The sequence below is a fragment of the Corvus cornix genome, chromosome 20 (genome assembly GCF_000738735.6).
Source record: "Corvus cornix cornix isolate S_Up_H32 chromosome 20, ASM73873v5, whole genome shotgun sequence".
Taxonomy (NCBI): Eukaryota; Metazoa; Chordata; class Aves; order Passeriformes; family Corvidae; genus Corvus; species Corvus cornix.
This window is the reverse complement of record NC_046349.1, coordinates 5773729-6054597: the sequence shown is the minus strand read 5'-3', so window position 1 is coordinate 6054597 and position 280869 is coordinate 5773729. Positions and strand designations below refer to the sequence as shown.

Below are 280869 nucleotides of genomic sequence, written 5' to 3'. Positions count from 1 at the left end.
CTGATTCATCCACAGGGATCCTCAAGGATCCATCATCCACATGGATACACATGGATCTGTCCCATGGAGCCATCCCCACGGACCCATCCCCACAGATCCATCCACGCAGTTCTATCCACACAGATCCACACAGATCCATCCACACAGACCCACACTGATCTATCCATGCAGATCCATCCACATGAATCCATCCACACAGACCCACACCGATCCATCCACACAAATCCATCCACGTGGATCCATCTATGGCACCTGGCAGTATGTCCATGTCAGAGGAAGAAAGCTGTGCTCAGAAACATCCCTTTCCCACCCTTGCCTGTTGAAATGAGAACACAGACAGGCTTTTGTATCTCTGCCCTGAGGTGCATGATGCTCCCAGAGCAGAGCATCAGAAGAGATGCTCCAAGGGTTTGTGTGCTGCAGCATCGGTGCCATGGAATCATGGAATCTCAGAAACACAGAATATTGAGTTGGAAAGGATCCACAAGGATCACTGAGTTCAACTCTAAGCCCCGCACAGGACAGCCCCAAGAGTCACACCACGCGCCTGAGAGCATTGGGCCTTTACAAAGCCATGTCCCCAAGTGCCACATCTGCACATCTTTTAAATGCCTACAGAGATTGTGACCCCTCCACTTTCTTGGGCACCCTCTGCCAATGCTTGTAACACTGTTGGTGAAGAAATTTTCCCTAATCTCCAATCTAAACCTCCCCTGGAGCAACCTGAGGCTGTTTTCTCTTGCCCTATAAAAGAGCAAGCACTACTTTTAAGTAGGGTACCAGTACCTCTGAAAAGAGCGTCTCACCGTGATATTAATGAGAAAATCTGAGCTTTTTCTTAATTAGTAGAATTATTTTAATTTTTCCTAGGGCTTAAGAGGGAGGGAGAAAGTATTTCTGGAGCTGTTAAGGCTCCCATGCCTTTTCACTATCCATGTTTATGGCTGAAAGTGGTGTCCAAACACTGGCCGTTGCTGTGGTATTTGAGACCTATTTCATCTATTGACCAGCTGCCACTGTCATTTCAGCTTAGTTTTTAAAATTTAAAAAAAGCATCAGCAAGAAGAGAAATGGCTCAATGAACAAAGAGCCTTTATTCATCCCAATGGCCTCAGTAAAAAAATGTGAGGGGAGGGGGGGAAGCAGACCCTATTGGAGACAGGATGGGAAAGTATTTCTTGCCAGAGCACATTTCAAAGCTGTTTCGCCGTCATCATCGTCAGCAAATCTGTGACAACATCTGGGCTGAGAGAGCAGAACAACACATCAAAGCAGCCCCAGCAGATATGGAGGGTTTTGGCTAAGGAGGTTATCCAGGGTAAATGGCATTTGGCAATTTATTAGCTGTTGTTTTTAATGAGACTGCCACGGCCATGTCTAGCGCTCCCAGCCCCAGCACTGCACCCTGAATTAGAAACGACAGGCAGCTGCGCTCACTCAAACGAGTGAGGATGAGAGGGGCTGGGAGCAGGTTTCACAGAGTCCGTCATTGTCTGCCTAAATCCCCTCTGCCTTTGAAACCTTGCCTCCTCTGCTTCCCAGGTTTGGGCCTGTGATCTCCAGACTGTTTGCAGTGCCGGCGCTGGAGGTGGGAGCTGCTTGGCTGGCTGCTAATGAAGCGTGCTGTGGTGTCTGCCACACGCAGGGGGATTTCGTAAGCTTGGCACCTGTTCCAGATGAATGCAGTTGATGGCACGGGCTGGAAATGTGTCTATCCTCAGCCCAGCTTGAAATGTCTGAGGATTATCTCTGTAAATCATGGATTCTCGCAAGTGCACTGAGCAAAGCTCAACTGGGTGCAGGTGTTCTGCAGATTTAGAGAAAATCTCAACTTTCAGGCCGTGTATTTGCTCCTATGAGCACCAAGCCAAGGCCAGGAGACCTTCTGAGGAGCTGACTGCCATACCTCTGTAAAGAATCAGAGAAACAGAATTTAGGTCTTTTAAAACAGCAGAAAAAGCTTTTATTCATAAACAAGGACTAAGGTTTGTTCTAAGGGAATTGCAGAAGGTTCCTAAAAAGCTCTCATGGATACCTGGTCAAGCTGTGCCAGGTATAAACCATACTAAACTGAATTAATTTGTCAGGTACAGCGGATGTGGCTTTTGCCTTAACTTTTTCCTCAACCTCACCAAATCCCTGCCTCATTCAAGCTGAAATCTTTCAGACTATTTGATTTCAAAAAACTGATTTGGGGGGTCAGTTTTTTTCTGGTTTAATTTGAACCAAGGCCTCCAACAAATTGCTTCTCTTTGAGAAATTGCATTTTGCCTCTAAAATCCAGAGGGACACATTCATCAGGGGCTGTAGAACAACTTTCAGAGCTGAAGAGTGGTTGGTAAGCATTGTCCCTGCATGCCCAGTCACCCAGAGCTTAGGACACTTATTTGGACAGGCAATAGGGAGATCCCAGCTGCCTGAGCAGAGATTTGAAATAGGATCCAACAGAGTTGAAAAAAGCATCCTCACTCATGGGCTGTGGTAGGTTTGGGGGAAATCTTTCCTGTTTGTAGAGTTCATGAGGTATCAAGCATTTCACTATTAATTAGAGCGAGAAAAATAACACTCAGAGTTGTTAATTATTTTAAATAATTAAGTTGCATAGAAATTTTGTCTTGTTTTGGTGATTCTGTCAATTATCTGCTAATCATTTTGAGTGCAAAGAAGTCTGTCTTGTTGATGTGAGACTACCGTATGGATACCTTCTGCAGAACTGAGGCTCCTCATCTGGAAGCAGACACTCCTGTTTCAACATATGGTCAGTGGAAAGACAGCCTTAGCAGCCCTTTCCAGGAGCCCAGGGCAACTGTTCACCTAATTTGCATGCTTGAAATTAGCTGTGGAGAAATTCAGACCTTCTTGGAAGACAGTGGCATTCTGCTCAAGTGCTGCACTGTGATCTGCTGTCGCCTCGATGCTGAGAAAATGATGCTGCAGGGGGGTCACAGCCTCACTCCTCAGTGTCATGAGACCCCCGCTCACAAGTTCATCCTGCTGATCACTTAAAAATATTACAGGCTAGAAAGTGGCAAGATTGTTACTGAAAAGCTGATTATGCCTTAAAGCCATCACAGGATGAGTTACTGGAGTTTGATTCTTCAGCCCTTTGACAAAGCTCTGCAGGATGTTCACCCGTTGTGAGTGCCCCAGCCAGGGAGTGTCCCGACACTTAAAAATAAATTGGCAAAGGTTGGGAGGTTTGCTGTGGAACAGGACCAAGACGTTTGAACTGAAATCTCAGCCCAAACAGTCAGACTAAGCCTCTTGACTGTGGTAAATAGGAATCACTTTATTTTATGAGATTTCTGGGTTCACTGCTCTGTGTTGTGGCCAAGGAAGGATGCTGTGAGGACAAGGAGAGAAAATTACAATTTTTTTTTTTAAACCAAACTCAAGCAATGGTTCTTCTCTGACCCAGGTTTGGGGTAAGGTGGGTTCTCACAGCCCAGTCAACCCCAGAGGGAAAGTGTGCTCAAGGGGCACCAGGAGCAGATGGTGGGTGCCCATCCAAGTACCCAGCCTGTCAGGACTGGCAGAGCCACCAGCCTGTGTCCACACACTCGGTGGGGATGAGTTACCCCAGTGGTAACAACCCATTTGGATCTGGAAGACCTCCTGTCTTCCCAGCTCATCCTCCTGCCTCACAGCAATTCCCACAGCCTGCCAGCACCTGCTTACCCAGCCCTGCCTGCCCAGGGGCCCTTGCAGCCCCCAGCCCTTCCCTGGGGGAGCCAGGTGCTCATGGCACCTGTGCCACTCATTCCTGCCGAGCCTCCCCTGCTCTCTGTTTTCCTTGGTGAGCACTGCTCACATCTCCATGATTGATTGTGTTTGAGTTTGATCCTGGAGTGTCTTGGGATGTTTGCATGAGAGGTGCTACATAAGCATAATTTGGGCTGTATTTTCTTTGCCTAATGGGAGCTTAAGATTGAAGTTAAGATAGTTTTGGCCCTTTGCTGAGACACTGTCCATCAACCTCAGTGCTTTGAGCTCCGCAGCCTTCTCTATTCACTGCTGGCTTAGGAAAAAAGATTAAAAAAAATAATATTGTGCTTTGTTCCTTTGTGTCAGTGATGCCTTTGAAATGCAGCCCAGGGTGGAGGTGTAGCAGCCTTTCTCTCACACTGGCCTGGATCTCTGCTGCCCATCTCTGATGGGAAGGGATGCTCTGCCTGCAAGCCCCAGACTTGCCATCGGTCCAGGCAGAACCAAGGCTGACCTGTGAGGGGATGATGTGTTGTTTACAGTGGAGACACTGAGCTGGGAAACAGAAGGGAGACACTGGTAACTCATCACCTGTGTGGCTGCCCAAGTAAATGGGAAACGGCTTTCCCTGTGCTGAAACCCCAAGAATTTTAGAAAAAGGTGTGGAAGTGAACCCCAGGGAGTTTAGACAGACTGAACCCGGCTGGACCCAGCCTGAAAACCTCTGCAGGTCACGTATTTTTCCCCCAACTCTTCTCAAGTGAATAGGAAGGGTATGATCTGAGCTGTAGGGAATTTGCAGCATGTTTGGTGGTTACATTCAAAGATCAAAATATTTTGGTATATGGGGCAAAGCATAAGAAAGAACCAATTCATTTTTCAGTGGTGCAAACTTTATTAATGCTAAAAATTAATACATCTTGCTACAAAATATTTACATTTCTTGTTTGGCACAGCCAGATCACAGCAGAGCAGACTAATGACAGGGTTTGATTTACAGGAGAGAATGGTCTTGTGACAAGCATGAGGAGCTGAGTTTAATTTGTGGCTCTGACAAACTCCCTCCCCAGCCACAGGCCCTCAGACTCTGTATCCCCACACCCTGAGCAGAATATGGGAGAGATTCTGTTCTTCGCCTTCCTAAATGTCTTTCAGAAAAACTGGTGAGGTTGCAGAGGGCTGTGATAATGGTCTGAAGAGCTTAAAAATAAGCAGAGTTCACAAAGATGTAAAATAGCTACTCTGCCTAGAATATAGATTAAGGAGCCCATTAGCAGATGAAGTGGGGATGAGATTACATGTGAAAAAATACATGTAATTCATGTGATTAAGTGTACATGCACTTGGGCATAAAATGGTCTTAATTACTCATGTTTATTTCTAATTACCTGACTTCCTTGAGCAGCTGTGGTGGCTGCACTTGCAGCTCCTTGATGAAATACTCCCTTTTTTTTCCCACAGCATGTAATTCACACCTTCTGTGTTTGCCGAAGAACCTCCCCAACCCCACACCTGTGCATCTGAATTAATTTGATTCTCGATGTGTTGTCGTTCAGGGGTAGCTGCTGAGAAGTTTTTCCCTGCAGTGCTCTCCCAGCAGCAGTTACTGGGAATTAACTCCTGCCCACACCAATTAACCTTCCTGTTAGCCATGCACTAAAAGCATTATTTGTTGTTGCCATTTATTCCCTTTCTATAAGGATTATCAAGCATAGATTAAAGATCACAGAAAACTCAATGACAATTTCCACTAAACCATTTGCTGGGTGGCCCTTGAGCTACTGTACCAAAAAATTGCTTTTTTAAAAATTATTTTTAGATTAAGAAACTACTGTTTATTGCAACTGATCGAATATGGGAATGATCTGTGCTTATTAATTCAAATTCAGAAATATGAACTTTTCAAACTTCACTGGTGCATTTTTAGCTCATATATTTGCAGGAAAGAATCAGAGTGTAAAATTTGGAAGTGAGTTTGTGTTGATTAGCTGCAGGACCACAGTTCACAGTCCTGGTTTCTTGACTGGAGACCATGTACAGCCAGCCACAAAACATGAGCTATTTCAGTCCAATATATAATTACAAATATTGAAGTATAAATCTGAAATATATACATACATAATATTTAATCTGTGCTTTACTGGCTTGGATAATGATAAAAGTGTTGGCTGGAAATGTGATTTGGGTTTTTCCTGACCACAATGACCATTGAAATGCTCTGCAGATAAAAAAAATAATTACAAAGATGTCCAAAGGGTGTGCTGAAGAGCCAGTGCACTTAGTTCTGTCACAGGCTTAATTTGGATTCCCAATATTACAAGTTACTGTTTTTAAAAGTTATTTTTTCAGTTTTTTTACCTATGCACTCCCTGTGTTCAGTGAGCTGAACATCTCTGCTAACCTTGCCATGCTCTTTCACCAGAGGGCTGCCCCACATCTCAGCCTTTGGCAGAAGAAACCAGGATGCCCCAGGCCATGGAATTCATTGGCATGGTCATCAACCATGGGTGGCATCTGAAAGACAAGACAGGCAGAAAGGCACTGAGGTGAGAGGATGTGTCCGTGTGAGGGTGCTGAGCAATGCCCAGGTCAGCCATCCCCAGGGTTAGGGCAGGGAAGGGATAAATTCGCCTCAAGAAGAAGCCCAGAACTGTTCTGGTATCCAGTCTACATTATTTTCACACTTTTTCCTATCCAGGACTCTGCCCTTCGTCATCTGCAGGAGTTTTGGAGCCCCATGAACAGAAGATCTGCTGATAGGGTTAAATGCTCCCAAACATCAGATTAAGCCTGAGGTGTCTGTGAGCTTCTGTACCTCCTCCTGAGCATCTCATTGCATTTCACTGTCAGGCACGAGAGGCTGGCAGGACCTTTGCTGGTTCATTAGGTCTGGCCCAGTTTTTCAGTGCGAGGTGGCCCAGACTGGCTGCTCTTAGCTTTTGCCAAGGAAGCACATCCCAGTCTGCCAGGCACACAGCATCTCCCAAAACACAGCAACTCAGCCTGCACCTTACCAAATGGAAGGAAGGTGTGGAGGGTGGTCAACAGTGCACAGAGACCAGCCCTGGTCACCAACAGCCCAAGGAGGAGGAGGAGGTAGGTGATGAATGTTGTGCTCCTCCTGCCTAGACTCTACCTGTTCTGTGAATAAACAACATTTTTTTCCTCCTCTAGCTTTAATTCTGGTGAAAAATAAAATTAAAGCCAAATCCTAGTGCTTTAACTAAACCAGAGCATTTACCAACTTCTCTTAAAGAAACAGGATTCTTTTCACAAATGCTTATTTGTACAGTTCAAACAAGATTTTTTTTTTTTTAAATATAAGCCCACCACAGATGTGCAACTCAGCCCAATCTCTGTTGACACCACTCAGAGGTTAGGAACAAAAATACATGAGTAGCATGTTCTGCGTCTTTGCTGGAACAAGGCCTTTCTTCGGGCTGATTATTTATTGTAGGCCCCAAACAATTGGCAAAGCAGATCTTACTCTGGGGTGGGAAGATGAGCAGGACCCTGTGAGATGATGGAAAATGCCAGGAGTGCACCTGGTGCCCAAGGAGGAGGATGGGGGATGCAGTTTCCCTCCTTGTAGAGCAGAGTTTGTGCGTGCTGGGGAGAGCTCGCTCCTCCCAAGACGTCAGCATTGCTGGGGCTTTGAACTGCACTTCAAAGCTGGGGTTGGAGTGAGGTTTCTGCAAACCCAGAGAAACAGGTAAATATTTGTCAGAGTCACTCAACCCCCCTCATCACCTCAACGGTCATCTGTGCGAGACAGCTGGAGGGGTTTCGGCAGGCACAGAGGGGAGCCTTGTTGGTTTACTGAACCACTTCAGGAGGTGGGCAGACACAAAACACTGTGGCGAGGAGACCTGGAGCACGGTCCATGAACTCCTGCAGACACCTCATCCTTTCCATCACTGGAGCAGGCAGAGGGGAAAATCCTTTCCTTGTCTGGGGAGAAGACCAGTCCTGCTCCCAGCACTGCTGCTGTAGCTTTATAACCACTTCATTCATGCTAGTTCCTCCAGATGGGCATCAGCTGCTCACAGAGCACCAGAGCACATTGTATCTCCCACCTGCTGCTGCAGATTTAACCATGAGCGTTGTGAGTCACCCATTCCAGCAGACACACCATCATATAACACTTCCATGAATTTATCAAGTTCTAGCTTCTGACGTGCTACCAACCCATTGCAGGGGGACTCAGGGTGTTTATTTTGGAAAGAGGACTTTGCTGGACCACTCTGTCCATGATGTCTGTACTGCAGCAGCTGGTGGAGGGGGAAATGCAGATACCCAGCCACCAAACTACCCACCAACGCTCCCAGCCTTACTCTTCCTTATCAGCACAGCATGGAAATGCAGCTTAAATAAGAAAAAGGGAAGGGAAAAAGAAGAAACAGCTGAGCACCAGATGAGATGAACGCAGATGGATGGGGCTAGGCTAATTCCTCACACCCCTGCCCAAGCCTGACCCAGCATCCTCACTGCTCGGACATGGCCCCTGGGGCAATGCCACCCTCCCTTTCTCTCGGCCAGGAACCCTCAGCTGGTTGTTAAAAACACCAAAGGATGTGCAGGGGCTGTAGCGGGGTCCAGCTGGGAACATGCAAAGCCCCTGAGGGTGTTTTTGAGGGACACGGGTTGGGAAGATGCTGGGGGAGGCTCTGGGGTGCCACCCTCGCAGTGCTGGGGCACTGTACTCGCACAGGGCTCTCACCTCGCCTGGTTTCAGGGCAGGGGAAGCACAGGAGGGGCCCGACGGCCCCGGCAGGCTCCGCTCAGCAGCAGCACAAGGGCAGCAGCCGGGGCAGAACCGCGCCCGCCTCTGCCGGGGAAGCGGAGCGGGGCGAGGGCCGTGCCAAAGGCAGCAGCTGGCTCGGTGAGCTCGGTGTTTGCTGTCTGAGATGTTGGCCCCGGGGCAGGTGGGTTCTGTCCTTCCTTCACAGAGCACCTCCCTCCGACCTGCCAGGTGCCCCTGCGGGGGCTGGCACCAGCACATCTGCTGGCACCGGGAAGGCTGGATTGTACCAGCCTGTGCGGGATGGTTCAGCCTTGCAGCAGCGAGGAGGATGAGCCAGCATGAACCTTATCGGCCCTGGTCCTCAGGGGCCACCACAAGCGCAGGTCCCTGTGGGATGTGTGCTCCTGGAACTGGGGTGTGCCCAGTTTCCTCCCCGTTGCTCGTGGCACACAGGCAAGGTCAGACTGATGTCTGGATGTGTTGGCACAAGCCACTGTCAGGCCTCTGTGTCACGGTGTGGGCACAGGCTGAGTGATGGACAGAGATGCCAGTGAGCTGCAGGGATCCCCCATTCCGCTCCTTCTTAGGAGGCTGGACACAGGGACAGAGGAGCTGCCAGCACTCAGACCAGCCTCAGAGCAGTCATCTTCAGATGAGGTGTCACACTTCCAGGATTTCCTGGGACTCACATGTCAGCATGTCCCCTGGTCAGGGAGGAAAGACCCTGAGGAGTGTGTCTCCCTTCTGAGAGAGATGTAGAGAGAATCGCTCCCACTTTGGGTATGTTCAGAGCATCCCAAGAGTCTCAATTTCTGCTTTTCCAGATTTTTTCCAGCTTTGAGCAAAGTGGTCCTTGCAAACTTCTCAGCCTTCATGGTTGAACCTGAGAAATTTCATGTCTAGGCAGAGAGAAATCTGGTGGATTGGATCCAGCCATCTGGACGTGGGAAAGCTTGGAGGTCCCATGAGAAAAGGGAGATTTCTTGGCAAAGATTCACGATACATCTTTATGGGACAGTAGAGGGGAAATACAAAATGTCCATCAAACCTCTCACCTTCTGTAGGCAGAAGTCAGGAGGCCCCAAGATGTGCAGGTACAGCAAGAGATTTTAGAAGTGAGGAAAAATATCAGAGGCTCTTTTCAGGTTCGGTTCCAGGAACTGGCAAGGGTCACAGAAATCCTGCACAGTCCTGCCCTGCTCACCTGGAAGGGCAGGACTGGCTCTGATGCAGGACAGGTCACAGGCACCCCTCAGAGCACTCTGGTAGATGTGATCAATCAAGATGGGAGAGTATGGGCAGAGAAATATGTATGGGAAGCAGTTTGCTCAGTGTCACACAGGAGATCAAAAGGTTCCAGATTTCATCCCCATGTCACCTGTCAGGTGCTCACTCTGCTTCAGCACCGCTGGAGAGAGCTGAGCTGCTGCTGTTTCCCAGCCTTGTGAAGAACTGTTAATACACCCAGAGCCTCTGTAGGCACATCCGTCCTGCCCAAAGCCCCTGAATCACCTCCAGATGCCCCTGAGAGCTCCTGTGCTCCATCTTTCCTTCTGCACCACCTTCCTGCACTCACCAGAGCCTGCTTTTAAATCCCCCAGGCTCTGGATGATCATCACCCGCCTAAGCTGCATCCTACTCCCTGCTGGACATGCCCCAGGCAGACCCCGGGGAGAAGTTACACCCATCCCAACATCCCACGGCGTGAAGAAACGCTGCAAACATCGCCCTCTCCCTTCAGAGCCGGGGAGGAAAAGCAGCATCTCTTTTAGCCCCACTGTCATTTAATCTGAGCCAAACAAACACTGGCAGCACTTTTCTACAGCAAAACTATTTTTCAGCTGGAGACAATGAACCTTGCACTCGAGGGGTGGTCAGAGGTGCCCCAGTGGAGGCCTGGGCATGCGAGCCCAAGAAGAGGAGCAATGGGAACAAGACCTCCCTGTGCAGCCACGAAAACCTGCCTGTGAACCCGTGCCAGGTGCTCAGTTTCTATCTTAATTTTGGTCTTCAAAAAAAGGGGAACAGAGTGAATACACAGGGGCTGCAGTCAAGCTGTGGCACACCCCCATCCAAGCAAGAAAATTACACGGTGAGGCTGCCAGGGTGTCCTTACTTCACTTTGCTGGGTCTGGGCTTTTGGGGTTGGGATCCACTAGCCCCCATCCAGCAGCTGATCCAGCCCTTTGCTGGAGCCACAGCACTCCCAGCCATTACACAGGTAGCACTTACTGTGTCAGGTGATGAGGAAAGACATGATCTCAGCTCACCCCAGAGGATGAATTTTGTGCAGGCTGCTGAGATGGGAAATTCCCACCAGGGCTCCTGGGTGTGAGCAATGGGTGTCCCACCACTGAGCCTGGAAAACAGTCATGTGGAGACCTGGCAGCAGCACAGTAAAAACCCCACCAGCGCCGTGTTTCCAGGGCTGTTGGTTCTGGCATGTGTCTGTGGGCACAGCTGGATGTGGCCTGCACCTGCAGGGGGTGTGCAGCACTGCTGTGGGGCCGGGGCTCCCTGGTTGCAGCTGGTGAGGAGGTCACAGCTGATGTTCAGCTCCAAGGTTTGGGTCTACCTCGGTCTCAGCTGACTCGTGGTGCGATGCGTCCCTCTTCCCACTGAGCTGTGAGTTTCTTCTCACCTTGGCAGTGTGCAGCAAGACCATCACACACCCACAGCGCCAGGCTAAACAACAATTTGTTAGCAAGCAGCAAATTAACTATCTTCCAAATTGTGCTGAGAGGAGTTTCCATGTTATTTAAGTGAATTTCTAAACTTAGCCCAGTTACTGTAAAAAAATACCTTTGCGAGCAACTACTGTCCGCAGAGCTTGACTTCAGAGATGTTTATTTCTAGAGCTGGTGGAAAAATTTCTCACCTTTCAAAGGTTCCAAATATATCTTGGTGCTGGCTGGAGCCATTGGTCTTCAGAGTTTTCTCACAGGCAGTCGCAGGCTGATGGTGGGACCACAGCTCTGACAGTGCCACACGTGTTGTGGGGAGAGGTGGGGGGCTGACACCCCCCTCTTCACCAAGGAGTTCATGAAGCATCATGTCAGCCTTGAGGGACACCTTAGTTAATACCCCAAAACAAGTGTTTTTTACTTCAGGACTCAAAAGCATTAGTCCTGGCCAGTTGCACCACTAAAAGGAGCTAATTGCAGTGCCCAGGTCGCTTTTGGAGAGGGGTCAGGAGCCAGACTGAGGGCAAGGCTGCTCTGTGCTGCCCTGCTGAGCCCAGCCTGGGTGGTCAGACCCACATGTGCAGGCTCCTGCCCACACTCTCGACTGCTGGCTCCCTACACCATCACTATATATAAATATATATAAATTGGGAAAGGTTTTTTCCACCTTAGCAAATACACAAGCAGAAATTGTGGGTTATGAGAGGACATTGCACCTGAAGCAGAGGCATGTGCTGGGCATCGTATGAAAGGCTCCAGGAAAACCCTGTCCCTGTTGATGGTCACCTCTTCTGTGTGAGATTTGACTTTTCCAGTAGCTCTTCCTCTAAGATTCAGCTTAGCTCAGAAAGGGATTCAGCATCTACAAGGAACTGTTCCTAAATAGGAAGAAGGATGACTTTGGAGTCCTCAGACTTCAGGACTGATGTCAGTTGTGTTACACCTCAATGCCTATTTCACTCCTGGGAGATCACAAAAGAATGTACAGGACCTCAGCCTGGCTTTACTCAAGTAACAAGATGTGGAGATCAGATCTTCCAACCTCCAAGTCAGATGGAAGATCTGCCTTCATGATCTGTTAGGAGGAACTGAACTCTGCATATGCTGGACCTCTACAGGGCTCCCAAAATGCAAAAATCCATCAAAAGCCCCACTTTCATTCCCTTTCAGGGTGGGCACCAAGGTAGCTGAGCTCTTGTTGGTGGGGTGGGATGGGGGGAAAGGAACATCTTTCAGCCAAGATGGAAAATGAGCCTTTCTGTCAGTTGATCGGAGGGGAATATTTTACTGGAGCAACAGTGTTTGTGCATTGCTTGGGGAAGGTTTTATTCAGACAGGACCTTGGTTTCATTTTATTTTACCCCAGTAAAGAGACAGCTCCTGCTATGGAAGTCCACATCAACCTGCTCCAGGCTTCAGAACGCTCAGGGACCACAGCAGATCCTGACCCTCAGCACAAGGACAAAGCCCTTCTCGGTTCTATATGGGCTCATGTCACCGTCTGCCACCTTGGACTGTGGGTGATGAGTGATGCCCAAAGCCAACAGATGGGAGAAATAAACATGACAGAGAAATCCTGCAAGTCCCATTATGTCCTATTCTGGAGCGAGCTGCTGTCTGTTGGTCATAAAAGCATCAGAGGGCATCTCTGCCAAGAGAGTGCTTGAACGCAGTGATTTATCTTTTTTGTTCCCCCCGATGCTCATTAAAATGGGAATTTGCCGGCTGCTGCTGTATCCAGCTGAATGCGTGTGCTTCTTGGCTCCCAGCAAGGTCCTCGCTGCAGATACCGTGTGCTTTGGCAGCCGGGCCAGTCTGGGCTGCAGGATATTACGCCTGGCAGGGACACAAACCCCTTCCAGTTCCTGGAATTTGGATTGTCTCGCAGAGTGCTGATTAAGCAGTGCTTTCAATCTGCACCCAAGACAAAACCCTCGCCTTGCCTCCACGCAGAGGCTCAGCTGCTGCGTGGCAGAGGGAGCTGTGGTGGGTTCACTCTCCCCGAGCCCCAGGGAGACAAAAACTAAAAAAAAAAAAAATTTAAAAAAAAAAATCCCAAATTAAAAACTTTGCATTTCACAGTGCTGGATGAGTATTTGCTGCTCAGGGCTCTGTCTTTTGTGAAATAATAGATCATTAAAAACCACCCTCCCCACAGCACAGCCCCAGTGCTCTTCCTACCTCAGTGTACACTTGGCAGCAGCTGCACCTCCCAGTCTGCCCAGTTGAGATCACGGCTGCATGTCCCCATCTGCCTTTTTAATTTGCTGGGAATGAAACTTCCTTTACCAGCCTCACTAATGAGAGAAGCACTGTCCTACCGCTGGCCCCTGGAGCTGACACTCCTGTCTCCATAGATGAACATGAAATAGAGGTGTCTGCAGGACTGGCAAACTGGGGATGGCACTTTGACCAGCACCTGTGGAGAGGTGGCTGGTGTTTTAGGGTGGTCTGGTGCTGGAAGGTGAAGCTGAGCTGGTTAGACCCCTACAACAGGCAGCCTGGAAAGTCAGAGGGCTCTGGGAGCCACCCTGACACCTTGGCATGCCCAGTGCCATCCACAGCACAGCACAGCACAGCACAGCACAGCACAGCCCCCCACAGGATACCCAGCCCTGCTGGTTCATGGAGAGCTGCTGCTCTCTGCACTGAGGAATCCCCTCCTGCAGTGCTGCAGTAGGGCCAGAGATGCCTCAGCTGCATTTTCCCTGTCTCCTCGCTGGCACAACCATCATCCCACCTGCTGGGTGGGGAATGGATGGAAATACCCCTCTGGCAAATGTCTCAGCAGTTCCCCAGGGCCCACAGCATCTTGAGTTGCTTTACAAGAGAGAGAATGCCAGGAAAAATATACAAAGGGGTCTCTTTTGTCAGAGGCTCCCAGCAGGGTGAGGCTGTATCGATACAGCACAGCAGCTCAGCACCTGGGCATTATACCTGCTCCGTGCTGAGGTCTGTGCCTCCCTGAGCTCCTGGTCAGCTTCTGCTGCACAGCAGGTCTCTGAGGCAGCTGGGTGCAGCCAGCCAGGCTCTGGGACATGCTGTCAGTCCCTGCACAGACAGGAGTTATGGGTCTGGGATCCTCAGTTCTTGTCCCAGTCAAAGCTGTGGGGATGAGCAGCAGTGACCTGCTGCTGCTGTGGGACTGCCTTCTCCCTGCACTCCATCTCTGTGCCCCTTGCCAGCTCAGGAGTGGGAGTTTGTCCTTGCTGCTCCTCTTTATGCAACTGAAGAGCAAAATCCTGTCTCCAAAACCATCTGTGGTGAACCCAAACCTGGTGAGGCACAGGGGGACCAGCACCTCGCTTACCTGGGGCACTGCACCACGGGGGGATGACAGCAGCGAGCCCTGCTGCAGCTCACACATGGCCACCTGTGCTGGCTCTGAGCACGGTGGGAGGAAGATGTGGCAGGCATTGCAAGCAGCCCCTGCAGGTGTCTCTGTGACCTGCAATAACTCAGTTGTCCCCTGGCATCGTGACTGTGTGGGATGTTGTAGGGAATCACACTTGGTGCTGCAGGATATGGCTTTCAGATGCTACAGCCATTTCCCCTCCCTGGGGACAGACACATGGACACAGTGAAGGGAGCACAGCCCACTGTTTTCCCCTGAGATAACCCTGGTTGGGCACTGCCAGCCCAGGTCAGTGGTGGGGCCCTGGGCAGAGTCCCTGTGGGCTGTGACAAGCCCCAGTCCTTGGGTTACACACAGGTGGCAGTGCCCAGCCCAGCAAGTGGCTTCATCTATAACAGGGAGAGCTGCTGGCCCAGGGACACGTGTGGCCACCAGGTCCCCTCCCAGCCACCCCCATAAAGGGACATCTCTGCCATGTGCTCAGCTTGCACCAAGGTGAGGTGACCCTGGGGCTCCTGGCAAGTGCCAGCTGCCCTTAGGGGGGCAACCCCCCCTCACCGATGTGGATTCACTTCTCTATCCACTACTTCCAGCAAGATCCCAGCTAGGGAATGAACAGGAAAGAGACGACTTTGGGAATCTCTCCCTGCAGGTAGCCTGAACAAACCCCCAGCCAGCAGCGAGGAGCAGCCCCTCTGCGCGCCGAGGCATCGAGCCGTGCTCTGCTCGCTCCCCCCGGCCCCGTGCGGGGCTCCGTGTGCCTGCGTGAGCCTGTGTGCGCGGAGGCATCCACCAGCCTATAAATCTCCTGGCAGGGCTCCTTCCAAACTTCAGGACATTCCCCGGGGGAAGAGTTAAGATGCAGCTTGTGCGTCAGCGGCCGCAGCGGGCTGCCCGCCGGGGCTGAGCCGAACCTCCCGCATCTGCCCCAGCAGGTTGTTCCCGGAGGTCAATCCCAATCCCACCAGCTGCCGCCGCCGGGCTCCGCTGCTCCTGGCTCAGTGCTCACGGTACGTAGTCGCGGGAACATCCTCCCGCTGCTCCGGGAAGGGCTGGCAGGGATGCTAGGAGGTGCATCGGCTGCCGGATGAGGGGATATTCCAGCGTTTTCCTTTTTTTAAAAAATAAAATACTCTGCTTTTGCGGTGGCTATTTTTCTTTTCCTGAGTTTAAAGAGTCGTTAGGATTTCTCGACAGTGCTTTTAAGTCTTGCCGTGCGTTTCTTTATCTGTGCGAGATTTCTGTTTGTGCTAGGGATTAATTCAACACACCGAACTCCTGGGAAGTTACAGGGCAGGCGGCTGCACTGACTCTCAGCAGGCTCCTAAACATCCCCTGTGCCACAGGTACGTGCTGTAAGTGCAAAAATGGGGGAGACTTTCTGCCGATTTTATCTTTTTTTAAAACAAGCAAGAAAACCAATTCCCCAGGCATCTCTCTGACAGTCCTGAGGAATTTGCTCTGATAAATAAGGTTATTAAGGAGATTAATTTTAAATATTTATTTTGAAAAGGGAAAAAAGAAAATTTGTTTCCACCTTATTTTGGGAAGTGGTGCTTGCATGGTGTTTGCAATCCTGAGTGGTGCCTGTGTTGTTTTCTCTTCTAGATCTGCACACCAGCAGCCGAGACCAGCAATCCCCCTTGTCCTTGCTTAACTCAGTGCAGAGCAGAAATCTGCTGTCTGATCCCACCGAGCGGGCTGGCATGGCTGTGCTCCACTTGCACCTGTACCTCACGGCCTTGGGCTGCTGGGTGACACAGCTGTCCAGCTCCTTCCTGCTGCCCAACGCCACCGAGCTGCTGTCCCCGCCCGAGGGCACGGCCGCGGGCCTGCTGTGGGGCGAGGGGGTCCCCCGGAGCCGGCGGAAGCGATACCTCTCTCCCCACGACATGAGTGTGATTCTGGACTACCACAACCAAGTGCGGGCACAGGTGTCCCCCCCTGCTGCCAATATGGAATATATGGTGAGTTGGGCTCTGGCAGGGCAGGTTTGGGTCCACAGCTCACCTGTATGTCGGAGCCCCAGCCTAGTAGGGATGTCAGGGTGCTGGCCTGATTCCTGGCTGAACACATGCCGTGGGAGATGTTTTATGTCCCAGGGGCACAGCACACCCATGAAACCTCTGTGCAGGAGGGGTGGAGTCCCAGCACAGAGCTGTTTCCCCATGAGGGCAGATTTAGGATCTGTGGGCCTGTGTCCAGGACATCTGGGAGCTTGCTGGCTGTGGGATGGCAGGATCCATCCAGCTGAGCTGCAGAGGCAGCATTAGGGGAAGGGAGGTGACTACAAGCATGAAAAGCTCAGGTCTCAATCCAAAGCCTAGGTAGGAGCCTCTGCCCTAACTGCATCTGTGAGGGATGGTCCCATTGTAACCTCCAGGGTCCCTTTTGAGTGTTGCAAGTGGTGCCAGTTCCCAGGAGAAGAAATGTGCAGGAGTGAGTCAAAGAGGGGCTGCACAGCCTTGACAAGTTGGGCGCCTCCACACAAGGGTCACCCTGGGGAAGAGCTTCCCCCACATTCTGCTTGGAGCTCCTAACCCAGCCCTAAAGGGCCTCCAAGAGGAGAGATTTCCAGCCTAAACAGGACAGGACCCTCAGGGCGGGAGGTGCCATGTGCTCCTCTGCTCCCAGGAAGGGGACCAGAGCTCCAAGGGAGCAGCTGGGTGGTCCCTGGACGTGGTTTAGGAGAAGCACACAGCAACCCAGCTTGCTGGGTACCAGAGCAGGTCAGACATGCCTGGGAGCATCCTGCACTGCTTCTTGCTTGGCCTAAATTCCTGCCTTCCAAAATAACTCACACAGGCATCTCCCCAAAGTCGTTCAGGATGGGTGAGGAAGCTTTAAATAATTCATGAAGGAAGCAGCTGTGCTCACCGGTCCGTCTGTGGCCAGGGCTGCACTGAGGGCTGGGACAGCTGTGAGCTGCAGCAGCAGCACAGGGCTGCAGGGTTTCACCCCTGTGCTCAGCTCCACCTTGTTCAGGAGCTCATTCTTGGAGGGGATCACACACAGGGCTTGCAGTGCTGCAGGGCATCCCTGCTCTGCTATGTTGTGTGCCCAGGAGCTGTGGTGGCAGCTGGGGAGGTCTATTGCTCCTGGACAAGCTGCTGTGCTTCCTCCCCCCTGGGTGTTTTCTAGCCTGATACATGGGTCATATTTTTTGGACATTCATGGTGCTCAGAAAGCCCCCTGAGCACAAGGGAGCAGGTTTCTCCTCTTCCCACCTCTGGGAAGCCAAAACTCCTGCCTGCCCTTTTCCTTTCCCCTGGCCAGGTGTGGGATGAGCGGCTGGCCAGGGCAGCGGAGGCATGGGCTGCGCGCTGCCTGTGGGACCATGGCCCCCCCGAGCTGATGAAGTATGTGGGACAGAACCTCTCCATCCAGTCGGGCAGGTGAGTGCCCTGCAGGCAGAGTGAGCTCCAGGGAAACACCCACACCCCACAATGCTGGAGGAGGAGGAGCAGCAGCAGCCCCTCAGTCAGGGAAAAGAGAGGCTCCGAGCTGGCATTGCACGGGAGTGAGGTAGAGCTGAGAGGCACATCAAGGCCCCCAGGGTGGAGGAGGAGGGCCCAGCTCTTGCAGAAGGGTAATACAGGAAAGCAGAGGTGCCTGCTGCTCTTTTGGGGAGTATGCTATTACTCCTCTCTCTGCCAGGCACACAGACCAGGGGGATATGGATCCTGGATCTCCTCCATGTGGCTGAGCACTCAGGTGCCTCTGGTCTTCTGGCCTTGAGCACAAGTGGGCTTGGCACAAGGATGTCATTACCCCCTTTTTCACAGGAATGCTTGGTCCCAACGGGCCCTGGCTCCAAACCATTTCTCTCCTCCACTTCCTCTCTCCTCCGCTTTCCCTTCCTTTCCTTCACCCATGACCTCTGCTGTGGAGGAGACCCACCTTACCTGTAGCCCTGTTGCAGGTACCGCTCCGTCATGGACATGGTGAAATCCTGGCACCAGGAGAAGCAGCACTACTCCTTCCCTCACCCCCGCGAGTGCAACCCCCGCTGCCCCTCCAAATGCAGTGGCTCTGTCTGCAGCCACTACACGCAGGTGAGCACTGCAGCCCCCTGGGATCCAGCTGCAAAAGGGGTCCTTGTGCAGCTCACAGCCCTTCTCCCAGCAGCAGCTGGGATCCAGGATCAAATCCTGGCAGCTGCCAGCTTCCAATCAGGCAGCAGTCCTGGCAGCTGGCAGTGTGTCTGCTGGAGGTATGCAGGTGATGCCATCCCACCCTGGGCCTTTCCAGCATTTGGGCTGTTGCAGGAAGGTCCCAGGGGCTCACAAAGAACTGAGGAGCACCTGGGACCTTCTGGCCAGTTGACAAGGAGGTTTCCATTGTTTTAAAAGCTTTCCCCCCCTCCTTTGGCCTTTTTCTCCTCACTGCACCTCTGGCAACTTAAAGGTGGTCAAGAGGAAAAGAAAAAAGCTGCTTTGTACTTTTGCTGAGCATGAATCCTCTTCTCTGTGATGGAACAGCTTTATAGCACCCAGCTGTGTCCAGCTCCCTGGGAATGTGGCCCCTTCATCCCCTGGCACATCCCCAGACAGCCTGGCCAGCACAAAGTGGAAAACTCCTTTGTTTCTCTGCCTGGTGGCAGAGCTGTGCCCAGCCCTAATTACCTCCTCTTCATGGCTCCAACCTTTACCTGAGCATCTGCATCCCCATGTGGCTCATCCATGGGGATGCTCAGGGATGCTCTGGGTTGCAGAAGGGCAATATACAATTTTTATGGAAGAAATTCAACCTGTAGACGTTTTAGGAGGTGCTTTTGTCTTTGCTTGACATCCCTGAGTGCAGGGTAAGCTGCTGGCCATGATTCAGGGTGAGGTATAGGAGCTAGTTTGGGTAAATTGGAGCAGTCACCGAGACTCTGCTGCTCATGGATGTGAGCTTGGCAAGGCAATCCCTTGCAGGTCAGTGCAGGCTGCAGGCAGGGAGGCAGAGCAAAAACTCACCCTCTGGTAACAAAGCACTGCCTGTGATGTGATGGCATCCAGCCAAAGAGATTGGGGCAGTTGGGATGCGATTCCCTGGTGGGACAGAGCCCTGCACTGGGGCTATCAGCTGTGGGATGTCTGGGTGGATGGACACCAACAGTGTCTGTTCTCTGTCCTGGCACAGATGGTGTGGGCAACCTCCAGCCGCCTGGGCTGCGCCCTGGGCACCTGTGCCAACGTGCGGGTGTGGGGCAGCGTGTGGCGTCACGCCATCCTCCTCGTCTGCAACTATGCCATCAAGTAAGTGACTGGGGGAGAGCTCCCCTGTGCCATCCTCCCTCCCCACGCCGGTGTCAGCAGTGAGCTGATGATGCTCAGAGGTGATGCACTCCTCTCTTTTTAGGGGCAACTGGCTGGGAGAAGCGCCCTACAAGGTGGGGCGGCCGTGCTCAGCCTGCCCCCCCACCTACGGCGGGGGCTGCTCCAACAACATGTGCTTCACCGGAGTCAAATCCAACCAAGTCAGCTGGTTCTAGGGCTGCGGCCCCAGGAGGAGCCCTGGGAATGGAGATGGGGTGAACAAGAATTATTTATAACACTGACCCCCCCGGCAGCCCGGCTGTCCAACCTGCTTCATCCCTAGTGCCGCGTAGGAAACTGCTTTTCTAACACACCTCTCCAGCAGTGTTGTCTGGCTGCTTCCCACTTTGGAGGAACTAGGGACAGTTCAGGTCTGTATTTTCTGAAATAGTGATGGTTTAGGGGTGCACGGAGGGCGTGGGGCTGGCTGGCATGGTCCCTGCTCTGCAGACTTGGGGGGCTTTCCCCACTGCCCCCCCGCTGCTAAGACAGAGGCTGGCGTAAGTGAATACCAAGATGTTCCCCTCGTGGTGAGCAGCTGGAGAAGTGGGAAGCCCCGAGCATGCTCCTGCTTCACGGCAGCCCCTCTGACAGTGGGGCCCCCAGCTCTGAGCCCCCCAATAAAGTAGCCTGGAGACCCCCATGCTTGTGTTGGTCCTCCCTCGCTCGCAGTCTGGAGCCTCGGGGTAACACCGAGCCAGTGCCTTTGCTCTGGTTTTGGGAATAAGCAGCAAAGGGGTGCAGAATCCCTTGGCAGGGCCACGGGCTATGGGCACAGGAGATGCCTGGGCGCTTTGCTCCATCGTGTGGGAGAAGCCAGCACTGCTGGGGCACGGGGTGATGATGTCGCTGCAGGGCCACAAACTCCCTGTCCCACCCAGGCTGTCCCACACAATCCCACTGCTCTACCTCACCCCCAGTGCCACTGAGCACCCCATTATCCACATCCTTCCCTCTCTAGGACCTCTCAGCACTCAGCAAACTCAGAGGTTCCTGAATTCCAAGGCCTTGGATTTGAGCATCCAGCTGTGGATTCCTGTGCTGCAGCCCTCTGCATCCAGCAGCACTCTCCCCCCTGCATGCTCCCTTGGGATGTGCTTTTCCATTCAGAGGAGCAGATATCCCTAATTTTTCCCCCTCAGGGCTGCAGGGTTTCAATAGCTGAGGTGTTGGGGGGATCTGAGACTGGCCAAGACCCCTCTTGTGCTTCCTCCAGCCTGGCCTCTTCCTGAGATGTGGAGATACAGAGATATGGAAGGCTCTGTGCTGATGGACGATCACTTTTTCAGCTCCAGCTCAGGATTCCCCACGTATTTGGTGTCCTCTCAGCAACAGTTCTTGAACATGGCCCTGCTGGCCGGAGCACAGCCCCTGGCAGCCCAGACTGCTCCTGTCATGGAGCCCCCAGTGGCACAGGGGCTGCCACAGCCTCATGGGGAGGTTGGGGAACCCATCTGCAGATCTGCCACCACGAGGTCCTGGGTGCTGCGGTCCCAGAGGGAGCCCAGAAGTCCATAAGTGGCTGTGGCACCTTGTGAGTACCCCCAGTTTGGGGAGCAGAGAGAGACAGAGAGGAGCTGCAAGCAGCCTGTGCCTGGTCCTGTGCTCAGGGTATCACCCTGCATCCCGCCACAGCATCCCCACAGCTCCCCATCCCCAAGCCACCCCTCTAGTTTGGCACCAGGCAGACAAGCCCTGACTCATGGCCGGGGCATTTTGCCCCTTGTGCCTCAGCCAGGCTCTGCTTTGCCCTTGCCAGTCCCCACACTTGTCCCACGGCCTCTGGCCCCCCATGCTGTGTTTGCCCTTCTCTGGACACAGGCTCAGACCTGATTTTCCCATCTTGGGCGGGCGATGGCACAAAACCCGGCAGTGCCTGGGGCACTGCAGAGTTGGATCCGGCTGCCCCGACTCCCCGTGGCCACAGGTGAACCCCAGCCCGGCGGCTGCCCCGGCCTTGACACCATCTGGAAGCCGGAGCCCCAAAAGAGTCCAGTAAAAGCTGTGTTTGAGTTTCTAGCTTGGCAGCAGTTACTATAGCTACAGCAACGGCACCTTGCAGATTGGTTTCCATAAGAGCTTGGTTACTATTTAACATCTCCACCCACATTAGGCCTGATTAAGCGAATCAATAAGATAACAGGAGAGGCAGGTTTCCTCGCCCTGCCTCTCCGCGCTCCCTCCTGCCTTCACCTAGTTCCTTAGTGAGAGACATTTTTATTTATTTATTTAGATTTCTTTTTTATTCCTCTACTTCCTCTGGTTTTTGCCCCAAGTCCCCATAGCAGTAGCCGGCGAGACATGGTCAATGTTAGCACCCAGCTAAGCGCTAAGATGGAGGCTCCATATGGTGAGTACAGCGTTCCCATCGCCCGCGCTGCCGGCCCGGCGTCGCTCGCGGGAAGCGGGGCTGGGAGCGGGCAGCAGCCCCCAGCCCCACGCCCCAGCCCTGCCGTGCTGCCCCACTGGCTCAGGCATCTGCAAAGGCTGGAGATGGAGGCAGGAGAAGGGTTCTGGTTGATTTTGATATGATATAAATCCATCTGTATGCGTGTTTTCTCTCTTTCTCTCTGCTTGACCCAAAGAGGAAGGCACGTGGCCGAGGGAGCAGAGCAGCCCCACGTGCTGGCAGAGGGGCTGCTGCTGCTGGGCTCGCAGCAGAAGTGGCAGCAGTTTAGAGGAGGTGACATGCTGCTCTAGGACACGCAGCCAGCCCTTACGCACAGGCTGCAGGTAGCCCGTGGCACACCTGGGCTGCGTGAGTGGGCACAGCGGGTGCCTGGCAGCGCCGAGCTCCCGCCGAGGGCCGGCGTTACGGCTGGGCAGGTTTCCCAGCAGGGAGTGTAGTGCCTGGACAAACGGCAGCCTCCAGCCTCTGCGGGGCAGAGCATCAGGTGGCACAATGCTTCCTGGGCACCGGGCCACAGTGAGATGCCCGCCAGGCCTGTGTCCGTGCTCCTGGCGTGGCACAGTGGGCACCAGCCCGGAGCAGCCCCGTGTTGTGCTCCTTGGCTGTGCCAGGTGCCAGCTGCCAACAAATGCACATGGGTGCCGGGGGACAGGTGCCCCTGCCCGGGCTGACAGCAGCTCACTGTTCTCCTCAGGATGGGTCATCTGTGCCTGTGTTGCAGCATCCCCACACAGCTGGTTTGGGCCCATGTGTTCTGGGAACCCCGGTTCCCTGGGCATGGCCAAGGTGTGGAGTGAGGTGCCAGCAGCTGAGGTCTCACGAGGTTCTCCATCACATCCTCGTGGCTCTCCAGCACTTCCTTGTGGCTCTCCATCAGATCCTCATGGCTCTCCATCACTCTCAAGGGCTCTCCATCACTTCCCCTGGCTTTCCATCACACTGCACGGGGCTCTCCATCATACTACCTTGCCTTTCCTCTCTCTATATTTCACATCCTGCTCCTCTTCTCTTTTACAAGTGTGCAGCCCCTGCCCAGCCCACCTTCCAGCTATCATGCATGCAGACCCAGATCCCAGGAGGGTTTGTGGGACTCCCAGGCCATGTCATCACGCTTTGCTCATGGCTTCTCTTTGGGTGGTTGCTTCCCTTGATCCAGGCCTGCAGCCTCCCACAGATGTCACCTCCAGCCCTAACCCACCCCTGTGGTGGCGTCCACGCTGCCTTGTGCCTCCTTGGCTCAGCACTCCAGTACTCTGCAGATCACTTTATTTTGGGTCACATCCCCCCATGGTGAGCCATGGCCAAACATGGGGCTTTATCAGCATTTCAGTGGGTCCATGGCCTATGGTGATGGAAATGTGTAGGAATTGTATAGGATCTGCAGTAGTGTCCCTGGGCTGGGCTGGAGCAGGCAGCTGTGATCAAGCAGTTATGGAATGCTGAGTTTTAGCCTGCTTTCATCAGGTTGCTCATTTGTGCTCTGGAGGAGCTCTGTTCACCCCTGCCTCTGAGCTGCAGGAGCCAGCAGCAGGAAAATGCCCAGAAAACTGTCCAGGTTTTGGTCTGTTTAGTGCAGGTTGTGTCTTTGTGTCCAGCTAGTGCTGCTTGGACAATGTGCAAGGAGCCACATGGGGAAAGACACATGTGAGTGAGTGGAACAGAGGCTTGATGCCTCTGAAATGTGCAGAGGGTTGGATCCTGGAACAAGAATTGGCCCAGGAGTAGCCAGTGCTGAGCATCCTCCAGGCTGAAGCCCCTGCTGCTGGTGGGAGATGGCTCCTGACCCACCCAGCTCACAGGGACTGACTTGCACCTCATTTGCAGGAGAAGGGGAGGCTCAAGGGATGTTCCCATCAGCCTGGGAGACACGCTGGTGCAGGGTGGCCAGGTCTGGCTGTCCCCACATCCAGGGTGCCTGCATCCAGCTTTGCCCCAGGGTGCAAAGCCAGCCTCATTTCTGCAGTGAGCAACTGGCTTTGCCTGACAGATGCAACACATGGAGCTGAACATGCTCTTTAATCACTTAAGATGAAGTTATTCTGGCCACTTGCAGCTGGCTCTAATGTGAGCAGCCTCTTGCCAGCCCAGGCACATCAGCAACCTTAGCACAGGCAGGCAAACATTTCTGACAGCAATTTTCTCCTGAGTCTTTAAAAAATATTTTATTAATTTAGTATTTTTATTGATTATCTTTTTAAATTTTTCAGTCTGAGAGTCAGTAACTGAGCCACATGCTGAGCTTGGGCAAGTGCAGGCAGAGCTGGGTGCTGTCGGGTGGATGGGGAGGAATCGCTGCCCAGCCCACCTGCAGCTGCTCTCCCCATCTGCTCCCGTGGCCCAACAAAAGCAGGCTCTGGCCGGCACCCGCTGCAAGCCTGGGGCCAGGCAAGGGGGAGGGAGAAATAATAAGAATAAAAAAGCGAGATGGGCCTCCCAGACTAAAGCGAGAGGAAACTCAGAGTGTTGGCAGAAGGAGGGGAGTCCTCATAAATAAAACGGGTGAAAAAGTTAACCAAATAGAGGAGAGGAAGGGCTGGTGGGATGGGGGACTGGGCAGTGCAGGCTTCCCTGGCAGCTCTGTGGGGCTGGGTTGGGGCTGAGCAGCAGAGTGGGCACAGCAGCTGGGATGCACCATCCTGCAGGTGGCAAAGTGGTGGCCAAACCCTTCCCAGGGCCTGGGAAGTTTATTCCCTGGCAAAGCAATGGGGTATCTCACACAGCAGTGGTGGTTCTGAGCCCCAGCCATGCCCACAGGGATGCCCTTACAGCCAGCAGCTCCCAGCCCTCAGCAGGACAGGCCATGGAGCTGGCATGGCTGACAGAGGCACACCAGAGTCCTGCAGAGGAGCCTTCAGCCTTGGAGGGGGTCACCAAGTTATTTTCAGTTTCTTCTGCTAGATGAAAAGATTTTTCTGATTTTCCCTTCTCCCCATCTGTCTTAGGAGCTTCAGGATTTCAGCATCCATCTGAAGCCAGGGATATATTCTAATGGGGAAGCTTGGCACTGGCACTCAGCCTCGGGACAGCGAGCAGGTCTGGCCCTCTCTTGGCAGTGGTGGCATCAGTAAGAGCAGAGAGTGGGGCATCCCCCCACTGCAACCCTCCCCATCCATCCCTGCCCCAGACTGTCACCAGCATTTCCCCTAAACCATACCTTGGGTGCACTTATTTCCCTCTCATCAGTCCTGTGCCTTGTGTAAAGGACTTGGAGGATGCCCTGACAGGCAGTGACAAAGGTGGCCTGTCCCCAGCACCCTGTGTGAGTCCCAGGGAGGAGAAGGGAGTGATGCTGCTGCTCTGGAGAGAGGTGGAGTTGGAGATGAATCCAAAATCCTCACCAGCACCTGCTGAGGACAGGCTGTGAGCTGGAAAAGGCTCCACTGGTGCTAAATCCCTGCAGGAAGCTGAAACAGGTGTGTGAGGAGGTAGAGGATGGAGAGGGGGCAAGGTGACCATCTCCTCCTGGGCAGTGAGGAATAGATGAGCCCCTTGATCCACCTTTATACTCCTGATCAGACGTGGCCACAATTTGGGCAATTGGCCTCAATCCCAATGCAGGCAGCACCACTCCTTCATATTTTGGATCTTCTCAGAGCCGGGGATCCCCAGGGCCGGTGGTTACAGCAGGGAGCAGCGCATGATCAGGGCTGGCCCTGATCAGTAAAGCAGCTTTGGAAAACAGCTGAAAAATGCGAGACGTCATTGCTGCTCAGGAGCTCTGCTCAGATGCAGGGACTACTCTCAAGTGAGAAACATAAGAGGAGGCCGATTTTCTGAGTATTTTTAATTATCACTGACAAATGCATCGAATTTTTTACAGGTATCCTCTAGATATGACCTGAACTGAGCTTCTCCTCCTCAGCTGCTCTTTAATTCCCCTGTTTACTCCTTGTTCTCTGTGTCCATGCCCTGGCAGCCATCAGGGACTGATGTGTGTTAGGACACCTGGCACAGCCCCCTTCCTTGTCCCCACTCTGGCCATCCCTGTTGGCTGTTGGGGTGGCTGTAGCACTGGTGCTGGCAAGGTCAGCACTTTCCAGTGCCCAAGCAGGGTATTGGTGCAGCCAGGAATAAGCACAGGTATTTGCTGGGATGCAGAAGGGACAGTCACTGTGTTAGCACCTTAGCCTGAAGCCGAGAGCTGTTTGCTGGTGCTTGGTGAAGGTTTCCTTGGGGAAGAGCTGGGGATGCTGCTCAGTGTCACCGGGTGTCTGCACTTACCCACAGGACTGTGACTTCTCCCACCTCATTCCATTTATGGGGCCAGCAGCACACCCTCAACTTTGGTTTTGCTTGAAACACAATGGTATTTTTATAGGGGGAGTGAGCCCAGAGGGCTGCTGTCAGCAGGAAACGAGCTCCAGCTCTGGAAGTTGAGTGCAAAAGGCTCAGGAAGGCTTGAGGAGTGTCTGAGAAATGTTCTGAGCTCGGCAGGGCAGGTGTAGGTCTGCAAGTCATACTCTGTTAGTCATCTGCTGACATTTCTTAAATGGCATTAAAAAATGTTTACTTAGCATGAGTGCAAAGGGGTGGTGAGTGATGGTGGTCCCACAGACAGTGAGGGCTGGGTGAGTTTCTTTTACATACAGCAGTATTTGTAGCAGGACCAGGGCCAGCAGTGGGGGACAGGGCAGCACACAGGGCAGAGCCAAGGGGTACATCAGGGGATGCCTGCAAGTATCTCTGCTGGCAGGCTTGGGGTTAGAACAGGGCAAAGACTGCAAAAAAAATCCATGACTGTTTGTGTTCGGGCTCCTTCTCTGTTTGCTTTCCTCAAATATTCAAGCAAACAAGGCTCCTGGCAGAAATGTATGTGGAAATGGCAAATGTTGCAGAATTTTCACGGAAGGAAAATTTCAAGGTATCGGTTGTATGGTGAACCTGGGGCTGAGGGCTCTGCTCTCCTGTCCTGGGCAGAGGCACCAGGGCCTCTGAGCAAAGCTGGGTCCCAGAAGCAGTTATGCCCAGGAACAGCTGCTGTCCAAGCTTCAGCCTGAGCATCAACAGAGATTACTCAGCAAATCCCTTCAGGAAATACATGTCTCAAAAAATAAAGGTAGGCTCAGGATGCTGCACCAAAGGTGTGGGAGGAGCAGCTCCATGCAGAGCAAGTGGCTGTGGAAATGCACCAGCAGTCAAGGAGCAAACAGATCCTGGCTCTGTGAGGCTGGACCAGACCTTCTGTCCCAAAATCCTGCAGGCACCAGAGGGATTCCAGCTGCATCCCCTCAGTAACAGAGCTCTGGTGCTGAGGGGCAGATGGGGACCATCACTGTGAGCTCAAGCCCTCTGAGCCTCCAGCACCAAGGTGTCCCTGAGGGCACAAGTGGTGCTGGCAGCTCCTGTTGGGAAGAGGACTGGAGGCAGGGAATGGGTGACAGTATGTGCCTTCATTATAGGTGACCATGCACAGCCCATCTCCTCTGTGACGATGCTCTGGGAGCATCTTCTCCTTCTCTGGACATCCAAGTTGGTTTGACAGCCTGATTTTCATCACAGCCCTACAGACCTCAGACCTTGCTCACCCCACCCCAGACTTCCCAGGGCAGCACCTTCCCTGCAGCTTTGCCCATCCATCTGTCAGGGTGGGTGGCTCATCTCCTGTCACTGAGCACAGGGAACCCAAACCCACCAATCAGTGGTGGGGACCAGCGGGCACCTTTCACCTGCCTCTGCACCAGAAACCTGTCCCAGCCATGGGTGTGTGCGAGATTTTATAGGTGATAACCCCTGGGAAAGTGGGAAACACAAGGAGAGACGCACACTCAGCTTCCTGGCGTGGCCCAACGCTCTGGTTAGGAGAGCCAATGTCAACAGATAGACCTGAAGGAAGGAGCAAAGCCAAATACATGGGCACTTCTCAGAACAAGAGCTGTAAAACCTGCACAAACCTGAACAAGTGCCACAACACCGGTTTATACGGTCAGAATCAATAGTCGAGCCCACTCAACGTGTTTGCCAACACACAAACAACAGCCACCGGGCCGGGTTTATGGCCCAGTGCCCTTCATGGAGGCAGAGCCTGGCTCCTCCTGCCCCACTCAGCCACATCTCTCCCCCTCTGCTCCCAAGGGATGCTGATCATTTTGTCCCACAGTCCCCAAAGCCTTGATACCCCATGATAAGAGGCTGCTGCTGCTCCTCTGCAGCATTCCAGCTTGCCCTGGCTCCCAGCCAGCTGGACAATGTCTGTATCCCACCCAGCAGCTGGGATGGCAGCATCCACCCCACCACCCTGGTGAAAAGCAGCAGCTCAGCACGGGAAGAGGATTCACTGGTGCTAACACCAGCCAAGGAAATCTTGCCACGGGCAAGGTGAGGCTGGGTATAGTGTCAGGTTAATGGACAGGGCAGCACCAGGGGGCTCAGCAGAAGGTGTAAAGTCACAACTGCTCCATGGAAAAAGGCTCTGCCAGTGCTGCAGGTCCCCATCCAGCTGAGTGGCCTCTCACCTGCAGTCACTGCAGCTTAAGCAGGTCCTGTGCCAGGGACAGGTGTGCTCAGGTGGAGGTGGCCCAGCAGGGAAGAGTGGACAAAGCACTGATGGACACCTGAGAGAACCAGCTCATGCAGGGTCTTGTGTCGTCAGGGTAAAGGCAGCAACAGGAAATGAAGAGTGGAATAAGGAGGCAGGAGGGGCAAGGGGACAAACAGCCAGGCTTCAGATCCACAGCCCTGGCTACTCCCCCTGCTAGAGTCTGGGACTAAATGGTGGTGGGACCGAGGTGCCGGAAGCAGAGCCGGGTGTTGCCTGTGGCTCATCCATGGGTGTGTGCTTGGAGACTGCCATCGTCTGGGAGAAATGTCTGTTGACTTGGGTGTGTTTCCCTGTTACAGCCACTAAAACCTGTGTGGCAACACAGGGGTGCAGGGAGGTGTCATGGGGTTACACACAGTTCAGTCCCAGCCCTGCCCTTGATGCTGCTCCCTGCTCCACATGGGAATGTTGGGCATCAGCCCCCATTGCCAGCACGCCCCGTCCCTGGGCACGGAGCTGAGGGACAGAACTGCTCGTCACTCCCCATTCCTGACTCACCAGGAGCATTCTGGAGTTTCTGACTGTGGACACTCCAAATTAACTCAAATGCACCTCAGGCAGCCCTGAGTGGAAGCAGAGGCTTGTGGAGACAGGACGGGAATGGTTTAGGAATGCTTTTGCTCCATTAGACTTTTGCCTTTGAGATGATGCTTGGGGTCTGACGTCTTGAGGGCAGGATTGAGCTCTCTTCTCCTTGGCACAGCAAAAGCAGACGTGGGCCTGGAAGGAAGAAAGCTATCCAAGGAGGAGGGAAAATGCAGGAAAATGGGTGTTTCAGATGGGTTTGTCCCTGTCTTCTGGACACAGAGGCCGATGAGACCTGGCCCCAGTCGGGTCACGGCTTGAGCGCAAGTGGGCTTGGCACAAGGCTGCATTCAGAGGTGCCCAAGTCTCCCTTCCAGCAATTCAGTCACTCAGTGCCTGTGAAACCCCAGTGAAGTGCCACTGTGTTCCCTCACCCAATTTTTCCTCCTCCATTATAAACAGGGCCACACATGCCAGGACACACTTCGGCCAGAGAAGAAAACTGGGTGCTCAGCAGCCTCCGTGCTCCCCTCTGGACTGAGCCATCCTGCATGTTGTGATGTTAATTGGGAGGGGAGACCAAGGTTGTTGCTCAAGGATATGGTGTTCTGGCTATTTATACAGAAACACTTTAAAGCAAAAGCAGTCAGCCGCTCCCTGAGGAGCCAGCCCCACTCCTGCTGTTAGACACACCCAGGCACATTTTCTGGATCAACCTCCAGAGCTGCACGTTTGATCAGGTACTCCCTGCCCTGAAGAAACCCAGTGGCAGGCCAGAGACCAGGGTGAGAGACCTCAGAAAGGTGGCCCAGAAAGCAGCGGGCATTGCTGCATGCACTGGCAGCGGGGCACAGACCCAGAGCCACCTTATAATTTTGCTCCGGGTAGTGGCCAGAACCCTTTAAAACCTGCAGCACAAACTCCTGCTCCCCATCAAATCTCATTGTGACCAGCATTAAGGGATTAGCCTGTCCCTGCCTCTGAGCCACAACCAGCTCCTGGGCATGGCTCGTGCCCCGCTGCCCGCGGGGGGCTCGCCGGCTGCACAGCCCCATCCAGGGAAGAGACTTCCCTAGCTCTGCCCACGGAGCTGAGTGCCCCGGGAAGATGAATGGCAGCAGATACGACCTGTTCCAGGAAACACCAGGTACCCCCCTGCTCCCCCAGCACTCGCAGCAGGGAGAGAAGCAGCTGCATAACCAGTGCTGCAGAGTTCATGTGAATGACGGGCATTGACAGGGTCTCCAGTGTGGATTTGGAGCTGCCAAAATATGCTCATTCCTACTGGCATCCCATCCGATGGGACCCTCATGTCTCTGGTTTGTGTTTTGCTTTGTGCAGGGTGAACATGCCAGGTTTGTGGGTGGTGATGGCTCATGTCCCCAGGCTGGTTCTGGGGCTCAAGAGAGAGCATGGTGGCTTGGTGGGTGCTGTGACTCCGGGGGGAAGAGGTGGCAGAGTCAGGCTGGCATCCCGAGGACACCCCGGTGATTGCCTGTGCTGTTTGGGAAATGATTCAGTCATTCTCAGCCCAGTTCCCAGTGCAGGCCTGGGGACAGATCCTGCCACTTGCAGCACAGCCTCTACTCCTGAGCCAGATCTGCAGCGGGACTTCCCAGCCCTCATAATGAAAGCTTAGAAGCAACTAAGAGAAAAACACTTCCAGTGCAAACTTTACTAGTTGCATGGAGTCCTTACCAGAAAGCTTTTTAGGGTTCCCCTCTGTGGCCCCCTCCAGCCAGCTCTGTGCTCAGCCCCTTGGCCCCAGCACCCACGGGGAGTTCGGTGTGGAGGCCAGGAGGCTGGGTGGGCTTAGGATGCACCAAACATGTCCAGGTTCACTGCCAGCACCCTGAGGCACTTGGACATATTTGGTGCTTCCTGAGCCCTGGACCCCTGTGCCTCACAGCGCCTCATCCCCAACACCCCAACAGCCTCCATTCCACTCCGGGACTCAGCAAAAATTGTGGTGCTCCTCTTGCTTGAGCAACTCCTCCCAAGCAGGGCTTGTGCTGGCAGTGGGGTTCGTGCCTCCTGGGGTAGCTTGCACCCCCAGTCACCATCCCACAGGACGAGCTCCCCATGCCAGTGGGGAGTCACATGCTGGGGGCTGCTCCCAGCAATACCTGCGCTCTTTATCAGCTGGCAATTGATTTAGGAAAGTTCATGGCTTCAGCGTCCCATGATACGTTTACTAGAAGTGGTTCATTTCCTCAAATGATGTAGTTTATGGTCATAATATATTTTAATTTCTTTATGATACAACAGGCCAATGGCACTGGGACTTGCAGGAATGTAAAGGAACAAACAACAGTGTTATCCAGTGTTGGAGATCTAGGTTGAATACTCCCGGGCTGATTAGCAGTTTGCCATGTTTGTTAGCTGGGAGTCAGGCAGTTGGGCCTGCAGTGTCCTAGCCATGTGTTTCTGGAAGTGTAGGGATATGTGATCCCCTGCCCTTGCTGTCCCCCATGCAACAAACGTTGCATATAGAAGGCTCCCATGTTCCCATACCTTGCTTTCTGCTGTGTTTTTCATTTCTCTGGCAGTGGAGGGGAGGGTTGTGTCACACAGGAGGGTGTGTGGTGGGCGTGCAGCTGCTGTGGACATAGAGCTCCCGAGTGTTGTCTGGTTCTCACTCACCCCTTGCTGTGCTCTGGTAATTGAGGACATTGGGGACAAGACAGGCTGTTCAGGCACTCTGCACACTCCTGCAGAGAAAAAGCATTTTGCACTAACTTGTTTCCTTTTGTCTACAGAAACCAGAATCTCTCAAATTTTAACTCACCACCCCTTTGTGTTTTCTTTTTTCCCACATCCAGCCTACCTTTCCCAATTCAGACCTGCCAGTGTTCCCACCTGCAGCCTCCCTCCTTCCTTGCACTGCCTCCTGTCAGGCACACATGGCCCTGTCCTGAGATGTTCCCTCAAGTTCAGCTCCCCAGCTGGGCCTGACTTTGCCAGCCAGCCTGGGGCAGGAGGAGGGCAGCTGGAGCTGTTGGGTCCAGGAAGATGCTTTTTGCCCTTGAGGTGCCCTTGACTTGCCCTCCTCCAGGGCCATGGGCTCAGACTGTCCCCTGACACCCCTGCCCTGTTGCAGCTCTCCCTCCACCCCAACAGCATTGCAGTTTTTTGCCTTAATTTGGAGGGAAGGCTGATCCTGAGAGCCCCAGCAGCCACTGGAGGTCACTTCCAGGCATGGCTTGCTGATGCACCCACCTTTGCAAAAGATATTTAAAAAAAAAAAAAAAAAAGGTAAAACTTGATGTGTAACCACTGTTGATTTTGGCTGTTCTTTTCCTTCACCTATTGCTCCACAGCTGGAACGATTCAGGGGCTGTTTCATGTGTGTATAACGAATGTATAAAGTCAATGAAACATAAAAGCCCTGCAAACAGCTGGCAGGGCCGAAGGGAGAGATTCCCTTGCCTGCCAGACTGAGAGCTCAGTATGGATCCTTTTCTTGGGAAGCTTCAGGATTACTTCAGGCCCAAAGGAATCATATCCACCTGCTAAACAAGTTCTCCCCAGGTCCAGAGCGGGCTGCTGAGATCCCTGCCACACTAAATGTGTGAGCTGGTGAGGCATGGAGAGCAATAAGTGTTTGTTGCTGGCAGCAAACCCTCTCTCCAGTGCTGCTGCTTCCCTGAGGCTCCTGTGCCCCCATTTAAATGGGGCTTAAACCACTGGATTTCAGTCAAGCTTCTGCCAGTGTAGTCAGTGAACTTGGAACAGCACATGGCAAAGTCAGAGCTTTTCTGGACTTCCTCCCAAGTAGGCAGGAGAGCGTTTATCAGGAAAATGTCTGGGTCTCTGCTGGGTTGGGGTTTGGATGGAGTGCAGTGTTCATGGTGTAGGGTTTTAAGGGGGCAAGTGGGATCAGTGGTGGGAGCTGTAGCTTGGGCCAAGTTGCAGCCTGTGGTTTAATGGAAGAAGATGAATCTATCCCCCTTCCTCTCTTGGTCTCAGGCTCATTGCATGATTTTACATGAAAACAGAGCAGACAGATTTCCAGAGTCACAACTGCCAAACTGCAGGCCCCAGAGCCAGATGCTGCTTTTGGGGGCTGCAGTGCAGGCAGAGTGATGGCAAATACACATCAGCAAATGCCCTGACATTTTCAAGAACAGCCACCCTTCTGGGAACAGCTCAAATTTACTGTCCTTGCACAATAACAGATCCCAAGAGAAATAATAATTACTTCCTCAAGAGTTCAGAGCCCTTGTTAGGCAGGATAATAAACCCCTCTCTGGTCCTGGGATGAAAGGCAAGCACAGTGTTATCACCAGAGCAGTATATGCTGAAATGGTCTGACTGTCCCCATGTCTGCAGTTCTTTCCCTACCACTTTTGCAGAGCAGCTACTTATTTTAGCCCAAATAATTTCCTCCAGGCCAAACATCATCTCAGCTTTGGCTGAAATGCACATGTTGCTTTTGGAGAGGAGTTCAGGCAGAGTGTTATACCTTCTTTAAAGTAACTCTTCCCCATGCCCAAAAACTGCCTTGATTCTCCATAGGGAGATTTTGTGGTCTGGGGACCAGGACAATATTGCTTGGTTTGATTACTTTTTGACAACTTTGGTAAGAAACAGCGTAAGGTTGCAATGAAGCTGCCTCTGTCACCCTGAGCTGTGCTGGGGAGCCTGGGGTACCCCCACATGTCACATGCTCATCAGTGACAGTGTACCTGGGGTCTGCTCAGGGATTGCCTGTCCTGGGCATCACCCCCAGCTCCAAACAGCAAATCTGCCCCAGCTCCAGCAACAGGCGCTTCAGCCCTGGGGAAAGTAAATCACCAAGAGTGATTGCTGTTGAACAGGATGATAAAATTGATTGCATCTTCCCCAGGCAAGGTCAGGCACATGGCTGTGGTCTCCTGCCTCTCGTTGCTGGATCTTTCTGATCCACCTGCCTGGATGGAGCTGGTGGATCACTCTGGTTCACCTCCACAAAGTGTTTTTCTGGGGCAGGGATGTGCTGTGTGCTACTGGCAAGGGCCAAACAGACCCTAAACAACCTCTGCTGAATGATTTGTTTTCCTGGAGGCTTCTCACAGCTTCTGGGGACGTTCTGGAGAGGGACACGGGAGCAGACCCCCATCTGTGTGTCTGTCATATGACTGCCCAGAGCAGAGGCAAAGCTCTGCCCCCTGAGCTGGGGGCTTGTGCAGCTGCACTGACCTGCAGCCCCCCAGCCCCAAGAAATTCCTTGGAGCTGCTTATTAACGCACTGACAACTCTGCTCTGCAGTCACAGCACGCTGAGGTAGAAGGCAGGAGGGTTTGACAGTATGGCCTAAATACCCCTGTTTACAAAAAGCCTGACAAAACACAAGCCCTTGGCTTTATCTTTCCCATTTGGAAATAGTCACCGAGCAAATATACTCAAGGCATGAAAGGAGGGGGGTTTATATTGACTTTAGAAAAAGCTGTTCTTTAAAAACAGGAAAAAAAGCTCATCCTCGAGCTGTGCAGACCCAAAAGTCTTGTGTAGGGACTTAAAGCATGCCTGCTAATCTGTAGCAGTTCTGTGTGAGCAAGTCATGCAGTAAACTGCTCTCTGTTAATTTTTTAATGCAGAATAAACAGGTCAAGAAATGATTAGCATGAGAATAAGTTGAGCTTAATTAGAAGAATCAGAAAAGATGAGAGGGAAGAGGCAAATTGGAGTTATCAGTTAACCATACGGAGTGGCTCTGCCTCCACAAGCTCATGTTCCCTCTTGTTTTTCATCCCCTCTGAAGCAGTTTTTTTTTTCCCCTTCCTTTATTTAAATGATGAGCCAAAACTGCTGGTACAAGCACAATAGAAGCCCTTGTTTCTCCTTCTCATTTTCTATCTGCAATGGCTGGCCAAATGAATTGCAGGTGATAAGGCTCCTACCTGGTTATTCCCGAGGTTCTTCCCAGAAAGGAAGCTGCTGACATTAAGTGCAAAATCCGCTTTGTGCAAGTACCAGTGCTGTGCTCCAGTGCAAAATTTTTGGCATGATCCCGGGAGATCCAAGGACTGAGCAGACACATCCATGGGCAAGGGGAAGAGCAGTCCTCGGGGCTGCTTGAAGTGGAGTTTGGTCAGTGGTCGGAGATCTATATTCTCAGATAGGCAGGACTTTGTCCACAAACTGGAATTTGAAATTTCAAAGGGGAAAAAAAAAAAAAAGGCAGAAGGGACCTTTGCATGTGTGGAGATGACTATGCTGGTGACGTTCCCCTGGGACTTTTGTTCTTTGTCTTGTAACCGGGCTTCCTGCTTCCCCACAGCTCGCTTGTGAAATGGTGATGGGATGAGCAGGGCCCTGATCATGTTCAGGGCTTTGCTGCTCTGCAGAGGCTTCAGTCCTGAGCCCATCTCTGCTTCACGTGCATGTGGAAAAAAAAGAGCCATGTGAAATATTCCAGCTCGACAGTGGCCTTGGAGCTGCGAGTGACACGGGAGGAGAGATGTGGAGTCAGGGCTGCCAGAGCCAGCGATGGCATTGGTGATGAAAGCTGAGGCTGGTCCTGCTGGCTCTGGGCACTGGCTTTTCTGCTGGGCATTTCTTAAGGATGCAGAGCTGTGAGAGAGAAAAACAAAGAGCAAGAGGGCCCCTGGTCATGGTCCATGCTCAGAAAGTCTGCAGGCGACCCCAGACTGGGGGGCTTGGTCAATCCACTGGCAGGCAGGGCTGTGTCCTGCATCAGGCAGGAGAGATGGGCCAGCAGGAACTGCAGGGGCTTAACACACACAGGGGCATCAAAAAGACAGAGCCAGGCTCCTCACAGGGTGCATGGCTGGAGATCAAGGGGCATAAAAAGTGGAGAGAGGTTCAGCCAGTGTCTAACCACAAGGACAGTCAAGCACCAGCTGGCTAGAGAGGCTGCCCTCCATCCTTGGAGGTGTTCAAGACCCAGCTAGATAAAGCTGCAAGCAACCCATGCTGCTCTCACAGCTGGCCCTGCTTCCAGCAGGAGCCTGCAGCAGAGACTCCAAGGTCCTTTCCAACATCAATTATCCTCTGATCCTCCAACACCCTATTCAAGAATCAACAGCGAGGAGCCCCTTTAAAGGAGCTGCTCCCCTGCTTGACATGCAGAGCTAGCAAGCACAGTAGGTGACAACATCCTTACCAAAAATGCTCTATTAAATACTCTGTTCCTGAGCCTCACCTATTGAGAAGCACAGATCTTATTTTCAGGGAATCCCCTTTAGGTTTGCATACGTTTGCCAGACGGGGATATATAGATAGTGCAGAAATAGCATCATGATGTGCCAGTGTGGGAAAGGATTTACTGCTCAACAGATAAAAATTAAATAATTACTTGGCACAGAACAGCTCATGACCCAGAGCTGTATCGGTCTCCTTTGCGGCCATGTCCTGACATAGGAAATGGTGGGTGGAGAGTACATAAAATGGGGACAGGAGAGAGGAGTGGATCTGGGAGCTGAACTTCCCCAGAGTACCTGGTCTGGGAACAGCCCTCTTCTATCAGTGGGGGTCTTCCAGCTATGAGTTGTCTCTCTGTGGAATAGAAATAACAAAACATCTTCTGTAGCCAGAAGTGTTTGAAACAGCCCCACAAGCAGCTGTTGACTCAAACATCTCCCACCTAAAACACTACAGGGCTGTGGGGTCCTGCTGGCCAGTAAAAGCCATGGCTACATTGGCAAGTTGTCCCAAAACTCACCACGCAAGGATAGCAGGGGGAGACAAGGACTCCCCAGGCAGAAGATACCAGGGGAGACATCATCTCCAGCAACAGCCTGTGCCCAGGGAGCAGCCAACTCGTTTCCATCAGAGCCCATCTCCAGGGCAAAGGAAGTGCAAGGTGTCCTTGGCTGGTCTGGCCCTCGACCTCCACACCAACATGAGGGATTTGGGAAGGGGCACTGGTGACCCACAGAGGACACTGGCAGTGAGAAAACAACAGTCAACACAACCCTGGGCGGAAAACACCAAGTCCCACTGACAGCCCTGGCCTCATGAGCCACCTAATGCTCTCCAAACTTCCCCGCTCCTTATCTGCCGCTCTCCCGCACATGCTGCCTCTCTGATTTCTATTCCTGGCCCTTTTAATCCTTCCTGCCTGGGAAGCAAATGGCCTTTGCAGCCTCCCTGCTCAGCAGGCTATTGAAGTAAAAGGTTTGTTTTGCTGAGCAGAGCAGAACGGGCCCTGCTTTTACGATATTTTACTAGACGCTGTGGCAAATCCTGCACATATTTGACCTGGTGTCTGTAGCATTTATCTAATCAAAGGGATCACCGTGGCCTGGCCGGGATTGGGACGGAGGTCCCTGGGATGAGGTTATGGAGGGGGCTATGCTCTACTCTTGCATCTCCATCCCAGTCTGCACATCATAAAACCAGTTTTTGGCAAGGAGTGTATCTGCCTAAAGGAAGAGCCATCAGCACATGAGCTCTGGCCTGTCCCTCAGGAGCACTGACTGAATGACTGTTTTCCTGCAGCAAAGGGTCATTTATCACCATTGCCAGGTCAGACAGCAGGGGCTCTCTCCTGTGCTCAGATTCACTCCTGCAGACCTGTAGCCTCAGGGTAGAAAAGTTGTTTAGAAGTGCTATGTAGGTCATGGTTTTGGGGGACAGAGGGCTGCTTGAACAATTCTGTGTGCTCCTAAAACGTGAATAGCAAATCATCACTAGCATAACTGCCCGAAGGCATGTACTGGTGTGCAGCCAGAGATTTTGGTGTCACATTGTGGCAGTGATGCCACCAGGGCCAGGGCAGCTTGTGGTGCCAGTGGTGCTGGGGCTGCACTGGGGTGCCTGGGAAGAACAAACACAAGGCACTGGGAGCCCAGATCAGCAGCGTGTGGACTCAGTTGCCGCTGGTTGCGAAACCATGGGGCTGTTTTCAATGCAGAGTGAACTGATACCAAATCATTAATTGCTGGTTCTCTTGTACCATGCGGCCAGTGCCGTTCAGAGATCGATTAAATTCCCACTCAATCATCTCACAATTGCACTGAAAAATCTCATTTCTGGCTGAAGTGGAGGAGGGATGTGCCATGGGGCAGCCGGGGAGGAGAGCACAGGCATCTCTGGCCCCCACTGCTCAGCACCAGCAGGGTCAGACCCAAGGTCTGGGCGAGGCACAGAACCAGTGTTGGTGCTGACAGCAGCCAGTGCACCCGCAGAAGGAAAACTCCTGCTTCTCTGTTGTAACATGTCTCATGAAACTTTTATGACGTATCAGCCAAAAGCCAGGGCTGGGGGGTGTCTGGCATAAAGTGATTTCAGCTCTGGGACAGGAGCCACCCTGGCAATTCCCAGGGTGTCTGTGCCACCCCTTGGCCCCGCTCGCTGTTCGGGCATGGCAGCAGAATGGGATCTGTTTATAGGGCATCCAGCCTCTGTAAAACTTGGTTTATAGGGAAGTTAAAGGAGTCATACGTTTTACTTTACCTAGCAACGTGTAAATTTCCAGGGGGGAGCTGACCTTCTCTGACCGTGAGGGAGAGAAAAGGAGAAGGAGTGGAAGGGATGGAGGGAGCAAGAGAAGGGAAGAACAGGGGTGTAGGCAACCAGTGGTGAGGAAGCCAATGACAGAAGTGAAGAAGAACCTTGTTCTCCTGGTAGGGCTTTTTCCAAGTTTTCCAGTCCAGGTATAATTAAGAGCAACACCAGCAGCTCAGCATCAAGGTCAGTAGCCCTTGGTGAGTGCCTGCTCTTCTGGTGCTGCCTGCACCCAGGAGCCAGGATCAGAAACGCCTTGAGATTCAATAATAAACAGTCAACAAGAATCACTGCTGCTCCACCAAAAAAAAAAAAAAAACAGCTTAGCAGTATTCGGCAATGGGTGAGATGATTAAAGATTAACCCCCCTGCCTCCTGCCTCCACCCCTCTGGGAGTATAGGCCTTGAGGCTCAGCAAATCCTTTCAGAGAAATATCTGAATTAAAAGACAACAGGTAGGGGACGCAGTGAAGGCAGAGGGAGGCAGGAGGGCCAATAGCCTGGGACAAGGGAATCGGTACAATCTGGCCCGTGTTTGCCGAGGATAATGCGCCTTTCCAAAGCCCTCATAGACATGGAGATGGCAGATTATAGCGCAGCGCTGGACCCGGCGTACACCACCCTGGAGTTTGAGAACATGCAGGTGCTGGCTATGGGCAATGGTAAGTCCCCTCTGTCTTCTCCCCTCTGCTGTGGTGGGATGAGCTGGGGGCTGCAGGAAGAGAAGTCCCTGGGGTGGCCACAAAAATGCTCCGAGGGAGGGCAGGAGTGTCAGATGGGGAGCTCCCAGCAGTTCACTGGAAGGTTTCTGCTTCTCCCGGGCAAAAGTAGAGGGGGGAGAGCAGAGCTGTGTCTGGTACAGGTGGGATGGTGTCCTGCAGCCCAGAGCCCTTGGGAGCAGGCACATACCAGGAGCTGGGTGGAATGAGAGGTCCCCACCAGACATTCAGCCCAAGGAACGGGGCTAGGGCTGAACATGGTGAGGGTCTCCCACACCCCAGCCAAAAGTTTCTGAGTGAAGTGCTGTTGATGGTTTGCCAGACAGAAAACTGACCCTGTGTCTCCAGAGTCAAGAGCCAGTCCTGCTCCAGCAGGAGCTGGAGTTAGGTTTTCTTGGAGCAGAAAGGCATTTAGCACCCGGTAAGGGTGAAAATCACTATGAGAAGTGATTTAGGCACTGCCGCTGCAGCTGCTGTGAGGCCACAGCCCTTCCCCGGTGCAGTGCTGGGATGTGGGGTGGCATCCCCTTTCCTGGCTCAGCCCCCAGTAGGAAGGACAAGGAGACCTTGAGAGGACAGACAAATGTTCCCATCCCTTCAGGAGGGTAGGATCACACCTAACCCTCCAGAATTCACAACGCTGGCCCACCCATTTGGGGACCAAAGAGTCTTGGTGATTAAATGCTCAGAGATAACAAGAGATTCCTCTCCAAGTCCCCCCTAAAGTCTCTCTAAATATGAGGTTAATGACTAAACAGAGCCACAGAAAGTGGCCCTCCAAGCCCTTTCCTCCCATGTGTTGTGTCACTGGGGCTGCTGGACACCAATGTCCCAGAAGGGCTGTGCTGGTGGTGTGGACTCTTCCATCACAGCCTGTGTGGGTCTTCCCTGGGTTATGGCTTTGCTCTGTCATGGATGTAACACTGTGGTGCCAAAGTGGCTCTGCTGTGCAGTAACCCCTGCCACGCTGGGTCCCAGCCCCTTCTCCACTCATGGGGGCTGGTTCTACCCATTCAGGTGCCTTGGGGCCAAAAGTTGCCCCCTTTGGCTCTGCTGATACCCATCTGGACACTCTGGGACAAGCCCAGACCTTTCTCCCTCTCCATGCCCCTCTCCCACCCAGCAAGCATCACAGGGGCTGTGATTTGCCCCCCCAGACCCAGGGCTCCATGGGGCAGGGGGACAGGATAATCTCCTGTGACAAGATCCAGTGTGCTGTGGTACTCCAGGGGTGGGTGAGTCAGCTGGGGCAGGCAGCACCAGCTCCTCTCCTCTTCTCCTGGGCCCAGCTCCAGGCCAGGGACAGGCCTTGCTTCCAGGGCTGTTTCGGCACTGTAGCAGCGCGTGTGCAGGACACACCTCCTGCCGACCTCCACCTGCAGAACCTGGGCCTCTTTTTCTGGCCAAGGACCACATCAGAGCCCAGCCACTGCCCTGAACAGCTCTGCAGCTCCAGCCCCGGGGCAGCTGCTCAGCAGGGACCAAGTTTGCCTCTCACAGGCAAAATGTGTGTTCAGACAGGCTCAGGGACCTCTTGAGCAGCTCCTGTCCCAACACAAGGCTCACCTGTGAGGTCTCAAAGACAGATTTTTTTCTTTCCTCCATTTACCTTAACCCCAACCACTTCATTGCAGCAGCGAGAGCCCACACTTTTGGCACATATTTGGCAAAATAAACTTAATTGGAAAATTATCCATTAGGCAATATTTTCATTGTTGTTGACTATTAGACTGAGATGTTGCAATTTCTTTGATAAGAGTGCCAGTTTTTCCTGTTCTGTGTTCATCTGATTACAGCATGATAGATTGCTAAAAAGGGATTTATCTGGGCTGTCACAGAGACACAAGTAATGGGATTACAGGCAGATCAGCTCTTCTTCTCACATCTAAGTCCTGTGTTTAGCTGAAACTGGGAATTTGACTTTCCTTCTGGAGTGGCCTGCATCCAGCTGAGCCCTCAGGATATGTATGGAAGAAGGATGTTTTCAGAGGCAAGCTGCTCACAGGGACAAGAGACAGCCAGGATGGCCTCGGGAGAGCTCAGGGCTTTGGGAGTGGAGACAGGAGCTTAGCACTGGTATTGCTGTAGCTGCGTGACAGGGTGTGCCAGGCAAGGACACAGAGAGGAAGCAAACTGACTCAGAAAGAAATACAGGAGGGACACGAGGAGCTGGAAAGACAGAAAGGCAGGGAAATGAAAGATGCTGCCAGAGGTAGGGAAGGCTCAAGAATTCCTGTGCTCGCTCACTGCTGGTTCTGTGCCAGTTGCTCCTGCTGAGGGGTGGCATGAGCAGGATGGGCAGCACCTGCTGAAATACTGATTTCTCTACAAAATAGAAGCTAAAAATGCAGCTCTGCCCCTGCCAGACTTGCCTTGGCCTCCCCAGCACCCACAGTTGGGGAGCCCAGCTGGGACCAGCCTTTCTGCTGGGTGCCGTGGGAGCAGTGGCTCCTCCAGGGTGAGCTTTAACTGAGTCCCTACGAAACCCAGAAATCAGAGGCCAATAGACTCAAGCATTAAAAATCCCAGCAGGTTTCTATGGCTTTGTAGATCCTGGGTATGATTTGTGACTGGCATTTCCACTGAGGAAGGGGGATGTGCTGATACAGAAAAATGTACATGGGAGGGGACAATTAGATCAACTGAATTAAGGGCTGATCCCTTCAGCCTTGAGGTTTGTTTGGCTTGCTGGAGGGGTTTAGAGTAGCCCTTGTATGGTTTTCAGCCTTTCAGATGTCCTTTCCTCTAGAGGCTGCTGCAATTCCTCATCCTCCAAAAAAAAGCCCTGCAAGTCCCAGTCTCCCTGGGTCTGTAAGGACCACAAGACAAATCAATGTCCACTGTGATCCTACCAGACTCTGCAAGATACCCAGCCTACAGCGTCCTCCATGCTAGAGTGCCACCTTTTCTTTCTTTAATCAGTCCTTCCTTGTATGGGTAGCCTTTGCCCACATGAGTTTTCCAGCTGAAGTCATTTGAGGTTGTTATTTACCTAAAGTCTTGTTCTCCCAAAGAAGGGCTGTGCAGGTTGGAGCTCTATGCTTGCAGAAGGGAATGGTCATCTCATCTGCTCAGGGCTGTCCTGGGCTCTTTCAGTGCTATAACACAAACATCTCCCTAACAAATCAGCTGCTCACCCTGAGCTGTAATACCTCAGCTTTAACTCTGCATCAGCTTTTTCTCTGGCCACACTACTGCAGCCCAAAGTGTCTGCAAATCCCTGAGGAATTTTGGCTCTGCCCTGTGTCTCCTGCAAATGGGCTTCCACTTTATCTGAAGGCATTGCTGCAGCCAGGCCTTTGGGAAGAGGGGTCTCACCATGCAATACAGGAGGTTTTAGTGCACTCAAAATGCAATTACTTAAGCACTCAGAGCACCCACTTCTCCTTACACACCCCTCTGACTGGCCACACAGCCAGGCTGCAGCTGCCTGGTTTCTCCAAAAATCTCTCACTGGTAGCTGAGTTAGGAAATGTTGGCTGGCTGTCTCACTGTCTCCTTCGTGCTGTGTCCTTCCCCAACCAGACACGTCTCCATCAGAAGCAGCCAACCTCAACTCTTCCAGCAGCATCGGGGTGAGCGCGCTGTGCGCCATTTGTGGGGACCGCGCCACGGGGAAGCACTATGGGGCTTCCAGCTGCGATGGCTGCAAAGGCTTCTTCAGGAGGAGCGTCCGGAAGAACCACATGTACTCCTGCAGGTAAGGACAGAGGGCACAGACACCTGTGGCTCCAACAGAAGAGCCCCTCACAGCTCAATGGCAAAGCCCTCAAAGTGCCGCAGCATGGCCTTCCATCCTCCCTGCATCCTCCTGCACTCTTCCTGACCTCAGCCCTCACCTGGGAGGGGTCAGTGACCACTCTGACTTTGGGACTGCCCTCCACTGATCACTGGGTAAAGACCCTGAGAGGTCTTGCCCCATACTTTAGGGGCCAAGCACATGTTCTTGCAAATGGGTATGGCCAGCCATGGACATGGCCAGCAAGCAGCAGGGGAGAAGCCCTGTTTCAGGGACTTAGCACCTCACTACTCAGTGCTCTGAGTGCAGCACAAACCTTGCCCACTCCCTGGGGACAATCCTTCTCCATCATGAGATGGAAGTGTGCCTGGAATCCAGCTAAAATGCTGTCACTGCCTGTTACATGATGCAAGAACATCTGAGGAGCACCATGAGGGGCAGCATAATGTGCACTCTTCTGAGGATGAGGCACTCGTGTTGCTCCTGAAGCTCATGCACTGCACCTCGTGCCATTGGTGGTAGCCCATGGCTCTCCTGTGCCATCAGCCCCTGTGGCCTGCTTGCTGCTGGCTTTGAGCAGCCCAGACGTAGAGAGTCACAGAGGAAAATGAAGAATCCTCAGTACACAGTGTCTAAATCCCATGGGCTTTTTGAGTCAGTTACTCCTGATGGCCTGACAGCCACTTGGAGAGCATGAAGAGCAACATGACTCTAAAATCTGAGTGACGGAAGGAAGCTTGAGGTTTATGAGTGCCTGTGAAGCACATCATCATTTGCACCCCAGGGTTATTTAAGCTGGCTGCCCAGGGAGCCCCCTCACCACAACTCCATCAGAAAAGCCAAGGTGCCCAGTTTTTGGAGGCTGAGGCTTTTATATGCACTACAGAAATATTTTAAAAGCTGCTTTCAGGCATCCATTTGGGAAAACCACAGCTTTGGGGATTTAAAAAGCACAGCAGAAGGAAGCCTTTTCAAAAGCTACAGAATCGAGCATGGCTGGGAGCCCTTTTCCAGCTCTGTACTCCTTTGTCTTTACTCTGCAAGCTGGATCATCCTGCTGTAAATTAGAGCAAATTTGCAAGTGAAATTCATGCTGCAAGTGGCCACCAGGCTCATGAATCACACACATGGGAGATCAGTGTTTTCCTCGCCATGTGCAGAGGATTTGGTGACACAAGCTTGGAGGGAAGGAGCTGGCTGCTTCCCAAGTCCTCTCTGAAGTGCAAGTGGCAGCAGAGCAGTTTGCACCCCAGCGATGCTTTCCAGAGGTCAGAGCCAACCTGTGAGAATCCCAGACACTGCCCTGGAGAGATGCGGGGACTTAAAATGACTTCTTAACCTCACAATTTGGCTACTACAACCTTCTACCTCTTCTTTAGATCCCAGTAGATTGGAGGATGAATGTCTTTATTCTGAATTTAATTTACAACAGCAGCTTCCAAGTTGGTTCTGACCCTCCTAGATGACACTTTTAACTTCCTGGGGCTTGTTAGTCCTCCACAGACATCCTAGCCCTATTGGTTACTGAGTAAGACCAGCAGCCTGGGCTCCTGCATGTGACTCAGCTCTAGTCTGTCCTTATTGAACATCCAGAGGTAGAGGGGAGGGCTGAGGTGTTCAGTGCAAAAAAGAAACCACAGGCTAAAGCAAGAGTGGAAAAATCACAGACTGGGGCTCCTTTCTCAGGATGAGCCTCTGGGAACCTGCTTTGAGCATGTCTTGGAGCTCAGGGCTCTGTCTTGTCCTGCCTTCAGGCTCAGTCTTGCTGTTCCTCACACCTTTCTTTTTTCCCAGGTTTAACAGGCAGTGTGTGGTAGACAAAGACAAAAGAAACCAGTGCCGGTATTGCAGGCTTAAGAAGTGCTTCCGAGCAGGAATGAAGAAGGAAGGTGGGTGACAGTGTGGCTTTCCCCCAGCAGCAGTCACTCATGCTGGCTGCGTATGTTTGAGGAAGCCCTTGCAGCCCAAGGCTGGTCCCAGCCAGGTGCACACTTGCCCAGCCACCTTAGCCCTGTTTTCCATCCACAGTGCTCTCCTGGGCACAGATCCTGACCCCCACCACAGGGGATTTAGGGAGAGGCCACGCCTGTATCTCAGAACTGCCCGTGCTTGCACACACAAATCACACCCAGGGTTCTTCAGCTCACTCTTGCCCACACTGACACACACATCACCTGGGCTCCAACATAGCCAGTCCATTGGAGGGGGTATGGGAATGCTTCTCCACATCACTGAGGAGCTCCAAAGAAGGCCTGGACATTTGGAAACACTTTGGTAAAACTGCTCCAAGTGCTGTTGTCCCAGAGTGACCACAAAATCCACAGCTGGATGGGTGAGTCCAGCAAAGGTCCCACTGACAGTTTGCACCTTTTTCTTCCTAATAGATATATAGGGTCTTGCTGACCCTCTGCAGAGAGTTTAGTTTAGTTTCAGCCACAGCAGAAAGGATCCACAGCAAAGTGGAGCATTTTTGCTATTTAACTCAGTATGAAAAGAGTAGAGATATCCCTGCATGGCCCATGCTCAACCCCCCGGCTTCCCTACCGCCCTGTCTCTGCAGCCCTTACAAGTCCCCATGGCAGGATTCTCCCCTTGTTTAGCCCTGCTTCTCAGGAGTGGTAGGAAATCCACTGCTGGTGACCCTGTTGGTGGAGGGACAAACTGCCAGGAGCAGAGCAGCTGCCCAGCATCCCACAGAGCTCACCCCAGTGATGTCTGCAAAGGGACAACTGGGAGGTTTGTTCCATGTTGTTCCATGCAGGGAAATTAAACCCTGTGCTCCTCCCAGTTCACACCACCTCAAGGAGAAACTCTGGAGTAAAAGGGTCCTTGAAGACAGCAGGGAAGTACCAGTGGTACCTGGGTGGCTGCAGGAAGACCTCTGAGCAGGAACATTTATTCCCTGTAAAAGGGCATGAGGCATCTCAAGCAACTTCTCTTGACTTTTCCTGAAGAATATAGGAATCCTCCTCTCCAAGCAGCGTCCGCTCATCCCCTGCCCAGAGCCATGCTGTTGTCTGTTAATATTCAATAGAAGTTACATTAGGTGCATGACCAGCTAATACTGAGCAAACATTTGGAAAACATCATGGCGTGACTGAACTCGGGGGCCTGCTACTGATAACAAGCAGCATAACCTTGAGAGCTCCTATTTACAGCCGCTGACTTCAGGGCTTTTCTCCTGGCCCAGCCTCATTATTGCTTTTTATCAGGCAGATTTATACATCGAGAACGTATCAATCCAGAGAGCCACCAGCCTAAGGCAGGGACTGTGCTGCTTCCCCTGCCATGGATCAATAGCTTATTTGAGCAGATGGCTTTGAGTGGCGTGGCCAGGGTGAGTTACAGCCGGCCCAGGCCTCATGACAGACAGAGCAGGCAAATCCTCTCCTCAAAGCCCAGGCCCTCAAGACTAGACCAAACAGGGAGGCATGCTGGGGTCAAACCTGTCCTGGGATGCTTTTACAATAAGGTCTGAGAGAGCTCTTTTGCTCTGGATGGATAAGCAGGAGCAGTTCTGCACTTCCTTCCTTATTGTAGCTTAGACAGAAGTTTTCCAACTACACCAACCCAGTGCAACAGCTTTCTGAATGGAGCTCACAGGAGTCATGTGGGCAAGGAAACCTTGCAGATACTCCTCCATCTCACACATCAGCTTTGGGCTGTATACATCAACATGGCCATCGTTTCAGACCCCATATCATGAAATCAAAAAGCTCAGATACTTTGACAGGAAATTTTCCACACTGAACTCTACAGGTGTTTGGGTTCTGAATCTAATAAAGTCTAATAAAGCAAATAAGAAATCAGAACCACCAGATGTAGTCAGCTCTCGCTGGCATCCCACCACAAACCAGACACAGCTGCACCTCCGCCCTGCCTGGCAGGGAAGCTGGGAAACTGCAGCTAAGGAAGGGGAACGCCAAAAGTCTGTGCTAGTTTTCGGTGTGCATTGCCATGAACGACCTGCAGCTCAGCCAAAATCCTCTCTTGCAGCTGTACAAAATGAACGGGACCGAATCAGTACCCGCCGATCAAGTTACGAGGACAGCAGCTTGCCCTCCATCAATGCCCTCCTGCACGCAGAAGCCCTGGCACAGCAGGTACCTCTTCTTTAGCAAATACAAAAGCATCAGGCACTACCTGGCTTGTAGAGCCAGCTGAGTATTTAATAGCTGAGTCTTCAAATTATCATCTCTTTCTAAGTGGCTTATCTGCCAACTCAATGCTGATTTTTCAAAAATCATTTGTTACCTGAAACCATTCCTTTAAATCTCCTTAGTCCAGAACTCAGTTGTAACAATATGCAGTGATTTGTTCTGCTTTAATGGGACACAGGAAGGCTGGAGAGCTGGACAGAAGAAAACAGGGTAGAATCATTGCAATCCAAACAGCTGCGGCTGCCTAAGCCCACGAGGGGCTGGCCTTGTATGAGCAGCCTCCCTTCCCTATGGGCTGTTAGGAACCTTGGATTCCTGCACAGTTTCACGAGGAATTGGTTTCCTGCTTGTTTTATGCAGATATCTTTTCCAGTGCTTGCTTGAAATTCCCTGTTTCCACTAGCACACTGCCAAGATTCATTTCCTAGAGCGTTCACCTTGAAAAGATGACTCTGATTTAAGAAACGGAATACTGCAAATGGTGTACACAGCTCAGCGCTCTCTGGGAGGACACAGGACAGGATGGGCATGCACAGTCTGCAGGGAGGGTTTGTCTGTGAGAACAAGCGATGAGGATGGAGTTGTCCTGGAGGCAAGAGCTGCCACTCTTCATGGGAGCTGGGGAGAAGAGCACTCTGTGTCCTGGGGAAGATGAACAGGGGGTTGAGTTGGCAGTCCATGCTGCTTCAAGGGTCACGCTACCCTGAAGGCTGCCCTGGGAGATGCTCCAGGACAGGACGTGCTGTGCTCTGGGCTCCACATTAGGCTCAGGCTGTAAGGTCCACTTCCCCATGGAGGGGATATGTCAGAAGGGCCAAGGGCCAATCTTGTACACAAAAAGCATATCCAATCTCATCCCACATCTCAACTTGTCCTATGTAGGCCCTAATATATTTATATACCCTATAAAAATAAGATTGGTGCCGCTCCCAGAGGTGTGAGATAATGGGGTCTCGAGTCACCAAATGTACAAGAGAAGGACGTTTCCGGGGCTCAGAGTCCTGCAGTGCCATCACATGTAAGCAGGGTCTGCTGATAAAAACCACAACCATTGACAAATCTAGGGGAGCTTCTGCTCTCCCACAGAGCACAGAGAGACTCATTAAACAAGGCAGGCTCCAGCACGGTAATTGGTAACTTTTATGTGCCTGGCTAATTAGAACAAGATACTGCTGAGGAGCTGCTTTCTCCAAGATCTAGGGTCACTCACTCAGAGGTCTTTATTTATTTGCTAAGCCTTCCGGGCCCTCTGATTAGGGTAATGCATGGTGAGATTTTTACAATCTTATTTATTCAATAATAGCTGGTGAGCTGGAAAGCCTCCAGGTAATGCAACCTGAAAAAATAAAAAAAAAAATGCAGGTGGCATTTGAATTCCATTTCCTTGGGGAGGCTGGCAGGGTCCAAGCTGAAAATGCTGGCAGGAATAGGACAGGAAGAGCTGATGCTGTACAAGAGCACAGAGGGCAGGCAGAGGGCAGTGATGGGGTTGAGTTAATTGCTTACAGAAGCATGAGGATAAAGTAGTGACTAAGGGCAAATTTTTAGATGACCTGGGTGAGCAGCTATGAATGAGAGCCAGGGAGGAGGTTGGGTGCCTGGTTTGGGGGGGATGTTCTGTCCAACTGTGTGACAGTACTTGCAGACTTGTCAGGCCTGTCCTTTGCAAATGAAATGGGCCCAGTTGCAATCACAAATAATTCGCCATTATGTGGTCCAACTGTGGCTTGTATTGTGGGCATGTTTGCACTTGCCCAGGTTTGCCAAAAGGACCTAAAAGCCAGTGGGAGGTGGGAGACTGTTATCTTTAAAGTCTGTCTTTAGCTATTCAAAGTGGATGATGTCAAATACTAATGACCTGGTGCTCACAGAAAGCAATGCCAGACCTGGAAAGCTGTGGCCTGGTGTGCTCATGATGACTCAGGAGTGGGGCAGAGCCTGCTTGCCTCCTGTGGAAAGCAGACACGGCAGCTCTGGCCAAGCACTGGCTCTGGAGAAGGGTGGAAGGGGGAACAGTTCTCTGCACTTTGGTGGGACCAAGTAGCTTGTGCAGCAGCAGTAGGTGGACATGTCCTTTCTACTGGTGAGGCCGACTGCCATGCCAGCCCCTCTGTTCCCTCCTGGATCTTGACTGAGCACATTTGTTCAGTGGGAGGAAGATCCTGGTTTTAGGAATGTTTCTTCTGTGCTTTCCAGTCTATTCAGGGAATTACAGTTTACCAAGATGATCCACAGCCTCTGCTCTGCAGCATTTCATGTTCACAGATCCCCAGCTGATCTCAGTTTAAATGAGTCTTGCTGGGTCACCTATTCTGGTAGCTGGGTTTGTGCAACAGAAAAAAGTAATTGTCGATTCTGGAGTCTTCATCAACACAACCCATGGGCTGGGGATTTTCCTGTCTGTGTTTCCTGTGTGGCACTGCCAGCTGAAGGGTCTCTTCTCTCCTTCCAGATATCATCCCCGGTTCCTGTGATCAACGGAGACATCCGAGGGAAAAAGATTGCCAATATTTCCGACGTGTGTGAGTCCATGAAGCAGCAGCTGCTGGTGCTGGTGGAGTGGGCCAAGTACATCCCCCCCTTCTGTGAGCTGCCCCTGGATGACCAGGCAAGTCCCCCCATCCACCCCACCTCGCTCTGCCCTGGCAAAGGCAGTGGGGAGCCAGAGCCAGCTGAGACCTTCAAAGAAAATGCTCATTGTGCACTCTGTTATCCTGACTGCTGCAGCTGATTGGGAACAGCATCCATACAATGGCAGCACAGGCCAGGCATCCATACAATGCCAGCACGGGCCACTTGCATGTGCTGCTAATCAGCCGATGAGCACAGCCAGATAACACTGAGCTCGAATTAGGTCCCATATCAGATGAGCATTTTGGGGTCACCCAGTCATTTATTAATTATAGTTTGCGCAGCACTTTGAAAGCCTGAAGTGCTATACAAATGCTTGGGGTAATCAGAATTAGCATGACAGATTTCTGGCCTAAGGTCTGCCCAAAACTTAAAATCTGCCTGTCTCTTGCTGCTTCCCACCTGGGAATATGTTTGTATCCATGCTCCCAGTGTGGAATTTTGAAGCTAAACACTAGTTTGCTCCCAAGGCAGTAGAAAATCTTTATCCAGGATTAAAAAGCAAGCATATATTTGCATTTAACAGAAATTACTAACATGACATTTGCGGGTTCCCTAACGAAGATAAGCACAGTGGGTTTGGTGTCCTCTGTAGAACTGCACTGCAGGATCTCAGGCAGGAAATGCCTCCTGTGTAAGTCTAAATTTCAGAGGTCTGCAGCAGGTGTTGAAGGACATGATATGTGCCCAGCCTTGACCAGCACGTGTGGCTGTGATAGCACTTCTGGCAGGGCCAGCACAGGTCCTGTCACAGGTAGGAAGGTATTTCCAATCTGCCCAGGGTACAGTCACAAATCCAGCATGTGTTCTCTTCAGCTAGGACCAGTCTCCAGCCCCATTGGCCTAGGGGTAATTTTTATATAATGAAGAAAAAGGATGTCCAGTTGAGAGAATCCAGCTGATCAAAACCCCCTAAATCCTAAATGTGAGCTCTTTAGTAACCACCCAGTAGCACCCAGAGCTCTGGGGAATTCAGTGCTCTTAAAATGGGAGCATGTTTCCTTCTTTTCTATTGTGTGCAAGTGCAAAATCATTTTAAATTATAAGAAATCTGTTAAATTGCTAAGGAAAATACAATTCATAAATTAGTGAAACCAAAATGGACTCCAATGGCAAATGCCATTTACACAGTAAACAGGCTGCAGCCCAGCACAGCCCTGGGGCAGCTCTGCACAACCCATCACATCCTTGTGCCATTTGGAACAGAGGCCCTAAACCTGGCCAATAACTCTGCAAACTACAGCAACTTCCACATGAGCTCATTTTACAGCTGTGGGGCTGCAAAATTCCTCAAAGGAGAAAACAAAACCTAAAGATGACACAGTCTCAACCCTGCCTTCCCACAAGGGAGAGGCTGCTCCACAGGCATGAAATACATCTTTTGTAGAAAAGATCATACCCAACCCCTCATTCTCCTTCTGCACTAAAATGTCAAAATTACTGTGTTTGGTGGGGCAAAGCCATTTCATCTCAAAGTTCAAGTTCATCTTCATTGTGTTACACCTGTCTATTTATCCTAGCTCACAAATGATGTGAAATGATGTATCTCAGGTTCATCACTGCAAGAACCAATATCAAATGAGATGGTTTTGCCTTGTTGAAATAATTGACTTTAACCCTGCTCAAACAAGCCAATTTTATGGACACAAAAAAGGTAGTTACAAACTGAACCTTCTTGAATTTGAATTAGGCAGGAAATTTCTAGGTGAGAGCTTCACTCCCCCCTGGGACTTGCAGTTTTCTCCTTGTCGAAGTTTCATCAGGTAGGAAAGATCAGTTTTGTGCAGCTCTGGTCATTCCAAGCAGCTCAGCTAACATATCCACCCATGTTTGGACAGCGATAGAGAGAGGCTAGATTTTGGCATCTAGATAAAGATTCCCCAGTATCATGTGTGCACAGTCTTTTTGCAAGGATCTCCACTCTGTTGATTTTGCATAACCTTTTTTACCATCTGCAAAAAAAAACCCCACATCCCTCTCCTAGACATCAGCATCTTTCCTAACCAGAGCTCTCTTCTGTGGGTGATACATTCTCCTGGCATTTCTAGTAGGGTAAGACTTCTCTTGGCTTTGTCAGATGCTGAGGATAACACACCAGAAAAGGGGACCATTCCCATCAGGACATACTTTTCAGCATTTCTCTATTAATGTTTAATGATTGTTTTCTCCAGCAGAAGCTCCTGGCTGGACATTAAGAAGCCTCTGTGTCAGGATGTCCAATCGTTAACTTTTCTTTCTGCCTAAATCTCTGAAATTTTTAACTGAAGGAGGGCAAAAGATTCAGAACATTCTCAGGAGCCACTGGAGGGTGTAAGATGAAACACTTCAATCATTAACAGCAGGGGAGAAAAACATCCCTTTGGCTTCCCTGTCCCCAATTCCTGTGGCTGTGGAGGGGACGAATGGCCAGGGGGTGACCCCACCAGCCAGCTGGACATGGGTCCCCATTGAGTGTGATTTCAGTGGGAGCTGGGCACAGCCCAGAGGGACAGCAGGTGTCCAACAGCAGGGGATTGTACTTCTCCCCACTTCCCAGGATGGAGTGTGGTCCCTGGTTCTGCGCTTGGTAGGAGCTGTCTGCAAACAGCCCACTGTGAACATGTCCCACACTGGTGTGAGGTCCTGGGACAGTCTAGGATGGTCTTGCTCATGACGTGTGTCCTGAATATGGGATATTTCAGGTGCTGTCTACTATCTGTTGGTTCTGCTGGATTTATAACTGGTTTAGCCCATTTTTTGATCTCTTTCTCTGCCTGTAACTGAAGAGGGGCCCTCACTCCCCATCCTTGAGTGCAGTACAGGAATGCTGAGCTTTCCCTCTTGCTTACATGAAATCAGAGTCTTGTCTCAGTCTCTGCGTCACCCAAATAACTTTTCCCTGCCCTTGCAGGTAGCACTGCTACGTGCACACGCAGGGGAGCATCTGTTACTGGGAGCTGCCAAGAGGTCCATGGTGTTCAAGGATGTCTTGCTGCTAGGTAAAAACTGCACTTCTGCTCCCAGCCCATCTGCTTCTGTGACGCTTCCCTGCCGGGGTGAAGGAGAGGGTGGTTCAGTGTTTGTGGACATCCTTTTTGCAGGATGGTGGCTTGAGCTGTTCTGTACTTTAGCAAGCCCAGCACAGCCTTTGAGTGCAGCTAGGCCTGGCTGACATTGACATCAAGGCCACAACATGTGGCAAAGTTGGGGACTGTGAACATTCATGGTGCACCCCGAGGTTTGTGTAAGCAGGCTGTGGCGGGATTGAGGAAAAAGTTCTCACTGCTTGGTCAGCTTTTCCTCACTTGAGTGGCTCCTGTGTAATGAGAAGCTGCTCTGAAAATACAGATCAGAATTTCTGGTGTTCTGAGACACGGTAGGGGCAGAAGGAGGAACTTCTTAATTCCTCCACCCCCAAAATTATCTCAGCATTAGTTACCTGCATTTTGAACTCCTTGTCACCCTGGATAAGTCTTGAGCAATGACAAGGTGATGGTCTCTGTGCCGCTTCTCCGAAGGAAATGATCACATCATCCCACGGAACTGCCCCGAGCTGGTGGAGGTGAACCGTGTGGCCATCCGCATCCTGGACGAGCTGGTCCTCCCCTTCCAGGAGCTGCAGATAGATGACAATGAATATGCCTGCTTGAAAGCCATCATCTTCTTTGACCCAGGTATGCCCCAGCTTGGTGAGGGGTTACCATTCAGAGGGGACTAGTCTGGGTTATGCTGGCTAACACCGGTTCTGAGTGGTAGAAATGCTGCCTGGTCTCCTCTCTGAACCAAACTGTTCTTAGAGGGAGGGGAGAAGTCAGTCTAAGAAGAGAAAAATTGTCCATCACAGCAGCCGATGGGGAATCAGAGGCAGCTCACCTCAGGCTGTGCCCAGACTTCATGCTGTCACTGACAGGCAGCCCCCAGGGGAGCAGTCTGGCGAGTTTGCTGTGTGGGTTGTTGCAGATGCCAAGGGACTGAGCGACCCGTCCAAGATCAAGCGGATGCGGTACCAGGTGCAGGTGAGCCTGGAGGATTACATCAACGACCGCCAGTACGACTCGCGGGGCCGCTTCGGGGAGCTGCTGCTGCTGCTGCCCGTGCTGCAGAGCATCACCTGGCAGATGATAGAGCAGATCCAGTTCGTCAAGCTCTTTGGCATGGCTAAGATTGACAACCTGCTGCAGGAGATGCTGCTGGGAGGTGAGTACTTGAGGGTCTGACAAGAGGCCTCTCAGTGTTCCCCGTTTATTGTCCCCTGGAGAACCTCCTTAGTCATTGCTCCCTGTCTGGAAAAGTTAGAGACAGCCAGTCTGCAGGTCAGCCCTTAACTCACACAAAATCATCTCCCCTGTCCTTGACAGGGGTAACCAAGGGTCCTCTATCTCTCCTCACCTAAACAGATGCATTAGCTATGCCTCTATTTACAGAGGCATCCCCAGCCCTCTGCACATGGACAAGCTTTTCTGTGCACTCCCCAGACTCCTACCAGGCAGCCATTTCACCAATCCTCCTCTGTCAGAAGGGACTCATCAAAACAAAAAGGTCTTAAAGCTCAGGTTGAAAGAATGTGCCAGATTTTCTAGTGGGATCATCCAATGAGACAAAACAAAATGCAAAAGTTCCCACTGTGCTATTCTTTACATGGAGGTGGGACTCAGGAGTATATAACCCTGCATAAGAGGACATGCAGGCAGCAGGCAGGGGTTAGTTAGTTCAAGGCATCCATGGAGAAAAAAGGGAAGGGTGTGCTCTAGTCACCTCTGTACAAGCTGGTCATGCACAAAGCCTTGGACACTTGGGTGGGTCTGCCCATCCAAATTGTCTCCTGCCATTGTGGCAATTAATGTCTTATCCATGTTCTTAGGCTCATCGAGTGAAATGCCACACGCCCACCACCCCCTGCACCCTCATCTGATCCAGGAGAACCTGGGAACAAACGTCATTGTGGCCAACACAATGCCTCCTCAGATGCACAACGGGCAGATGTGTGAGTATATCCAGAGAGACAGAGCTCCCAGGAGAAACCAGGAGCTTTTCAGTGTGCATGTGGAGGTAGTTTCTACCTTGCACAGAAATTTGCAAGCAAGACAAAGTTTCTGGTAATGAGCATGTGAGAAATTCCTATGCAGAAAGGAGGGAAAGACAAACAGAGAGGTGGGTTAGATTAGATTAGGCCAGACTAACTGATTCAACAAGATAGTCCTTGGCAGACAGTAACTTTTACATAGCCCTTAAGGGATGAATGATCCCATCCAGAGCTTAGTGAAATCAGTGGAAAGGCTCCCTTCCCTTGAGTGGTTCAGACACACCTCAGTTTGTCCTCTGCAAAAACACAGGAGAATCTGGCCCACCACATGGGGCCACCACTGGGGACCTTGTGCTGAGATGACCTTGGCTGACCAAAAATGTGGTCAGTCCAGGCCAAAACGTCAGCAGCTCTCCTCATTTGATATTGGTTATTGTGGTTCTCCTGGGGCATCAAACCATGCCTGAGTGTCTGGGCTGCCCTACAGCAAACACACGAGCCCTTAAGAGCCTCTGCTGTGCTGACACCTGCACCCTGCACGACTGAGGAGAGATCTCAGTGCTGTCAGGTTTGTGAGGCCCTCTTCTAATTTGGTTTCTCCCTCTTCAGCTACTCCAGAAACTCCACAGCCTTCTCCACCCGCGAGCTCAGGACCAGAGCAGTACAAGCTGCTCCCTGGAGCCATTGCCACCGTGGCAAAGCAGCCCACCTCCATCCCACAGCCTGCCATCACCAAACAGGAGGTCATCTAGCAGCCCACACACCACCTTTGGAAGACCATGTGGGAGAAAAGCCTGAACTGACTCTGCCACTGTGAAAAGAGAAGCCACCCAGAGGTCCCTGGGCATGAACACACGGACTTGCTTATTGGACTGACCACCACCAGAAGCTGTCTGCCTGCAGCTACAGACAGCACGTGCCACGGGCAGCCCCGAGTCCCAGAACTAAGGCTGAAGCCTTGCTGAAACCCTCAGTCCTTGTAAGGAGAGCCAGATTCCTGCCTCCCTCTGTGGGGAGGTCACAGTGACTGGCTGGGGATGGGCTGTTGCCCCACTGTCACCTCAGTGCTGGTTCAGCACACACCAGACCCCATGAACAAGCAATTCCCTGTGCATTGCGAGTGGAGGGCTTCCCTCCCACGGCCGTGCCAGCCCCCCTGACAGTCCCCAGTCCAGGCAGACTTGGTGGAGGTGGAAGCTCCCCCAGGAGCATCACAGCAGGTGAAGCACATGGGGTTTGCCCAGGCAGCACTGGCAGAACTGCTCCTCAGCCTTGGCTAGTCCCAGGTCTTTGTGTGGTGTCACCCTCCAGCACACTAAGCCCCCCAGCCAGGTCTAACAAATCTTTTCAGCTGATGCTGGGGCAAAGTTTGGCCCGCCAAGATACTCCACTGCCTTTTGAAGGGTTTTGTTATTTCTGTGCCATGCCTGCCCTCTCACCACAATGCTCAGAGAGGCAACCACTGCCAAGCTCTTCCCTTGCACCACTCACTGCCTCCTGGGAATTTGAAGGACCATGGGATTCCAGAGATTTCCACTAATGGGATGGGGTGACCCCCTTTACAGGCTGGCAACACTGCCCAGAATATCACTGGTCCAACTACCGCTACTCAGCAGTCAGAAGAAGACCACTGGATGCCTATTTGGGAGGAAGTGGGCGAAAGATGTAGGAAGGGGAGAGACCTATGAGGGTGAGAAGAGCTTGAGCCTCACAGATTGGACCAAGTTCTTGGGCTTCCCAACTGCTGAGAGCATTGGGACCCAGGATCTCAGTTCAGACCCAGCTTTAATGCTAGGATATGCCATACAATCTACTTCTCCAGTGCAGTGCCACTCCTTCAGCTTAGAGTGAGTGGCTGATAACAGATTTATAGGTCTTCCTAACATGATAAGAATTCGTTATGACTCATTCAGACCTCAGAGTGTTTGAGAGCACCAACTTCAAAAATTCAGTTCTTGGAGTCCTGCAGACAAAAGCGACAGAGGTCAAGCAATAACCCTGTCTCACCCAAGCCCCTTGGGTCTGCCCCAGCCTTGGGTCTGCCCGCCCTGCTCTGCTCCCTCCTGTCCCTGTTTCTCTGTGCCTGCCTGTGCCAAAACCCTGCAGATCTGACCTTTGGTTTACAGCTGGAATCAGGAAAGGAGCCCTCCTGCACCCAGCCCCTGCTTCTCCAGGTGCCAGCAGGGCTGGAGCACCCAGAGCCCTGCACCACTGCAGGCCTGAGTCATTTCTGGCCTCTTGGGAGGATGAGGGTGGTGGAACCATGGCTGCCAAGAGGTCTCTGGTGGGGACAAATCTGAGCCAGCTCAGCCAGAGGAGCTGCAGGTCTGTCCCTTGATTTCCAATGCAAAAATGAAACACCTCATGCTGGCGGTGTCAGAGGTATTGTATGGTCTCAATGCTGGTGGCATCGTACCAAGTAATTTATTGCAATGATGAATCCAATCATTTTCTGTAAATTATTTTGTAAATCACATTGATTATTTATAATTGGGAGATTAAATGAAAAAAAAACCCCAACCCTGTAATAACCAGGCTGTCTTTTCCAACTCCAGCAACCTTTTTTCCTGTACGTAGACATACCTTGTGGGGAATCCTTTTTGGTCCATTTGCACCAAGTATTCCTCGATATTGTACATTAATTTTTGCTGGTTTCTGCCTTCCAATGGAAACAGAAGAATATTTCTTCACAAGAGTTTGTATTCATTAAAAAAAAAAAGAAAAAAAAGAAAAATAAATGCAAAAATATTTTCTAACTTTTCCCAGACAGATGGATTTCTTTCTTCTGGGAGGATTTATTTCAAGTCGAGGGGCTAACCTCCCTGTTGCTCTGAGCACAAAGCATATGTGTATAGAGAAAAAAAGCCCAAACAAGTGTTTGATGCTGTTGCCAGCTGTCACTATTTCCTGGCAAGCCCAGTGCTAGCTGGTGTCTGTCCTGAAGCCACGTGTGCTGGAATCATAAGACTGAATGACAATCCCAATTTTCATTAAAAGAAAAACAAACATGAAGAATAAATACTTGCTTCCATGATTCCAGGGAGCTTAAAGGCTTGAAGTAACCACATTCTGAAAGCCAAGCAAAGGATACTAAAATATGTTATTCACATTTCAAACATGTTCATTTTTATATCCCTCTTGTATTTCAAAGGTAATTTCTGAGCACTTTGGGGTGGGTGATTGTGCTTTGGTTCAAACACAGCCACCCTACTGCTGGCAGCAGGTGAGAGCCAGACTGAGCCTATGGGGCACAGTAAGATGATCAAGTGAAAGTCAATTTATCACTGGTTGTAAAGGTGAAGAAATACACTGGCAATTAGAGAAAGCTCTTAATGACCTGCTTTTCTGACCATGGGAGCCTGTGCTCAGCTGTAGCATGCCCAGGAAGAGAACAGGAAGAGGGGAGAGAGGTGTAGATGGCTGTAAAGATTAGGTCTCTGGGAAGGAACAACATCCAGCATTTTCAGCTCTGATCTGCAGCAGCTGGCCCTCATGTTCCCCCATCTCTCACCTCTGATGAGAATTGAGGTGGGCAGTCTTGTTCCAGGTACAAGGGATGAGAAGCAGCCTGATTTCCCATCCCATTGGCACATCCAGTGGCTTCCCAGTGAGTGTCATGCTGGTGAAAACTGTCAGCAGGGATGAGACCCAGACTGCATTTGAGGACCGTGTGGAGACAGCATTTAGAGCCTGTCTGTACTCTGAGTCAAGGATGTGGGAGGATAGGACAGATCTCAAATAACATGCCCTCACTACCTGTGCACCTGTGATGATGCAGAGCCCCAGCACCACTGTGAATGCTTGAACAAGGGAACCAAAGGCAGTCACAGGACATGTTATCCCAGCACACACAGGACTGAGAGGTTAGTCCAGTCAAGAAAAAGAAAAGGAGTTCGTTCATTCTTTTTAATGTGGAATAAAAACCCCCTGGGACTCCTCTGCTGTGATCCATGGTTGGTTTTACCTGGGTATGTGCCCTAAAAACTCCACATATGTAATATCAAATCTTTGAAGCAATAAATTCTCCTGGACTCCTTCCCATGAACTTCTCTATCAAGGTTGCCCTTTACCTGGTTAATCTTAAATCAGTGCAGTTCCTACAGGAGATTTCTTATTGCTGGATTCAGCTCACTTGGAAAAAAAAGCCCCATGAACTGTCCCAGAAGCAACCTTGTCCTTAATTGGCATCCTCGATCCCAGCTCTCACCTCTTTTGTCACTCCAGCCTGGAATCATCCTGAAACACTGGTCTTGCCACTCGTGGGCTGTGTTTTATCCTGCTGGGTTCCCTGGAGCCACAAGCAATGTCCCATGTCAGAGGAGATGGCTGCTCCTGAGTATTGGCCTTTGACACACAACTTCCTTACACTGTTTTTGAACACAAGAGCTTTCTGTGCCTGCAGCTCAGCCTAGGGATGATTTCCTTGAGAGCACTATCTCCGGCTGAGGAATCTTTTCATGATGTCCAAAGATCTGTGAAAGTGGTATTTTTAGGTCCTTTGGCCACTGTGAAATGCATTCTTTTCATATTCCTTATATAACTTCCATCTGAAAGAGCCAGCAGGCTTTGGAGCCTTTTCCACAGCTTTCATATCTCAGTGGGATGGGGGGGGGGGAAATGGCAAACAAGTTTTATGGCCTGCATATCATCTCTGACAAAAGCAACTATTGCTGCTATTAAACTTACAAGTGCACACACAGGCACAGATAGTCATGAACACCAAGAGGCAGCAGGGACAGCTCAGCAACGTGGCACTGCTGAGCCAGGCAATTCCATGTGCCAGGCTGGCCAGTTCCCTCAGGGCTTAATCCAAATATCACCAACCTGTTGGGGAACTTGGGCCACACACTGCACAAGCCCATTCCACTCAGAGAGGCTGGAGGAGGAATGGTAAGGTGTGGGTATGTTTAAAATCCCTCTCCCCATTCCGAATTGAGGTGTGACCCTGACAATCATAAACACACCTAGCACCTGAAAAATTGCCAGCCAGGCCAGTAAAAATGGCAATATATTGTCAGCTTCGTTATGTGAGAGTGAGCAGCAGAGCTTGGCACAAACAACACTGCAGTCACGACCTGCAGTTCAGGGTCCTGTGAGAGAGAAGAGGCTGCTGGGACCAACAGAGTGCTCCCAGTTCAAGCCCGGGAAAGAAGAGCTCTGAGTCTAACCTGGGTCTGGGAAAGAAGGTGGTTTGGGAAATTTTATTTCCTAGGCTTACTCTGGCTTTGGATCTGGAGTGATGCCAGTCTTGCCTGATCATGACCAACATCCTCTAGAGGCCTGAGGGCACCCCTAACCTGGAGATCAGTCATGGGTTACACAAAGCCCCGGGCTCTGCTGCCAGGCTCCACTCCAGCCCCTCACGTCTGGTGGTTCTGCCTGGCTGGAACCTGCAGTCCCTTGTGACCCCATGGATTCACAAAGACCAGGGACCCCTTGCCAGCCTGGGGGACCCCACACCAGATGAGGGATCTGGGGGAGCTGTTGTGATTCCTCAGCTCCTCCTAGAAACTGATCTGCACAAGAGCTGCCTGAAGGAATGCCTGAATAGACACCCACCACAGAAAACATCCCAGGTCAGACAGGAATTCCTCTCTGCTGCTGCCAACCCAGGTGTCAGCACTGGCTGGAACATGACATGTTCCCCCTCACTGACCGGGAAAGTCATTACAATAAGGTAACTCATAATACTCTGTTCCTTCCCAGGACTCTCCAAAATGTCACTGTGCCTTAAAAACATTTATTAATTAATCCTGCTGACAGGTTACTTACTGTTAACCACTGACATGGAGCACACTGGTTCATGCATATCCTAGAATCCACTCACAGCAGATTTGCCCGGACAAGCAACTGAGAAAAAGCTTGAGGCAGATGCAGCAAAGAGAAACCTTAGTGCCAGACCCAGAATGCCTGACTCTGAACTACAGCACTTCCAGCACAGATAAAGGATAACCATTGGGATCCTTGCTTCTCTCTTAGCAATATTTTAATGGGTGGGATTACAGTGGCATTTTCTCACCTGGGAGAGTACACAGGAGACCTGCTGTGCTGCACACCCATGGAGGAGGCAGTGGAGACAGCTCCAGCATTCCAGGCTCTTAATTTTCCATTGAAATCCTACTATTTCTTGCATGCAGCTCCTCCCCTCACAGTCCACCAGGCAGCTGCATTCCTTCACCCCAAGGACATGCAAAGATATCACCCAGGGGTTACTCCAAAACCCAGCCCTGCTTCACTCCTTCCCACTGATGGGCTTGTGATGAACCCCAGGCTGAGAGCCCCAAGAGCAGGAGCACCCAGTCCAACCCAGGAGTGCTTCCCTCATTCTGCCCCTGGAAAGTATCCTCCACCATTTACAAACTGGTTTCTTGCAGGAGCAAACCTGAGTGTTTCTACTGTTCTAACAGCTGCAGCCTGTGCCATGGAGGGGCTGCAAGGAGCAGTGCCAAGGTCCCTGGGCAGCACCATCACAGCCTCTTGCAAGGGTTAACCCTGCCAGGGACCCATCCTGCCTCGGAGACAGCTGCTCTCCTTCCAGTGTGCAAGAGCATCATGAAACACAGTGAAAGGGAAAGCTCAGTTCAGAGTAAACTGGGCGTTGGACTAGGTGACCTTTAAAGGTTCCTTCCAACCTAAGTTATTCTGTGATTCTATGAAATTAAACTACAGAAATCCTGTAATATTTAAAACATTCAGAGGTCCTGCCAAGCGCATTCCTCGCCAAGCTTTTGCAAAAACACTGCTGGTCTTAAAGCTGGTAAAGCCAGGAGAGGGAAGTCTTCCCTCAAAGCCTGGGCTGGGTAAGGCTGTGTGTGTCTGTGTCTCACCACACACTGGGCTTTCTGGGGGTCTAACAGCACCTTAGCACAGCTTTAGGTACCTGGGTGGTGGGTGCCTGCCTGTGTACAGCTGCCTTGGCAGCAGATGCCACAGATTTGTGTGCATTTGCACATTAGTGCCTGTTTCCATAGTTGTGCATGTGGGTCTGGCCTGCCATTTGTGCGTGGGGAGGGCATGAGCAGAGCTGGGATGGTCTCCTGCAGCGTGGTGTGTGCTGCTCCCAGCTGAGGCTCCCCTCTGTGAGATCCTCTCCTCACACCACCACACGCAGGGTGACAGCAGGCATGGAAGCCTGTCCTGAAGGATGCACACTTCCAGGCTTTGAGTGGAATATTTATGGTAATTTGGGGCATATTTTCCTAGTCACTTCATCCTTTGAGCACAGAGGAACAGCTGTTGGATTGTATCACAACCAGGCACCATGTCTGGAGCCTGGTATGGCCCTGCCTGGGGGGATTAGTAGGGACTGCTGCTCCCTTACAGCCCTTTCCATTCTGCTGGATTGGTGCAGGAGAAGCAGCTCAGGCTGGAGATAGAAGCCTCCACACTCAGGCAGACCTTGTCCAGCACTGCAGCATGAGTGGCTCTCTGCTCTGATGCTGAGTTGCCCAAAAGTGTTGTGTGGTTTGTGGGGCCCAAAGTTTCCACCTGCAACCCAAGGACCAGAGCCCCTCCTGGACTGAACTGCTCACAGATTATCTTTATTACAGGACTGTTATGTTTGCACAGTTTAGTGATTTAATATCAGTTTAAAGCTTTCTCTGTGAGCAGTGCTGTTTGAAGTCATGCTCTCGCTTTTCAGCCTCAGCTTGCCAAGACTGTAAAACGTTTATTGCTAATGGTGGAAAAGCTTAAAGAAGCCAAGATAACTTTCCCAGGCTGGGTATTAAGACTGGGATCGGATAAGTAAATAAGTGAAGAGTATTACATGGACTTCATTAAATATCAACCAACACCAACAGCCACTCATTTATAACGCAACGGCAGAGCATGGGAGCACCCAGGAGCGGAGCTGAGAAAGGTATGAATCACATGTGATAGGAGAGATGAACATGAGAAGGGCTGGATTCCCCATGGGGCTCCACTTGTGGTTCCCAAGGTCACAATATAACTCCTGATGAAAATTCCTGCAAAGACTGTAGGCTTGGACCTGATGGAGTGCCAGGGTTGGTGGGGTTCATCTCCTCTCAGCTGGGGAGGGTTGTGGGCATGTGGTGCTGCATGTCCTTCTCCCTTCTGATGCAGTGGACAAGGACAAAACTCTCCTTCCTAGGAAGGAGAATTTAAATTCAGGCTACAGCTATCACGTCTCCTGGGACTGTCAGTTCCTGGATGCTTGTTTTCAGTTTTTAGCTTTTACTTCCTTATAGACAGGTTCTGCCTTTACTGGTTTCTAGTCACAGGATGCCAACACCAGGAAGAATAAATTACAGAAGCTCTTGTCACAGTTCCTGTGATTTCTTGTGCCAGTATTTTCAAACTCCCCCAACAACTTGGCTTGATGCTTGAACCTCCTCACTTCCATTCACCACCCACCGCTCTCCATGAGTTCAACATTCCCCACATAAGAAAAACTGAGGTAAGGTAGTCACTTCATTTGGAAGCCATCCCCAGATTATATTTCACTTCCAGCTCTTCCTCATTATGCAGTATCCTCACTTCTGCTTTCCTTCATCATTCTCTCTCACCTGCCTAAGGTTCTTACTCTTATTTTAACCTCATTTTTCATATCTCTCAATTGATTGTTACTGGTTCTCCCTCATTTCCCACCCTTCTTTTTCCCCAAAACAGAGCGTCATTCACATGTCACTCCTTTCAAACATCCCTGCTCACTCCTAACACCCTGCTGCAGCAGCCATTAACCAGTCAGGACTGGAACTGTCACCTCCCTGCTAAATTTTCCTCCCTTGTTTGAGAGGTGCAAATTCCAAGTAGATTTTGCAACCTTTAGCATAAATTCCTGCTTGCAGCTCCAGTATTTCCCAGCTGTTTGGTGTTTTGAAGCCTTTTCTCAGGTCAGCAATTAGCTGGATCAGGTGATTCAGGAAACTGTCATCCCTTCAGCTGTGAGGCCATAGATCCATCTCCACAGCACACCCCTCGTCCTCTCCCCAAGCTATGTCTGTAGCTGCCAGATTCAGGCTCTTAATTCTGCCGTGGGACCCCAGGTCCCACCTGGCTGCTTCTGTCACACTTGTGCTGCAGATTTCTGTGTCTGGGAGCTGTATGAATGGAAATGGGAGCAATGCAAAATCTCTTGTCCTCCTGAGGTCCCTTCCAACCTCATTTATGCCACAAATCTACTGGAAAGGGCATGGAGCAACATCACAAACACATCCAATTCACTCAGATCCAGCTTGAGGCACCAGTTTGCCAGGTCGCACCCAGGTCTGGGCTTGACCATGAGCACAAGCTTGAATGAAAGTGTTCCCCTTCCCTGGAACACCTCTCTGCAGGTGAATACCAGTGACACGCTCCATTTGTTTCCATATTGGCATATCTCTTGCCAGGCACAGTGTCACTGAAAAATTGCCTACTTTGGAAGGATGAACCCTTGGCAGAGAAATAAATCAGAGTTGAATCTTGTATGCTGCAGAAGGGCCTTGATTCCCACTGCAGGTTCCTGGGATTCCCACTGCACGTTCCTGGGATTCCCACTGCACGTTCCTCGGATTCCCACTCTTTGTCCAGCTATCTTTGACTCCCTCTCCTGGCTGAAAACACGGGTTACAGCCGAGAGAGAAGAGCAGAAACGACCGCGCTCTAGGGACGGTCTCTTCTTGCAGGATGCTGAGGCGTTTGCAATCTAACGCTGCGTCCCTTGATCTGTGGGGTGAAGCGTGCCATTTCCCCCTCCCCAGCACTCCCTGGTGAACCCCTTTCTAATGCAGCAAACCTGGGAGCGACCATCTGTTTTATTACAACTTTCACGCAGAGAGGTCAGGCATCACCACCTGACCTCCTGTGGGATAAGACGGTTTTCTGTCCTGTCAAAAACCAAACCAAAGCCAAACTACCCCAAAAATCTCCCTTTACTAACATTTAGTCCTTCTGTTGTCGTTTAAATCCAGGACACAGCCGGGACGTTTCTCTGGCCCCGCTTCCATCCAGCTGTGCTTGCCTGGATCCTGCTGTGAGGCTGCCCTAGCTCTGGTCAGCGATCCCACATCGGCTCTGGCTGGCAGGGAGAGGCTCCCGGGCCCGCAGATGGTGCTGTGGCCCCGTTCTCGGCTGCCTTTCTCCTCTCTTCAGGTCGCTGCTGTCTCTCAGGTACCGGCTTGGCCACAACGGGGGACAAAGGCTCTGCTTTGACTGGAAGAGGCCCTGGGATGCATGTATATATAAAATATATATGATGTGTAGGTTTTAATATATATATATATATATATATATAATGCATTTTTATATAATATGTGATTATATATTATATATAAATAGTATATAATCTATTGATTATATATAGGTAAGTACATATGCTGTATGCTATATAGTTACATGTATTACATAGCAATATTATATATTATATACGCACATAACATACATATATACATGTGTACATACATATGTATATATCTCCATATATACACAGATATATATACACAGATATAATACATCCATAATAAAAATATATTTCACGTATAATACATTCTGTACATATAAAATTCATTTTATAAATGCAAAATATAAAATGTATTTTATAAAATGTACGTATTTTATAAAATATATGTATTATTTGTCTCTATATATGTGTATAGACGTGTGTATATATATGCGTGTATATATTTATATGTATAGATGTGTGTACAGATGTGTATGTGTATATGTACGTATATAAAACTCTGCCTTCGTGGCTCACGGCAGGAGGCAGTGCCCTGCCGTTGTCACAGAGCATGAGGGGTAACAGAAGGACAGCTGTCCCTCCAAGAAGCGGCCCTGTGGCTCCCTGTCGCTGCACGGGGCGGATGACAGAGGGGTAGGAACCCCCTGCCTTCGGACCCAAGGCCGAACCGCACCGGCCCGGGCCCGCGGCTCTCCCGAGGCCCGCGGCTCTCCCGAGGCCCGCGGCTCTCCCGAGGCCCGCGGCCCGCCCCGGTGCCGCCCCGGGGCCATGGCGCAGGCGCGGCGGGCCCGTCACTTCCGCCGGCCGGGCCGTTCCGGGCGGCGGGGCCGGGACGCGGCTGCTCCGCGGGAGCTCCGGTCGGGCTGGGCGGCTGCGGCCCGGGGCTGAGGGGCCGGGGCTGAGGGGGCCGGGGCTATGCGGGGTCTGGCCCTATGCGGGGTCTGGCCGCACCGCACCGCACCGCACCGCACGCTCCTCGGGCGCTCGGGGCTGGGTGCTGCCCAGCCCAGGCTGTAACCGCGTGAAACGCGTCCCCGTGAGCGGTCGCGGGGCCCATCCCGAGCAGCCTGGGGAAGGTGAGGTGCGAGCGCGGCGTTGAGAGAGAGGTCTGTCGGTGCAGGAGGAAGGCGGGTGTGGGTGACAAGTGTGTCCCTGTGGCGGGCGGTTCCTGCGTGACAGCCAGGAGCGGTGTGGTGTGCTGTGAGTGATTCTGAATGCGAACAGCTCAGCAAAATAAAGCCATGTTCCCCTGCCAGGTCCAGCTACAGGAATCATGGCATTTTCTAATTTTTCACTCATCTCTATCCACTTGTGACTGCATTTGGAATTTCAGCTCCCGGGTCAGACATATAGGCCTCACACTGAAAAGTTAACGCTAGATTAAGCCAGCTTCAATACCCATGCAGTGCTGGCAGAAGAGTCTGCAATTTTCTTACTTGCTCATCCAGTCTGTGCACTGCAGGCATTTCGTGTATTCCTGAATGCTGCTCCTGAATTGCTCAAAACATTCACCTGGGTAGAGGTGCTGGGAAGTGCATGTGTTTGCTAGAGAAGTTAAGGAAATCTCCTGGCTGTCTGGGCTTAGATGAGGGAGCCTCTCAGAAGAGGGTGTAACTCGACCAAATGTGAGAATCCTGCCAAACTGGGATGTTGGCTTTACTTTAGTTTCCAACTGGGCGTAGGAAATAACCGTTAAGGCAAATTAAATTCTGTGTTTTGCAATGAAGCTGTGTAATTCTGTACTTTAAGTTTATTTGGTTAGGCTTCATCCAAGGCAGCTTTCTACCTGGTAGGTAGGATAAAGAGATTAGAGTAACTTGGACTTTCTAATCCTGGTAGCAAATTAAAATGAATGGTGTGTGACTGTAGCGCTGGTTCTTGGAAAGGCAACATCTTTAGTTAGGAGACAGAGGGATACAGAACATAATAAATAGCAAATAATCAATGTGGTTGCAAGCCTGTGTGTTTGTTTGTCACGTGCAACACTTGTTTTTTGACAGATTCCTCTGCATTATGTCAGGAGACAGTGACTGCACCAGGACAAGTCCGTCAGCGGGGTCTCCATCGGACAATGAGCTCCTGCCAGACCGGCCAAAGTACGTTTGTACCCTGTCTCCTGATCTCGTTACCAAAGCCCGGGAGGAGCTCCAGGAGAAGCCTGAATGGAGGCTCCGTGATGTGCAGGCACTCCGAGATATGGTGTGCAAGGACTATCCTTCCCTGGGTACGTGCCTGGACGATGCTTTTTTGCTAAGGTTCCTCCGAGCCAGGAAGTTTGATTACGATCGAGCGCTTCAGCTCCTGGTGAACTACCACACCTGCAGGAGGACCTGGCCAGAGGTGTTCAGTAACCTGAAGCCATCTGCAATAAAGCCTGTCCTGGAGTCAGGCTTTGTCACTGTGCTGCCTCACCGGGACCCGCAGGGACGCCACGTTGTCTGCATCCGCCCAGGTACTCAGTCCTGAGTGTCTCTGTTCCCCGTCCTCGAGGTGTGTCTGGGCCAAAAGCCTGCTCCCTGCTCTCCTGTGAACAGTGGTGACTTGCACAGAGTGTGTGGGCTCTCTCAAATTTGAAAAGCTATCTTGGGAAGGGACACGCTGGTCCTTAGCCAGCATTATTCCAGTTCCTTTTCCTCTGTCAGCAATAAGTGCAGTCATGGCAAAATGAAAATGCAGTGAGGTCGATGAAATGTTAGGCAATTCAAGAAAAATTAATACGCAGTAACTCAAATTGAAACAAGGCTGCTGGCCTACCCTTAGAAACTCATAATTTGTTTTTACAGTAAGCGGAGAGAGGAGCCTATAGCTCTGACTCCTGTGTAAATAATCAGAGTCTTTCATGTGCTTTTGGTGCTGCCAGGCTTGCTGTAAATTTGTTTTCATTCATTCTCCTCTTTTCCATTTACCTGCCTTCTTTCTGAGCTGAAACTGCTTTTAATGAGCTGTGCTGGCTGGAGAACATTGGGTTCTTAAAACCATTGCCTTTGCTCCCTGAAGTGAACACGAGTTGCCATTTTCCTCTTGCTTAAGAAAGGCTGCTCTGAACTAGAACTGTGGCTATAAAGACTAACTTTTGAGTCCAGGAAAACAGAAAATCAGTTTTTTGGAATGTGTATTGTTAGCTTATCTTCACTCTCCGACTTACCATCCCTGTCTTGTAACCTCAGACAGATGGACACCCAGTAATTATCCGATTACTGAGAACATTCGTGCCATATACTTAACCTTAGAAAAACTCATTCAGTCCGAAGAGACCCAGGTGAATGGAATTGTAATCCTGGCAGACTACAAAGGAGTCAGCTTATCTAAGGCGTCTCATTTTGGTCCTTTTGTAGCCAAAAAAGTGATTGGAATTCTTCAGGTAAGACCTGAACTGGTGGGAAAATACACTTGTGCATTGTAAATGATTGCTTCTGTGTGTAGAGTTCTTGACTATGTCACCACAAACTTCATCATCTTGGCTTTCACTAGCAGAGTTAACCATGTCTCTGCCCAACCAGTTTCTCACACCCTTAAAGCCAGCTTACCTCACTTGCCCCTTTTTTTGACTTTTGCATCCCTAAAACTTAATTTGCATTAGAAATGCAAACTTCGAGTTGGAACAGACAAAAGCAGTTCTGCTAGGTAGTGGGAAGGAAGAAAGACAGCAGAGAATTACAGTTAGAGAGGAGACAGTCAGGAAATGGCCTGGTATTTAAATGGTTCCTGTCAGCTGAGATGGAGCTAACCATGGGGCAAGTGCAGGTTCCAGCTCAAGTGCTGCTGCAAAAATTTTAAGAGGACTTTTGAATGGGTGTGATTTGAGGAAGGATTTCCATCCATGCCCTGAAAGCAGAGGCTTCTTTAGCACAGGGGCAGCAAAAGAGACAGTAATGAAAAGCATCTCTGCCTGGATGTGTGGAAGGAAAGTGGTGGAGAGCAAGTTAGAGCAAGGGTGTAAACACAGTGAAGCTGGACAAAACAGGAAGGGGAAAGGACTGAGGAGTAGCCTGGCCAAAATGGCAGGAAGGTTTGATGATTTCACTTGATGTTGGTACAGTCTGGAGGAATGAGATGAGAAAACTTCTCTTGAATGGGTTCATTCCATCATTACTTTTGTTCTGGCCTGAGCTGGTTATGTCCTTTTTTGTATCCATGGGGGGATCAGGGAAGATAGGGTGAATCAGGGGAGTGTATGGAAATGAGACTGGTGAGTTAAGGAATGCCTTTATAGGAACTCGCTCCTTTACATTATGATCTAAATGTGTCATTTAACTGTAAGCCCATATTTAATTTGTACGAATAATGCCATGAGAGTCCTGCTGTTCCTACTGGAAGATATTCACAAAACAATAGCTGGACTTGGGGAAGGACATAAAGGTATGGTGGAATAGAAATGTGTTGCATCAACCTTGCTGAGCTGCAGCTCCTGTAAAGATGAGCTAATTCACTGACGTTCCTATGGAGAAAAATACTCCAGCTGTGCCTGTTGTGTGCTTTTCACTCCAAGCACTGGCTGATTTGTATATGTAGAGCTGGTTAGAGGGAAAGAAACTTCACTGAGTCCTTAATTGTTGATCATGAGCTTTTGCCCTTGAAAAATATTTCTGCAAATAAATTTCTGCAGCAGAAATCCCATAATTAGCTGCTGTTTTAAACTGTCCTTTATGGGAAACTGTGTGTCCTAGCAATATTAGGTTCCTTCTTTGCATAAAAACACTTTTTAGAATATGTTGGGCACCAAATCTAGTTGCTGGACACACTGTTAGAAGCAGCCTGCTCTGGCACTGAGTGTGATGGACTCCTCAGGAACTGCAGACATCACTTTATTACTGCATCCTCATCAGAGCTGGGAATACCCAAAGGACAGGGATTATCTATGTGTATTTGTCAAGGCAGATAAATATCAATATTAGAAATTAGGATCTACTGACAGCAGTGTATTTTTTGATGGAGGGTTTTCTTGTCCCTTGACCTTGTTTTTATGCTCACAGATGTCATCCTAGGACTGCTCTCTATAACAAGTTGAATTTCTGTTGTTGTACTGGTTTATGTTGGTACCTCAGATTAAAGTTGTGTGCTGGCAATCAGTCTCAGGAAATTTTAAAAAGAGAAAGATGTTTTTTAAACTGCATTATAAAAATCTTCTTTACCCTTCAGGATGGATTCCCCATTCGAATAAAGGCTGTTAACATAATAAATGAGCCTCGTATATTCAAAGGTATTTTTGCAATCATCAAGCCTTTTCTGAAGGAAAAGATCGCAAACAGGGTAAGGATTTGTGTGATTTTAATATTAATGTTTGTAAGTTCCTTGTTTGGCCACCATTAAGTAAAAAAGAAAAAGAAATTATAATACTTGACAGCTAGAAAAATGTTGGTGCCATTTTACTTTCTGCTTTAAATTTTAAAAATATACATATTGGGAAAATTCTCTGTGAGACAGAAACTTTGAGGAATTCAATATTGTCATAATATTAATATGGAATTTTAGTACATGTGCTCTGTATCCAGGACATTATCCAGGACATTTGGGCCAGTAGCACTTTGTTTATGAGGTGCTGCCAAAGGAAAACTGTGTTGCCCCTTCCTTGCTCTTTTCCCTTATGCGAGGGTCCTGTGTGGCACAAGTATCCTCTCCACAGGACTGTGGTTGCCAAGGATGATTTTTTTTTTTTCCCACAAGGATAAGTACTTTCAACCCCATGAGTGATCTTGGGGATGAACTGAATTTGGAACCTCAGCCCAGGCACATGTCAAGTCTCTCTTGCTGGGATTTAGTCTGCACTAGGTGTGGATTGTCTCAGGGCTTCTCTCACTGGTGTGTCTGACTGCACCTGCCGACTGCTCTGTGCTGCCACTTGCCCATAAACACATCACTCCTAAAATTTGTTCTTTAGCTCAAAATAAGCTTGTAGGCTGACTGTTCCAGCAATTTGCTGTGAAGTGTTTGATGTGCACTTTTAAAGCTCTTTTGCTTTCTTCTTCAGTTTTTTCTTCATGGCTGTGATCTGAATTCCCTTCACCAAAACATTCCTCCAGTGATCCTTCCTGAAGAGTACGGTGGTACTGCAGGCAAGCTGGACATCTCTGCCTGGAATGAGCTGCTGCTGGCCTCTGAAGAGGACTTCCTGCATGATTTCTCAGAGCTGGTGCTCCAGTGTGACAGCTCTCCCCACGACCTGCTAGTGAGTGGAGATGCTGATGAAAAGCAGTGTGATGATTCCCTGCGAGGGATGAAACCTCAGCTCTATTACTGTTACTAACAAACCACTGGAGGGAGGTTTTCCAGCACAGTTAAGATCTGCTCTGATAGGTGATGTTGTGAACTCTGCCTTACTCCTAAACCTGCAGTTTAGGGACAGACTGCTGAGGCACTTTACACTGTAGAACCAAAGGAAGCTGGAGAGGGCACAATGGGGGCAGGGCAGAGTTCAGGGAGGGTAAAAGCAAAGAGCACAAGTTATGTAGAAGACTTGAGGCTCATCAACCTCTGTGTGAATGATGCAAACTGGCTTCTTCTTTCTAATGATAAAGGGAAAAAATTATTGCAGATAGGTAAGCTTGACAGTTTCTTGTCTCCGCCCCACACAGGTGAAAAGTGAGGATGATTTATGAGCTTTGTGATCATTTGGTCCCTTCCCCTTCTGCAAATGCCAGTAATCCAAGACAAGAAAATGGCTTTTGAACCCTGCAAAATATAATTCTTTAGTGAAGATTGCTTAAAACCATGAAAGTCTAACTTGGCCTGTCCTCTGTCACGTGGTTCAGATTGTGAGTTGGTGTTTCTGAAATATCTCAGTGAACATTTGTCTCAAATTAATACAGAACAAAATTTACTCGTGAATACCTGTTTGGAGATCATCTCTTAAAACTTCCTCACAGTTGGAAGAACTGTGACTGATGGATTAACTACCATAATATCTATACCAAGGTTTATACAGCAGATGCAATCTTCATTTTCAGAAAACAGGAAGTTTTTCAGATCATTTACTAAAGCTTTTGATTGGACAACAGCTTCAAATAATGAGGTTTAGGACCAAATAAAAGCAAGCTGTGTTAGCTACCTTCCCACATTGACAGTTCTTTTCTGATTGAGATAAGGAATTGAGTAAGTACCTCATACCCAGGATTTGTGAGGAGGTTTTGTAGCAGTTGGCATGTGATGTATAGAAGGCAATACTTCATGTAAGACAGCAAGGTGCTGCTTTAGCTTGTTACTTCGGGCTGAATTTGAGTTCTATGTCTGTGAAACCAAATGCAGACAGGCTTTTAAAAAGCACATTCTTAAATTTCCTGATATTGTAGCATTTTGTTCACCGTGCTTGTCAGCTCTTTTGTGAAATGTTACAACTTGGTTTTTGACTTTGTTGACCTCTTTTGTCTTTGGTTGTCATGTTCCTGTATGAAGTTAAGACTTGAATCATCTCTGTGATATTTACCCATAATTTGTATCCCTGTGCTTCTAGGTCTTTGTCTAGAGACAGAACTAACATTGATGTCAAACCAGGGTAAGATACCTGTGTCTAAATAAGCTGTTCCCACTCCCCAAGTTAATTTTGTTTAATGGTCTTGAATTAGAACTTAACTCTCAGCACACTCTTTGCACACGTTTTTCTGCACTATAATGGTGTGGAGATGGGAAACCTCACTAGGATGAGGAAAGCACAGTCTGTTACTTCAAGATGAAATAATTCACTATTTGGTGGAAAAGAACATCCCTTCTAATTGGGAACTTATCACTAGAGCACTTTCTCTGGATGAAATCTTGATTTAGTGCCAACTGTGATTATAGGCACCAGTTACGTTTCTGTAAATATAAAACTAAATTATCTTGAGGATCTCAGACATTCATTTTTCAAAGTGCCAAACTCTGTTTTGAATGTCTTTCTTCCTCCCAGTCCCCTTGCAGCATGACTGCACTGCCAAAAGGAGACTCCTCTACCACTCTAACAACTTCCTGACCTGGCAGCAGACCTCATCCTGGAACTAAGGGGTGGCAAATGCCATACCTGTCATCCTGACATTATAAAAAGAGACTGGGTTCTGAAAGAGGGTAAAACCATGCAGCTTTTTTCTTTTCTGGGTGGCAGTTCAGAATCTGTAGGAGGAGAAAACTCATCACATGGACAGTTGTAGATTAAAGGTGGGAAGAGATTAATTTTCCTCAGTGAAAGCATCTCATTTTTCTTACCTTTAGAAGTCAATTGTAACTCCTCTTTGATAGCTATTACCTTTAGTGCAGGGAAAAAACAAGCTACCATTTTCCTCCACTAAAAATAAGGTAAGAGTACTGCTAGGCAGCTCCTCCTTTGTGGCCAGAATATGCTCGGTGTTTTGCAGAAATTAATTCAGTTTTTTGCCACCTAGAAGCCAGTAGCACACAGCACCAGGACTTGGACAGATAAGTGGCTGCCCACACTGCTGAACTGCTAGAACAGAGAGAGTGGTGCTTCTGTTGTTTTAGTGCCTCTTAATTCCAGTCACAATGTACAACTAAAAAAGACAGAATGGACATTTTACCTAAAGATGAAGGCCTGATAGTCTTTCCTTAATTGTGCTGCAGGGTTGCAAGTGGGGGTATATTAACTGTAGGAACAGCTACTTTCATCCCCTTATGTAACTACTAGAGAGGGAGGTTGGATGTTCAAAATTCAATTTAGTGTCCTTCAAAGACAACTAAATCTAGTGGTGTTCAGCAGATGGCTGAGGAACCTCTACAAAACTCCCTTTTTTCAGGCTTTTATATTCTCTTGCATGCCTTAAATAGTAGGCAGACTAGATCCACCTCACCCTCTTCTTTCCTCTGCTCACTAAGAATAAAGAATATGATTTAAACATAATAAATGAGGCTATATCATTGTGCTGGGTTTGGCTGGGGTAGAATTTTCTTCACTGGAGTCGGTGTGGCACTGTGTGAGCGAGCAGTCACAGTGCTGGCTGGGGTTAAACCACCACAGTTGCCAGTGCTGAAAAGTGCCAGTCTTGTGCCTCCAGAACCTCTTTTTCTTAAAGCTGGCAGTGGATGTCAGGATGCTAAATTAAGCCAGGCTTTACCAGGAATCTCTTATTCGTAATTTGCTGTTCCTTTTGGCTTTAGAACTCAGCCAGGAGTTGCAGCTTTGCTGAGCTGTGTCTCTAACCCTGAAGTATCTCTAACCAGTGCTTGGCAGGTCTTACAGAAAGCACAGCTCTGGCTTATGGTGTCCTGGCTACAGAGCTGAGAATGTTCTTTGAGCTTTAGTACTTAGTAGCAAAGAAATCAGTTTGTTCCCAGAATTTCTCATGTGAGCATTTGGAAAATAAACATTTCTGTCAAGTAGAGCACCTCCTTATCTGCAAGTTAAGAGAATAGCTAGGAAAAGCTTACATGATGGGGTTGGTTTTTTGCTTGGGGGCTGTTTGGGTTTTTTTACAGCACAACAACCACTTTTGTTTCTTCTTCCCACTTGAAATAACTTTGTTTTCCAAGGTTATATGCTTTTCCCAGTACATGAGCCATCCCTGCCAAATCCAACACATCATAAGGAACGATACTTGAACTGAATTGGCATTAGGGGGCACAAAAGGTAGCTGCAAACTGTACATAAAAGTACTTGAATTTATACTCTTGCAAATGGGTGTTACAAGCCCTGAGGTATTTTCAGGAACTGGCTGAACTGTTGTTTTTGTTAAATCTCATTTTGGCATGAGTTACTCATCGTGTTATTCAAATATTAATTTTGCCTTCTGTTATATGTGGGCCTAGAGGTGTTGGGTGGTTAAGTGTACATCTTATTTTGAAAAATTTATTTTTATATTGCATTTTATAAAATGAAGTCATCAAAAATGTGTAATTTTATGATGCATGACTGGGTGATTAAACACATTGTAACAGCTGCTCATTTGATATTTTCAATACGTTTGTCTTGTGTCACGTTGGGATATTTTACTGTTCACCTCAAAAACAACACACAAGTTCCACATTTACACACAGTTGCTACTACACATAATCACCACAGCACTGCCTTAGCAAAAGGTGTTGCTTTCTCCTAGAGAACCAAAGTTGAGCAACTTCAAGGAACAGGCTTTGACAGTCAGATACTGTTTGTTTCAAAAGAAATATGTCACTTGGTATTTACTGCATGGAGAAAACACCCAGTCACATCCAGGTGGACACTGCAGCAGCTGAAATAACTGCTGTTTCTTAACACTTCAACAGAGCTGGGCCAGTTTCAGTAGTTAGTCTGCTTTATTCAAATGACTTTACAGTGCAAATGCCTTAGAGCCAATAATAATAGTAATAATAATTCCATGTATGTTACTTTTATTAAGCACATTGGACAAGTGAAATCAACCAGTCAATAAGCTCAATTTTTCCAACATAATCATAAAGTTGATTAAGCTATTCATACACTTACCCCTCTATTTGGCAAACATCCTAAAAAAGAAGTTACCATAGAAATTGCCTCTTAAAAAAGGCAAGTTTGTCTTAAAAAAGAATTAAGAGTTAACTAGTTTTTCAACTTCAGAGATCTTTCTGGTGAGGAATAAGGGTGCTTTTTTTGCCACAACATAAAGTAATTTAAATAAACTTTTCCTGTAAATAAACTTTTGCAGTGGAATGTAGAAATCAAGCAGCATGGCTTACACTTCCAGAAACTGAAGCATTAGCATAGTAGTGCATTATGCTGATTATAACTGTTCTTTAAAATATATTACTTCATATTTAACTAAATGTTAACTTCTATTCAATAGAAGGTTGTGGCTATTGGACAGAACAGATAATTTCTTTTGTGCTTTGACAGCACAGCTGTAGTGAATTTTAAAAATGCAATAATAACCCTGGTAAAGGTTAAAATAGAAAGATAACTGATAATTCTGATGCTGCATCAAGCATTATACAATATGTAACTTTCTATCCAACTGCATTTTAATACCAACATAAGAAACAGTAACTAAAGCAGTAAATGAACATTTTGGCTTTCAGCAAAGAGTTGCCCACTTTCGTAAGCTCAGACAGGTGCAGGAACTTAACTGAAGTCTCTATTAGTAAGGACAAGAGGAGCCACTAAGGTCCAAAGATAGAGAAGCAGACAAACCCAGCTGGAGGTTATCTTCACCCACACGGCCGGCCACTTACTTGTCATGGTTTTGAAATCTGCATCAGGGCTAAAAAGTAAGGAAGTCCATTAGTAAACACAGAAAGCACCTCCCACTGTTCCTTGGTACCTCTCATATGAATCTGAAGTGAGGGCAATCCTTTGGGACACTCCAATGCAAGACCCTTTCTGAGAACATAAACAACTAAACCAGCAGTTTCCTGTGGCTCCTTCACAGGCTGTTGTTCTTGGGACACAGTTTTCAAGCCGGCTTGCCCATGCTGATGTGCTGCTGTTGAAGGAAGGATTTGCATGAGCTGTGCAATAGACTCCTGGTGGCTGCTGATCTCTAAGTGTATTTGCTAATTTATATAATGTCCTGGGAGCAGTGGCTTTTAAGCTGACGCAGCAGAGGGCATGTCCAAGCGTTTCCAAGAGATGTAGGAAATCACATCTCTGATACGCAGCATGTATGGCTGTCCCTGCACATTTTTCCCAGGATGAAGAGCCTGGGACAGCAGGTTGGCCTCTTAACAAACTCTTCAGGAGGCCACCTGAAACCAATTCCACATGTATCCCTCCTGCTACTCATCCAACTGAAGAATGGCAGCCACACTTTCTGCTCTGAAGTAGTGCCCTGGAACCACAGCTGCTGACTGTGCTGCACTGCCTTCTTACATGTTAATTCAGTAACACTAAACCGAGAAGACACAACTCTAATGCAACTGGCATAGGGACAGCACCTTCACCAGCCTGACAGGAGTAGCCCACAGGGCAGGAGTCTCCTATCCACATAGAAACACTGGCACATAGAACCCATCACTTCCCATCTGGCTCTTACCTGTACCAGTTTGTGAGTGTCATCATGATGTAAAGAGAAGCAAGGAAGAGCATGAAGAGGAAGAAGGTGTAGCTGTACTGGACCCCGTCCTTCTCATTGTCCGTGACACGGCGCACTTCTCCCTCGTCGGCAGCCCCGCTGCCTATCCCCACGGTCTCCTCCAGAATGGCAGTGTCACTGCCAGACAGTGTCAGCTTGTTCACCTGGCTGTTACTTGAAGAGCGGATGCTGCAATGTAACCCAAAGAGAGACACGGTTAAAAACTCCTTTTACAGTCAGCTATGTTTGCTAATAAGCAAGTAATGGATCACAATGAATGTCTGGGACTAGCAAATAAATTTTTTAAAATCTGTTTGGAAACATAAGGAAATTCCTCAAACTGTTGTCATCCGAGCTTCTGTTAACCTAATTAAACAGCGTTCCTAGTCCCAGATCATAGAAAAGTGTGGTTTGGAAAGGACACTAAAGATTATCTCGTTCCAACCCACCTGCTGTGGGCAGAGACACATTCCACTAGACCAAGCTGCTCAGAGCTCCATCCAGCCTGCCCTTGAACACTTCCAGGGACGGAGCATCCACAACTGCTCTGGACAGCCATTGCAGTGCCTCACCACCCTCACAGTAAAGAAATTTTTCATAATATCTAATCTAAACCTACTCTTTCAGCTTTAATCCGTGCCCTTGTAAAAGTCTCTCTCCACGTTCCTTGCAGGCTCCCTTCAGACACTGGAAGGCCACAAGTAGGTCACCCCAAAGCCTTCTTTTCTCCAGGCTAAACAAACCCAGTTGTCTCAAGCCTTTCCTCACAGGAGAGGTGCTCCATCCCTCTAATCACCTCGTAACACATGTTGTTCTGTTATCTGGATTGGGTTTATAAAGCTTATCCTCATCCACGAAGCAGAGCCACATTTGGCCTCGGGCCTGAGACAGCAGCTGGATGCAAATAAATGCAGGTACATTTTGCACTAGACCCAAAATCAAAGAAAAGAGGCAGAGAAATCCCAATTCTTTATCACTGGATAGCAGTGCAGCTCCTACCTGGAATACAAGAGGCAAAGGACAAAGATAACCAGTCCAACAACACTCTGGGCATCCCACCACTGCAGGGACTTGGGCGGAGCAGGAGTGGCAGGTGGGACGGTGGCATTGGCTGGAACAGCTGTGGGTGCAGCTATCTGGGTGATGATGTTCAGCAAACTTGGGTTACAGTTTCTTTCTGAAAGGGATTTCAAGGGAGATTAGAGAGATGAGCTTTGCCAGCATTTAGCTAAGAAAAGATGACAGGTAAGCTCACAATTTTTCATTCCCTTTAACTGCTGATCTCTTCGATTCTCCAGAGGCAGAAATTGCCTGCAATATTTTTCCTGCCTGTGAGCTAGACACAGGTATAATAAATAAATAACATCAGAAAGCCCTGACACTTTCTTTTTTCCCCCCTTACAAACACTCCAGTTTAGTTCTGTAAAGAGGCAGCTTGATGGTTTCAGTCAAGTCAGCTTTTCAGCCTCACTGGATTTGATCTGGATAGATCAGCAATTCCCACAGGGTGGTCTCTAATAACCATTAGCAGCTTCTGCTTGCACACCAAAATATGTGACTCAAGACACGTGTTGCTTACCAGGCTCATTGGACATGGCTGCCCAAGTGAGGTACATGGTGTAGAGCGTGATGACAGAGGACTGAAGGAGGCCCGAGCGAGGCTGATGTTCCTGTTCCAAAGGAGAAGAGCAAGCCAAGGTCAAAAGGGCAAGTTTTACCTAGGGTTGGATAGTTTTACCCCACTGCCACAGATGCAACAATTACTAGCATGAAAACCATTGCTTTAGAAATGCATTGGGCTTTGTTCTATGTTCAAAAAATTGGAAGAAACTCCTTAGAGTTATATCATTTATGCAAAAAGCAACTCAAACACAGAAAAAATAAGCAAACCAAATACATTTTTTTGGTGCCCAAGACTCAGTTACAGGCTCTTACTGAGTTAATCTCAACCTTTTCAAACAATTTTGTAGATGTGAATCTAGCATGGGATTTGAGCAACACCAGTTCAGAATCGAGTAACATGCAACTTTCCTCTTACATTAAACAAGCTTGCCCCTAATTTCAAAGCCACAGTATTAAGCAAATAAATCTCCAGCTATTTTCTACTCCCTAACAGATTTCTCTGTTCAACCCAGGGCCTTCACCACCAAAAGCATGCCAGCAGTCCTCCACATGGAAACAAAGTCCAAAACCATGTTAGATGAAAAAAGCCTCTCTTCAGAAAATGTGTCACTATGCAGCACAATAGTTTCAGACCAAGATTTTTTGGTTTTAAGTTCCTAACTAGCACAGCTATGATAGCCAAGTTTTAAAGTTTTTATGTCTGACTGAACTGGTACTACATCCTTCTCACTTCCCTGCTTTGTATGTCAGAAGAAAAGAGCAGAGCAAAGTCATACCTGAACTTTCGGAAGGATAGAAACAATGGAGACAGCAATGCACAAGATCATGTTAAAGCTGATGAAGAACTTGTTCTCAGTGCAGTCATCAGGCTTCGTGTAGAAAACGTAGAAGAGAACAACAAAAACCAGGGACAAGGCATAGAACAAGCTTGTACAGGACAACAGAGCTGGAGGAAAAAAACTTTTTTACATTACACGTATAGTTTTAATAGTACATCTAAAGTGGCTTACACTGCAAGACAGTCCCTCACCTGGCAGTCTGGGTCACAAAACTAGACTAGCAGAATGCATTTTTTTAATGTATGGCTAAATTTCTGCTTGTGCTCACTAAGCAGCATAGCTCAGAGGAAGGCCAGTGCTGCCATCAGGGGAACAGGACTTGCCTTCCAGCAGCAATTTAATTAGTTTAACTGGTATCAGGCCACAGTGTCATAATGAGAGAGTGCTTTTTGCACACTTCTCATGGACATTTATCTGCCCTGAATTCCTGTGCTCGAGGTCACCCGTTTTTGTTTCCACTCTGCTACAAAACGCTGTTGCAGCATTCTTAGTTATGAGCTAAGAACCACAACAATTAGCACTTTGTAATTAGTGACCAGCTGGGGAGCAGGCACCAAGGCACGCTCGGTGTGGTACTGCAGCCACTGCCATGGACACAGCTGAGCTCCTGGGGACACAGAGGGGACGTGCAGAGCAAAGCTCACATTTGAAGAGAGCCAGGCTCCGAGCTCTGCACACGCCCTGCAAACCAGGCCAAGTGTGGTTCATTAGGACTGTCAAATGTGCTACTCACAAGCCTACAGTATTTTGCATTTTATTGAACAAGAAAAAGGAAACATTGCTATAAATTTCAGGTGTTTAGAGCAGTGACTCAGGGACACTGTGGAGTTTAATTCTAGGTATGTCTGCAAACCAGTAAATGATATTCTGCAGGGTACTGGCCAGTACAAACAAACCCTTTACAGGTTAAGATTCCTACCTGCATACCAGCATTTAGAATTCCCCTCTTCCATTCTCTCCACCCAGCTCTCATTCCAAGAGTGAGCAAAATCCACAAGTAGAACCAATTGGATAAGAATGAAACAGAAGGCTCCAGAAACACCAATCCAAAACCAAGCTAGAAAAGGGAGCAAGAAAAAAAAAGGTTAGCTTTCCCCATGTGCATGCTACCTCAGTTTAAAAACAAGAAAGCTCCTAATTATACTGCATACAAATAATGAAAAAAACTGAAACCATATTTAGAAATGCAGATGCTGTTAATCACTTTGGCCTCAATCCTGCAAAAGCATGGAAGGAGTCCCAGCTATTGAGGGATGCAGCCAATGCTGGTCAAGCTGAGCATGGGAACGTTTAGCCCAACACGTTTTCAGAATGAAGGCAACATCTAACGTGGCATCTTTGTGTACATAAGTGCCATCACGCCACATTTCTCTGAGGGGCAGCAACACTTTCAAGTTCCTGTGATGCGGCCAGACAGTAGAAGTTTCCCACACAGATTTTTCAGAGACTCTAGGGAAGTATTTAGCACTGGTCAGTGTCATGAGTTGCCCCAGTCTAGTGTTAGAAGACTCAGCTCTTTAGTGACTGTCCCATGAAGTAGAAAATTATTAATAACCAAAATGTATGTGGTTGAAAAGGGATTTCTTCTTGCCATAATTTGAGCTGGTCATCAAAATACTGGATGAACCAAGGCACTCCAAAGAAGATGGGCAGAAACTGCATCTTCTACAAGAGAACTTTCACTATTGCCTATGAAAATTTACTATTTTTTTTTACTATTTCCATAATAATCTATGAAAAGGTTTGAGCCTATTCAAGTCAGAATTCCATGACAAATATTAACTGTACCTCTTGTGAAAGGCCCTTCGGGGATATAAAATGCTCCAACCATGATAGCCACAATGGCAGCTATTTTGAAGAACCAGAACCTTTAAAAGAAGATAGAAATCATAACTATTGGTCCTACTCTTCACACAGTCAGTTCACACACAGTAGCCATGTGCTACATGACCTGTAAGCAGCTTGGTCCTGCTCCAACCAAGGCTTTGGATCATATGATCCTGTTGACTGGGGAGATTGAGGACTTCCCATCCCTGGAAGCATTCAAGGCCAGGCTGGATGGGGCTCTGAGCAACTTGGTCTAGCGGAAGGTGTCCCTCCCCACGGCAGGGGGTTGGAAGTGGATGATCTTTAAGGTCTCTTCCAACCCAAACCATTCTATAATTTTATGATTCTATGCTCTCCAAAGGTCCCTTTCCAATTAAAATGACTCTATGATGATTCAGTCATCTAGCCCAGAACTAATTCAGTTCAATCAGGGAATTGGAAATCAGGAACCAGTTTCTGCTGGCTGAGTCAGACTGGCCTTGAGAATGAACCAGTTGAGTGCCAGAGGCAGCACAAGGTTGGAGATATAAACTAGCTGCAATCTGACATCTCTCTGGAAACAAAGAGCACTGCCCTTTTGGTTACCCCACCTCAGAGTGATGCCCTCAACCAGGACACTGAACACCTTACATCTTCTTAAATAGGAAGCTTTCTAGGAGACTAAAGCACTACTCAGTACTGGGTCCAAAAGAAACCTGAGGCTGTCCATGTATGCATAAAGGAATTTCCACTGTGTTCAGCAGAGAAACTGGAAGGAGGAAACAAGCTGGAAAGGCAGCCAGCTGGCTCGCACATACCCATTGTGTATCGAGGCTCTCGGGTCATTACTGGTTTTCACTTCTATCATGAGCAGGGAGAGGAGGAAGAAGAACATGGCCATGGCAAAGCTGACACGATAGACAGCTCTGTACCCCACAAACACATCACAGCTGACAAACCCATCCAAGTGGGGGATCTGAGTGTGAAGCCCCTCATCACAAAATCCAGGTATCTGGGTAAAGACACATTTCATTGTGAGTTTACATTTGCTTTTGCAATTACATTCTTTAAGTCTGTAACAGCCAAGGCTTTCAGTCAACAATCTTCTGGGAGATCACAGAACAAAAGACTTTGTGCTTAGACCTTATTATCAACTGTCTTTCCCCATGTCAACACTTCTCACCCAGGAAGATTAAGACACCACAGCAGCAGGCTCTGATAACGACTGACCATCTCCATGTCTGGTCAGACTTCAGAGACCAGGCACGTACTAAAAAAGGAACATTCACTGAATTTGCTGTTTCAGCCAGAAACCATTCAGTACATGCAGCCTCTTAACTCGGGAACAAGGACACTTGGGTGTTTGTGTCTCACACAAAATCCATTTCAAGTAAAGAAAATCAATAGTCACTGGTACAAACAATGGCACTTAAAACAGTCAGAAAGAGGTTTTTCCCCTCCATACCTTTTTCAGCTGCTCTTCCATGCCTGGTGCCAGCATAATGCAGGCAAGCACGGTACTGAGAAGGAGGAGGAAAGCATAGATAAGACGTGTCACTGTCGAATTCTTGCTGTTGGGGCAACATCGGCACAGTAAACACGAGGCACCGCTGCACAGACAGGGAATCTGAAGGGCAGAGACAGGAATAGTAAGGGCATTCCCATCGCAGCTGACACCGGCGCGTTAGGCGACACCGAGAGGAAAACCCGAATTCCTTTTAGAGACACTCCACTCTGGACCGCACAGATAAAGCCGCTAATCGGCGTTTCTGACTGACAACACCCGGAGATAACCGCGTTTATCGGCCTGGGCTGCCCCTGGGGCCTAGCCAGGGCGGGCCCCGCCCGCCAGCGACCTGCCCCGGCCAGGCGGCGCCGGGAAGGACACCGATGGCTCCTGCCGGGCACCGCTCTGCTCCCCGAGGCTGAAGCCGCCCCGGCGGGACCGCGACTGCGCCCGCGGGACTCAGAGTGCTGACTCGCTCCCGGCTCGACCCGGGCCGCCAACAGAGGCACCGTTCCGGGCCGGACCCGCTCCTCAGGATGGAAGGGAACGTTCAGGGTGTGAAGAGGCAAGTTTGGGGTGGGAGGGGAGCCCCGCACTCACCCAGCTGGCCAGCGAACAGACCCCCCAGCACGGCCCCCATGGCGCCGCCGCCGCCGCCCCGCCGCCCGCTCCCTGCTTCCGCCCACACCCCGCGGCCTTACGGGGCGGCGCCAGGCGGGCGCTGTCGGGAGCCGCCGCCGCCGCCGCTCATTGGCTACCGGCACGCTCGGAGGCGGCCGCCCGCCAATGAGAAGGCGCGATGCGGCCGCGCGCCAAGGGGAGGAGCGGGAAGGTCGGCGCAGGGCGGGGCGATGTTGTTTATCAGCACTTCTTCCGCCTTCGCCGAGGGAGGGGGGAACGCTGATTGGTTGAAGGGTCAGCGGGTGGGCGGTTCCTAGAGCATGACAGCCAATGAGTGAGGCCGATTGGCAGCCCGGCAGCCGGGCCGCACCTGCGGGGGGCGCTCGGCGGTGCCTTGGCGCGCGCAGCCGTTGCCGTGCAACGCGGGCACCGGGGCGGCAGCGGGAGGGCACCGGGATGGCACCGGGGCGGCAGCGGGAGGGCACCGGGGCGGCAGCGGGATGGCACCGGGGCGGCACCGGGATGGCAGCGGGAGGGCACCGGGACAGCACCGAGCCGCCCCCGCCCCGTGCGGCACTGTGACAGAGCACACCGCGTTTCCCCGCCTCTGGGCACCGGCAGCCCGCAGGGCGCCCTGGCGTGGCCCGTGCCCCGGTAACGCTGAGCCCTCGGGCCCCGCGGGGCGTGACCCGGTGCGGTGACAGGCGTCACGGACGTGCGAGTTACAGCCGCGTCACCGCTGCCCTAACCGGCGGCACCGCGACAACCGGGATGCCGCAGGAAGCGAGCGGGAATCCTCCTGCCGCTTCATGTAGAGCCTGTGTGGGTCGTGGTGCGAGCAGTGGCCGTGGCCCGGGGGCTGGCGACACGGCTGTCACCTGCCCTGCCGGGGCCACGCACCTGCTCAGCCTCGCGAAGCTGTTTCACCGGGGCAGGATCTGTAACTCATTCCCACTCTTGACCGATCGTGGTAACAGACACAGGTGCTTGTGCTCCAGAAGTCACATCACAGAGTGTTCCAGGCTGGAAGAGACCATCGAGTCCAACTCATAGCCATGCACAGGACAGCCCCAAGAAATCCCACCATGTTCCTGAGAGTGTTGTCCAAACACTCCTTGAGTTCTGGCCGTGACCACTGTCCTGGGGAGCCTGTTCCAGCCTATCCTTCAGCCTTTGGATGAAGAACCTTTTCCTACTACCACTTTGCGGCCCCTCTTTTCCTCTATGATTTGCTGAGCACTGAAGGGTGTCCATGAATTTTGGCCTGTATGGTTAAACGGACCTCTAGGTGGAAGTGGGAAAGCTCAGGAGCTTTTCAGAGGTGGAGTTTCTCAAGGAAACACTTCTGCATCAGTTCACACCAGGCTCAGTTCATACCTGGAGGTGCATGGCTACAAAAACTACAGATAGGTTCCGTTAACATGGAAGAAGAGGAAGGTAGAGGAGCCAGGTGAAAAGAGACCTTGTTTTTCAGCTGCCCAGAGTACAGGGGCCTCCCTGGGTCTGGATTCCCAGCACAGGTTGCAGCCTGGAGGAGTTGGAGAGGGACAGGTGTGTGACTTCACTCCTCCTCACAAAAGTCTGGGAGCAAATGAAGTGGATGAGAGTTGGCTGTCGTGATATATAACACCATGAGGATTTGACCAAAGTTTGCACAGAGGTTTAGGAAAGCAGTTTGCATTGTCTTTAATTGGCATTAGTCTTGCAAAATATCACAGGGCAGGGTCAGAACTGACCAGCTGGTGTTACAGGATATTTTCTGGCTGTAGCAGTTCCAGCTATTGCACATCACTTTACACTCTGTCAGACCCTTCACACAGTCCCTGTTCAAAAAACCTTCCATCACAGAAAGGCACTAACAATCAGAATGACAGCTTTACTGCCCTCTAAAATTGCCAAGAAATGACAAAGAGCATCCAGTAAACCAGCCACGTATTTTCCACAGCAGTTTTAACACTCAGAATATATGAACACTATGTTAACAGTATAATCTCTCTTGCAATCAGCCTTATTCATGAGGACACACAGGCTTCTTTCAGAAAAAGGTCACTCCATAAATCATAGGAACTGTGCTTGCTTCAGATAATATATGAGCCTTTATTGCTAATGTATTTTTATTACCCTTCTCGTTGCACCAGCTGGATCTCTAAGAAAGCTTTTGCTACATCCCTGCTCCTTCACTGTTTGTTCCAATGAATATGTGCAGAATAAAAGCACAATCACAAATCCTGTGTCCCCTTCCCAGTAATCCTGGGCAAATAATTCAAATATATCGGAATATTGTGTATTACTAATATAGTGATGAAACTCATCTAAATCTTGAATCTGCAAGTGTTTTCTTCTCAGGACATTTATGAGACAAATAGTTTTGCAAAGTACTGTGGGATCCTCCACTGGGTTATGCTGGGCAGAGACAAGGGATGCAGATAAAAAGCTTTTTCCTTCCACTGTCCACGTAACAAGAGATTTCCAAGTGCTTGTTTTACTTGCCATCATAAACCCTCTCTGATTCTGCATCACATCACCTAAACCCCTACATGTTTAACAGGAGATAAGGATGAAGTCAGCCTCGGGATGTCAGCTCTGGGAACGACACAGGATATGGCAGGAGGTTATCCTGGTTTGTACAAAAATACCCTGCTCTGGTTTGGTAATCAGCTCTGACAGCAGAATGAAATGGTGCATCCCTTCTGTATCTATACATTACATCCCATACATATGTAAGTTGAAATGCCTAGAATAAACCCCTTCGAATTAGGTAATATTTAAAGGAAATGTGTCAGATTTAGTCATTTGAAAGCAGTTCTCTGCAGTTCCTTTGTGCAACTGAGCTCATAAAAAAATGTCACTCAAGCTTGTGCGTTAGTGCTATTCTTGTTACTCTCAAGGGTCTCCTTTCTGTGATAACAAAAACGCAGAATTTTTCCTGATGTTCCCCGGAGTATTTGAGGGTTCCTGCTCTGCATGCACTGTGTTTTTGCAGGTACCAGATCTCACAGACACATTATAATTGAATAATCCTTTGACCATCCAGAATCTTTCAGTCAGGTGATGGGAACAGCAAATTGGAATGGCTGTGCCAAGCTGTCTGTAAAAATTAAAAAATCATAATCATACATTGTGTTTCTACAGTAGCATTGCCTTGACTCATGTACAGGTCTAAACATCTAACTGTGCTCTGGCCTGCATAAAGTTCCAAATTTAGATGTATCAGCATCAGCTTTCTAATAAAATCCTCCTAATTATTTGGCTTCTGTAAAGTGTTTAGCTTTAAGCTATATTTACATCTGTGCTTTGATTTGATCTCCAGAGCATAAAGCATTGCAGTTTTCTTGGGACAATTGCTTTTCCAGCTGTTTAGTCCAGAATTTGAGTTGAGTTCTGCTCAACCATTCAGATTTTAACCAGTGTTTTGAGAACAGCTGTCAAAGCCCTCATCCACGAGGAGGTTAGTCATGAGATAATGGGCAAAATACTGCTATGGCTGGCACCACCAGTGGGTTTAATTAGTCTTTAAACAATCAGAGTTAACAGCTTCTACCAAATCATGATGTACCAGCAGGGTAGGAAGTCCTGCCAAGTATAAATATTGTTAAGTTTGTGGATGACTTTCACTGGTGTGTGATCTCACCATGTGCTGCCGTACAGGGGCTCGCTCACCACTGCCAGGCAGAGACCAAGGGCAGCTCTCTGCTGCCTTTCCCTGGGGACACGCAGGTGAGTGGTGCCACTGGCCTGGCTCATCTGCGCACACAGCCTGGCTTCACACTCACAACCCCCTGATCTGAGACCAAGGAAAATCAACCTAGGCCATGCCCTCGAGTCTCCAAATACACAAGCTGATTTCTCTGCAGTCCTTTGCTCATGATTTTATACATCTCTTCTCCCCTTGACTGCGTGCTCTGTGACTGTATTAGCACCTGCCTCTGCACTTCTTAGGCTCTCTATTTTCCTATCATATCATGGATACGTGAGTCATCTTATTTGTGATCTGCTGAGCTGAGTGAGAGTCATAGTAGAGTTGTGTGCTTCAAGGCCATTAGTAACGCAGCTAAAACTTGCATAATATATTCTTCTGTGTCTAAATCCCTGAGAGATTGAGTAACTGTTTTCTTTTTCACCCCAAGTGACTATGCAACTGGATGAGTCACTGCTGTTATGATAGAGGAATTGTAATCTCTGTGTCTTTCCAGTTTTGTTTGGCCAGAAATTTATTTTATAGGACACCTTTGTTCAATCTCCTCTAAGTCTTTATGTGTCACCAGAGACCTTTTTACTCTCTTCAGTTCGCTTAAGATCATGCGCTCTGGTCTGGAAACTGCATTAGTTTAGGTTATTGGTGAAACAGATGGAGAAAAATGTTCACCTTAATCTAATACCCTGGAATGGTATTACTGAGTTCTTTCATTATTTATGGAAGCATCAGTGAAACTTAAATGTATTGACAAGTATTTAAATAAAATTAAATAAAGGCTTATATATTAAAAAAACCAAAAAAACAAAATCCAAAAATCCAGCAAACCGCCCAACAACAAAACGTAAACAGAGATAGATTGGAGGGAATATTTTGCACAAAAGATCTGCAGTGACATCTGTGAATGAACCATGGAAGGCACTGGCAACAGATGGCTGGTAAAAAGGAGGAGGAAGTGAACAGTTTAATGATAGGTGAATGTGGTACCCCTGCAAACAGCACTGGGTGCTCAGACAGGGCCCTCAGGGGCGCAGGATCTGACCCAGACGGGGCTGGCATCGTTGGATCAGCCCTAGCCCTGTACTGATGTGAGCTGCTTGTAACTGTCCCAGGAGGAGTCTTGGAGCCAGAGGCATTGCTGGAGCTGGAACTTTCCCCCATCCTGGTACAGCATCAGCCCCACAGAGCTGAGCTGGGCTCAAGTTTGGTGCTGGAGCACCTCAGGCTGTGCAGAACATCGAGGACCATGCTTTTAAGCAGCCACTTCAAGAGTGGGTAGCCACAAAGCAAGCCAATCTTCCACTTGAGCGTTGCCCAAGCACACTTATAAATGTTGCAGAGTTTATAGTTTCAAATGGTTTAATGCCTTTTCCTTGCTTGATGTATTATATTTTTATTGAGGCAAGGTTTATTTCCCCTGTCTCTGTGACCCCATCTCTCCCCTGAGAGCCTGTGCTGAAATCCAGCTGGCCAGTCTTTGTGTATCAGCAGTGGCTGCAGCAGAACAGCTTCTAGTGAAACAACAGTGGGAGGAAAAGTCAGGAATTTCTTGATTTAATCCTGCCTTGAGCAGTGACGAGATGTGTGGCTTTAGGTGAGCCACAGGATTATGTGAGTCAATATGTAATGTGAGAAAATGAGCACATCCCAGAGTCATGGCAGACTCTGTTCATTCATCTTTAAATGCAGCTTAAAATCCAGTGAGTGCCTGACCCATTTTTTTTCCTTGCACTGAAAAGAGCAATACAGAATCACACTGGCCATGATAATTTCTTTTAGCTGAAGATTTTTTTCCCCTTCTTTTCCGTTGTCCCCCCCACTGCTACTTTCCAAGATGCTCTGAAGGCAGTGAAATAGTTCTTTCTCATAAATCTTTTAAATCATGTAAATCCTCCCAGCATACCAGCTGACATTTCAGATGTTGCATTTTTGCATTTGTGCCAGGAAGCTTTGAGCATGTTACAGTTGCTTATGTTGTTATATTTTTTTAAAGAAGGCAAAACAGTTCCTTCCTCTTGTGTCTCCAGCAGAGACTGTTTCTCCTTGAGAGAGGAGTTCACATGATCATAAAGATGCGTCAGATAAATCCCTTCCCACGTTTGATATTTGCTAAGTTGAATGATTGTTATTCCAAAGCCTTAGCTGGGATGGTTTTGTGATTTAACATCTCCAGAGCAATTTTTTTCTTCTATTCACAAGCTTTAAAGAAATAGTCTAAAAACTAAAACCTTCAACTTAGAAAGACTCAACTTCAACTTAGAAACACTCTCGGCCATGTTATCTTCACAAATATTTCTCCCTGTTTGTTTGTTTAAAGTTGGCCAAGAGTTCCACAAATACTTTTAAGATAACAAAAATGGGCATCCAGCTCAGAAAGGAACTCTGTATTTAGAAACTGAAATACTGCTGGGGGGTTGGCTGTGCTGTTAACTCTTTTCTGGTTGTTCTGAACCTCCATGGCATTGGGGAATGAGTCATTACATTCTTCTTTATCTAACTGTTTTTCCTGTCCTAGATGATTTAGAAGAAAAAGTGCCCTGGGGAAGTCTAACAGTACAATGCCATGCTAGTCACATCTCTGGGTTCAATAGAGTTGTTGCCCAAGAGGGTGTAAATCAAGCAATTTGCAGAAGGCAGCGCAGGGCAAGAGCTGACAAGGCTCAGCATTCACAGAATCCACGTGCACTGGGGGCAGAAACAGCCACAGTCTTAATCTTGGAAGGGAAGGAAGGGGAAGAACTGAGGGCTGAGTGTTGGTTTATCAGGGGATCTTACAACCAGCTTCCTGCTGCAGAACGCACTTGAGAAAACTGAGCTGCAGATGCACGCAGTCATTTTAAAGTGCACGTTAAGTGTGTCATGTTCCTGCAGCCCTGAGCGTGTCCATAGGAAACAAAAGCAGGTCACTGTGCTCAGCATGACGTACACAGGTGTTTTGGTGGCAGAAACAGAGTCATTTCCCCCTATTAAATATAATAGTGCCGTTCAGAATTTGTTGGCTTTTTGAGATAATGGCAGAAGTTTCTTCAGACTCTACGGACGACTTAAAATTTTCAATTAAAAGGTGTGCTGGTATAACTATATTTCCTACCTTGTTTTCTGGGGCTTTTGCAGAACCCAGTGCCACAGTACAGTTCTTGTGGATATTTTTTTTTCAAAGCTGTTTTCAAACATGTATTTTGTATCATTACAGTCTTCAAACTATTTGAAGCAAGATCCATTGAAGCGATGCCCCTGTGCACTTCAGTGTATGCCACACTAACAGTGGGTTCTGGGCTGAGAAATAGTCCCTGCAAGGACTGAGCTCTCCCTCCAGCCAGTGAAGGTGGACAGACAGGATGAATTACTCTCTGATACCTGATCTACCACTGTTCCCTTAGTCCTGGCCTCTACTTACTGTCACGGGAACTTTGATGTCTTATTTTTAGATGAGCTTTAGTGGCTTTAAAATTAAAGCCTGATTGTAGCCGGGTATTAATTTCAGTGAAAAAAATAATGTGGAAAACCTGACACATGCTGGTCAGCAAGGAACATGCTGGGCACTGGGAATCTCAACTCAATTACCTGTCTGTAGGGCTTGAAATTTTACTTAGTGTTTTATGGTTAGGCACCAGCTGATGTGAAGATGTTGCTTAACTGAAGAGTCATTATTTACCATTAATAAAACTGATACCATGACAAATTGCTTATGGTGTAGATGTGCTATCATGGCAACGGTAGCAGAAGAAATTATTCTGCCTGGCTTGCAGGCTTGTCTTCATTGTAAATAGAAAAATAATGAGGCTGTAATTACCCAGCTTGGAACTAAACGAACTCAACTGAAAGTGCTGAATGATTAAAGATGACTCCCAACTGCTTCCCAAATGTGGCTTGTTTGGATACCTTCACTAACAGTGCCAGCTCCTGGCTCGGGCTGGGCTGGATCCCTAGCCAGCAGGCACAGCTCAGTTGTTTGGACTGTGGTGATGTCCCAGTTTGAAGTCCCGTGGAACAAATAGTGGTAAATATTCCACAAGCCTTGCCAAAAATGACCTGTTTACACGAGGAAGTCAGCATGCAGCGAACTGGGATGAAATTCAGAATACACCAACCCCTCCGTATTGTTTCTTGGGGTAACAAACCCTATCATGTAGTAGTTTCCTCTAAAATAGTAATTATTTTGCACGTAGGATCACACACTTCTCCCTCCAACATCCAACATTTCAATATCAAATCTATCAGGTTTCTCTAATTTTGCATCTTAATTTTATCTAATAAACCAATAGATTCAAGAGTCTGTTTTTTTCTCTTGTGCAAATGAAGATGGGAAAAGCGGGTCTGTTATTTTATTAATTCTAGTTCTCAGTTTCACACAATTTCTTGTTAACCAATAACAACACAACAGCTAGCAGACTTAATGCCCAAATTGGTTTAGATACTGAAAAGCTGGTGACTTTTTGTCTTCAGGACGTAAGTGGTGTGTTTGGTGGAGCTCTTGGAGAGATGGGGATGAACTTCCCCTGCAATGAAGAGGCATAAAAGAATGTTTCCAGGTACCCAGCTGGCTACTTTCTTGTTCAACTCATCCTTCAAGACAGCTGAGATTTAATTATATTATTAATGATAAATTACAGTGCCTGGAGACTTGGATAAATAATAACTAAAAGGGCCTCTTAGCCACAATAAAGTGGATTTTCCCTCCTGGTTGCTCAGTTTGAGCCCTCATTCCTGCAGGAAAACAGGTAGTGCTGCAGCGGAGTACACACCTCTTGTCTGACCTGCAGGATCTCCTGCTTGTTGCCATAGAGATGGAGAGCTGAGGCAAATGCCTGTTTGGTACCACGTCCCCTTTGTCAGCAGCTCAGTCCCTGGGACCTACGGCCAGCGTGGGACGCGGGCAGGTGTCCAGTGTGTTGTGGACCTTGCTCCCTGGAACACACCTGTGCAGGATGGGCATCACATCAAAGTAGGTTCAAACAGGGAAATGTATCTGTCCATACAGCAATAACAGCACAACTGTCACACTGATGGCTTGCTGCATACCTGGCAGGTCACATCAGTGCCACCACCACTGTGTGCAGTGAGGAGCCATTGGGCGCCACAGCAATTTGGGCAAAGGGTACTTTGGGTGGTGACTGGCATTTACTTCTCACTCCGAGGACAAGGAACCAGCCCCAAACACAGACTTTTAGATCAAATATGACTGACAGTTTGTGGCCCAAGGCAGCCTGGATGGTGGCTTTTATTAAAGGGTGTTCTGTAAGACCTTCATGTGAGACATCTAACTCGTGACTGTGTGGAGCTAAGGTTTTAACATATAGCTCAAGAAAGCTGATGTCGACTTAAGCGTCATTGCTAGAATCTGATGCAAAGACAATTGATACTTTATCAGGCCAAGTTTTACAAAGCTGAAAAAATTTCTCAAGAGATGTTATAAAAAGAAATTATTTAATCCACAAAAGTGAGTGGCAACAGGGGTCTGTATGAAAACATTTAACTCTGTCTCCAAAAAGACATAATTCTGCATAAAAGTGAAAATTTTACACCTGTCCAAGAAAACCCAGCCCAACTTTGGGAGACAGTAAGAATCTGAAACAAATATAGCGAACGAAGGGAGTAAGTTTTGAAAACTGGAAATCCTGGAATAACCATAAGGGAATAGTCATGACATAAAGAGCAGTAGATAAAATACTTCTCAAAGCAGCAGGGAGTGAGATTGGCCATGATTAGGTGAGGAGAGACCCACGAAAGCATTGGACCATCCATCTGTGATGGCCATGGAGGAGCTGTCAGGAGCAGAGCAGACAAGGTTGAAGTTCTGGGCTGGGTGAAAATCTGTCTCTGTAGCAGTCATTTAGCCTTCTGTCCTTCCACCAGACGCCTGCCAAAAGGAGATGATAGTACAAGTACCTCTTTAACTTTGTCTGTCTTGGCTGTTTAAAGGAGTAAGATTTCTGAGACTGGGGCTGTGCCTTAGGACCTACTGCTTCAGTAGGGAGGGAGCGTTTGAGACACTGGTGTAACCCACTGAGAACTGATGGCTCTGCCTCCTGGCAAATCCCATGCCCCACAGCGCCCTGCATTCCTCCCAGGAGCCAGCACTCTCCCCTGCCCACAGCTGGTAAGGAAGAACAGGGCTCTCTCAGCCACTGTGTCCACCCTGGGGGTGGCAGAGCCTTTCTCTGGGCTACCCAATATGCAGGGCAGCCCTGTCACCACATCTTACACCTTCCTGTGTCAGCCACTGCACACCTGTGCAACACGTGAAACCCAGGGCATGTTGCCAGTATGGTGCTGGGAGCAGAGGGCTGTGAGCAGGGCCTGAGGGAAATGCTCTCAGGTCACCAGGCAAACCCTGTTGGGTTTTTTCTATGTACACTCTTGGCACAAGCAGAATATTTTGTTCTCTGACCAGAACACAGAGCTCTTCCCATGGAGCAGCCTGAACTCCTGCTGCTCACAGACAAAGTCACAGTGATGCTGCACCTCCCTGATCTCAGTGTCTGTGGCCTCGGGAAGAGCTAGAATAGATAAATGGCACCATGTCTAAGGGCATGGGACAGTACAGGACACAGGCCCAGCCTTGCTGGGCTCATCCTGGCTGTTGCAGTGGTCAGCTGCTTCACAAGAAGGCATCTGGTTACACGTACTCCCTTAATTAACCAACGTGGAAAGCAAGGAAACATAACAGGAGGTTAGGCTGAATTTTTTCCCAACCATAGGTAGAGAATGAGTATATGGTGAAGCCTGAAGATTGCAGTCCTTTGACTCACACAGAGGATTAATAACATGATTTTGATCCCTCAGTGTTCCAGAGCAGGAGTCCTCTTTTCAGACTTCGTGGAATAAAGTCATATAAAAGCCAATTTAGCTGAGAACACAAGTTAGAATCAAAATATTTACTTGTCTGCTGCACATCAGCAACAGGAATCCTTGTCTGGTTGCCAGCCACCGGTGAACAATCAGCTGTTGGCTGGGCGGCTCTGGCATGTATTAAACACTGACAGAGATGACTATTTGTTTCTCATTTATCAGCAAACCCCTTTGCTCTTCAAAAGGGAGAGACACAGCTGCCAACCCAGCCTGCTCCTTGATTTCTTCCAGCCACAGTCTGGCAGAATCAGAGGGACAAAGGGAAGAAGTACCTGTTTGTGCACCTCAGCACATCTCTTGCTTCCCTGCCAGCAACACCTGCACAGTGAGTCTTGATCAGCTTAAGCAATACCTCTCCTGCTGCACCTTCTCATCCTGACAATCATTTTTAGCTTTTTCTGTATATCTGACCCCTCCCAGCAAGCAGAATGAACGTATTTAATTAATACTTGCATGTTCTTTCCCACTCTGAACACACCCTGAGCCGACAGAGACGTTATTCACGCTGTGCCCTAGACAAGAAAGCTTTTACCACAAGGGATGATTTTCTGATGAAGCATGTGCTGGATGTGTGACCTTTGTGGGTTTACACTGGAGAAGCTTCTGGAGTCCTTTAGACAAACAAACCCCTGACCAAGCAGGATTGATGCGCATTTTGTAGCCTTTGTGCTGTGAACCAGCTGCCGCGCTTGCTCCTGTCAGCAGCAGGTAAAGTGCTTCTTACAGAGAGTGTGTGAGGGACTTTGGAATGTGCTGTGGGACCCCTCGGGAAAAATGAGGTGTAGGGCAGTGCTGTCACTGCCTGGGGACTCTGGCTTGCCATGAGGTCCGAGTTTGAGATCTGCTTGTATTTGTTGCAGCTGCAAAGAGGTAATTGTCAAGTGACTTCTTTTGCAAGAGCCTTTGGACAGAAGGGATTTTGCAGAAATGAAAGATGAGAGGGTGCACGTTCATGATGGGCTTCCAGCAAAGCCTTGGAACTAGGCTTTGGGGATTATTAAACACAAAATTCATTTATTTTCTGAACTGAATACATTCCCTAGGGAAAAATGAAAAAAAAAAAAAGAAGTTTGGGCTGAGACTCCCACCTGTCTAGTTGGGACAAACCTTTTGGAGGTGTTTGGCACAGAGGCAGAGAAGATAAGCTCAGTGGAAAGAAGTGGCCGGGAAGGGGGAAGGGATGAGCTCGTGGAGTGAAATTGCCCAGAAGCAAAGCACAGCCACTCACTTTGCAATGAAAAGCTTTATCATCTCTGCACAGATTAGTGCAGCTAAAAATAACTTCAGCTCAAAGTAAACAGTTTTTTGAGTGTGCTCTGCCCTGCTGGAATGCCAGCCCCGCACAGAGCCACCATGTCAGCAGCCACAACCGTGTCCCCACGGTCCCAGTACCCAGAGGGGCTCCCCAGAGCCCTGCTCAACTCCTCAACCCTGCCCATTAATAGGGGTTACCCTGGAGGGGGGTCACTAATGAGTTTAGCCTCATTACAAGCTTTTTTGTGTTTCACTTGTTGAACCTTTCTGGATGAGCAACTTCTATAAAAACAAAATGGGTCTGAACACCGGGTAATTCATTCAGAAATCCCAACACCCACTCTCTCTTCCCTAATCAACAGCAAACTGTCCTTCCCTTGACAGCAAAAAGAGTGGCTTGTCACCAAAGCTGCATTTACTTGTCCGTTTCTCTTCTTCTCATGAATCTCCAAGTGAAGTTGTTATTTGATGGCTTGAGACATCCACTCTTTCCTTGGGGAGCCCAGCACATCATTGAAATATGTTCTGTGGGGGTTTTTTTGGATGAAAAATAGTTTATTTGAAGTATTTATTTTATGGGAGGAAGTCTAGAAAAAAAACAGGTTGTCCCATTTTTTCCATGCGTATCTTGTGCCATTCCACATTTCCTTGCAATCCTGATGACATCAAGTGACACGGAGACCTCAGTGCCTGGGAAATGCAGTGGGAAGCTGCTCTTACGTGAGGAGGCTGCATGCTGCACCAGTGGCTGCCACAGCGCTGCTCTAACCTGGCAGCACGGGCTTCTCAGGGAAGCGAGGCTTAGGCTGCAAAAACATTCGGGTCAGAGGCAGGTCAGACCCTTCTGAAGTGACAGCTTGTCTCCTTGGGCTCCAGAGCTTCCTGGAGGTTCCTTTGTGCTGGTGGTGTTCCTTGCCGGAGCAGGCAGCGTGCAGTCCAGCACGGTGGTGCTGCTCCAGGGCTGGGCTCCTTTACATTAGCACCCTTGGGGATACTCTCACCTCATTTTGACATTTGCCCTCTAAGATTGGTTCAGTTTTGTCCCTCCTCCAGCTAAAGGTTGACAGTCAACCTGCAGGGAAGCTTCTTGCTCTTCTCTGAGTCGTGCTCTCCCATACCGTGTGGCACCAGAGTAGCGAAGGTGGCACCCACAGCATGGGCTGCCAGCCATCACAAGACCATCCTTTCCCCTGTGGCATTGCTCTCTGCATCCCGCTCTGTGGCACAAAACTAAAAAATTCACAGTTTACTGCAGGCCAGCTGCAAGGTCAAAAGCAGCAGAGCCAAACCTCCAGCTGTCCAGAGTGGTAATGGCATCACCATCGATCCTAGACTATACAGGACAGCAGAGGATGAGGCAGATGGATACAACAGGCAGCAACAACCTCACCAAAGACAAACGTGTGAGTAAAGTAGGAGCCACTAAAGGCTGACTGTGGCTGCAGCTGAGTCAGTCAGCTCAAGGCTGTGACACCATCCGTCACAGAGGGTGAGCCACGCCAAGCAGCTCTAACAGCTGCCCATCACCTCCGGATGAATGTCTTACGGTGGACAAAGCAACAGGACAAGAGATGGTGAGCATGAGCTTCAGCTAGAAGTTAGGGTGTATTACCGTAAAATGTCAGCTTTTGCTTAAGAACAGGAAGACTGAATACATTGAAAGCCATGCATTTTTTTCCTAATACGTGAAGATTTCAGGCAAACTTTTTGGCATCTTGGGGTTGCCACCCTTGCAAAAAAAAAAAAATACAGTCTGTAGAAAAACTTAAACTGCATTTTTTTACTTAAAAAGAGTTTTGATGGAAAATGTCTGACAAGTCCCTTTAGAGGATGATATTTGATGAGAAAGTCACTGTAAGGGCTCACAAGTGTGTGCAGAAAAGGATGGACTTTGTGGTGAGTCCTTTGGGGGGTTTGTTTCCAGGACCACACACAGGACTGGGAGCTTTGAGCAAGACAAGACATGTCTTATTTTAGAAGTACATATTCTGAGCTCCTGGCTTTCTAAAGTACTTGGCTGTTGCCACTGTTCTTTGTTCTTTGTTCTGTAATGGTACTGGCCACACTCTGCCAAGGAAATGCCTGGGTAACTGGTGTAGCACTTGCATCCTTACCAGACTTGGCCTCCAAACCCTGCAGTCCAAGTGTTAGTGTGAAGCTGTAACCTTCTGGATCCTTTTCAAATATAAGCTGGAGTAAAGGGAAAACTGCAGTCTCCTGAGGCTGTGCTGTCCCTCGGCACAGCAGAGCCATCCTCCCTCCCTGGCATCTCATGAAGACAGGCAGGACATTGTGATGAATCCCTTACTGCTACTTTTGGGTGAGCAGCAGCAACGTGTGACTCAAAACGGCTGGAGAGAGATGAGTTCTGCCAGGTAATGCATCTCAGGAAATCAAATGGGCTTCCTGGGGCTGCTTTTGAACTAAAACTGAATTGAATCAGAAGGCTGCACGAGGTTGGCTTAGGGATGCACTGAGCATGGATATGTTTTGCTCTGTTGAGGTCCACTCCCCTTCATCTATGCCTCAGTATTGTCATCAGGGTGTTTCCTGTGCTGCTTGCTGCTGTTGTTGGTGTTTTTATCTCTTCCTGTGATCCTGTGGGTATCTTTCACAGCAATCTTCATGTTTTTGGGCACACACAGATTATGTCTGGAGGTGGTGATGGCAGCAGAGGTGGAAAAGTTCCAAGTGTGCAAGGTGGTGCCAAGGTGGGAGGAGAGGCTGGTGCTCTTCACCTGGCACTGAGTGGCTCTGGGTCCCATCTGTCATGGGAGAGCTGCAGCAATGCAGAGAAGTGCCTGTCTGGTGCTCAGCAAGACAGTGGGTTGGGAAAGTGCTCCTGGCTCACACCACTCACTTTGCATGCAACCTGAAACAAAAACTCACCTAGCTCGAGTGGGGATTGGATCCGTTTCTTGGCAAACACCCTTTGTGCTCCCCAGTTGAGTTGAGGACCTGAGTGTTCTTACAGCAGGGATGGAGCAAACCTTTCACTCTCTCAACAAAGCAATTACCACTAATGAGCCCTGTTCCAGTCTGAGCGTTCAGGCAGGAGCAGGCAGCACTATGTACATTCCTGTGTGCTCACACACCTTCCCTCCACACTGGTGGGGCCAGGCAGGAGCATGGGCCCAGGGGATGACTGCAACCACCTTGATTGATTGGTTTCAGCCACACGGTGGGATCTGCAAGGCTGAAGGGACACTAGGAGGGGATGCCAGCCAGAGGGACATTCCTCGGTCCATGTGGTACCAAGAACATCCAAAATTTTCTCTTCTTCTCTAGTGACCTCAAGCTCACTGAGAGTTCCCAGGGCGTGCTTCACACAGCAGGGTGGCCACAAAGGCATGTGTTTTATATGTGATACTGCCTTAGCACCTTCCCCCTTAAATCCAGGTGCTGTCACCAGCTAGCTCTGCACTTCACCCCCAAATACAGCTGGCATACAGGGGCAGATGAGCTGCAGTACTCCTGGGGTTTACTCCATGGGAGTCAGTGGAGCAAGAAGCACTCCAATACAACACAAAGCTGGGTTTTTCTTGGGAGGCACTTTCCCAGTGCTACACCTGGCAGGATAGCTCAGGCTGCTCGGGGGGGTGGTGGTGTCTTTGGCCAGGCAGTGGTGGAGAGGATAAACGGTGGGATGCAGGTGAGATGTGCATCCGAGCAATATGCCAGAGAATCCTGGGGGAGCTGCAGGCAGGAGGGAGCGCCCTGCAGCAGAAGCCCCAGCGCTGAGCACCGAAGGGAGGATGCTCGGGCACATGCAGCTGCCGGGGGATGGGGTTACAAACCGAAGCTAAACAAAGATCCCTGTGAAAAGGAAACGGATCCCTCCTGCCGACTGTAAGGTAGGAGCCAAGCGGGAGTTGCTTGACATCATCGGGCAGAGCATTGGATTACAGCAGGCAGGGACTGACTCGAGGGGAGGAGAACACGCCCCTTGGGCCCCACAAGTGCAACTTCATTTAGCAGCTCCCAGCAGAAGGAAACTGCAAGTCTGAAAGTGGCCGCGGCTCTCCCGGGCAGCCTGGCTGCTCGCCACAGCGGGCAGAGACGCCAGGAGGGTGTAATCCAGCTTCGACTCCTTCCTCAGCGGCGGGACCACAGGACTTGGGAGCTGAGAAGCGGCGGGAGCCAGGGCTGTAAGTAGGGCTGTGCTCGCTGTAGTGGGGGCAAGAGCCTGGCGAGGGGCTGGGGTGGTGGGTGACAAGGACGCCTGCCTGGGAGTGCAGCCAGGGGCTCTTCTCCTGCCCACAGCCGTGCCACGAGGCAGGGGTTTGTTCGGAGAGATGGTGAACTTTTACCCAACCGACTGCGAACAGCGAGGGTTTTGCTGCCGGCAAACCGGGGGCTGAAACGGCAGAGCTGCATCCCGGTTTTTCTGCTGCTGGGAGAGAGCAGCCGCTCGCAGGCTGATGGCAGGGACGTGGCTGCTGTTTCGCTTGGGAAATAACGCGGTTCAGCGCTCGCCGCAAAGGGGTAGCAGGGAGAGCAGACTCAGAGGATAGAAATCACAGACGACCGCGGATCAGTGACCCCCGTGGGGATTTCTGGCCTCATTTCCAACATGTGTCCGTTTATTCTGAGCGATTTGCCGGAGGGAATCCCTTACAGCATGGGGGTTGCTCTGTGCTCGCACGGGAATGGGACAGGCACCCGGCAGTCCGTCAGTGCGGGGCCGTGGTGGGAATCCATCCCTTGGGATGTCAGGAGCCGTAGGGCTGCCCGGGACTCCCCTCGCAACTGCGGGCACGAGCAGAGCTTTCAGAGCGTGGCAGCAGAAGCAGGCTCAGAGACTTGCTGGCATCCGGCTTTCCAAGCAAATGTTTGAAAAGACAAAGACTCGTGATAAAAAAAGAACTGCTGTGTGGTGGTATTCTCAGGAGGCTTTGCAAATTCCTCCACCTCGAAGCTGTGTGTCTTTCCTCTCTCTGGATTCCCCTAAGCAGCTGGTAGCGAGCCGTGGTGGGGAGCTTTCACATGCATGCAATGCCTTGGCCCCAAAGGCGTCTTTGGGAAATTTCCTTTGCTTGGAAGGGGTAAATGGTTCTGCAGATCAAGAGCCAAGTATAGCTGTGAACCCAGAGGCAATGCCCTGGGTGGCTGGGCTGGTGACTCAAACTAGGAGGAGGACAGGCTGGGGTCAGCGAGCACGAGGCAGCTGCAGCGGGGATGCTGCTGCAGTGTGAGGGTGAAGGGGGATTTGTGGAGTGGGTACGGCTTGACTGGGTGGCTGAGACTCTCAGATGGTGACAGCCACTCGAGCTCTGGGCTGTTTGCTCGGCGTGCCTGGCTTGGTTACTGTGGGGCAATGCTTGGCTTCAGAGACTCTTGCCTGGAAAGAGCCACCATGCTAATGTGTGGCCACCCAACAGAGAAATTGCCACCTTTCAGCTCCTGTGAGGGGTGGTGTTTAGGAAAGCGGGATGCATGAAGAGATCCTCAATGGCTGTATTTGTTTATAGTGCAGGTGTAGGTTAAATGGCCATTTATAAACATGGATATACCAATAGAGCTTCATCTACCCTCAGGCACAGAACAGAGCACTGAGTCCTTCAGGCAGAGTTTCACATGGGTGTGAGCAGCCTATGCTGTCGTTTTGGGGGACACTTTCCACGGAGTGTAGACTCAGATGCCTCAGAGAACTGGAGACCATTAACTACAGTACACAGGCAGCTTGGTCATGAGGAGATGAAACCCAGGAATGTTCACAGCTGTGCATGTTCTGACCACCTGGTACTTCTGTAGCCAGTGGCTGATCCTGAGGGGTGTACAGGCACATGATGAGCTAGGATGGGGAGTTTTGCTTTTTCCTCTTATTCCAAAGAAAAATCAATGTTCTTTTGATCCCTCTCAGAGGAATACCCACAGGGACACAACCTTGCCACCCAAAATAACTATGGAAAACGTTTTCCAAGCTGCTAACATTTCCTGATCTTCCACATTTCAGAACCAGTTTCTGCGGCACACTGCTGTGCATTAATGCCTCCAGCCTGTCTGGGCACCCAAGCACCAGCATCATTCCTATTTTACATGGGCCTCACACAAAGCAGATGATTTCCCTGGGCTCACACAGGTCTGTGGCAGAATGGGGGACGAATCTACACATCCATAAGGAACAGCAGAAGCTTCAACCTGGCTTTTTATTTGCCTGTGTCACCCTGTTCTGATCTCTCCCGTTTTCACATTCCAGTTTTCTCCACACTCTTAGGGGTTTCCTCTGTGTCATCAAAGCTGTTTATACAGACTGATCCAAAAAATAAATTTTCCATCACAACACCCATTTTAGAGAGGATGAGAGGGGAAGAAAGCCCACTGCTTCTAGCTGTCTTGCTCATGAATAGAAAAGGACAAGTCATAAGGGAAGCCGCTCCCCAGGGTTGCCAGCACCAGCCAGGGAGAAGAGAAGGTTCAGGTGTTCCATGGGCCTTGTCCCAGGCTCCTCATGATGGCAGTTAGAGAGGCTGAGATGGCTCCAGGCCTCGGCTGGCACCTGCAGCACAAAGCAGGAAGAGCAGCAGTTGGACTATGAACTGCCTGGGCCCCACTTCAAAACTCTCACTCGCTTCGAGCCTAAGGGAGTATGTACTTTACACCACTCATTTCTGGTTTCCACAGCAAGTTCCCCAGCACTTCCCTTCCCAGGAGAGCCCAGAGAGTCCAGGTGCTCTTTGCACAGCTCTTCCATGCAGGCACAGTGCCAGTCACAAGCCACTGCCTGGGGAACTCCCTGTCGGGCGCCGAAATGCCATTTCTGTTGATATTTGCAGTGATGTAATAAGCCAAACATATCCCCACCAGAGCGTCACCAACTTTACTGGAGTTACTGCTTCCACAAAGTGTAATTAATCTGTGGTGCTCACTGCCATGAGATATCTGTGGAACAAAGAGCTCTGAAGGCATTTTAATGGATATCAGGTAGTTATCTTGGTAACAAAACAATTCTGGGTATGATTAAGAGGATATTGCATTGTAAGGATTGTAACACCTCCTGGTTCAGAGTCATTAGTGACTTATGAAAAGCATTCCAGTACAATTAGAGGTTTTCTTGTACCTCTGAAGCCAAGGTTGCCAGCTGCTGCTGGAGACAGGGCACTGAATGAGGCAGTCTGGCTGCTCTGGGAGGACCAGGCTGCTGTCCTGATCAGCCATGCATGCAGCCTGTTGTTTACCCAGCAGCCAAGAGATGCAAGAACAACCTTCTCCCTGCTGCCATCATCTTGCTTGAAACCAGGAAGGATTTCCTCTCTGGATCAAAGCAGCACCGTAACAGCAGTTGTGTAGAACAGTCTTGAATTCTGCCAAAAAAACATTCTGGGGTGTGTTTTTCTGGAACATACATTCATCTTGAAGCAATGCTGAGAGGACTAAGGTTATTTTATGTGTTTGCTCCTTTTGGGTAACAGCTGGTCACCATGGAAGGAATCTGAACCTCAAACATCAGATGGGACAAGAGAAATGATCTTAAGTTGCAACAGGGAAGGTTTAGGTTGAATATTAGGAAAAATTTCTTCACCAAAAGGGTTATCAAACACTGAAACAGGCTGCCCAGGGAACTGCTGGAGTCACTATCCCAGGAAATATTAAAAAAATGCCTGGATGTGGCACTTGGGGACATGGCTTAGTGGTGGACTTGATGACCTTAAAGGTCTTTTTCAGTCTAATTGATTCTGTAATTTTATGCTGGTTCCCTTGTAATTCATTCCTGATGGGGTGTGGATGTTTATCTAGCCAATGAACCTTGATGGGTTACAGAACTAGACAACAAAACAAAGTCAGTGTAGCCCATCCTGAGGTGGACCAATCCATGTACCACCATTAAAGTTCCAAACAGCCTGGCCTTTGTGCTGAGGGGCCTCTGGAGCTCTGCCCATCACCCTGGGAGCAGCAGGACCAAGTGAGCCAGAAGAGGATGAGCCTTTATGGATGGAACAAGAGGGGCAGCTTCAAATCTGCAGACTCCAGATGCCCAAGCAAAGGCTGTGGGGAGAAACACCTAGCCAGAGCCAGGCCTGCAGGGTTAGAAAGCCAATACCAGCTGCTAAAGAGTTTTTGTCTCCAAAATCAGCGCTTTTTTGAGAGAGAAAATGGGGGTTTCCCCTCATGTCCCATCACAAACAAGGCTGCTCAGTGATAACTTCTACTTCAGAGCATCATTGCTCCAGTTTACTTTAAGCCTCTCTTGGCAGAGGCCCACGTGTTTTGAGATGTTTTGCAACACTGCTGAAGTGCTGGAGGTTTAGCTGTTTGGGCAGTGTAACATGCAAGCCAGGGCAGGAAGGCAAAGGAGGAAAATAAAGACTTGTGGATTCCCAAAGCTGGGTTTCTTCCTTCCTGCTTTTGTTTGGCTGCTTGGTGCCCAAAAAGGGCAATGCATATTCCCAGAGTTGTGGGAATACTGTTTCTTTTCCGGTCCAGTGTTTCCAGTAAGCACTTTGCTATAAATGGGATTAAGACTAACAAAAGTTTATTGTTAAATCCCTGTGTCTTTGTTTAGCTCCTGTCATGATCATAATTAGCATTTTCCACTTCTGCAAGCCTGTCATCTGCAGAGCTGAAAGTGTTTTAAAATATTTGAAGCATCTAACAGGGGGAGGGAGTATTAATAGCTCCATTTAACAGATGGGCAAACTGACACATAAAAGCAGCAAGTGCCCTGTCCTTGAAGCAGGGCCAGAGCCAGCAAGTAGTCAGCTTCAACTACAAAGTTTTGAAAGTGGGTCAAAAAAATAAAGAGAAAGGCTGTAGATCTGTCCCAGTTTGGAAAATGATAGGAAATGGTTCCAGTCACAGTCATACTTAACCCAGGTGGACCAGACAGATGAATTGCTGGATGAGCTGCTGCTTATATGGTTAAGTGGCTCATCTCTTGATTTCTGTTCTGCTAACATTTATCCCTGGGACAAAGGGAAAAACACAGTCCATGATGTTCCAAAATAGTCAGAAAGCTGAAACAGCTGCTAAAATAAGCAAGTGTCCTGTTGGCCGGGCTCTGCAGGTCAGGGGATTGCAAAGCACCCACAGATGTTGAGGCCACAGAGGAAATGTCTTTGAGCAGGGCTTGGGGACAGCAGGAGGAGGCTCAGCTGTGCACAAACAGCACAGACCCAAGGAGCTGGACACAGACCCAGCAAGGCAAACAGAACTAGATTAAAGTTCCCCTTTCACCTCAGAGAAGCTGATATGGGAGTTTCACTTCTTTAAAGGGCAGCAGAGCTGCAAACCAATATTCATTTATACTCTGGAGGCAGCTGCTGGTCTCTGCAGTGCAGGTCAGGACATGAGTTGCCTCAGTTCTCCCAGCACCTGTGAGAGGGCAAAGAAAGAAGCAAAACCAAAGAGGACTTCTCTGTGCAGCCCAGCTGGCCTTTCCATGTACTTTAACACAACAGTCCAAGTCTATTAGCACAAACCCTCCTGAGGAGGTGCCACATGAACACACCATTCCACAGCCCTTGTGCTGGTGGTGTCTCCACCAAGCCAGGCTCCATCTGAGTCTGCTGGGCAGAGCCCTGCCAGCCCTCTGCTATCCTGGTCACAGAGAGTGGGAAGAGCAGCTGAGCCTTATGCTTCCCAAAACAAGCACAGATAATGTTTTCTTACTTTTTTTCCTTCTTCTTTCCCAGAAGCTGTTGTCCTGCTGTGCATGAAGCGTGTTTGAAGTCATGTCCAGAAGGAAAGTCCTCTAAATCAGGTAGGGACTTATACTATGGCTGATAAAGCTTTTATTCATAGGGAAATATTACAAACAGAAATGGGTTTTTTCCTTCCTGTAGCATTGAGTCACTTGACCTCCCTCTGTATTCTGGATTACTAGATGCTAGAAAGCCGCTAAGAGGAAAAAAATGCCAACAATTCTGCCATAATGACTTTCCTGCTGTATTATCCACACCTCACAGCCGTGTCCTTGTACCAAGCCATGTTCCAGCTCTGACTCCAAGGCAGCCCCCAGTGCCAGTTGTGCTCCACAGCCTCTCCCTGCCAGCGATGGGGATGTGCTGTGCAAATCCTACTAAAGGCTGCCCACATGCTTTGCACGGGAATGTTGGTTGCCTGTACACAATGATGTAAGCGAGTTCTATTCTGCGTGTAGAGTCAGCCCAGCAACGTCCAGGGAACCCCCAAAGCTTAACCTTCCGTGGCTCCTGCATAAATGGCAAGTCCTCTCTGTGGTTCTGCTCCTGTGGCTCCTGCACTCAGAGCATCCCCTCTGTCCTCAGATCACTGCTTTCCCTTGCACAGAGCTGCCTGGGCTGTTTTGTGTGAGGTCTGCAGTACAGGATCTCAGGACTCTTTGGTGCACACAGACATCCCTCCTCTTGCAGGTCACTCAGAGCAGTTCATCTCAGGTCCAGCATGGTCCCTACGCATGTTGGAGACACCCCGTGTCCTTCTATGCCCCAGCTGCACTTCAACAGGCAATAAAATACTTGGCAATTGATTTTATTAGGAGCTTTCCCTTTCCTAAGACTAGAGCTGGCAGTGATCAGTGAGCATCCCCAGGGTGGCATTACAGTCATGTCTCCTCTTCAGCTCAGGTTTAGATGTCACATCCCCAGGGACTTAGGCAGAGAGACTTACCCTGCCTGCAGGAAGGATCAGGAGCTGCTGTCCCCTAACACAGCTATAAGGAAATGAAATACATCTGTCACAGAAATCTTCAGCCAAGGAGGTGTGCAGGCCTGCAGAGCTCTCCCTGCCCAGGTGGGGGTCCCAGCAGGGTAGCACAGCCAAAGGGGCTCCTGATTCCATTGGGTAACAGAAGCCGTGGAGCCACCTGGAGCCTCAGCCACCCCTCGCTGGCAGCCTGTTCTGAACCCCAACACTTTCCTTTTCTGTTGTAGGGCTAACACCAATAGCACCATCCCAGCCACCAAAGACAGATTTTCCCCAAACCCCTTTCTCAGCAAGCACTGCCCCTGGCCCAGGGTGGGGGTCCCAGTGGTGCCTTTCTGTGCAGTGGAGCAGACAGACAGGGCAGCCAGCTCCAGGGAGCAGAGCTAAGCCTGGTTTTGCTAACCAGCTTCGTTCTGTGCTGACACTCTTAAGAGGTGCCCTGGTTATTTTTAGGCACCACTGGGAGCTGCCAGGGATCTTGCACCTCAGGAGGCATCACAGCCTTTCGCTCAGCCCCTTACACAGCTCTGAGTCAGGAGGACTCTTTGGATGCTGGATGCAAATTCCTATGGGATTGTGCAAGCCTCAGTGAGGCAGAGCCAAGGCAGGTGGCTCTCAGCTTCCTGCACCCTGTGCTGAGCAGAGCCTCCCCAGGCAAAGCCTCCTCAACAGCAGCAGCCAAACCTGCCCAGTTACAGCCCTCACAACTCCTCTTTCAAGCTCGGCTCCCCTTCCCAGCCACGCAAGCGCTGCTTTCCCAGAGCAGCAGGGCTCAGCTCCTCAGATGACAAAGAAGAGCTGGACTAAGTAGCTCTGTTTCCTTCTAGGCATAAGAATAAAGACTCATCCTTGTTTACCTCTGTCCTTGTAGAGAGGTCTCCCTTAACCCAGAAAGAGAGCTATACCATCAAGGGCTGCTGTAGCTTCACCTTCCTCTTATATGTGACAAGGGCAGCCGTGCTAGAGAATAGCCCCAGCTGCATCTCCTCAGCACTTGTTTGACTTCTCCTTACCCAGGGAAGCCTCCAACGTATTGGGGAGCTTGTGCTGAGGTCGAGCATCCCTGAGCCAGGAATTCAGGTTTTAGAGGTGATGTTCACTCAGAGGTCAGTGCCTTGGTGTGATCAGAAAAGCTGTGGGGCTACTGGGGGGTTTCCAGCCTTTGAGGTGGAATCCATTGGGACTTTTCTTCATGAACAATCTGGAGGAAGGCAAGGAACCCAAGCCTGAAGGGAATCCCCATTGCACAGGAATTCACCCTGTGGCCCAGGTGTGGTAGGGTGACTGCATATCACAAGCAGGGAGAATACATGGGCCATGCCTGCCCCAGCAGCTGTGGGATTTCTGTAGCTGAAGGGTCACTGGTCTGTGGTGTTGTCTGCTTTGCAAGTTCAGGCACTAGCAGATCCTCCACACAGTTGTTCATGTAAAAATATGTTGATACATAAAGAGAAATAAGTAAGAAGTTGTGAGAAAATAAAAGTAATGGAGAAGGGACTCATAACCCCAGAGTCCTTACAGCTTTGAAAGGGGACAGAGGGTCCTATGAGTGCTCATGGCTGCTCTGGGTGAACACAAGCAATTTGGCTCTCTTCTCTCTGCCATGCAAAAGCCACAGTGCTGTGTCCATCCAGTGTGAGCCGGGCTTGAGGGGGTGAAAAATGGGCAGGGAGAAAGGTGCCAGCCTGCCATGTCCTAGGGCCTGCTGGGGCTGAGCGTGGCTTATCCATGCTGTCACCCATCCCTCAGAGGGACATGTGTCTTTTGGAGGTGGGGACAAAGCAGAGTACCCTGATTCATTAGCACCTTGAAGCCGAGAGATGTGAAAAACAAGCTCGACCTGGGAACAAAACAAAAATACAGCTGCTGTCACGGCAACTGTCTCCAGATGCACAAAGAGACCAATTATTTCCGTTAATCAACTTAGTGAGAAGCTGCAGAAGAGGCTTAAGCTACATCGAGGCTCAGTAGTGGGGGGAGGGAGGAGCAGAGCGGCTCCATCGAACTGTGATTCTTCCCGTGCTGGAGGATTTTTGGAGCAGCTTCTCAGCACCTGTGCCTTGTGGGGACTGACAGAGGGGTGCTGCCTGCTTCAGGCATGGGGATGCAGGCTGGCAGCACTGCGTGGCCAGAACTGAGCACTGGGCACCCTTCTGGCAGATGGAAGGATGGATGGATGGACAGACGGACAGGGAGCTCCCTCCCACCATCACCCACGCATCCTGATGCTAACAGGATGCCAGTGGGGCTGAGCAATGCCCTCCTGCCTCCCTCAAGCTCCCCCTCTCCCCTGGGGATCAGAGCAGAGCACACAAGGACTCGCCCTACCCCGACACCGAGGGTTGGCTGGGATTTTGAAATCCGGCTGGGCCATTTCTTACATCAGTGGGAAGCCAGGCAGTGGCTGTGAGGATGTGGGACAGCAGGAGGGGCCTTGCAACAGTGAGGACTCTGCAGTGGGGGGGCCATGAGGATGTGCTGAAGGCCAGGAGGGAGGGGAAGGAGTTTGGGGAGCTTGGCAGAGCTGCATACAAGGTTCGTGAAGTCATAGAGGAGTCAGTCTAAGTCTTATCTTAAACATGGGGCTAAGCAATTAGTTATTAGTTCTACAGGCATTAAATGATCTTTATACTGTAAAACCAGGCCAAATGAAAAGAAGGGATCTATTTGTGGACACTGAACCTCAGCTGTATCTACTCTCCTCCTAAAGGAATTAAATTTTCCAGCAAGTCCTAGAGAATGCTGGAAGCTCTGTTCCTGCAAAACCACTGCAGTGGCTGGAGCAGCCGTGATGTCTGTCCTGGCTGAATGTATCCTATTCAGTGTAAGAGCCAGAGGGTCCAGAGTAATTACAAGGAATCCCACAGTTAAAACCTTGCATAAATGCCAATGTGCCATACCCAACTTGATATCTCTTCATCACTGGAGTCTGGTGAGGCTTTTCCATGCTATTCTCACCTAGAAAGAAGCTGCTCAGCACATGAGATGGACACACGTGCCTTGGTAGGAGATCAGGCTGCTGCCGTGCTCCTGCTGTTTTCTCACCAAGCCAGGAAGCTCAGAGCTCAGCAGTTCAGAGCACATCAATTCTGGCCAGTAAGACCCACCACCACCACGTTGTGAAGAACACAGAGCCAAGAAGAGAGGGGGAGCTCTGCCTTTGGTGCAGACCCTGTCACCAACCATACACAGCTTGTTGCAGCCAGGCTGGGCTCCCAACAGGAGCATCTTCATCCTCAGCTGCATCTTCAGCTCAGTTTCTGGCCATGGATCTGAGCTTTAGTGCATGGGGGTCATGAGACATAATGAGGCCTGTACGGCACAATCACAGGTCTAAAAATACCCAAACAACACTGTTAAAGAGCCCTTCTTCTTTGATGTACAGCCCCTCACGCATGTTCCCAGACAAGACCCAATGGAAAATTTGCTGAAATTCCAGCTGGAGGTTGTCAGACTGTTGGTGGAAACCCCCTGACCTCAAGTGCTGGCCTCAGCCCTACGGGATATTTTTTTCTCCTCACTGGATGTGACTCTCCCAGTGGGAAACCTCACAGCAAACCCACAGGGAGCACAGAAATCCCGGTGCTTCCGTCTCTGTGCTCTACCAGGCCCCCCTCTTTAGTAAACCATCCTACACTGTAAATATTTTAAAAGCCCAGCAGGGCTGCTGAGTATGTTTTGCTGTTGTTATGGATCCGGCCCCAGCAGGAGAGGTCTAATAATAGTCCTGTACCCTGGAATGAAAGGGCAAGGGGCACTGCACAATATGGAGAGCTCCAAGGAGACTGCACCACTTCATGCCTTGCTGGTGGGATGTGATGCCTGAGCAGAAAAAAGGGTCACATCCCTGTTCCCAAGCAGAACTTTGGAATTTTGCCCCAGAAACATGGCATGGTTTTGTTGGCTTCAGGGCTTTACAACTCCAGAAGTTTGGAGAGTGCTAAATCCACTGGTTAAATCCACCAAGCAGGAGGGAGAGCGTGTCCTGGGCTGGGCTGTGGGATGAGGGCGCCGTCTCCAACTGAAACCTGCAGCTGTTGGTCCCAACTGCCCCTGGCAATGGACAGCGTGAGGCCAAAGCTGGGCTGCAGCACCTCAAAACGGGACTCTGTCAGGGCTCCTGATGCCAGGAATTGCCTGCAGCAGGCACAGGAAAGGCTGAGGTACAGGACTCCCTGCCTCAGGTGTCCCAGGGACAGCACGGAGGGCAGGGCAGGGCTGTGCTGGCTGCCTGAAGGCACAAGGGTGTCCAAGCAGGGGCCTAAGCTGCCTCATGCCTCACGGATCTGTGCAGAGAAGGGGGCCTTAGGAAGAGAGAAGAACACTGAGAAAGGAAAAAGGTTAAAGGGCAGAGCAGGAGGCACAAAGCAGGCAGGGGGGAAATGGCTGAGTTCAGCCCAGCCTGCTGATAGCCAGCACCAGCACCCAAAAATAGCCCTTCCTAGCCATGAAATGTTTAACCTAGATGAGGGACAGATGCAGTTTCGTGTGAAGGGTTTCCTTGAAACTGGAGTCAGGGCTGGCTGTGACTGTAGCATCCACCCGATCCCAGGGATCAGCCCTGGACACTGGCTGGGATCGCAGAGTGCTGTGCTGGGGGTGACCTGCCAGATGTGCCCAGGTTGCTTCTCTGCCACCCTTACGTTGTTTGCAGTAACTGTTTGCTGTAGTCCCTGGGATCTGTGCTGTGAAGCAGGCAGGGGGGACACAGGAATCAAATGCAGGCTTGTCAGTGGGACCAAATGGAGCATGGAGCTGACCCAAAAGAAATGCCTCCGTTTATTCTACCAAAAGGCAGAGGAAACATTTAACCCTTTAATTTTTTAGCACCCACCTTCTAAATGGGCAAAACTCAGCCCCAGAATGAGTAGGGCTGGTTTAGCTGCAGCCCCCAGAGCGGAGCCAGCTGCTCTGTCAGCTGCTGGGTGATTTCCCTGGAAAATGCCGACAAGCCCAGTTGCAATCTGACAGCAAAACCTCTCTGGAAGCCAAGTCCCCACCAGCAAAGCCAAGACTATTACAGCTCAGATTTTTTAGTACTCACAAGACACTACAGAAAAATAAGTCCAAACCAAAACAGCAGGCTTGGCAGATCCAGGGGCAGCTCTGGGGACATACCTGGTGTCAGTGGCAGCTTGTGAGGGGCTTCTTCACTTGTGGCCAGCTGCCCCGGGACAGGCAGCACCACTTCCCCATGGCAGAGGGGACACAGCCTCCCCCCAAGCAGCAAACTTTTGAGGAATGTGCAAGAGGCAGCAGATCCCAGCCTTCCTGCCCCATCCCTGCGGGCTGGCACGCTGTGCTGAGGGCACAGGGACTGCTTCTGTTACCATCAGCAGCAGGGAGGAAAGGGAGGGCAGGAAAGGACCCTCTGGGGAGGAGCTGAATCACCTCTTTGAAGCGCCCTACAAACCTTTGCACATTGTATGTGTGTGTGCCGTGGGATAACGCCTGCAGTGCCTGGCAAGAGCAGGCCCATATCCTGCCAGTCCACGGGAGAATGAAAATACAAAGGTGGGGAGCCAGCGGGTGATGCACCTCCCTTTGCACCCCCTGCCACCCCGAAATGACTCTCCAGGTGACAGTTTCAGGTTGAACTATGTGGCAAGAGGGAAGGTGGTTCCTTTGCAGTCCCGAAAGATGTTAAAAGCAGTCACTGAGTAAAACCCCACAGAACTGTGGGTTCTGTGCCTCGAAGCACGGAAATGCTGTTGGAAAAATCAGGTTTTTCTATCAAAATTGAGGCAGCTGCTCCCATCACCCTCTCAGCCCAACGACTTCCCAGAGGCAGAGGCTGGAATCTCTCTGCCAGCGGGGAGGGATCTGCCTGCAAGATTTTTGAGAGCCACCCACCTTGAAAATCCCGGAGGAATTGCACACATATGAAGGCTTTGCTGTTAAATGTGCCTGTCTCCAGCTCTTTGCATGGAAAGCCGAAGGCAGGAACCCTCCCAGCCACGGAAACAGATAAATCACATACGCCATCTCCCGGCCACCGAGCCGGCACCCAGACCCGCACACTTGGTGCCTGCTATTTTGAATCAGGGTCCGTGTGAGAGGAAACTTACGTACTTGGCACTGCCAGTAGCGTTGGCAGCTACATCAAGGGGCAGCGGGAAAACGCTGCATCCCAGGGGCTGGCTCCTGCTCCCCAGTTTGGGGAGTCCATCCTAGAAAGCAGATGGTCCTGCCCCTAGTACAAGGGCAGCAGGACTCTGGGGCATATCAGCTCTGGAATAGCCTCACTGGTTCGAGATGGACCCGGGCTTGTCTGGATTGCTCCTAGGGAAACCTCCCAAGTCCATATGACATCTCTCTGGCAGCTGTAGAATGTCAGCAGTGTCTGGGCTCCGGTGACCTGTGAGGATTTGTCTGGGAATGATGGATACTTGTCCTGTCCTGGGGAAAAGGCACTTTGCTTGCTGAGCTCATCCAGCCTGCTGCATCCAGAGTGGGTGCCTTATCCGAGGAAGGGCACGCCAGAGATGGAAGGAGGGAAAAGGAGAAAAAGAAGCTGGATCTCCTCCTGGGGCAAAAGATGCAGATTTTCCCAGGGCTTGTTAACAGGAGCTAGATGGATGCCAAGTCTGTAGAGGAGGCAGGTGTTCACAAGAATTGTTAACTTTGGGGAAATAGGATCTCCTGCAAGATCTGGGTGGGCCAAGCCCCACATCCCACCAGTGAGCTGGTGCCAGCACTAGGAGAGGAGTCCCTGGGGCTACCAAAACATGCTGGGTTTCCGTGGGTTTGTGGTTACTGCACCCTGCTCAGCTCAGGAACGGAGAGAATCTAACCTCTTTTATCCCAGTTATTGCATCTTCACCTGCATCTCCTTTCTACTGCCATAACATCGGGGATTGGAGTGAGGAGTGCGATTCCTGTTCAGGCTGGTGGTCTGCCAACAGATTTCCCTGGCAGGGAAATCAGTATCAAGCAGGATTTGTAAAGGAAGCTGAGCAAACTCCTCTGTGGGTCATTAACTCCAAGGCACAAAAGCGAGTGAATGTGCATTAAATGTGCATGAATTTGTTTTCACTGCACACGAGCGTTTCTAATTGGGACCTGCTCCAAGCACTGACAGCATCAGCAGGGCTAGAGGCACATTTTACAGTGATCAGAATCACAGATAAGACAGCAATTAATCTCTTGATTCCACGCAGAAAAACAAACTAAGTGCCAAACAGAGTATACAGGAGCAGGAACTGAGAGCTCCAGTGCAGAGGCAGCGTGTGCTTGCTGTGCCCAGGAGCCAGGATCCCCACAACACCGTTCCCAGGTCCCTGCACTCCGTGTGCTGTGCAAACGCTGGCAAGGGAAACCAGCAGCCAGAATGAAAACCCAGCAACTTAAGGATTCATCAGCTGAACTCAGAGCTGGCTCACAGCGGAGCTCGCATGTGACAAGTGGCCGCTCCGGGCCTTTCTTCGTGCTGTGCACTTGGCACTGGCACAAGTCTGGAGTGAAGGGATCCAAATGTCTTGCAGAAGGAATGATTTTCACAGGGTAAAGTGTTTATCTCCCAGCAGTCTGGCCCAATGCTTCTTCAGTGACATTCAACAGCCAGCGGAGGCCAATACTGCTCCAAAGCCCTGGACCTGTAAAATACTCCCTGCTCCCCCAACTTTCCGATGGGTATCCATCATTTCCCATTACAAATTCAGGTTGGATCACCACCCCATCCCCCAAGCAGTGAGCCAATTTGGCCTGTGTTCAGAGCTCCCATGCCATTTTGAGGAGGAAGCAGGGCTTTCTCTGTAATGCTTTTTCTGTAGGGAAAAGCTGCTGCAAGCGACCTTGTGCGCCTAAAGGAGAAGGCTGGAAACTCAAACAAGAGACAAGTGCCGTGTCTGCCTTTGCAGTGGGAAGGCAGAACAAGTTCAGGCAGCTGGGATGGATCCTTCCTGCCTACCTGCCCTCACCTGGCACAGGGGGTCACCCAGCACAGTCTCCTCACACATCACCCCACGTGAGAGAGGTGATATCTGACATTTCAGTAGCTGCTGTCAGAGAACTGGAGCAGAGTTACAGGGACTATTTTCTCAGGCTGTAATGTTACCCCAGAGAGTAACCTAACCTGGAGGGAGCCATGACTTGAGCCATGCCGAGCATGCTGGGCCTCACAGCTGTGTTTTCTCTGCAGCATTTTGCAAGCAAATAGAGATGCAATGGAGGTAGAGTCCAGCACCTACACTGACTTCATTTCCTGCGACCGGGCTGGCCGGAGGAACGCTGTCCATGACATCCAGCGAGAGGCAACCACCATCAGCATGCGCAAGCTGACCGAGGACATGGGTGACCTTGCTGTTGAGGGAGCAGGTGAGCTGCCACACGCACACACCAGTAAGCCCAGCAGCTCCTGCACAGGCTGGAAGGGCAGGCACGAAGTGGCAGCACAGGTGACCGGTGCTGTCTCCAGGAGCACTGAGGCTCAGGAGGAACATCCCGTTCCTCACTGCTTCAGTCAGTGCCTTCATGCTCATGGATGCTCAGGTAGTGGGAGACTCTCCAGATCAAGGGGTGCTTTCAGTGAGCTGAATGATCCCTGGTTCCTGGCACAGGAGCTCTGCACACTCCAGCGCAGGCCCTTTGCTCACGGGTGCTTAAATAAGGCATGCACTGACCAAGACCCTTTCCAGAGCAAGTTACACATCAGGTACACCTTAGGCTTTATAAAAAGCACGTATTGGGCAGGTTGTGGTTTGTCTTTTTCTTTTTTGGTTGGTTGTAAAAAAGTCAGCCTTTGAATAGTTCTGCAGTATTTCAAATAACAACAGAAATAACTTTCACACCAGCAGCCATCTCCAAATGCTCCCCTTCAGCCCGAATGTGGCAGCAATGTCACCCTGCTCAGTATCTGCTGGCCAGCTGGCTGTGGGGAGCTTGAATCCTCTGTCAAACCTGCCACTCTCATTCCACTAATAAGCCACACAACACAGACTATCATGGAAGAGGGGAAACTCAGTTTTTCCCTTTGCTGTATTAATCCTCTAGCCTACAACCTGTAACTATAAAACCACTTTAAAATACATTACCCCAACTGTACTTCTTTCAGCACCACCATACCAGTGTGAGTCCATCCACCGGCCCATAGTAAGCAGAACTTGGAGCTGTTCTAACAGAGAGCAGCTCAGGCAGCTGCCAGGCTGTCAGGCAGACAGTTCTGGAGCACTTGAAAGTTGGGTGATGAGAGCACATCCCTGCCCTGAGGCTCCCTCCCAGCATTGCCAGATGTGTTGAGAAGTGTTTGTACTCCAGGAATGTGAAGGGAGAACCCAATACTCTTAATCATAGAATCATAGAAAATGGCTTGGTTTGGAATGGACCTTTAAGACCATCTGCCATGGGCAGGAGCACCTTCCACTCAACCTCCCAGTCCAATCCAAGCTGGTCTTGAACAGTCCCAGGGATGGGGCCAAGTATCTGGTCACAGGAGGGTGACAATAGCTCTTCAGGTGACAATCTGGATGAACTCAGCTATAGCAATTACCAATGGCTTGTGTCCTCAGCAGGGTGTAACTGTGCTTTCTTCCCAATCCTCCCTTCTGCAGAAAGCCAAAGAGATGCCAGTTCTTCTGACAACGACCCTGGAGCAAGACCAAAGGGGCAAGAAAGCAGCCCCTCCCCATGAGAGCAAAAAGGGGGTGGGTTGGGCAGGAGGAGGGCCTTGCTGTGAATATTAAACAAGCATTTGTTGAATCTGTGGACAAAAGCCAACCTGGAGCAGCAAGTTCTGTCAAATGCCTCTGCTGGAACCGTGCTTGTGTAGAGAGACACAAGACACTTGCAAGGACTGGCACCTCCAAAAGACTCCTGCCCCATCCCTAAAGATTTAGAGCAACACTGCCGTGGTTGTAGTGATATGAGCCATTCTCAAGATGCCTTAGCTGCAATTTCCTCTTAGGGGAAAAACAGTTTCAGTAATAATAGACACACCAGATTTTCCTGTCCAAGGTACCTTCCTCCTTTGCAGATTTAGACTATTATTTATTCTGTTTCCATAGATTAGAAATTTAGATTATTGGTTTTTCTAAGCCTCACCCTCATCTGCATCTTAGACCTGGCCTCTGGATTGTCCACGTGGCCCCTCGTCAGGGTCAGGGTGGGCAGTGGGGAAAGGACCCGACCTGTCCTGCTGCCCTCATGTCAACACCACTCACCTGTGCTGCTGCTGCTTAGCATCAGGAAAGGACCAAAGCACAGCTGTGTGGGGATGAGCCCCACCTGGAGACCCAGCAGCACCAGCCACAGGCATCTTTTTCATCGGGTTTTAACACTTCAAGATGTTGTTAAGGGGAGGGGAGGAACATTTTGCTGGTTTGACTGTTGACATTCAGGCTTAACTTTGCAAGCTGTTAGCTGAGATGATCTCTGGTAGGATCTCACACCCTTCTCTCTTTAAGGAGACATGTTTTGTGTTAAAGATGGTTTGATAAAACTACATAAACTGTTGGAATAAATGACACAGCCTTCAAGTACTGAAGGTGGTTTTTTCTGCCTGGATGTTTCTTCTTCCTTTGTTTTACCTTTAGCTGCAGGGTGGTTTCATAGGGAGACACGGAGCTGTGCTAGGAGAGTCCCCTGAATTTGGGTCTCTGAAAGCCCATGGGTTTGCAGCACCCAGGTGGAGGCAGGTGTAGTTGGGCACACATTATAAAAGTCTGCCCCCACTTTCCCAGGTTGGCTGCCCAGACACCAGCAGAATTGGTGCCAGTGGGAAGAGGTGTTTTCCCTCTGCAGCACAGAACTACAGAACACTGCTGGTGTTCCACTGATCCCAGTGGAGCAGCCTGACTGGGACTGACAGCCAGCACAGGGACAAGGCAGGGCTGACCTGGGAAACTCCCCACTGGTGACACAAGGGCAAGCATCACCCTGACAGCCTAGGGGAGAACTGAATGTTACAAGTTTGAGATTTATCAGCAAAAACAAGGCCATAAATCAGCAGAGAAGCGGTTGCCAGACAGAGGGAGAATTGTCTGTGAGAAGTGATGGCCATGGGGCAAGCACAGAGGTGTTCACAGCTCCAGCCCCCACAGGAAATGAGGAATTGGCAGCCAGGCAGTGGCCGTGGCTGCTGCTTCCCAAAGAGTTCCCGGAGTGGCTGGGTGCCATCGCACAGCCATGCCCAGATAGCAGCCAAGAGCCTGCTCCCACTTCCCGTGCCCCCAGGGCAAACCAGCAGGTAGTTCCTGGACCTGGCTGACAGCACAGTTGTGTCTTTAAGCCCCATTTCCAGCTCTTCTCACCACAGAACAGTAATTTTGGCTCATGCTGACACACACAGAGATGAAAGGCAGTGTGGAAGGACTGAGCACCACACAAGACCTCTAGCAGTCAAATCTGGGCTAATCTTAGCTCTCCCTGGTCAGAAAATAGCTGTTTCAGAATTATATTTAGGCAGAGGAGTAGGGACCTGTTGGCCAGCTACTCTGAGCAGATGGGCAAGAGGCATCGGGTTCCCCCTGCAAGTGACAGCCAGCTCAGCCACTGTCACTGACTGTGCTGCAAGACCAAGGGCACTGCCTTAATCAGCCACATCCTGATCTGCAGAGCTGCTGAGCACAGGGATGCTCTAAGCCCTTCATGTCAGCTGAACATGGCCATGCCAGACCTGTCAAGGTCTAACCAAGCACTAAATGACCCAAAACCTTTGGGCAAACACTCCCCTGTCTGCACTGACTGTGCAGCCCAACAGCCCAGACCACCCCTCTTCTGCCTCTGAGCATCAACCAACTGTGCAAAACCCAGGAGACAGGGAAAGAAAAGTGACTACTTTTGATAAACACCTGGAAAAGTGAGAGTACACAGTGCTGGCACTGCTGCTTCCAGCAGTGGGACACACCCCTGTGATTACTGAAGGGAAAAGGACGGGATGCTGGAACAACCTGTGGCCATAAATCCAGCTTGGCTCCCTGGCATGGGAGCAGGCTTCCCTCTGGCTGCCAAAGTGCTCCAACCTGGCACCAGGAGAAGGCACAACTCAAGACACCAAAGCCCCCATCACACCTATCAGTGAACCCCTGTGGTCTAGCAGGGGTTGAGGACCACAGGCCACAGTCCCTAACAGTCACCCCTGAACAGAAGGGCACAAGGATTTCTCTTTTAATATAAATTTGTTATTTTATTAAACAGGATTAACAATCAACTGTCCAGAATCCAAACAAGCAACTCTTCTTCAGAAAAAAATTTTGGAGAAAAATGACCCAAAAAGGGCCTGTTTCTTACTGCAATCATGTCCCTAAAAGTGATACTTTATCTTTTGCTTTATAAAAGTAAGAAAATCACTCTCTCATCTTCATTTATCTATCTATGTGTATATATGCACCATGTACCTCAGAGGTGAGTATTTAACTCTGAAGACCAATATGGAAGCCCAGAAAGAATGGAAATACTCCCAGCACACCATCACTGCTGGCTGAGGCTGGACCAGTCTGGGGTCTGTCCATGGCAATGGTGACCACGGCCCCTTGTCAAAGGCAACTTTTTGGTACAGTATCTTTGGAGTAAGCATCTTGGCAGACCCCTGGGATGCTAAAGCACACCACACACTCAGGTAAGAAAATGATGGTCTCTTCTCTGGATGCACAGCTCTATTGCTTATTGAGTAAAAACACTCCAATGCACCAACATCCCTAAGGAATTTTTGGTGAGTTTCTCTGTATAAATTCTCCACCAAACTGAAGATCTGACTTCTAGCCAGTGTCGTAATTGAGCGAGAGAAGCAATCAGATGGGACATGAGTCAATGTGTGACACTGGGTCCAAGTTAATTTACTGATTCAGCCTTGAGAGTGCCTAATGATTGTGTCAAATCAGAAAGAGGGCAGAATTGTTAAACCAGGCAATCAATCACATTTTTTCCGAGTCCTAAACAAAGGTAAGAGGAAGATCAAACTGCAGATCACAGGAGCTCTCCAAGATGGGTACAAAACTGGGAAAAATCCCAAAGGCAGATTTTGACCCAAAGTGGTAAGATTATGTTCCAACTTCCTATGTGTGTGCGAGCATAGTCATGGCCAGCTGTGAGCACAGCTGGGCCCTGAGCCCAAGGCGTGCACTTCTGCAGCAGTGACACTGGGAAGCCTGATATATGGGAGTTCTTGTCCAAGAAAGGATGCCAAAAAATTAGTATTTTGTTTTAAATGCCCTTCAGACCTGTGCACAGGCAGGGGCACCAGCCTGCAGCTTGTTCTTGTTCCAGTCTTGTTAGTACAAGACTAACTCTGGGTAAATATAGCTGTGACCAAACCCTCCCACCCACAGGACAAGAATAAAGCCTCTGTGTCTGAAAGGGCTGCTCACTCCCTGCCAGCACTAGCACACCTCTTCCCTGGAAAGGTGAAGATTAACTCAGGCCACAGAGTTGAAAGTGGTTATTTCAGCACCGCAGGCTAGGGCCAGGCAGGTCAGTGGGACAGGACAGGTAAAACAGGGAAAGAGGGGAAAAACTGCAGGAGAGGTTCTTCTGTTTGCATTTGCAGTACAGAAACACCAGCAGATGGAGAAGGGAGTCAGGCCAGCAGGCAGATCCAGTCTGCTTGCACAACAGCAGGATAGGAAGCTGGATATCCATTCAGGAGAGAGTTTGTGGGGTACAGGTAGGTGTATGTGATAGCGTGATTCTGATGAGCACTGTAAGGGTTAGCACAGGGCTGCCAGGAATAGAGACCGACTCTGGGCACCTCCTCCCAGTATTCCCACTGGCAGAGGAGAGGCAGGCACTGGTGAAGAAGGGCCCTGCTCCACGCTGGCTCCCAGGGATGGGTCATGATGCATTGGGGACCATCCCATAGGCTTTGTACAGCTTGTTGAGCAGCTCCTGCTTTTCCTTCTCAGGTAAGAAGCTGGACTGGGCTGCATTGATGTTCTGAGAAGGCAGAGGAGGAACACAGAGACATTAAGACACATCAGACATGAACACATGGTTCAAGTGCACATCCCAGCACTCGGCTCTGAGCAGCAACAGGCGAGGGAGAGTATAAAGTTGCCACCCTCAGATTTATTTCCATGGCCTTGTTTTATGACAACTGCTCTGGCCCATCACTAGCAGCAGTCCCAGGAGAAATGAGACCAGCACAAAGCAAAGGCCTTTAAGTACTCTGGAATATTTGGGATATGCACTTTGAGCCTGGTCCTACTTTCCTGCCTACAGGGCCAGAGCAGAATTTTCTGGTTTCCATTAAAAACTCTTCAGCTTATAAAGAAAAACCAGTAGGTTGTTCTGGGCTGCACCAGGACACCAGCAGAGCACCCAGCCAAGGCTGACTTACGACTCTCTTGAACTCCTCTTCAGTGAATCCCATGTGTTCCTTCACAATGCCATAATCCTTGTCAATGGTGGAGTTAAAGATGAGGGGGTCATCCGTGTTTAGAGAATAGTTGGCGCGATCCTTCTTGAATCTGTAAGGAAATCAGGCTCAACTGGTGGGCAAAGCACTGGGTGTGACACTGTGCAGTTCTCAGGGTGAAATGCAGCAAAAGCAAAGACCTCGGGGCTGTCCCTGCAGCTGGCACTGCTGGAGACAAGCACAGGGCTCAACTTGTCCCCCCATAGCTCTGCACTGACCTGCCAGTAGTGGGTAGTGCAGCTCAGAGCAGGGCAGGAGGGACAGGACAGCCTCCCCAAGGGACCCCCACACCCCTCCAGCTGCACTAGGCTCCCCTGTGCCAAAGGACACGGATTATGTCCTAAATAATCAGCTGTGCCTTAGCTTTGTAAAGCAATAAAGCAGCTGTAATCAACCCAAATCCTAGTTATTTGAAATTTCACATAATTGAGAAGTCTTACTGTATTACGGGGTGTTTGCTGAAGTCCGGAGAACATGCTCCAGTGAGATAACTGGACCAAGGGCAGACCTGTTTGGGGGAGGTAAGCATGAAAACCAGAATCAACCACACAGATCTGAACCCCAGCTGTGGACACAGATAGCTCAGCACACTGGTGAAACCAGACTAGAGCTTTGCTCACAGCTGCCCCTCAGCGCTACTCTGACAGACCAGTGCATGCCCCAGGACACAGATGCAAGGAGCCCACAGCCCACATGACAGTGGCAGGGGCCAGTGGGATGTTTCCCATGGCCAGTCAGTCACCAGCCCTGGTTACAAAACCACCTGCATTAAGTACATACTCCTTCTGTTGGTTGGATATGTCCATTCTGGGGAAAAGCGAAGTAAATCCACACATGCACTGTAAGTCCCACGCATTTCCACCCTCTAGCCAGACTTGCTCTGGTACAGCAGCCTGATTTGTGGAAGGACAAGCCTTCAGGCTTGAGGTGTATAAATTAGTGAATAAGCCCTCCAGAATTTATCCTTGGCCACATAAGGATCCATTCTTTCTGCTATGTGCCTCCCACAAGCTGCTGTGCACACCAGCGCTCCCCTCCAGCACATCCCAGCCAACACCCAGGTTTGTCCCCAGCATTTTTCCTGTGGATCTTTGGGCATCTGGGTACAACACAACATCACTGTACATGTGGTCAGCACTTGGGTGTCAGCTCCTGTCCCTGGCTGTAGCACAGCTCAGGTGAGGGCTGGTTTTCCACTCAGACAGCAGCTACCTGGTTGTCACGCTCCCACCACATGTCCTTACTTCAAAATGCATCTTTATTTTCAGCAGCTCCTTGTAGAGCTCAGGGTCCTCCAGGACATGGTATCCGTGGCCAACCCGCTCGGCCTTCAGGACATAAACTGCCTAGAGAGCAGAGAAAACCACTCAGAGCTTCCCACACAGCTCAGCCCCTGCCTGCCCCGAGACCCCCATCCCACTGCAGGTACAGCCTGCACCACTGAGCTGGCTCCTAGGATGTCCTTTTCCAGCTATCAGGCCAGATCTGTCCATGTCCCCAGTGTTCACTTTGCTGTGGATATGGAGAGGACATGGATGCCTCTCTCCCTGGTGCAGGGCACATCACACCCCTGTCCCTCTCTACCCTGAGTCAGGAACTCCTCGTACCTCTTTGACCATGGCAGCTGGGCCGGCCTCCCCAGCATGGACAGTGCGATGAATCCCACATCTCTCAGCTTCCTGCAAAACAAGGGAGAGAGAACATGTTCCTGTCCCATCACCTGCAGCAAGGTCAGCAAGCTCTGGGGCTGGCACTGCTCCCAGGGGCACAGCAAGGCTCCTGTGCCAAGAGCCCACAGATCACGAGCCTTGCACTCCAAGGGCTGCAAGAGCTCAGTAATGTCACATAGAGAGACACTTAAAAATCCTGGTTATCTTCCACTGGAGCCCAGCCAGGCTCTTCATGGGTTCTTAATACTGGGTGAGTTCACCGCTCCCTCCTCTCCAAACAGCAGCAAGCTCTGAGCTCCTCTTCCTCCACCCACTTGCCTTTCTGCATGAACCTTGCAGCAGTTGCACTCTTTGGAACTTCCACATTGTTTGCCAGTTCCAGCCATTTGGGAGAGTGTAGAGGCACCCCAGGGCAGAGATGAAGAAATGCTCTGACATTGAGCACCTCCCTCCTGCAAGGGGCTGGGGGTGGAGGCAGCCCAGCTGTAAGGACCCTGCGAGTGCAGCTTTGGGTGCAGCTCCATGACCATCCTGAAAATTCCTTTGCAGGGGCCACAGGCCACCCAGGCTTGTGAGCCAGCCATGGAGCCTGGAGGAAAGGCTGGAGGGAAGCCTTGCTGGAGAAGGACCACCCAGCTGGCACCAGCAGGCAGCCTGCAAGCCCCATCTTGCAGCAGACATTCTTCACAGACAGTCCTTCAGGGCTTTGCACTCAGGAGTTTTTTTCAGTTACTTAATACGGATGGGAGGAGGGTTTGCTTCAGCACCTCAGAGCCTGAGCAAGCCCCTGGCACAGAGAGAAGACGCATCCTTCAGACAGAGGAGGCTGGACCTGGGTACTGCTGGCCCACCAGGGCAGGATGAGACTGCCTTCCCATCAGTTAATAAAGCCCTGTGCCCGTGTCCTGGTTTATAATCACCCTGTTCAGCCAGCACAGCAGTGCAGGCCGGCCTTGTATCAGCTCGCACTGATGGGGTGAAGACCCCAAGGAAGCCCCATGTGGTTTCAGACCTGAGCACTGCTTGCAGACCACCACCCTTTTTGCCAGTGATGGTGCACGACCTCCTGCCCCACTGATGGAGGGGACTAACAACCCCAAATTTCCACCAGCAAAGAGAAGCGAGGCTTTCCCTTCCGTTTGAGCCACCGCAAAGGCTGAGGTTTAGTGAGAGCCTGGGATCAGGCTCCTGAAGCCATTCCAGTGTTTCCATTTGAGATGATCAGATAAAAGCCCTGCAAATGTGCAGCTTCTCCTCTTCTCCTCGGGTGATTTCTGCCAGACTGGAAAGTCCAGTCTCTTCCACCCTTGGCTGTGGTTTCACCAAGCCCCAGGAGCCAACAGTACCGTGGGATGGGGGCTGGTTTGGGCTCCATGTCACTCATGTCACAGTGCTACAGGATAGCATGCCAAGCCCCAGCTCTCATGTTTTAGCAATGATGCCTGCCATTAATCATTTAGGAAATATAAACAAATACTTTTGCTATTTAACTGAATGTTTTTAATAGCTGCAACGAATTTTTAAGCTGTCCCAGCTGTTTGCAGTTTGAAAAGCGTCCCTTCACACACGTCCCCTCAATATACATGTTTCTTGTAATTTCTTTTAAAAAACTTATTCCACAAACCTCATAAGCCTTCTTATGCTCAGAGTAATTCTCCACCTTCAGGGACTCATCTCCAGCCAGGTCGACAGCCACCACAGAGTCATTTCGATACTTCTTGCAGAGCTCCACCACCTCTGGAGACCAGCCTGGAAGAGGCAGCACCAGGATTCAGGAGGAAGCATTCAGAAGGGTCACACCTTCAGCATTTTTCTAAACAAATCCTGGTCCTATAACTAGCAGGCTAGAGCTATTTTCTTCAGTCTCTCCTAAAGCCTGATGCTCAAAAAGAAAGCTAGCAAACTCCTAGAAAGGTCTCATCTCTGTCATCTTCAGGCAAATAAAAGCTGTCAGCTGATCAGTCTGTTGTCAATGAAAGGGAAATCAAGTGCATTCACCAGCTATAAAACTGCTCTCATCATGCTCTTCTGCTCACTTCAAGCAGGGGAAAAAATTAAGTACTTTCAAGCAGTGGTGACTGCTGCAGTTGGCTTGAGGTAAGATGAACTGCACTGCCCTGGGGCTGTAACCTGGTGTGTTGGAGAAATCTCTCAGCTCCCGAGCTTTCACCCCTTCCCAGGCTGGGCAGGGTGAGGGTAAAGGCAAGAACTGTCCCATTGGATGTGTTGTGCCATGGAGGAGATTGGGCTGGGAGGGATCTCTGGGGAGCCCTGTACTGCAGCCATCCCTGCCCTGCTCTAGGGCATCCTTGACTCCCCCGAGGATTCTACTCCTGGTGGGAAGGAGCTGAAGTTTTATCTATTTGCCATCAGTAAGAAAGAGAGTAACAAGTGGCCAGCAACTGCTTCAGAGCTCTCCCTGATCAGGACAGATAACCTCTGAGAAAGGAACTGCATCTACCAGCTCCCACAGCACTTAACCTCAGCAGAAAGGCCAAGAAACAGAGATAAACAGTAGTGTTAATAATTAACAGGCACCTGCTGCATACAGACAATCCCCAAATCATACGAACACACCAGGATGATGTGTGCAACTTCATCATCTTTTTTTTCCCCACCATTTTCCAACTTGCTGCGTTAGAGCCATTCTTTTATTAACAAATTTAATATGAGTTTGTCCTGGCTGGCATCTTTGCCTTTCTCTCAACAGTTCATCAATTACAGGGTGGCTTCTCACTGTGCAGCACATCCTGAATGTACTGCTAGAGACTCTTTATCAAGCACATCACTGGCTCTGAGTATCAGCTGGTGCCCTGGGGCACAGGTATGAGAATGCCACCTCTGCTGTTTGCACAAGCAATCCCTCCTGCAGTTAAATGCAGGCTGTACATGCCCTTGGATGCTCCTGCCACCTCCTGCCTTTACCACTTGTGCACTGGCAGGGACTGTAGCTGCAGGTCAGTGTGACTGTGCCTTACAGCTCTCCAGTTTCTACAAAGAAAAACATTTTCTTCCTAGAAACTAGAAATATAAGGGTCAAGTTTTCAAAGTCTTGTTTGGTGTTGACTGTGTAGGCAGGAAAAAAAAAAGCACTCTCAAATTCGTATTTCTTGACACAAATTAATCATGTACTCACTAGGAAAAATCTTTCCACCATCTACCCTACTAAGCCTATATAAAACTGGTGAGAGATACGAAGATACTCAGAATAAAATCTTCACATAATAAAGCTATTGTCACACAGCCTCTCTCTGGCTGCATCCTTCCCTAGAGGAAGATGCTTGCAGAACTCAGCAGCCCACTGAAATGCTGGAAATTGGGTTTTCTTCCTATTCTGGGTCACAGCACCTGTTACCAACAAAGTTTCTCATCGGAGCTGCTGACTTTATAAAAAATGTATTATATACATGCCTTAAGTATATTTGACTCGTGTTTTCAGCTTAAGCCAGCAGAGACTGGCTGCTGCCAGTGGATTCTCTGGCTGCCCCATGACCCAGGCTAAGGAAGGAGCATCCTGCTGTAGGACCATGAGCAGGGAAGTGTGAGATGTCATGCCTGGTCCTCCTTCCATGACCATTGGCTCTCAGACCTCCAGTCAGTCATAGAAGATGACACTGCTCACTGTGCCAATAGCTTTTATTGGCCCAAGGTGAGCTCTGGCCTTTGGGTGGGGAGCAGAGATCACAGTTCCCCCAGGAGAGGACAGAAGAGCCCCTTTTGTCCCTCTCACAAGACCTTTCAGATACTGGTTGTACCCACAGACCCCCACGCTTGCATCCAGCAAACCTTTGCCCCACAGTGAAAGGGGCAGAGGACCCCCACCAAGACAAGAAGCTCCTCAGCACTATCTGGTCCTGCATCACACCCAGGACCGGGGCTTTCCCCACGTTCCTGCAGGGCCCCAGACCCCGGGGACGTCCCCACCGCCACGCGTCAAGGAAGGGGAGCAGAGCAGCAGGGGAGCTGCAATACATTACTTGGCATATGGCGCATGCAGCATAGAATAGACCTGGCTTTGATGTGGAAATCCCTCTCTCCATCCTGCAGTCCCTGATTTACGAGCTGAACGACTTCATCTGGAGTGAGGTCTCCCCTGCAGGGAAGAAAAGCCATCAGCAAGAGGCCAGATGTGCTAGGGAGGCAGGCAGGAGTTGCAGGTCCAGCCCAGCATCCCCGTGGGAGGACAGGCTGCCCCAGGTTCCACTCACCTTAACATCCAGAGATGCCCACTGAGACCACCCAGAGCCTGAGGGCACCTTTTATACCCCTGCCATGGCCACATTTACCAGATAGCAGGCACTGAAGCAGGCACAGGTGATACTAAGATTTAGAAAGGCCTTGGGGAACTGGGTGCCCACCCTGCCTGAGCAGAGGAGCCCCCTCTTTGCCAGAGCATCTCATGAGGGCACACAACTCTCTGCAGCCAGGCAGGGGAAAACGCAGGGCTCAGCACCCACCGCAGCACGCTTTGGAGGGGCCCCAGAGCCCTGCATTGATTTAATGCACATATCACAGAGGGGATGACATGAAAGGAAGGGATCAGATCACCAGCCCCCTCCAACACCACCCACCATCGCTGCCAGCTCAAATTCCTGTTTTGTGGTCAGGCAGTCCATATCTCTCACAGGGAATGGCTTCAGACAGAAGGTTGAGCACAACTGCTCTGCACATGCAGAACTCGGTGCCCAGAGCAAGGGATGTTAAAACACTGCAGCACACAGAGATATTTAAGATGAAAAACCCTCTCAATGGGAGAGAAAGCTGGAAGCATGCTGGCTCTTGCTGCATGGGAGGAGAAAGGTTTGTTACAGCAGCCTTTGAACACACAGTGGCTGACTGGCACTGGCCATGCCTTCTCCATGCCCAACCAGCCACCCACCAGCTCCCCAGCACGGCAGGATCACTCACTCAGCTTGTCCCCAGGGGATGGGATCCACACCAGCGTTGGCCAGGAGGTGAGGGCTGTACCGGACCTCCACGTAGGCGATCCCTTCCTTTGCTTTTGTTTCCACAAACTCGTAGGCAATTCTCCTCACCGCCTCACGGTCACCCCTGCAGGGGTGGCAGTGGGACCTGTCACACTCAGGGCCCACAGGGCACCTCCAAGGCTGAGCCAAGGGATCCTTCCAAGGGTTGAGGGGGAAGAAGCAAAAAGCAGGGTACTTACGCAATGGCAGGCATGTAGTAATTAAATTTCTCTAGAAACTGGGGAAGTGTCAGTGGTGTGTCATAACTGACATACTTCAGGAGCTCCTCAACAGTATTTCCAGGGAGAGGGATGCCTCTTTTCCTGGAAATGAAGTCACGTGTTACTGACAGGGAAGGTTATCGCGTTTTTAATCAGTGCGTTTCATACGCCAATTGCCTCCAAAGCTGGCGGCATCAACCACCATTTCTTCACAGGAAAGATACAGCACACGCTGTCCTTCCAAAATCTCCTCACGGATGGAGCCCTGAATCTCAGCGGGGAGGAAGGAGATCCAAAACACAGGCAAAGCACAAACAAACCGAAATACAAGCCCAGGCTGACCCGGCAGGAACACAGCCAGGGCACATTTTAAGCTTAAGAAGGAGTTCATCTAAAGGGGCTCTGGATTATTTCTTGGCACCTCCTAGACCTAGCAGCAGAATTGCCAAAATTCTTTAGAAAAGTTAATTTCCACTTATGCAGGCTCAAAGGACTGAAACATCACAGAGATGCTCCAAGGCCTGGGGTCACACAGGCAGAAGTGTCGTGGCTCATGGGTTTGGTGCCAGCAGCTCCTGCGAGCGAGCTGGTTCCTGAGCCCAGCATCCTGGTGGCATCTTCTGTGACAGGAACAGCTCCCACACAGGAACAAATGGCAACAACTGCTCTCACCAAAAGGACAGGCATGCTAATGCCCACATAAATGCTTCCAAGAGGGAAGAGCAGCTGGAATACCGAGTGGGTGAAGGTGTTCCTGGTGTGGTGACAGCCGGGATCGAGGGTGCTGCCAGCCAAGGCTGCTGCAGCTTCCTGGGCAGGCTTTGCCACCCCCCCCCACCCCGGTACCCTGCACAAGCCAACACAAATTTGGAATAATAACTAGACATTTGTTTTTAATCCTCTTTCCTGCCACAATGAATTACATCTGATTGATGGAAGAACCCTAATAGAGACAAAACACCACAGACAGTTTAGTGCTGCGATGCCAGCAACCATCCCAATGAGCCATGCAAGGACACAGTCCAAAGGACCCCGCTCCTGGGCTTGGTAAACATTGCTCCTTCCCCACTCAGCCAGGAAGGAAACCAGCCCCACGCTCAGCCCTCACATGCAATCTGCACAGATTAAGTTGCTGGCTCTCAGCAGGGAACACTCATCCCTGCCAAGGCATCGGTTTTCCTCCCTGCCTTGCCCTTTCCATGGCACTAACACATCAGTCTCTGCTCCAGGAACCAACTTGCACCTTCCTCCACCTGCCCGGGGAAAGTTTCCTAGAGCAAAGCCACTTCCCTGACCTCTTTCATGTGCTTCCTGAAGAAGTGCCTTCATGCAGGCATCAGTGGCAGTGCTTTGGGATGATCCACACTGGAGTCACGCCTCTGGATGAGGAGGTCTGGTGGATCATGCCAGTGTGGTTTTTGGAGCTCCTGCTGCCCCATCCAACCCTCCTTGTAGCTGGGATTCTTCTTGAAGCACAGTGGCCAGAGGGGAACATGTTTGTCCTTACTGCCACCTCAGTGTGCTGCCCAGAGCCCCCTGCAGCCATGGGCAGCACCGTGCACACCATCCCACCATGGAAAGGGAACCTCTCCTGGGGACACCTAGACCCCATGAGGGGTTTGACACAGCTCTGAGCCCTTTGGCTGGGCAGGGCAGATGCAAAGACTGACCCAGATCTGACAGAATTGGAGACAAAGTTTCTGAAAACAGCTGAGTTCAGCAGTGCACTGCCCAAGGGGGCTTGTGCATCTCAGCAGCTTGGGGTTATGTGTACATGGTCAGACACCACCTGGCAAATTTATTTCCAGCTCTTTACCTTTAAAAATAGACCACAAGCAGCTTTCTGTGCCCAGGGTGAGGTTATTAAGGCAGTCAGTCCCCTATAGCCTTCTGTACTGCTCCACCGCTTTTTTTGTGTGTGAGTTTAAGTTTTAGAGCCCATGAATAGCACAGCCTTGCTCCACCCGAGGGCTGGCAGCTCAGGGAGATGCCAGGGCTGTTTAAAAATAAGAGGGAACTCAGCACACACTCAGGCAATGAAGGTTTCTGCCCTAAGCCAGGATCCTGGCACAGGATCCCCAGACAGCCAGTGCCTCCTGGCTTTCAGGGCTCCTACAATTTTCCTAGGGGACTACACTGGCATTTCCCATTTGCAGGCAGACGGACCCAGCAGAGCTCCACGGAGTCAGCACCAACTCTTTTGTTCATTTAGACCTGTATTCCAGCCCTGCAGCCCACCAGCAGGAACCCTGACTCAGTTCACCATGCCAGCATCCAGCAAAAAATGGGGTGGACAGCCCTGACCCACCCTCCTCTCTGACTACGCAGCAAAAAGTATGGCCAGGCCCTGCAGAGAAAGCTACTCCAGAAAGATTATTTCCCCGTAGGACTGCACTGCCTTGGAATCTGCTGGGCTCACAGAATGCCAGAACCACTTCCCATCCTCCTCAGAACTGATTTCCTCCCCAAAATACCAGAGCTATGCCTAAGGGCTGTTTCCCAAAATCCTTACCCTTGCCACCTTCCTGATCTGAGGGTATCAGTGACAGCTGGAAGAAATCTTGTTTACTTTGCTTACAAATGTGGAGCCAGGCCCTCACACAGGTTAATCATTCACCCCATGCTTCCCACACAATCTACACTGAAGGAAGATGCACGTGGGCTCTGTCAAGGAAACAACCTCTCTCTAAGTCACTGCCAAGTGCTTCCCTGGGTCACCTCCACACGAGCGTGACTCCTTGACTGCTGACACCGGGCAGACAGCCTGGGATTCAAATCCACATGGCAGCAGGGCAGGCAAGGGCACCCAAGCTGGTTTTTCCTCCCAAACCATGGAACAGCAGCACCACCAAGACAATGCTCACAGCCTGCTGTCATTCCACTTGCTTTTGCGATTAGGAATGTGGAAAAAGAGATGAGAATACAGTGCCTCTGCTGTGTCCTGGGTACACTTCAAAGGCAGGCAGCTCTTTATGAGACATCTTCTGGACTTTTCTCATGGTGACGCCTCTCAGCTTGCCCAGCTCACAAACCCACGACCACCTCAGTCACATTCCTGCTACCTGTGAAGCCCCACTGTCTTTTGGGGTGTGCTCAGTGTCCTCACACTGTGCAGTCAGGTCTGGGCAGAGACAGAACCAGCACCAGCCAGGTCTGCTGCCTGCAGGAGCTCATCTGCCACAGATCTGGAGAAGCAGAAGGGATGATGCCTTTGAACTGCAGCTCCCAGAGCTTCCTTCCCGCCCCCAACTCACTTGCCGAAGTACAAGATGGTCTCTGGTCTAATGGCTCCATCCAGGTGGACGTGAAGCTCTACCTGCAATACAAGAAATGGGTCAGGTACTCTTAGAGCTGCAACAACAGTTCAGAGAGAAGGAGCTGGTGCTCACGTGGGTATAAATGCAGCCAATACAAAGACAAAGTCATGACAAGGAGGCACATAAACATTTTTTAAAATATAACCATTATAAATTTTCTTCTTCAATATCTAAGTATCATCTAAATATTTTGTTATGGCTGCTGCAGCTCACACATTTAATGAATCTTTAGAAATTTATTCTGTTTCCAGTAATTTTCAGGAACTGTCCTATCCTTATTTAGAGTTCAGGAAGAGTGAAAAAAGCAAACCCCAAACACGTTCACTTTCCAGCTTGCTTCCTCCTTGAAATTGCAGGCAGCCAAACACCAATTAATTTGCTAAGAGTCATTACACAAAAACTTTGACTTCACTTTCAAGAATCAGCTCCTGATGGGTTGTTAATTACTTGGTATTATCAGGGCTTACAGGCTCTCTAATCCTACATAAGGGGTCAGTCCCATGGCACAAAGGTGCTGTAAAAAATAATAGTAACTAGCTGTGCAATAGAGATAACAAGGCTTCAAAATAAAACACTTAAATTTTTACTTATTTGCAATGGGACAGTGACTCAGGTCTTTTCACTCTGAAGCCCTGTTTTCCCATTATTGCTGAAACACTGGATTTTGGAGAAAGAGACCCAGAAAAGCAAAAGCAAGCTTTTTCCATTAGCCAGCTGGGGCTTTTGGAGGAACATGACAAAAGTAATTTGGAAGTCGAACTGGGAAGGAAAATATTAGCTGTAAAATGTTTCCGCTAGATATTCATCTTTCCAGAACTGTTTTCTTTTAAGTAACGGAATAGCCTACAAAATACATATCTAATTTTATTGTATTTTTTAATGAAACTGTAGATTAGAAACTTAATACACTAAGTTCTTTTTAGATATAACATCGTGGACATCTTCCTGCATAGACGATAGCTGCAGGGTGCCAAGGGTAAGAATGGAGTAGGATTCAGAAGAGGACTGGATATTTGCATGGATAACTAAACTACCCAGGGTTACTAATTAAAACCCACAAACCCTCTGGCGTCAGGGCATGTATCAAACAATAACTACGAGGAGCTGGGAGAAAATTGAGTAAGCGGTGCCTGCAAGTGTCCAAGAGCAGGTGACGTGAGCTCCTGGCACAGGGCTGGCAGTGCCCATCTCTGGGGCGTGCACTGATGCCCATGAGCTCACTCCCATCCCTGCACACCTGCCCTGCAGGCAGAGGCACCTGACTCACTGCCAGGGCTGTCGCTGGCCACTTCTGCTGCAAAAGGCAGGGCAGGGACAGTGCTGGGGTTCAGGCCATCTCCACACCATGGCCATGAAGCTGCCACGGAAGCACTGGTGGGATGCCAAATGCAGATGGGCAGGCTCAGGATAGATCAAACTGCTTGTGGCAATCAGCTGGCCCAGGGGTCATGAACACACCCACAGACACCACTGTTAGCAGATGGTAAAAAGATATCCCTGCCACTTCTCCTACCCTTAAGATATGATCTGAATCTACAGAGAGGAAGATTTTAAAAGGGCAAAACCTGATCTTTCCCCCCTCCTTGAGTTACACAAGCCTGCTTATGAGGACTAAATGTCCTGCAAAGCAGCAGATAAAATAACAGGCTACAGACAGGGTCTGCACCGCCAGATGTGGACGCCTGGCACGTTTTCCACTCTTAAGCTCCAATTCCTATTTTAAAACCATGCAAGATCCACTCCTTGAGGTATTCAACAGCTTTTATGACTTTCTGATGGAGTTACAGGCTTGAAATTTGCTCACACTGGATTTAAAAACAAAGCAACCTGAACCTATTGAGGTCTTCTCCCTCAAATACTTTTCAAGTGTTTCCTGCAAGAACATCTCAACATGACATTTCCATCAATGAGAAAGCAGATTCCGTGGCATCCTTCATCTATGTAAGCCACCTCCTTCTGCCACTTCTGCAGGTGAGATGCTTGTAAAGCAACAAAGTTCCTCTCCAATATCAGCAACAGGCTCTTTCTCACCTGCCAGCTTTTTTTTTTTGGGTCTGGAGACACTTAAACCAAGTGCTAAGAAACCGTCATGCAATGCTGTTCAACCCAAAAGTTTTGGGTTTCCTCAAGATCAGTGCTTCAGAGCACCGTTTCCTGCAGCTGCGATCTCTGCTATTTAGACGGCCAAAGGACATTCAGGAGAAAATGGAAAGGTGTGCCTACAGGGCTCCAGATAAGGATGCAATCAGCAGAGGCACAACCCAGCAGCACATCTGCCCCGGGGGGCACTCTTGCTCACAGACCCTGAGGGCTTCCAGGTCCGTGGGAGGCTGCTCACTGCAGATTACATTTCAGCTCTCTTCCTTCGTGTTTGTTTTGGGTAAACAAAGCACAAGTCTTTTCCAGATACAAATGGGTGACACGACCTTGCCTTAAGCCAAGGAAAGTACCCAGATAAGGATGAAAGAGTTTTCTCCGAACTGTGGCTCCAGGGGACGATGGCTGAGCAAGCAGAAATTAGGTGAATGCAGGAGCTCAGTACTTCTTCCAGAGCTCTCTGCTCCTTAGTACACAGCTCCATGTGGTCTCCCACCCCAAACCCTCCAATTTATCTGGAGAGAAAGCACGCGCACACATATTAAATTGGGATCTCAACACTTGGTGAAGGATCTGAACAGCACCACAGGCTGCACCAGCACTGGAGAGGAGCCTTCAACCATTCCAGGACCACTGATCATAAAATCACGGAAAGGTTTGGGTTGGAAAGGAACTTGAAGGTCCAATTTAGCTCCAACCCCCTCTGCCATGGGCAGGGATGCCACCCACTAGACCAGATTGATAACTTCCCTTCTCACAGCCCATCTGGATGTGGTATCACCTGTTCTGATGAACAAGAAAGCAGCAGAACTCTCCAACACTTTCCTGAGGCAGGAGCTTTGCTCTTCTCCCATTTACAGTGAGGACCCTCAGGACCAGCTCTGTGCAGCCACCCTTCAGCTCTCCTGCACCTCCACGGACCTCCCACCATCAAAAACCCAGAGTGTAACGCAATAAAACTTTTAGTTTCACTCTAGGCTTGTTGAAAGCCAGATGGATGGGTTTAAAGAATGTTCAAAAGGCTGTAAATCGTGCGTCCTCAGCACAGACAGCCCCCAGCAAGACCATCAGAGCAAACCCAGTGCTTTCCATTTTTATGCTGAAAAAGTTTTAGCTCAACCATGGCACATGATTCTTTAGTGCAGATATCAGCAAGCTGGTTCAGACTTTCAAAAAGGAGAAGTTTTAAGGGCTCTGGCTTGACTTCTCTGAAAACATTGTAATGTTTTCTTTGAGATGTAATAAGTTTCAAAAATAAATTCAAACACAAAAAGGAAGGTACTCAAACAAGTATGCTCCATTCCAAGATCAAGTCTGATTATTTTTAATGTAGTGAAATTAAGGGGAAAAAGTTAACCAAACATTCAAAGTATTTTCAGCCACAGTCAACCCAACACAATTTCTCTATTATGGTTTGATCAGTGGACCATGGCAGAACAGTTACTTGCTCAGCTTGCCCATTATATGGCATAAAAAGAGCCATTCAAGCTAAGGCACTTGAAGGTTTTGTGTATTAGGTGGTTTTAGGGTCTTTTAAAAAATATATACAATGACCAAAGTCAGTCTGCCCCTTTTATTGTGAGGTTTCCAGCAGATGTTAATACATAATCAGGCAGCTGATAAAGTTGCATCATTTAAAAACCCTTAACAGTGCCCAGGATTATTTATCTGCCTCTTAAAAGGTGATAATTTAGGTTCATTCTATTAATCCCAGTAGCTGAAAACCAGGGCAGTTACAGCTGTAATTTGTCAATTATTAGGTAAGCGTGGCAAATCACTGCAAAAAACAATGAACTATGTTCCCCAAAGACTGGTTTTATGGACGGGTACTGTCAGGAACAAAGTGATCCTCATCCTAAACTCACCTCAAACACTCATTTAGAAGCAAGAGGTGAAAGTGGCCCAAGGGGGTTGTGAAGTGGAAGTGGCACAGTATCATCCTCAAGCCTGAGGACACCACAAATGCATTTGGGAGATGTATCTGTCACATGCTTTAGGGCATGAGCCTTTAGAAGAGAAGCATGGGAGACTACAAGACCCACACTGCTCCACTGCAGGAAATATTTGTGCTTTCTAGGCAGCTAGACAATGATTCATGGGTTTGGTGGCTGAGGAAGAGGAGGGTGCTCCCGTGCTGAGCAACCTTTAGTACCACCCTCCTGGCACCAACTACTCAACCTCCACTGACCTCAGCAGGAGACTTCTGGTGACATTAACAGGTGATGGTGGCTGTGTGTCATCCCAGGTGATGGTTCTCATGGGGTGGCAGGGCCATGTACCCACCGACCCATCACAGACCTCACACCCACACCTGGTGTTCACTGGAGCGAGGCACCACTTCAGAGCAATAAACAGAGTCCTGGCACTTTGTGCAGCACCAAGCCAACCTCTTACTGCCACCATGTTTGACAAGTGGATCCGGGAAGGTTATCCAAGAGCATCCTTGTACTCAGTTATCAAAGAATTGACCACACAAGGTACCACGGTGTAAGGTATGGCTTGAGCTCAACGCAGCCTCAGCAGCACCAGGCTCTGGCCCATGCCAAGTCAGGGGTCAGGCTGTGCACAATAAGTGGACAAGCCAAATACAACATCATCCTTGACACATCACCGTGCACTCGCAGTCCCCACAATAGGCACAGAGAGTCTGCAGTGCTGCAGGGAGTGGAGTGGGGCAGGACATCCACCCAAATCCCCTGGGTACAGCCAGCAGAGGCACCTTTGGTGCCACCCAGGCTGGGTCAGCAGCCACTCTTTGCTGAGAGGCTGACACACACAGTGTGCCTGGCAGAACACCTGCCCCATGTGACCTGATGATTATTTTGCAAACCAGCTACACCAGCTGCTGGGAGGGAGTGAGCCTGACCCCAGAAACCCCTATTCCCATTCTGTTCTCCACAACACAGCTCAAGGCACATGGGAGGTGCAGGAGAAGACAGCCACATGTCCTGAAGCCTTCAAGGTGGGGCTGGCCTACAAGAAGAGGAGCCAGCAGCAAGCAAGGACAAGGTCTCTGCTCTGGTGGTGGAACAGAAAGGGTGATGGCTGACGTCAAGAAACACCAACCTTTTCTGCTCTTTTACAGCCTACGATAAGCAGGGTTCAAAGTTGTCCTCCTGCAGCTCCCTGTTCATCACTGCAGTCACTGGGAGTCAGCGAGTTCCTGAAAAATGCAGAGGCAGCCCTGGCCCCACATTCAGCCAGGGCTGAAGCTGCTCCAGTTACCAGAAACATCTCTAAAACACAAAACTGATCGTTCCCAATGGCAGAGGATCCAGAGGAATGAATAGGGCTCATTAACTGACTTCAGGCCCATTTTTTTTCCCCAAGCCTGACTTAGCAGGTTCACAGGGCTGAAAGGGACTGCCTGAGTCAGGAAAACCAGTCTCGTAACTGCCAATAGCCAGACAACAGAAGTCTGATCTTAGCAGTCAAACCCTGCAGTTTTTCCTAGGTCTTTCTCTTCGGTATCCCACTCTCCCACACACTGGAAAAGTAGAAGCACAAATGAAAGAAGAACTTAAGTTGCTTCTCTCGGCCAACAGTTTAAAACCACTGGGGTAACACAACAGCCTTTGTTCTTAGTGCAGCTGATGAAACACCACTATCTCCCAAAACTGAGGTGGACTTAAAAAGGCTAATGGTTAAAACCATTAGCAGCTGCCAACACTGCAGGGATTTTGGTATCTTGCCTGCTATTCCATGGATCAGCTTCCTAGAAAGGGAACCATAATGATGGAATGAAACACAAATCAGACCTGTGCACACTGCCTTTTCCAAGCATGTGAGACTTTCCTGGTGCAAACTCAGACTGAGAGATAAACGGTTTGGGAGCGAGAGAGGATGCAAACAGCAGCAAAACCCCCCAGTCCTTTCGTGGTTTTGGAAACAATCTCCTTCTCTGGAAAAGCCACAAGCAGTTGCCACCACTCACGTTCTCCCAGAGCGGGAACACCACAAATCTCACATCATTTTTCTTGGTCTCCTCTGCCTTGACTCCTACTTCTCCCCAAAAGCCCAGCCTGGCAGACCTGCTCCCTGTACAGCAGCTTACCCAGACCACAGCCTGAGAGCTGAGCAACCCTGCAGCACCAGCAGTGTTCTGCAAATCAGATACAGGGCTATTGCTAACCACAGCTGTTTCATCTTCTTCCTCTTCTATTTTACAATCTAAATAACAAACATATTACCGTATGATCCTACTAGAGATGTAGTACACAGGGCATGGAGAGAGTGAAAGACTGGAGCACACTCCAACAGCAGCCACCAAGGTGGTGTCACGAGTATCTGAGGAGTAACTGAACTAAATGTGTAAGAGAAAAAAAAAACAACAACGAAACCGCAAAAAACCCCAACCGAAAGCACCCACAAAACAACAAAATCAGCCCACAAAACAAAATAAAAAACACAAGAGAAAACATTTGTTTTAGTAGACTACGAGAGTAGTTGGGATGCAGGGCCCTTCAGAACTTGCCCCTTCCCCATCCAGGCCACCTGTGCATCCCCAGCCCGGCGGAGCCCTGTCCCCGGCCGGGCGCTGGGATGAGCCTGGACCCGCATCGCGGCGGCGGCGAAATGCGCGGGACACCGGGGAGCGCCGGGCCAGGGCAGCGCAGCGCCCGGCTGCGACCGCGGGGGGACAGCGCCCACCGAGCCCTGTCCCGGAGGGCACATCCCCAGCGAGCGGCCCGGCCGCGCCCCGGTTCCCAGCCGGCTGCAGCCCCGGGGTGCGGAGAGCCGGTGCTGCCGCTCGGCTGCGGGGCACGACCGGAGCGCGGCACCTCCGCGCCGGGGCGCGCCCCGACCCCCGCTCCGTGCACAGCACCGCGGTCCCGGGGCGCGCCCCATTCCCAGCCCTGAGCCTCCGGCAGCGCTGCCAGCTCACCTTGGGTCCCCCGAACACTCTCTGTGCCTGCTCCATGCTGCCGCTGCCGCTGCCGCCGCCGTTGCCGCCGCTCCACCACCCCCGCTCCGCCACCCCGCTCGCCCGGCCCCCGCCGGCCCCGCCCCGCCCCGCCCCGCGCACGCCGGCCCCGGGGCAGGCACACCGCGGCAGGGCGCTTCGGCTGAGGAGGGGCGCTGGTGTCCATCCCATTCCTCCCCACTGCCATGGGCAGGAACGCCTTCCACTATCCCAGGCTGCTCCAAGCCCCGTCCAACCCGGCCTTGGACACTTGGAGGGATGGGGCAGCCGCAGCTTCTCTGGGCAACCTGTGCCACCCTCACTGTTCTCACAGGGGAGAATTTCTCCCTCAAATTTAATCTAAACCCACCCTTCCTGAAATCCCACTCGTGTTTCCTTCAGAAGCTGAGGGCCCCGGTGGTTCTGCTACTCCAACGATAACACTGACAGAAAATATAACAGGAAAAAATGACAGCTCAGCCTGTAGAACAGGAAAGCAATGTCCAGCTTTGATTGCAGTCTTAAGCCAATCCAACAGTGTTTAACCTTTCCTGCTCTCAAACCTGCTGCTCAGTGACTCACTTGGTTTGTCTGATGGCTTTTGGTCCACCATACACCTACTTGCAGCTCCTGCAAACTCACACTCAGCTTTTCATTTCTTCTTTTCAGTGAGCTGGCCATGTTTTATGCTACTCCTCTGCCTCCTGCTTTCCTCTCCCGTGGGTGATGCACATGGCAGCCCACATCTCTGAAGACCGTGAGGCAGAAAGCCACAGAATCACAGAATGGTTGGGAACCTCTGGAGATCATTTAGTCCAGCCCCCCTGCTAATACAGTTTCACCTAGAGTTCCACAGGGTCCTGTCCAGGTTGGTCTTGAGTATCCCCAGAAAAAGAGACTTTCAGAGAAGTTCTGCCTTCTCCTCTCTGTCAAGCATGGCTTCTCTAAAACTGGAGAGAACAGATTTTCAGTCATTCCAGACCTAGCATCCCCATCTAGCTAAAGGCAGAGCTGCCAGGTTGAACCACTCCCTAGAGTGACCCTTGGGGAGCATCCCTGGGGCCCATATGCAGCCCTGGGTGAGATGAGACCCAAGCTTCCCAGAAGGCACTGACCAGGCAGGTAGTATTTCCAAAATCACTGCAGAGACAAGGACCACAGCTTAGTTCTGCATGACAGGAGTTCACCTGCCCAGGTGAGGCTGTCCTCAGACCACAGCCCAGGTCTGCAGGGAGCCTTGGAGACAAACATCACCATATCAATGAAAAATACTGTTGTTACTTGCTCTGGTGCATAAGCAGAGAGAGCGCCTAGGGCTGTAGTTGTGAACACTACCACAAATGGTTGCAAAATAAAGTTTCCTCATCTCCTTCCCCAGCTGTGTTTACTCCAGATGGACACTGTTTGTGGAAGCTGGCAGCAGGGGATTAGCTACGCAGAGCTCTGCTTGTGGGGATGGGGAAAGCTGGGTGCTCCTCCGGCCCTGTGCTGTCACAGTCAGGTGACAACAAACAGCCCAGGGGAGCGAGCAGCCTTGAAAACAGGGGCTGCAAGCTGGTGCTGGCAACGATTAGTGAGTGCAGGACATGCTACAGGCTCACTGCTCCACAGGGAAATGTCACCAGCCTCCCTTGTCACGCCTCCCCAGCTTTGCCATGAGAGCAGTGATGGAATTTCTGCCCCAAAGCCCAGTAGGCATTGAGAAAACAGTAGTTTTTCAGCTCAAATCCCAAGGTCATTTGGGTATGTGCACTGCAGTGGAGCCCATGGGAATAGCCCAGGGCTTGGCTGGGGTGGAAGGTTCATCAACATGTTCTCTTTTATTAAGTACCACCTTTCAGGGATGCCCTGACTGCATCCATGCTGTACAGACAAAGCACACTAGCCACAGCTAACTGGAAAAAATATTCTTTACAAAATAGTGACTGGCAGGGGAAAGTAATCATTAGCTGCCAAGTGCGAGCCTGGCACCACTCAGGGCTTTCAGGAGACTGTGGGATGGAGAAGCAGTAACCAGGTTTATGGAAACCCAGCGGGAATAAACAGCATATATTTTAAAATTTGTGATTTCTGGGGTCACCAAAAGGTGACATCGTTTCAAGCTCCCAAAGCTTTGAAAGTGCTGAATTTGGGAAACACACCCCTCCCCTCCCTGGGTGTGCACAGATGGTCTGGGCACAAACAAAATGGTCCAGGCAGGGTACAGATTAGCCACTGGGTGTGAAACTGCCTCTGGGCAAGGTGAGCTCTGGCTCACATGGACCATTTCACCTGCATATCATGGGCTTTTTTTAGCAGCCACCCAAAAAGCATCTATTTTGCCTAGATAATGACTCACAACATCACATATTTGATGTCTGACTTCTGGTTCAAAGCAATTGCAACACAAATGGCGCCACTGTGAATAGACGGTGCTTTCTAATGGTCTTCTGTGGGCGCAGCCCTGCTCGGTGTGTCATGTACACTGGGAGGACAGAGGTCAATTAGAGCATTTATTAGAGATTAGAGGAAATTACAGGGTAAAAAAAAATAGCCTGCGGGTAATTTTCTGCTGGGAGGAGAGTTGATAGCAAAGGTCAGAAAGAGGCAAATGGAGCTGAACTGGCCCCATCGGCTGGGAATGGTGCAGTAAGGGGGTTCTGATGTTTTTTTTTCTGCTTAGCAAATACACGTGTGCTGCAGACTCAGCTCTTTCCAGGAGTGTCAGCACAGTGCATTCATTGGACACAAGTGTGTTGCAGAGCCTTAGAAACACGGCTTGGGCTGATTTTAATTGACCTGACCCTGATCCACTTTATCCATCTTTACCACTGGCTTAATCAGGTGGTTGCAGTAGCTGCTGTGCTGTTGGTATTAAATCTGTGTTTCCCTATGAGAACACCACACCTCTCTGCAGCCAGAAGGCTCAAGAAGAACAAATCTGTCTTTTAATGGTGAATTCCCACTTGGGAAACCAGAGGGGGACAAACAAGGCCCTGTCTGGACAAGCACAAGGATGCTCTGGGGCCATCCTGGACGAAAGCAACTGTTCATCTGCACATTTGTCTGGTCCCTGAGGTTGATTGTTTATCTTTTTTATTTTTAGGGAAAATTCCAGGCAGCAAAGTAGGGGTAAAACTGATCTTGGAAGCTATTCCAATGCTTATTTCCCAGGAGCTATATTTAAACCTGCTCCCTTTCTCTTGCCCCCAGAAGTTAATACCAGCTGTGTGTCAGGCTTGCTGACACCTGCAAACAGCTTTCCAAAAATAATAAGAAGTGTGTTTATGCTGGGCTTAGATCTTAAAAAAGGCACTTTTCTATTCTGGTTTGGGTTTTTTTGTTGGTTTGTTGGGGGTTTTTTTACCAGATACCAGCATCACACTACAGCCCATTCTAAGTAGCTAATGGAGAAAAATGTGTTTAAATTCATTAATTCTACCAGTATAAATGGTAGACATCATGACATAAAGCTGTACAGGTCGAATTTGCCAGATGAGACATTCTCAGCCCAAACATCCATTGCTTCTGCAAAATTTTTGGTTTTGAGACAAAGCCTTAACTTATGTCAGCAATTCCCATTTAATTTCTGCAGCTTCCCTGCAGGGCAGGGAAAACCTCTGCCCCTGGGTGTGCCACCACTGGAGTCACTGGTGGGAACTCAGCTGTGTCCCGTTTGGTTCCTGCTGGGGATCATGGGACTCTGTGGTCAATGAGAAGGGCAAAAACCCCGCTGAGGATCCACCCTGCTCCCCAAAGTGACTTCGTTTCCCCTCTGCTCTCAAAGGAGCGGGAAGCAGACACAACACTGGCCTCCAAAAGCAGAAGCAGATCCTGCATTAACCCCTGGTACCAGGCAAGCTTTGTCCCAGCTCTCCATCAGCAGGGAGTGAGTGCTGGGCTTTTCCTAAGGATATTCAGGCCACTGCAGGGCCAAGAGCATCAGGACAAACAGGGCCACTGAGCAGCTCCTCGGAGGGTTGATGACACTTAAGAGACACCACTGGGCAGACTCCTCTGCAGGGCTCCTGTCTGGCACTGCTTACAAGGAAACCACAACCCTCACACCACTAAAACAACACCAGCCTGAAAATAGAAAGAACCTCTGCAGTAGAACCCCCCTGAGACACACCCCAGGGAACAGATGGGGCTACCCTGTAAACAGGTTGCATTTTCCCATTTTGGGGCATTTTTGAGCAGCACAGAAATGCACACCCAGCTGATGACATGCCCAGCATAGGCACATCCCAGGATGCAGCCACTGGCAGAGCCACGTGGGCTGCTGCAAGCCTGCTGCACTGATCCCCTAACCAGATTAGGGCTGTAACACAGGGCAAATTTGCACCCAGCATCATGTATTTTAACCTATCCTGAACATCTTCTGGACAATAAGGCTTCCTGAAATGACCTAGGGGGCAACTGGACTGCTCCAGACCCCACAGAACAAGTACACCAGCCCCCAAGGCTGGTATATAGAACACCTTTGAAAGTAATAAAGCAGAGAGAAGGCAGAGAAACACAGTCAGTGCTTTGGGCTGTGGGAAAGAGCAGTGGTCTGAGTCTGGCAGTCTTTCAGGCTTGGAAATGCCTCCAAGGCCCACCGTGGAAGCTGTGGGATGTCTAAGGATAAAGGCAGCCCCATTCTCACAGAGCAATTTGGGTCACAGGGTGCAGACAGACCCTCCCAGGTGAGAGGAGCACACAGTCCCTGTGGTGTAGAGCAGCCTCACCTCAGCAGGGGCACCACCCTGCCCTCTGCCCTACCTGCTTTGTCAGCCTGTTTCACTGTTAAAATCCAGCGTTCAAGTTCAAGAACAAGGGCATTATCACCACAAATGGAAGCAGGGTTCACCTTGCCAGATAGCTCAGCTCCTCCTGGGCTCTTGGGCTCTGGCTGCCCTTGGATTTCTCTTGTGGGTAAAGACAAGGAGCCAACTCCACCCCATGGAAAGATGTGGCCCTGTCCCTCTTGTGCCAGTGCTGTCAAGAGGAGCTGAGAGAAAACCTGAACCAGCCACAGCAAATAAGACAAAAACCTCACTGGGATGTGACCTCTGACCAGGACAGACCAACTGGTCTAGATCCAAGATCATCCTGAGGAGACCAGGAGATAAGGGGGTAGGTGGATACAAGGTTTCCCTGGCCAAGTGCACCCACCACCTTCACCACAATGGATGATGCCTCAGGCACTGGGGAAGGGTTTGTTGCTAGGGAATTACTGAACTTGCTGCTGCTTGCAAGATTGGAACCGATCCTATCGATGGTGGGATGATAAAAGGTCCCCCTCCCACCTGGGTCAGTGCCCAGAGACTCCCACCATGCCAGGACAGGGGACCCTTCTGCTGCCTGCACACCAGGGGACTCCAGCCCCAGTACACACCAGTCCCTTCCTGTCCTGACCCAAATTTTCACAAAGAGAAGCCCAGAGACAAGAGCAGCACGTGAGCCAGGCATGTTCCAGCATATCTCAGTGGCATGTTCTCAGCATATCTCATATCACCATGCTGGGAAGGTCTCAGTGCAGCTCAACCTGATTTCCAGCAATCAGGAGGTGGGGACACCTTCCTCTTTTGTGCTCCTTAGAAGAATGAACACATCCCTGATCGTGGCTGGCTGCAGCAGAGCCGTGACTCAGCAACACAGCTCTGCCACCCTCTTTGCCGAGGTTGCTGCCCTCCTTGTAAACACCTCACACCAACAGAGACAAGGTTTGCACCCAGATTCACCCCAGTCCGGCACAACAACCTCCTCCTAAGGGTTTTTTTCACCATCTCAAAAGGCTCAGCTCACCTGCAAATCAAAACCTCCACAGGAGCAGCACTGCTGTGTCCAGGCTGTGGCTGGAGCATGGCCCCAGTGCCCCACTCTGACCTTCCTGCCCACTTCCACAGAGCTGGAACAGCCCTTCTGTGCCTGGCCCCTGAGCACCCTGAGCCCACAGCGCAGCCTATTGCTCTGGGGCCTGTTGGGGAGGAGTGGAGGGAAGCGTTCCAGGCCCCACCCAGAACACATTCTCCCCCACACCCCTTCCTGCAGCACTTCTCTCGAGGGAATTCCACTGGGAGCAGGATGCCCTGCTCCAGCAAAGGGTCATTGAACAGGGCAATACAGATGCAGCTCCCAGGCTGAGCATAAGCCCAGCTGTGGCCAGCTAGCACATGTCTCTATTCAAGTTCACTTTTTGAATGAGGACCAAGAGACACATGGGCTGACACCTCTGATTTTATCTCTGCAAGGCAGGGCCCAGAGAGCCAAGGCTTGTGCAGTTTTTCACGTATGCAAAGCTCCACAGCCCCAAACCCACAGTGCCCCCCCCAGCTCTTCCCCCCAATCCAGAGCTGTACAAGGAGCAGCTCTCCATCTTCACAGGCAACTCACAGCTACATCCAGCAAAGGAGCTAGATCAGATGCCACACCATGTTCCATGGCCAAGTGCTGCCCAGAAGTCGCAGAGTCACTGGGCAGAGTGACAGGGATCCCAAAGGAAACCTCTGGCCAGGGTGCTGTCTGCACACTCCGCAGCTGTGACCAGCAGGAATAAGCTTCTCTGGCCCCAGCAGAGACTCTGCATGCCCGGGGTTTAACAGCACATGTCGCACTGTGGAGGGCTGAGCTGTTCTCCAGCCCTCAGGGTAAGCAGGTAATTAGATTATCAGCACACGGCCAGACACTGCCACCCGGGCCACTAAAGGACAGAGAGGAGCTGAGGACATCGTTTCTCAGGTGCTCACTGGAATGGCACAAAGAAAAAGAAAGGGAAAATGCTTTTGCCAAATCTGACCTTCTTAGAGATAGTTCGGATGGGATGGAGCAGCAGGAAACAGAAATGATCAGTATAATATTGCCCCCCTCAGACTCTTTCTAATATCACAGCCTCAGCCCATGCTGCTGCCACAGCAGGAAACCCCAAATCTCCCCAGCTAAAAGCTGGGGGAGATCCCCTGCCCAGGGGAATTTGGGAGCTTCCAGCTGAACCAAATGCCACTTCTCACCTCGCCACAGGGTGCCCAGACAACACCTTCTGGAACCTGGTTTGTTGGGTTGTCAATTCCCACACATCCCAGGGATCCACAGGATCAGCTTTGTGCTTCCTCAGGGTTTTTAGCTGAGCTCTCAGCCCTTCATCACACACTCACTTTGGGTGGGACTAGGGGAAGAGGGGTGGGAGCAGGGCTGGTCAGCTGCTGCCAGGATGCAGGAGACACGGCTCACAAGTGGGGAGGTGCTCTCTGTGGAGCCCCTCAGTACTGGGGGGAGGTGGGCATTTCATCCACTCAAAACCCCACCACAGCAGGGATTTAACGCCTCTGATACAAGCTCTGACCAAGCCCTCCTGCTCAGACTGTAACACAGCAGTGCCAGAGCTGAAGGGGGTCCCTGGTGTTCTCAGCAGCACTCACAGGCCAGGGCTAAAGGGTCCATCATTGCACCATAACTTCATCTCCATCCCAGGCCCGGCCAGATCTTTGTGTCTGTGCCCAAACTCAGGTGTTGGGCCAGAAAAGGGAGCAGCATGGACCCAGAGGTGGCAGCCAGGTCCAGCTGAGAGCACAGATAATGAGGCAACATCACAGTGATGGGGCAGGTCCCAGGCCCAGCCAGGAAGTCAGTCTGACCATCAGGGCTAGGATCAGGTCCAGGAGCACCAGCAGGTCCATAGCAATGGTGCAGGGCTGACACCAAGCCAGGAAAACAGTCAACAGGTGGAAGTCAAGATGAAAGGACCCATGGCCAGGCACCACTGTGGCTGTACAGGAGCCTAGTGTTCCCCCAGCATAGCCAGGAAGACTCTGAGGCCCTGGGCTGAGCTTAACTACAGCTCCTGGGCACACAGGCATGGGGCAGGTGAGGCTGGTCAGTTAGTGCTTTCAGGGCTCTGACACTTGCAGGTCACATCCTGCAAAGCAAAGCTGGGGGAATTGTCCTCACTCTTCTGCCACCCTGACCCTGCAGAGCCCTTAAACCTGGCAGACAGCAGGGTTTGGTCCTGGCATCGGTCCATCCCTGCTGCTGCCCCACCCTGCCTGTAGGTGGCTTTGGTACAGGAGCTGTTTTCATGCCCAGATTTAGGATCTGAAGAGCAGAGCAGTAACTTAAATTGTCCTCCCTGATCTCAATTCAAAGGTGCCATCCCAGGATGTCCAGATCACTCACCCTGAAATGCCAGTGAGGGTCTGGCTGATTCCAAACGGAGGATCCCAAACTGAGTACTTACATGAGATGTTCACTGCTCAAACAGGGCTTGCTGAGCACCAGCTGAAACATCAACACTGGGAGCTACTGCAGGTACAGAAAGGCAGGTGAAGGGGAGAAGAAGCAGAGGGAGAAGGGGAATAACCAGGTGTTCCCACATATCTCCTTAATGCTGGCTCCTGGCAGGACTGGTACTAGTGGGCTATCTGGGGCACTGCCTGGCTGCTGTCATGGCAAAAGTGGCTGCAAGCCCCAGGGCCAACTGGTCGCAGCCTCTGCTTCTGTAAAACAATGTTTGAAGAGCAACTAGTCTTCACTGTTTCGAGCTGGAATTTTCTGGAGCATCTGGAGATGCTTTAATTTATCTAATCCAGGGCCCTGACCCAATTAATATTCTATAGGATCTCCTGGAGCTCTTGTTTTGTTCAGCTCTTGGCTTCAAGGGCAGCAGAAGAAATTGAAAACAGATTATTGGGAATAAAACAGCTTCAACTCCCAGGCAGCTGTCTCTAGTGAGGTTGGCTTAGTATCCAACCAGGCGTGATGCAAGACTGCCTGTAAAGAGTTTTCCCCCAGGGACAGCAGAAAGGTATTGCTTAAAAGCAAGAGGTGAATGTCCAGGAGCGATTCTGGCCCCTCTCACACTTCCAGCACCCGCCGGCTCCGGCTGGGATGAACCCGCGTGTGCGCCCAGCGAGGGCCACGGGCCGGCACCACGGGGTGCGAGGCAGTCGGGGAGCCCGGAGCGCGGCTGAGCCCCGCAGCCCCCGGCGAGCTCCGCAGCCCCCGACTGAGCCCCGCAGCCCCCGACTGAGCCCCGCAGCCCCGGCTGAGCCCCGCAGCCCTCGGCGAGCTCCGCAGCCCCCGACTGAGCCCCGCAGCCCCCGACTGAGCCCCGCAGCCCCTGGCTGAGCCCCGCAGCCCCCGGCTGAGCCCCGCAGCCCCGGCTGAGCCCCGCAGCTCCCGACTGAGCCCCGCAGCCCCGGCTGAGCCCCGCAGCCCCCGACTGAGCCCCGCAGCCCCGACTGAGCCCCGCAGCCCCCGACTGAGCCCCGCAGCCCCGGCTGAGCCCCGCAGCCCTCGGCGAGCCCCGCAGCCGCCGGCGAGCCCGAGCACAGCGGCCACCAGAGGGAGGCAGAGCCCGCGCGCTGCCGCGGGATCGGGGCTGCGGGACCGGGGCTGCGGGATTGGGGCTGCGGGACTGGGGCTGAGGGACTGGGGCTGAGGGACCGAGGCTGAGGGACTGGGGCAGAAGGATTGGGGCTGAGGGACCGAGGCTGAGGCACTGGGGCAGAGGGATTGGGGCTGCGGGATTGGGGCTGCGGGATCGGGGCTGCGGGGCCGGGGCTGCGGGATTGGGTCTGCGGGATTGGGGCTGAGGGGCCGGGGCTGAGGGACCGGGGCTGCGGGACCGGGGCTGCGGGATTTGGGCTGCGGAGCCGGGGCTGAGGGACTGGGGCTGCGGGATCGGGGCTGCGGGATTGGGGCAGAGGGATCGGGGCAGAGGGATCGGGGCAGAGGGATCGGGGCAGAGGGATCGAGGCTGCGGGATTGGGGCTGCGGGACTGGGGCTGAGGGACTGGGGCAGAGGGACCGGTGCCGCGGGATCGGGGCTGTGCAGCCGCCACCGCCCGCCCCGTCCCGGCCAGACCACGGGTCAAGCCCCCTGCCCTCCGCCCCGGGAACCCTCGTTTGTCTGCTCGGCCTGGCCAGGTGAAGAGGCCGAGCACCTGAACACACAGGTTATGGCTAAAGTCCTTTCCAAGGGCTGTTTTCTTCTCCTCGGATGCCAAGGCTTTGTCTCATTCCCAGCTCACACCACAGCATGGGTTGTGGGCGGGATATCTCGCAGATGAGCAGCAGGGCCGGGCAGAGGGGAACACCTGGGAAATCCCTGTGGTTGAGCTCCCACCTGTAAATCCAGGGCAATCACCCCACTGTGCATTACAGAGGGACTGTCAGACAGACAGTCTGCACTAAGCAGGGCAGGAGCTCCTGGCGATGGGCAGTCAGTCCCCATTGCCCACCCTCTGTCAATGGTTCTGGCTCAGCCCCAGTTAACACCATGACAGATTGCACCAGGTGGGTGCAATCCCAGAATCCCATTCCTACCACAGGTTTGGTGCCCAAATGGGCCCCAAAAGCACAGTCAGGAAGCCCCAGTGAAGCTCATCATTGTCACACTCTGTGAATCAATGATCCCTTTGGATACTGCTGACACACCACTGCTGAAAAACCTGAATGCTTGCTGACAGCACAGACTGGGCACTGGCAGCACCAGACACGCTCGGTCAGGAAGAGGCAGTCGAAAAGCTGCAGAAGTGTGTGGGCTACCCAAGGCCAGAGCTATGCCAGGGCCAGGAAAGCACCTAGTGGAGGGGAGTGAAGCATGAGGAAGCTTCTTGTTGTTTTTAAAATCACATCATGCCAGGTTCAAGCACAGACTTTACAGTGACACACAGGAGAACTGGCTCTTTGACACATAAATGGCCCAGACAGTGACTCACAATAGTCCAGTGGCATTTTAAACACCTGATTTTCAGCTAACTAAGAACAACCTGAGGTCAGCCCTGTAAGCTGCCACGTTATGAAGAAACCACTCCTTGCAAAAGTCAGCCTTTTGAGGGATGTTGCACAAGGGGTGGCACCTGGACATAGTGGAGCCAGTCCTTTGGCACTGTCAGCATGCTCATGTGGCCAGGACAGTGCCAGCAACACTCCAGGCCAGCGCTTGGCTGCCTCGTGGATTTCCAAGACAGACCAAAAGTCCAAGGCTGCCCACCCTCCCCATTCACCAGCTCAAGAAAGAAACTGGGGACAGCAGAGGAATGTAAACCAGGCCAGAGAACTCATTCATCCTCCCGCTGCCGGCTTCGGTGCATTCCAGGCAGTCTTACTACAACGCAGCATTTTGTGTGCTGCAATCCATCCGTACACACGCCTGCCTCTCATCCTCTGCCAGGGCTTACTCTCCCGAGGCACCTCGAGCTGAGTCTGTAATAAATCAGGCAGCAGCCTCCATCCAAGACACGCATTCCCTGGGTTGCTCTGCTGAAAAATGAGTGCTGAGCTTTTCCTCTGAACACCTGCAGCAACCAAGCAGCCGTGCTGAGCCCGGGTGTGGTATCGCCTCCCAGATTAAAGGCACGTTGCTGTTCAGATACTGTGTCCCTGGTGAGTTTGCTGTGCTCAGGACTGGGATTTGGCTCCCACACCTGATCCTCCAGGTTCTGGGAACCCTGGTCTGGCTCGAAGCTGCCAAAGTGAATTTGAATCCATCAGCCTCTGAATTTAGTGATGGCCATTGCTCTGTAATGAGCTGGTGAGAGATTGGCAGCAAAATCCTCCCAGTGGAAGGAGGCTGGAGGGAGACCTGAGAATGGGTACATGCAGTGCATGCTAGAGGAATGTGCCACAGGCATCTGGAGAAATATCTCCAGCAGAAGAGGTGGGAGCAGGGAGATTTTCCCCAGGGCTTCTGTGGTAGTACCCTGGCAGATCCAGCCTGGGGCGGGAGCACAGCTCTGTCAGCCATGGGAGGAAGAGCAGCAGTGCTGCTCCGGGCCCACTTGTAGCACTGATCCACTTGGGAAAGTCAGGAGAGTGACCAGAGCCCGAACACAGGGTGCAGGAGGGTGGCCACGCTCCCAGTGAGTGGCCAGTTCTGCAGCAGTGGGGTCAGTGCTGGTCCCACTGCAGCTGGACGGAGCCTGCAGGGACAGTGGCTGGAGGTGAGGAGTGCACAGCCTGAAGATCCCTGTGCTCCACAGAGGAGCATGGCCCCACTTGGGGAAGCTGAAGCCAAGGCAAAACTCATCTAGCTTTGCTTTGCACACTGCTGAGATCTTTCATGGGTTTATTTTCATGCAGAGCCCCAGAATGCAGAGACAGGCGGGAAAGTGAGAGCTGAAAGCAAACAGGAAAAAGGCAGGTTCTCTTCGTTTCTATTTTTAACACTGCAAACAACATTAGTGCCATTATATTTAGAAAAAAAAATATTCAGAGCGTTTCCTGCCTCCCCTTTCAATACCTTCAGCTATTTCCTTGCAGATGTTTCCAGGGGCCAGGGCTCAGAGGCAGGAGGAGCAAGGCTGGGCTCTCACCCTGCAGACAAGCCCTGGGAGAGGTAGGTTGGCTCAAACCAGGTGCCCGTGGTCCTGCATGGGGACAAGGAAGACAATCAGGCTGTGGAGGATGTATCCAGGTCCAAGCAGGAGCTGTGTGACAATGCAGGACCTTCAAGCTGCCTCTCCATGGGGTTGTAGCACCTTTGGTGCCATCACAGGAGGCACGAGGTAAGTGTAACGCAGGGGAAGGCACAGCAGCACTGTCAGGTGGAATTTAGGGAGGGAGGCTGCAGCAGCCAAGGCTGGAGGCACAGCTCTGCCTTGCTGCAGGGAGCCTGGGCTGAGCAGAGCATCCCTGGACCAAGCTGCTGGGCAAGGGACTGGTCTGCAGCAGAAGCTGCACCACGAGTCTGGGAACTGTGGCAGCAGCAAAGCGAGATCTCAAAGCTGGGGCTGCATGTAGAGGGTGGCTGGTGTCCCTTGGAGTCAGAGCCTCTGCACTTGTCCCTTGCCCACTAGCGTGTGCCAGGCTGGCTTGGCTTCTCCTGCACAGCTCCGAGGATCTTCCCTTTGCTCCGACAGCCCTCGGCTCGTTGCCTCCCACTCGAGGACTGCGGTTTGGAAGTGTTTGTTTTTAATCCTCATGCAGATGATCCAGAGCAGGATTTCTGGGTGGCAGGCCAGCAGGATGGCAGACCACAGCTCAGCAGGACCAAGGGATGCAAAGAAAACCGGGATTTGAATGCGGTCAGCTTCTGGCAGCTAGAGAATGCAGACAAATGCCGGGGAAATGCTCTCCCAACCCCAACCACGTTGTGCTACATGTGGTTTCCAGCAAAATCACAGACCAGGATTTCTCCATGTGGCCTGGGGAGCTCCCTGCCCCTGGAAGAACATGGAGGTAATGTCAGAAAAGTATCACAGACAGCATACACAGCAGCCAGATCCCCTCAAAATATCCTCTGCAGCCTGGGCCAGTAGGGAGGGCAGAGGAGCAGCCTGGCTGCCCCATGCACTCACTGCTCTCCACACTCCAGTTGCTGCCCTGGTGACAGGGGTTCCAGGATGCATTTTCCTTCCTGGGGTTTGGTTCTCGAGAAGAGCTGCCTTTGAAGAGCTGCTGCATTGTAAGACATTCCTCTGGGGCTCTGGCTGATTCCAAACTGGCTGGGAGCAGCTCCAGAGACAAGCCGAGCCATAGCCAGGCTGCCATCACCAGCCCTGGGTGACCAGGTGCAGACAGCCATGTAAGTCAAACACTCCCTTTCTCTATTTCCCTCCCCAAAGCCCTTCAGCAAGTGGAAACCCACCCCAAAGGGTCTTGATTTGAAAGTACAGGAGGGATGCTTTGCAATTCCCAGCCCAGCCCAGCCCATCCTGGTTCCCAGCGTGGCTGAGGCAGTGCTGCTGCAGCTCCACCACAAACTGCCAGGCTTTTCCCAGCTTGGAAGCAGTGGCTGCAGATGGGAGCCCTGCTCTGGTGACCCCTGATAGAAGTTCCTGATATTTTCCACCTGGGGACACAGAAATCTGGAATGTTTTCACACCATTGCACTACCTCCCTCCATGATGTCTCTGCAGATGGCCCTGGAGGTCTGTGGCCAGCTTGGTGGGGCAGCAATGCTCTGTGAGGCTCAGGGGGCTCCTCTCACTCTGGATTGTCTGATCTCCCAAAAGGAGATCACCAGTGGGCTGATCTCTCTGCCAGAAGCAGAACTGGACCAGTTATGCAAGCAGAAGAGGCAATCCACAGTGGCAGTGCTCAGAATGAGCAGATTCTAATCCAGAGCCTGACACATCCCACTGAGTCACGAGTCACGGGCTTTTCTTGCCTTTTTTTTTCTTTTTTTACCCATTTTTAAAGAAAATCATAAACACTGTACTCAGAAAATTAAAAACTTCCAGAACGGTCTCCTTCCCGTGGCCAGGAGGGCTGTAGGTGCAGGGACCTCACACAGGCAGGGCTTGCATGGCTGAAAGCCAACAGAGTCCCATTCAAAAAGAACCAGGGAGTTTTCCAGCAGTTGCTAATCAAGTGTCCTGTGGGAGAGAGGCAGCAATAGCAGCATCAGGTGGTGGCTGTCACTTGCAGCCTCACTGCCAGGTAAAGATGGAGCTGTCACCACCAAAGACAGGGACTTCAGCTTGTTTGATGGGCAGTGGCAGCTCGGAGCCTGAAGAGCAGCTCAAGTGGGAGGGTGAAGCCCTCACCACTCCATCTCCTCCTGCCCCGTGGTGCCAGAGCACTGACAGCTCCTGGCCCAGGAGAACTTATTTCCTATTTCTGCCTCTATCCCTGCTTTTGGGGACACTGTCCTGAGAAATCTGGATAGTGGGAGACATTCACAGTGGGGTTCTTCAGTCTCCTGGGGAAACAGCAGGACAAAAATGAGACTGTAACAGCCCTTCTTCCCTTTCCTCACCATGTCAGAGGAACCACCAGTTCATGGGAGACCCCCATGCCCCAGAGCACCTTTTCCCCAACCCCAGCTTGCCTTCACAGGGGGAAGTTCCTACCACCTTCATATGGCCAACAGGCATCATTCTTGGGGACCTGCTGCAGGGGATCTTAGAACCACAGGATGGTTCGAGATGAAAGGGATCTTAATGATCATGTAGTTTCCAATCACTGCCACGAGCAGGGACACCTTTTACCAGACAAAGCTTCTCAAAGTCCCATCCAACCCGTCCTCGACCTGCAGGGATCTCCCAGGCTCCTCCTCCTGATCTGCCTCTGTGGGTGCGGTTCCCTAAGTCACAGCCATGCCCCTGAGGAGGCAGCACCTCTGCCGTGCAGGTTGACACGACACTTGGCACAGCTCGGGCTCAGGCGGTAGGAGGCCTGAGGACACTGTCCTCTCCAGCTGTGTCCCCATGCTCCTGCAGTTCTCCACTGCCCCCTCAGTGCCCACACAGAGCCCCTGCCTGGGCTGTGCTGAGTGCCAGCCCACCAGCACCTCCCCATGCTGTGGGGGCCACCATAAGCCTGTAAAAGGCCAATCTTGGCTCTTGCTTTGTGGTCAGAGCACAGAAGAAGCCCAGCCAAGCAGGCTGGTTGCTTTTATTTAGACTCAGGACCTGCATGAGGCAGTCCCCTCCCTGTTCCTTTGAGGGGGATTCTGTTTGGGGTCCACCAGTTTGCAATTAGCAAATCACCGCTCTCCCACCTCCCACGGCACCAGGTCACCCTGCCCTGGGCAACCCAACAGCCAGGGGAGAGCACACCCAGCCAAACACCTTTTACAAATCATTCTGCATAGTTCACATTCTCGGCCGGTTTATGAGCATTTTAGCTCCTCATATTGATCAGGGCTGGAGCCGAAGTAATTACATTAATCAGAAATAATTTCCCGTGATTTTGAGTCATATTTGAGCTGGTGCCCAGCTCCTCTGCTCGCCCCTCTGCTCTCTGCTCCCTGGTACATACTTTCCAGGCGACATCGCTGCTTTCATAACCATAGTGAGACCCAGAGGTTTGTTTTTCTCAACTGGATCCCACACACACTCTAAAGGTTTCAGTCATGTCTTTATTGATTTGGCTGGGGAAGGGGACAAGAGGAGGTGGTTTATGTGAAGTTCATGCTTGGGAAATGTCTCCAGATGTCTCTGGCATCAGGAGGGGGCATAGGGAAGGGCTGGGGGCCTGGGACTCCTTGGCACATGGAGGCATCGCTTGCTTCAGCTTTTCCAGTCTTGCTCAGAAGATGGAGAGCAAGCCCAGCCATTGCTTTGTTCCCTGGGGTGGAATTTGGAAGTGGGACTCACCTGCAAAGCCTTTGGCATTAGTCCTGGGGAGAGGCAGCATGTCCCCTTGTCAGCTGGTTTGGGTGGTGACCAGTCATTTCAAGTGCTGGGTGTGAAGGGTGAACTGGCAGCCCTTCAGTCCCCCCCAGCCCAGCTTCCCAATGTGCCCAAGGTCCATGCTGAAAGCTCCTGCAGGAGCCAGGCTGCTTCCAATCATCAGGGATGCTGAGGAGTGCCCACTTCACTGCCTTTGGGAAGGTCCCAGCCACAGCCAGGGGTTTGCAGAGCATCCACTGGAGCTATACCAGCTGAAGAGGGCTGTCTTTGCCCCACGTCACCGCCCTGTCCCACCATCCTGGTTCCACCAGCACCCTGAGCTGCTCCTGCTGATGGTGAGCCAAGAGCAACCCTGGGGATGTGAAGGGCTGTGACATTTGGGAACAGACACAGCCTGTGTCACCCAAATCTCTTGCAGCAGCACACGCTTCCCAGGCATAACACCGGCTGCCTCATGTGTGCAGCACTTACATCTTCAAAAGCCTTGCCAGAGTCACAGAAAGCAGGGCTGGAAGGGAACACAGCCACCACCAAACCCCTCTCGAAAAGCAGAGCTGGCACAATTACAGGGTGAGTTTGGAGCATCACTGGCTGCACATCAGTGAGTGCCTCCATTTGCAGCCTCTTTGATGCTGCAGGGGACATGGCAGCTGTGTGAGAACACCCAGCACCCTTGAGCTAGACAAGAACTGAAGGAAAAACACTGTCTATTTTAGCCTGAAACCATGAGAAAAATAGAGATTCAAAAAGAATGACCAATTTGACCAGGAAACATGAGTGAGCCTTCCAGTTCCACGGAAAATATAAAGGGTCTGTCAGTAACCACACAAGGTCAGGATCTGGGGATTATATCTTGTCTGGAAGATAAAACTTCTAGTGATAGTTTTTGAAAGAAGTTTATGTTTGATGATGTTTGATACCGAAAATAAACTCCCAGAGGATCACAATGTCGAATGCATGATGATTTCTGACACTGTTTTCCAAATAATTATGGAAAACCTCATCTGGCTGAAGTTTCCAAGCTTTGTTTTACAAAAGTCTTATTCTTTGAGTTATCTGATTGTTTAACTTAGGGGGACAATTATGAATTGCTCTTGTCTGGACTGCAGAAAAAAAATCATACAGAAGTTTTGCCCAGGGTTTGATGGGTTTGATATGTCCCTGTTGTCCCTCCACAACAGCTGATACAAGGCTGTGCTGTGCTAATGAGAAGCCCCTCGGTCTGAAGGATCAGGTCTCACTACAGTTCTGGCTAAGCCAAGCTTTTTCTTGGTTGTGATAGTCCATTTGCTCCTCATGTAATTGCTCAGCTCCTTCTTCTTGGCAATGTCAGAGAGCAGAACCAGCCCCAAGGCCCATTTATCAGTGCTTCTTTCTAGTGAAACCTACCTAAAAATGTCTGGGAAATGGTGAAGGATCAAGTGTCCCCAGCACCAGGCATCGTTCCTGTCTCTCCTTTGGCAGGGGCGATGCCCGGCCGCTGCCTTGCTGGGCCTTGCCACCGTGGCTGGGAGCTTGGAGGGGTCAGCTGGTCCCAGATGTAGCCAAGGTTCCTGATGCAGTTGCCTGACCATCAGAAGCTGGACGGCAGCCCTGAATTCTTTTCTCACAAGTCACTTGGCCAGGCACCAGCTGGTAAATACTTTCAGTCCCTGCATCCCGGGTCTGGGGTGGAAGCAGTGACCTCAAGGTAAAAGACTGCCTGGCCCATCCCTTGTCCCTTGGGGTGGCCAGTCCTCTCAGCCTGGCTCCACTGTCCAGTTAAGGTGTGAGACCCAGAGGGAATAAAAATGACCAGACAGGGATGGAAATAGCCATCACCACCTCTCTCGGCTCTTGCTGTTTGAAACTGGAGCCAGATTCATTCTGGGTAGGAAACAACTCTCCCATCCTGCCAAAAGCAGAGATATTTCAAAATTTCCCAAAGCCATGGTGTTTTCCAGAAGTCTCATGAAAAACATCCAGCAGCCACCCCAAAGTGTTCAACAACTGAAGGAGACCTGAGGCATCTCCATTTCAGCTCATGGCTCTTGGTTTTTCCAAGCTGGATGTATGTCCAGCTTTCCCACCAGTGCTGTCCACCCTCCATGGGCAGCCCTGCTCCTCTGCAGTAGGGATTTGAGCCAGGAGTGCCCAGGGAATGTTCTCCCCACTAAGGTGTGAGGCTGGGCTCACCCTAGACCCATGTTTTCACAGCCAGGACCCAGGACAGCCTCAGTGCTCCCTGCCAGAGTTGGACATCCAGACCCCGCTCTGACTTCCCCCAGCTCTAGGGAGAGTGTTTAACACATGACATAAAGAAGGAGAGTCTCCAGCAAAGGAAAGGCATGAAGGGATAACATGCTCAATACCCATCCCAGATGGATGCAATTTCAGCTGAGCAGGGTGTGCAAATGAGAGCTTTTCTGTGTTATTCACTATGGCACGTTAGAACAGCAAACACATTAAAAACTCAGCGCTCTGAAATGTAAATTCACTGGGGCAGTTCCTTCATTTCTATAGAAACAGCAGCGCTTGCCAGCGGCTAACTCAAAGGAAATGTATTCAGATCCCTGTATCAACTATTTTCTTGCACAACTGACCACAAAAAAAAAAAAAAAAAAAAAATTACAACCCCCCAAAAAATCTGACAGTAATGCCATGGAAACTGCAGAGCGAGACATATGGACTTAATTACTAGCTCTGAAATCACACGTATGGTACAGAACACATATGGGGTACATACTCCAGAGGGGAAGGGCTATAACTGAGTATTTATAACCTGAACTGCTAATGTGCTGATCTGGTGCAACTCTGCACATCAAAACTGGTGCAGGTGCTGATTCCCTGTGCCAGGCTCTGCCTGCAGCCCCTGCAGCCCCAGCACAGCGACCTGGGCAGGCAGGTGGGACCTGGAGAGATGGGAGAAGGGAAGCTCAAGCCCATGTCACCCACGGAGAATCCTCTTTGGGAAAGCAAATCATGGGAGACTTTGTGGCTACCCCTCCAGATGGCTCCACTGGGCACTTCCAAAATGCAGCAAGGTACCGGTGAGGATTGCCAAAGGCATCGGAAGTGTGGGCAGCTTGCCAGGCATGGGATGCTGGGTTTGGCCCCACCTGGCTGCTTGACTCCCGGGTGTTGATTTGAGTCAGGCTTGACTTGGGCTCTCTGTCACTGCCTGAGCTCTGACAGCTTCCTGGTGATGGCAAACCATCGCAGTGATGTCACCTTCCTGCATCTAAATCCCAATGACAGCAGGTGTGGGGGGAAGCAAGGCCCCCTCTTGTTCAGAGGTGAGGAGAGGGTAAAGAAGGGAGATGACCCTGTACCCAGGACACATCAGGTGACAAGGATTTGATGTCCAGTGGGCTTGCCTGGGCAGCCCTGAGCCTCAGCCTCTCCTAGAGGTGCCCTGCTGCCTCCTGAGACCTCACACACAGGTCTGTCGGCTGCTCCAAGGGTCATTCATTGTGGGAAATGAGAGGTTTTTATTTCTGTTATGAGCACTGTCACTTGATTTCTAACTGGGAAATGAACTCATGGCCATTAATCAGGAGTCCCTAATGAACACAAGCCTGGAGTAATTAATTGAACTGTCCTCCTGTGGCAAGGCTGGATCAGCACTTTGGCTCTCCCAAGACACTCCCAGGATGTTTGGCTGAGCCGTGGCCAGTGTGGGGGCACTGGCTCTGGTGAAGAAAGTGGAGCATGAGAGGTGTCTCCAGCCTTAGGTATCAAACCCTCGGCTTGTGAGCACCTGTCAGTGGGTCCTGAACCTCCCTGCCCGTAAGTTCAGAGCAATGTGCCATCCTCATGCCTCCTCTGCCACAGGCAGGGCTGCCAGAGCAGACCCCTGGATCTCCAGGCACGGCTTCGGTGATGCACGGAGCTGGGGCTCCAACATGCCGAGCAGAGGCTCCAGCGCTGGGATAAGTGACAGCAGCCTTTGGAAAGTGGCCTGGTATTCGCACAAGCTGCCATGACCTCGTTAACAGCCTGATTGCAGCTAATGAAGCAAAGCCAGAGTGGAGATTTGGGGTGGTAATGTGAGAGATCAGGCTGTGCTCCTCCCTGCTGGGCTGTGCCCTCCCTGCTCCATGCCCTGGCTTCCAGGCTCTGGCAAGTGTGGAGCTGAGGTCAGGATTGCTGCTCAGGTGACTGAGAACCTGCTTCACAAAGGCAAAACAGAGGGAATAAATCCTGGAGGGAGAGATGGGGCATCACTCTTGGTTGCCTGGTTTTGGTGATCTGCTTATAGCACTCAGCATCTCCTGTGTGTTTGCCAACACATACCTGATATCCAGCAGCAGTTCTCATCACGCCTGAGTGATACAGAGAGTCCTGTGCACAGCCACCAGGTTCCATCCCTTGGGCCAGCACAGGAGCAGTAGTCCTGGCCCCCAGAACACAGGCAAAGGGCAAGGGTGCAGGAGAGGAGCCAGGGAGAGCTGCAGGACAACCTGCATCCTTATGCTCAGGCCTTTCCTTTGAGCTCTGGGCTCACCACATCTCCTCTCACATCTTGTGATAAGATCTGGGGAATGGGAATATGGAGAAGTGGCTCTGTCTAGTGGAGGTCTTGAGGTGCTTAGGTTTGTCTAAGAGCCAGCCTCACACCCTCGGTCACAGGGGACAAGAGAAAAGCTTGCACAAGGCAGACTGAGAAAGTGTTGGGAGGCAACTGCTGAGCACCTGCTTCTCTTCCCCAAACTTGGATTTATAATTCTCACAATTGATTAAGATCGTCATAATACTTCAGGGGCTGAATTTGCATTTACAAGGCTTAAAATCAGCAGGGTCAGACTGCAGCCTTCTGTGCATTACGTACCCAGGACAATGCAACACAGTGTGCACCCAGCCACCCCACCCCAACAGCCTCCCCAGGTGGCCATAGTCCCTCTCAGTCCCTCTCAGGATGGAGATTATGTGGCAGCAGCAGCAGCACCACCACACCAAATCCATTTCCAGCTCCTTTGGGTGACACACCCCTCTTCCACAGCCTGCCATGCACTGGGTGCAGCACTGAATATAGGGGTGGGTGCCCTGTTCCTGCCTGGTCATGGCATTGTCCCACAGCAGCAGGGACAGTCCTGTCAATCCCTTCAAATCTCAGGAGGAAGATACCAGCTCTACCTGGACAGACCTTGATCAGTAGGATGGGGCATGAACCTTCTCTGCCAGGCTAGGAGAAGGGAGCTGGATCACCCCACCAGCCTGGTTCCCCAGCCTCTCTCCCCTGCTCCCCAGGGACAGCACAGCATCCCTTCCCTGCCCTCCTTGTCTCGGCAGACACATATTCTCACCTTGAGGAGAGTGGAAATGGCAGCTGGAATGTGGGCTGGAAAAAAAATGAAAGGAAAAAAAAGAAGAAAATCTTGAGGCTTGTCCAAACCTACTCATGTTTATATTGGATCCTGTGAGTGACATCAGAGCAGGGAGAGTATAAACACCAGCAGGACCTACTCTGGGCTTTCAAACCTGCGAACACACCACTGCCTCCAAACTGCCTGGGGGGTGATGTGCTGAAGTGGCAGAGGGGAGAGCACCATGAGGCTCCAGCTGGAGAAGCAGCTCCTCTTCCTCTCTCTCCTCTGCGTTCTCTCCAAGGTAAGGGAGATGGGGCACTGGGGCAGCTTTAGCCATGAAGCACCCGGTTCTGGCAAAGTGAGGTGCAGGGGGACTGGGGTGTCACCACAGTCCCCGCGGCTCTCGCCGGCCGGCAGCCAGGCTGTGTTGATGCAGGGGGCAGAGCTATGCTTGGGAGAGGTGTTTGAGATGAAGCAGCAGGGTCTGAGCGTTCCTGGGCCCAAGGCTCCGCTGTGCGAGTCCCTGGGGCACACAGGAATGCCAGCAATGCGCTGTTTGCTCGCCGTCCCTGCAGCTCCCCGGGCTGGGCTACGTTCGGTCCCCGCGAGCCAGCGAGCAGCAGCTGGGCGGTAGCGGCTCCTCCAGGCTCCTCCATCCCCGCCCAGGCTCCCGAGGCAGAGGCCAAGCCACGAGCACCAGACCTGGCATTACTCAGCTCTCCCCACTTCTCGGAATGCTCACGCCAAGCCAGTGCCTCCGATGGGATTTGGGTTGCTGTAGCGATTTTTTTTTTTCTTTCTCTTGGACTCTGTGTGAAAATATTTGCCTGTGCAGAGAACAGGAATGTTGAAAAGTTTGGGGCATCTCAGCTCCAAGTTCTAATTGCTGCTTGAATCCCCAAGCAGGGATGTCGTGGCAACGTGGTGCCTGTTTGACTCTCTCCCCAGAAAGTTCAGGTCTCTGACAGGAGCCACATTGTCATCTAAAGACAAGTAAATTACAAGGAGCAGGGGGAGATGGATTTATGGCTTGGCTAATCTTTCTAAAACATCAATTTGTAATAGCAACCTCCTGAAAGATGAAAAATGCCCTTGGCTGCCTGGGTAAGATGTAACAGAGCAATGATTCTTGCCCCAGGTGCTCACGAGTGCCTGGAGGATCACCAAGGACCATTGTGCTGCCAGCCCAAACCTGGCCACCACAGCCAGCCCCTTGGTCCCTGCCACAAGTTTCTCTCTGGTTTCTGTCACATTAATAATGCTGCTCACTGACAGAACTAGAACAAGACCCAGATTACCCAATCCATTTTGGATATATTTTAACTCCAACTACTGGCACTGACACTTCTACAGCCCCATGAAAAGCATCTGAACTGCTGCAAGTGGGGAACAGATAGTGCACCAGCAGCTACCCTCTCTGTCTCACCTCATCATGTCAGACCTGATGCCACTGGGAGAAACTGAAAGGAAAAGAAAAATGGTATCTAAAACCTACACGGCCTGGCTGAACCCATCACTCTCCTGGCAGACTCAGCAGTCACACCAGTACCTGGACCAGGGCAGGGATGAATGTTTTGGTTGCATGCTTGCCGTGCTGCACATGCTGGCCCTGCATCCAGCAGCATGTGCGTGGTGCTGAGCAGCGTGGCTGCTGGGGGCTCACATGCACTGTCAGGCCAATACTGGTAAAAGATTCACTTCCAAACTGCAGAGCCAACTCTCGTGGCTTCAGGCTCTACATGCAACAGCTCTGCCAGACCTGACATGATTGGAGCTCAAACGCTGCCTAAAAAAGCTGTTGGTGCCAGGGTGGTTGTGCAAGCAGGATGAGCCAAGGGTACAAACATCCACCTGCCCAGGTGAAGTCCCATGGGCACAGCCCTGGCAGGCAATTGGCTGAGCAGGGAAAGGACTGCAGTGCACAGCCCTGGCAAAGTGGTTACTCAGTCTAGCCACGAGGGAAAAGTCCTTGAAAACCTGCCTATCTCTGGGCTCCTCACCCAGTGGGCCACGCCAGGTGAGGATGCTGCAGCCAGGGACAAGCAGAGGATGCAGCTGGACCAGTGAGGAATGCAGTGAGGTCTGCCTGGCTTCAGATCCCCACTGCTGATGCAATGTCTTGTTTCTTGGCATGAATGAGAGCTGTTAAGACCATTAGGAGTGAGGTGCTGTGCATTCACCACGTGGATTCAGTCCCTGCAAAGCCACCTCTCCAGCTGGGTACAGCCTGCTGCCTTGGAGGCAGGCATGGGGGTGGGCTGCTTTCCCTCCCTCCCTTCCTCCCTCCCACTGGGCTGCCTGGGGCTGCTGACCTCATTAAATAACCACCTGGGATGTTCACCTTGTAGCTCCATCCTCCTCCTGTGTGTTCAGAGCAGTGTTACATTAACATCTCCATCTTGCAGAGTGCTGAGCATCTGAGCATCCTTGATTCTCCGTGGTTTTCCACAGGTGCCCTTCAAAGGGGACAGTAGCTTTCCAGGCTGCTTCGACATATTCCCATGGATTTGCAGAGCCTCCCTCCACCAAAAATCTGCCCCCATGACTGAGCTAAGGTTACCTGTCTGTCCCAGTGACAAAGCAGCTGTTAGCCAAAAACCACCTGCATGGATTCAGCTTTGCCTCCACAGGTTTGTGCCCAGCTGTGCCGGAGACCATGCTACTGCCCCTGGGTGCCACCCCGCTGCCCCCGCGGGTCCCCCCTGGTCCTGGATGGCTGTGGCTGCTGCAAGATCTGTGCCCGGCGCCTGGGAGAGCCCTGCGACTTTCTGCACGTCTGTGACCAGAGCCAGGGCCTCGTCTGTGACTACAGCTCAGCATCTGCAGGGACAGGAGCCACCTGCAACTGTGAGCACAGGGGTGCCCATTTTCCCCGGGGATACCCCCACACTCCAGCCCAGCTCCAGTCATGACCTGACTTGGCTACAGGCATCCCACAGCACTACCCGGGGAGTGGTTAAGGCTAGGAAAGCAGCTTTCCTGAGGATGATGCACACAGCTTGGCCATGGGGCTGTGCCCCATCTCCTGCCAGCTCTTGTGCTGCTTTCTGACAGAGGATTCAGGGTGGCTTCAGTGAGAACGGACAGGGGGGTCCCAGGGATGCTGCAGTCACCCAGTCCAGGTCTGGAGCCTGGGGGTCCAGCAAAGTAATCTCAGAGAAACTTTTCCTGGCCTGGAAAGCCTGAAGGCAGGGTCAGAGCCAACGGGCAGGGAGCTTCTCACAGCTTGTGAGCTGTTGCTTTGAAAAACCACAGAGATGAGGAGAGAAGGCAGGGAGGGGGAGGAGGCTGGGTGATGAACACGCTGCTGCACACGCACGTCTGCCCTGCGCACCTCTCAGTCACTTCTGTGGTCCCCCCACTTCAGCCCCTTTGTGTCAGCCCCGCAGCCACCCCCAGCAGTGCCCCCGCCATCCCCATCTCTGTGTCACGCTGTCCCTGACGGGCTCCCCGGCTGTCACTTGCAGTTGAAGACGATGAGGAGGGCTGCGAGGTGAACGGCCGAGTCTATCGAGAGGGGGAGGTTTTCCAGCCCAGCTGCAAAATCCAATGCCAATGCTTGGACGGGGGCTTCAACTGCATCCCACTCTGCCAGGAGGATGTCCGGCTGCCCACCCCGGACTGCCCCTACCCCCGGCGCGTGGAGATCCCAGGGAAGTGCTGCCCTGAGTGGATCTGTGAAGCCCAGGATCAGCACCTCCTCCGGGATGCCAGGGCAGGTAAGATGCAGGGCAACTCCAGGGAGGGGAGGCCCACGCAGGTCTCTGGGGATGGGCCCTTCACCCCAGGCTGTGAAACATCAGCAGGAGACACCTCACGGTTCGCTGCCACGCAGGGCTATGCCTGCAGCACCACAGGGCATCTGCACAGCACCTGGCTCCAACCACCCTTTTCCCCTCCCATCTCCTTTCTTGCAGCCCCCGGGGCACTGTCCCCACTGCTGCGATTCCCCTGCCAGGAGTGGGGCACGGAGTGGAGCGCCTGCTCGGCCACCTGCGGCGTGGGCTTTGCCACCCGCGTGTCCAACCAGAACCGCTACTGCCGGCTGGAGACACAGAGGCGGCTCTGCATGGTCAGACCCTGCCCGGCCCTGCCGGCAGCGTTCCCAGCGGTGAGTGAGGGCTGGGTAGAGCTGCTGCCTCTGGGCAACACCTTTGACTGACAAGGGGAAGTGCCAACCAACACGAGCCAAGGGATCCCCGCTTACCTGTGGGCACCCCATCAGCCCTCCTCAGCTGTGAGCTGACCGTGCCTCAGGGACACATAAACCACCTCCTGAAACTTTGCTTGGAAAACAGCCGATGGCAGGTGCAGACCTGAATTTTGGGGTTTCTGGAGGTCTGAATCAGGAGCACTGTGGATCCCACACAGGTGAGCTCGGCCTGTCCCTATGGCCAGAGATGGATTTGCAGCTCCTGCCTGGCTCCCTGGGCACACCCGGGAGGTGGTTCTGCCACCCCTTTATTAGCCTGGCACAGCCCCAGCGTGGGCACAGTGCAAATCTGCCTTGCTGGCATGCAGTGGTTTCTGCCCACTTCTTTCCCCCTGCACCGCCACTTGCCCCCGCTCCGCAGCTGCCAGGGACACACCACCACCCCTCTCCATCTCCCATCGGTCTCCATTCTGCCTTTCCAGAGGGGAAGAGGAGGTCGTTTGTAGCTGTGCCCACACCGGATTCACCCTTGAGCCAACGCCTCATCCCGGCAAAGAGTCTGGCACGAACCCATGGCACTGTGGTTACGGTGAAGATGGAGGATGTTTCCATTGGGAAAATAGAGAAGAAATGATGAACTTTGGCTGCAAAGGAGGCTGGAAACAGAGAACAAGATCCCCGTGTCACCCATCACCTGCCTCCTCTGCACACCCCGCTGCCCCAGGCGGGGTTACTGGGCAGCATCCCTGAGCTTCTTAGGCTGAATGAAATGGGAAACGGGGAAATCCTGCTCCAAGCATAAACCCACCCAAGAAACCAGGAATTGGTCCTTCCTGGATCAGTGGGGCTTCTGAAGAGGTGATGCTGCTTCTCCACCACATCATGCAGCTCTGCTTTGCAGGGCCATCAAGAGAGACCATCTCCAGCACCTGGAAGCCAAAATCCCTGGAGGGAACCCTCACGCCCTCGCCCCCCCAGGGAGGGAACAGGTCATCAAGCTCCACCCCACAAGTCACTGCCACACCAGGCTGAGCTGCTCGACCGTGCAGGGGCTCAGCCATCCCATGGTACCCACCCCGCAACCCAGCAGCCGCCTTCCCGGGCACGGGCAGGGTCCTCCTGGTGGCAGCTCTAATTCACCTTCCCCTCATCCCTCCAGAATAAACACGAGCCTTCCCGCTCTGCCTGGCCTCCTCCTCTCCCAAGCGCTGGTGGTTTGGCAGGGCTTCGGCCAGCGAGGAGCTCAGACACCGGAGACTCCGCTCCGCAGCACCAGACATACCGCCTGCCATCCAAGCACATTCCCTGCGAGCCGGAGCTAAGGGAAAAGCAGGAAAAAGGGAAAACAAATCGCAAAGATGAGTCGGGGCCGTCTCCCGACGGGCTGGAGCTGCTCCAGCCACGCAGGAGTCGGCGCAGGAGAGCTGCTCGGCTGCTGCGGCTGTACTTTTTCCCAGTGAAAGTCCTTCTGGGTGGCGGAAAATGAAGCCCAAATGCCCTCTAATGGCCTCGCACAGATGTGCAGAGGGAACGCGCGTCCCACCACGGGAAGGGCAGCTGGAAGGAGCAGCGGTTTGGGTGACGTGTCCAGGTGAGAAATGGACTTTTTAGATGCGTATTTCTGAAACTAAAAATAAAGATGTGCTCATCCAGGTGTGGAGCTTGTCTGTGCAGGGTGGGCCCAGCCCGGCTGCTCAGGTGGGTGCAGTAAAGTCCTGGCATAGGGTGGGGCAGCTTGGAGGTACCTCAGTTCAGGCTGCTTAGAGTAAGACAAGGAAAAAGGAAAAAAAAAAAAAGTGAATCAAAGCACTGAACACATTTTATTACATCCTGGGTTCAACCCTTCACTTCTACCCAGCCATAAGCTCTGCTGATGGCACCAGCCCTGGCCGTAGCAGTGCCCAGGTCTCCAGTGTTGGGATGTGCAGGGCAGGGCATGGCACTGGCTGCACTGCTGCAGGGTCTGCAGCCACAGGCACAGCCCAGGCCATGCCTCTTCTCAGCTTCCCAAAAATCAAAGTCCAAACTCCCCTGTAACTCATCCCTCATCCCACACTTCCTCCAGTTCGCCTGGACTGGGGTTTCTCCAGAATGATGCAACCATCATCACCAGCTGACTGTCCTCCTGACCCAGGGCAGCGTGAAGGGGCAAAAGGCTGCCTGGCAGAGGGAGCTCCTCTCTCCAGCCCAAGGAAAAGCCTCCCCAGCAGCAGCAGAAAAGGCAGCAGGGCCAAGGCAACTCACCCACTCTGTCAGGCCCTGATAATAATTCATATTATTATGAAAATAAAATGAAAGTCAAGGATGCTGTTCAGTCACCTCTCGGGTGAAAAAATATATATATAAGAAAAAAAAAGAAACCTCACTGCTCTTGCAGTAAAACATTGCCTACAAAGAGAATTATTTACTGCAATCATCTGGTACTCGGCCTGAATACAAATCATTAATTCTGTTTGATACAGGGCACATGGTGAACCTCCAGCAGGCAGCAAATTGCAGAATGAACAGCTTTGGTTGACTTTTTTAGTTCTCTAGTGGCCATGCCAAACAAGTGGTGACCTAAAGCTCATCTAGACTCCAAAACCACCACACTCCTCGACTGACACAGATAAAACATGTTGTGGGTACTGAAAATCCTGGTTTTAAGCCAATTCTTGTTCAAGCATGTTGGGACTCAGCCACCAAGGCTGGGTGAGCTGCCAGGGCTGTCATACACTCCCAGATCCTGCCTAGCCACCTCTGGGTGATGGTAAAAATCAGAAGGTCACTTTTTAGGCAGCAACCTGCAATTCTCATCTCAAACAAATGACTCAACACACCTCTGCTATAATTATCTTTTTTTTTCCCCTGATGAATGTCTCCCTGATTCACTAAGCAGCAAACATCTAAATAATGAAATAATGATTCCAAATAAATCAGAGTTATTTTTCCCTATGAATACAGGGAAATCAACTCTTTCAATTTGATTGCCAGTCTCACAATATTTGCCATTCCCTCTAAAGCCCTGCTACCCTGGAAACATGGTTATTTGAGGCTCTGACGCAGGGTCCTGGCTTTGCCTGCTCATGTGGAGCAACAGAGAAATATTCCACCCCATCCACAGGTAACGTGTAAAGATAAAAATCCCCAAACCAAAAGAAAATTCACTCCTGTCCTCAAGGCACAAGGCCACATCTGCACACAGCCTGAGATCTGCCAACCACACTCCTGAGCCAGTGATGAGCAGCAGATCACAGCTCATTTCTGTGCAAGCACACGCAGCAGCTGAGGGAAGACTGTCCTGCTGGATGAGTAAACAGCATGCCATCAGAATGTCTTTTCCAAGCCATTCTCATGATTGACGATTTTTAAATGCATGGAGTTGGGTGAGAGAGGGCTGGATGAGGCCCTTATTAAAGCAAAACATTTTCAGAAACTGAGCACAGGAATGCAGTGCTCAATTGAAAAAAAATAAAGTAGATCAAATGTTTTTTTTATTTTTCCTGGAAACACATGATTCAGGTTATGTGTTTGCAGGAGCTGTCTTGGCCCTGTGTGCTCATCCTGGCATCAGAACTGCTGTTCCCTGCCAGAGCCAGGAGCCAGAGGGGAGCGTCCTCATGCAGAATGTTTGGGCAGAGCTGGCAGTAGCACCTGTACCGCGAGTGAAACCGTGGGTCAAGTGAACACCTAAAATACACAAGAGAAAAGCTCTGTGATTGTGCCTCCAACGGGTCCAGGGAGCAGGAGATGTGGAGGGCACGGGGCTGCAGCCATTCATGGGCAGTGCTCCTCTCTTTCCCTGGCAGGAGGCACCAGCTCCAAGCTTTCATTCTGGGGACAGGAAAAGCTTTGCCTTCATTGCTGGGAGCAGCTCACGACCCTTCCCATGATCACAGAAGTCCTCCCAGCCAGCTGCTGTCTCTGCCTCAGTTTCCCCAAAGGCTGATGCTCTGGGACAAAGGGAACTGCTCCCAGTCTGTTCCTCTCCTCTCCCTGCCTTTCCACACCTCCATAAAGTTGCTCTGCAAGTGCTACCCCAAGCCCAGCTGCAGGAGCAGCTTAAGTGCACAGAGGTGAAGGGGACAGAAGCAGGGCAGGATGGAGAATCACTTCCCTAAGCAGTGCACCCCCATGGACCCCCTCCTCTGCTGTTGTCACTCCAGGAGCACAAACCCACCAGAGCCTCTGCAAACTTCAGAAAAGCCATATCCTCACCACATGGAAACACCTACACTTCACCTCTCCGGCACACCCATAGTGGTGAGGTTTTATTACAAAGGCAGGAAATAACACACAACGTTTCCCCATCGCTTATCCGCTCTAGCAAGCACTTTTTGAAGTCAACAAACACACTGGTAATCTCAACATGCGGCTACCGCCGCTCCATTGGCATCCTGGGCTTCCCCACCGTGTCCCCGAACTGCCGTGCCTGAGCGTGGTCCAGCGGAGATGTTCAGCTGCTCCCAAGGATGTGCGGTCGGGATGGCTGGGCAGGACTCACCCTCCCTCCTCCTCCTCCTCCACACTGGCTGCTGAGATATCAGCCTCCTCCTCCTCCCATCTCCTGCCCGGATTCAATTCCCGGAAAGCAGGCGGCCGTGGCCCTTCCAGAGCTTTGCCTTTCATCTCAAGTCGTTTTCCCAAGGTCGTTTTCCTATGGCTTATCAGGGTAAACATTCTCCCTGCTGATTGCTTCCCCGTTAACTCCCGCGACTGCAGATGCAAGCGATTTCTGGCCCCGTTTATGCTGCAGCAGCTGCTCAGCAATGCAGTCGGGGCTGCCCTTCCTCGAGGTCTGCTTTGGGGTCGCTGGTTTTAGCTCTTGCCCCAATTTCACAGTATCTGAGTGTCTTCTGCCTCACGGTCCCTGTGACAGAAAAGGAAGGGGGTAGCCCCTCTCACGTCCTCCCTGCACGGATCTGAACCGCTCGAAGGAGGAAGGGGGAGACGGTTTTTGTGTTTGGGGAGGGAGAGAGAAGTAGGCAGCAGGAGCAGCTGTAGGGAGGGGGCAGCTCTTGAGCAGGGCTCGCTTTGCCTGTGCTGGGGCCAGGCAGCCTGGCACATCTCTGCCTGCTGGCACTGCCTGCGGCACCGGGGATGGCAGCACGAGCCCCATGGAACACTGCCAGTCTCCTCCTTACCTCTGCTCCCGGTATTTCTAGGCGTTGGAGCCAGGAGAAGGGCTGTCAGGAGTAGCAGTGAGGGCGGCTCATGGGGTGCAGGCTTCCAGGTCTGGAAAACTGGAAGGTTTCCCCTCACCGCAAGCGGGACAGAACCGAAACGGGCTGAAAGCTTTGGCTCCGCTCCTCAGACATCTCCCAGCCGCTCCGCGGCAGAGCCCCTCCGCCCCTCCCTGCCTCCTGCTCCCTCCAGGCAGTCCCAGCACCCAAAATAGCCGAGGGGCTGCGTGTCCCCGGTGCCCGGCTCAGGGTGTCCCGAGTGGGCTGGGGGGAGGCGCCGAGGGAGTGGCGGGAAGCCGCCCCGCCGGGGCTGCCTTCGGCACATCCTCCCCGTGCCCCGGGGGAAAGTCCAGCGCCCTGCAGTCCCAGGCCGGGCTCAGCAGGAGCGGAGAGGGGAGGGGAGCCGCAGCCCGTGCCAGAGGCTGGCACCGGCGCCTCCGGGCACTGCCACCGGCCGCCACCCGCTGCCACCCCGGGCAGGGCCGCCGCGGCGCCCCATGGCTACGGAGGCTGTCTCCACGTGGCCCGGCAATGGCAGTGGGGCTCCTTGCCCCGTGGATTCCGCCTTCGCCCAGCGCTTCCTGCCCTCCGTGTACCTGACCGTGATCCCCCTGGGGCTGCTGGGGAACGGGCTGGGGCTGTGGCACCTCTTCACAGGGCCCCGGGAGACCGCCCGCCAGCCCCTCAGCCTGCTGGTGGGCAACCTGGGGCTGGCTGACCTGCTCTACGTCAGCACACTGCCCTTCCTCGTCAGCTACTACCTGCGAGGCAGAAGGTGGCTCTTCGGGCAGGCCTGGTGCCGCCTCACCCGCAGCCTCTTCCACCTCAACCTCTACGCCAGCATCGGCTTCCTCACCTGCATCAGCATCCACCGCTACCTGGGCATCGTGCACCCGCTGAAGGCACGGGGCAGGTGCCAGGGTGCAGCCTCTTCGGTGTGGCTCAGCGTGGTGGTCTGGGTGTGGGTCATTGCCCAGATAGCTCCTGATCTTGCCTTCAGCAAGATGGATCACAGCGGGATGCACTGCCATGACACGACAGGAGATGAGCACCTGGATGTTTACCTGCCCTACACCTTTGCTGTCACCGTGACTGGGTTCATCATCCCGTTCCTCATCATCGTCGGGTGCTACTGCCACGTGGTGTTTGTGCTCTGCAGGAATGACAGCGTGGACCCCAGCCTCAGGAGGAAGAGCATCGGACTGGTGATTCTCGTGATGGTTCTCTTTTCCATCTGCTTCCTCCCCTACCACATCTTCAGGAACCTCAACTTGTTGTTTCGTCGCTGGAAACTGCAAGGGTCCTGCACACAGGCTCTAAAGGACGTCTACATTTCCTACCAGGTGACTCGGGGCCTGGCCAGCCTCAACAGTGCCCTCAACCCCCTGCTCTATGTGATTACTAGCAAAGACTGGAGGTCACGAATGAGAACCATCCACCAAAGCGCCAGACGGTGTCTGAGGCCACCCTTCCAGAGCAAAACCTCTTACCAGGCATCTGAGAAGAAGAGGAGCACCATTCTTTGTAAGGGGGAGGCTTCTGACGAGCTCTGAAGTACCTGATACCCCTGCTTCTGCCATGCCAGCTTGTGCTTGGCCCTTCCCTGGGTGCAGCCCCCCGCCTTGGCACCTGCTTTGCAGAGATGGTGACAGCAGCATCACGGGCTCCATCCACACAAGGGATAGACAGGACTGCCAGCATCAGAGAGAAAACTGGGACCAGACTTTACAAGCAAAGCTGCCCAACCCAACCATTTTGCCTACAGTATGCCTGGAGATGGAAAGAGGTGAACATCAGGTTTGCTCCAGTACAAAGTATTTCCCTCCAGCCTCTCATGCAGCAGTCTGAGCTGGTTAACATCCCCTTGCTTCCCAGCTCCTCTGTGACTGAGGGATGGGAGGGACTGACCCCTTGTCCCTCCACTGCATCCTCTCTACCCTAGTGCACATGGGTTTGAGGCATCTTTCACCTAAGGAGAGATCCTGCATTGCAGGACAGCTAAGAGGGTGAATTTTTGCAGGGGGGAAGTGCTTTGGCAATGGAAATTTTCATTAAAAAATCAGGTTTTAAGTACATGACTAAGCTGTGCCAGTTCCTGGGTGACTGAGCTGTTTCAAGACGTGTGGGATCCTCTATTGCCCACCTCCTCTGCAGAAGGAAAAGACATTTTTGGCATTACTCCCTCTCTTTTGGAAGAGCACTTAGCAGAACTAACAAATGGGCATTGTAAAGTTTTTGGAGGCTAATGGTTGGGGTTTTATTTTGGAAGGTGAATGACTGCAGTAGCCTGAACTCCTGCTTTTGGGGGGCAAATGCCAAGAGAGTTTGCAAAATCTTCAGGTGGGTGCTTGCATCTTGCATCCATCCCTGCGAGGGCATTTGATATGACTTGTTAAATTAGATGTGCAAAAAGTAAAAGAGAAACAGCACTGGCTTGAAGGCTTGTGAAAGCAGGATGTGATGATGAGGGCAGCTGTCTGTCATCACCAGGGGTGACAGATCTCTGCTTTGAGCAGAGACTCCCAAGCAGTATTTTGGTTTTTGATCTTTGTGTTACCCACACAAACAGCTCGAACATTTCAATTCAGTAATGTGATTTGCAGCAACAGCAGCTTTTGCAGCCCAGCTGAAGGAAGTGGCCTGTGAGTTAAAATCAGCCCTTTCTTGGAAAGCACTGGCCCAGGGACGGACATTGTGCTCTTTTCCTGACATTTGTCTCTGTCAGCTGTTCCTTGCACAGACCCACCTTAGCTGGGCAGCGGAGGGAGCACGCCTGGCTTTCAGCGCTGTTAATATATCTGAAGTGCAAATAAACACCTCATGCTTTCAGTTGTGAGTTGTCTGCCTTCTTTTAAAGCTTTATGGGAACCTGGGAGCCAGCTGGCCTGCGGGTTGGAGCAGGGGCCTGCCTGCTCAGGGAGTGGTGATGATCTTCCCAGTGTTCTGCAGACAGGGAAGTGCTGGGAGACTGCAGCCAGTGAAGAGTGATCTTTGACAGGCACACACTGAAGAGTCTGCTCAGCGCCGGTCAGGGGTCCAGCAACATCCAGCTCCCACCTCAGCCAGAGGAAACCTGAAATTCACCAATGAGATCTCTCTCTGTAGTAGGAAGGTTGAGACATTAGGGTCACATCTGGTCCCTTCTCCTTGCACACATGCTCCAGATCTGGGCTTCTCCAGAGCTCTGAACTCTTCTCCTCCTTTCCTCAAAAAACACCCATGCCTCTGAAAGCTGTCCAGCTCTTCCATCTTCACACATTGATCCTATCTAAGATGCTACAGCTCCCCACAGAACCAGCTTTGGCTCCTGCAGCCCATGGGAGCTGTGACACCCTGTCACTGCACCCACTTTGGGCATGATTGATTGAAGTAAAGCATCACCGCATGCTAGGGAGAAAGCACTGCATAGGAGGTGCCAGCAAACTCTGCTCTCACCCCCTGCATCTTTGTGCCCAGATACGTCTTCTTGTCTTCTCCAGTGCCCCCTCCCATCACTGTTAACAATGATTTAAAGATCTGTGTCCTGAGAAGCATCTCTGAGCCCCAGGGACAGTTGCAGACATAAATCTGCACATTTTTCTGTGTCCTGTATCTGTCAAATCGGCAAAAGCCAGTAAGGATCTGTGTGTTGGGCTAACATCTTAGATATTTGGGGTGGAATTTTCAATTCTTTTGTTAATCTATAGCTTTGCACTCCCCTTGATTCTCAGACAGCGCTGCTTCCCACTGTGAACTAGGGAGAATGAGCTCTTTCCCTTTATTAGGTGTGTGTGTATAATTAAGGCTCAGCCACTGGCACATGAGCCTCTTCACAGCTGGTGGTGGGGCAACAAAACAGCCCTCCTTCCTCCAGCCTTCCCTCCTCCATCCCTCCTTCCTCACTGCCAGGGAGGCTCCTTCCCTCCCAATGAGCAGCCACTGCTCTCTGCAGGACACGGAGGTGTGTGGTCACTGCAGGGATCCTGCTCAAAATGTGTGGGCATTGCTCACCCCTCAAAACCTCCCAGGGCTCTTTATCCCCTGGGATGGGACCAGAGTGTGGGACTGTCCCTGGAGCAACCAGCATGGGCAGCTCCCAGTCTGTCCCAGTTCCCACTTGTGGCACAGGAAGAAATTTTGGGAGTGGGTAAATGGGCAGGAAAGGAGGGGGAGCTGTCATCATCCCCCCATCCCTTCTCCCAGCACTCTGCCAGGAATTGGCAGGGCCACACACAAGCATATGCTGCTGGCAGGAGGGGGCCAGTGGCACTGGAGAAGCTGTGCCATGGTTACCTCCTGAATCATCACCCCTTTTGGGCTCCTGGCTTATGATGAGCTGAGTATTCCTCTTTCCCTCACTTGGCTTTCTGTTGCCAGACTTTGAAGATGTCTAAAAGCAGGTGAGAGGAATCCCACCTGCACTCTGTGCTTTTCCCACAGCCTCTCTGGTACAGCAGCATGGAGCAATGATCTCGTCTGCAAAAGCAGATTTTTAACTCCTTTACCCAGATTAGAGCCGACCAATAAATCAAACATGGTGGAAATTCTCCTCCTGACACTAATGGGATCAGAATCAAGCCTGGAAATTTGGCAGCATTTCTTGCTTCATTAAATAAACCACTCTTGGTTGAGGGTATGTTGCAAACACAGTCAAGATTTGTTATGTTACAGAGAACTTTTGAGCTGACAGCCCAGGGAAGCCAGTCAGGCAGAAATAACAGGCACACATACAGATGCACAGATGTACAACCACTTTCTTCCTCCAGAATGCAGAACTGTTTTTCTTGGCATGGAAAACACTCTACAAGAGGAAAATATTGCTATCAGCAACATCTAAATGCACAGAACTCAACTCTGATTAATTCTTTATTCCATTTTGCCCACGTTAGCTAAAATCTGGCTCTGACTCAGTTCAGGGGTGTTGGTATGGCCAGTGGAGCCCTGATTGCTAAATGAGTGTGGGTTGGCTGCCCTGTGCTGAGAACATGGGCTCGTGCCTTTGTGTCAGAGACTTCCACAGCCCAGGAGAGCCGGAGCTGCTGCACACAAGGGCTGGGGGTGCCAGGGACATCACTGTGGGACTGAGATGGTGCACAGGTCCCTGTTGGGGACCCCATGGCCATAACATGAGGGCCCTCAGGCCCAGGCGAGGTGTGAAGACCATGTGTGAAGCTGGAGGAGAAGCAGTGAGAGCAGGAGGCTCCCGCAGGCCTTGGCTCCCCATTGCTCCAGGCACCCAACACTAGGACTTTGTGGAGCATCTTTTGCAGCGTGGTGGGAGGCTGCAGTGTGCACACAAAAAGGGATGAGTCACTCAGGTCACTAACGAAAGGTCACAGCATCCTCAGATTCTGTGAGAGGCATTTATTTATTCAGCAAAACAATTTCATTGCTAAAGTACCTTTGGCTGCAGTGACAACAGACCTGACAGGTTATCCTATTTACCAAGGATATTGATCAGACTGGGAGGAAAGAGTAGATGCAATTATCCAGGTGAACTGGGAAAAATGGTAAATAAACCTGCCACTGGGGTGCTGTTGGTGAAAATTGTAATAAAAGAGAAAAATCTGAGTCTTCGTCTATACTACGTGGAGCGTTCTGGCATCCGAGAGACCAACAGCTTGTGCAGAAGAGCAAGTGACACAAATAGAACAACACTTAGCGTGCCTGTGTGAAGCCATCAGTCTAATACTACTCCTGCAGCGCATGCAGTTATAAATAGGTGATGCCGTGCAGCGTGGGACCTGGGGAGCGTGTGAGCCGAGGAAGGCTCGGCCAGCTCCCGGCCGCGGCGCTGCGCCGCTCCCAGCCCCGACGCGCATTTGTATGTGCGCTACAGAGCGACTGCGGCTGCACCCTGCGGGCACAGATTTGTTCTGGAGGACTCGCCGAGCCCTCCGGGCTTAAAAGAGTTGTGCCATTTTTTACCCCATTCCTCTAAATATCCCCCCGCAGCAAGCCCTCCTTGCCCCGGATCGCCAGCACAGGAGCAGGGCAGTGAGAAAGCCCCGGGAGCTGCTCAGTGCACCGCGGCCTGGTGCTGCCTCCTCAGCACCCTGGGAGGAAGATATCATTTGAATTTTGCCCAACACCTCCACTCTGTCATGAACAGGAGACATTCAGGTCCAGTCTGGCTCCCTGAAGAGCCCTTCGTGCCAACACACAGCCCAGCCAGAGTGAAATTCTTCTGCTTGTTTGGGCTTATGGGCAAAAAGTTTACCCTAAGAAGCATCAGAGAGCTCCCAGGCTTCCCAGAGGCACCACAACTCCTCCTTGGAGAGGCTGCTTCCATGCTGTGCTGAGGACATCCAAGGACAGGAGACAGATTAACTCTGTCCTGGCAGCCTTTGCTCGGATGCAGAGGTGTTGCTCCCTTTTGCTGATCTAGAATACATTTTAAAGAGTCATGTGTTCTTTCAACAATGGCTTGACTTGTGGGAGAGTAAGGAACACCAAAAGTGTGCCAAACCCACCACAGCTCCCAGTCTGGTCTTACCAGCAGAGCCCACCCTGCGGCACCTCTGTGTCTCCAGGCCAGGCAGTGGGGAGACAGTCCCATGGCAATGGGAAGCTGCTGGCATGGAGGAGAGCTCAGGGGTAGGTTCACTGGTGGGGATGCCAAGATCCCTTCTCACTGAATGAAGTGTTACTTGGTTTGAAGGCAAAAATCCCCCTTTGAAAGCACATAGTGCTGGTCACACAGTGCCATGCTGAGAGCCTAGAGGAGATGGGGATGCAGTTCCCTTGGGATGCAACTCATCCAGGAGCCTGGGGCTGTCCAAGAGCCCAGCAGGTCTGCAATACCCATCATGAGATGCTGCATCTTCCTCAGGGCTGTTGGAGGAAAGAATTTTTCTGTGTGCAAAGCTGAAACAACAGAACCAGCCCTGTAGCCACTATCCCACTGCACTGAGCTGGGATGTGGGACAAGCTCAGGCAGGGTGCCCCAGGGCAGACACCAGCTGCACAAGGAGCACAGTGAGCGAGCTGAAATATTATTTTCCTTTCCAGCGGGGCATGGAGGAGCAGAGGGTGGCCCATGGATAAACAGCAGACTCAGCCTGGGAGTACGGGACACATCCTCTCCCAAAGGCACAGCACGGGGATGAGTGCTGGACTTGCAGCCACACCAGCATGTACCAGTCCCAGCCTGAGGGGAGTTCTTATCTGCCTCCATGAAGGGGGCTGTTCACATGTGGGTCACAAGCCAGAAACCCCAAAATGGCCATGCTCTGAGTCTGTGCCTGATCCTGTGTGGAGATGCCCAGGGGATACCCAGAGCATCACCTCCTGTCACTGCTCAGCGCCTCAGCTCCCACCTCAAGAGACTCTCAAACGGGACCCAAAAGTCAGTTAAATATTTCAGAACACAGAGAAGCCTCTGGTTTATTGTTCCATTTACCTCAGGTGGTCTGCCTGCCTCCAAAAAAGCCTACTGTTAATTTAATTCCCTCTAACTGATTCATGGCAGATTTGGTGTCCCAACGCCTGGAACAGCTGTGATTCCTGTGGCACCATTTGCTGTGTCCCAGGGACACCACACAGCTCCTGAGCATGGCTGGAAAGAAAGGGCCAGGGCGGGAGCAGGGGACAAGCAGCTGGGCCAGGCAAACACAGGGACATTTTTGCATTTGCAATTCGGAGAGGATGTGTCTTATCTCCCTAATTAGTCCTTCCAGAGAAGAGCCTGGAGAGAACCAACCGGAAACCCTTTGTATATAAACAAGACTTAGTAAAATCTGCAGGTTTAAGGTGGAGGAAGAAATAAGTCCCTAATACGGTGCTTACACTGCAAGAGAAAACAAATATTTCATTTTGTTCCGTTCATTCCCCACTGGGAACCTGCTGTGCTCTCAGGCATGGGCAGCAGGAACATTTTCACGGGGCATTTACAGCTCCCTTGGCTGGGAAATCGCTTGTGGCCCCAAACCCAGAGCCATTCTGGCCAGTGGAGTGTGGGACCAGCCACGGAGCATTGCTGGCAGGGGAAGAAAAATGAACCTTGGAGGAATCAAACCCTGCACCAAAATAAGTCGGTGCCTGGCTGGGAAGCTCAATCAACCTCTCAGCACCGGTTTTTCAGAGGAAAACAGGAAAGGACATCTTGAGTTTTACTAATAAATGCACTTTACTCCAGTTGAAGTCCTGGGGCCGATTTGCTTCCTAGCGGGTTATTTTTAGCATCGAAAGGAGCCATTTGCTGTAAACCGTCTGCTCGGGAGCGGAGCGCGGGGGCCGCAGACGGGACTGCGGCAGTGACCGGCCCGGCTGCCCCACGGCCCTGTCCCACCCGGAGCGGGGCTCAGCTCGCCCATGGGGCACGACCCACCTCCGTTCCTCCCTGAAGCACATCCAGGCAGGCACAGGCACTGCCTCCTGCCCCACCAGCCCACGGTGGGGGGCACCTTGGGGAGGGAGGTGCCATGGGATCCGGGGGACCCGGTTAACGCACCCACCGTGCGGGCAGACGCCTTTGGCACTGAGGCCACCCGGTGCTCACCGCCTGGCAGACAGCAAACAGCATGGGAGAGCCCATCCCTCCCCCTGGGGCGTCCCACAGGATCCCTGCAGCTGTTCAGGACCTTTCCAATCCCTGCAGTGCAGTGGTACCATGGCGTGGGCTGCCTCGTAGGACAGGGGCGAAGCTGTCACCGGGGAAGCCTCTGAAAGAGCCTCACATACTTGTAATTCCTTCCCAGACCCTTTGTACCCACCACCCCTGACCTTCCTGGCAGTCCCACAGACTGTGATGCAGGACAGTAATTTATAGCATCGTGATGCTGCCACCTGGGATCAGGCCCTGGGGCCACGTTCCTGTGCTGAGTCTGTGGTGGTGGTTGTGGCAGCTCATCTCCAGATTCACCTTGCCCAGATTGGGACCCTTCTCCAGACACACTCCCAAAGTCTCTCTCCTTCATCACTAGGATCCAGGGTCTCCTGGCAGAAACCAGTCCACCCTGGCACCAGCAGCAGCACCACAGAGCCTCCCACCTCCAAAACCCAATCCAAGCTGGCTGACAGCTTTAACAGGCTCTCTGCAAATATTCCCACAAGCTTTTAAGTAGAGGCATTATGATTTTATCTTATTATTTTATAATTAAAGCCAAGATCCTCAAACAAAATAAATGAACCCACTAAAGCGTCCAAGACCAAGAACTTGCTAAAGCAGAGCAGCACCTCTCCTGTTTGGTTGTGGTCCAGGCGCTTTATGGCAGGTACTTTGTGCCTGGCTGATGTTCAGCTGACAGCTTTCCAAGCATATAAAAAACTTATTAGGCTGAAAATAGAGCTTGTGACCATAAACTGTCAAGACCACTGTCAGCATTTCCAGCCCAGGTCTGCTTTGTGTACAACCACTGGCAGATCAGGCTGCTGGGCTGGGAGGATGGGGCTGTGTGTCCCCTCATAGGACCCATTTTGGATAGGAAGGGTAGCTGGGAAAGGCTTCCTAATGAGCTCTGGGGTATTAGGAGGTGGCATGGTGAGGTTTAGCATGGCTGGTACTGGGCAAGGTGGTTGAAGAGTCATACATGGAACTGTGTCCACCTGCTCTGGAGTTGGAAACCTGGAAGTCACATCCATTGGAGACTGTGCAGAGGCAATCTGCGTTTACAACCAGTTTATATCCAATGCTTCATCAGTTCCCTTGCTGAGCTCCCAGATCACAATGCAGAGCAAACTGCCTGCAGCCATCTGAGCTACAAAGAGCCCAGGAGGGAGGCAGCGGGAATTCTCCGAGCAGAGAGAAAGCCTTGAGGTTCCTGAGCCTGCAGGAGCTCTGAGCATGGCCAAAGGACAGATCCGAGGCAGCTCTGGTGTGCAGGAGGATGTTTTACAGGATGATTTGTGGAGCCTTGGGACAGAAGCAAACACATCCAGCCGGGATCCAATCAGGGATGCTGTGTCTGCAGAGGAAGGCATTGCCACAGCCCTTCACACAGACAGGAGGGATCACTCCCTGTGCCCAGCTCACAGTGCTACCTGGCTGGGGGCAGCCTAGCAGTGCCTGGAGTCTGCTGTGGTTTTAAGGACATCATCTGGGCAGCTGCAGCTGGTTATTCATACCCCAATACCTAATGCTTTCTAGAAATTAACTAATCTGTTACTTTAGAAATACCCTGTGGCTTTGCCAGGCTATCTATAATCTAAGTATTAAATGGCATTAAAGCTAGAATAGCTGATGCTTTTACTAAGGCAAACAGAAACATCAGTTTGGTGTTTAAAAACAACCAAAAGAAGCAGAGTACATCAGGATGGTCCCCAAGCCCTCAGGGAGCTGGAACACCTTGCAGCTGAAACCAGGAAAGGGGCTGACACCTGATGGGATGTGGGATTGACTCAAGCAGACCCACACAACTGGTCCCTGTTTAGTGCTTTTTGTCTGAGACTGCTAAGCAGCTTTGCTTATTTCAATCCATTAGAACTAGAAAAGCTTTTTAATAAACTCCCTGCCAGCCTGGAATTAGTAGATGTGGGCCAATTAGACACATTAATTAGGCACTGGTTTAAACACAGATGAGGTTTGACTTTGTTTACCAACCTCAGAGGAAGCAGCTTCTCAAAGTTCACCTCCAAAGGACTGGAAAAAAGGCACATTTTCCCCCAGTCACAAGCACCTCCCCATACAAACACAGCATTTGGATTTACGTTTTATTTTCAGAGCTCCTGCTTTTTCTTTGCCTCCCCATGCAATAAAAATGAGACATTTAATCTCATAATGTAACTTCTCACTGAAAATCAATGATAAAGTACATTATGTTGCCTGCCCTGAACCCACGGCTCCAGCTTGACCTTCCTCAAGCAGAGTGAAGTTCAGGGAAACACAAAGGTTGAACTTATGGCTTCCCAGCAGGAAAGTGTGAAACTTCCCCGTGCCTCAGGAGGAATGGGACAGGATGGCCCTCCACACCAGCCATCTGACACAGTTTGGTGTCACTCATGCCCTGTGATCACTGCAGGCAGAAAAAAGCAGTGTGTGAGCAGTGAGAGGCAGAGCAGGCTGAGTCCAGCCTTAATTTTGAAGCCTCCATTCCCACTCCAAACACAGTCCTGGTTTGTTACTGGGGGAGGGTTCTCATTAGGAGATGGATCCTGCTATCCTTTTTCCTGCTGAGCAGCATTTATTCCACAGGGGCCTCTGACCTGCATGGGGTCAAAGCAAGCCCCAAAAGGAGAACCCAGTGACATCCCAATCTCTGTAACTCCCAGTGCAGCAGGGAAAGGCTATGCTGAGGGAAGACCTGTGTCCCAAGACACTGCAAAGTAAGGATTTCTTCTGGCATCAGGAGAAGACCTTGGAACCAGCCAAGGTCAGCCCAGTGCAAGCCCCAAAGAGAACAGGGCTAGCCGAAGGGAGCACTGAGAGGTGCTCATACTGTGACAGCAGAGATGTTCCCCCTGTTCCCAGTGTCCCCAGCCCCAGGGAGGGGGAGATGCTACCCAAAGACCCTTCCCTGTGTAGGCAGCACCTTGGGAAGGCTGTGCTGTACTATCTCTGCCCGAGCTCTGCTGGCTCTCATCACCAACAAGGGTTTGGAAAAAAACTGTGCAGGATTTAGTTCATGATCAGCTGAGATTGATGCTGCTCCTAAAGGAAACAGGGCAAGCACCTTGTGCCTATTTTCACCCACGGTGGAGAGCATCTCCCAGGGTTTTCCATGCTGGAACCTACCATGGCATGTTGGTCCAACATCTGCATAGAGCAGTTTGCTTTCAATAACAGGCTACAGCATCAGCTTAACCCTCCAAATATCACTCCAGGACCCCAGAATTTGATCTGCAAGGCACTGGAGGTCCCAGAACGCCTCCTAAAAGATGTGTGACAGGCACCCAGAGATGCAATCATCGAAAGATTTCCTTCCTCTCTAATGGAACCAACAGAAGCTTAGTTAGCAGCTCTGGCTCCTGTCACCAAGGTGGGATGTCATTGCTGACCAGTGGAAAAAATTACCAGCACCAGGTGAAGTGCATCTTCTCGAGCAGGAGGCCCCCACGCATCTTTGGGGTCGGAGGTTTGGCAGCATCCCAGGCCTTGTTAGCAGGGCTGGAAGCACACCACGGAGAACACAAACCAGACACATTCCTCCAGTGGAGGCTCTGCCACATGATTTAGGAGGCTGCAAGCACTGTGATGCTGAGCAGCAAACCGACAGCTTGTGCTGCTCCTGATGGATGCCGGAGTCTATTTTTTCTTCAATAACAACTTTCACTAATGGTGCTGGCACGGAGGCTCAGCAAGGAGGAGGGAAGTGGCAAGTGGCCAGGGTGAAAAAGAGTTCACAATTACAGTAGGCAAGGCCACTGCGTCCCTTGGGCTGGCCATGGAAATGCTGAGGGCAGTGATGGAAGGGGCTCTAGGAGAGCATTGAGTCATCTTCTCCTTCAGCAGAGCACCCACTGTACCCAGAGCATTTTCAGCAGACACCCAGACATCTGCTTATCTTATTTTTAAACTCTTCAAGTGATGGGGTGCCACAATCTCCCCCAGAAGTCTGTTCCAGTGTTTCACTATCTTCATGGGTCAAAAGTTTTTCTTATGTCCAGTTCAAACCTTCATTGCTGCAATTAAATCTCAAGGCATCTTGTCCTCTCCAGAGAGAGAAGCAAGATGGATGAAGAGGGATGTTGTTTTTTTCACTTCTGTGTTTTATTCTCAGCCAAAAGAAGAAGAGTTTATTTTCCTGAAAGAGATACTATCTCCTGCAACACACAACTCAGAAGTATCTTTCTATTTTTAAAAGTGAAGTATAGGCGTTATGTAAAAGCTATGGAAACCAGCAAAGAGAAACAGGGTCTTCAGTTTGTGGGCTCTGCCTCCTACCACAGCTAATTTCCCTGCTTCTTGGGGCTGACCTGGGCTGTCCACAGCACATCAGTGCAGAGAGGCTGAGCTCACTGCCCCCCACACCAGCACAGGGTGGACAGGCCCCACATCCCCTGTGCCTGCAGTCTCTCACCAATGTGCCAAAGAAGGCGGCAGAAACACTGAATCTGTTTTTTTTCCTTTCTGCCTTCTTAAAACAGCACTGGACACGACAGGCCAGACTCTCTGCTCTGGTAACCAGCTGGGAAACGGATGACACAGATAACGCAGACAGATAACACAGCTAACACAGACAAATAACACAGTTAACACGGATAGATAACACAGATAACACAGATAGATAACACTGGTGACACAGCACAGATAGATAACACAGACAACAAAGATAACACAGTTAACACAGATAGATAACACAGGTAACACAGATAGATTACACAGGTAACACAAATATATTACACAGGTAACACCGGTAACAGTGTTCCTCAGTGCCATGGGCGTGAAGCGGCCCAGAACTGTGCAGAGCAGCAGGAGCGAGGGCTGCCCGCGCAGGGATGGTACCACAGGGTACTTTGGGACAGCCACACAGCCTCAAAGGCCCCTGCTTTTGGGAGGGCAGGCCAAGAGAGTGTAGGCATGGGAAACTCCTCCGGCCTGGGAGCATCCAGGGGCAGCTTCGAGAAAGGGGGCTGTTACTGCTGTCACTGTCACGAGGATGAACCGTGGCCTCGCTAGGGCTCACCTGCAGCCGGGCACTGCCAGCGCTGCCCGGGGCTGCCAGGCAGGGAGGGCTCGGAGCACACCGGAGCCAGCCTAGGTGTGAACGCGAGCCGGAGCCCGCAGGAGCCGGAGCCCGGGACGGGCAGGAGGCGCTGCGCGGTGCCCGGCCTCGGTGCGCGGTGCGCGGTGCGCGGTGCGCGGTGCCCGGGCTCGGTGCGCGGTGCGGGGTGAGCCGTGCGCGGTGCGCGGTGCGCGGTGCGCGGCGGTGCGCGGGGGGCGGTGCGCGGCCGGGGGGTGCGCGGGGGGCGGGCGGGGGGGCGGCGGCCGCCGGGGCCATGCGGAGCCCGGGCTGAGCGCGGCGGCCGCCCCTTCGCCATGAAGCGGCAGAACCTGCGCACGGCCGCGCTCATCCTCTGCATCTTCTCCTACCTGCTGGTGGGCGCCGCGGTCTTCGATGCGCTGGAGTCGGAGGCGGAGAGCGGCCGCAAGCGGCTGCTGGAGCAGAAGCGCGGGGAGCTGCGGGAGGAAGTACCGCTTCTCCGCCGACGACTACCGGGAGCTGGAGCGGCTGTGCTGCAGGCCGAGCCGCACCGCGCCGGCCGCCAGTGGAAGTTCGCCGGCTCCTTTTACTTCGCCATCACGGTCATCACCACCATCGGTGAGTGCGGGCAGCCCGGCCGGCGCGCCCGGCATCCTTCCATCCCTGAAGCTCTGCACCCCGCGTCCCTCCATCCCAATCTCCCTACACCCCGTGTCCCTCCATCCCTGCCTTCCATCTCCCTCCATCCCCACGCCCCTGCATCCCATGTCCCCCCATCTCCATGTTCCTGCGTCCCATCCTCCTCCAGCCCCACACTTCCAGTACCCCGGGGAGCTCCAGGACAGCTTGGAGGGTGCCCGCATGGCAGAGGCAGGTCTCACCCTTGCAAGGCTGGGACATCTCTTCAGGCCACCCCGAGCTGACCCTGTGGGGCTCCCAGTGCCCACTGCAGGCGAGGCTACCACGGGCAGGCTGGGGCCACCCTGTTCTGGGGTGCTGCTATGGCTGGGGCACCACGAGACACGATATTGTCCCCACGGAGGCAGCAGCTTGCGGAGCTTCTGCGGGAACCTTTGGAGCAGGCAGCTGCCAAAGTTGGCGGCGGTGTGGGAGGGCAGAGGTGGGGGACATATCGGTCCCCGGCGCTGGCTGTAGCCAGTGAGCTGGGTCAAGAGCTGGGCAAGAATTGTTGGCTTCTTTGCTGGCTCAAAACTCTGGATGTTTGGCTGTGTGAGACCTGCTTCACGGAGCCAAGAGAGCCACAAGCCACTGCCCGAGGCTCTGCCTGCACAAAAACCTGCAGAGAGATGGATGTCAGCTTGGAGGGGAGCGATTGAATCGCATTAAACTCCTGTGTAGACCCGCTTATCCACACTGGAGCCCAGAACCTTGGTTTGTCCACTTCAATTTTGCAAGAGAATGGAACTAAATTGAATGAAGGTTGCCTTAATTTAGGTGAAAATAGCCACATGGGAGTTGAGCATTGTTTAATTAATCCACTTTGATTAATCCATGTACCCTTAGCATCCCGTGGGGTAGACAGGGATCCTGTGCTCGTGTCACTGCTTGTGCTGGGGTTTCGGTCAGCAGATGTGTTTTGGAGGCAGGAATCCTGAGGCTGAATCCTGCCCTGGCACAGCCAGCAGCTGCCTACTGTTCTTCAGGACAGGACTTAGCCTTACCAAAGGGCTTGGGATGGTTGAAATACTTCCGGTAGCTGGAAGCATCGTCCCTCAGGACAAGGGTTGGTGGGATCAACTGCACTGTGTTACCAGAGGACAAGAGGTGGCAGAGGGACGGGTATCCTGCAGGCCCTGCCTGGGGTCTCCATGTGCTCCCATGGGATGAGGTGTGGGGTTTGTGCAGCTGGGAACACACATGGCCAGCAAACCACGGTGGGCTCAGGGCACGGCTCAGGTCAGACCCCAGCAGGAAGGAAAGACGAATGGCTTCAGCAAAAATCCCCTTCATCACCTGGCAGGTTATAGCTTCATTTACATGATTTTCCTGTTGGCTGTGACAAACAATGGCTGTGCTTATCACACAACCTGTGTGCTAATTTCAGCCCAGGTGCCATATTTCTAAAACACTGGCATGTCAGATCTCTTTATATTGGGCTGTGCTCCAAATCTCAGTTTTAACATTATTGTAGCTGTGTTTACTCTAATTCCCTTTGTCATTTTGAAACCATCAGTCAAACACTCCTTCAGCAGTCTCTCAAGGTATAACAATTGTTTTTCCACTTACAGCTCTTCTGGATCATTATATTTACCTCCTCATTGCTGTCATTGTATTATCTTGTAGCCTGGGACCTGGTGATTGCACTCGGTTATTAAGCTTGGATCTGACTGGGAGGTTTTGCTACTGCAGTCTCCTGTCTGCTCTCTATTTCATGAAATGTGGCATGCAGGCATTAAATTCATCATTTTTTGTTGTGTGAATTTGTGAACAGAGAGAGCAATTAGAAGCTGGTCCCTTGCTGCCTGCTTGCAGTCCAGAGCACAGCATGGTGAAGGATAATGCTGTCATCAGCCCCTCAGCCCTGTCCCATGCAGGAGTTTCCTGGAGCAGGAGGTGTGCTCAGGAGCCCAGGATAACATGGTTATCCTCCTCTAGCCCTTCCATCACTGGGTGCTGCAGCTTCCCCAAGTGTCCTGGAAATCCAGGGGCAGCAAGGACTGAGGTGAAGCCAAGTCACAGCTTAGAACAAGACTGTGGGGTAACAAGAGGGTGTTTTTCCCCATGTTCTCCATGCAAAAGTCACACAAATTCCTGCAGAAAGTGAAAATACAAATAGCTGTTTGTGAAAGGCCTGGCAGCAGCGCAGGAAGGAGCTGGCGCTGTCCTGCAGGCGCCTTCAGAAGGGAAGTTTCAGGCCCTAGCAGTTTCTTGTAAAAGCAACTCAAAAGAAAGGCTCAGATGCCTTTGGATGCCTTTGGATGCTGTTACTCCCCATGCCATGTGACTCCCTTGCACTGAGTTCGTTACTCATCCGCTGAGGTCAGGGGCCACCGATTTCTTCTAAGCTGCTGTAATTGAGGTGGGCACAGAATCGCTGGAGTCCGGAAGATTGCAGTGAATACCTCACAGTATAATTGTGTGTGTCCTTGAGTCACAGCTCTGAAACTTGGGCCAAGGTGGAGAAATTAAATCTCAGAAGGCGTTCAAGGAGAACCTTGTCCTCCTGGAGCTCCTTGTCCCCAGGAAAAGGGCTGACAGGGCTGCGGTGCCATAAATGCTCCCTACCCTGCATCTAAAACAGCACAGCCCCTCCTCCCCAGCGGTCTGGCGGTGCTTTAGGTCTGGATCTTAGTGACACGGGAGTAAATCTGGAGGGGGTCTGCAGAAGTCCTTCCAGCTGCCCCTGTGGGGACTGTACCTATAGCACAGGGTCGCTCTAGCTCCTGTCCAACCGGCCACACAGCAAGTGCTCATAGAGCTGAGACTCAAATGGGCATGTGACATTGGATGGCTTGGGAGGAGGAGCAGGTGACAGGGGAGGTGGCAATGCCCCTGCAAGGGCAGTTGTGGATAGTCCTGGCTGGGTGTGTACCTCCTCACAGGGTGATCTGACACTGTTGGTCTCAGCATCTTGCAGAGCCTCTGTTCCCCCTCGCCGTGGGGTTCAGGTTACCCTGCACACCTGCCACTGGCACGGCATCATGGCCTCTGAAGTGTTTGTGAGCTGCAGGAGGCTTGCAAGCCCCAGTCCAGCTCTAGGCCTCCTCCTGGCATCTGTGACATTGGGGGCTATCAAGAGGGTACCTTTTCTCTTTAGAGGTCAAATGAGGTTCTGCCTATGCGATACTGCAACGTGCCGTCATCCCAAAGGATGTGGCATCCCATGGCTCCGTTAGCATTGCCTACGGATCTGTTACTGAATCATTTTCCAGGCTTCCCCCCATTTTTCTACTGCTCCTCTTGGTCACAGGGCAGCCTTGCTGGAAACCCCAGTGAAGGCTTGACGCCACCTTTCCTCTTTCCTGTGTCCTTCACAGGTTATGGGCACGCTGCTCCCGGCACGGACGCTGGCAAAGTCTTCTGCATGTTCTACGCCATCCTGGGCATCCCCCTGACGCTGGTCATGTTCCAGAGCCTGGGGGAGCGCATGAACACTGTCGTGCGGCTGCTGCTCAAGAAGATCAAGAAGTGTCTGGGCATGAGGACAACCCACGTCTCCATGGAGAACATGGTCCTAGTGGGCTTTCTGTCCTGCATGGGCACCCTGTGCATCGGCGCCGCAGCCTTCTCTTATTTTGAGGGCTGGACTTTCTTCCATGCCTATTACTACTGCTTCATAACCTTGACCACTATTGGCTTTGGAGACTTTGTGGCTCTGCAGAAGAACGAGGCTTTGCAGAAGAAGCCCCCATATGTGGCTTTCAGCTTCATGTACATCCTGGTGGGCCTGACTGTCATCGGTGCCTTTCTCAACCTCGTGGTGCTGCGGTTCCTGACGATGAACTCGGAGGACGAGCGGCGGGATGCCGAAGAGCGAGCCTCGCTGAGGAGAGCCCGCAACAACATCCACCTCAAGCCCAAAGAGGACAACCGCAGCAGCAATGCCATTTTCCTCCCTGCGGAGGACAGGACGAGCCAGATGAACCTGATCCCGCTGGTCCAGGAGGACGCGGAGAGGCAGCGGCGCCAGTCGGCCACCTCTGCGGCCGCGGTGCCGTCCTTCTGCACATGCCTGTGCTACAGACCCCCGGTGTGCGGCAGCCCGGCGCCCTCCCACCCTGAGACCCTGAGCTGCCACACCAACCCTGTGTATTACAACTCCATTTCCTACAAAATCGACGAGGTGTCCCTGAGCACACGGGGTCAGACCGGCTCCTCCCCGGGGAGCACTTTGTCTTCCAATAGCCCTCGCTGCCGGCAGCACCCCCGGCTGCGGAGGAAATCCATCTAGGAGCGCGTGCCGAGCTGTATTCAGCGCTCGAGTCTTACTATGATGATTAATTAAGAACAGAGATGTCAGGTTCTTCTTACTCATTTCTTCTGTTCCTCTCCCTCCCCCCAGCAGGAGCCTCTAAATCCTGTCGGGAAATAATTATTCCTTTTTTGCAGGCACTGAATGACATTGTTCGTTTTTCTTTGCTTTTTCCTCCCGAGTAGGCTCAAGCATTTGGGACTGGTAAGAGCCGCCCCCCCCCCCCACCCCGATGTGAAGCCCAGTGAGCTGTAGGTTTGCTTTCCCAACTCCCTGCTCCCCAAAGGGTGCATTGCTGCCCTCCCACCCTGTCGAACCTTGGCTGTGGCTGCTGCCAGCACATGACTGTTGCTCCATGGGCAGGGCTGCATTTGCTGAGCGTGTCAAAAGCAAAGCCTGTGTGAGCAAGCCCTGCAGGGCTAGGGACCTTTAAGTTGCCCCCTGACACCAGGTGCAGGTAAGTCAGTGCCACACAGTAGGTTTGCAGCTGGTGGGTGGGCAGGGAGAGGTGGGCAGGAGGGAGTGGGCTTTGGTCCTGAAGCTCAGCACATGGGGGCAGCTTCATGGAAGAGCTTAATCTCCTGTGAGCAGCCCTCTGGGTCTGAGCTCAGGTTTGTGGCTGGCTCAGTGCTTTTGGAAGCTGGAGGCCCATGCACTCACCCACTTGCCCACCAGCACACCTTACCTCTTATACCTCACCACCAGGTGTAGGTCCTCCTGGCTGAACTGGCTGGAGGGATGTGTGTCCCATTCCCAGGGGCAGCTGAACTCCTCCAGTCCAGCTCAGCCCAGTCTAGCCCAGCCCCAGGTCTCCTCTGTGCTGAGCCCACACTGTACTAAGGGCAGCCTCAGGGAGAGCCTTCCTGATCTACACAGTCACCTGCAAAGGGCTTGGTCCTAAGGAGATTTTTTTTTTCTTAGCTAAAATCACCCCTTCCTTCCCCACCTTTCCTCCAGCTGGAAACCCAGCAGCTGTGCCAGCTCCTTGCCTCCTCCCAGCCCCTGTGAGCCCATGGGTTTGTGCTTGTTGCTGCTGGGGTTATGTGAGGTGGGGGTGGTCCCACCTCCATGTTCACACCTGGGGATTTGTTACCTCCACAGCCACACCTGGGAGGCTCTTTCCAGCTGGTGACCCCAGTGTGGCCTTTGTCCATCCTGTCTCATCTGCACGAAAGCAGGACTGGGCTCTGACAGTGGTAGGAGCTCCATTTCATTTTTTTTCTCCAATAAGGGACATTTCCACTCTCAGTTCTATCTAAAATACCTCTGAGGGGGTTTTTGTGGAGAAATAGCCCCTTTTCCTGGTGGGGAAAGCATGCAGAGTTGCCAGTATTGGGAAGGTCTCAGGGCAGGCTTTGCTCTCTCCTCCTTTTGTTTAGGGTGGCAGCTTAATAAAAGGTGAATCCATCTGGTGGTGGTTGGTTATTTGTCACGAGGAAGAGCAAAGGGATGTGTCCAAGCCCCAAACTCCAGGCTGGCTCCCTGTGGGCAGGCTGCACAGCCTGGGCACGCAGGCAGGGAGGAGGATGCAGGTGCTTCTGGGCTGGCACCAGGGGCTGGTTTGTGACACCTTCACCTGGGTGCTCCCCAGGGCCCTTTGGGGTGTGTGGCATTCCAGGGGCTGGGGGGTCCAGCAGCTGCCTCGCTTTGCACCAGTGGCCCCAGATCTGCACCAGCTGGGTGAGCCTTGGTTTAAAGAGAAAGGGGGAGGGGGGGGGAGGACAAAGCAAGCTGTGAGCGTGGAGAACAGGCTTAAAAACGAGGCTTTCATTGGCTTCTCAGCTCCTCAGTGTGTTACTTCACGCTGATCCCACCAGCTCAGCCCTTTTGTTGCCATGCCCCATTTCCCCCACTCTCTCCAGTTTTCAGCCCAAGGTTTGGCTGTGCTGTGCTGCCCTTTGCCATCAGAGCTGAGCAGATGGAAGTCTCTCCCTCTTTCCATATTGAGCTTTGGACATCCTCCCAGTGGCCAAGATGGAGCCAGCACCTCTCACCCTCATCCAGCATTGTGGAAAGAAGCAGGCCTTCAATTCCTGCTCAAGTCAGACCTGCATGGTATTGCCCTGGTGAAACCCACCTCTGGCAGAGCTGGAAGCAGGAGAAAACCCCAATCCAGAGGCTGAGCCAGCCTTGTGTTCTCCCTCTGGATTCAGCACGGCACTGCCCAAGCTCAGTGGCTCCATGGTTGTGTCACAGAGCCCACAATGCAGCCCTAGGAAGGCACAGCCTGGCAGAGGCAGCGGGGCTGGTGGTGTGACCTCCACACCCTGCAGGGCAGCGCTGGTGACGAGGTAACAGTGCAGGAAGTTGGGCACCTGCTCTGGTTGCTGCTGCTTCCATGTGGCCTGAGTCTCCAGGCAGCGCTGCTTGGCTGCTCAGTGACAGCCTGAGCCCCATTCTGCTTGGAAAGCTGGTGGGGGTCTGAGGGTGGGAGAGACTGGGCTGCCCCCTGACACTCTAGAGAAACCCTCCTCCTCCCCTTTCCATCACTGCTCCCCCAGGGGCTGTAGCTGGGGCAGGTGGAAAGCTGCCCCTTGGTCTCGCCCTGATGACCTGCAGAGGGATTTGGAGGCATGACAAAAACCTTTCAGAAATTCTTAGTGAACTATGACTTTATGATCCCTCATTCCCACAGGAAAAGGACTTGCAGTAGCTCCCCAGAGAATGCTCCCTGTTCTCACCACCACCTCCTCCCACAGACCCCTCCAGCAGGATCCCCCAGACATTTCCCACCCAAGGGTTCACAGCTCCAGGTCATCCAGGTGGCAGCTGCACACCCAGTAACATCTGAGGGTCTCCTGCCCCTGGGGGTCCCCAGGCTCCCCTTCACCCACACTGGGTATTCCCGACAGCCTGGGCCAGGGGTGGGGTTTTTTTTTCTGCCAGTAGTCTTCACCTCCGGAGTTTCAAAATCACCCTTGAATGGCCAGTGCTGACCATTAAGGGTCTTGGAAAGAAAACAGCAGGAGCTTTGGACAGAGGTGGTGAGCAGAATACACCTGGGAGCAAACTTAGCTCTGTGCCTGGAGATGCCCATGGCCAAATTACATCCAGAAGTGGCTCGGGGAAATGCAGGTTTGAAGCTGGGGCTGATGGAGGGAGCTGGAGTGACAGCCCTTCCACGGAGCACTGGGACACACCAGGCTGAGCTGCTCTCATGCCCTATAGGCACAAGGAGAAAGAAGGGTCCAGCTGAAATCTTAGGCTGAAGACAATAGTGGTGGCAACGGAGAGGGCAGAGACACTCCACAGAAAACCTCCAACACACCGTAGGAAAAAAAAAAAGGTTTTATTATCACCATTATCAACGTTTTCATTAGCTTAACACTGAATTGTAAATCACTCAATCATTACATATTGTCTGAATAAAACCTACAGACAGGAAAAAAGTATAGCAGAATCCTCTCCTGACTACAGACGAGTGGCCGGCGTCCCACCTTCCACCCAAGGCAGCCCAGGCACCTCGCAAGCCACTCGCCACCTGGGCAAGCAGGCTGCCCAGCTCCATTGCCTGTGTTCCCTCTGGCTCCACAGAGATTACATCTCACCAAATGATGTTAAAAAACCTCCAGAAAGTTTTGGAGAGGGTTGCAGAGGCCAAAAAGAGCAGATCTCAGCTGCCCCCACTCCTAGGGAAAAGCAAGGAGTGCAGCACACCTGCAAAGTTACCGGGTTTTGTGGAGCAATTAATGAAGTAAAAAGGTTTAACGTGTGAAAGCAGATTTCCCTACAGTGGCAAGGCCCTGGCAGTGGGGAACAAGGCAGAGCTCCGGCACGGTGGCAGATGGGGTGGGAGCATGGATGGGCTGGGGGTGACCCCATCCCCGAGCAGAGGCCAGCTCTGCCGCACCGCCCCGGGGCTCCCGGCGGGCAGCGTGGGATGGGTGCGTCAGTGCAAAGAGATGCTGGGGGCAGCCTCAGTTCCCTCGGGCTGGAATAAGGCCTCGTGTCGGGAGGGAAGTGGGGACCCATGTAAGGAGCAGAGGGCGCTGGGGAAAGCAAAGGGAAGGTGGAGAAAAGCTTGTTGGGAGCTCCCCTTCTCCCTGGCCAGCACAGAGGCAGCTCCCTGTCTGCTCCTGGGCTGTTGGAAATGGCACATCGTGCCTGCCTGGGCTGCCAAGCCCCTGCAGAAGACCCCTAGCTCCTTCCAAGGATGGGAAAGGAAGGATCCCCTGGAGTTTGAATGTGGGACTGCCACAAAACGTGGGCAGGACACGGGCATCCCTGGTGGGTGGCAGGCCATGGCAGTGCTGCGTGAGGGGGTCTCGGGGGAGGCACTGCATCCCCAGGATGCTCTTTCCATTGTGCAGGGAGCAGCTTGCAGGGAGCAGGAGGAAAACAATCCCAGTGTGGTGAGGCATGGGGAACATGCCTTAAGAGTCACTCTCCAAACCTCACTTTCCCTGGCTCCAAAGCCAAAACCAGTTCCAGGTCAAGAAGATGGAATCACCAAAGCAGAGACCAGTGTGCAGCACTGGGTCAGGAGCAACAGCCCCAAAGGAAAAAACTGCTGAAGGATTTGAAGTTCCAGGCTGGCATTTAGTGGGACCTGAAGCCCCAGTGGGCAGATATCCTAACATCTGGTGCCCAAGCTCTTGCAAATCTTGTGGGATGGCTTCAGCAAGATGTGCCTCAGTCATTCCCTTGGGCTGCTTCTGCTCCCACCACGGCTCAGTGAGTGGAGCTCACAGCTGCCTGGGCACAGTGTGTGCCCACATGGCTTCTCTGCCAGACACAGCCCTTCCCTGCCCACACACAGGGGGCTCAGCCCACATGACATGCCCACAGTAAATGCCAAGGCGGTCCATGGACCTGGCAAAGCTGGGATTAACAATACTGCTTTGGTTGCCATTTTAGCTACCGGAAAGTCACAAAGGGAAAGTCCTTGGGTCGTTGCCTCTGTTTGCTGGTGCTCTGGAAAGGGCTGGTGCAGGGTCCTTCTGTTTCAGCCACTAAAGTGCACAGAACCAAATGCTACAAAGAAACTCTCCCCGGCTCCTCTCCTCCACCAGGGTAAGAGCAGCAACCACGGGGAAGGGAAGGCAGAGGGGGTTTGTCCCATGGGAAGAGCTTGAGGCTCCCCAGGGATGAGTGTGATGCTGCTGCCGTGGGTGAGCAGCTGGGGATGGACGTGCAGCTGCCTGGTCACTGGGGTGTGGCCACTGAGCAGAGGAGCCTGGCAGTGAGAGCTAAAGCCACATTTTGAGAACACCTAATCACTTGCAAACTCCCTGTGGAATTACCATATTCACAGACACACACCTTGGCTGGTGTGCACTGGGGTAAACACAGAAAGGCTTTCACTGATCATTCTCTTTTCACCAATCATCCTCTTTTCTAAATGGTTGGCTCAAATTCGGCAGCTGCAATTTCATTTTAGATGCTCCCTCCAGGTCTCAATATGCCCTGGACTCCTCTACCGATGGCACTTTGCATTTACACGTCTGTCTCTCTCTTTTCAAAGCATTTCACCAAAAACAGGAACTTCCAGCATTTCTTGGGGCTCCCAGCACCACTGGGACCTGCTGCCTGCACAGCCAGCAGCCTGGCAATCTCGAGAACAACACGGACACTTGTCCTGTGAGAAATGCTGGGAGGAATCCACAGGCAATGGACCGGGATGCTGTTTTGAAGCTCTTTTATTCTATGCACTGCATCAATGATGGAGCTGACTTAAAATCCAGTATCCTGACCCTGCCACTTTGGAAAAATCTTTAGACGAGCCCCGCACTAGCAAATTTCTGAAGAAAGGCACAGAACAGCCTGTGCCTGTTTTATACCTTGGTCCCCTGTGATCCCCTGCAAAGGTGCAACCTCTCTGCCTTGGTTGGAATTTTCTAGCAAAATGGACAAATACCACCTATGAAATGGACAAAACTACCCACAGAGCCGTTAAAGAAGAGCAGCCCAATCTGCTGCTCTGAAAAAAACCCTCCCTTTAGCCTGCCCCAGGTATCTCGAGGAAAATAGGCAGCTGTCAGGCAGAACTCAAGTGGCCCCAGAGTGCAAAGGCTTTTTTGCTTTATCAGGGCTACAATGGCAGTGGGAACCATTCTCGTCGAGTTACAAATACTAGATAGCCTAAGAAAAACAGGAGATTGAAACAGTCATGAAGTTTATACTGAAACTATTTCTTACCTCTGCAGTAAGAAGTCACCTACAGCTGTTTCTTTCTTCACCTAAGAGAGATCTCATGTCGATGGGCACAGACACTCACAGAGAAGTCTATAGGATGAATATATCTCACAAGGCAACAGCCCAGTCTTTGTTTTGTACAATCAAAGTTAATACGAATCTTTTTCAAAAGTGATGTTGTTGAGATTGAGGACAATTAGAAACTGTATCAACAATATGTACTACAGCCTGCAAGTCACAATCTGTGCACACCCAATGGAATATATTATTGCTTGGTAGCCTATTAGACTTTGTTTATAAAAAGATTTTTATACAGAGTACAGGATTATGACAAAACTAGCTAAGTAGTTCTCATCTTGAAAATACAACATCGATTCTTTCAACAAAGTAGCTGAGAGTTAATGAACGATTACAAATATTTACTAATAATTTTATGGCCAGTTTGAACAGAATTTCTTGTAGGACTCTTTTCTGGTGTTTATTTACATATGCCTCTTTTCTTTTGGAAAAAAGTTGATAAAATATAACAAGGAACATAGAAATCAAAAGAATGAGTAAACTTCATACCAAGAACATCAAACATTTTTGAAAACACTAAATTATGTTACCTGTTAAAAAACATACATATCATTTTGTCTTTAAAGAAAAATATTTTTCCTGTTTTAAAATATTACCAACAGCATGTAATAAACTAACTTAAAATGAGTTTCATAAAAAAGTTGTCTTGCTGTCTAAACATTGCTAAACATGCTTAGGTTGAGATTCTGTTAACTGCCTCAACATCTTAAAAACAGCTCCTTTATAGGAACTTGTGATATTCATACTCCAGAAGACCTGCAAATTTAGAACAGTACAATGATAAAGGATCCGGTAGCTAGGAACAATAAATATATCTTTTTATTCAAAGCAAGTAATTCTGCAGTGTCCTTTGAAACAATCCATGGCCAAGAAATGCTGGCCCTTACCCTGCCCACAGTGCCTGCAGAGCAAAGGGATGCTCCAGCAGCTCTGGCTGCAGGATGAGGACCCATGGACTGAACTGCAGAGTGAGAACCCTGGGCATCCCAGCTGTGTTGGGGCAAAGGCAAAGAAACATCAGGAGACTGGGAAAGATCACATTTTTTTGCCTGAACAAACCAGGACCAACCATGGTCACAGCTGCTTTTTGCTTAGAGCACAAAGAGGACAAAGCCACATGAGAGGCTGCTCTCCCTGTGTGCAGGGGATTCCCACAGGGGAGAGATCATTCTGCTCTCAGGGATGCTCTCAGCATCAGGATTTCTTTGTTTTCCATAATGCAGGTAACATTTAGGCATTGGCTCTTCATGGTTTTTTTGGCCAGCAATGCTCCCATTACCTTTACAATGTAAAGCTGTAATGTAATGTACAGTTCATGCACAAGGAACAGGGAATCAACCCCGAGTTGGGCAGGTATTTATCTCTCCTCAGTCTCATCCCTCATAATCATTCACCAACCAAAAATACTGTGACCTTTTTTTTTTCCTTTTATTTAAGTCTCCTGCTCTTCCTCTCTCCCTCCCTGACTGTAACCAACAGCAAGACTCAGGTACAGGAAAAGACTCAGCCAGGACTTGCAAAGGGGATAAAAGTTCAGTTTTCAGCTGCTCATCACTCTGGCAAAACGCTGCTTTATACACAACCACACTGGTAATCCAAACTCTCATATCACATCACCTTAGAGAGAAACTGGCCAGCCAAATTTTTTGGGGAAAAGTGGGTTAGGCTTTATAAAAATAGGCTATTCCAAGCCTGAGACTTGTCTTGGATGCTACACTGGGAGTCTTAAATCAATGGACAACTAGAAGAGTTATTTTTTTGACTACAACACACCATGGCCAGTGCAGGAATCATGGGTATGAGTGAAGCAAGAATTTAGACTGTAGGGTACCATGCAACTCCCCTGGCCTCACTCTGTGTCCCATGGGCACTCACAGAAGGGCTCCTGTGAGTCTGCTTTGTGAAGGAAGGTCACCTGCACTTGCCAGTTCATGCGACTGTGCTGTGCTTGGCAGCCAGGGATTACAGTGCTCACTCACTGGGGAGAAACAGGACTTGGAAGTGAGTAAAACAAAAACGAGAAGCACTGGACCACAACCAACCACGTAAAGAATGCAGAAGAAAATAGGATGGAGCAGACTGTGAAACTGCCTCCAAACTACAGAATTGGAGATGTTAACAAAAATAACACAACTAGAACTGTAACTTCTTTATTTTACCCTGACAGTGACTTTTCAGCATGATTAAAACCAGACGGAAGACAGTCCTCGGTGTTAAGGAGTCCTGTGGTAACGGACTTGATCATCACTGAGCCTGCAGAGATTGCAGAGGGGCAGGAAACAGAGACACGTCGCATCTGCCAGGCACACAGGAACTGAGCTTTTCGACAGACAGTCATTAAACAAAGCTTTCTGGGGAAATATTTTTGGCATATATAGTCTCCTACTCCCCATTACAAACTGCAAAAATGCTGCATTTATCTTACTGGACACAGGAAACTCAAGATTAACTTAGCTCTTACTGGTAGATAATGTCCAAACAAAGTACCAATACAAAGGTTTCGGCATAACTTAAGACAGAAGCCCTGTTGCCAGGTCTGGTGTGTACCTGGAGCTCCCCACAGTCCTTTTAAAGTCATAGTTATTAAAAGATCCAGTGCTACAAACCACTAAATCTACCTAATCTATTCTAGTTCATACACATATTGTACAATATTGCCTAGTACTACATACCAAGAGGAAAAGATGCTGACTTGAATTACAGTAAATGTGCTTTTTTTTTAAAAATAAAAATAGAAGAGAGAGTGCCACAACATAGTTTGACCAGCATGCAACAAACTTTCTTCAGCTAATATATAGAAGTTGTCTAATACAATTAGAAAAAATAATTAGTGAGAGGCCAGAGACATATTTGATCAAGGAAATTAAGAGATTTATCTGAAATGTTGAGGCTTTTGTCACTGAAGACTCAAAAAACTAGTCATTCTATGTCCCTTGTCCTCCTTCCCTCTCCTTTATATTATATAATTTTTTACAGATTATTGTAAGGCCTATAATTTTTTGCTTCTATCCTGTAATTTATCTCAAAATAATTTAAAATGCCATAGACAAGCTAGAACCAAAAGCAACTGCTTTTACCATCCACTCAACACTCATGCTTTTACTCTAAAAAAGCTGAGGTCCACATGCAGAAATAAATGCTCAGTATTTCTCTATGACAGGTCAAGAATCTGCTCATTCCTACATGGGACATGGGACCTTCACTTTTAAACCACAACGTAAAACATCTCCAAAAGCTTCTTCTGGGACAGCAGTCATCAAATCCTCATTTAGGAACTAAGACAAAACCTAGCCAAAACAGAGCTATCAACAGAAAACCTTTGGAGATTCTCTGTGATTCTGGATAATTTAATTGTCTGAAGGATTCAGCGCACTTCCTCCAGTACGTGGCTCTGCTGGCAGCAGCTGCCACAGCTCAGCAAATGTGCTTTACTCATTTAATGAACAGAACATACGTGCTGTGAGCACTGTGTCATCACACTCCTCACTCACCACCTCTCTGTACTTTGGGGATCACATCTCCTCTTGCAGGACACTTGACAATGTCTGTGTACTACCGAGACTGCCTAAAGCTTCCCTCTCTCCACAAGGAAAGTTATGGGCTCTCCAGCACCTTCTTCTCAAATGGCAAACTGAGGTTTCTTTCTTCTGCCCCCCCAGAAGCCCCCATTTCCTCTCCCATGGCAGAATAAAACAGTCCTGTTTCAGGTCAGTGCACAGCACAACAGGAAGGGCAGCATCTCCCGCAGATATGTACCAGTACCAAGGAGATGAAGGAAAAAAGCAGGAGATAGAAGACATCATGACTGAAGGATGCACAGCAACAAGTAAGGGAGTCAGCAAATTGCAGAACATCTTATCTGACAATACAAAACACCTCAAGCTGCGAGGGTGATGTTCAGCTCCCACTTCTAGTGTTTTGGGGTTTTTTTCTGAGCAAAACTGCGGTTAATTAGCCTGCTAAACTCGAACTCTGTTTAAACTGTCTGCTCTAAGCAGGCGCTACTTGTTCTCCCACCAAGTATGCTTCATCAGCAGTGTTAGACACGTAATGCAGTAAAGACACTTGCTGGTAATTTGGCACAGTTTGAAAACACAGCAACGACAGTGTTACAGCTAACATGACTCAGTGACAGGGAACTGATTCTAAAGAAAGAGTTGCAGGTTTCTTTCTTCTTCTTCCTCTCAGAAAGAAAGACATTATAAAAAAACCTAATGCTTCCTCTTAAAACTTTCTGTTCCTGCTCTTTTTAGGCCAGACGATGATCTCTGAATTTTTCAGGTACTTTCTTTGAAAGAATTCATATTAGAAATTTCTAAGACAGACAGTTAAGAGAAATTCGTTCCTTACTCCCCGCAAATTCTTTTGAATGCTGCAACTTTCCAGGGTTAATATTGATCTGAAACAAGGGTCCAAGAATGACAGCGAGAGAAGTGAAACAAGAGGTGTATGTCTAATTTGACAACTAGGACTCATGCCCCATGGCACCTCCTCCTCGGACGGAGAGGGCACAGTGCCCTCCCCCTCGTCTTCTGTCTAAGGTCACTGGTTTATCCTCCTCTTCCAGCTCCACAAGAACTGATTGAACATGCATTGCGCTTGAGGTCAGAGTTCCAGCAAACAAAACCTTGACAGCATGTTTAAAAAACAAAAGCAGTTCCCCCTTCCTTACTCACTAAGACCTGTCACAGCAGGGTCCCACTGTGCTCTCCAGGGAAAGCTGTGAGGACTGACGCAGGAGTGGGCCTGTAGTGGGATCTACCATCGAGGAAGTTGGGAAGAGCTTGTACCAGCCGATTGCTAAAGTTGACAAATCCAGTTCCTCCAGGAGAACCCTGGCGACTCCCATGAAGTGCTTGCGCTCCATGCGTCCATAGTTTCCCCAGACTATCACCTTAGGGATAAGAAGGGGGAGCACAATTAATCCTCCAACTTGCACACTCGCTTGGGAAGCACAAGTCTGACCAAGTCTTCTTCTACTCATCCAACTTTCTGGAGCTTTACTACAGCCTAAGAAGACCAGAAATATTTACTCTACCAACAGGTGACATGAAGCTCTGGCTGATACTACTTTTTTATTTTAAGCATGTATTTACAGATCCTAATGTTATCTGATTCTTTTCTTCCCCCACGGAAAAGAGGTGAATGTGCATGTGGATGACACACTGTTTTGCTGGGCAGGGACAGCACCTACACAAAGTATCCTCAGGGCTGCAGTCCAACACCTACAGGTAAAATCTGGTCCTGGCATATAACAGGCCTTGGACACACCAAAAGGTGACCTGGGGGGGGAAGGGCAGGAGGAGCTCCTGATCTGGAAAAATAAACCAATAAAAAAAAGGTGGGCAACAACTTGGGCCAAAAGCCAACAGTTTTAGGAGAAGAGCAGGTTTTAACTTCTGCACATGGAGCTCGTACCACAGGGCAGATGGAGACGAGGCACGGTCACTCACCTGGAGGAAGGGCAGGAACCGGGCGCTGCCAATGGGACCAGTGACATGAGGGGCACATGTGAGTGATATGCAGGGCAAGCAGCACAGCCAGCCAAGAACAGCTCACAGACACAGAGGAAGGGCTAATGAAAGAGCTGGCAGAGGAGCAGGGAAAGCTGAGTCACACTTACGACACGATGGAGACCAGTGGGTGGAAGAACAAATGCAGTGAGGGTCATGGGCTTAGGCATGCTGGAGGTCTGCACGCGGCCAAGTGGCCCTGCGTGGCTCAAGACAAAGGTGACGATTGACTGCAGAGTTAGTCCATGTTCTGAAGAGGAGAGGATGGGTAGGATGAGTTATGATGCCAATTAGTGATCTCTGGCTAATCCTGACAGCTTCTTTCCCTCAACACAACATCACAATTTTCTGTAAAATGAGGTAGGAGAGACAACGAATGTCAACCAAAAACCAAAAATTCACACTCTAGGCCAGCAGGCGATGGAGCAAGACACTGCACAAAGTGGGTTTGGTGACATGGCCATCAGCAAAAAGCCAAGCTCCTCAATTTATTTTTGGAATAAGTGCCTTTCCTGGCAGCAAGGCAGCAGGTAAGGAAACCCATGCAAGGCAAGAGCAGACCAAAACAGGTCCCACTCCATCTCAGTCATAAATGTGCAGTCTTGTTGCATCAGGGGAAAATGCTTTTAATCAAGGTAAGGGGGATAGAAGTCACCAAAGAAGAGGGTCCAGCAGGTTAGCTGGCAATTCGTATGCCAGTGGAGGTAAACAATAGAAACTCATGGATTATTGCAAACAGATTTTAGCCAGGCTTTATTGGATGGAAATGATTTTGATATGATTTAACAATGCAAATCACTCTTTGCTCTGGGAACATAGGTACAGAGTTAAAAATATGAGTATGGCAGAAAACATATGGCAGTAAAGAGGTAGAAAAGGGCAGGATATGTGACTGGGTGATGGCAAAGCAGAGTGCCCAGAATGTGCATAAACACAGAAGACAAACCATGCTGCAAGACCGTTCAGCATGTATAGGTACCACCTATCTCCTAACCGGGTAGGAAAAAAGGAATTAAAAAAATAAAATCCAGCCTTTTCTGGATAGGCATTTATGGTACCTGGCAGGGTGTCAAATAATCATCAGCTTGAGTATAAAAAAAACCAAACCAGATTCCTTTCCATTTGCTACGTTCAGATCGAGTGCATTTGGTTCGATTGAAAACATTTGCTTTTTCTCATCTATGTTAATTAACCAGCACAACAGGACTTGGCACCTTCCAGTACGAGATGTGGAAGAAAGTGAGGGGCAGACCTGAGACTTGCTCATCTTACCTGTAATACTTTGCCCTGGGGACTCTCAGCAAACAGTAACACCTGATTGTACAAAGGGTCTAACGACTTGCGAGCCACTTTTGTCTTCTTTTTCGCAATGCACACGCCATTCTCTAGCAGGTAAGCTTTGATGTAAGCAGCTGCAAAAAAAGAAACACGGTCAAATATGAAGAAAATCTTCATGCTCACTTTAGAAAAGACAGAGTGCCATGTCTCAGGTGTATCTAAAGAAGGCAGTTACAGCAGGGAAAAGATCTGCCCAAGCAGCCTTGTTTTCAGTACTGTGCACAGGCTGCTTAGTCCTGCTGAAGCCAAGCAAAATTCAAATTTTCCCTGTTCACAAGCATTGTCGGAGGCTGGGGCTCAGGGAAGCACTTCAGGAGATCAAAGCATGCTACCTGGCAGTGTTTTGGAGCCGGGTTTTGGTGTCAGTCCTCGAGCCTGAATGATATCCACTTCAAGCTGCCCATTTCGCTCTTGCAAGCCAATCTCCACATCCCCTAAACCAAAATGTCAAAATATACAGAAGACATTCAAAACAATATATCCTTGCGTTACTAAAATGTTAAAAGAACAATCTTCATGTCCCTCCTGCACAAAGTGTAACAAACTGCATGTGCCTGATTTTCTCCTGTGCTACTCTGCAGCAGGTCCACAGTGATTCCAAGCCACATTTTCAAAAGCAAACTCGACTAGGAGCCCTCTAATATGGCTTTCGTGGCTCAGTCTCCTACTCTTTGTGGCAGCAAGCCTCTCATCTCTCCCAAATGGAAGAACTTAGGATTGCAGGCCGCTTTGGAAAATGCAATTGTGGTGGACCATAACAAAATTCTTACTGAATTTTGGGCCTGAGAGAGAAAGAAAAAACCCAAGATGAAGAAGATGCATTTTCAGGATTTTAGCTGCATTTTACTCAGTCCGTGCCTTACAGAGCCGAGGGAGAAAAGCACAAAGCTGCTGCTCTCCTCGTAATGCCACATTTGCTGCAGTCAGCAAAACCTTCCAGCCAAGCTCACTCAATTTAACAGAGAAATGGAGCAGGACAGTGTTAGATCAGCAGATGCTGGACAGATTATTAGGTGGCTTATAGGAGCTGTCTGTTCAAGACCCAGTTAAAGCCACCCAATTCCTTTGTGTTCCTTACCCATCGAGGTGGTGGCCAAGGTCTGACGGCCAACAAACTGTGCAGGGCCCATGCTCCCCAGGAAGTCACTAAACTGCCCAGCAGATGCCAGATGGACTCCACTGAAATTCAAGCTGCAAAAGAAAATTGTTTTGGCAAGTGGTTAATTTGCATTTAAAAGCAACCCAATAACTAAAGAACCATATTTAATGTATCTTCGAAATGAATGACATCTAGAAAAGCCTTTTCTCGAGAAAAACTTGCTGATTTCCACACACTTTAGTTATATGGAATCCATTTAAAATCTCTTTCCTCATCTGAAAAACCCCAATAATGGCTGCAGTCACCAGCTGGTCAATATTTGTTTAGCTATAACTAATTTTCTCTAAGGAAAATCTCTGCCATCTCAGGATCACATCTAGCTTGTCACCTCTTCAGATAACAGATTCCTAGAATAACTTACAGGATCTCTCTTGGTAGCCCATCCCTTCCCTGTCCTCATTTCTAGGGAGGAAATAATGCATCTAGAGCAGTAGTTAAAAGTGAGATGAGGAGGGCAAGCATCAATCCCCTTGGGACTCAATCCCCTATTTATTTATCACACACACACACACAGAGCAATATATCTCCTTTTTGATCAGAGGATCCCATTTCCTACTGCTCAACACCAGAAGCATCCACCCTGTCCACTCTGGTTTTCATATCCGCTTCCATGACTGTAGTCACAAAGAGGATCTGAATATGGGTGGCAAGGCTAATAGGAAAACATCCTCAAACAGCAGCAGCGCCTCTGCCACAGTCACCACAGCAAAACAAAAGCTGTTGAGAGGACAGAGCCTTCTAATCTAATCGCCAGGCACTGAGGCTGGCCCATGGCACAGCTACAGGTGCTGGTCACTGCACTTGTAGCAACATAAAAGCATCAAACTCTGTGGTACACTGATACAAATCAAGATTTACCCAGTTGTACCCTGATTTACACAGCTGTTTTGGAGGTTGTGGAAGAACTTGCTGCAAATGATAAGGAGGAGGCTCGAGGCCAGCATTTGACACCTACATTTGTCCCACAGGCATCTGCCAAGCCACGACACAGCTGCTGAGACACACGTCAGGAGCTCTGTGCCGGGATACCCACGCTGCCGCACCGGGTGTCGCTCCCTGCCTGCTGCGTGCCGAAGTCAGGCACATTCACAAACCTCCTCCACTTCTCCAGGCGTCCTTGGAGGGGGGCAATTACCCAAGTAACGATGCAGCCCCCTGCTCCCCAAACCCACTTCTCACAAAGGATGCTGTCAGGAGGCTGCACGTTGGGTACAAGTGACGGCAGAGAGGAGCCCTGCCTGCGGGGTGGGCTGGGGACTGCAGGCTCTCACACAGCTGAGTCAGCCACAAAGACTCGGTGATGCCCCCCTGCAAGCCTGTTACATTTAAAAGACATTAAAAAGAAAAGAAATTCTTTTCAAACCCCATTCAACCAGCAGCGTGTTAATTTCAGGTTGGGATTTCAGCTCTCATTAGCTATTTGCAGACCTGCTCTCAGCCCCATGGGAATATTTATTTATTCTGACAGGGAAGGAGGATGCCAGCACACTCCCCTCAGCATCTTGCCACACGTGGGACTGAAGAGGATAGGTCACTAGCACAGGTTCATGGGGTGAGCCAGCTCCCTGTGACAGAGGCACTGCATTAAATGGCCTGACTTTTCCATGGAATACTGCACCTCCCCTCTACATTGATGACCTGTCTCTTTGAGAAACCTGGTTATTGCTGCTACACAGGGAGAGCTGCTGAGCCATCAGCATGAAAAAACCTGCCCTTGAGCTCTTTACGAATGTCACCTTTGTGAAAAGGGATGAGGGAGTCTCGGTATCCCAGGTGACAGGCTTGGGAGGGGCTCTGCTTGGGTGTATTTTCCTCAGTTCAGTGGTTTTTTTCACCCTGCATCCACTGTTTGCACCAACACTCCAGGTGATATTTTGAGATACAACAGAAACAGCGCCATTTATTTGGCATTCATTGCAGAGAAGGCTTAACATTTTTCTCAGTTTCCTGTGTCACCAACTCCTCAGCAGCACAAGGTGCATCCCCAATGTCCAGGGCCACACTCTGCTCCCTGTGGGTACACAATTCCTGACCCACCACCCATCTGGCATCTGTCGGCCCCACCGGGACAGCCTCTGGGATCCAGAGGTGCTGGATTTGTGGCTTGGCTCCCAAGGATAAACCGTGCACAGAGAGAGACAGCCCCAGGGCTGGAAAATCTGCAGGGACATGGGATGGGGGAAGCAGAGGAAGAGGGAGCCTGGAGCCAGACCAGCTTTATCAGGCTCGTGATTTGCCCATACAAGGAGGGAAGAAGTGAGTCCTGGTGCACATGAGGACCAGTGAGACTCCGTGACCCTGCTGGCTCAGGCATTTTGGGCTGCACGCAGAGAGTCAAAAAAGGATGAAAACTAGTGCCTAGAGAACTCAAAATAGTGCAGGAAAAAGGAGGCCTGACAGACAAAGACACAAGATTCAGCAGGAGATGAATGGACCATCAGCCAGAAGGTAAATGTTTTCTTTATTCTCTTCAACTCATGGAAGACAAATGGGCCAAACTCGGGTCTCGCTCCTGCCCTGGGGAGCGTGTGACCTGAATGAGCACGTAAATAACAATCTGGCATGACAACTCACAGCCGTTCAGGGAAATGTTCACTGCTGTGCTCAGAACAGATGCTTGGGCTAATTAGCAAGATGGTAAGGACCAGGACAGAGGAGGGGAAGCCCAGGACTGAGCGAAGCTGAGGGCTGTGAGAGTTCACAGCACACCCAGAACCAGGTCTTGAAGCAATTCCTCTCTAGGGGGATGTCCAGCCATGTTACTGCAGAGGGGCCACAAAGGTGGGAGAAAACCACCCACAGAAACCTCATGTGCTGCAGGACAGCAAGGAAGAGAAACCCCTCTGGCCCCTAAATACTCAATTCACTAAAACAGTTCCTCTTGCCTGCCAGGGAGAGAATCACATCAAAGGCTGATACCAAGTATTCCTCTGCACTTTATAACTGTGTGGAGAGAAGCCACCTGTGCTCTCACACCAGCCCACCCCTCCTCTGGTCTAGCAGGAGGTGTCCCTGCCCACGGCAGTGGGACTGGAACCAGATGGTATTTAAGGTCCCTTCCAAGGCATTCTTGTGATGCTATGAATGCTGCTAGCTCAGGCTCTGCCCAGCAGCTGAGGCAGCTCAGGAGACAGTAAAAGCACCTGCTAACAGAGCAGCTGATGCTGCAGCCTGCATCAGTGATATAGAGGAAAACAGCAGGAGAGCATGAAGGACAACCTTAAAAGGCACAAGAATAAGAGCTGTTGGCCTAAAGGTGAACTGGTGAAATGGCAACTGGAAGTGTTTACAGCAAAGCAAAGGCTGCTGTTACCCTCTGTAAATTCGAAGCCAGAGGGCTCTAGATGACCTTGAAATGATGAATGCTCTGCAGTGCAAACTACAGCGAGAGGGCAGGACACTGCTGGAGGAACACCCGGGCTGGGCCACCAGCACAGACCCTCGCAAGGAGGGCAGCGGAGCTGCTGCTTGAATGAAGCTCCTGCTGCTTCATAACACCAAGGCTGATCCCAAGGGGAATGGCAAAGCTCACTTAGAAACACAGGCCAAGGTCAAGACTCCATCAGTCTGGATAACAGCCCCAGTTAATGGGTTTACTAGCACTATATGAAACTCAGTATTAGATTAGACAGTTAATGTTCCCCACTGTTGTTATATTTGACTGGGAAGGGAAGACATAGGGAATTAATTCTATAATAGATTATGCCATTAACTGGGAGAACTGGCTGCTACGTTGCACAGAGGCTGACCTTTTGCAGCGCTGCTTTATTAGACATTAGAAGCAGCAGCTCTAAATCTTGGTTTTGACCAATTCCTGGACATATATTTGGGTATTGCCAATAACCCTGGAATGGAAACAATTTCTGTCTGGAAAAATCATAAGCTACCTCCAAGAAAGCCATTGCTTCTCCCTTGAGGGGAGAGAGAAGGGGAAAAAAAACCTGCAGAAATTTAGTATGAATGTGAATTAAAAGCAGCAGGAACCATTTAGCAGAATAGACTAAATTTCAGATGCTCAAATCCAGCTTGGTGAGCTGTCTGTCAAATGCTCAGAGAGAAGCTGGGATTGCGAGGTGGGGGCACATGTACGGTGAGATTGGTGGGACAGACCTTCCCCATTCACTCACTCGTTTTTCCTGCAGCTAAAGCAGGGAAGAAAAGACCTCCAGGGAGCACTGTGACTTCTTTCAACTCTTTAAATGCAACCCTGATGCTCCCAAGAGCCCTTCCCTGCTGCTCTGGAGCATGCTGCAGGCTCAGCAGACTTTTCCTGCCTGTCCTCTGCAGATACTGAGCTGTTTTGACCTGCCCTTGATCCAGAAACCAGCTCTCCAGCACACACTGGATGTGCTGGAGACAGGCTCCTGAAGGCATCTGCCGCAGATGACAGTGGTGTCTCCACCCTGGGTGACAGCCAGCAGATGTTTCATACACACTGGAGCCATCCTGGAAAGCCCTTCCCCTCCCACTGCCCAACATGCCTCTCCCTTAAGGGGAACAATCACTACAACCTGGTTATCACCAATATGAGATGTCTTTTTTTTTACTGCATCTAAAGAGAAATGTTAAAAATAGCCAGAGGAATAAAGAGGGAGTGTTTTGCAGCTGACTTGCAAATAGCAGCTGTCAGAGCCAGCAGGGCCCTGTGACAGGACCATCTCATGCTGTAAAGAGCTGCACACAGACAAGATTAACAGGTGACTCTCGTCAGCCTTTTGTCTAAAGGGCACAAATCCTCCACTGAGTGAGGGCAGCACAGCCTTTGAACAGCAAAGCGAAATTAATTATCTCTTCTCTGGCCCTTTGCTTTCACTAATCATGATTTACAGGCTCTGCTTTGCCATAGCCAAATGGGAATTATTTCAACAGAGTTAAAGATTATGGGTTTGCTGTGGAATTGGTCATAAGCTGAACGCAACTCTATTGACCAGAAGGCAGAGGGAGAGCACAGGGAGGTCAGCGATGCCTCCAGGGTGTCAAGGACAAACGAAGGACATTCTGCTGGAGGATGCTCAGACCATGGTCCTTAGCTGTAGGTAAGGAGGCAGAGCAGGGACGGCAGAAAGATGACACTGGGTACTACTGACCCTGGGATCTCTGAGCCCACCAATGCAGCAGAAACCTGCACGAACATTAATGCTGTCTGCACAGGTAGCAGCTCCCGCCATGGCTCAGCACAGGCTGCAAACGCCATTCCAGCCAAATGCATAAAATAGCCATTTCTATGCCCGAACCGTCCCTGGCACAACAGCCAGCAGGCAGGGCAGCAGGGACACACCTCGGGACAGACAGCAGGGAGCGAGGGGACAGCCACGAGAGGGAGACAAGACCCCACAGCAGCGCTGGCAGCAGCGCCCGGCAGCAGCTCTCACGAGCAATCTCCATGCAGAGCAGGTACCAACCACCACCCTGGCTTTATGACACAGATGACCGAGCCCATAAACCACTTTTGTCTTTTGTGACACGTTTATATGCAGAATAAAACTGGCTGTGTGTACGGACTGGGGAACGAGGCCGGAGAGCTGCGCTGAAGAAAAGGACCTGGGGGTCCTGGTTGATGGGAAGTTGAACATGAGGCAGCCAGGAGGGCCAACCACGTCCTGGGGTGCATCAGGCACAGCATCAACAGCAAGGGAAGGGATTGTCCTGCTCTGTCCTGCACTGGTGCAGCCTCACCTCGAGTCCTGGGAGCAGTTTTGACACAACAATATAAAAAAGACATTGAGCTATTAGAGAGCGTTCAAAGGAGCCCGTGAGGATGGAAATGGGACTGGAGGGCAAGCTTATGAGACACACTTGAAGTAACTTGGTTTGTTCATCCTGGAGGAGACTGAGGGGGGACTTCATTGTGGTTTTTAACATCCTCATGAGAGGAAGCAGAGGGGCAGGTACTGATCTCTTCACTGTTGTGACCAGTGACACGACCTGAGGAAATGGTATAAAGCTGAGTCAGGGGAGGTTTAGATTGGATATTAGAAAAAGGTTCTTTACCCAGAGGGTGGTCAGGCACTAGAACAGGCTCCCGTGGGCAGTGGTCACAGCAATGATCCTGTCTGAGTTCAAGAAGCATTTAAACAATGCTCTCAGGCACAGGGTAGGATTCTGGGGGTGTCCTATGCAGGGCCAGGAGTTGGACTTGAGGATTCTGGTGGGTCCCTTCCAACTCAGAATATTCCACGATTCTATGGATCTTAGAAACTGTGTGCTCAAACTGAGGCTGAAACTGCCCAGACCTTCTTCTTTTAAACACAACATTCCTAATCCTGATTATCTAGGAAATCTGTGCACCCTCTGAAGACTGTACTCCTGTGCTGCACACTGTAGGTCAGGGCATATGAAATCTGTCCTCTGTAGAGTAATTTAAGAGTGGTTTAAAGGCTCTTTGCCAGCTGCTTGCTTCTCTGCTCTTTCAAGGTATCAGCATTTCCTGACCTACCCCTTGCAAAGATCTGTGTCCTTCCCCTCTGTGTGCACCATGCAGTCGCTTCCTTCATGGTGCAGCAGCTGCTCCTTATATATGACTGGATGGAGAACCAGTTTTTCAGAGTTTGCTTGTAAACTGATCAGGATTTGAATGCCTACATGGACAACACTGATTTCAATGCAAAATGCTACAAAGAAAATGCAGAGCAGCTGTGCTGATCCCCCTCTCACAGCATATGTGGCTCTGCTCAGCCTCTTCCGCACTCCCGCCCGCTGGTGGCTACAGATTAGCATGCAGCGTGCAAAGGCAGACACATTTAGGGAAAATGTATCATTAATTTCTTTTCCTGTCCGTGCGGAGTTTGTCTGACCTCTTTTCTAAATCTATTTTTAAATTGCTTCTGGGACTCTGTATGCCAGGTATCCCATTATGCTGTTGCGAGCATTTGCAGAATCAGCTTGTCACAGTATTGTAAAACTCGCAGGAAATATGGTCAAAATGCATCTCCACAGGTCAGCCAGTCCACACCCAGGTCCCAAGGCTTATTTACACCATCCATGACAGCCGCTTTTCTAATCTGTTCTTAAAATCATTCCCTGAGAATTTATTCTGGTGCATTGTTTTACTTTTCCTTCCAAATCTTTTTCCAGTCCTTCCTCTTTACACATCAGTCCTGAACATTATTTGTGAATTATCAGTTTGAAAAACAGACCACATATGCCCTTTCTTTTCTTCTTGATACCATACGTTTTTACTTTATCTTACAAGATTTTGAGACTGGTCTTGACTGTACTAACTTGTAACACTTGCTGTTGTGTCTGTGCAGAAGCAATACCGAGTGAGGCATTCATCTGCTCCCTTCACAGGCTGGGTGTAAGACCCTTTTGCCCAGAAGCTCTCTCAAGAGAATTTTGTGTCCTCCCCCTTGGACCAAATCCCCATTCCTGTCTCCCTGTTTCACAAGTTGCACACCTTGATTCCCACGGAGCTCCACTGCTCCACTGCCGTGGCTTCAGCAAGGTGGGACGGTGGTGAGGCCAGACAGCTTCAACACAGCCACCCCCTGACACACCCAGACAACAGCTATTTTCAAAAGATAACATTTTGTCTTGTTCTTTTCATGGATTCATTTACACTATCCACACAAACACCTATTTGCCATCATCTCAAGTCTCCAGAGGTGATACATTCTTAAAGAGCTGTTCCGCTGTGTCTGGTATGTGCATGGGATGCATCTGGGCCCAGGGCTCAGAAATTATTGTTCTGTTCTTGTAAATAAAAAAGACTTTTTTTTTTTGTCCTCTCATGGCACAAACTTGCAATTAATAAGCAAGTTGCCTAAACACAGCCATGCATCTCAGTGGTTTGACTTGCACAGCTGAACTAACAGATACACCACACATCTACATCTAACACGGAGCTGAAGTGTCCAGCTCTATCTTTAAAAAACAGGGACAGCAACACATTCCTTCAGCCAGGAGAAATGGGGAGGGGGAAGTCTCCTCTGAGACTGATAACATATTTGACAGTTATTTTATTTGAGCATTAAAAAAACCCCATCAGAACTCCAATTTCAGGGAGCAGTAATGTTCTGTGTAACAATCACACTCATCCATATTGCATGTTGAAGTCTTCTAGATCGCAGCTCACAGGCAGGAGCCAAGCAGCTATCTATCAGCTAAGGAGGAAGGCAGAATTTGCCCATGTCCATTACCCCATCTTTCAAATATTTATCGTGTGCACAAGGAATATGCATCCAACTGCACTGTCCAGGGACTGGGCACACAGCCCCTTAACCTGTCAAAGTCGATGTGAATGCCGCAGGAGCCTTCACTTTGGCTGGGAAGGTTTTCCATGAACATCTATCCCTGCAGGACCCAAACTCACCCTAAGCCCACCAACAGCACACCTCTCCTCTGCCAGGCAAGATCTCAAACTCTGCCTCTCAACAAGCTCTGTTTCTCTCTGGGCCACTCCACTTTCTGTAACATTTTTAGCACTGTGACGTGCTGTCTTATGTGCTGTAACACATTGTACTCCGCTCGCGTATCCGATTCCTTCTGCTGTATGAATTCTGCCACTGAAACAGTGCTATAAAAACTATGCAGCGAATTCTGTACAAAGACCTCCCCCATTCCATTCCCCACCTTGCCAGGCTAGCTCCATTTTTAGCAGTCACTAGTCATCTCAGATGCACTGAATAAAAGATAGCTACCTGTCTTCAGTGAGCAATTCTGTCTGTTCCCAAGAGGTTGCTGAAGGTGGGATTCACTGTATTTCCTGCTGTAACTACAGCTCTCAAGGTCACACCCTTTCCAAGCTGTGCTGGTCAAGCTTTGCCAGCACAAAATGATGTGCTGTTGCTGAACAGGCTGAGGAATTTCTCGAGGTATTACAGAAATAATCTTCATGCCTTTCCTGGTTTCCATCTCAAAAGACACTGATTTCTTACAGCCTGAACTGATATTAACAACATGTTTCATTACATTTTTTTAAAGGACTCAGATAAAAAGAGGCCTGAAGACAATCTGTTATAAAAGAGTCTAGAAGTCTCCTGGCTTTGAAAGTCAAAAAAGAAACATTCAGTGAATAGCTGCAGTGTGAATGGGGCATTCAGGAACCAAGTCTTTTGGTCATTCTTGAATGACGAGGGATACTTTTTGCTGAAGGAAAAATGAATTTTCATGTGGCCATGTGGTCACAACCCAGGCCAGTATTTTCTCCTGCTTCCTATTAATTATTGCTCCACAGTAAAGCAGAGAAGGGCAGGCAGCTCCCCCAGCCTAAGCCCCAGTGTTGGCTCACACCAGCCCAGTAGGAGACCTGGTAACAGAGACAGAAGGAAGGCGAGAGGTGCGAGATGCCCGTGCTGGTGGCACTGGTGCCAGGCTGTGTCCTGCCTCCTGCCATGGGCACAACACAGCCTTCAGGCAGAGCACAGGTGGCACTGCACTCACCATGGAGAAGAGAGGTGAGACAGCCAACAAGAAGACGCTTCCTTGCTGGACCTGCACACTCCTCTCAGATAATAGGAGAGCAATCCTCCAAGTCTTTGTTAGTCACCACCTGCTGTGTTTTTCTAAGGTAAAAATCACCTGAGCTCTCCAGAACTTAAATCATCCCAGCAGCAGCCAGCAAGAACAAAAACGCTATGAGTACCACTCACTAGGCACTGTGGCAGCTAGCAGGCTTTTGTTCCAGGTCCATTTTTATCTTTCTGCTCCATTTTCAGGAAGAAAAGTGTTTGGCAGGAACAAGTTACATGCAAGTCCAGAATCTACTGCTTTCTGAATGCTGTACATGGTCTCGTGCAGCTGCAGCAAAACCCAGCCAAAACAAGATGTAGATCGGGCAAGAGCCAGGATGGAGCTGAGATTCTGCTGAATCTCACAGGGTTGTTTGTGACTTATTCCTATATTCGGAATAGTATCCTTGCAGCAATCCTGCTGTCCTGAGACTACCCCATAGGCACTTACTACAGTGGATAACTGTTCTCTCAAGCAGATTTTTAAGTATATACATAGAAGAAAATATTCACTGCTGTAGAGATTTGTAACCAGTGCTAAGATTGTTCCAGATTAATTATGAATGGAAACATCTGTGAAAGCACAACCAGCCTGGCTGTAGCAGATCTGTTCTCCAATGACAGGGGAAAGATGGACAACAAGGTTAGAGAGCACATCACTTCCATGCCCTGTTTGAGGGCAGACTGTAGCCATAAAGATCCCCCCAAAAAGGGAATAAAACTGTGGCAGTGGTGCTTGAGATCTATAGAGATGAAAAAGAGCAAGACCCTGAAGTGAAAGATCACTCCAAAATAGCAGGTAAGTCCTAGAAAGTGTAAGAAAAACATAGTCTAAGAGCCAGTCTGTTGTAAAGAACAACTCAGCAGACACAGCAAGGGCTTGACAGATGGTGTCCCATGTCCTCCCTGCAGCACACAACCCAGCCTGGCTTCAGCACCTGGATTCACAAGGCTTGGTGCCTGCATGGGGTGGAGAGCATGAGGGAATGAAACCTGGACATGGGAATGACTGAAAGCAGTTTTGTTCAAAGTAAATATCTACTTCTCCTTCTACAAAGTTTCACATTGAGTTTTAGTATATTAATTTCCTAACTAGTGCACAACCACTGTGCAACAGAAAACCTGGATAAGAACGTTGGAGGACTTTTTGTCTGGCAAAAACTTACATGAAGCAGTGTGTTGACACTGTCAGCATTTACTGGCATGCTGTATGAGCTTAAATTCCAGAAGATGCATCATTTAGCCCAGCTGGTCTCCAGTACACTTCATCTTCAGGTAAAGGGAGTATTTTGCTGAAAGAAGGCCTAGCATACCTCAGAGGTATACCCCTGCATAATATGCCTCTCCATGAAAAAAAACCCTGGATTTTATGCACTCTGGTGTTCACACGAAAGCAGCGTTGCTCAAAATCATGCACTTCAGAATATTCTTTGCCTGTGATACCTTGCACTAGCACAGAGCAGCTGTGGCAGCTGCCACCAGCTCACTGCAACAAACATGAAAAAGCAGTCAGTGAGCAACTCTCTGTAAAAGCAGTTTGTATGGCTGAGGGAAAGTATTTAAGCCTGCTGCAGCAAAGTTTCACCAAATCTTTGATCACTTCAGTGTGCCACCTTTGGAAGTTATCCTTAAATTGATAAGGATTATAAAAACACATGGAATTTGAGAAACAAGCCCTCTTGGAAGATGAGGTTTTCAATCCATCTTCTTCCAGGCGCGAACACATCAAAGGGATGCACGGGTGGAAAGAATTAGAACAGCCTCGCCTTGCTGAAAACCAGGGGTTTGACAGTCACTGGTGAAAACTCTCTGACCTGGGAGTATCTGCACCAGTCACAAACCCAGCTTTTATTAGAAAGAAAATCAACTCGCCACAGCTAACAGAGACATATGAATCTTCATTTTGCCTCCCTGGGAAGACAGCTACAGCAAACGAGAGAGGTCAAGAGAAATCTGATTTAGGAGAACACATTTCTGTTCCTCAAAGCTATTCCCCAAACAATTCCATTCTTTGCTGCAGGAAAAGAAAGCAGAGAAACTCCCCTCCCACCACGTTTTAAGAGAACTGAGCTCTCTTAGTTCTTTGTACTCCCAGCCCTGTTTGCTTATCATTTGTGGCTCAGGCAGATAGCTGCAATTCCCATTGGGTTCCCAGAAGAGATTAATTATCCCACCTAGGAACAAAGCATCCAGGAACCACTTAATCACACTTTTCAGAGAAGAAACTACCCCATCCCTGGCTGAGGTGCTTGCAAGGATGTTCTGGCAGCATTCAAGGTTGGAATACCAAATGTTAGGCTTGTTCTAATAAAGACACTTGGATTCCAAGACAGGCTTTTCCTTTCTGTCGAGCTGATAGCTACATGTCACCTGCCTTCAGGGTGAGACAGCACTTGCAGGGGTGCAGTATTTTGCTGGCAGAAATACTCCCTCTCCATGAAAGCCCAACAAAGCAGCCAGTGTATGCAGTGAGAAGACACAGACTATTCAGAGAATTACACCCCTTCCCAGGAGGGTAAGCTATGTAAATATAAAAAGGAAAGAATTTTACTCTGCATGAAAGCAGACTCTTGCTCCTCATTGCCCAGTGACTGAACTTAATCACTAATCCTCTGCATCTAGTAGCGGAGGCAGAACTCCAAGCCACAGGACTGTGCTGGTGTAGCAGGAATATTTCCCTGGAGACAGCAGCTCACAGAAGAGATAAGGTACATCACAGCTTTGGAGTGACAAGATTGCTATCGCAGTCTGTGCCTCATTACTATTTTGAACCTTCAGCACAGATCTATGATGCCTTTCCAGGATTAGCCTACTTCTAAAGCTAAAGAAAGTCTCTCTTAATTTACAGCCTGTTACTTATTTAACACCAGAATCACATTAATTGAGAGTGCCTTTGGACTCTCCCAGAATTTTAACTGTACAGTGTACTTGGAATATCACACAGGACTAGAGAGAGCATAGAGTGATGCCAAGTGTGGTCCTTGGCTTAAACAGAACACCTTTTAGGTATAGAAACATTTTGGGCTCACACCTAGAAAGCACAAAATTGCATGGTATGCACTGCCTTTTTTTTTAAATACTGTGGGTTTTTTGCTTCCAAAGGTTCCCATGAACAGTCATCTTGGTAAAATTATTAAATTGCCCTATACAGCTTCAAGTAATGGAAATATAAAAACCAGAATTGGAGACAAGTCAGGTCCCAAAGTTCTGGCCTAAAGATCCCCTGCTTTGCACTCTAGTATAAAGTCTAAATGCAACAAAGTGTATTGTAACTTCTCTTGGGGTCAAAAATCTTTTCTGAAACACTTCATTTTAGGACCCTGTAACTCAGATGAAACAAAATTAGGTTTTTAACCAAAGTACACACGGGCTCCAAAATAGATATATTTTGATATCAGAATTTTGCTGTGCTGTAAGGTATTTTATTACTTTCACCCTTTTCAGTACCTTGACACTTCTGCCTGCCCCAAACCAAAGGGCTATTTTGAAACAGGGGAAATGGACAACTATTGTGCAACACTAAAAACTACTGGCTTATAATTTACGATCAGTAATGAGCCTCTGCTATTGACCCTGAATTACTCATCCAAAGGCAAAGCGTTTAAAAGTAATGGGTGTCTGCTTCAGCTCAGAATAATGAGGACACTAAAAAAAGTATATAAACAGCCAAGTATGTGCCAGCTATGCAGACAGAGATCTGCTCTAATTGGATGGGCAGGACACCTGCAGCATAGGCAAGTCAGAAAAACACATCGTCCATCATGCTGGAGGAAAATTAATAGGTACAGGGACAGTGCATCCTACGAGTGATGACCCAGCTCCCTTTGGATGACTTACTTTCCCTCTGATCCATAACTGTTCATGCTGTCCTCGATGGACTCGTGGCTGGCTTGACGGACGGTCCTGCTGGGCATTTCAACAGCCAGGCCAGTTTCTGTGCTCCTCTGGATGGCTCCTTTCAGTCTCCGACCATCACCGTCTAGGAACACAAGGAGAGAAAAGGCAGTCAGCCTCTATTCCCAGAGCCTTTTGCACTGACAAAGCCAAGGAGAAGCAGAAAAGGTCTTTTGGAAGACCAGCCTGGCATCTGTCACGCAACATTTCCTTACTCAGCCCTGCTTCATCAGCACCTCCCGAGTCATCTCTGGAACACACTCAGTGCTCCACCATGCCAGGGCCAGCAGATACTCAGAGCATGCACACCTCCCTACCTACTCCAACCATTTGTACCAGTTAATTATCCATTGAGCAGGCAGCCACACCAGAGCTGGCTACACCTGGAGCTACCCAGTCAGGGAACGCAGTAGCAGCAACCGTGGGCTGAGGAGTACAGCCTGATGCCTCCAAGCCTATCCCAAATCCCATGTTGCTGCCTCAGGCTGTGTGGAACAGCAAAAACAGTGGCAGGTTGTGGTGGGCAACGAGTGATCAGAGGGGAGGGAAAGGCCAGGCAGCACCAGAGGTGCTGTGAAAGCAGAAGCCCTCCCAGACCGGCCACAGGGGAATAGCTGGGCACAGTCAAAATGTTCCCTGGTGGCACTGGAAAGGCACCAGCAGTGGAAAACCCTGGAGAGGACTATTCCCCTTGGTAGACGCCCTCGGCCACAGCATAGAGGGAATTAAGTAGGTTCTGGTTCCTCCTGGGTGCAGTCTTCAGAGGCTCAGCCCTCTGAAATTAACAGCTGCTATTTTCATCCTCCATCTCGAGCAGTCTGTTTCTCAGAACAAACCATGTTATGTAATGAATACGTAATGAATACCATTACTATTAATTGCTGTAGCTGGTGTTAGGAAGCTCCAGATTTCATCCCACATAGAGCACTCATCCTGAAACACATCTGCTACAAGTTTTCTGAACAAAGCAGAATTATCTAAATCCTCTAAAGATGCCCAGTCATTACCCAGGACTCAGGCAACAAACCCCTGACCCACGGTGCTCTCAGAAACCTTCCAGCTTTTTGAGTACCACCTCCAGAGGAGAAATGACCTGGCTACTGAGTCTGGAGAACTCAAGAACACCAAATATTAAAGGAAACAAATCTTTCAAAAAATCACAGGATGGGTGAGGTTGGAAGGGACCAGAGTGGTTCATCTGATCCATCCTCCCTGCTGAAACAGGGTCATCCTAGAGCACACTGCACAGGATTGCATCCAGATGGTTCTTGAGTATCTCCAGTGAGGGAGACTCCACAACCTTCTGGCAACCTGTTCCAGTGCACCCACACAGTGAAGACATTCTTCCTCATATTCAGGTGGAACTTCTTGTGAATCACTTTCCGAACTACTTTGGAAATATGAGGGTATCTGTAAGAACCTGCCTAAAATACCCTGTTATTTGTGTAGCAGGCTGCTTGACCTAAAATACTTTTCTTTAGATCTTGGTGTGAAGAGAGACTTTGAAAAAAAATTTGGTAAGGTATCAGAAATGCTTCCTATCCTACTTCTCCAATTGTATCTACGCCGAAAAGCAAAGACAAAAATTCTCCTATAAATACAGCTGTAAAGTACCTTTTCCTCTGGTATCATGAGGTTTCCAAGTGGGTAAATGTGCTGGCCCCAGGGCTCTGTACCAGCTGCTGTCCCCACATATGGTGCAGCATGTGTACACATGTCCCTATGAGCTAAGGGGATCGAATTTGCACATTCTGGGTTAACATTAACTACAGTTTGCACTGTTTGTGTGCCTAGAGCAATGCATGAAGCACATTGTATAAATCAGGAAGTTACACAAACGTAAAACATATTTCTCATGTGCTTTCAAAATCCAAACCTTCAGGCAAGAATAACAATATGGGCACCAACAAAAGCGAAGCCTTGTGAAATGGCCGTGCCTATTCTCCCAACCAGTGTAGAGCAGCTCCCTTTGATGCACCCTCTCTAGCCTTGTGCAGCTCATTGGAGCCTCTGATGGGGTTTGCAGGCTCCTCTGAGGGCACATCCCACAACCTCGTGGGCAGACTTGATGGTCCGTTTCATTTGTCTTGCATTCACCTCCACAAACAATCTTTGAGTCATCCACATGCACCAGTGCCCATCCCTCCTTCACATGTGCACTCAGAGCACTCATCCTCCTGCCCTTTTAGGTTAGTCCTCACAAGAGCCCTGCTGGCAGCCAGAGTCAAAGCATCAAATGACAAAAATGTAGGAGACAAATTAAAAATGCCCCATTGCCCAGCCATGCAACATCTGTTTGAAAAAAATTTCTTCTTTCCCCAATCTAATGAGATGTGCCTGGAGACACTCGAAATCAAAAGACTATTCATCCATAGCTGGCAACAAACGAGAGGCTTGGGACAGAGCAAGGGTTTGGAGCAACACAAGGCGCTTGCTTGCTTTCTATCAGCCATCTCCTGATTCAAAGCCAGGGACATCAAGAAGAAGGGCCCAAAGGCAAGGAAAGGCAGCACTGTGGGAGCACCAGGGCACTGTACCAGTGATCATTTAGCTGGCATGGGGCAAGTTCAGACGTAGAGCATCACATGCACAGCCTTCCACTGCTGGGTGGGTCATTTTCTAGTAGTCCTGATTGCTTTTGCGGGTTATTAAAAAAAAAAAAAAAACCAGGACAGACAAAGGAGAAAAAAAGGAAATAAAACAATTTAATCGAGAATCTCTGTAAAACAAGACAATGGGAATAAAGGACAAGAATCCTTTGTTCCTTCCTCTTCTTCCAGACAGAGATGCACAGCAGCTCCTGTATCTTACAAATGACCCCTCGTTATTCTGGAAAAAGGCTTCTCCAACCTTTCTCCCCCTAGACTCTCCTTTTGCCAAAAGTTTCCCTAGCACAGAAGGGGAGTGATTTGTTTTACCAAAAAGGCAAGCTCCCAAACTACAGCGGCCAGAGGCATGACTGAAACAGGGTAAGAGATCACCATAAGCACCAGAGATGCCATCAGAAATGAGATACAGGTTCCTAAACTATCCAGCCCCATCAGCTGGGAGAGGCGGACAGATCAGGGATAGCACACCTGGAAAGGAAATATATATGGGCGACATTGTACTTCTCATCTGTGAGCCAAAAATATTTCACAAGCAACAGTCAGCTGCCATTAACCTTCTCTGGTCAGTGTGGAGCATGGCACGGGGGCTGTGCCTCCTCCCTACCCAAAATCTTCGTGCTTCGACACCTTTGCCAATCAGAAGGTAAATTATATGCATCGATGCAGGCGTTGCCTGGCAAAATCATTTGTCTTAATTTGTCAGTGGTATCTGCAACAAGTAAGAGTAGTATCGACATTTTCTGCAGTGTCACCAGATTTATTCTCTGCACCTCTTCCAATCAAGCAGCAAACAACAGAGGTTAAGCAGTCAGTCAAGCCTGCAGTGCAACACATCACTAAGAGCAGATTTTACTTTGGGATGACCTTGGGAAGAAGAAATGTTTTGGTCAAATATCCAGGATGAAGATACACAGCACCTCGCTGACGCCAACAACCAGAAGGGCCCAGCAGTCACTCTGCCAAGTTCTCAGTGTTGACAGGCGCTTCGATTTTGCTCTGTTCAGCCAAACAATTTATGTTTGGCTAAAGAATATCTTCTAAAGCACTATCCACTCCGGGTTTGAAGATACCGAGATGAAGAATCTGCCATTTGCCTGCACGGTTTATTTTACTACCTGACATTTAGAGATGTGGCTTAATTTTGCCTGGTTTCAGCTTTCACACACCAGATTTTTTTAGAGCCCTTCTCCACCCTGAGAGCTGCTTTGTGTTTTTGCTATAAAGACTTTTCTGCAGTGCAGGTGAGTTTTCTCTCAATGTTATTTTGACAAGTTAAACAGACTGAGATCTCTATGTCTCTCATGCTCTGGCATTTTTTTTTCCTCCTGGCCTTGGATCTTTTTAATGACCTCCCCAGGTTTTAAAAGCCCTTTTGAGAACACACACAGCAGAACTGGAGTCTGCATTTTAGTACAGAAACACGTACAGAGGTAAAAATCAGCTTGTACTCTCATCTTCACTGCTTCTGCTGGCATCTCCCAAGACCACAGTAAGCTCCTGATCACATCACACCTTGCCAGGAGGTTGTGCAGTCCCTTGCCTGACCTGCTGGTACGACCTTGCAGAACATTATATTAAAAAATAGGTAAGAAAATGAATTTTATTTGAAGAGAAAGAAAGCAAAACTTCAGACAGCTCTATACAGCTCTCTCACCCCCAGTACTATTTACTCTCTTTCTAGTGTCCACATCACTTGTGAATTAAATGAGGTTTAAACTCATGCTTGCTCCAAATCAAATGAAAACACTGAGCACCACCAGGCCTTCAAAGAGCCTTCCTGCCTTTGAGGCTTTTCCTTGACAACTGCTTTTTGATACATGAAGCAAGTTTTTAATCCATTTATCACGATCACACTTTCAGGGTCATGTTGTTCTAGGACAAAACCCTAACATACTTATCACATTTACCCAGATATCTGTGTCTTCTAAAACTTGGAGAAAAATGTTTCTCACAAGACCCATTTTCCCTACATTCTTCTTGACTGGTATTAATTATAGTCCATCATTTTGTTCATTATTAATTAGATCTCATTATCATGTTTCCCCTCATTCCTTCCAACAACCCAGTAATAATCGAAGAGAAGCAAGGTCACCATGCAGGTGCCCTGTGCAGAGCAGAGCATCTTTTGAAGAGTACCCTTAACTAAATTTTCAGCTGTCAACCACACAGAGGGGCATCCTCTTCTCAAGAATGGTGCTGCTCCTGTAGAAGAGCTGCCACCAAGAACTGGATTTGCTCAAAATCACAGGGGTGGGAAAAATAAGAGTGGCATTGTTCCCTTCTCTCCTCCAAGGGAAGAGTAACCACTTCTCATGTCCTCTTCTATGTCACTCCCATGCACAACTCTTTGAAGCTCTTCCTCTCTGCTACTGACAGGGCTCTCCATGCTCAGAGGCCAGCAAGTCTTGAAAAATCTATGTGAATCCTGCAACACCTCATCACAAGGTCATGATTATATAATTATTACTCCTACACAGAATTACTCTATGATAGATGCTTATTGATGACATTTCTGAGAGACAGCATGCCCCTTTCACTGTTATCCCTACACTGTCTCCTCTCTTGTCACTTCCTTTTCCTCCACCCAGGTACTTGGTACCATCTTTCTCTTTTCCACTTTGTTTTCAATTTCTTCCTCCATGCTTGCAGTTTGCTGGATACTACCAGCACAAAAAGAAATCAACATGATGCATGTGCTACAAACCGTCCTGTACTTTAGAATTAATTGGTATTGATTTAGGCCTGAGATTAGGCATTGACTGAATCTCAACTCCATCAGCTTTGCTCCTAAATTACCCAACCACTTCCAAGCACAGAACACAGTGGCACCCAAAGCACGTGGACACACAGCACCAGCACAGGCCACCCAAGACACACCAAGGGTCTGGCAAAACAGCCTGGGTAGCTGTTATCCTTTCCCAAACTTGATGAGCCAGGGGAAAAACCAGAAAGGGAAATCAGTTGGATGCTTACTTTCATTTGTTCCTATTGCAAAGCTCTGGAAAAGATAACATTTTGTATTTTCCAAGGAAGTTTGTCTGAGCTTGAGCAAAGAGACTACATCCCCACTGCTTTTCTTACCCAAGTCAAGCAGCATGGAACAATTCCCATCCAAACATGCTGCAGGGCATCGACCTGGACAGACTCTGCTCTCTGGATTCACACCTGGGTTCCTCAGCACATGAATTGCCTGTTTTGCTCCAAAATACCAACTTGCACTTATGAAGCATGAAGAACTGACAACTCCAGCAAAGGAACACAGAAAAACCCATCTGGCAGCGCCAATGAAGCCTTCAGAGCACGCTGCAGATCACGTAGAAAGCAGAGACAGGACAGGACCCGACTGCCTGCAGAGGAGATTTGCCCCAAGCTATCTCCTTTCAGTTCATGCTGAATCTGCCTGCTCTACCCTTGGCTCAAACATGGGCTCACAAGCCCTTTCACTTTCCACAACCACTAACTTCACTCTCTGGTTTTGACCCTAAAAGTTGTTTCTATCTCTCTTCCCCATGAAGATCTGCCTCTGAGAAAAGACGATGCACATCATCAGAAAAGATGATGCAGGTTTGGGGCTGAAAATGAAGAAGGGAAAACATCAAGCACTCATCTGGATGGTATCAAGTGCTGAGGTGAGGAAGGTCCCCAAGTCCAACAACTGGTCTTTGGCATGTCTGTGGGCAAAAAGCAGAAATGGGAGTCTCAGCTCAGCACCCCATCAGACTGCTAAAACACTGACCATTTGACCTCCTACTTATTTTCAGGTACTCTGAGAAAAGAGTCAGCACATTAACTTCTCCACTTCAAACTTTGTCACTGCACAGTTGTTCCTGAAGTGTTTAAAAAAAAAAAAATTCTGTTTAGTCAGATGCTGACTCCCTGTGACACCTACTAAGATTTGTGTGCCATGAATCAATTCTAAGATGAATAAAAATTCCATTGTTCGCCTTCAAAGGAGAAAAAGAAAAGTCTTCCCACAGCCTTGCATGAATACCCAACACCTGTGCAGCCTGGCACACGCTGAGCTGGCGTCTGCCGGGGTGGGCAGCACAGGCCCCTTTACAGGGGTATCTCTCTTCAGAGCAAGCCCTGATGCTCTCCTAAGGGGTTGCTTCTGCTGAGGAAAAAAAAATAAATACTGGATTGTCACTTCAGCATGCAGTTTAACGAGATGAACTCAATCTCATCATGCCTGGCAAGCCCTGACATCCTGCCAAGCATTCCCCACATCAACATCTTAATGGAGTGTGAATTATGAGCACCTAAAGAGAGGCAGTTTGTACTGTGCTCCAGAACATGCCAGGCTATCATCACAGCCTGAGTAATCCACCAGAATGACAGAAAATGGCTGGGGATAAGCAGGGGCACTAATCAGGCTGTTTGCTTCATTCCCCTTGTCCTAGTTTCAGACAGCAACAAAATCACACCCTTTCTTTCCAAATTAAGCACAGAATCTTCTATGGGATGGAAGAAAGTATTTCAACATGTTAATTCCTAATCTGTGGAGGTTAGGTACATTCACAGGGTTCGGAAAGTTCAATCAGCTCTTCTTGTGAGAGTCAGAAAATAATAAAATTAGCAACTATTTTCACTGCTGTTACAGCTACCAACTCCAGTGAAGGCAGAGCAGGGCCAGGACACCCTGCTTGTATGGGCAACTTCTGGAGATGCCAATGAGACACCTCCAAATTCCCAATGTAGCACAATCCCAATACATCCCATTGCTGCTGGCCCACAAGGGTATTTTAGCACAAAAAAAGCTTTCTCTCAACCTAGAGTTCAGACTGGCCTGTCCTCACCCACACCGACAGGCAGTGCTGACACCCCTGCCCAGATGTGTGGATGTCAAACCAACTCCCCCTGAATCCAGAGTTTTTTGTTCTTCCCCCTCACCATTAGATAAGGACTAAAAATCATTCATGGGGTTATTTTCATGAACAGCCTCTGAGGCTGCCTTCCCTCTTTCCCCCACAACCCAGCCCAAACCCCATCTCATCAGACACTTAAAGCAGTATTTTTTCCTCCATCCTGGCCTGAGCTGCAATTTGGTTTGTCCTGTATTTAAGCAGGTCTCCACCCCAGTAGATGTTATCATCTCTTGTAGCTTGCCTGGGGCACGGGTAGAGCAGCAATTTTTCTTCCTTTCTTCATAAGCTCCATTTTCATATTTTAAACATACTTTTTCTCCTCCTTTTGAGGTTAAAATTAAATAGTTCCCATGATACTATTTTTAATTTTGACCTTTTTGATAATCCATCTATATAAAAAAAAAATTTAATGGCCAAAATTTTCATTTAGAAGTATCTAAAGAAAAAATTCTGCAACAAACATGTAGCCAGGAAAATCACTTGGAGATTTTTCCCTTCACTGTCAAAAGAGAGAAAGCCAAGAGCCAAAAAGGTAAATACATATGTTCCACTGTCAATGACTTTCAAATGGAGTTTTTGACTACCATAAAAAATTGTTTAGCTTTTCACTATAAAAAAGTTGCAGTACCATAACACTAACAAAAACGTTTGGTTCTTTCAGAGTTATTTCATGGGAACTACTTTGCAGCTAGATCCAGCTCTTCAGAATTCTTTCCATGTCTCTATTTTGTTTGCAGCAGCAGGATCCAAATAGCTTCATCTGATGGCTGCTTTTGCATTTTTATTTTTATAAGAAAATGGAACACACTGCCCCCTTCTCTTCCCCCAATCTGCCAGGCTTTGCAGTAGAGCCTGATTAAATGAAATGGCCATATCCATCCAGAACATTCACTGCTGTAATATTTCTGCAGCAGCCTAGCAATGAAACCTGAACACTGCCCTGTCCGTAGCCCAGGTCTCCAGGGAAAGACAAGCACGGAACTGCTGATGCTGCACCAGTTGTCCCTGGAATGGCTGCATGTCTGGGACAGACATCCCACATCCCAGGCCTTTCTTCATCTGCTGCTTTTGTGCTTGGGCAAGGGGTGATGACTTAAAAATATAATCTTACTATGATATTTATAACGCAATAAACCACAGATATATATATGTACACACACACTCACACATTCTCACTGCATGGCAATTAGGGGATTCAATCTTTCCACTTCCTGGATTTTGGTTTTTAAGCCTCACCAAGAGTTAAACTCCCCTCTGACATCAGCCCACCTGGGAAGCCCTGAGGGTCTGTAGTCCAACTAGGTAAGGAGAATTTAGCTGATGGGCTCAGAGAACAAGAACATTTGACACAGGCAATTAATTTAACTGATTTATGTAAGCTACTACACTGTAATATTTATTGCTTAGAAAGCTGAGGGAAGCATCACACATAGAATCAACAACCAGCAGTGCTCTACATGTTCTCAGTTCCAAACTCTTAGAACTTTGCCAGCTATCATGATGTGGGTATCAGGAAAACATGAAAGTAGAAAGGTGAGTGGCTGGTTTGTGTGCCAGCACCACCCCAGGGCTTTCTCCTTGTTAATTCACAAGGAGAATAGAGGTGGAGCCAATTTGTGTCCCCATGGCTGAAAGTCCTCCAGCTAACCAACATAAGTTGTGAAGGCCAGGTGAGGCTCTCTACTTAATTACAAGAGAGTTGAACCAGAGCACCCTAATGTCCTAATTCTGCCATCCATCTCACACTATTAGTAACTGTGGATGTTGCTTAAGTCCAGGTTCTGAAATATGAATGAGCCTGAGCTGCAGAAAACCTCTTGATTTAGAAAAGGATCACAAAAATGAGGTGAATTCACAAAAATAAAGCTACTAGAAAGAGCCGTTGTAGAGAAGGACGGCATGAGATGAAAGAGTTGCCCAGCCTACACTTCACTAAGCCAAGAAACTTTGCACGAGGCTGTTGTGCCCCTCCCGAGTCCGCTGGATCTGCCTGCTCACCGACTGCCCCCCTCCTGGCAGAGCCCAGCATCCTGCTCTTCACTTGGTAACTTTTAGGAAGCAAGCAGGGGTAAAATAACTTCAGCAGCCTGTTTGCAAGCTGTGCATTCCTACTGCAGAAGAGGACTTGGGTCATGAGCCTCCTGAAGCCACCAAAACCCCCCAGAGGTGCTGACACACCTTTCTGTCCCACTGGATGCTCAGCTCCAGTGGTCTGCTTTCACCCACAAGGTTAATTTTAGACTGAGATTATATATCAGATCTTTTCTCCCAGGGGCACTAGTTTGTGTGTCTCTCTCTACCCAGAGCCATCTTTTCCAGCATTTTTAGAGTCTGCTCATCTTGGGCTTCTCCCCCAAATTTGGCTGAAACTAGAAAGTATCTGCTACATAGTAATGATGGGAAGAAAGTCAGGACAGCGGCTTAAGCACTGAAGAAATACTTGTCTCCCTCAAATTCACAGCTACTGCACAGCAGGTGAAGTTTAGTTTTGGTACAGACAAAATTGAGAGGGAAGCAGTTGACAAGGCCATATTTTTTAATGAGATTTCTTCCCTTTTCTTCTGTCCTACTGACGCTCTTTTAGGAGCAAGCGGCTTTGTCAAGACCGTGTGTGCGAGCACAGAGAGCAACAGTCTTGGCACAGTGAATGAGTCATGCAACCTTTTGTTCACTCGTTATAAATACAATTAAAAATACAGGCCCATTTCCTTAACAGGCACGAAGCCACAGAACCCTGGAGTCATTCATAAACTAGAATCCTGGTGCAGAATTGCATTTAGAATAGCATTTGATTTGTGTTTAGCTTGGGTTGTAATTACTTCATCATATTTTCCTTAAGGAAATGAATGATCAAATTCATAAGGAGTTGACTTTAATTATACACACTGCTTAATAACTTGTGTCCATTTGGAAGCAATTATTTGATCCACTGTGGAAGCAGAGAGGGGGAGCTGATGGTCTGGTTTCCAGAGAAGTTAAACAATTTCAGGCATTGAGTTCCTAATTCCAGACAATCTCACCTGACGATACCACCACCTGTGTCAGGCTTCACCAAAGGTGCTCTCATGGGGTACCTGTAGCAAATGCTAGAGGAAGCAAGCCAGCATGTTTTTCCCCTCTAATTCTACATATTGCTTTGACTCACACGGAGACATCCCATGACAGCTCCATGGCCATGGAGCATCTATTGTGCCAGGCAAGTACCACAGCCTGCCACAGCTGCACTAAAGGGAACCCTTTTCTTCCCAAATGGTACCAAGAACTGTACAAAACCCCCTGTTCATAGCACACCTGTGCTGCTGAAGGGAGAGCTTGGAGAGTGGCTCCATTTCCCAAAAGCCTGCAAACAGATCCATTGCACTCATACTGCTCCTCTCACACAGATCCCTTTCCAGGAACAAGTGCCAGGTTCTGCTTGGGTGGAGTAAATGGAGAGCACCCTGCCCTTCACAACTGTGGTAATTTGGCTGCAGATACCTCATGACAGCTGGAAGGTCAGGCTTCAATGCCCAGAAGCAGGACAGGAGCAACAGTTCCTTACGATGCAAAGTCATTCACAGTGACTAAGAAATCAAAGTGAGTTTGTATCACTGCAAACAGCCCTGCCAATCATACATCATAAGTATCTTCAGCTGGGGACAAGTCAGGCCGCTACACATGGAAAACACCATCCAATACCAAAAACAGAGGCGCTGAAATTTAACTAGTAGACACCTAAGAAAAAACATTCAAGCAAAAATTTCACAGCCCAAACCCTGAAGAGACACATGCAAACTCTCATCTGAGTGACACACTCTCCCACAGACGAACATGGCAGACACATAACTGCCTCCTACATCTGCTTTCTGCATGCACAAAAGCAGCACTCAGATAGAAAAACACCCCAGATTATTTGAAGTCCTTCGGGAAATTCAGTTCACTGTTTGTCTATGCAGAGTATTGAGCTTCCAATAGCGGAGAAAAAGCCCTTTGGCCAGAGCTGGAAAATAAACATAATGTGTTCATCTCTGCTGAAAGATACTGCAGAATGTGGGAAACCAACCAAACTATCATGCCTGGCTGCAGATTACCGAGGATTGAAGTAAAAAGTCATCAGACTAACACAGATTAAAAAATACAGGAGATTAATACACTTTAGGAACAATACGAAAATCTAGTTTTCTCAATTATCAACAACAAGATGCAGTAAGAATCAGTCCTTTGTGAAGAAGAGGCACACCAGAGTGTTCAATATCGTATTGACTGGAATTTGCATTGATCACTCACAATGTACAAAAGCCACACACCAGCACAGCATCCTGAGAAGCAATGCCTGTTTGCAGCATGGCTACCCCATGACATGTACCTGGCAGAATGTTCACCAAAATCCCATGATTTGTGCCAAATATTTCTGAACAAATTCTGTAGAAGGAGCAAGGATTAAAATGCTTTAGAGTGCCCTGCTAATCTCTCTCTACTATGAGAGCAGAAAAGAGAACAGATAAAGAAGCAATTGTGATACAGCCAGCATCAGCCTTGCAGGCAACGCTAACAGCTCAGGGAGATCAAACACGCATTTAAGGGCAGTGTGTGAGCAAAAAAATAGTTCTAATGTAACCACCAAAAAAAAGGTTGATGGGAATCTCTTTACAAAATGTGCAGGCAACGACTGCCCAACAGTACTGGAAGAAGGTCAGGAGAGGACACCCTGCTTACGAAGCACCTGCATCACCGTCACTTCCTGCCTTCTGACACCTGCAGGTAACTTTCATGTTTCTGTTCTCAGATTTAACAACTGGGCTGACATAAGGAAGCCTGGGGATTTCTCCAGATGTTACTGGCAAGGTCAGAGAAGTACAATCCCCTTCCAACATTGCCTGTGCTCCGAGGGCTCCGTTTCACTCCGCTGTACAGTAACTGTGCCAGCGACCTGAGCCAGCCACCCACCCCACCAGGCTCCACCCTTCACACTCATCTCAACGCGGAAACAAACAGAAGGAGACAGGACACACAATTTTGAAAGCAAACTTGAAGGTGAGACCCTCAGTCCCAACCCATTCACAGTCTCTGATCACAATTACAAATCGAGCTCAGGAGTGAAATAACATCCTTTCCTCCTCCTCCTGGCTGCAGAGACAGGAGTTCAGGGCTCTGTTTCCTTGGCAACAAAAAAGAGCATCACAACAGCCTCCTCGCTAGCAAATGACATACGAAAACGTGTCATTTTTTTTCTCTCCGGTGTCTTTTATCACTAGGGAATAAGCCTGAACTCAGAACTCCCCACTCAGCAAGAATGGAAATAGATATCCATTATTGCTATTTAAACTGCAGTATCTTTGGAGCCTTTAAGCTTGTCCAGAGGTAGGTAGCAAGTGAGGGATTTTAATTTATTAAGTTAAGCAAAAAAAGAAAAAAAACCCTAACCTTGCTGAAGTTCACCTTTTAAGACAAATTATAGAACTTGAATTTGGGGAAAAAAATGCATCTCATAGATTTATGATCTGCATTTTAGATTCTGTTAATATTCACTTTTGAAAAGCATTAGAAATGAAGATTACAAATTTAATAATGCAACATATGGGAGGAATTATCCTCCTCCCCATATAAAAAGGCAATTTGCTCTTGCCTATAAATTGACTTTCTATTACTGTCATTAAAGCAGCATAATGTGCTAAAATTAGGGTCTGCCCTGCCACAGCTCTGTGGCAACTCATGCCAATACTTCAGCAGACATCCTCATGAGGTGGCAGGGGCAGTGGCACTGCTGGGTATCTCCTCAGTGCAGGACTTTGGGATACTCATGGACCTTTACGAGGGGTCCAAAAGAGATTGGATTAAATCAATGAGGAAAAAATTCAAGAGCAGAGAAAGTCCCTAAGCCACAAGGCAGTGGAAGCCGGGTCAGCATCCTGAACAAGCATCCTAAGAAACCTTGCCATCTCCCTGACTTTCTCCAAATACCTTGACAGACACAAAAATCTCTTTCTCCTTCCATTTTGCCACAAGAGAGAAGTCAGATCACAGTCCTCAGACTGCAGTAGCTTCCCATGCATTTTAAGCTGCTTCCAAGTTCTCCTCCTCTATAGTTTGTGCAGACTGGATGCCCTGCACAGTCTGTGTGCCCAGACCACCAGTGCAAGCCCTGTCCCACCTTGCAGAGCTGATCCTCTCTTGCTCAACATGCTCATGTCTAACTCCCCACGTGTCTGGACCATAAGGGATGATTTTGCAATGCCCACATGAGAATCTACCGAGCAGCAAAAGCATTAAAATCTATATTCAGTGGCTTCCTCAAATAGGCAACTACATTTAAACAGCTCAACTGAAAGAGCATTAAAATTGTGCTGGCAGGTATTTACTGTCCCATTTCCCATAACCCTTTCTCCATCTTTAAGTTACTGATGGGTTGTGACATACTTCCATAACAGAAATCTCAATAACAGAAACCTCTTTGCCACTTCTCAGCACTAGCACCGTTCTTCCCTTTCACCAGCCATACAGTTACATGTTAATTCTGTCATCTGCCTTTTTTTAAAAACCATTTTCACCCATACTTTATGCAGCTGGAAGACTTGCTCACATCTCAGTTACTTCTAGAACAAATGTGAGCACCTAGCACTGAGGGAGTGAGTTGACAGCATCTGCTGATGGTTCTTGCCCTTCCTTTGCTCATGAATTGCGCTGAGTTTTAAAAGAAAAGCAGCTGGTGCTTGTTCAAGATTACCAAAGAGTATCACTGGTTAGTGCACCCCCCCAACAGGTGCTCTGTGCCTGAAGAAGCAGTTTGGCAGGCCAGGCCAGCACTGGACCTTCCAGCACCACTGGCTGGCTTTGACAAGACGTGCCCTTTGCTCCATGACAAGTCAGTTCTTAAGATTGCTGGATGACCATCAGTCCACTTAAAAACTTCCCATTTACCCAAATATTCATTCAAAGGAACTTAATGGTTTAACACGAAGGGGACTTGTGATAATGAAAGTGAATCCATTTGCAAGTCTGACACATGCACAGAAAGCACTCTGCAGTCTCCACCAAAGCCTGGTTTAGTCTCCCTGCTGAAGCAATTTTTAGGTCAGAACATGTGCAGATGTTTGGAGGTCTGTGCTTTGTCCTTGGCCTGTTTCGGAGAAAGATGTAACATTTTGCTTCTGCTCCAACTGCATATTTCCACCCGAGAAACCGCAAGGCCACACTTGAAGTCACTACTGAATTCTAGTCCTCTGGATCCATGAATGAGTAGTACATCCTCCTTGTATCCCACAAGCCATATTCCTGATTGAATTGTCCTCCTGTTGTATCCCTTCTCCTTAGAAATTTCCCTTTATGAAGCATGACTTGGCCCTTCTGAACATTACACAATATTTGTCTTTCTCATGTATCTTCTGCTACAGATACATGACTTTTCCCCATGTTTTACTGTCATATGGAACAGCTTTCCCTTTCAACAGTCACAGCTGCTTAATGAATTCAAAGTGTGACATTTTGTTTTCCATGGTGAGGTGTGTGAGAAGTGTAAACCGTGGCTGAGAGATGAACTAGAAAACACAGAGGGCACTGAGCCCTTCCCACCAGCCAGACACAGCGCTCTCAACAGCACCCATTGCACCCTGCAACACTCAGCTTTACACAATTAATCAACAAACTTCACTAAACAAATCAAAATGTCAACTTTAGGAAGTATATATAAGCTTCTATACACAATACAGTTTCACAAGCCCCAAAGATATCCTCTCATGCTTGATACTCAATGTGCTATCCCACCAGGACACTTGGATGCTTTGCTCAAACAACAGTTCCAGGATCCAAGGGAATTTAAAGCCTCGAAAGACTTTCCAGAGCACTGCACAAATTCCTCTGATGTCGCCCACGTGGGAGGCTACAAATTGGCACCAGTAGTTGTCAACATTTTGTTTTGATCTTCTGGCAAACAAATCCACCCTCTGAAATGTTTGCAGGATGCCGAGATAAAAAGCAGTAATGAATACAACCCAAAGAAGTTTGAAGGGTTTATTTTTACCAAGTAATCAATACCTTCTGGCAGTCTTCCTCCAGCTCTAATAATACCAGTGAGGACAGTGACCCTTGGCAGGTTTTGTACACTGCTCTACAAACATTATCTAATTAACTATCACAGTCCACTCCTAAAGAAAAGAAAGCATGCTCTGAAGTTCTTCTACAGCAAGAGAGAGAGAGAATGAGTGTTGGGAAGGGCTACTGATAACGAGGTCATAGGTTCAGGAGTTGCAGCTCTTGCACACCCAGCCTAACCACGCTGCCCCTCAGGGGCCAGCTCCAGGGAAATGGTGTATTTTTCACACAATCTGTGTTTAGCACAACCCTTACTTTCACTTAGCTGTGACAAAGCACTAGGACAGCGTCCAAGCCAACTCACTAATAAATCAAATGACAATAAAGCAGTTGGAGGGAGATGAATTATTGAAATCAAAGCAATTCAGTGCTCAAAACTAAACTTTGTAAGCTGGGAGCTACTGAACACAGAGCCTGATTTTCCTCGGAACAGCTTTACTGACATGTTGCAAACTGCCAGTCCTGTCCATCTGTACCATAGCTCAGAAGAGGATTCAGCCTTTCACTGGAGTACATGACATCTTGAAGCTGATCATTACTATTAAAGATGGAAGAGGAATCCCAGGTCATCAAGTCAACCAGGAAAGCATCTCAGAGGATTATCACCTAAACCAAGTCTAAGAAACAGGTCTAAACCCAGAGTCAGCATATGTGTCAATATAAATCCAGGTCTGGATTCTTTCGAACAGACTATTTTTCTATTTCTTTGGGGCAGCCATTACAGAGTCACAATATTTAGTCAACCTTTTACTTCTGTAGTCATTAATCATGCACCATTTAACTACTGGTTTGTCATTTACTCTCTTAATCCTTTTCAAATCCTTCTGCTTATTTTCACATCTTTTTTCAATCCCATTCTATGTGTCTTGCTAATTACACTCCTTAACTGTCGTAGGCTGTTTCAACAGACACGTTGAGCCAGACGTGGTTTGATTACTTGCTGTGTTATGTGCCCAAGGAATCTTCTGCTATTGAGATATTTAAAATATAAACAGTGTTACTGGAAGATGATCAATTGTACTTAATTATCTGGACAGCTGCCTGTAACTCTAGGGAGGAAGGGTGAATGACCATTTAACGATGGACTCAAACCCAAGATTTCTAACCTTGTAAAAAAGAACAATGAAAAAGGAAAAAATAGGCCTAGGGTTTTCATCTTCTCAAAATACGGAATTTTGCTTCCTTGGCAGACAGTACTGTTTTCAAAGGACTGTTATTTGCAATTTTGCTGTGTCCTGAGCCAACCTTTCCTACCAGTCTCAGAAGACTCCATCTCCAGAAGTCATCACACAACACCCTAAGAGTCACAGGCCCCCAAAAGTAAGGTCACATCCAAATGAGAGATGCCAAAACCTGGTGACAGATGAATGAGACAGAGCAGACATCACCTGAAAACTTAAAGAAAAGGGAATAATTCATGGCCAAAAGGAAGAGAAGAAGTACTGTGATATATATGGGAAAGAAGGAACTGAGGGAAGTAGGTGGCCAACTGTGATGGAACAACTCTCAGAAATACTCAGAGCACTGGAAATGTCAGCCCAGCTTTACCTGTCCACACATTCACTTCCAGTGACAAGACTGACTACACAACTTGACACTGAGCAAATGCCACCCTGAACACTTCCTCTCTTGAATCTCAGTCTTCATTTCACTTCTACAACCACGTCCTGACCTATCATGCTGGGGATGCAAACCTTAAAACCACATGTATGTAATGAAGAGACAACTTTACTAAGAGCCTGAAAGTGCAACCAACTCATTCAGCCCAGAGGAGAGTTAACAGAGGCTGGAGAGGACCCTTACACGCCATCATTGTTAGCTACTAATTCAGTATCTTCAAAAATAGGAAGAACTGAACACTTCCTTCTCTTCCATGCCCATCTCCTCAGACATAGCTATCAACCCACACAGAGGAAAGCATGCAAGGCTCAGAGGGGAGCAGAACTCCCTGCACTTGGTACACCTTGGAGAATTCTGTCTAGGCATGGTTTGCCACACCCATTGAAGCCAAAATGTGCAGCTAAAACAAGTGAAGGAACAAACACCTGCCAAGACATCGCAGGAAGATTGCGCAGCTTCTATGTGCCAAGGAAAATGTCATGGACACCATAATCCCCAAATACACTCACATTGTGTAACCCCATTAGATCAGCACCTCCTAATTAAATTAGAGTGTAGATCAGTCCTCAAACACCTTTTGCTATCACTAAGACCTACCAAAAGTGATGAAGAGGAATTATTATGCATAACACTCTCAAGAACTTGCATTTGTAAACACACTTGGCAGCACAGGGAGGTTCCTTTATGGCATAATCCATTTTTATATACACCTAATATTTTCAGGTTTTCAACTGATTGTCAAGAGTGTTTGTAGAGGCTGTTAATGAATCTCACTGCTAAAAGCAGTTACAATTCTGTAGCTATTAATACAACGTGACATCAGTTATATCAGCTTCCAAGTGAATCACAGTTTGCAATCTTGTAGGTGTTCGATAGCTGTTGTCACATCGAAATAGAACATTGTTAAATATACTCCAAGTCTGTCCTAGTTCTGCAGCTCTTTCCCCCTTTCTGCACTGCAGCCTTAGTGGACTGAACACCTGCAGGTCTGAAGAACTGAGCACAGGAATGTCAAGAGGAAAGAACAGGTTGACTATTAGACCACTCAGATCAGCAAGGTTTAAAATGTTCACTTTTGACTGCAATTTCCTCTCAAATCTGATGACTAGAAGAGGTCAAAAGAACAGGTCACCAGATCTTTTACAGTGTCTAAACCCTCCAAGATGTACTTGTATCAAGATGTTAAGCCTTTTTTTTTCTTCCTTGTAAGCCAAAATAAAAGGCTGATAATCTTTCCTGACATAGTAGTTTAGCATTAAAGCAGGCAAAATCCAGTTTTCAAACCATTATCTGAGTATCAAACACCAAATGCTGCTCTAATTTGCATAACTGACATTCACAGAACACTCCTGTCTTGGTCAGCTTGTATATAAAAGCACGTTCTTAACAAAACTGGCATAAGTCTGTGAAGTTATTAATATTTTGCTCAGTGAAACATTTTCAGACCATCACATTTTCCCTGCTTCAGGATTCAACCCTCCCACCAACATTTTTCATGCAGGTAGTACCTTGTAGGGGTAATCTCTGGACACCCAGCCTTCGAGCTCCAGAGCAAAGATGTTTTAGAAAATATGCTTTCTAGATTTCAGGAAATTAAACAAAATTATGGCCTGAAATAAGACTTCCTGATTTTTACAGCCAGTGTGTCCAACAAGCTTGCTGCCTTTGTAAAGCAGACAGCTGCAGTGAACAGGCTGTGAAAACAGTCAAAGTCACCACATAAAATGGACTGTGGATAATTTGCCTGGTATTATTCCTAGAGCAACAAGCCAGATTTTGCCTCAACCAACCATGCAATATTTCACAGAGTGTTTTAGTAGGTAAGCCAGGCAGTACTGAGACAGAAATAGAAAAATATTGAAATAGGGCCCACACGATGCCAGGTTTAGAGGCACTTGGATTGGCTCTTGGGAAAAACTGAGTTTAGGACATAGCAGCGTCTCCTGTGCAGGAGCAGTAAAAGCGTTTCTGCACAGACTGAGCAGCCAGGTCACAGGAACAGACCTACTCCTGTTACTAGGCAGATGCCAGGAATTCAGTGGAAACAGATGAAAAACAACTTTTTAGAATGGTAACTTGGGACTCTGGCACAACTCAAAGCAGAGCACTGGGCAGAATGGGAGAGCTGAGAATTATTGTGGTGAAACAGTTCAGAAGTGGGTTCTGACAAACAGATATGATTGAAAAATCAAGTTCTGCCCCTTCCCCCAGCCCCACCAGGTACCTTCTCAAGCCTTACATTTACACTTCTCGGACCCTTTAGACCAGATGTGAAGATCACAAGCTCTGGATTTTATCATAGATGATCCCTTTATGCTGTAGCACCACTGTGAAAAATAGCTTTGTTGTGTACCCACATAGCTTGAATTGCACATCCACAGCCTGCATCACTGGGTACGCAAATCCTTAGTTAAGCATCTCCTTGCCCATGCCATTTTCAGAATCCTCACATGCACAATAACTAACCCCAGGTCTCTCTCCTGCTCTTACAAAGTACCAAGCAGAAGTGAGAAACGTGCACTGGTGGAAGGTCCACAGGCTGCCATACAGGAAACATCTCCACCTTCATTTCTTGCCAAGGCTCTAGCTTATATTGAGAACAGCCTTCCCTATGCCAAGGGAAAAGAGCCAATAAACATATGTGAAAAAAACCCCATGACGCTAATTTTGGAATATGTCACCTGGTGGAAAAACAGAAATATATGAAGACAAGGGGAAAATAAACCACGGGGAACACTTAAAATCCTGGCGGGACACAGAGGTAGCAGAAAAAACTGAAATATTTTTAGGCAGGCCAAAAACATTGATCAAAACATGATGAAACCTCCAGGTAGCCATGAAGGAAACTCCACCCAAAGGTGTGAGGCTGCTGTCCAAAACCAGCCCCACAGCCAACAGTGCCCAGGGCAGCTGATGGCTCCTGCTAAGGAAGGGGAGGAGGGAGCAGACCACTGCAGGCTGCAGATGGACATCAGCAATAGGCTTTCTCTGGGCTGAAAGAACTGGTTCCAAAACAAGACCAGAGTGTCTTTCTAAACTGAGTGATCTCAGAGCTGCCTGTGAGAGTGTGGGTGCCTCTGATGCCAGGCAGGACACAGCTACTGCAGCGACCATCTGATGGAGGGAAAGCTGCTTCATCAGTGCAGCAGAAAGCAAATCCAGGTGCTTTTGAGCCAAATCATGTGAGAGTTGCTATGCTAGAAGAAGGAATCGTTGCCTTAAGACACCCAAAAGCCCAGGGAGAGTGCCTCTGCCACCCCCAGCCCCATAACTGAAGGAATCCATACGATCCATACCACCCTCAGCCCCATAACTGAAGGAATCCATACGATCCGTACCACAGCATTCCTCAAGGCCCCAGCTGAAGGAGGAAAGTGCACCGACGACAGCATGCACTGACACCGCAGTACGAGAACGGGTGTCATGGGATGCTAACGTTGCCATGGCAATGTCCTCATACCACGTAACATTTTGACACTGTCTGTTTTCCGAGCAGCAGCACCGATGTGGCAGCCTGCAAAGGCAGCACGAAACGGCTGTTTGAGTTTTGCCACGCTTGTTCCTGCAGCCGGCAGCCAATTCAAACTGTCTGGGCATTGGAGTTTGACCAATCTGGCAGCTCCGCTTCCTAAAGTGCACGAGGAAGCTTTTAACAGAAACTGTTCCATAAATCACCCTGATTTAACACGCGCTGTCTGCCAGGCTGAGCGCTGGCCTGCACGCCCACTTTCGGCACTGCTCGCCCTGCTTTCCACACCAGCGTCTTCAATGTTCCCCCATCAACTTCCTTGAATTGCAGAATCCCAGGGAGGGTCTGCTCCTCTGCTCCAGCTGGCTTTGCACAACCAGAGCAGCAGTCTCAGCCCCACACTTGCAGAGCTGTGGGGTGATTTTCTGAACTGCCAGAAGCAGACACAGCCCCAAATCCCATTCACTTTCAACAAATACCAGAGACCAAAACTCACAGGCATTTTTGAAAAAGCCCCACTTTGCACATTTAATATTTAAAACAAGCACTGACTCTTGTAAAAACTATGCTGATGGCGGAATACTTTTTTTTATCTCAAGGTACATCAAATAATGCAACCTAAGCCTTTCCCCTTTACTTACATTGAAACAAAAATCCCGTATCTGGAGGGGATGCACTGCGGGCTGTGTGATCCACAGATGTGTGGGCACCAACCCCCACAAAGATGCCTGGGTTTTTGGCAACCCAAAATTGGTAGCAAACTCACCACTGAAATGCAACAGTGGGTTGTGACAGCAATTTCTGCAATTCCTTCTGGTTTGGAGGTATCTGGGGGAAAGCAGAATGCTGACAAGCTTCAAAAGTTAGTCTGGAGCACTGCCTACCCGAACTGTAAATTTAATTCAAACTGCTATAAATGTGCAAGGGCTCTGCAGAAGTGGTGCAGAGCAGTTGCTCTGATCTCACAGGCTACTGGTGAGATCTCAGGGCAGCAGGCAGCAGGGCTTCAGCCAGAGGGACAGCAGCACAACCTGAACATAAGGGACAGGGAAAGCTACTGGGTCCAAGTTATGGTACTTTCAGGAATTTATCAACTACAGCAGCTGGAAATCCAACAGGCATTAGAAAGGAAAAGCCTTCTCTTTTTTTTTTTTCTCCTCTCTCCTGACAATCTGATTAAAACACAAATATGGATATAAAGCAGACACCTTAAAATCTTGAGTCAAGGTTTCCTAACTTTTCACTGGAGCTGTGATGACACGTGTAAAATACAAGAAAGGAAAGGTAAATAGCAAAAATAAAACGAAAAAAAAAACACCCACCCACCCAATCCTCCCAGGATGCTGAGAAGTGCTAAACAAGGAACTGGATTTACAACAGGAAAAAAAAAAAAAAATCTTAATCTTCTTAGACATCTTGGCTGCAACACAATTAACATGTTTTTCATCCACATGGCAGGATACATTCCCTGCTAACTGTAAATATGCATACTGCTGGTGGGCAGCTGGCACAAGTCCCACACCACTGGGAAACTGTCACCACTGGGAAATGTCAGCCTCATCCATATTGCCCAGGGAGCTGAGCGAGGGGCAGCCTGTGCCCACACTCCTGTCCCTTGGTGACACTGCTGCTTCCTTGCTAAGGTGGGTCATTCTGCAAGTCTGACCCCACCAACAGCTGAGCTGCTGCTCCTCAGAGGATGGCCAGCTCCAGACAGGGACACAACCATGTGTTCCTTGGGGAGAGAGACTATAATCTCTTAAATCAGACGTCACCAATGTGAAGCACAGGAAGAACCACTATAATCCTCATTCCAGCTACTAACTGTGAATGACACCCAAAAAGCACCCTTGAAAGCAAATGTTTTCAAGGATGCTGCACTTTGCCCAGTTACTGGATCCTCAGTTAGAGAGCACCTCCTCCAGCTCCCAAAATTAACCATAAACAGTGCTGTATTCCTGGAGCCCAGGGGATAAAGGACCTTTTTTCACAGACATTTACCCCACCTCCCAATGCAACAAATATCCCATAAGCACAGGTCTTGCTAAACAACAGATACTGATTTCAGGCCAATACCCACGGGATAAAATAGCTCAATCCTCCAAAGCAATACAAGGAAAATCACCAAAGGCACATGTAAAAAGTAGTAACTTCACAGCATTGAAAAAATTAAACATACAAATGCCAGAAAGGGAATGAATAGCCAAGCAGCACTCGTGCAGGGAATGATCTGGAAAACAGCATGGATCATACCCTGAGTTAGCCAGGAGCAGGGACACTCTTGCAAAGCAAGAGTGTGTATTTACAGGAATACTGCACACAAAGTGTGGGAAACAGATACTCCCCACTGCAGGGGGCCAGACAGCAACCAGGGCACTGTCCACACTGCTCCTCCTACACCATCCTGAGTCCAGCAAGAAGGCCAACAGGACACTTGGAAAACTGCTCTACACAAAAAAAAAAACCCCAAACCAACAAACAGTAAACAACCACCCAACAAAAACAAAACCATCCATCGTGTTTCCTTGGACCAAAAAGCAAAAGGAGGGAGAGGGAGGCCAGGCAGCAATGGCTGTCATTACAGTCATTTCCTGACTTGGAATTATCAGCTCAACGAGGAACAGTTTTGCAATGAGAAGAGCTGCTTTGAGGAGAGCAGTGATCAATGGCTTCCCATTTTGCTGGGAGCAATGCAATGGCAATCTGGTCTTTCCATTCGGATTTAAGCTAAATTTTAGGGTAAACTATCCTTCTGATTAGGAACAGATTAGTTACTTGGGGAACAGATACAAGCAACCCCTCTACCTCTACATTTGCAAGAATAAGGACACAGACAATAGCTTAAGTTCCTCTTAGTCATAAAACAGTTTTGAGAAAAATGTGACATTTACCTCTGTACACGGTGTACTCTCCAAGTTGTTGAGCACTCAGACATTTTACACTGGCTTCTGCAAGGCTGTATGAGTGCTTTGTGTTTTGGACAAAGCTGATATAACACCCTGATGGCATGACAGTGGAACATTATCCATCTCAGTGATTTAACTGTGGCTGGATTTGACTAAAAGGTAGGGCTACAGAGCTTACTGTACCCCTCTGTGGTGAGGCTGTACCAGGGCTTCCCAGCTTTTACAAGCATGCTGTTTTGCAAAAGCAAAGCCAAAGATATAACTTAAATGCAGATTTCAAGGCAAGCATGGTTTGACAGAAAGCAGAGAGTGCCTAATTTGTGTGTCATCAGCAGATGATTTAAGCAATGGCACAACTGTGGCTCATTGTGTTGCAGAACCCCTATCGTGACACGTGTTGCCACATAGTATAGCATTCTCCCAGAAAATAAATCCAAACCTCAAAGAAACATCATTTGGATAGATGGGATATTCAAAATGTGTTGAACACTTCCACAGAGGAGCAGAAATCCTTATTCAAATATGCTAACGGTGCTTCTCAGCAGATGTCTGTGGGAGAGAGGAGGAGACGGCAGAGCTGAGAGTCTTGAGTGAGTCAGGTCTCACTGCCCCACTAAAACCATCAATGACTTGCAGACCATTTCCTAAATTAAATTGTTCACATTTCTAATCTAACTGAAGGCATTCAAATATAAGCAAATAGCGCTTCAGAAAACAATTGCACGGATAAATTATTCCTCAAAACAACTACTCCAATCAAACTTAATTCTTCCCTACACAAAGCAGATCCACACATCCTGTCAAACAGAAATATTGAAGCAAAGTAGTTACAGCATTTCACAACTTGTCCTGATGCAAGAATCTGACAGAGCAAAGATAACTTTTTTTTGCCTGGAGAACAGAGTGCTTTTGAATTAATAAATGTTGCATTAGAATTAACTGCACATGAAATAGAAGCAGTAAGAAAACAGTGTCTCCTGGATAGAAAGCTTTCCAGGGACAGATTCTTCTACTCAGAAACTAGGTGACAGCAGAATAAGAGAATGAGATATCCTTTTCCTGTGGCTGGCAGGGGTCACATATAACCCACCCTCAACAACTCCTGCACACATGGCTGGAACTCAGCATCACTCTCTGAGTATCTGTAACGCTGGTCAGGCCATCTTCGAGGGAAGGAGACAACACTGAGCTCTCCATGGCTCCATGTGTGTGCTGCAAAAGCTGAGGGGACAGCACAGAGCCACCACAGCCCACAACCTCATCCACATCCCCTCTTCCCTGTAAACCCACACCCAGACGCCCACCAAAGAAACTTCTACGCAGCACTTTGTGGCACATTGCTTGAGATCCCTGGGCTAGCAGCTACCGCTCTTCCCCCCCACCTTACATCAGTGTTTATAACAATTCAGCACGAGGCACAGGTGGATGCTCCAGGTTGGGGCGTGCTGGAGGACTCCGCAGGACAGCCCATGGGAGGCAGGAGTGGGAAGCAGCTGGTGGCCCAGGAAGGCAGGCTGCCACGCTGAGCGCTGACCGATGCCACGTCACCCTTCCCCGCGCTTGCCCATCTGTCCCACCGTCCCCATCTGTTGGGTTCTGCCACAGACCACGAGCGCCCTGGGACTGACGCTGACATTTTGCTTTGCATTTCTACAGGCACAGCATGAACCTGGCCCAGGACCACAGCTCTCACGTGCAGCCACAACACCAAGAGCAACACAAACAAGGACAAGGTTTCGAATCCCTTGTTCCTAGTGCTGACTCATTCTCAGGGCTCCTGCTCCACTCCAGTCTCCCATGGCCACAAGAGACAAAACCTGTTGTCTGTACCTGTGGTCCTCTGATCACCCGTGCAGCAGCAGCAGGGCCTGAGAGCAGAAAGCTACCTCCAGTGCACAGGGCAGGCAAGGGACAGCATGGATTGTTCAGCTCTACCCTGACCAGGTGGGTAAGAATGACCCATGGTGTAAGAATCAGTCACTGTATTTAGGATTGGATTAACTCATAACCAGGTCTGGGATCACCAGCTTCTGTAGGTAATATCCACAGCATCTTCTTCCAGGCCATTGGTCCCTTTCATACACTTCCCTCTGATGACTGATTTGACATCAGCTCTTCTAGAATTGTTCTCATTTTTTATTTCAACTTAATCCATTTATGAAACAAACACGTTTACCGAGAGCTAGAATGTGCCCAGCAGGGAGAGATGCATTTCTTACAATCACTAGGATAGCCTACAGACAACGATACACTCCTTACTGTGCAAGAAAAGAGAAAAGCCCTGGATTTTGCTGCCTCCTGCACCAGCTAAGAGAGCTGGCACCCCTGGGGTAATGCATGGCCAGGTGAGCTCTAAGAGCTATCTTTGGAGGGTTACAGGGATAAAGCATCCTTTCATTTATAAAAGACTGATTTTAAAAATAGCTAACATTCCAGATGGAGGAGTAATTTCCCTTGTTCCCTATATGTTTGCCACATGAGCACAGTTACCTACCTCATGAACAACTAACAAAACCAGTTAGAGGCTTACAGAGCTCCAAAGGTAACTTTGGATGAAGCAAAACCAAAGTAAGCACGAAAAGGACTTAACACACTTGGGCTATATTTTTTTAAAAACATAAAAATGGAGTAGTTAAGTCCTGAATCATAATTTTCTTTTAAACCATATGTACCCCAATACAGTGCTGCAACTGAGAAATATCCATGGCAACGTGAAAACACACACAGGGGCTCTCTCTATTTAATAGCTTTGTAACGCTTTAATGTTTGAAATTATAGAGAAGGTCAGTGTTTAAAATTATGAGGAAGTTCAATAGCTAAAACCCAAACAAAAGAATATTAGCCTGAATATCCACAGCCCATTCTTACACCCCAATAGTTTAAATGTTTTTATCAATCCATTAAATTAATATTTCACATACTTGCTCTTCAAAGCAATTGATCGTAACACAGTGCCTCTGCCAGTACTTTATAGTGTGTGAAAGCAGCAGCCTGGGCTGAATTTTATCTCTAATTCAACTCTTTTCTGAATGAGCAGCTGACACGAGGAAGGCTTACTGTCAGTATCTAGGAGACATTTTGACTTTGGAAACCATTTTCTCTCTGCCAGACACTTGGTTCCAGCTGGCTGAGACACGATTTGATTCTCCTGTCTTGCAGCCAGGGCAGGGGTCTGCCAAGCCGGACAGTCCTTGTGCTGAGGTCCCAATCAAAGAGAGGACCCTTACAAGTCCCTCACAGCTGCTCTGTACCTTCCCCTGCTTCCTGACCAGAGCAGCCCTGCTCTTCACACTTGTGTGCGTAAGGAACAGGCGTTTCCCCTTGTGCAGGTGCTCAAGCTGGATCTGGATTCCAGGGTAGCTTCATTCGCAGTGTGACCCACAGCTACAGCTCCAAACATCCAAATCTGCATCCCTGTGAGGGCATGCCTCAGATGCCTTCTGCCAGTGCCAGCAGGTGTCCTTCCCAAGAAAACCAGGATTAGGATGAAAGGAGCTGGTGCATTACAGTGTCTCACCCAGCTGAGCCACAGCACAGCTGGAGCACACACCCAGACCCAAGAAGTGCTGCAGTTTAGGCATAGGAAAGGAAACCCCATCCTTTCCAGTGATTTTTCGCATTTCCCTACCTGTCTTTCTTAAGGTGCAGTTCTTGTCCTCTGGAGTACACTCGTCTGGAAGCTCTCACCTCTCCAGAGCTGAGCACGGCTTTTGACTTCCCAACAACTCCCAGTGGATTCACCACTGTTACACCAACTGTCCCAGCTACTCAGACCACGTCCTCTCTCCTGCCCAAAGCTTGCTTGTTCTGTATGTGCAGCTCCCAGTCAGTTCCTGTTACTCTGCAAAATCCTTACTTTCTGTTCTGCTTTAGCCAGGTTTCCAAACTTCATGCTCCTCCACACCAGCAAACACAGCCCCGCTAACCTTAAGGATGACCTTCATCCTGGACTGGGGAGGGCTGTGCTAAGGCCACTGCCAGTCAAAGGGGGATTTCATACACCCCATTCGCACAGTTTTAATGATGAGCTGCACCCAGGTGCACCACAAGCTGCCTACAAGGCAGGTGCCCACAGTTATCATGGATCCTGTTATTAACCCACATGCACTTGCCACTTGGCAGTTCAGTCCTCGGCAGTTTGGTTCCTTCTGATACGCTCCCACAGGATTATCAGCATTCCAAACGGCTGATTCCAGCCAAGACCAAGCGTATGGCAGATCCTCAGAACAGCTAAGATTTGTGTTCACAAGATTTGTGTTAGAAACACGCATTCTAGACATGTGCCCACAAAGAGTGCATGACTGACTTTTACCTCTTCTTACTCTACTGCTCCACAACTGAAATGTAGGATAGACATTTGCATAAGTTAAACCAACAATTATTCTGATAATAACTGCAGTTTAAAAATCCTTAAACTTCACTGACATTGCTGGGGACCTCAGTGGAGCAAAAACAGTGGCACTCAGCCAGCAGGAAGGCCAGAAACATTACCATGCTGAGATCAAAAGAGCTGTTAACCCCGAGTCCTTGAACTGCTGAGTGCAGACAGTCATTTTGGCTATTTCAAAGCCCCACTGCAACTTCCTGGCGAACAAAGCTCCGTGTTTGCTCACAGCATCTTCTTTGTAGACGCAGCTGAGGAATGAAAAGGGTATTAGAACACTGAAGACCACATCTGCCTCTTTGGAGAGACACACGGACATGAGGAATCTGAAACCCTCATGCTCTGGAAGCACTCGAATGTGATCCTGTCTCTTGCTCCGAGCCCTGTTGCTCTCCTGCCTCCACTGGCTGCCTCCTTCTGCACACTAAGAGATCATCTGCACCCAGTTCACTGCCCAGAACTCAGTCCAGACACAGTGCAGGTGTAGCAGGCAAAGGAACTGTGGAAGATGAGAAGAGTCTTTTCACCTTATGTCCACAAGGTAGACAGCAAAGAAGAACAAAAGGGAAATGGCAGAAAAGGAAACAGAATGTAAGTAAAAATGTATTCTGTATTTTTCAAAAGCAGAGCCATTCTTCCAGACTAAATGGGTGAAATACTGGAAGTCAGAGGTATTGTTACCACTGCTCAAATGTGTCCACGGCTCTCAGCACATCTGTAAATTTCCTTTCACGCTCCTTTGATATGACCCACCCATAGTAACTTAAATGTAAGACCTCAGAAATTTTTCTTGTTTGTTGATTTAAACAATCATTAGACTGTTTTCCTCCTTCAGAGGAAAACGTCAAGTTTCCTTTAAGCTTGGCCATTTATCAGCTCTTCTCCTTTTTCCGTAGGATGACTATTCTCTTAAAGATGTGGTTCTCAGCTTCAGACAAAATGGATGATGTGTCTGTTTGAAATAGGATTGTTTATTTTGTCAATGCTCCTGGGATCAATTTCATTTTTTTCTGCCATCTCCTACAGAGGATATCTTGCCAAGTGCAGTATTCATCTCCCTGAATGAGCTATCGAGAGCTATTTTTTTGACAGAAATCATGCTGCAACCCTAACTGGTAAAAATCTCTCACAATTTCAGAAGCATGCATGGGTTTGAATAATATAGAATCTTATCTGGCAGAATTTCAGCATTTCTCTTATAATTTCTCTTTCATGACATCTATTTGCTTGAGAAAATTATGCACTTGTAGTTTTAACACCAGAAATAGAAAGCAGCACACATTCTTCCTGGCTGGTTGCTCACATGTGCGCACACAGGCACAAAATACAGGAGCAACACTGCAACATCCCCATTGCACTGAACCCACCCTGAGCAGCTTCACTAACGAGACAACTCACACAGGCAAGATCTGCTAATAAGCTGCTGGAGAATGAGGTCTTAATTGTAGATTTATTTAATTCAGGGACAAGTACTTGTGTTGTATGAAGAGCAGCTGATTAACATTCATGCATGAACATTCACTAAGTGTTGAATAAATAAAATTCAGCGCAAAAGCGCTTTTTTAAGCGCTGGAAGAGAAAGCATTCACCTAAACCATCACCCTGCTCAAGCAGGAGCAGTTGGACACCAGGGAATGAAATGCTGTCCCAGGCATTGTGTTGGGTTCTCATACTTGAGCATGTCTCACTATCAATCATTCCTGAAGCAACAGCGCTGAGACTTCCCAAAGCTCCCATCATTCTTGTACGCTCCTCAGCATTCAAACCAAAACTGAAGTGCAAATAAATCATCAGCAAAATTTTTACACAGAATTTTTAAAAACTACATCTGTTGGAGGAGACAATCCTCTGCCTGCCACCCCTGCATGATGCTGATGACAAGTCTAGGTTAATCACACAGATGATGAATTGATTCTTACGTCAACTCCTTTAAAAACAACATCATTACAGGTGTAGCAGCTGGCAGGCTAATGTATTCCTGCTGGCATCTGCACATCTTGGGATGAGCCACTAGACAAAGGAGCATGCCGGCATTTTGAGGGATGCGACCACGACAGTCAGTGTTAAAATACACCTTCGTTACCAACTTTCATTATTTGCCACTCACAAGATTCACTGACAGGTTCAGTCTCTGGTACAGTGTGCACTGAGAAAAACACCCCTCAATTACCAAAGAGCCACTGGGAATGGACAGAGCGCTCTCTGATCGCTCTCCATCCACTCCCACGCACGCCCTCCCTACCCACGCAGCGGCTGTGCTGCCCTCTACTCCCAGCACCTTCTCCAGCACCCACCACCCTCCCTCTCCCGTTCAACCCAGTATCTTTCCTACTTTTCCCTACCAGTACCCCTCTTCTTTAAGCTTGGTCTCATTTTATGACTGCCGCCAACTGTTAGAGGCCGGAAAGGTCTTTCTGACGCCGGCAAAAAATCACTGCGTCCATTCTGAAAGGCTTTTGGTTTGGGATTTACTTTGCCCTCCTTTAAACTGAACCCCTTTATTCCTCTCTCCAAAAGCACTACGGTGTACGGCGCTAACAACCCCTGGGAACAATGAGCCCGAGAGTTCACGGTGGATAAACCAGAGTGGACACACCACCCGGCAGAATGGACGCCTTTTCCCTGAGCGCTGCCCTTCATTCACACAGAGGAGGATGGAGCGTGAGCCGCTCCATTTGCAAATAACCCGTGTTTCCTATCGATTAGCAGCCGGTGCGTGTTTCACCGCTGGAACACGTTCCCACTTTTAACCTCCGCAAGCACACGCGTCCCTTCGCCAGCCCTGCAGTCCCCGGCACCCCTCGCACACCCCCGGGGATGAGCCCCCGGCCCCCAAACCCACGGCGGGGTCGGGGGTAGCGCTGACGCGCTGCACACCCACCCTCGCCTGCCCCCATCGCCCACGGCGGACGGACACAGAACCCCGGGAACCACCGCCCCGAGCGCCCCTGCTCCGGGCCCCCGTACCCGCGTCCTCCTCGTCGAAGCTGTTCATGCAGGGGAAGTAGATGGCCAGGGCCTCGAAGGAGGCGGAGAGGCTGAGGCGGCTCTGCGACCGCTCCATGAAGAGCCCGGGTCCGGGGGCGCCGCCGGGGGTCTCGCCCGCGGCCGCGGGCGGCTTGGCGAGCTTGGCCGCCCCATTCTTCACTCGGAGCACGGCCCGCGGCGTCTTGGCGGCGGCGGGGCCGCGCTGAGGCGGCGGGGAGAGGAGAGGCGAGGCGGGCGAGGCGGGCGGCAGCGCGGAGCGGCGCGGAGCGGAGCGGAGCCACCTGCTGCCGCCCGGCCCTGCGCACCGCCCGCCCCCGCCCCGGCCGCAGCGCCGCCAATCGCGGCCCGAGGGCGGGACGGCCCCGGGGAGCGGCCGCGGGCACCGCGGTACGCCTTCCCCGCCCTGCCCCGAGCCTGGCCACGGTGAGCCCTCGTTATGTTCTAGCCTTCCCCGGGCCGGAGAAGGTCCTTCGCATCCCGAGCAGAGAGATAACGCAGATGTAGGTTTGCCTGTGAATTGATCTGGGGAAGTGAAATAGACAGAGGAAGAGATGCAGGAGGCTGAGCGTGGTCCTGGCTTTGATCTCACTGAGTGAAACGGTGGAAAACGGCCTTGAAGCTTTCAGGAGTAGAGCCTTGAAGCTTTCTTGCAAAAGAGAGGGGATATAAGTGACACCGGTGTGAATGAAGGATCAGCCCGGCTCCCAGCCTTCTCCCACGTACCTCTCTTCAGACACACAAAAAAGCCACTGTTTGGATGTGTACAAGCCCCCAGGCAGAAAGCACATAGCGGGAGGTTTTCCTTGGTGTGTTGTGTTAAATGGGAAGGCTGCTGCCTGTTGTGGCTCAGCATTCAGCTCATTCTGCAGCACACCATGGGATAGAAGCTGCTGTGCTCTGTGAAATGAGCGAATTTTAGATCCTTCCCCAAGTCTGATTTCTTTTCCAACAAGCTTTATGGAGAATTAGTGGCTCAAGAGTGCCAGCTGTCCACAGGTGCTGCCTATGGCAGAGACATCACAGCATCACCCATTCCTGCTTTGGGGAAGGAAACGCAGCATAGCCTTATTTATTCAGTGCAAAAAAACCTGGGATGGTATTAGACAGAGTGTTTTCCACTAGTGACGTGGTCTGCACAGAAAGGTTGCTGTTCCATCAGGGAGCAAAGGAAGATGTTCTTCATGCTTGGTCTGTCCCCCCATCCTGATAACTAAATGTCATCCCACTGAAATGACAGGCCTGCTTTTACTATTCCAAAACTGCGTATCAAGAGTCCAGTATTTCCCTCAGGAAAAGTGTGGCTAAAACTACTACATGTTGAGTGCTACAGAACAACAGCCTGTATTCTTCTCTCAAACAGTTACTAAATCAATCCATTTAAAGTCTTCTATCTACTGAAAATCCTACCAGAGCTGTATTGTATTTGTGGCTGCCAGTGCCAAGAAGCAGCAAGAGCAGGGCTGCTCCCAGGAAAGGGGTGCCAGGAGCAGCCTCTGCACAGGGCAGGAACAACCCTGTGACCAGGCACAGTCCCATACCATGGGAGATAGAGCAGGGGGTGATGGCAGTGGCTCCTATCAATACACCATCTCCAAAGTCATCCATGGAAGGCCAAACATCAGGTCAGGAACAGGTCTGAGACAGTCTCACCTACAGCCCAGGCAAGAACTAGAAGCCCCCCCGGGCTTGGAGGTTAAAAGGAGCTCCTGACAGAGAGGGTAAATGTAAGGCCCAAATGAAGCTTTTTGGGGGAATTAAGGCCAGTTAGTGCACTCCCAGCCCTGACATCCAGACTCTTCATTACTGGTGATGCATCCAGAATGACAGAGGTCATATGAATATTCATATACTAATATATGCCAAGCTGAGTTTGCAGGACTTCCCAATAGAAAATATGTTATTTAATTCAAAAACTAATCAAAAATTTGGTCTGGAATTACTGAGTTATATGAATTACTTCATCAAAGCTAGGCCAGGGAGGCAGCAAAGCAGAAGGAACAGAATGAACTTATTACAGACAATGATATCTCCAGGTCTGAGTTTTGAAAGGCAGGGAAATCAGTGAGGAATGTATTTCCATATGTTTAAGAAGAGATTTCAATAGCACCAATCAAGGCATTAACAGCAGCTACAGGGACAAATTTAGGTGCATTAAAACTGTTAAGACAGCTCCTGTCTACCAGTCCTGCCAGCACATTTGATCAGAGGAGCAAGAGGCATCTGTGAATCAAAATTTTCTTCCAGGTTGCCAGGCACAGAAGTTACCTAAAAGTGCTGACCACTGGTTTATTTTCATTTAAAGACTTCAATAAAAAATTCAAATGGGGAATAGAAGTTTAATCTCAGCTTTATGCTGTGGCATCTAAATTGCTCGTTTTACTACATCCTGAAAGCACAGTGATGGCAGACACAGGCCTGTGGTTTGGAGAGCTGATCTCTGTCTCCAACACTCTGTTCTCTGTTTTCTTCACCAGCATGCTAGGACTGAAGACCCTTCTGCTTTTAGTGCTTTGAGACCTCCTTTAGAGGTGCTGAGGAGGACCATCATCCCCCCCACACCACCTCTGTGCAGCTTTCTCCATGCTCATCCATCTGCCAGCTTCCTCCACAGACACAGTCTGAACCCCTTGCACCTGCACAGCTCAGCACCACTTGGTCACATCCTCTCAATGCTCCTTTTGTGCTTTTTTTCCAGGCTGTCTTCCACCTCCCTCTGTGCCATATCTGTGGGACCAGCCATGCTCGAGTCCTTCCCTGCTCCTTTCTGCCACGGTGTGGCTTGGGCTGTGTGCTCTAAACATCACCCCTTGGCTTTGGTGTCATCTGCCTCTCATTTGACTGCTACGTTTTGCTCCTCAGGGTGGGGACAAATACGTGTCCTGCAGGGCTCTTTGATTATTGGTTGGGCCAAAACATCCTTAACCAAAACCATCTGCCTTGAAGTGAGACAAAATGCATTGACAGCTGGAAATCAGACGGACAGTTAAAGGCGTAATGCCCTCTGGATGCCTGGAGGAAACTGTTTGTTTTGGCTACCTGTTTAAGGGAAATAGGGATTTGCAGTGAAGCTGGAAACTGTTAATCTGTAAGAGTTCTTCTCATTGATCGACATGGACAGAAAAATCCTTGGGAGGGACTTGCAGAAGTGAGGATAAACAAGGAGGAAGATTCCTGTGATGTTGTAAATAAGCTGAGAGTGCAACCGAGAACAAATGAACTCAAAGATTTACTACCTCCAGAACAGCACGTCTGTGGCTGCCCTAGTGGAAGTGGTTAATTGATTGTTTCCCCAGTGAAGCTGGCTCTGACTGATTGAACCATGGAAAGCTCTGATAGATTTTTCCTGCTGGCTCTTTCTCTTCCCACTAGTCACGTAGCTTATATTTTTGCCTTTACTCTTAGGTGTCTGGGTCAGCCTAGGAAGTTTGTTTTTATACTGGAGCAAGAGGATATGCTGCCCTCTCCCTCTTGTACTCCCTACGGTTCTGTGTATGCCTGTTTGGAAATAAAACCAAACTCTCTGATTTGTGTATGTTTGCTCTTTCTGCTCTCTCTGCCCACTGCTTGCTCAAAAAATAGTCCACATGCTGGGAGCTCAAATGCAGCAGAGAAACAAGCCCTGCTAGTGAAAACACATCTCATGCATAAATCTGCTCAGAGTAAATACAGCATTCCTGAGGGTGAGGAGGGTTGGGCTCCTCCCTGTCTCAAGCTATCCCTTCCCTGCCCTGAGCAAAGCTGATACTGGAGCCAGGCAACTCATGGCTGGCAGCACACTATGTTCTCCAGCACCCAAAAACAAATGCAGACTTGACCATCCCTGCTCTTCAGGGCTCTAATTGATTCCACTTACAAGTTCCTCTTGGTCTTTCTGGGCAGGCTGGAGGGCAGGAGGTGAGGTGTGCTGAACATGGATACACAGAACCAGGGACTGAACAGCGCAGAAGGGCCTGTGGTACCATGGCATTGCATCAATGCAGGGTGACACTCAGAGGTACTGGCTCACCAAGTACCACAGCTTCACTGGGCTTGGTCGTTGTACACTTACATAACAACACACATTTTAACTTATTTATTCTTTCTTGCTATTTGTGTAGAGGGAATATTGCAGGCTGACGCCTCAAAGAACCAGGCACAGTATAAATACAGAGTTAAAGCCTTTGTCTTCCCCAAGTGCTCACTGTCCAAGTAGCCAAGACAAAGAACAGAAGGCAGTATAATTTTTTTTTATACAAGTTCATGGTACAAAGCATGTGGGTTTTGCTTGGCTTGCCCAACACTGTATAAGAAAAGTCTCTGTTGGAACTAGGAACTGACTGTAGATTTCCTGCCATAATCTCAAAACTACCTTCTGCTTTTCACTAATAGAAGCAATATTCTAACCTTAGCAAAATTAAATTATAAGCCAGACGGGTTTTTACAACATCCTTTGTTGGCTGGGATCCATGCAAGCCAGGAGTGCTCTGGTTTGTGCACAGCTGAACGGCATCCGTGCCCTAAAGAGCGAGCCAGGCTGCTACCTGTGTGGAGTCTTTCACAATGTTCTGCACTTACTTAAACCTGACACCCCATCTAGAAGCAGAGATCCTGTTGTTTTAGTCACTTCTCTCTCACGCCCTCTCTAGCTATCAAAAACAAGCCCACAAAGGTGCTAAACGACTAGAGAGACAGAGCCCAGAGGATGAGTAATGGGAGGCTGAGCCGTCAGCCTTGGGTCCCTTGCTAGCCCTGCTTCTTCTCACATTTGTCTAGCCAGGATTTTCCTGAGTTAAGAGAACTCAAGGCTTCTCAGCACGTGCTGTACTCTGTTTTTACTGTTGGTATCTGCTAAAACTGCATGGGTTCAGCCCATTCAGTGGCTTCCAACCCCTGGCAGCAGGAGTTTGAGTGGGCTGGACACTCCCCTGGGGTATAACTCAGCAGACCATCTTCTGCTTCACTGTGTCCTCCTCAATGCTGGGGTTCGGTTTGGGCTTTTTTTGGTTCAGCCAGCCAGGATGGGTAAAAGGATATTAAATCAGGCAGATTGTCTTCTGATGACTAAAATGCAGACCCAGACTGATGAAGTGCAGGGTAGTGGTGATTTGCAGACACGTTGTCTGCTGCAATATTCAGTCACATGCGAAAGGGAAGAGGAAGCACCTGCATGTAGAAAGTGCTGTTAAGAGCAAGTACTTGCTTATCCACTTCCCTGATTTATCATAAACAAACCATCTCCCCGGGGGCTGTGCTATTCCCCAGCTCTCCAGGCTGGGAAATGGCTAGGCACAGTGAGGAAAATCTTGAGATCTGGGAAAAAGAGAATGGAAGATCAAAAGAAAGAAGGAGGCTAAAAATGCTGAAGTGTGGGAGGCACAAGAGGAGAAGGAAAGGACTGGGGAGTTTAATCAGTCAAAAAAAGTTTTGCAGCCAGAGGCAAGTTCAAGAGAACTGAAGAAATGGATTTGGGCACATCCTGTGGCTGGGAGAAAAAGGGATGCTTAGTAGGAGCTCATGTACATGAACAACTCATCTAACTCCTCCAAAAAGAAAGAAGCCCACCTGGAAACTCCATCAATAATCACGAGCATCAGTGTTTTAAAGCAGCTGGTTGACTGACCCCACATGACAGAGGGGTGCAGCTCAGGCAGGTGGGTGTCTGTTCTGCGTGGGTGTGAAAACACAGAGGCTTCTTTGGAAACCTGAACCACAGTGTCTTCATTCTATGAAGCATCCAACAGAGCAGACATTTTGTGGCAAATAACCCAAGGGCTTGGGAGAGGAGTTTGGCAGATTGTGGCAGAATGAAAGGATGGAATTCTGCAGAAAAACCACTTCCTTCAGTCATTTCGTTCCTTTCCGCTCATGGTGTTGGCATTGTCACAGCGGAGGCAATGCTGGGAATGACAGGTGGAATTTAGTGCATTTGAATTTTAATCAGCAATTATTGTAAAACACAATAATGCTTCAACTGGTGGGTAATTTAGCTCCAATTCCAAAAATATAGACTCATCCACTCTAAATGTCCAATCTCTTTCCTCCAAGCAAACTAGCATATAGAAATGTATGAATGATAACCAAACAAAGTAATGATGGCTGGAGAATTAAGATGGCTCAGAACTACTCAGCCAAATTACATATTAATAGTATGGCAGCCATCCCAGGCCAGGCTTAGAGAGACTCAGGCTTGCTTCCCTCACTGACACTTGAAGGGCTGTGTCTCTATCTGATTGCCCTGTGCACTCACACAGGCACAGAGGGAAGGAGAGGAAATGTTTAAATACTGTTGTAGCAACAATATTCAGTGCCAAGACTGGGAAGTTCTGCTACCTGTGCAACTACAGCATTTCTTGGAAGGAATACAGAAAATAGAATCATAGAATCATAACATCACAGACATTTCATCTTTCTGATATTCTGAGCTGGTGACTTTAGCTTTTTAGCTAAGAATGCATTCTTAGCTGCCCCCACATCTGGTGTTCAGCAGCCTTCAGTGCTGAACACCTCCCAGCCACTCTGGGAAGCATTCCATAGCAGGGATCAGCCCATGCCCTGGACAGTGCCTCCTGCACTAAACCAGCTCAGACCCTCATTGGGAGGCACAGAAACCCAGCAAATGAGGGTACATGAGCTCTGTGCCCAATGTGCTGCTGGGGCTCAGGCTATCTGGGAGCAGGTTTTGTTTGGGTTTTATGAAATCACAGAATAGTTTAGGTTGGGAGGCACCCTGAAGACCATCTCATTCCACCCCCCTGCTGTGGGCACCTTCCACTTCACCAGGTTGCTCAGGGCCCCATCCAACCTGGCCTTGAACACTTCCAGGGGTGGGGCAGCCACAGCTTCCTTGGGGAACCTGTGCCAGTGCTCACCACTCTCATAGATAAGAGTTTTTTCCTAATATCCAATCTAATCCTGCCCTCTGGAAGTTTGAAGCCATTTCTCCTTGTCCTGTCAGTCCATGCAAATCCTTGTCCAAAGTCCCTCTCCAGCTCTCTGTAGCCCCTTTAGGCACTGGAAGGAGCTCTAAGGGCTCCCCAGAGCCTTCTCTCCTCCAGGCTGAGTGCCCCCAACTCTCCCAGCCTGTATCCAGAGCAGAGGGGCTCCAGCCCTCGGAGCATCTTTGTGACCTTCTCTGGTCTCACTCCAGCAGCTCCATGTTCTTATGTTGTGGTTCCCAGAGCTGGATGCAGCACTGCAGGTGGGGTCTCCCCAGAGCAGAGCAGAGCAGAGGGAGAGAACCTTCCTAAACCTGCTGGTTTTGCTGCAATCCCTGGCATAAACCTCCCTTAGAGCAGAGACCTCTCAGCAGCTCAGTGAATGGTAATTTAATTCAGTTTTAATGTTAGAATTTGGGTCCTTCAGTTGCCAGAACATATAATCATGTGGACAAAATGTTCCTCGCTGCCACCTGCCTCATCTCAGCATTTCTGCTCCCCTGCAGGAGAGGCCCATCAGGGCCATGGATGCTGCTGAAGTCAGTGACTTTTGGACTACAGCCCCTTTACACACAGTTCTCAGCCTGGGAGGCAAGCAGTTTGTGAAATTTCTCTTTTAGATGAGTCTGCTGAGGCTGTAATAAGAAGAGGACAGAAATAATCCTCTGTGAGGCTTCCTACAGATGGGCTTTAGTACCTGTAAAAGTTGTAGCAAATGGATTTGCTCTGGGATGGGATGGACATTGGCACATTTATGGGATGAGATGATACAGCTGCAGCACAACTGGAACTTGTGGGGAGAAATCCCTGCAAACACTTGAGGGTACTTCAGATGTGTTTCCATCTTGTGCCTGTGCCTGGGCTGGGGGTGGTCTCAGCCTAAGGGGTTTCTGTGCCCCACAGTGCTGGGCAAGGCACTAGAAGCCAATGGAGAAGGGGCAAAATGCTTTTTCTTCATCTCAAATGCCAACAACAGTTTGGCCAAACGTGTTTGCATGTTTATGGTGCTGCCACAGAAGCTGCTTTAACCCTTTCTCTTGTTTTGCCTTGCCTTTTCCTTCCCTCCTTCCTCCAAGCTGTGATAACTCTGTCCCCAAATGAAAGGAAGATTCACTTGTCTGCAGTTAGCAGAGGGGCTAAATTTGTTATACATTATGCACATTCTTCACGATGCAGCATTTTTTGCTGAACTTGAGAGGAATAATCTTACATAAGAAGCCCCTAACAGATTGTCTATAGAATGCTGTACAAGACAAATAGTTCAAAGCTGTGACTCAAACTGTGGGACTACAAACTGAAAGCAAGGCCAGTGCTGATCAACCAAGTGATAACACATGTTTGATCATAATACCCTAAAACATTGCATCTGCTTGAAAATAAACAGAGATCTCAATGACCCGTTGTAGTTACCACCATCAAGCTCACATTTAGCTTCGCAACTCCATTCTGTCTTCTGACAGTCCCAAAATCAAAAAAAAATGTGCTCTACCTTTCAAAATGCCTTATCTATATATGCCATCAACAGACTGCTCCTTCAAGTGTTGTAACTCCTCTCTCTAAGTATAGAAAACTATAGAAGGAAATGTAGGGGATTCTGTACTGGGCAGAATGTGTATCTTCTGAAAGTTTAAAATTAAAGCAGCACACGATGAAATTCACTACAAGCATGTCTTGGAAATATATTTTTACATTGATTGTTTTTGTACTCTCAGAGTTATTATATTTCTTATCATCTGCCTATAAAGATACACTGGTAGTACCAGTGAAAATCCAGATAATGTTTTCATGTTTTTACAGACACTATATTTCACCCCAAGTACTGGAGTATATCACTCCATTTCTTATCGCACCAGTCTTGTTTTTATTCCTCTCTTCACATTTAATTTCAACTCTTTTTTACATTTGCTGTCTCATCAAATCATTCACCTTTTTTTCAGTCTGTTTGAGGGCATGGTTGCCAGCATTGCGAATGCAATTCAGGCTGCATTCACACTTTTCACAAGGAAAATTTTTCAAGTTCATTCAGATTGCTTCCAATCTTCAAAATATTAGGCCTACTCATTCAAATACTAAGTAAAAGTACTGTAAAACACTTTACCATATTTTGCTTTTGCTGCCAAAAAACTCGCTCACTTTAGAGTTCAGCTATTAAAGTGTTTATCATTGTTGCCTGAAAATCTTCCCCTTTTTTTACTTCAATTTTTATCATTAATGGCTTGATGTCCCCCATTTTACATAGATATTGTGCTCAGCTGCCTTGACTCTAGTGCAGAACATGTTCAGTTTGCCTCTGACAAAATGGAGTTGCAGCAGTGATTCAGGATTGCCGAAAAACTGCTTCAATAAAACAGGACACTTGTCATGTGAAAGCAAATATGGTTTGAATGCATCTTAGAGGTCAATAAATCTGCTGCTGGCTGGCTGCAGAGTTAACTACCTTGTCTTACAAGGTCCGAGATTGCTTTTAGTTTATATCAGTAAAACTGTGGGGGATGTAGAAATATGGGCAGGAGGGATTCACTGCTCATAATGCATCAGCACAGATTGTACCAGCTCCTGGTTGGATCCCTGATGGACTGGAGGGACAGCACAGTCCCCTCCCTGGAGGTCCAGGTTTAGGGTTTTTTTTTTAATTTTGTAAACACCATGTTAGTTTCTTTCTCTCCTGTCTCTCTAAAATTCACATCACTAAAGGAGACAGGGATTTTGTTTATCCGGCAGCACCTACCCGAGGTCTTAATGGGCCGATGACACACTCCTCAGCATTTGTACCAGCCTCACTGGGGGGGTCCTGTGGCTTGAATCCACTTTAGTTTTCCTTGAACAAAAGGCCAAATTCAACTTGTATGTGTCAGCTCTGGCAGAGATGTACTGTGGGCATGTAAGCCCAGGAGATGTCCTGTTTTCCTGGGCCACTGGGACTGTGCTCTGTTACCGTGCAGCATCCCAGCTCCACTGCCTGCTCCACTTTTACCTTGAGCACAGATGTGCTCCTTCTCCAGCAGATGCATTGCTGCCCTGGGCTAATCACTTATTGGAGCAGATGCTGATTTTTGTTTTTCAAGGCAAAATGCACGCGATGCTGGAGCCCTGGACAGACGGGAGGAAGTGCTCCCCCTGTACACACTTCCCCAGTCTCCAGCTGATGGCTCTGCGGGCATCTGCCCACCTTCCCTGTGCCAGGGGCTCTACTTCCCAACAAAGCCACTTTTCATAGTGCCAGCGAGTGTTAGAGGGGCCTACACACCCAGATATTTGAAGGAAATGTGAAATACTGACATAGGAAGAGAGGAGATGTTTGGGTAATTGAAGACCAGGGTGAAGCCCAGAGCCCTGAATTCCAGGCAAATTCTCCCATAATGGATTTTGCAGCAGAAACCTGTGCAGCCTGTGAGCTCTACCCCAGGTCTGAAGGGTTTGCTCCCATCACCTGGCTGCTGGGGGAGCTGCAGGGTGCTGCAGCACCAGCTCTGTTGTCCCCACCTTGCTGGGATAGGACTCAGAGAGTGTGGGAACACTCCTGTCCCCACATATATGCTGTGGGTGTTTTGTGCATAGATGCAGTGGGAGAACCCACCCAAGTTCTTCCTCAAGCAGGAAACAGAGGCAGGAGCTGTTTGAACACCTGTAGGACATCTGCTCATCACATCTCAAGTCCCCTTTGTCTCTCATCAGTGCACAACTTTATTCTGGAGGTTTGTCCTTGATGAGAGGAGGAGAAGCTCCTCACTGCTAGCAGGGTTTCCCTGATTTTGCCTGGTTTTCCCAGGTTTTAGCCCTGGGCCATCTCCCTGCTCGTCCCTGTCCCCTCCATGAACACACAGGGAGCCGGAGGAGAGCGGTGCTGTACCAGCACCAGTGGGATGCCCAAGGGGCACTGCTCCTCTTGGCTGCCAATTAGAGAAAAAATCTGGAAACTGGATCCATCTCCAAGAGACTTTGATTTTTTAATTTGCTTTCTGCTTGATTTAGCTATTTTCTGAAACAATCTCAGCAGTGAAAAGCCTTTTCAGAATAGAACAGGAAGGTTTTCTTTCTTCTGAAAACGCTGAAACAAGATGTTTTGATTCTGCCAGATTTTTTGTTTGTTTGTTTCATTTCAAAACAAAATTCCAGTGAAATGCAGTCAGTTCAGTCAGTGTTGTGAAGTACTTTGATTCTGATGGTTCTGTGTATTCTGGCTTAAATATTTTTCCGGCTATCTCCATTTGGGAGAAGCGGGAGGGAAGGCAGAGCAGATGTCACACCATGCGTTGCAGAACTGGAGATCTGGCACCCATCCGGCAAACAGCCTCAGGAAGAGTGGGAACATGGTGTGGGTGCAGCTGGGGCCCAGGAAGGGACAGCTAAGGAAGAGGGAGAGTCATGGAAACCTGTCTGATGACAGGGCCACTAAACCACTGATGGCCTGGCTCTGGCACCAGCCTCTGCTGCTGATTTCCAAGTGGCCTTGAACAAATGTTTGTGGCCCCATGACCTGTGAGGAGGCAATAACAAAGTGACCACGTGGACCAGGTGTCTGCTAAAGATTTAGGCTTTTTAGGGCTGTGAGACCTTTTCATTGAATCATAGAATCACTCAGGTGGCAAGAGACCTATAAAATCATTGAACCCACCTTTAACCCAGCACTGCCCAGACCACAACTAATCCATGTTCCCAAGACACGCCACGTCTACATGTCTTTCAAATCCCCTCAGAGATGGCCACTCAACAAACTTTTGTGTTGTTATTTTGAACACAGCCCTCATCTAGACAGGGCTCTTTGCTCTGCAAAGCAAGCAAGAGCAGTAATTGCCTGGACCTGTGAATTTTTGTTAAGACAGGCAGTGTCAGAAGAATTTAAATGCAGATCCCAGCATCCTGCCGACACAAAAAGAAATCCAGGCTTTGCAAAGTCAAAGAGAAGCAGTTTTGTCCTCCTGGGAGCTACAAAATAGGTTGGGATGCCAAAAATAACTTGTTACTAGTTATAGATGCTCCAGCTCTTTTACCAAGACATGAAAACTTGAGCTGGGTTTAATACAAGACACTTGTTTAGTGTCACTGTGACCTTCTGCAGATTTACCACCCCAGCTTTAACCAAATTAAAGACTAATCCATCCTGTCACTTCATCGCTTTATTCTTGCACGAAGCTTCCTCAGAGAGATTCAACTCTTTTTCCTAATGACTTCGTTTCCTCTCTGAATTTATTTGCATGAAAACCTGGTTCCCGAGTAGTTGGTCCAAGCTGTCAGGAAATTGAGAGGAATTCAGGCTCCAGTTCTCAGGAACACACAAATGAAATGGGAGCTCTCACAGGTGGTTTTGGGACTTGGGGTTGCTGCTCCCATCAGTTTAGGGCCAGAGACCCAGCTGGCTTAGGATGTTTAACAGTTTCACACCTGCATTGACAGAGCAACAAGCTATGCCAGATTTCAGAGAGAAAACATTTGGCCCTCCTAAGAGAGTTACGGCCCAAGGATTTTTCTAAGGGAATTAATCTAAAACACAAATCAAGCTGGCAAAAAAAAAGCAAATCCTGCTCTAGAGACCATTCTGTTGGACACAGGGAAAACAGAGGAAATCATCTGAGCTGGGCCACAGAGGTGCCCATAGTGCTGGGGCTTGGGGTGCTGGAGTGACACAGGCAGTGCCTACACAGGGTCCTTCTCCTCCCCACCTTTCTCAACCCAGCTATTCCATACTTCTGGTGCTCCTTTCCAGTCTCAGGAGTGCCAAGCCCTGCTCTGTGTTCTGGAGAAACCATGAGCTGGACAAGAGGCAGAATTTTATCTGGAAGTGGAGATGGCTTGGAGGAAACATCAACAGCCTGATACTCAGGGCTGGGAATGATCACATCTCCTGCTCCTTCTGCCCTCGCTGCTGCAACGCCCAAGCAGAGGGGAGAGGAGAGGCAGCAAAGGGGGTCACTGGAACAGAGATAAACAAAGGATAATCTTTCAGGCAACAATTCATCATTTAAAGCTAAAGCAGAGAAACAATTTCCCAGCTAGCACAGCATTAAACAGATGGGCTAAACCACTTCAGCAGCAAGCAGGTGTCTCAGGGCTCAGAAAACCCATCCCTCCAAGGCCACAGGGTGATTATCCTGGGTGACTCAGGTGTTCCCAAGACAAGAAGGCCAAATCCCTTCCTGTAGCCACTGCTTTTATTGATTTATTTATTTGCACAAAGTGCCAGTGATGCCTCTGGGGGATGCCTGCAGTGGTACAGCCCCTGCCTGAGGAACAGATGCTCCTGGAGAATCATTTCCATTTGCAAGACCTCACATCAAGAGAGCAAACATGAGCCATTCGTGCTGCTTTCACCCCAGCCTCCCCCTCTGTGCCAGCTCTGCCCTGCTCTTGCTATAGCCAGAGCTACTGTATTTTTTCAGTGCCAAAGCATGCAGAAACAGGTTTAGTCTCATCTGGTTTGCCTGGTTTGTTCAGGTAGAGCCCTGGCTTTGTCCAGGTCATGTGGGAGGAGGCAAGGAGAGTGGGAAGGTCTGGAGTTACACTCTGGCACCTGGCACATTCATGAATTTTCTGAAGCCAGAGAAGGGGCTGTGGAGCACTTTGGTAGGTAAAACCCTGGGCGAGGTTTGGAAGGGTGGGAGGGGTGTGGGAAGTACAAGGCAGAACCTGTTCTGGCACAGTGCTGCTGTGAGATCCCAGCTCCCCTTCCCACTCCCAGGTGCAGGCTGAGCCGAGCCTGTCCCAGCCTGTGGAGGTCAGGGCTCAGGGACAGGGAGGTGGGACTGGACATTGTCCCGCCTGTGCCAGGATGTCTTCATCTCAGAGCTCCAACAGCTCCGGAGCCATGTGGCATCCAGGGAGCATCTCCCCTTTCCTCCTCCACCTGGGAGCTCCACAGGCAGGTAAGTGCTGGGGCAGCCTGCTTGTCTGCTCCAAAACCGAGCCACGGAGGGAAAGAAGGAGGAGGAGGAGAAGGAGAGCTCGGAGCTCCCAGAGGCGGCTGATGCTGCTGTCGCCTTGGTAAGTTGTGCTCTCCAATACCTCGACACCTCGCTGTGCAACTCTGACGTCAGACGCCTCTGACAACTCTGCTGTCAGTCAAAAGCCCTTTCACAAACAGACACTGACAGTTTGCAGTGCAACCACCAATCCTGGCTGGCTCCTTTCCTTTCTTTTCTTTTTTAAGCACACAGATGTAAATTTTAAATTGCTGGTCTGTTGCTGGCCTCTTGAGCAAATGAACCTTCCTGTGGTCCCTACAGCTGTGTCTCTCTTCTGCCTGCCCCCCACCCACTGCCACAGCCCTCAGACCAGCCTTGTCCTTGGGGGCCTCCCTGCAGCAGGCAAGAGCCTCAAGCCTTGGATCCACCAACACAACGAAGCTCTCAGGAGTCAGGAGTGTGGGCGATGGTGACTGGAACAAAATCCTGCATCTCCTGGGGCTGGTCATGTTTAGCAGGTAGTTGAGACCCTGCAAAGGCTCATTTTTCCCCTTCTCCTTCCATTTATCTTCCATTTCTTTTCTCCTTTTCCTCCTTGCAGAAGGAAGCAGAGCTGGCCTCTGCTTTGGAGATCCTGGGTCCTCCAGCCTGAGGCTCTGATGGAAGACAGAGATCACTGGGGTTTAGGTGCTTGTGCAGGGAGGCAGCCAGCCAGTACCTTTTTCTCCTTTATCCTGCTGTGCTGGATCCCAGGAAGTGTAATATTTGCTCAAACAGGTCAGTAAATCCCCCCTGTGCTACAGGAGGTCACCCTCCCTAATCTATGATGTCCAATTGCGTAACTGAGATGCCGAACAAATAGCTTAAATTTAATCTGTGTTTGCTTCCATCTCAGGCATGGCAAATCAATTCCTGGGAAAGCACAGTTTTAGCGCAGTGCTGGGAACACACACTGGTCATGGTAACCTCCAAAAGAGCAGAAAAAATTAGAGCAATAAACCAAGTAACGTTTTTCTGCCTGTTGCAGCACCTCTCCCTGTCAAATATCATTCCAAGGCTGGGGTTTTGATGCCTTCAGCAGAGATCAAGACTTGCTGTGTCCAGGTGAGGTTCTGGGACAAAAGCAGGAGACATTGCTCTGGATCTCAGCAGATGGGTGCAGTTTTGAGGAGCTTCGTGTCAGTGTTATGAGGCACCAACTCTCCTCTTCCCTGAAACCCTCTCACCTCATCCAATGGGAGTGTGGCAGATTAAAGACAGCAGAAAAAAGCAGAGGACAAGGGGCAACAGGACTGCAGCAGGGCTTGGAAGATGTTCTGTTAACAACGTGGGTGATGGGAGGCAGAGAGGGATTCAGTTCTCTTGTTTCTCTCCACGCTCATTTTTCTTTGCTTCATTAATGACCTTCCATTCAACAGCAGAGATATTAATAGGATGCTTCAATTCCAAATGTCCCCATCTCCCCTCTCTGCTCCCCCTCTCTTCACACTTTCTGGCATTCTAACAGTTTCCTTCACATTAATTAAAACAAATAACAAGCTTATACATCTCATCAGGGTAACTCAGAAATTAAACACATTGGCCATCTATTGCCCCAGGCACTTCGGACGGAGCAAATCCAGCTCTTTCTCCCCTGCCATAGTTTCTTCCCCTCCCCATTGGAACAAGGATGTGTTTTAAATGCCCATCCTCAGCCAGACACTACAGTGGGTAGGAAATGTTGTGCCTCTAAACACCCACTGGGTCCTGCCTGCTCCGCTGCCTTGCCTTGAGCTGCTCTGGCGGGTGTCAACCCCATGTCACGAGCTGTCACTCTCTTCTGCATGGCACGGGTGTCCCAGGTGCTCTGAACCCTGGTAAGCACTGCCCCACTCCCTGTAGCAGCTCAGGGCTGTGGCTGCCCCAGCTCTGCAGCCACTTATTGCCTCTGGCATCCATTTCCCATGAGGGATGGATAAACAGTCCCTGGCATGCTGTGGTTTGGATCTGGCCCTTGAACGCCCCTCTGCAATCAGGGATACAGCCCAGCCCTTCCCACAGCAAACAGAGCACAGGTCTGCTGATGCTTACAGCTTATTTCGGGCACCAAAATTCAGAAGCAAACTGTTTTCTACTCCCTTAGCAGAGAGTCTTTGAGTGGGATCCCATCAGACAGTGAGAGGGGGCCAACACAGAGATGGCTGGGGGTTCACACCACTCCTGGGGATGGGAAATAATTCTGCACATGGATCCCAGGCAGCTGGGGTTTGCATGGGCATGTGTGTGGCAGGAAGATGCCTCTATGGCTCCAAGCCTGGCACTGCCAGGAGGCAACAAGCATGGGTTTCCAAGGGAAAGACAGCAGAAATTGAGTGAAAAGGAGCGCATACTCCTCCTTCCAAGGCTGAAAAGAAGCACCAAATCTTTGTCCCTGGAGGTAGCCAGGGAGAGGAGACTGCTCCCACTCCATAGAGCATCATCTGTACATGAAAAGCCTTAGCTTCAAATCTCCTAATTTACCCTGAGTTTTTCTCTTTAATAGTATTCATAGTGGGAGCCATCTGGACCTGGTACTTTATTAGCTTAGAATAATTCAGCTGCTTTGTTAATCTCATCCCATTTTGTAGGGTTCATTCCAGTTTGCTCGCGGTGCATCCCAGGACAGGGCAGTGCTGCTGCCCTGGCTCTCCCATCACCCATGCTGCCAGCATGGAGCAGCCACCTCTGTGCAGGTCCTGTCTCTCCAAACACGGCCTCACAGATTTTTTTTAATGTCTGACTCTCTCAGCAGGCAGTTGGAGGCTTCTAAATCCACTGGGGTTTCCTGCTGGTAACTGGGGACTGCAGTGAGTCCCTGCAGCCCCTCACAAAGCCTCCCCAGCCCCTGGCGGGGGCAGAACTTGGCAGTCCCCAATGGCCCAGACTTCCAGTGCCACATCCCGCATCAAGGACCCTCCCCAGCCCCCCAGGAGCCCAGCAAGCCAGGCTGCTCCTCAGCCACAGGAGCCGCTTGCTGTCCTAAATGCTGGCCTTGTTACAAAGCCGTAATTGAGCTCCTATCAGCCTAAATGATCAAATTGCCCTCTATTGAGAGAAACCAATTTGCCAGCAAATTTTCTTCCACTCTGCCTGTAGCACTGTATCACTGCTTTCTGAGCTTGTATAGGGGGACAACACTCATGGACATCATGTTCCTCTCCCTCTCCTCTCCTCTCTTTCTCCTCTCCTCTCTTTCTCCTCTCTTTCTCGTCTCCTCTCGTCTCCTCTCATCTCCTCTCGTCTCGTCTCCTCTCGTCTCCTCTCGTCTCCTCTCGTCTCCTCTCGTCTCCTCTCGTCTCCTCTCGTCTCCTCTCGTCTCCTCTCCTCTCGTCTCCTCTCCTCTCCTCTCCTCTCCTCTCCTCTCCTCTCCTCTCCTCTCCTCTCCTCTCCGCCGGAGAAATAGCAGGAACCACGTGAATGAGATCATCTGCTCCAAAATTACTCACAGTGAATTAATCACCCAGAACGGCAGCAACCGCAGTGGGAGTGAGCCAGGGTCACTGGAAGGAGCTGGTGGCTCGGGAAGGAGGAAGCAGCCCTGCATCAGGGATGGTGCTGCTTGGGCGAAGATGCTGGAGGGAAGGGCCCTCGTTTTCCTTGTCTGCTGCTGACCTGGTGCTTGTGCAAGGCATGTGCTGTAGCAGGTGTGGGCAGACCTGAGAGGGCACTGCAGTGTGCCCAGACAGTTTTTCCTCCCAGGAGGGCATAGGGAGCGAGTAGTGTCAGGAGGTGTGCAAGGTGGTCTGGCACTGCATCCCTGCAGAGATCATATTGCTGTGCCAGGGAAACAGCACTGGGTACATGGGAGCAAGGCTAGAGCCTTCAGTGTCCTGACAGAGAGCCTGGCTGCAGCCTCAGTGGGGCCATTTCCTGATGAGGAGCCTCCTCTGCCAGCTCCCTCCACAGAGCCAGTGCTCCACGCCACCAGGGTTAGGTTTGGGCTGATAGCAGAGTGCAGCTGCCAGAAAACATCAAGTTACTTCCCTCTGTCACCATTAATTAGAAGTGCTCATCCTGCTGAGAGAACAGGGCTTCTCCCCAGTACCGAGCCAGCCCTGAACTAGATGAATATTTCCCTGCCCTTTGCCTTCCTGCTGCCTGGCAGAGAAGTGGGCATGGGCAGGGAGGATGGTGTTGCCACCAGCAGGGAGGATGCTGCAGGCCAGCCCTGCTGGCCCAGGGATTGCAGCCAGCATTTGTAAAGCTGTTGGACAGAAAGGGGCCTTTGCCTGGACCAGTCTGTAATGGCAGGTGACCACAGCCACGGTGACAAGGACGCTTTCACAGCAGTGTGTTACCACACTACTCCTCAAACCATGTTTAATACCCACATCCATGGTGCCCATGATGCTCTCAGAGGTGCAGCTCCCTGGTGCCCACCTCAGGTACCCTGGTGCACAATGCTGCCCCACTTTGCCTCGTCTTCTCCAAATGAAAAGCGCAAAGGTGGAAAGGTCCTTGGGACCCGCACAACCTGGAATTGCCCAGACTGAGCCAATTTAGAGCACCATGTCAATCCCAGCAGGAATAAAGCAACTGAGCTGGGCTGGAAAGTGCAAAGCAGCAAGCAGAGCTGGGAAGAGCGAGCCATTATCGAGCAGTGGTGAGCCGGCAGCCCCGCAGCAGGAGGTGACAGGGAGCAGACCATTGTTCTGCTGCCGTGGCAGCTGTGACAGCGCCTGGCCCCAGCAGGGTCTCGGCAGCCTGCACGGGAGCCCTGCCTGTGGGGAGGTGGCACAGATCCGGTGCAGAGACACAGCAGAGAAGTGTTTCTGGTGCCGTGGATCTGACCTGCAAACACTTCAGCGTGGGCTTAGTGTTTTGCTCCCTCAGACTGCTCCTTCCTTCTCCCAGCTCTCGGCCTCTGTGGCTCATTTAATGACGAGTGATCTATACCCGTGTTCACCTGGCACGGACCTGCATTGCCTGTAGATAAAAGGTGTTCACATGCTCAGGTCTGGCAACAGGAGCGAGTTATTTCCCACAGAGGGTCTCAAAGCACTTTGCATTTGTCACCCCACTTGCAGAGGTGCAGAGACAGGAGCAGGTTTGTTCAATACCACCTGGCAAGAAGAGCACTTGCTGCTGGGTGATGGCACCAAGGACAAGCTGCAGGGAGCTGCTGCATGGGGAGCTCAGGGCCAGCACTGGCTGCATCAAGCCAGAGAGACTAGTTTCTTCTTTCCCAGGTATTTTTGCAGGCAGTGCTGTTTTGATTGCATGACATTACCAATCATACAGCTGGAGAGGGATGCCACCATGCAGCTGGGGACAGCCAGCTCCATTCTGCTCTGAGCCCAGCTCCCGGTCCCAGAGTTGGCTGCTAGCTGAATAAAGCCCCTTGATCAGAGACATCGATGGGGAAAAGTATTTGTCCCAGCTCCTGCCCTCTCTGCTTACAGCAGTGATGCTCACTCAAAACCAAACATTTGTCTTGCACAGATACATCCACTGCACACCAAGACATGATGTCTGTGTGTTTGGATTAATTTGTCAGGTGGAAGATGGATAGATGTGGATACAGACACAGGCGTGAGCCCCTGGCAGCCCCTGAGCCCCCAGCCCCCCACCACCATAAAGCCACATCGTGTGTCCAGCCAGGGCTGTGGCCATCCAGGCACTGACAGAGCCCTGTACAGTGCATTAATCCCACCCGGCATCCCCCCAGAGCTGGGCTGTGGTCCCTGGAGCTCTAAGATAACCAGGAGGTTGCTTCCCCAAAGGAATGTTTCTGTGGTGTGTTGATGCTGGGATCAATTCAAAACAGGGATGCTCAGACATGTGCTTCCCAGCAGGGGTGTGGATGCAGAACAGGAGGGTTCCCAGCAATGGGTGTGTGCATGTGCTCAGGGCTTCTTTGGGGTTTTAGGAATACTAGGGAAATTAGATTTTTTTTGGACCTTTTTGTGCTTTCTGGAAAATTGCATGCCTTAATGAAATGCTTGTGTGTGGGCTCTAAGTCGTCAGCAGCCAGATAAAGTCCAAATCCATTTGGTGTATGTTTTGCCTGTTTCAGAGAATCCAAACTATTTCAGGGGGATTTATGCCCATCATAAAATCAAGCTCCTGTCCCAAAACAGCCATAAGAAGGTACAACTGAAAATATAAAGGTTTAATAAAAACTTGTGGAGTAATTTGACTCTTAATCCCAAACACAATCTCTCCCCTCAAATAACTGCAGTCCCTGCAAGATTAAATTCTCCCTACGTATTGTTTTTAAGTCTGATACCTTCTATTGAGCTTAGCTGGGTTTTAAGTTCTTAAATCATGGCTCTGTAATTGCACATCTTATTCAGTTTGTCATGCAAAGAGTTCCCAAGGAAGATTTTGTAAAGATTTCTCCATGTCTGGCAGTAGGGTGTGACACGTGTCTGTATTTTGAAGCTGCACAGTGCAGGGAATGCAAGAGGTCGATATTTTTGAAAAGCAAGAGGAGGCTGTGGCCTGTGTTCTCATTTTACCTCTGAGCAGCAGGTCCCAGGAAAATCAGGACAACTGCAAACTGTTGTTGAACTGGGTGATTCATAAGTGATGGGGAGTGTGTTCCTGAGGCAGAAAGGGCTTGGGGAAAGGCAGGACTAGTCACCCCCTTTTTCCTGAGCTTCCCTTTCTTCCAGTAATTAGCAAAATCCCAATTCACAATGCATAACTGAACAGAAGTTTTAAGTGTGGGCTACAAGGAGAAATAGGGAGTGATAAAAAGAGGCCTGAAACTCAGGAGACCTGGTGCACCACCAGACCCAGATGACCTCCAGCAAGTCCTTTGATCCTTACATCCCCCTGGAAACACTGATGAGGAGATGTCCCTCTCCACCTGCTCTCATCAGCCTGGACTGCAGCCCCTGGGGGTGATGCATGAGCTCCAAATGGTGGTCCACATCCAGCTGGAGCTGTGGAGCCAAGGACACAGAGCTTGTAGCATGGGATGCCCACATCTTCTTTCTTTTTTGGGTTTCCTCAGGCTGGGAATGTGCAGTGCTTCTTTCCCAGGGCTTAGAAGATATCCCTCAGCTTTATTGCAGTTTGCCAGGACAAAAGCAGGACCCTGCAAAGGACTGGCTATGTTGGCTCTGTCCATGCAAAGGTCTCTGAAGTACCTGCTTCACCTGCTCCCCTGGGGCTCGCTGGAGAAAAGCCCTGGAAATGGTGCCACTGCAACAAGCAGGTCCTGTCTGCATCTCGCTCACTCAGCAAAACGTCACCACCTGATTATATTTAAGTCCTCAGCTTGAAAATCATTGTGGTAACCTCCCCTGTGATCTGCCTGGGCAGTGTCATAATTAATGGTGCCCTTGCTCAGAGTACAAGTGGAACATGTGATGGCTCAGTGAGCTATAAATCACGACAGAGTTTCCATCTGGTCCAGCATCTATTTATACCTCACCAGCCCCAATTAACTTTGAAACTTGGGGCTGGTGATTAAGGAGAAAAATGCTTCTTGAAAAGTGTGATGGGATATGTGGCGATGTGGATGGGAGGGAAGAGATGGTGGAGGTTGCTCGCTTCTCCACAGAGGGAACTGCATAGCCCAGTGCTCCAGAGGCCACTGAAATGCAGCTCCTGAGACCAGGTTGGTCTTTGAATCAGTTCAACAGCAGCTGTGAAATCCCATGGGACACACAGAAGTTCAGGGCTGACTGTCAGTCCCGGATCCTAACACACATTCCCTAGAGCCAGCCGGTTATCTGCCTCCCCCAGGCATTGCCAGCCGTGGCTCTGGTCCTACATCTCAGCCAAAGCCAGCAGCTCCACCGAGGCAAGGGGGTTGTAGATCAGGTCCAGCAGCACAAGAAGAATGAGCTATGGGATGTGGGACCAGGCTTTGTGGCATGACAGTCTCCTCCATGAAGGACCCTGGTCCACTTTACCACCAAACATAATAGGTCATCCCCAGTATTGAGACTGGGGAACTGAAGCACAGCATGAGACAGCCAAGAGAACCCAGCAGAACCCTGGATGCACATGATCATCCTGTGTGCATCTAGAGTCCTTCAAATAGGGGCACAAAACTGAGCCAGGAGAGCTTGGCCCCATTTGAGAAAACTCCTCAGCAAAGACTCCTGCACTGCCTCCCTCAGAAAGCACAGAGGGTTTCCTCCTGGTTTATAGCCTGGCAGAGCCACTTCCCTGATGCACAAATCACCTGGCAGCTATTGAGTTAGAGAGCACAGCCTGACCTGGTGCTTGACAGCCCTGAAATGCCTGGAGGAGTCTGAATTCAGCAGGTTTCATCCAGCTCTGAGGAAGGTCACAGAGGTGAGGCTGAAACTGTGGATTGGTCTCTGCAAGCACCACAGCCCAGTGACAGGGGTTTCCTACCATCAGCTGAAGGCTGTGGCTCCCTGTTCTGTCCCCAGATGCTCCAACCCATCTACATCTTCCTCACCAGATTCTGGGACTGCTTTGGGCTCAAATCCTTATGTGCCATTCCAGCAGCGGTCAGGTGTGGATGCACCTTGGGTCTGGCACGGGGTGTAACATGGCCCAGTGCAGAGAGTCCCGTGGAGCTGCTCTGGGCTCTGTGTGAGGGGCTGCGGCTGGGACACAGCAGTGAGGGATGGTACATGGGGTACCTGGGCCAGAGCATCCCCTGGGCAGATCCCCAGCTCTGCAGGGGGATGGAGTGGCTGGGAAGGGTGCAGCAGGCACACACATCTCTCTCTCCATCCTTGCTGGATCAAAGCCCCAGCGACAGGCATAGCGCAGAGATGCTGTGCTATTGCCTTCCTAAAGAGAGTAAAAATCTGTGCCCGGTTCTCCAGTACCCACCTCCCCCATCCCTCACTCCCTCACGTTTTTCATCTTTTGCTCTTGCAGCACTATGGCTTCTGGAGTCCTGGCCAGCTCCCAGCTCAGGTAATTACATGCTGTCCTCCGGTATTTGAACAGGATATTTGTTCTCCATGGTTTCCTGTCCTGCATGCCTGTGCAGGGCTGCAGGCAGCCTGTCACCCTGAGCGAGTGTACTTCCCTGGCAAAGGCACTCATCCCAGTGTGTCCAGCTCCAGCACTAAGTGGGCATTTTGTAAACATGGGATTATGCGGATGCCCTCCCCAGGGAGTCCAGGTGGGCTCTAGGACCTCCTGGGCCAGACACACAGGTGTGGAGCTGTGGCACTATCCATATTCCCACTTCAGCAGGACAACATTCAGCCTGGATCTGAAAACTTCCAGACACCCAGCTCCCTCTTTATAAGGCTGTTTGTGGCTCACACTCTGTCACCTCTTCTTGTTTTGTACAAACTTTCCTTTCTGTTTACGTCAATCATTTACAGACGCAATCTCCAGCACATACAGCTCATACCAGGCAGGAGGGTCAGAGAAATGGAGCTAATGTACATCTGCCCTACTCTAAAATCCCACCAGGTGATCGTGAACAGAGCAGTAGCATGGAGCCCTTTGCCAGCCCTCCAGGAGCTCTGCTGAGCCAGGGATCCACCACCTGCCTCTGGGCTTGTTCCTGCCACACTGCCAGGTCTGGGTGGATCACTGTCTTGCAGCTTTCTCCGTGGCAATAGGAACAAGCTCTAGGGATAAAAGTCCTACTTTCTAGCAAATCAGATCTATTCCTGTGCTTTATTGGACTCCCTGTAAAGGAATCTCGAAGAAAGTTGGCAACAATTTACTTTTTTTTTCAGAGTTTCTAGAGCAGGGATGTCTCGTTAACTAAAGACTGCAGGGAGAAAGGAAAGTTCTTAGAGGAAAAAGTGGAGCACAGTTCTGTTTCCTGAGGGAGGAGGGCAAATGCCCTGGATGATGGAGCTCAACCCTGCTCTCCAAGAAAAAACTTTGTCAGTGCTACCTGTCCACTGCACAGCCTGCTAAACTCACCCTGTCCTTGGGCAGGAAGGAATTGGTTTTGCTGGCCACGCTGGGCTTGACATTCTGCCCTTTTGATACAAAGAGTCCTGGGGCTTAATCCCTTCAGCTCTGTGATGTCCACACGAAGCAGTGCAGCAGGTTATCAGCCCCATGCAGCTGCACTGGAGTCCCAGTCTGCAGAAGGCCAGGCAAGGGGCAATCCTAAGCTGCCAGCTCCTTCTGTCCAGCCTCTGCTGACTGTGGCACAGCTCTAGGCTTTGCTGGAGTCCTCACAGTGCTGTTGGGCTGCAGCTGATTACTGTAAACCCCTAGAGAATAGGAGCTGCATTAGAAAGCCACATTTTCCTTCTTGGGAAAGAACTCACTCGTAAGCAGTTCAGCAGATTGGCATTCTTTTTTCTTTGCAAAGTTTCTGGATTTGAGCTGGGTGGCAGACAGGTGCCAAGCAGCCTGGGAATCAAGAAAGATGCCTGGCACAGGTTTGCTCCATGTGCAGCAGTGATAACCCAGAGCAGCTTCTCTCCGCCACCGGCCTCAGCTTCCCAAGTGAAGGGAGTGCTCCAAGAGGATGATTAGGCTGGGCCCACTATTTCCTCACTCACTTCCTATGAGGCTTCCTCACTCTGGTGTTCACAGAGTCTACTGGCTCGTAGCTTTCCTGTGCTCAAGCCTGCTTGGAGACACTATAATACCAAGGGTTGAGCCCCAGGGCAGGCAGAGCAGATGGCTGTCTCCAACAGGAAGAAAATTAGGAGAGGAAAGGGAGAGGGTAGAGGACAGTAAAATCTGTGACACCTTTAGTGCTCTTCAATAATAGTTTCCTCTTAAAATGGCAAATTCTTCTAGTTCAAGGGGAGTTGTACCAGTAAAGAAGGCAATGGACCACATGTGGGACACAGGCCCTATAGAAAGCAAACACCAGGTCCAGGCTATCTTGTGCACCCATGGTAGGGACCGGCATGCATTCCATGGCCATGCTGTGGATGGAAGGCAGACTCAGCCCTGCAGTATCTCAAGGGGAAACCAGGGGTGTCTGAGCTGCAGAAGAGGAGCAAGGCTGGCAGAGGAATCAGCAGTTTGGTAGACCCTGTGCAGGCCGGGGAGCTGGGCTCCAAATCTGCTCAAATAAACCGAGGTGCAAGGGGCTGCACATGCACAAGTTCCACACCCCAACACAGCACGGAGTCAATCTGTCACTGTGAGCTGTCTCCTCTCTCTTTTTAGGGAGGTTTCTTCAGACTTTTGTGAGGAAGCCACTCAAGATGAAGTAATTTTGCCCCATGGAGATGGTGGTTGTGTGAACTGGGCAGACTGAGCAGCCCTTGGCTACAGCCATGGGAGACGCTGGTGGCCAGGCACTTGCAGGACACCGTGCAGTGCCCCCACCTCATTTCAGAGCCCGCACTCGGCACCCCTGCATGGGGTAGCATTTGCTACCAGCCTCCTTCCCCCAGAGCTAATTTGCAGCCTTGCTTTGCAGAGCAGCCACACACTCAGGCAGTGCTTGGGGACGGCTGGTGGCAGATGGTGTGTGTGTGGTGGCGAAGCAGTGCCGCGTCACAAGCTCTCTGAGACATTTGGCCGGGCTTCCTGACAGCCGCGTCCCACCACCCAGGAGTTCAGCTTCCTGGCAAAGCCACTCCACTTCTGAGGAGTGCTCCTGTCCCTGTCACTGGGCAGAGCTGACACCAAACACTTTCTCTTTGCTTCCTTGCAGGTGAGAGGCTCCTCGGTTGGTGGGGCTGCCTCCTGCCCAGGGCCAGAGAGATCTGCCACACAGCCGAACAGGGAACGATGGTCCCTGCCAGTCTGGAACACCCCCACCTGTTGCATCACATCCTAAACTGCACTCTGTGTTCCCTCTGGTGAGGAATATCTAATTCCCATGCTTTTGGATAAAACCCAGCACAAACAAACCATAAAATGGTAGATATGACAAATAACAATGGTCATGGGAATAGTGGCATCACTGCTGCTTCAGTGTTTCTTCTCATCTCTTCCTTTATTTAGATATATGTGCAGAGAAGAGCACAGAGGTCTGGCCATAGAAAGAGAAGTGGGCAGATAAAGAGGTATTGAAGGGATGTATTATGAAGGACAGTAACACCAGTCCTCTGACAACTAGCAGAGTGTAGCAGCATGGGCAGTCTGAGCTCACCTGCTCAGGAGCCCACACTGTGCTTTGTCTTGCTGCCTGCTGGTCACAAGCTCTGTGCAGCTGCACTGTGGACTTGTCATCACCGAGCTTCGGGGTGCAGTTCTCAGGACACTGTCCTGATCCCTTACAGTTATTGCCTGGGTTAATGCCATTAACCACAGGGCCATACGTGCCACAGGAGGTCCCTAGGCACTGTGACAGGGTTGTCACACCATGCACAGATCGAGGCTTGGCTGCCATCCTGCCCACCATGGGGGTTCCCCAGGCCCAAAGTGCAAAATGACAGCTTTGTCAGACAAATGTGGTGTGATAATGTTGTAAGAGGTCTTGATTGTGGCTCCTATGGTCACAGACGCGCTTCAGAAGAGCAAGGCTGCAGCCTCTCCTGCTCCCCTCCCTGCCTGCCTTTAGATGGCATTAACCATCAGCTAAAGCCCGTGCCTGGCAGTCCTGACAACTGACAGCTCTTTCACCAGCACTGCTGCACCCTGGGAAAAGGTTTTATCCGTCTTGCCTGCAGCTTTGGCTGCAGAAATGAACTCTCTGAGCACTCCCATTAGACTGCAGGAGAGGATCATCTGAGACCTGGGCCTGTTTGCAGCACAGGATCAGAAAAGCCAGAGAAGTAGATGGCAGGATTTGATTGAGTCCAGAATATGGTCGCCTGACAGGGGTGTAGATTTGCCTCTATTCTTACTCAAAGGTCATTAAATTAAGATTTCATGAGACCCCACACTGCTATAAATGTTGCTGAGCCCATTTCCCGCACTGGGCAGTGATTTATCTTGCAGCCTTGATAAAATGACTAAGCTAAAAATGTCACGCAGTGTCACTGAGCTGTAAGTAAGGTAGAAGGAACAGGAGATCGACACGATGGATTTTCCTACCACGGGAAGCATTAATAAATGGTTTCTTTCTGATGTTCTCATTAGTTCTCTCTCATTCATCCTCAGGACCTGCCAAGCACAAATGACACCACCATTCTGCACCAGAATAGAGAGCAGATGCCCCCATGCAACGTTTCTGCATCCAAAACCCCATTTCTATCTCACCCTGCTTAGTAGTTGATGTATTCAAGGGCAAGCAAGCAAGATATCAGAGTACCTGAAGAACCTTTTACTGTCACATCCAGCCTTGTCTCCTGAAATTTTTTATACTCTGTCTGGAATGGTTTGGAGGAGGCAAGTGGCAGCACCACAGTTCTCTGACACAACCCTTTCTCCCTCCTCATCCAGCAGTGCAGGGGGTCACTTACCAAAAAAGATTATGTCCTAGATTCATTTCCCTTCCTTTCTGTCTGTGAGAAGGTTGTAGACTCCTCTACTTTCTTTGAATCTAATCAAGAATATCTTTTTTTCCTTGAATCCTTACTCCCAGGAATGAATGCCAAAGAATTATTCCTGTTGCTTAGTTGTGACTGATCATGAATCACATTAAATTGCTTCTGTTCCTTTATTGGACATGCTGGCTGGATCCTGGTATGTGTTATTAAATTACTGCTCTGACAGAGAAGAAATAGCAACTGAGTGGCAAGTGAGTGCCATAGGAAAAAGGCAGATTGGGAACGTTGCAGGACCACAGTCTCTGTTTTCCCTGATAATCAGGAAAAAGTCATATGCAGGAGATTACTTCAAGAAGGAAGCAGAGCAGTGGGCTTCGAGAAATTTCCCCCAGGGTTTCTGAGCACCCCAAAATCACATGTGTGAGGGGTATGCTCAGAGCAGTGCCAGGGTATGCTGTGCATGTTATTCTGCTTGGGCTCTATCAGATGGATTGAGCAACAGAGCAACATGGAGAAGAGAAATACAGGAGCCTTAACACAACACTCCAACACTGCAGAAGGCTTCATACAAGGAGAGATATGGCTGGTCATCATAAAGATTGTTCAGAGGAGAAGAATTAGCCAAGAATTGGAGGTGAAGAGAGGTTAAACCTAGGCTGAGGGAGGCCCTGCAGGCATCAGGATGTTGGAAAGGTGTATGTTTCTAAACCACTTCTGTGTGGAAGGAGCACAAGCCATGCTTGAGCCATTTTCTGTTTTCTTCCTCTGAGTGAGCTGTTCACAACTTTCTCCTGGGTCAAATGCAGAATCACAACACTTCTGAATATTATAGCAAAGCAATTAAATGAAGGGAGAAACAGTGGGCGCAGAACAGTGCATGTGTGTATAGAAACTTGCATCATTGCAGCTTGCTGAGCAAAGCTGCTAAGCCACAAATAAGGAACAGGAAAAGAAAAGCAACTTGACATTGCACCTTTATGTGCACGTGCAGATCCCACGGTTACGCCAGCTTGACAAGATCAGAAAGATTTGCCTTCTGCTCTTCTGTATTGCTATTCTGAGGAGCTTATTAACACTGAAGTGTCAGCTTTCCCATCCCTCTTTGCTTCCCTGTTGTGGTAGCAGTGTTGCTGTACCCTTGTTTAAGGTAACAATAAATGAAGCAAGACCAGTTTTGGGATGTGGAAACTCTTCCTCAGATCCTTGTGTCCAGATTCCTCATTTCCTCGCACCATTACAGGTACAACACAAGCCCTAAATAAGGACACATAAGTGCTCATTCCAGACAGATCAATTAGTCTGTTAAATTATATCTTCTCTCCTGCACCACCAAGTTTGGCCCCTCTCTGTCTGCAGCTGATGGGTGCAGTTTGAATGCAGCTCTGGGACATCTAGTGGCTGGTAGCCCTTACAGTTCAGGGCTTACAACAGTTTAGTGGTGCTTCTTCCAAGAAATCTGTCAGAAAACTGATTTAAACCAAAAAGACACACTCTGCCTCTATTTCTGGGGCTACAATGACTTCATCCCTTGATATACTCATGTTTGCAAAATGTTTAGGTGTGCATTTGTGATGACTTTGTTGTTCCTTTGCATCTCTGTCTCACCCAGCCTGGGGAGACATGTTCAGCTATTCTCATTTCACTGTTTCTTTACCACAGTTGTTTCTTTATTAAGGGCTTTCCATGTTCCAAGCAGCTGGCATTAGCAGAGATAATTGGATAATGTTTTGGCAACCCAAGAGTAAATGTGTTAACACATTCCCATGTACTGCCCTGGCCTTTGGCTGATCTGTGAGTATTTGATAAATGAATCAGGCCTGAAATAAAGATGACTTGCAAAAACCAGGCAGATCTTTAATATTAACATGGAAGTGTCAGTTGGGATTTTCAAGAAAGCCTCAGTCTGCTATGGGGCCCAATCCTTATTCCCTCAGGACTGAACTTAGGCAGGAACCTAAAGGAGTCAAAGAAGCAGCAATAGGCTTAGAATGCTTTTATGAACCTGGATAGTCTCCAAGGAGCTGTAGTGACAGTTGATGGCTTTCTGGGGATTTGAGAAAAAATTTAGCTATGTCTTCTATTCAGTCTTCAATGCAGCCTCTACCTTTCCATCCCTGATGATACCTATTAACCCTGGACAAAGCAGAGAGTGTATCTCAGCCCTGGGGATTGCCAGGCTACCAGGAGAAAGGATACAGTGCTGAAAAGAGCTTTGTAACTGTGGCAATCTTTTCTGATTCATGTTTGTGTCTGCACTGCTCTGAAAAGGTGACTTGAGGCACAGCTGAAAGTGCAGCAAATTGCCCAGGGCAGACCCCCTGCTCTTTCCCTTGCTAAAGCCTTTGGGCAGCCAGTTGGGAATCTCCAGCAGTGAATCCAGGCTTGCAACATCGAACTAACTTTGTTATAAACTCCTGGGTGTCATATACTCCAGAGTACACTCTGTCACGGGTTAGGTATTGAGTCATTTACACAAATGTTAAGAGGAGGATCAATTTTCCCCTGATTCTTCTCCAGGAATCCTGCTGAGAAAACTCAGGGGGCCCAGCGTCAGCCTAGAGACTGTTTTCCTGCTCTATTCCTGGAAAGCAGGAGAAGAACACTCATGATGTCAAGGGGTTCATTAAAAAGTGCATGTCAAAAGTGACTCATTTGGAGAGTTTCTCCTGGAGTCAAGGGACAGTTTAAACAGCTTCTTTAAAAGCACAAATGAATCTGCAAAAAGCTGACTTGCACAGGAGACCAAATTCTGGCCATCTCAACTGCCCCCCATTGCTCACATCGAGGTCAGCAGGAAGGAACTTTTTGTTTACACTATTGTTGGCTTGTGCCTGGGATAAAAATATGGTCTGTGCTTGGAAATCATTGTGATTTCCAAATGCTTGTCACTGGGTAAGTCTCAAAGCTAAAGTGAATCTTGGTTTTGGATTCTCTTTTTTGTTTTGCCAGATCAGACTGTCTTACAGTTCAGCAGGGAAATGACATTTTGTTTTGTAAATACTCTCAGACAGAACTTGAGATTTCCCTTAAAGGCTTTAAGCTTTGTGAAAAAGTAGATCAAATCTAGTAACATATTGAATCTGGTTACTGAAATTTCAGGAAGAGCAGTGTGATGAAATGTCCTTACTTTGCCCTTGGGAGAAATGGTACCTTCATTATAACCAAACAGCTTTTTCATATGGAAATAGCAGGTGGCAGGAGTAGAAACAGACTTTCATTTTCAGAGAAACAGACGGAACAATTCCAGTAAAACTGGAATAGCAGAGCTAGGTTGAAATGGTTGGCAGTTTTATTCTGCAAAAATATTCTACTTTTGCCATGAGAAAAGGTGTCACTCCTTCCTCTCTGTGTTTTTCAGCCCCCTCAGTACAGCTCAAATACAAGTGTGTACAGTAACGACCAGAGTTTAAATATAATTTAGGAAGAAATCTAGTTCAGTTTGTTTGGGAAAACTCTCCAAATCTATCCCAGAGCTGCACACAAAATTCTGGGGAGAAAAAGCAATTAAGAGCACTGAATGTACAAAATAATCCTTAGAGCCAGTGTCAGACAAAACTGAACTCTCAGCTCTCAGGACTGTGATTTATTAATCCTTTTATCAGGCCTATGCCATTCTCTGAGTTATTTTCCAGCTCTGACTGCTGGAAAGCATTTCCTTGGAAGCTGTGGGCTGGTAAACTATTAACGGTCTAGTGGTAGGTGCTTATTAAGAAAAAGACACCTTGAACCACAAGCCAGAATAAAGAACAGATATCCAGCTGGAGTTGTGCTACTTCAGAACTCTCACCCTGGCTCGTCTGAGAAAAATCAAGTTTTTGAGAGTCAATTGAACGGGGAGGTGGATGAACAGTCATCTCTCCTCCTCTGCAATTGATTCATTGCACTCTGGAATTTGAGATTTGGGGCAGAAATGGAAGGAAGGAAATTGCTGTCCTATTTAGGAACAGATAAAACTCCACCCTGTGCTGTAAATTCTTTTTTAAAAGTCTGGGTTTTCACAGGATGAAGGTTAAATATTTAATGCATTTATACTAATTATAAAGAAACACTTTGGTGCTCCAGGCAGCTTGTATAGTTCTTTAAACTTCAGATTTTTAGCCCTTTGAATAGTTCCTGTTTAAAAGGAGAAAAGCAAACACCAAAAACTCATGCTGGACTTTGAAGTATGGCCTGAAACAGATACATATTGCTGTGAGAGAAGCTGCCTTTCCCTGGAGACATCCAGAGAAAACGTCATGCCAGGCTTCCCTATGCATTATACCAAAGAAGGAGCTCCACCATTCTGTGTATTAAGAAGAGTTTTCTCCCACATTTGCCATAAGGGGCCTGGACTTGTCCAAGTTCATCTCACCAAATCCCAAAGGGACTCATCCTTCTGCCAAGTGGAGGTTTCTTGTCTGGCTGCATCTGCCCATAAAGAATTCCAGCTGACCTACACACACTGAGGAGTGAAACATTATCAAAACTTTAGCAGACCTTACTGTCATTACCACAGGGAGGGTTATTTCTTCCATAGCTGCTTTTCTAGAAGAAATCCCACTTCAAAGGCACCTAGAAGATAGCTGGTTGTGAGGAAGCTGGAGCTCTGTGGGACCCAGGTAGCCAAGTCTTGGAACAGACACCGGCTTGGAAGTTCTGCACTGCAGACTGGTATTAAATACCAAGAGAGAAAAGAATGAGAAATCAGGAAATGGAATAATATTGGTATTTCCTAAAGATCAGAGTTTCCTATGAAAATGAACACATGCCATGCAATTTCAAAATATCAAGACATTTGCCTTTCTTTAGGGCTTGTCAGAAACAGATAATAAATAAAGTTCAGGGTTTGGGAAGTCACCTCTTCAAACCTCTCTTCACATGCTTTGAAACTGAATTTCCTTGGGGTCACTGAGTTGGCAGCTTTGAAGAGTTTGCTGTGTGTTCTTTGGCTTGAATTCTTCTTAGGCATTACCTGGCATCAGATGTACATGACAACCCTCCAGGTCTCAGCAGCTACAAAATTTACAGCAATATATTCCATTCCATTTCTGCTTGGGTTTTTTTGCACTGCCACTTTTTATGAGCAGAACATAAATTACCTGAGTTTAATTCATGACCCAGAGTTCAGTGCATTTCCCCAGAAATAGCATTCTCCGTTTGGGGCTCTACTGCCAAAATTGCATTCCTGGAGCTGAACTCCTATCCCATCCAAGACATTTGTTCCAACCATATTTCCCATCATACTATTTTATACTGTTTAGGTCGCTTATATTTTCATGCTCCCACAGTTACTTCTTGTAAGTTGCTTTGCAGTTATGCTCTTAACTGTGCTCTCTAAAGTCACCTTCAGACCTTTAAACACCTTCAAATTAAAACATTCGACTTTGGTTCAAATCACATTTAATAGAGAAGCTGCACTAAACCACTTGCATTCCTTGGACAGAAGGAAGAACTGAAAGATGCCCAAACAAAGTATTATTTAGTCTAGCATTTAGTTGGCAGGGACCATGAGGAAAACCTTTTAAATGTTGCTTCAATAAAGTCAATAATAGTTCTATCCTATGCAAGATGTTTATCCCTGAGCCCAGTTTAGTTGTAATTTTAGTTCTAACTAACCTAATTCTAGTTTTAACTTCATCACAGTAGTCTGTAATGTCACAAGCAGCTTATGCACAGAGAAAATACAAGACAGACAAGAAATACAGAATTTTTTCCCTTGGAGCTTTCTTTATTTCCTATTGCAGAAATATTAATGAAAACCAATACTGTTTTCCTCTTTTGTGTTCCTTGTTGCTTCCTTACAAGTCTCCTTCTTAGGGTCATCATGTGCAACTCAAAGTGCACCACAACCAGCACCGACAAATTATGGAATTCTTAATATATTGATGAGACTTCTGGTGGACATCCCAGCTGTCAGCCCCAGCAGCTCCAGCAGGACAGTTGTGACAGTTGCCATAAACCACTACACCAGTTCCATTTGGGATCCATCACCTAATCCATTATTTAGTTATCTGTGAGATCCAGCTCTAGAACAAATGAAACATCCAGGCTGTACACTCTCATACACAGAGCAGAGGATAGAGAAAATGAATACCAGAAGAATCAAGAAATAAAATATACTTAATAGGTGACGATTACATTTTGTGAGTGTCTTTCCTACAGCATGGAAGTGAAACACCCTGGTTTTTTATTCAGTCAGGCTGCAGGGAGACATCAACTGCAGGGACAGCGATCATGCAGTGCCATCAACTGTTTGCTTCTGGTACCCACAGCAGCTGAGCCCGACTGCTTTCAACACAAATGACAAAAAAAACTCACAAAAATTGAGCAGCTCCTCAGGATGGCATTTCTGAACAAAGGTTTATCAACCGCAATACAATATTTTAGTACAAATCTCAGGTTCATTTTTCCTGTGCCAGAAGCCGCACACCTTGAGGGCAGGTACGGGCTGCCGAGAGCAGAGACTGAAGCAGCTCGAGCTCTTGTGCCATCTGCTGGGAACAGCTTCTTTTGACATTGCTGCTCGCACGGGGAGCAGAGCCAGTCCTCCCTGTTTGGCAACTTACACCTTTGACAAAGAGCTTGTTCCACTTCTCTTAACTGCTATTGATGTTCAGTACTAACTTAGTGCAAGAGAAGCGTTTTGAAGACCGAAATCCCCTCTCTGTAGTGAAGCAGTTGCAAAAGACAGGAACGAATTGTCCTTGCAGCCCCAGCTGCCTGCAGAGAGGCTTCTTCGAGAGGTGAAGCCCGTAGTGTAGCCAGGGAAGGGCTCGGGTCTCACAGTCCTTGTAAAGAACCACTCCCCTAACCAGGGGGCTCCACCTCGGCCATGAGCTGTCTCCTTTTCCAAAGCAAATCCCGTGATTTCCTGTCTTTTGGATCTACTCTCTGTGAGGCAGTAGCTCAGTGTGAGCACTCTCTTAGTGCAGCTGTTCTGTGCTCCCCAGGGCAGTGACTGACCAGCTGCTAAAGCCAAATTCCATTTGTACCTCACACTTATTTACCTGAAATGTGGCTCTTTGGGAGAACACATAGCAGGACATTTTCTGCTGGAGAGCCAGGCAGGCTGGTCCCTCTGCTGTGCTTGTTTATTCATGGATCCAGCCTGTCCCTGAGGTAAAGGCTATTCTTGCACAGAGTTTTGGATCTCCTGTCTCAGATCCTTTGAGCTGATGTGCACTTCCTCCTCTGAAAGGTGACACTTGGAGCCACTCGCTGGTGTTACAACCTTTTTCAGAGCTGAGGTTTGGTGTTGGTTTCAGCCTTCACCCCTCTGTGCCTGGAGGAACTGCAGGGTGCCCTGCTTACCTCTTGCACCAGACCAGGCACACCAGGACTGAGAAGGCCCCAAGGTAGGAAGAGCTCAGGGAGGAATGACCTGTATCATTAACACAGTTCTGTCTCGGTGGCCTCTGGCCCAGCAGGGACCCAGCTGCAGGAGCTCTGTGAAAGCAGAGCGTGGTGTTTCACCTCTGTGACTACACAGTGTGGAATTGTCCTGCTGGGATATTGTGGTGGAGATTGCATGGTCCAAAAATACCAGCTGAGAAGGATTGCGAGCACTTCAGTGATGATGATGTGGACAAATTGGAGGAGCAGTATGAAGGGAGCTCAGCGCACCTCACTGGAAGTAAGAGGCATGAGCCGGGAGAAGGGTGAGGGAGGCACAGCAGGAATCTAAATGAACAGGTGTCAACAGCACACCTCTGCAAACTGAGTATGATACACAGATATGCAGGCAAGGAGTGTAAGGAGTGTCAAAACCAAGTAATTCTGCCATGAATCAGCACCCCCAAGGCCTCAGCAAGAGCACTGGGAATGGCCCAAATAGAAACTGAGAAGATACGGACTATGGAGAAGATAGGGGGAAAAAACAAGTTTTGCCTAGAAAAGAAAAAAGAGAGTGATGACAGCAACCGATGGAGCTGAATCAGTGTTTGCAGCTTAAGATAACTTATGGGTGCCAAGTAATTTTCCTTCTGACTTTCCAAAGTAATTAACCTTTGGACTGAGACTAAGCAGGAAATTAATGAAGTCCTTCCATCACCAAAAAGGAATCTGACAGTGACTTTGATGGGCCCGGGACTGTATCTGAAAGTAGAAGAGAAAATTGGACTCCGGGATGCTGTAATTGAACTAAGCCCCAATAATAACACTTTGACAAGTGCTGCTGCCATAAGTTTGAGATCTGGGTGCAGTGCAAGGGGTTGTGTGCCCTGTCACTTCTTATCCAAAAGGATTATATGGATTACAAAACTGAACTCTTTTACTTGGATTCCTTTTTGGAGGCCAAGCTAGACTTTCCCTCATGCCCCAAAAATGTTCTCTCTTGCCATTTCCCTAGAAAATGTAGTTTATTAGTTGCATAAAACTCATCTAGCCAATAAGGATCTTGATTTTTCAGTGAAAACATGCAATTTAAGTTGTAGGGAAGAGCTGCTACTAAAACAGCATTTCAAGATGATTTTGCAATTAAAAGCATTTGCGAAATTTTATTTCTGTGAGGGTGCACAGAATGCCCTCACTGCCTGTTTTCCACGGGTATGTCCCTTACACGTCCCTTTGGAATGGTCTGCTCAGGGAGGCGGTGGAGTCACGGTCCCTGGAGGTGTTTGAGATTGGGTGCAGCACTCAGTGCCATGCTCTGACTGGCATGGTGGTGTTCCCTCATAGGCTGGACTCCATGATTTTAGAGGTCTTTTCCGACCTCATCAATTCTCTGATTCTGTGACTCCTACCGCGAGGTCCAGCCAAAGA

At 49.7% G+C, this 280869-nt stretch overlaps 10 protein-coding genes and 3 long non-coding RNA genes across 22 annotated transcripts; 9 read left to right on the top strand and 4 right to left on the bottom strand.

Moving 5' to 3' along the window:
- Window positions 1-15340: 15340 nt before the first annotated feature.
- On the top strand, window positions 15341-20414 carry R3HDML (R3H domain containing like). Of its 2 annotated transcripts, XM_010397001.3 has the most exons (7): window positions 15341-15498; window positions 15743-15834; window positions 16097-16455; window positions 17765-17883; window positions 18411-18543; window positions 19616-19731; window positions 19835-20414. In XM_010397001.3, the coding sequence occupies exons 3-7, from the start codon at window positions 16195-16197 to the stop codon at window positions 19965-19967; spliced, it is 762 nt and encodes a 253-aa protein (XP_010395303.1). In that variant the 5' UTR covers window positions 15341-15498; window positions 15743-15834; window positions 16097-16194; the 3' UTR covers window positions 19968-20414. The 2 variants fall into 2 exon arrangements, with proteins under 2 accessions (XP_010395303.1, XP_019139922.1); XM_019284377.2 differs by lacking the exon at window positions 15341-15498 and having other exon boundaries at window positions 15559-15834.
- A 1535-nt stretch (window positions 20415-21949) lies between these two features.
- Window positions 21950-57675, top strand: HNF4A (hepatocyte nuclear factor 4 alpha). Of its 3 annotated transcripts, none has more exons than XM_010397005.4 (10): window positions 21950-22141; window positions 42962-43136; window positions 44970-45064; window positions 47172-47278; window positions 49788-49943; window positions 52857-52944; window positions 53464-53619; window positions 53906-54142; window positions 54807-54929; window positions 55578-57675. In XM_010397005.4, exons 1-10 carry the CDS (start codon window positions 22093-22095, stop codon window positions 55718-55720), a joined length of 1329 nt encoding a protein of 442 aa, XP_010395307.2. In that variant the 5' UTR covers window positions 21950-22092; the 3' UTR covers window positions 55721-57675. The 3 variants fall into 3 exon arrangements, with proteins under 3 accessions (XP_010395307.2, XP_019140040.2, XP_010395305.2); XM_019284495.3 differs by lacking the exon at window positions 21950-22141 and adding an exon at window positions 30224-30411; XM_010397003.4 differs by lacking the exon at window positions 21950-22141 and adding an exon at window positions 39087-39379.
- LOC109144321 lies at window positions 24349-35456 on the bottom strand. The gene is made up of 2 exons (XR_005603485.1): window positions 35147-35456; window positions 24349-31975 (listed from the first exon to the last, which is right to left on the bottom strand). It is a non-coding gene; the product is annotated as an uncharacterized LOC109144321 (long non-coding RNA).
- Window positions 57676-65954: 8279 nt separating the features above from the next.
- TTPAL (alpha tocopherol transfer protein like) lies at window positions 65955-75024 on the top strand. 2 transcript variants are annotated; one of them, XM_039563330.1, is made up of 5 exons: window positions 65955-66005; window positions 67149-67600; window positions 68316-68509; window positions 70288-70398; window positions 71117-75024. In XM_039563330.1, exons 2-5 carry the CDS (start codon window positions 67162-67164, stop codon window positions 71390-71392), a joined length of 1020 nt encoding a protein of 339 aa, XP_039419264.1. In that variant the 5' UTR covers window positions 65955-66005; window positions 67149-67161; the 3' UTR covers window positions 71393-75024. The 2 variants fall into 2 exon arrangements, with proteins under 2 accessions (XP_039419264.1, XP_010395309.1); XM_010397007.4 differs by lacking the exon at window positions 65955-66005 and adding an exon at window positions 66108-66224.
- A 314-nt stretch (window positions 75025-75338) lies between these two features.
- SERINC3 (serine incorporator 3) lies at window positions 75339-83566 on the bottom strand. Of its 2 annotated transcripts, none has more exons than XM_039563332.1 (10): window positions 83463-83565; window positions 82821-82982; window positions 82174-82367; window positions 81338-81417; window positions 80469-80606; window positions 79487-79656; window positions 78667-78757; window positions 78087-78264; window positions 77049-77276; window positions 75339-76277 (listed from the first exon to the last, which is right to left on the bottom strand). In XM_039563332.1, the coding sequence occupies exons 2-10, from the start codon at window positions 82854-82856 to the stop codon at window positions 76139-76141; spliced, it is 1254 nt and encodes a 417-aa protein (XP_039419266.1). In that variant the 5' UTR covers window positions 82857-82982; window positions 83463-83565; the 3' UTR covers window positions 75339-76138. The 2 variants fall into 2 exon arrangements, with proteins under 2 accessions (XP_039419266.1, XP_039419265.1); XM_039563331.1 differs by lacking the exon at window positions 75339-76277 and adding an exon at window positions 76284-76499 and having other exon boundaries at window positions 83463-83566.
- A 15621-nt stretch (window positions 83567-99187) lies between these two features.
- Window positions 99188-116406, top strand: PKIG (cAMP-dependent protein kinase inhibitor gamma). Of its 2 annotated transcripts, none has more exons than XM_010397010.4 (4): window positions 99188-99431; window positions 104919-104983; window positions 114047-114222; window positions 115455-116406. In XM_010397010.4, the coding sequence occupies exons 3-4, from the start codon at window positions 114072-114074 to the stop codon at window positions 115532-115534; spliced, it is 231 nt and encodes a 76-aa protein (XP_010395312.1). In that variant the 5' UTR covers window positions 99188-99431; window positions 104919-104983; window positions 114047-114071; the 3' UTR covers window positions 115535-116406. The 2 variants fall into 2 exon arrangements, with proteins under 2 accessions (XP_010395312.1, XP_010395310.1); XM_010397008.4 differs by having other exon boundaries at window positions 104916-104983.
- Window positions 116407-118006: 1600 nt separating this feature from the next.
- ADA (adenosine deaminase) lies at window positions 118007-143918 on the bottom strand. 3 transcript variants are annotated; one of them, XM_019284473.3, is made up of 11 exons: window positions 143786-143918; window positions 130366-130427; window positions 127091-127213; window positions 126832-126975; window positions 125901-126016; window positions 123548-123672; window positions 121861-121932; window positions 121498-121599; window positions 120694-120761; window positions 120176-120305; window positions 118007-119772 (listed from the first exon to the last, which is right to left on the bottom strand). In XM_019284473.3, the coding sequence occupies exons 1-11, from the start codon at window positions 143831-143833 to the stop codon at window positions 119671-119673; spliced, it is 1092 nt and encodes a 363-aa protein (XP_019140018.2). In that variant the 5' UTR covers window positions 143834-143918; the 3' UTR covers window positions 118007-119670. The 3 variants fall into 3 exon arrangements, with proteins under 3 accessions (XP_019140018.2, XP_039419444.1, XP_039419443.1); XM_039563510.1 differs by lacking the exon at window positions 143786-143918 and adding an exon at window positions 143198-143262; XM_039563509.1 differs by lacking the exon at window positions 143786-143918 and adding an exon at window positions 137411-137488.
- Window positions 143919-149675: 5757 nt separating this feature from the next.
- LOC120411060 lies at window positions 149676-154415 on the top strand. The gene is made up of 2 exons (XR_005603482.1): window positions 149676-149895; window positions 150317-154415. It is a non-coding gene; the product is annotated as an uncharacterized LOC120411060 (long non-coding RNA).
- Window positions 154416-156452: 2037 nt separating this feature from the next.
- On the top strand, window positions 156453-164561 carry CCN5 (cellular communication network factor 5). 2 transcript variants are annotated; one of them, XM_039563532.1, is made up of 5 exons: window positions 156453-159057; window positions 161387-161603; window positions 162224-162475; window positions 162674-162867; window positions 163392-163509. In XM_039563532.1, the coding sequence occupies exons 1-5, from the start codon at window positions 158998-159000 to the stop codon at window positions 163413-163415; spliced, it is 747 nt and encodes a 248-aa protein (XP_039419466.1). In that variant the 5' UTR covers window positions 156453-158997; the 3' UTR covers window positions 163416-163509. The 2 variants fall into 2 exon arrangements, with proteins under 2 accessions (XP_039419466.1, XP_039419467.1); XM_039563533.1 differs by lacking the exon at window positions 162674-162867 and having other exon boundaries at window positions 163392-164561.
- A 3669-nt stretch (window positions 164562-168230) lies between these two features.
- On the top strand, window positions 168231-170900 carry LOC104687874 (P2Y purinoceptor 1-like). Its single transcript, XM_019284330.3, has one exon. It carries the CDS (start codon window positions 168569-168571, stop codon window positions 169622-169624), a length of 1056 nt encoding a protein of 351 aa, XP_019139875.3. The 5' UTR covers window positions 168231-168568; the 3' UTR covers window positions 169625-170900.
- An 11003-nt stretch (window positions 170901-181903) lies between these two features.
- On the top strand, window positions 181904-187974 carry KCNK15 (potassium two pore domain channel subfamily K member 15). Its single transcript, XM_039563368.1, is given in 4 exon segments — window positions 181904-182112; window positions 182114-182156; window positions 182159-182248; window positions 185629-187974. Coding segments are annotated over 4 exon segments (1194 nt in total). The 5' UTR covers window positions 181904-181965; the 3' UTR covers window positions 186543-187974.
- A 1859-nt stretch (window positions 187975-189833) lies between these two features.
- RIMS4 (regulating synaptic membrane exocytosis 4) lies at window positions 189834-245285 on the bottom strand. The gene is made up of 6 exons (XM_039563369.1): window positions 245017-245285; window positions 214073-214214; window positions 200706-200818; window positions 199960-200061; window positions 199562-199701; window positions 189834-197670 (listed from the first exon to the last, which is right to left on the bottom strand). Exons 1-6 carry the CDS (start codon window positions 245111-245113, stop codon window positions 197452-197454), a joined length of 813 nt encoding a protein of 270 aa, XP_039419303.1. The 5' UTR covers window positions 245114-245285; the 3' UTR covers window positions 189834-197451.
- A 13138-nt stretch (window positions 245286-258423) lies between these two features.
- LOC109144295 lies at window positions 258424-260060 on the top strand. Its single transcript, XR_002044962.3, has 4 exons — window positions 258424-258512; window positions 259172-259368; window positions 259452-259627; window positions 259746-260060. It is a non-coding gene; the product is annotated as an uncharacterized LOC109144295 (long non-coding RNA).
- The last annotated feature ends 20809 nt before the right edge of the window (window positions 260061-280869 follow it).

Bases quoted from the DNA above. Each gene is read 5' to 3' on its own strand.
- R3HDML (XM_010397001.3), top strand. From the start codon at position 16,195: ATGGCTGTGCTCCACTTGCACCTGTACCTCACGGCCTTGGGCTGCTGG. The intron at 16,456-17,764 runs GTGAGTTGGGCT...TCCCCTGGCCAG, and splicing joins CTGCCAATATGGAATATATG to GTGTGGGATGAGCGGCTGGC. The intron at 19,732-19,834 runs GTAAGTGACTGG...CTCTCTTTTTAG, and splicing joins GTCTGCAACTATGCCATCAA to GGGCAACTGGCTGGGAGAAG.
- HNF4A (XM_010397003.4), top strand. From the start codon at position 39,265: ATGCGCCTTTCCAAAGCCCTCATAGACATGGAGATGGCAGATTATAGC. The intron at 43,137-44,969 runs GTAAGGACAGAG...CTTTTTTCCCAG, and splicing joins AACCACATGTACTCCTGCAG to GTTTAACAGGCAGTGTGTGG. The intron at 53,620-53,905 runs GTATGCCCCAGC...GGGTTGTTGCAG, and splicing joins CATCATCTTCTTTGACCCAG to ATGCCAAGGGACTGAGCGAC.
- TTPAL (XM_039563330.1), top strand. From the start codon at position 67,162: ATGTCAGGAGACAGTGACTGCACCAGGACAAGTCCGTCAGCGGGGTCT. The intron at 68,510-70,287 runs GTAAGACCTGAA...TTTACCCTTCAG, and splicing joins AAGTGATTGGAATTCTTCAG to GATGGATTCCCCATTCGAAT. The intron at 70,399-71,116 runs GTAAGGATTTGT...TTTCTTCTTCAG, and splicing joins AGGAAAAGATCGCAAACAGG to TTTTTTCTTCATGGCTGTGA.
- SERINC3 (XM_039563331.1), bottom strand. From the start codon at position 82,856: ATGCTGGCACCAGGCATGGAAGAGCAGCTGAAAAAG. The intron at 79,657-80,468 runs GTAGGAATCTTA...TTTTTCCTCCAG, and splicing joins TTCTAAATGCTGGTATGCAG to CTCTGTTGTCCTGTACAAGC. The intron at 78,758-79,486 runs GTATGACTTTGC...CCTTTGGAACAG, and splicing joins CTATCCTTCCGAAAGTTCAG to GAACATCAGCCTCGCTCGGG.
- PKIG (XM_010397010.4), top strand. From the start codon at position 114,072: ATGGAGGTAGAGTCCAGCACCTACACTGACTTCATTTCCTGCGACCGG. The intron at 114,223-115,454 runs GTGAGCTGCCAC...TCCCTTCTGCAG, and splicing joins CCTTGCTGTTGAGGGAGCAG to AAAGCCAAAGAGATGCCAGT.
- ADA (XM_019284473.3), bottom strand. From the start codon at position 143,833: ATGGAACATGGTGTGGCATCTGATCTAGCTCCTTTGCTGGATGTAGCT. The intron at 130,428-143,785 runs GTGAGTTGCCTG...CTTGTATTGCAG, and splicing joins CTCCTTTGCTGGATGTAGCT to GTAGAGCTTCACGTCCACCT. The intron at 126,976-127,090 runs GTAAGTACCCTG...CCACCCCTGCAG, and splicing joins TACTACATGCCTGCCATTGC to GGGTGACCGTGAGGCGGTGA.
- CCN5 (XM_039563532.1), top strand. From the start codon at position 158,998: ATGAGGCTCCAGCTGGAGAAGCAGCTCCTCTTCCTCTCTCTCCTCTGC. The intron at 161,604-162,223 runs GTGAGCACAGGG...TGTCACTTGCAG, and splicing joins GACAGGAGCCACCTGCAACT to TTGAAGACGATGAGGAGGGC. The intron at 162,476-162,673 runs GTAAGATGCAGG...CCTTTCTTGCAG, and splicing joins CCTCCGGGATGCCAGGGCAG to CCCCCGGGGCACTGTCCCCA.
- LOC104687874 (XM_019284330.3), top strand. From the start codon at position 168,569: ATGGCTACGGAGGCTGTCTCCACGTGGCCCGGCAATGGCAGTGGGGCT.
- RIMS4 (XM_039563369.1), bottom strand. From the start codon at position 245,113: ATGGAGCGGTCGCAGAGCCGCCTCAGCCTCTCCGCCTCCTTCGAGGCC. The intron at 214,215-245,016 runs GTACGGGGGCCC...TTGTGTTCCTAG, and splicing joins CTTCGACGAGGAGGACGCGG to ACGGTGATGGTCGGAGACTG. The intron at 197,671-199,561 runs GTAAGATGAGCA...CTTATCCCTAAG, and splicing joins CCCAGGGCAAAGTATTACAG to GTGATAGTCTGGGGAAACTA.